The sequence below is a fragment of the Leucopleurus acutus genome, assembly GCF_964270905.1.
Source record: "Leucopleurus acutus genome assembly, chromosome: 14".
In the NCBI taxonomy this organism is placed as follows: domain Eukaryota; kingdom Metazoa; phylum Chordata; class Mammalia; order Artiodactyla; family Delphinidae; genus Leucopleurus; species Leucopleurus acutus.
The window spans coordinates 55,127,014-55,413,418 of NC_139156.1; the positions used below are offsets into that span (position 1 = coordinate 55,127,014).

The following is a 286,405-nucleotide window of genomic DNA, read 5'->3' on the forward strand; positions in this document are numbered from 1 at the left end:
AAGTGGGCAGGGACACCCAGCTTCCTCTGAGCCCCAGGAACAGATTCTCAGCTGGGACACTGGCTTCCTGCCAATCTCTCTCAACACAGACAGACACAAACACGTATTCATATGCACACGCATACACAATCAGGCCAGGGAAGAAAGTCTCCAAGCTGACCTCACCTAGAAGACCCCAATCCTCCTGGACAGTTGGGTAGAGGCCAGGAGTTGTGGGAGTTGGGTCAGGCATGGATCTATAAGGATAACTTGGGGCCCACAGGTGGCTCCTTTTCTCTGAGGGTGTGTCCGGCCATGTGCAAAATGTCAATGCCAGCAGAGATGGATCTACCTAGGCTGCCTACTCAAGGGAGCAGATGGAATCTGGAAACCAGATTCTGAAACAAACTCAGAGGCCACAAAGAAAGCAAAGGGAAGTCACGAATTAAGGAGATTCGGAATTCAGACCAAGAACTGAGCCGAAAGGAAGGTCGTGGTGAGGGCCTTGGGATAGCTGCCTTATCCCAAATAGCTTCCCATCCTCAAATGGTTCCTCCAGGCCACCTCTCCCAGGAGAAGACATAACCATACTTACCTATTGGTGGCATAATGTCAAAGTAGGAAGATACCATGTGATCAGCCACCCCACTCCATCATTCATCCTATGGTGGGATGGATGGCAGTGGGTGAAGGCTTGTTGAAGAGATGTCAGCCACAACTCTGCAGGAGGACCAGGAGGAGGAAGAGGCCAGGACAGAGACAGGAACCAGCCCGTCTCTTACCACACCCTACCCTGCATATTAGACCCCAGGAACACAGAACTGTTCCAAGTTCTCAGCATATTCCATGCTATTCCGTGCCTCCATGCCTTTGTTCTTGCTATTCCCTTTCCCCAGGATGCCCTTCTTATATTTCTTACCCTGCTAGTTATTACAATTCAAGACTGAGCTCAAAGATCATTCCCTCCAGGAAGCCTTTCCTGAGTGCCCAAGTGCTTACAGGTTAGTGAACTAACCTCTAAGACCTCTCCACCCACATCCCTTAGATCTTACCTTTTCATACCGAGATTCTCTCCCTTAGGTCTATGGCCCCCACTGGACCAAGAGCTCCTTGAGGGCAGGCACCATTTTTAGTCACCCTTGGATCCTCAGTACCTATCACAGGACTTGGTGTATAGTAGCGGCTTGATTAAGTGCTTGTTGAGCAAGTCCTCATGACAGAGAAAACACTGGTTTGGACTGTGGAGGTGAGAAGGGAAGGAGAGATGAGGAAGTTAAATACGAGCATAATGAAATCTGGTGGTATGTCCAAGTGGAGACAGAGCCACAGAGAGCTCAGGGCTGCTGACAGAAGCTTGGAGGTCTCCCACATGGAAGTGATAATCAGAGGCATTGAAGCATTTGAGCTCTTTGGGTTGGGAGGTGTCTTGCAGGGTAGGAGAGAAGGATGGGAACCCTCATGATGTTCCTAAGATGGTTCCAGTCATACATAAACCCTCACTCTAAATGTGTGCAACAGGATGTCAGGGCCTCAGCTGCTCCTGTGAAGTCATGTGGAGATGCAAAGGAGAGATGAGCTGGAGCCCAAGGACATCCCAAGAAGCAGTGTCACACCTGGAAAGGAGATGTGGCATGCACCACTCATGGGGCTGAAGGGAGGCCTGCTGCCTCTCTCTGGGGGAATCTTCAGTGATGGATGGTGCTGGCATGAGATGGACTCTGCCCCAAGGACGCCAGCCCCCATCTGTACACAGACCACCAGGTCAGCCATGGCAGCAAGCCAAAACAGAGATGCCTCCCACAACCCTGGGGACTGCTTCCCTAGGACAGCCTGCCTCCGCAGCCCATGGTCCCTGCCTGTGAATTTGAAGGAGTGAGACCCAAGGCTCTGGAGCTGGAGGAGGAATTAGAGAGCCAGCACCACCCCCTCCCCACTTCAATCATCTGAGAAGTGTCTGGCCTACTGCAGGCCAAGGGGAGGGGTTCAACTCAGAGATGAGCCAGTAGTTTTGAACCAGCCTGGACCATAAATGACCATAAAGCTGTGGACTCCACTCGAGCTGATGTTAAGGGTAATTTGACATAGTTCAGCAGAAAGCAGTGCCTGGAGAAAAATAAACTCATTTCACTTCTCTATGCCACCAAGTTGACACCTGTCAATAAACCAGTTACACGGAGGCCAGTGTGAAAGCCCCTCTCTGGGCTGACGGGCAAAGGAAAGAGGGAAGAGGTGGAGAGTTCTCAGCTGCCACCTCTGTTTCTCAGTACGACAGAACTTAAGTCAAAACCTCCTCCGTCTTAATTACCAAACAAAAAAATAACCAGACAAGCCTCTCACTGTATGTCTTTATTTACACTGTCATCTGCTCCGGCATTTTAATATCCAAATTTCCGTTGGAAGACAGCTGCCTAGATGTTCACACCCCGTTCTAATGGTTTAATACCCTGGGTACGGGAGCACGGAGGGGGCTGCAAGGAAGGAGGGGGGATGAAAGCCGCCACCACACTGAGCACAACTTTAGAACAAATGGGTTTGAATATTCATTAAACAACATTTAATTTAAACACCCAAACTCTGAAAGCAGCAGCATATGGCCTGTTTTATTTTACATAAACTGAATAGGAGGTTGGGCCATTAGCTTCTGCAGACACAATGTTCATCACCAGTGAAGAATTCTTTCCTTTGGGGACGTCCCTGCACTGTGCTGGCCCCGCGCCCCACTGCCCCCGCGGGCTCTGAGAGCCAAAGCTGAGGGCTCCCTGGCAGCCCACTAGTGGTGGTACAGCAACAGCAACCAAATACCCATCACCCAACCCATTAGGGGACAGATCAGAGCTTCATCAAGCAAAGGAAGGTTCTGGAGGCCTCCTGGCCCCTTGGTTTACGCCTTGGGAAAGTGGGTTAGACAGAGTTCTGGTCCTCCTGGACTGGGCCTCCTGGGGGCTGGGTGGCAGGATCCAGATGGCATGAACCTGGCCTCTTCTGCCCTTGCAGCGACCATGCTAGGCCCTGAGGCTTCGGATTGTGCACGTTTATACAGAAGGCTCTGGGTACAAAGCTAGATGTGTGTGTCCACACGCTTGTGCGTGTGAGCATGTGTAAGTGTGAGCATGTGTGTGCACTTCTGTGGGGGGGGGGGTGTACACATGGCCCCAAGTGTCTGACCTGCATGTGTCCACGAGCACATATATACAGTGTCTCTCTGGGTGTGTCGGCAGCTGGGTATGTGTGTGCATGAACAACAGGTTCACCTGGGAGGTAGGAGGTGTCCTCCATAGCTCTTTGTGCAGGTATGAGGATCCCAGGTGTCTACATCTTCGTATGCACCTATATGCACACATTCTCATAATGTATATGCGTGTGTGTGTGTGTGTGTGTGTGTGTGTGTGTGTGTGTGTGTGTGTGTGTGTAAGGATTTTGGTTTGGTTTTACTCAAGGGTTCTTAACTTGGGGCCCACAGACATCCCCCATGGGGTCCATGGATAGAACGCAGGGGACTGTAAACTTGAATGAGAAAAAATTACATCTTTATTTCACTATCTCTTTTTTAAATTATGAATGGAAACAACACCCCCCAGTAGTCTGATCAGATCCAGTGACTTTGCTACCAACAGAAAGCACAAATATTTTCAAAGAACATCATTGCTATTACAGGTATCCTGTTATGTCCTTTATGCTCACCATGACAACTCTGAATTATACAGTAGTTACTGGACCTGCCACAAGATACTCTTATTATTGCATTAACAAAGAAGCATATATGGGACTTCCCTGGTGGTCCAGTGGTTAAGACTCCGCACTTCCACTGCAGGGGGTGCGGATTCGATCCCTGGCCAGGGAACTAAGAGTCCACATACTGCATGGTGCAGTCAAATAAATTAAGGAAAAAAAAAAAAGCAGCAGCAGCATATATGGCACTTCATCACAATTTTTAAATATTTTGCTATACGTATTTGAACAGAATTGGTTTTCTTTGTAAGTTCATGTTTTTTATGCATTTATAAATATTCTAGGAAGGAGCCGTTGGTCACCAGCCTACCCAGGAGCGAAGAAAAGGTAAAGGCCCCGAATGCGGGGATGGCATGGAGTCACCTGTGGTCCAGCAAGCAAGCACTCCCAGCAACCCACATGGACGTGTGCATGGCTCACTAGCAGAGGCGGGACTGGGGCCTTCCGCTCTGAGCAACACACCCCCACCAAGAGGGCACGTATCCACAGGGGAAGGGGGTTAAAAAGCCAGTGACTCTAAAAAGATAGATTTCTCTCCATGGTCCCAATACTGCTAGAAACCATACAGATAGCCCCAGCTTGCCCACTTTCAGGAAGAAAGAGCTCAGAGTGTCTCCTGGGCACTTTTCCTCAAGGCCTTGTGGGATAGAAGGCTTCTCAGAGGGACTCAGGCAGGGCTGTGGAGCATGCGTCCAGCAAAAGCCACACCTGGCTCTCATCATGTTCACTCATGCCTCCTCATCACTGTCTAGCACCTAATTAACAGTTAGGCTTTCTTCAACAACCAGGACAGAAAAGTCAACTCAAACTATCCTAAACTGTAGACAGCATGTGCTAGCCCCCATAACTGGGACAACAGGTGCTCCAGGTAGGTTTGAGCAGGGCGCTGGCTGTTTCCCTGCTAGGCTCCTGGCTCGCCCTGCTGTAAATCTCAACTCTGTCCTCAGGCTGGCTTCCCTCATGACAGCAGAAGGTCTGCAGCAGTTCCAAGCCTCATATTTGCATATCACACCACGTGGAGCAGGAGAGATCTCCTTCCAGCCATCAAACAGAAGCTTTCCAGCCAACTCCAAGTGGCCCAAACTCAATCAGTCACTTTGGCCAGGGGTGATTCCATACACTGATTGGCTTAGGTCTGGGTCACTGCCCATCACCAAGCTATCACTATGGCAGAAGTAGATGCCATACTTTTATTGGCTTAAGCCAGTCAAGACCCCGCCCCCCCACCAAGAAAAACAAGTGGGGAGAGTGGTAGGGGGATAGGATGCCTGGAGAGGCAACTGGAAGGCCCTCCAAGATCTGTCTTTTCATGAACTGCTACGCAGGCATCTCAACTTTCAACCTAACTGGTAGTGCCTGGGGCAGGAACCATCTTATGCCCTTCTATTCATCAACCCCAAGGTGACCACTAAGAAAAGCATTTCGTACATGAACTCAGTCACCATGGCAGGCCCCCAACCTGCCATCAAGTACAACAGCAGTTGCTCTCAAGTCACTGCCACACAGCCCCTGAGGCTTCTCCTCTCCCCCCCAGAGACCAAAGTCCTTTAATAAGATGCCGTTGGGGAACAGGAAGGCTGCATTCTGTCCCTAACTTAGCGGGGAATTCTTTTGTGGGCCTCAATTTCCCCATATGATCAAAGAAGGGATTAGACAAACTAAACCTAAAAGTTCTTCTCAGTTGACAGTTCATGCATCACAGCAAGGGGAGAGCTGCTAAACCTTGCCATTTGGTAGACCCAAGAACCCTGACCATCTCCTGTCTGAGATTCTGTCACAGCCTCCCGGCTGGTCTCCCCACTCCACCCCATTCCTGCTCCCCAGCCCAATGCACTCCCACACAGCCACCATTAGGTCGGTCAATCATTCTGAAAGTATTTATTTACCCTGCTGAGCTCCAGGTACTGCTCTAGGTGCCAGGATAAAACAGCAATGAACAAATTAGACACACATATTTAAAAAAAGATCCCTGCCTTCATGAAGCTTCCTTTCTAGTAGGCAATCAATAAACAAACAAAAAAAAATTAGAAGTAAATTCTGAGGGCTTCCCTGGTGGCGCAGTGGTTAAGAATCCGCCTGCCAATGCAGGGGACACGGGTTCAAGCCCTGGTCCAGGAAGATCCCATATGCCGCCGAGCAACTAAGCCGGTGCGCCACAACTACTGAGCCTGCACTCTAGAGCCCGCGAGCCACAACTACTGAAGCCCGCATGCCTAGAGCCCTTGCTCCGCAACAAGAGAAGCCACCGCAATGAGAAGCCTACACACTGCGACGAAGAGTATCCTCCACTCGCCATAACTAAAGAAGGCCCGCACGCAGCAACAAAGAGCCAATGCAGCCAAAAATAAATAAAAATCTGTATTAAAAAAAAAAAAGTAGTAAATGCTGAGAAGAAAATATTAAAGCCAGGAAGGAAATTTGAGGAAGGTTACAATCTTTGATAAGGAGGCCAGAGGAGTCTTGAGCGAAGACCAAAAGGAAGGGAGAGCATGACCTATGAGGTTTGCTGGGGGAAGAGTGGGCCAGGCAGAGGGAACACATGCAAAGGCCCCGGGGCAGGAGCAAGGCTGACAAGCTGGAAGAGCAGAACCAGCAGCTGCGAGGGGAATGATAGACCAGGTTTTGGGCCATGTGGATCATGGAGAGCCTTTTGGCGTCTCCCTGAGTGACATGTGCAGCCCCTAGAGGGTTCTGAACAGAAGGGTGACCTCATCTGACTCTGACTTTCACCTGTACTCCAGCTGCTGCGTGGAAAATAAATCGAAGGGACCAAGGTGTAATCGGAGTGCAACAACGGGATCAAGGCAGTAAAAAGGTAAGAAATGTGGGAGCTTGAACCAGAGGAGCCGTGGAGGTGGTGAAAAGCAGTCAGATCCTGGATATATTCTGAAGGAAGAGCCAAAAGACTTGTGGAGGGACTGGAGATGTGGAGGGTGAGAGAACGAGTCGAGGCCTTTTACCAGGTTTTCAGCCATAGCCAAGCAGAGGACGAAGGTGCCATCCACAGGTGGGGAAGGCCAGCAAGGCACAGGGAAAGCTGGGAAAACCGGGGGCTCGGTTTCTAGCCAATGTCCTTTGTAAAAGAAACCATTCCTCTGCTTAACATCTTCCCGTGGCTTACTAGAGCTCCGGCACTACCCGGTCCTGCCCACCCCTCCGGCCTCATTTCCACACACTTCCCAATCCTGGCTCTTCTACCTTTCACAAACCCATCTGCTTTCTCTTGCCTCCAGGTCTTGGCACCTGCTCTTCTCTCACCAGGCTTGCAACTCCAAGCCCCAATTCCCTCATCTGCAAAAAGGTGACAAGGAGTATAGCATCAGATGATTTTCAAGGGACCTTCCAGCTGCAGTGGTCTCCAGTGTGTGGCCTTGGGTTTCTGTGCCCTCCTTGCCTGGTGCCAGGGAAGACTTAGCAGCACTCATAGTCCAGACAAGAGTGCCCCCACTGCAGACTGGGTCACTCGCCGAGGGCCAGCCTGACACAAAATGCCAAGGCCTAAAGAGAAAGAGCTTGGGAGGGATGGAGAAGCCAGATGCCTGTGAGACTCTGAACAGAGGTAGGAGTGACAAACAGCATGGTCTGGAGTAGACAAGAACCCCAAAGCCAATATGCCTTTGCCCAAGCAGAGCCCTTCACCTGGGGTCCTCTTCCCTTCATCCCTGCTCATCCTTCACAACGGTTCCAGCAAACCTCTTCCCTGAGCTAGTCCACAGTCCCTCCTCTGCATGCCCAGGCTCTTTAGCCATCCATGCAAACAGCACTCAGCTCAAAGGCTCAGAACCTCAAAGAGCACCCTAGGCAAGCCCTTTCCTGGGGAGAGTGAGCCCCGTGGGGGGGGGGGGGGCGGGCAAGAACTTGACCCACGTCACATGGCTAGTTGGTAGGAAAACCACTCAAACTCTGAGCTCCAGAATGTAAATCCAGGGTCCTCGCCAAGACTCTCCAAACTTTGCTCAAATCCCCTCCCTGAGGAAGCCCTCCTGCTGCCTCAGGCCCCTCCCCTCTGCCAGAAGTTAGTGGTGGACACATTGGTCTTCCCCCCTCACCTTGGGGCTCAAACTTCATCCACTCACCTCCATGCCCACCCATTCCCACTCCTGACTGAGTTGACCTGGAGCCATATGCACCATGGGTGTGTCTTAAACTTTTTATGGAATCAGATCACCAATATACTATTCCCAAGAGCTTCCTGCTGGGGAGACACACTCTTTACCCAGTAGGTTGTATGTGGGAGTTGGGGGGCGGCGGGGAGCCTGAGGGTCTGTGATCCAGGCCACGCCCCCAGCCCCAGGCTGGCTCCTAAACTAGCCATCTCCTCTCACCTTCAGGATGTGAAGAAGTCAGAGACAGATTCCTTCTCCTCTCTGGCCCTCCCTCACTTTCTGCCCAGGGATGTTATGAGGATTAATGGGATAACAGATGAAGTGCCTCCAAGGAACCAGGCCAAAGTGTTGTTATTAAATTCCAAATTTAGCCCTCGGGATGAGTGAGGCATGACAGATCTGAGCTGGGAGCAATCTCAGCTGCATGGACAGGAAGTCCTGTAAAACCAGAAGCCATGACATGTAAGCTTTGGGGGTCAAAGGAAAACTTAAAAAAATCCCACAGGCCTTCACCCAAAGAGCTTCTAGGACATTCCACAAAGTAAGCAGCTAGACTCTGCTTGTATAAAACCAGTGACAAGAAGCTCACGACTCCCCAAGGCAGCCCCTGCCACCTCCCATTAGCTCTGAGTTTTAAAAACTTCCTCCTGACCAGCCAAACCATTCTGCTGCATTTTCCACACTCTGGCACAAATCTCACCCTTTCTCTGCATGATAGCCTTTCACCAACAGCACCTCTCTTGGCTCATTTCCAATTTAAATACCTCCAGACCTTTCAATTAGGCCTCACAGGCCATTATCTGAAGGCAGGCCACCATCCTGATACTCTTTTCTCAATGGGCTCTACTTCATGGCTTCCAAAAATAACATAACTCCCAGGAGTGGTCCAACAGGACAGGGCAGAACAGGACCCACGCAACATTCCTTCAGTCTAGCTGCCCACTTCTTACAGAGGCAGCTGGAGACAACAATTTGCTTTTTTTTTTTTTTTAAACATCCAAAGCACACTGTGAAATCATATAATCTTACTCAGGTTTCAGGACATTCCTTGCCATACATATATCTGGCTAGTCATGGCCCCAAAGAACTCCAGAAATGACACCCAAGCTGGGTGGGACCTCCTGGGAACAGAGAACCATAGCATACGGCTGGGCTCAGCCCTTGGAGCCACACTGATCTAAGTTCAAGGCCCAGCTCCACCACATTACTAAAGGACACCCTCAGCAAATGGCTGAAATGCTTAATTCCAATTTGCTTATCTCTGAGATGAGGATACTACTACTCACCTTGAGGAATTATCGTGAGGACAAGAGAGAATATATATAATGTGCCTAGCACTGCAAATAGTAGGTGTTTAATATGAGAAAGGCATTATTGTTTATATTCACAGTCTCATGGGAGCCCTGACAGCTGTTTCAAAGGACAGAAAATCCAGGAAGTGGCTACACAGAACACTGATTTTCCACAAAGGTGCCAATACAGTTCAGTGGGAAAGCACAGTCTCTTCAACAAGCAGTGCTAGGACAACTGAGAAGCCACATGCCAAAAGAATGAAGTCAGACCCATCCTAACACCAGCTACAAAAATTAACTCAAAATGGATCATAAAACTAAATGTTAGAGCTAAAACTATAAAACTTATAAAAGAAAACATATCCATCTTTGTGACTTTGGGTTAGGCAATGATTTCTTAGCTATAACATCAAAAACACAAGTAAAAGAAAAAAGAAGAGTTTGGAATTCATCAGAATGTAAAACTTTTGCCTTTTAAAGAACAATCAAGAAAGTGAAAAGACAACCCAAAGAATGGAATACATGCAAAACATATATCTAATAAGAGACATATCTAGAATATATGAAGAATACTTATAACTCAACAAATTGCAGCAAAATGGATGGATCTAGAGAATATCATACTACATGAGTTAGAGAAAGACAAATATTATACAGTATGACTTATATATGTAATCTAAAACATAATTCAAATGAATCCATATACAAAACAGACTCAAAGAGACAGAAAAAAAACTTATGGTTACCAAAGCTTGTGGGCGGGGGTGTGCAGTGACAAATTAGGACTATGGGATTAACAGATACAATAAACTACACAGGACTTCCCTGGTGGCGCAGTGGTTAAGAATCCGCCTGCCAACGCAGGGGACATGGGTTCGAGCCCTGGTCCGGGAAGATCCCACATGCCGCGGAGCAACTAAGCCCATGCACCACAGCTACTGAGCCTGAGCTCTAGAGCCCATGTGCCACAACTACTGAAGCCTGCGTGCCTATAACCTGTGCTCTGCAACAAGAGAAGCCACAACAACGAAAAGCCCGCACACTGCAATGAAGAGTAGCCCCTGCTCGCCGCAACTAGAGAAAGCCCGTGTGCAGCAACGAAGACCCAATGCAGCCTAAATTAATAAATTTATTAAAAAAATAAACTACGCATAAAACAGATAAGTAACAAGGATTTACTGTACAGCACAGGGAACTATATTCAATATTTTATAATAACCTATAATGGAAAATAGTCTGAAAGATAATATATATAACCGAATCACTCTGCTGTACACCTAACACAGTACTGTAAATCAATATTTCAATTTAAAAAAAAGGACAAATAACCCAATTCTAAAATGAGCAACACTAAACACTTTTCTAAACAAGACAAACAGCCAACAAGCACATGAAAAGATGTTCAGTGCCATTAATTTTTTTTTTTAATGCGGACCACTTTTAAAGTGTTTATTGAATTTGTTACAATAGTGCTTCTGTTCTATGTCTTGGCTTTCTGGCCAGATGCACATGGGATCTCAGCTCCCTGACCAGGGATCAAACCCTCACCCCCTGTATTGGAAGACTCAACCAATGGACCACCAGGGAAGTCCCACCACTGATTATTATCAGATGCAAATCAAAACCTTAATGAGAAACTACTTCATACCCACTTGATGGCTAAAGTCAAAAGTACAGATAATAACAAGTGCTGACAAGGATGTGAAGAAATGAGGACCCTCATACACTGCTGGTGGGAACATAAAATGGTGCTGCCTCTGTGGAAGATGGTTTGGCAGCACCTCGAAATGTTAAAACACAGAGTTGCCATATGACCTAGGATTCTACTCCTAGGTATTATATATAATCCAAGAGAAAGAAAAGGATATGTCCACACAGAAACTTGCACATGAATGGTCATAGCAGAATTACTCATAAAGCAGAAAAATAGAAACAATTCAAATGTCCATCAACTGATGAATGGATAAACAATATATGGTATACCCATACAACTGAATATTATTTGACAATTAAAAGGTATTAACTGTACTGCTGTGTGTCACTACACGGATGAACCTTAAAAACATTATACTAAGTAAAAGAAGCCAGACACAAATCATATAAATGGTATGATTTCATTTACATAAAATGTCCAGAACAGGCTAATCCACAGAGACTTAAAAGCAGATTAGTGGTTTTCAGGGGCCGGGAGGGGAGGAATAGGAGAGACTGCTAATGGTTAAGAGGTTTCTTTTCTGAAGTGATGAAAATGTTCTAAAATTAGATAGTGGTGAGTGTTGCACAACTCTGTGAATATACAAAAAACAACTGAGTTGCATACTTTAAACGGTGAATTTCATGGTTTGTGAATTATAACTCAATAAAGCTCTATTTTTTAAAGGAATGAAGTAACGATACATGCTAAAATATGGATGAAGCTTAAAAACATTAAGTGAAAGAATACAATCACAAAAAGACCACATTCTGTATAATTCCATTTATATGAAATGAGTATGTCCCAAATCAGCAAATCTATAGAGACAGGAAATAGCTTAGTGGTTGCCCAGGGTTAGGGGTAGAGGCTGGAGTAAATGGGGAGTGACTGCTAATAGGCACAGGGTTTCTCTCTAGCATGATGAGAATGTTTAAAAGTTAGGTGGTGATGACAGTTGCACACCTCTGCAAAAATCCTGAAGCCCACTGAATTGTACACTTTAAAAGGATAAAGAGGGCTTCCCTGGTGGCACAGTGGTTAAGAATCCGCCTGCCAACGCAGGTGACAAGGGTTTGAGCCCTGGTCCGGGAAGATCCCACATGCCGCGGAGCAACTAAGCCCGTGCACCACAACTACCGTGCACCACAACTACGGAGCCTGCGCTCTAGAGCCCGCGAGCCACACAACTACTAAAGCCCCGCGCACCTAGAGCCCGTGCTCCACAACAAGAGAAGCCACCACAATGAGAAGCCCGTGCACCACAACGAAGAGCAGTTTCTCGCCGCAACTAGAGAAAGCCCACGTGAAGCAACAAAGACCCGATGCAGCCAAAAATAAAATAAATTTTTTAAAAAAAGGATAAATATTTTACCATGTGAATTATATCACAATAAAGCTATTTTCTTTAATAAAGTTTTTAAAAATAAAGGTTTGGTTGGTTTTTTTTTATATGGTAACATGGTGGTCTGGGAGTGACAAGGAAAGCAAGTCTTAGCAACACGAGGGGCAGCTGCTGTGGACACATCAGCAGCCCCCTGTTTTCATTCCTTCTCAGCAAGTGCTCCCTCAGCCCTGGTTAAGTGGAAAGCGGGCTCCATGAGCTAGCAGGACCAGGAAGGGGCCCTTCTCCCAGGCGAGGCCAGTCTCATTCTTGGGAAGTGACAAGTGGGATGCAGAGTCAAATTAATGTTGTTGGATGCTTGGAACGGGAGGGAATGGGAAGCTAGAATGGTAGCCATGGGAAAGAAAGAAGAGCAAAAGAAGCAGGCCTGCAAAGGAGTGGAGTAGACTCACAGAGGGGGAAGGGGGGAAGAGCTGATTTGTACTGCAACACTTTCCATTCCCACTCCCAAGGGGGCCACCAGGACCACCTACATTCTGGTTGTTAGACACCTCCAGCTTTCCAATAAACTCCCCCATTTCCTTGAGAGGCTTCTGTTCAAAGGGTCCCCATAAAGCATCTTCTTCTTCCTTCCACGGCAAAGACTAGAAGATGTCCCCCCAAACCACTCTCCTCGCCTCCCCCTGGGCTAGAGCTAGGCTGCATTCCCCAGCCCCCTTGCAGCAGTGTGTCAGGAGACTAAGTCGCAGCCAATAGAGTAGGAATAGAATGATGTGGGTGACTTCTAGTCAGGCCTTTGTGGAGAATGGGTGCGTCTCCTCTACCTCTTTTTCCCACTCTGCTAGGCAGATGCAAGAGACCGTGAAGCCCTAAAGATGGCAAAGGCACAGGACAGAAGGAAGCTGTGTTCTTGAATTACCACATGCAAAGGAAAGCTTCCTGCTGACCAGGAATACCCTGCCTTGGACTTCTAGAATTAGGAATACGTCTGTATTGTGTTTATGCCAATCACATTCTGCGGGCCTATTTGTTGCAGCAGTTTAGCCTACTCTAAGTGAAATGAGGCGGTGGGGGTTGGCGGGGGGTGGTGGCAGTCCGTCTCCCACCAACATGAAGGAGGGCAGGGTTAGCCGCAAGGGCCAGAACCAGGGTGAAGTACTCCTGGAGTCATAAAAGCGTTAACCCTGCATTATGCCCACCCTGAGTGAACACCTCCTTAGGTTTCACATCCCAAGTGTCTCACCACACCACCCTAGTCCCAGCCCTGTTAGCCCCAGTGGTACTTGGCAACCATCTTGCATAATGGAGCCAACACAGTGAGGAGCAAAGCAAAGAGAGAAATGTTTAGGTCCTGATGACACTGTTGAACTGCTGCATCTACATAAGAAGCCATCTAGATGCAAAGGGGCCTGCAACCTTGAAGGCCCTGTTGCATCTAGATGGCTTCTTATGTAAGCAAATAAATGTCTTAACTGTTCAAGGCAGTTTGAGTTCTCAGTTACCTGCAGATGAAGGCCACCTACCTAATATACCATCTAAACCAAAGACAAAGCTGGCTCAGGGAGCACCAGTAGGAGACATTTAAATTCTTGGCCTCGGGACTTCCCTGGTGGCACTGTGGTTAAGAATCTGCCTGCCAATACAGGGGACACGGGTTTGAGCCCTGGTCCGGGAAGATCCCACATGCCGCAGAGCAACTAAGCCCACGCGCCACAACTACTGAGCTTGCGCTCTAGAGCACGTGAGCCACAACTCCTGAAGCCCGCACACCCAGAGCCTGCGCTCTGCAACACGAGAAGCCACTGCAATGAGAAGCCCGCGCACCGCAACGAAGAGGAGACCCAGCCCGCCGCAACTAGAGAAAGCCCACGCACAGCAATGAAGACCCAATGCAGCCAAAAATAAATAAATTTTAAAAAATTAAATTCTCAGCCTCTGAGGGAACACTTCTGTACCAGCGACACTCTGTGAGACAGAAAAGGGTAATGAGCTGGACAGCATGGAGAAGCACAACACTACAATGCTCTGTAACCTTAAAAACAGAAGGAAAATGGTACTGGGAAAACTGGACAGCCACATGCAAAAGAATGTGGACCTCGTACACCCTACCCAAAAATCAACTCAAAATGGATTAAACACTTGAACAGAAGACCTAAAACCATAAAGCTCCTAGAAGAAAATACAGGCTGTTAAGCTCCTTGACATCAGTCTTGGCAATGATTTTTTTGGATTTAACACCAAAAGCAAAGGCAACAAAAGCAAAAATGAACAAGTGGGACTATATCAAATTAAAAAGCTTCTCCACAGCAAAGGAAACCATCAACAAAATGAAAAGGCAACCTACCGAAAAGGAGAAAGTATTTGCAAACCAAATATCATATAAGGGGTTAATATCCAAAGTATATTAAAAAACTCATGTAATAGCCAAAAATAAAAAGGCAATCCAATTAAAAAATGGGCAGAGGAACTGAACATTTTTCTGAAAGAAGACACACAAATAACCAAAAGGTACATGAAAAGGTGCTCAACATCACTACTCATCAGGAAAATGCAAATCAAAAACCACAATGAGGTATCACCTCACACCTGTTAGAATGGTTGTCATCAAAATGACAGGAGATAACAAGTGTTGGCAAAAACGTGGAGAAACAGGAACCCTTGTGCATTGTTGGTGGGAATGTAAATTGGTGCAACCGCTACAGAAAATAGCATGGAGGGTCCTCAAAAAATTAAAAATGTAACTACCATATGATCCAGCAATTCCAAACATGGGTATATATCCAAAGGAAATGAAATCACTATCTCAAAGAGGTATCTGCCCTCCCATGTTCACTGCAGCATTATTTACAATAGTCAAGACATAGAAACAACTTAAGTGTCCAAGACTGGATGAATGATTAAAAATGTGACACACACACACACACATACACACACACACGGAATATTATTCAGCCATAAAAACAGAAATCCTGCCATTTGTGACAATACAGATGGACTTGGGGGTAACATGCTAAGTGAAACAGGTCAGAGAGAAAGACAAACACTGTATGATCTCACTTATATGTGGCATCTAAAACAAACCAAACTCACAGAAACAGAACAGGTTGGTGGTTGCCAGAAGTAGGGGGTGGGTGAAAATGGGTGAAGGTGGTCAAAAGGTACAAACTTCCAGCTGTAAGTTCTGGGGATGTAATGTACAGCATGGTGACTACAGCTAATGATACTGTATTATATATTTGAAAGTTGCTAAGAGAGTAAATCTTAAAAGTTCTCATCACAAGAAAAAAAATTTGTTAACTATGTGAGATGATAGATGTTAAATAGACTTATTGTGGTGATTTCACAAATATATAGACATATCAAACCATTATTCTGTATACGTGACACTAATACTGTGCTATATGTCAATTACATCTCAATAAAATGGGAAAAAACCCAAACACCTAAGGGTGGAATATTTTCTTTAAAAAAGAGGAGGAGAATATGGCACCTGAGTAGCAAATGGCTCACCTGCAGTCAGGAGGGGAGCCAGCTCAAGGTGAAGAGGCCTCAAACTCAGTCCTCCCCCACAATGATGAGCTGCGGGACTTGGGAAAAGCCACCTGACCTATGCCTCAGTGGCCTCATCCAAAAACAAGAAAATGGAGCGTTATGTGCATGCAAAACAGAGGTGCCAGATCAACTGAAGAGCTTTCTTTCCTTCTCCAAGGGGGCCTGATGGAAAGAGGCATCTTGTTTAACAAGCTTCCTCCACCAAGGAGAACTGCAGCTTGACAGTGTTTGCCTATTGGGCTGGGCAATTTCTAACCAAGCTCTCTGAACATCGTCGTATAAAGGGGGAGCCAGCAAGAGAGCTGAACCAGACCCTCTCTTTAATTCCCTCTGGCTCTGAGATGAGCACATCTACAGCTCTCTGAAAACACAATTCCAGAAACTAAGTGCCCAGGCAGAGTAGCTCAGCTGGGTGAGCAGTCACCATGAGGTGCTGGACACCAATCCCTTGATTAATGAGGTGAATGCCAGAGCCCCCAACACTGTCACAGCCCCTCCTTCAGAGGCAATGTATTTTCAGAAGAAATACACGCTGCAGCTGAGAGGAGAATAAGGTGTATATCTCCCATTCTTCCAAGCATATGCAGAACAGAAATCTATAGAGGCAAATCCTTGCCTAAAGATCTGGACTTCTTAAAAAAAATCCAACTTGATAGGTTCCACCTTCTGCCTTGTACCAAGGACCTGACAAGGCTTACTTAAATGGATACAGGAGATGGATGTCATGCAGCAGGGCTTACAGCTGCCCTGCAATCCCAGCTCCTTGAGTAGGACAAGCCTATCTCCTCAACTCCCCACAGAAGCATTTTATATGTGGAAAGATGCTGAAAGCCACCTTCTCCGTACCACTCCCTTATCTAACACAAAAGAAAAATGAGGAAAAAAAAGAAAGAAAGAAAAATGAGGCCCAAAGAAAAGAAACTTGCCTGAGATCACAAAGCATGGCTGGGGCAGAGCTAAGGCTTGAGGACAGGTTTTGTGACCCAGCACTCCACCTTACTCCCAAACTGTGAAAGAACCAGACAGAGGCGTCACCTAGAGGTAGCACAATGAACTAGAATTGGGCCGCTGGGGTTCAAGCGTTCTTTCTTCCAAAGAAACTGCAAGCCCCTTGGCTGGGGAGCTACAAGAGGAATGCTATTTGCACAGGATCTGCAGAGACACTGCAGCACGGACGGGTAGACATTGCCATGCACGTGTGAACAGCAGAAAGCCCTGTAGGTTCAGCTTCCCTACAAGGGACGAATCCTATAAACAAGATTACCACCCCCATTAGACCTTTTCTGAGAAGAAAGAATGACCTCTCCAGATGATGTGGCACCAGGCTTTTTTCACGCTTCCACCAGGGTAGCAGCCATGACAGCATAACAGGCAGCATCCAAGCCTGTGCCCACAGTGCCCCCTTGTGGGAGTCTGCATGGCTCATGTGACCTCTTGATTCCACCAAAGGGAAGGCCAGTGATGGGCCAGTCTGCAACACTGCCCTTCCTGGTCTCCACGACTGTGCCCCCTGTAATGTCCTTCTCTACCCCCAACTCAGTGGTTCTCAAACTTCAACCTGCATCAGTACCTCCTAGAGGACATGTTAAAACACAGGTTGCTGGCCCCAGTTTCAGATTCGGTGGGTCTGGGGTAGGGCCTGAGAAATTGCATTTCTAACAAGTTCCAGGGGGATGCGGATGCTGCCAGTGTCAGACCACATTTGGACAACTACTGCCTTAGCTAATCTCTCTGCACCCATCAAGACTCAGTGCAAATTTTAGCTCCTTACTGGGAAGTTCCACAAATGTCCCCAGGTGTACCACAGGCAGTCAAACCTGCATAACTTTGACCAAAGGCACTAATCTCTTTGAGCCTCAATCTCTTCATCTGTAAAACAGGGATAAGAATACCTCCTTCATAGTGGTTATAAAAGGTAAATGAGAGAAATGAGTTCAATACCTGGCACACAGAAAACACTCAATAAATGTTAGCTATTCTGTATTACTTTTATTAGCAGTAGTAACAGCAGTATTACTATTTACTTGCCAGCTTCTTAAGGACAGAGACCACATCTCCCTCAGAGACACAGAATTCTCAGAGGCAGAAGGGACATTAGAGACTTTTTAGTCCAGTTTCCCTAACCTAGCTCATCAGTAGCATCACCTGGAAGCTGTTAAAACGTCAGATGCTTCGGTGCCACCCAGAACTAGTAACTCTGGAAACTGGGACAAGAGACATGGGCATTTGCATTTTTAACAAGCCCCCAGGTACCACGCTTGGGACCCATGCATCCAGCCCTTGTATCTCACCTAAACACAGGGAAATGGAGGCCCAGGAAAGGGAAGCCCCCTTGCCCATCCAGGGCCCCAGCCAGCTGTCAGCTGACTAGGGATCAGAAACCAGGTCTCCCAATTCCCAGTCTAGTCCTTTTCCCACTAAGCTAGACTGCTTGGATGCCATCTCAACAACCCCTAACCTCCTGCACAAATCCCCTCTCCAACATACATGAGCAGTCCAAGGGCTTAAGTACCCTCCATGCAAAGGAATTCACCATGACAGAGACAGTCAATCCACTGCTGAATATCTTATCTCTAAAGTTTTCTTTTATTCAACCAAAATACTGAACAAAATACATCCTTAGCCCAGCATACAAGGTTCCTCCCTGACCTGTTCCCTGCTGACCCCTCCAGCCTCATTTCCCACCAGAACCTCACTTGTCCCTAACTCCCAACCAGACCGTGGACACAGTTGTTCTGGGAGGTATCACTTCCACAGTGTCTAGCATACAGGAAAGGAAGTTCAAGGGTGAGTGGAAGGGGAAGGACAAATGAAATTGAGGTGTCTTTACTCCCTAGGCTCACACTATAGGGCTCCAAAACTCAGGAAAGCCTCTGCTTTGCCAGCATAAATAAATCAAGTGTCACTGATGAAAGAAATTAAAGATGATACAAACAGATGGAGAGATATACCATGTTCTTGGACTGGAAGAATCAACATTGTGAAAATGACTATACTATCCAAAGTAATCCCTATCAAATCCCTATCAAAGTATCCCTATCAAACTACCAATGGCATTTTTCACAGAACTAGAACAAAAAACTTCACAATTTATATAGAAACACAAAAGACCCTGAACAGCCAAAGCAATCTGAAGAAAAACAGACCTGGAGGAATCAAACTCCCTGATTTCAAACTATACTACAAAGCTACAGTAATCAAGGCAGTATGATACAGGCACAAAAACAGAAATACAGATCAATAGAACAGGATACAAAGCCCAGAGATAAACCCATGCACATATGGTCAGCTTATCTTTGATAAAGGAGGCAAGAATATACAATGGAGAAAGGCAGCCTCTTCAATAAGTGGTGCTGGGAAAACTGAACAGCTACGTGTGAAAGAATGAAATTAGAACACTCCCTAACACCATACACAAAAATAAACTCAAAACGGATTAAAGGCCTAAATGTAAGGCCAGACACTATAAAACTCTTGGAGGAAAACACAGGCACAACACTCTATGACATAAATCACAGCAAGATCCTTTTTGACCCACCTCCTAGAGAAATGGAAATAAAAATAAACAAATGGGAACTAATGAAACTTAAAAGCTTTTGCACAGAAAAGGAAACCATAAACAAGATGAAAAGACAACCCTTAGAATGGGAGAAAATATTTGCAAAGCAACAAAGGATTAATCTCCAAAATATATAAACAGCTCATGCAGCTCAATATCAAAACAACCAACCAAATCCAAAAATGGGCAGAAGACCTAAACATACATTTCTCCAAAGAAGATATACAGATTGCCAACAAACACATGAAAGGATGCTCAACATCACTAATCATTAGAGAAATGCAAATCAAACCTACAATGAGGAGCTTCCCTGGTGGCGCAGTGGTTAAGAATCCGCCTGCCAATGCAGGCAACACAGGTTCAAGCCCTGGTCCAGGAAGATCCCACATGCCGTGGAGCAGCTAAGCCTGCGCACTGCAACTACTGAGCCTGTGCTCTAGAGCCTGCAAGCCACAACTACTGAGCCCACACGCCACAACTACCAAAGCCCACGCACCTAGAGCCCGTGCTCCATAATGAGAAGCCACTGCAATGGGAAGACCATACACCACGAGAGTAGCCCCCACTCACTTCAACTAGAGAAAGCCCACATGCAGTAATGAAGAACCAATGCAGCCAAAAATAAATAATTAAAACAAAAAAACTACAATGAGGATCACCTCACACCGGTTGGAACCAATGATATGATTAATACTTTTTCTTATAATCTTTAGGAAAATTTGAAACAATTTAGTCCTCAAAGTTACAGATTATCCCTCATTCTTTCTGTGTCCTGTTAAAAAGAAGTACAGTTCTGTATTTCAGTAAGAATTCTGAGATCCCAAATAATATTATTTAAAAAAAAAAAATCTACAAACAATAAGTGCTGGAGAGGGTGTGGAGAAAAGGGAACCCTCTTGCACTGTTGGTGGAAATGTAAATTGATACAGCCACTGTGGAGAACAGTACGGAGGTTCGTTATAAAACTGAAAATAGAACTACCATATGACCCAGAAATCCCACTACTGGGCATACACCCTGAGAAAACCGTAATGAGTCATAGGGGCTCCCGTGGTGGCGCAGTGGTTGAGGGTAAGCCTGCCGATGCAGGGGACACGGGTTCGTGCCCCGGTCCAGGAAGATCCCACATGCTGCGGAGCGGCTAGGCCCGTGAGCCATGGCCGCTGAGCCTGCGCGTCCGGAGCCTGTACTCCACAACGGGAGAGGCCACAACAAAGAGAGGCCCACATACTGCAAAAAAAAAAAAAAAAAGTCATGTACCACAATGTTCACTGCAGCTCTATTTACAATAGCCAGGACATGGAAGCAACCTAAGTGTCCATCGACAGATGAATGGATAAAGATGATGTGGCACATATATACAATGGAATATTACTCAGCCATAAAAAGAAACAAAACTGAGTTATTGGTAGTGAGGTGGATGGACCTAGAGTCTGTCATACAGAGTGAAGTAAGTCAGAAAGAGAAAAACAAACACCGTATGCTAACACATGTATATGGAATCTTAACGAAAAGAAAAAAAGGTTCTGAAGAATCTAGGGGCAGGAAAGGAATAAAGACACAGACAGAGAATGGACTTGAGGACACAGGGAGGGGGAAGGGTAAGCTGGGACGAAGTGAGAGAGTGGCATGGACATATATACACTACCAAATGTAAAACCGATAGCTAGTGGGAAGCAGCTGTATCGCACAGGGAGATCAGCTCGGTGCTTTGTGACCACCTTGGGGGGGGGGATAGGGAGGGTGGAAGGGAGACGCGAGAGGGAGGGGATATGGGGATATACGTATACATATAGCTGATTCACTTTGTTATACAGCAGAAACACACCATTGTAAAGCAATTATACTCCAATAAAGATGTTAAAAAATCAATCAATCAATCAATCGTCACACTTCTGTGCTCTTGCAGCCAACCTGAAGTTTATTTTTGAAATAGAATTTCTCTTACCAGAAATACTTTGGGCAACACTCTGCTGGAAGCCACCAGTCACCACAGCGCCTTGCACCTCACTGAGGATGACAAAGCCTACCTGCACTCTGCTCCCACACTCTCCCACCTCATCTCCACTCTTCCCCTGCAGGATGACTGGTGCATCTCCATGTGATCCTTCTCTACTTTCATAGCCCCAGTGAGACACCTGCTCCCATGTGCCCAGATCAGATCACATTTTACCCCAGTTAGTGTTACTCTTGGAAGACTTTTTCACCTCTGGATTCCCACCACCTAACTTAACATAATTACAGTCTGCTGCTTCATGATAAGGAGCAGAAACCAGGCCATGAGACCCCGGACAAGGTGCTTAAGCCCCTCTGAGCACTGGGGGCAGGGACAGCTTCTTCATCCATCTCCCGAGCTACGAGAACAGGGACTGGTGCGCACAGCAGGTTCAGTAAATGGGGAATTCAGATGGTCATCTATGACTTGGTTCAGTAACACTACTGGCAACAGGCACCCTAACTACAAGGAGTGAGACAAATACAGTACATAGTAGGTATAGTCTTGCACACCATTATACACCCTGTGGAAGAAAGTTGCTCAATTAACATTTAACCATGGGTAAATGCACAACAAAGACTGCAGTCAGACAACTGCATTCTAATCCCACCCCACTACTTAGTTGCTTAACTGCTCTAAACCCTCTCCAACATGGGTCCAATGAGACCTGCCTCTTAGGATTATTGTACAGATTAAAGGAAGTAATTGTTTATACAGGGTCCAATGAGACCTGCCTCTTAGGATTATTGTACAGATTAAAGGAAGTAATTGTTTATACAGTAACTGCCTCAGCTACAAGAGTATGGTGTATTTGTCAAGATGCTACCTTTAAGGAGAGCCCAGAATAATCAAATTGCCATTCAACCTCTTCTTTGGAGGGAAGAGAACAGAGCAGTTAAACGCTGGCTACCTGGGCACATGCAGCTACAAGTGGAACAAAGGGGTGCAGTTCTAAACTTCTCGCCAGACTCTTCCTTGCTACCCTCATGAAGCAACAGCCTCTCACAAGTGCCAAGTTGAGGGAAGGGATGTGCCCTCCCTGACTGTTGATGAGTAAAGTCAACTTTGCATTTTCACGGAGGCTTTTTCAAAGCCTGTTGACAGCAGTATGGTCTGGTTAATGTCAGGGCCGACAAAGTGCTGAATCTCCAATGCTAGAGTTCCACAGAACAACTGTGCACAACTGAACGCTAGTCCTTACTTCCCGTCACACAGTTGCTCAGCACTTCAGTTTCCAAACTATTCTCACAGATGCTTTATCATCTGAGACTCAAAATAGCCTTGCGTCAGGTCAGCAGAGAAAGTACCCTTGGGGGCCCCAATTTAAAGAGAAGTTAACCCAATCAGGGGACCACGCAACTTGCCCAGACACCCAGCTGGACTAGATGGAAGTTAAGCGGCATGCAGAGGGGACACAAGACCAGAGGGCAGGTGGACAAGGGTGCAGGCTAGCTTGCAGGAGCAGAGGCCACGGGGGATGACAGAACAAACACCTACCCTGAGGCACACAGCCCACCCTCTAACCTTGCCAACTGTCACCATGCAGGAAGGTGGGCCTGCTGTTGATTCTTCTGATAACTCAAGATGCTAGGAATCTGGATCTTCATGTACGGTTTGTCCTATTTTGAAATGCTTTGCTTGTCCAACAAAGCTTACTGATAAGACTGCCAGTTCGTGACGTTTGTAATATCCTAGCCCAGGCAGTTCCCCTAGAAAAACAGGCTCAACCAGAGTTAATCACGATTCCCTTCAAAGAGACTACTGGCTGAATGACTGCAAACTTTGCCCTCCCCGAGCATATCCCAATGGAAAAGCTTACGGACCTTGTGACTTGGTTGCCAAACTTCACCTCATCAGGCTCCCTGCAGCTGTGCCCCGTCTTCACACCAACACCTAGTACCTCACTCTGAAAACCACCTCCTACCCTTCTGTTCTTGCTCCATTGCTTCTTTTAGCCCTGCTCCTGAACTTTGTGACCACAGGCCCCTGGGGTCACCCCCCACCCCCGCCCACCATTGCTCGGCTTCATTTCCTGTCCTGTCCTGAGCCATCCCAAATATAACCTCTCCCAGCATCTTCTGCTTCTTGCCCCTACATGCTGCTCACCAGCCCATCTCTGCACCTGCACAGCCTAGATCAGTCCTGGGGAACTGCATCTCCACCAGGCATGGATGATCTCTGGCCTCCACACACTGCTCATTTAAAAATGCCACTCGCCTCAAATCCCTTAGGGATTCCACACCACCCATTAGCCATTTTGGTGGAAACAGAAGCGTGCAGACCTAAATCCCCCACTCCTCCAAACTCTTCCTATACAAGTAGACCATCTAATCTTATTTCCTGGTCCTATTAAGGGAGCACAAAGCAGATTCCCTAGCAAGGGAACCCACAAGGCCATGGTTTCCACAAACCCAAGTATGCAGCCTCAGCAGAGCCACAAACGGAACTACACCCACCCCGCCCTCTGCACCCTGGGCCAGCAGGTTCAGGCCCCTCACTTACCTGGTCACATCCCTGCCCTCCCAGGCTATAGCTCCTTCTTCAAGTCAAGGCCTCTCACCATGCTCTCTGCAAAATATCCAACCACTCCTTTCTGCAACCCTCACATGCCTTCTGCTATCATGATTCTTGCTTTTTCCTGGTTCCCCTTTCAACCCAACCAGCTAAGCAGTCCTCTACTGCTTCCTGAGTTTTCTCTGAAGCTTTCCATCCACTGACACAGTTCTTAATAGCATTTATAAGCCTGACTCCTACATGGACCCACTTAAGGTAGAAACCAATCACACACCAACCTCAGGGAAGAATGACATCCAAAACCCATGAACCATTAATGCCTCTTCTGTCCCCTCCCAAACACCCAAGCTCTCCTACTCATGTTTCTTATCCTCTCAAATGGCACCCCAACCCCCCAGCAACCTTCAAACAACCCCCTCCTCAAATCCCCCAACCCCACACAGCTGACCAATAACCCACATTTCAGGTTCTCAACCTTGACGCCTAAAAAAGCCAGTGTGAGAATAAGCATCTGGCAAAGAAAAAGTAGCACTAGATAACCCTCAATGCTTCATAAAACCCATGCACAATCAGATTTACCAAGCAATTACACATTACACACAAATATTCACCACTCTAGAGCCTTTTTCAAATTCCCCACCCACAATAAACCACTCATTTATCACATAAGCACAAGCCTGCAACAGACAAATAACAATTTTGACAGATCCTGTTTACTTCAGGATAAATGATGAGAATGTAATCTAGTAACTTAATTTCTATCAAGGCCAGCAAATTTTTTTTCCGTAACAAAGACTAAGTGGGGTTCTAATAAAACCAAAAAGGAATTCAGGTTTCAAGAGTCTCTTTCAGAGACTGACCAACTATAATACCAAGTATTAACATAAGCACACCAGACTGGCCCTACATGCTCCCACGCTGCCAATACTCTACACCCTGACATCTTTGTGCCATTAAAGGGAAGGACAAACACCACCCCAACATAGCAAGTTTTCACTGAATGCTTAATGGAACATGTGAACTTGGGCAGCACTCTAAATCTGTTAAACAGCAAACCAATTTTACAGCACTCCCAGTAAACTTCAAATATATTCCAAACAACCAGATATGTAAAAAATCTTAGTTTATTAACTCTCTCATGAAAAATCTGCACAATCACCACAGACACAGTCACTGCAGAGTCTTTATTCCTTCTGTGAATTAAAGAAAAAGAAAAATTTAGTTAGCAACTGCCTTTAAAAATTAAAGTTCAAAGTCTTCAACAAACCCCAAAATTAATGACACTCATGCAGAACGAACATTAGTAACCTAGACCATATTAAGTTTGTGTGATCTTAAAACAATGTAAGCATCAAGATATAAAACTCACAAACATTCAAGTTAGGGATGAGACAAAAACAAGTTTTGACAACAAAACCTTGTCACTGCTAGTTTTTAAGGGGCACAACTCTTGAGAGCATTTGTAAATATACTTCTAAATCATTTCACATGCTCTATTTTTAATGACTGTCAACCAAGGAGTCTAGCAATCTAAACGAAAAGCTTGAATTATACCTGTTGTCCAATCTCCAGCTCACTGAATCAGTGGCAGGGAAGGGGGAAAGGAGGGAAGAGGGAAAAGAAACATTTCATTAATAGTCCCTTTTCAAACTCCTAAATAATCTGCATGCAATCAGATACCTTAATGACTATTTTGTTCTTTGCAATGGTATAAAGAGCACTCCCTAGACACACTCACTGATTTTATTCCACCCAATTTTGAGAACAGCCTGCCTGATTACTATGGTTCGTAGGCTGCCACTGCCTACTTACACATTACACAGGAAGGCGCCTCTGCTTTGCTCAGCAACACCGTGCTGGGCACGCTAGCACCATCAACAGACCTGAGAATCATCGCAGACTGAAGTCTAATTTAACCACAAGGGGAGAGCTCTAAATGATCAAGCAAGTCTTTTAAAACCTGTCTCAGTTCAGTACTTTAAAAGCCACCATTCACAATCAACACAAGTAGTGTGAATTAGTATTTAAAAAGGCAGAACTCAGCTGATGTAAAAAAAAATTCAATTGCTCTTCAAACATGAGACTATTCCGTAATTTAAAACAACTCTATTATACCCGAAAGGTGCAACTCCAACATCTGGATTCCAACATCTAAGTTCAAAGGACATTACTATGCCTTTTTTTATTTGAGCCAAAGAATACACGTGCTCATTTATGCATTCCTTTTCCAGCCGCTTTTCAGAGCAGTGCTAGTGAAATGCACTAGTGCAACCTGAAGCAGGAATAGTGATAGCTCAGGTCCCCACAGGGCTAAACTCTGCACGTCACTGCTGAGCACTAACACACGTAACTCAAAGGCTGAATGAAGAAAACAATGTGTAAAAAAGTTCTTCAGATCTAGATCAGAACACAAATATTGACTGTTTTTCAACTTCTGGAACTTCTGTCAGCAAGTATACTAAGCCTCACAGAGGGAGCAGTTATTCTAACTAAGCAGCAAGCAGTTCCTCTGGCAGTCCATCACAACTCCATGGCACCCGGAAGTCAATGGGATTACAGCCCAGAGCAGGCACACCACCGTTTACGGCCTGGTCTGGCGGGGAGTCACGGTGAGAGGAAGCATGTCGGTGAGAGGAAGCATGTCGAGCGGTGACCACCACTGTTTCAAAACCTTACTAGTCCCAACCCACTCTCAGCCCACTTTACATGTTACTGGTTTAGGCTGCTCAGATGTGCAAAAGTATTTAAGTACCTGTGGGAAAAGCGTATTTATCAAAGCCTTTGATGTGAATATTCAATTATCTTGGAAATTTTCCAATAAAAAAAGGGCATCAGGTGGAAAGCTGGAGATCAACTAATAAAAAGCAATGGGACAGTAAAGGAGACAGTAAAAGGCAGCTTTCGGTGTGTGCTCCCGGGACAGAGGCTTTGCCAGATTTTCCAGACCAGTTTATCACCAAAGCTGCCAGAGAATCAACCAATCTCCAGAGTCCCCAAGGGAAAGACTGCTCATGACTGGATGAGTGAATCCTTCCCAAGCCCTGTGTTAAGTAAAGCCATTTCCTGGGTAGGTGGTACTCTGGAACACAGCATTTCCCAAGTGCCAGTTAAAAGCGGCTACCTTCCTCCACTGGGGCACTTCACAACTTAACATGCATTTTTGAGTTTCCAAAATAAACGTCATTTAAAGTTTTTCTCCTTTGCCCATAATATACTACTTTAAACCGTAGCAGTGGTGTTATAATAGACTATACTACAAAATTCTCTTCCGAAAGCCAACATGCAAAGCATCAAAGCAAACTTAGTGAAGGTGATGCATCCCCACACCGTGCTCACAATCTCAGTACCTGCTAGACACTTCATTTCTGATGAACAAGAATTCCAAGAAAGTAGAGGAAAAAGGCAAAAAAAAAGTTCACAGAACACTTGATTATTTGTTAATTTAACAACCCAACACCTTAATTCCATTCAACTACTTACAATTAGCTAGCAAAGCTGGTAAAAAGCTCATCATTAAAATCACTTAAGTCCTGACTAACTGGAGAGGAAAGCAATGGAGAACTGTGCTACCTCTCCAGCATGCCAGGAAAACATGGGCCACATTGATTCAGCTGCTTCTTCAATCAGTTGTCAATTTTAAGAAAGTAAGTCTTGGGAAACTAGATCCGCTCCCCCTTTAACAATCTTTGTAATTAGCAGTAAAATGAAAACTTTCCTGATAGGACTTGCAAGGCACCCACCAGGATCACTCTACCGATCACTGAACCGATGTGGCCCCATGTTGTGCTAATCTGTGAGCTAACAAGGGGTGGGCAAAGCTACTCTACTGAGGTGTTAAGATACTACATTACGTGGCTTCTCAAAACAGGTTACCTTCTGTAATCCAGAAGAAGTCGGAAAAGAAGAAACATTAAGAAAGGTTATTAAGAAAATAAAACCCCACCTTTCTACAAACCAAAAACCTGGAATTGACATTTCTGTATTTCCCTTGATAAACTATACCTTTTTGCCAGCACCAACATTGGCCTTTGCAGTCCCCCTGACTTTCTTCATTCTGTTCTTGCGTTCCTTTCGCTGTTTTCTCGAGGTCTTTTTCTTCTCATACAGGCCATGCTGAAAAAGAAAGGAATATATATACGTATACACGTAGGTGACTTGCAAACATCAACATCGTTACATACTAATTCGGTAGGGAAAGTGACCAGGCTGGAGCTCAAGAAATACAGCTTCAGAAGTCAACACTCTTCAAGTACATTTAACAATACTTGTTTGTGCTAGAACAGAAACGGTCATTAAATTGAGATAGCACGAACAGAAAACAGCACAGGAGAAGTGTGCACTCAATGCTCCGTGCATGCTGTTATGGTTCGGAGCCTACAGTTCGCTAGGTCTCCACATTTTCAGGGTCTCTTCCATTTCAACTCCCTGTTTCCTACTCATAGCTGACAGAGGAATCTTTCCCAAGAACTCTACACCCCCCATGGAGACAGCATCCAGCTACTCATCTTCACTCTGCCCACTTCTGCATTTGCTCTTCCTACTACCTACAGGAATGCTCCCCTATCTTTACAAGGAACTCGGCTTCACTTCACCTCAGCCAGGTCTCCCAGACCACCCAATTAAAGGAGTGCAGGGCTTCCCTGGTGGCGCAGCGTTTGAGAGTCCGCCTGCCGATGCAGGGGACACAGGCTCATGCCCCGGTCCGGGAAGCTCCCACATGCCGCGGAGCGGCTGGGCCCATGAGCCATGGCCGCTGAGCCTGCATGTCCGGAGCCTGTGCTCCGCAACAGGAGAGGCCACAACAGTGAGAGGCCCGTGTACCGCCAAAAAAAAAAAAAAAAAAAAAGAGTGCAGCATCTATCTACCACATACCTATTCAATGGAAAGATTTTACCTAATAGCAAAGAGGAAAAAAAGTTAAAAGGGGGCAGACACAAGAACTATTTCAAAGTAACAATTCATTTGCTCATTCACAATTTAGTATATAAGCTAGGCAGTTTGCCCAGTCTACTGCTGTACAGTTGAGCCCTGAACAACTGCACAAATATGGGTGCCAACCCTCAACACAGTTGAATATCTGATTATACCTTATAGCTGGCCCTCCACATCCACACTTCCCTTCGCATCTGTGCAGTCAACCAACCTCGGATCGCTGTAATACAGATTTTACTACTGAAAAAAATCTGCGCGTAAGTGGACCTTCATAATTCTAACCCGTGTTGTTCAACGGTTAACTGTAGGTCATTGTGTAGTGCTTGGTACTCAGGAAGTGATCCAAAAGCTTTCACGGTTCCTGGCAACCTATGAAGTTAAACCCAAACTCAGATGTTTGGGAATAAAGATTTCACTTAATTTGGTGCCAACCTACCTGTCTAAACTCATCCCCCTACCTACTTCCAGTTCCTACCTCTAGGAGCACTGCTTTACCTGCTCTTCTAGACCCAGCTCAAATGTCACCTCCTCAAATCCTGCAGACCCCATTCTGAACTCCTGTTCAGAACTATCTGTGCATTTTATCAAAGAACCTTTTCTCTCAACCCCTTAAGAGTTCTTTAGTATGTTGTCCCCCTGCAGACTGCTTGCTTTTGCTCACTCCACTGCACGCACAACACAATGTTAGTGAAAAAACGTCTTTAGCAGCTGCTGAACAGATAGGACACCTACTCTTGCAAGCCTGTGTTTGGGCTCATTCTTCTTTGCGTAATCCAAGGAATCGTAAATCATGCCAAAGCCAGTTGTCTTGCCACCACCAAAATGGGTTCGGAATCCGAACACAAAGATGACATCTGGTGTGGTCTTGTACATTTTGGCTAGTTTTTCCCGAATTTCTGTCTTAGGTACTGTTGCCTTCCCAGGATGAAGGACATCGATGACCTAAAAAGATTACCAAGTTTAGTGTTTATTATAATGAAATACATCTTCGAAACTGAATAACAACCAACCTTTGACATACCCTTCCTTACCATTTGTTTCCGCTGAAGTAGTCGGTTGGTCATGAACTTCCTTGTGCGGATAGTTACCGTGTCGTTCTGAAAACATAACAACGCTCATTAATAAAACCATTCAACCTTTTCTTGACCCGCTGTGATTTTCCAAGAGCTAGAAATGCAATGTCCAAATCAGTAGACCCTGTGGCTATCCATCTGTGGATAATTAATTAAAAATAAACATTTAAAACGCAATTCCTCAGCTGCAGGAACCACATTTCAAATATTCAGGAGTCACATGGGTTAGTGGCAAAAAAGCTTCAATAAAAGAAAAAAAAATGCACAAATTCCCATCTCCTCCTAACCCACTTAGCACAGTGCCTAACTCACAGGTCACCCCATCACAAAAACAGCATCAAGAAAACACTCAACAGCCACATTCTGAATCTGTCAAGATTTTAAGTCTGGAAACGCCTTACTTCACTTCATTACAGAAATCACTCTGCAGCAAGGTTTCTCAAACCTCTGGTATTTTGGTCCAGAGGGCGGGACTGTCCAGTGCATTTTAGACTGTGGAGCAGCATCTTTGACCTCTAACCACTTGATGCCAGTAGCACCTGCGCTTCCCAGTTGTGACCAAGAATGTATTCAGATTTTGTCAACTGTCCCCTCAGAGGCAAAAATTCACCCCCAGTTAAAGCCTACTTCTCTGGAGTAAAGCTGTGACTCTATAAATGTTATCGTCACGGCACCCTGTTTATTGCATCCTGCACAGATGTGACAAGCATTGCACCACCTCCTTGTAAACTACCCTTCTTGAATGACCAACGCTACACCCCACAAAAAAAACTGTACCCCCTTCTGAATGGCCCCGTTGCTCTTTTACACCATGAGTGACTACCAAGGAATGTGGGCATTCAGCGTGCTTACACTAAAATAATTCACCAAAAAGAAGAGCTCTCATAGTAAATTGACTAATTTTCGACTGCAGTCTGAAAAACCATACCACACTAAGTTCACTTCAACAATATTCGATTCTTAAAGGTAAGGGTCAAGGGAAAAACAGCTCGCAGATAGAGTGGGGTTAAAAACAGGTGAACCTTCTAATGAGCTAATCATGACATGGCAAGCCTTAAAGTGGCTCCTCTTCCCGGGGCCTGTTTCCCCCCTGTGAAACAAGAGAATCCATTCGGCTGACAATATTCTAGCTTACACGTGGGAACGGTTTCAGTCGTCGCAACACGCCCGGGCGCTGCCGACACCCTCTTCTCCTCCTGGGCTGCCTTCACCGGCGAACCGCCTACCCCAAATTAAGCGTTCAAGTGCTATGTGTCTCTCCTCACCCTACCCCACCCCACCCACTAGACTCCATGAAGCCGACAAACGCAGCAGCCGCTCCCGCAGTCCCCATTCCGAGGACTCCGAAGCCCGGCATGTCTGGGTCGACAGCGCAGCCCGGACTCCCCGCCGGCGGCTCCCCGGCCCTCGGCAACCGGCCTCCGTCAGACACGGCCAGGGAAGAGCAATCGGGCTTCGGGCGGCCGTAGTGCTAACGGCGGGACCAGGGGACAGAGGATGGCCCAGATATACGTTGGATGATCCCTGGATCCGCAAAGACTCACCATAATGGCGGCTGATCTTCAAGCAGCCAGGAAGGAAAAGAGAACTATCTTTCGCCGGCCAATCATATCAACGCTCACGGAAGGACCCCGGGAGACGCCGGCGTGGGGGCGTGGCCAGACCACGAGGCCGACCGCGCTAATGCCTGATTGAAAGTGTATAAGACCTGCTTTCTTCGCTCTTTCGCCACACCCCCGGAACGTGAACGGCCAATCCGGAGGGGGAACAGTCTGGGCCGACCAGGTTTACGCAAGCACGTGTTCCACTTCAATTCGTTATCTTGAACTGTCTCTACTTAAAATTCCGGTAAACCGGATTAAAGTTAATTCCCCTCCAGCCGCGTTAGAGGTTGGTAAAGCTCGAAGGCATCCTTGGAGGTCCTCTCGACCAGCCTCCTCATTTTACTGCTAGGGAAACTGCAGAAACCCGGACTCAAACTTTTATTTCAAGTACGCAAAACTGACCGTTTTAATTTATTGCTATTTAATTAATTTATTTTTTCTGAGCTTAGAGAATCTGATTTTCTAATTAAAAATTAAAAATTCTTTAATTTGTCTTTTTCTGAAAAATCTTAATCCCCACAAAAGTGAGCTTTTAATAAGTATCTACTTGATAGAGAAATTTGTTAGTTTACAGTGAGACATACGTGTAACAATAAAGAACATAAGCATGCAGGTTCAGAGACCGACAAATCAGGTTGCAGGCTTTTGAGAGCGCTGCTATGTGTCTGTTACTTTCTGAGTACTTTTACCCTTATTTTGCCATTTAACCTTCCCACCAACTCTAAGAATTAGGGTACATGTTACTTATCCCTTTTATAGATGGGGAAACTATGACAGCACGAGGTTAAGGAACTTTCCCAAGGTCGCTCAACTTTTAAGCAGTAGTGCCTAAACACCCATGGATACTGTGGTTCCAGAATCTTTGTTTTTAACTTCTAGATAATGAAAATCACTCACCAAATCTTCAAAGATATATTAACTGCTGAAATAGGAAAATCTGGTTTGCTTTGCTTTCTGTCTGTGACATGTTTTACTAGTGGGGATCCATAAAGTTTGAAGACAGCATCCCTTAAAATTCAAAAGTGTTGAACCACTTTATTGGTTTCTGTTTAGAGTTTCTCACAAATAGTAAAGAAGTAAGTTTCAGGTTCTGTAGCCCTGAGTCCTATGGTGGAATGGTTTTCTCTCTAGTATCATGCGCTAAGATGTCACACTAGGATCACCTCCCACAGGGTGTGAGGTGTGAGATAAGAAATTTATTTCCTCAGTACATGAATAATCGCTTCCTATTCTCCCTTCATCTTGTTTCCCTAGCTCAGCATGGCTCACTTTTCACACTAAACCCACAGATTTTCATCTTCTGTTTTTGTAATCAATAATATAAGTTTAATTCTTCTTCTTTTTCAAAATAACTTTGTGAACTGGAGGTGTATGCATGGCCGTGTTTTCTGCCCTGTTTACTTCCTTTCTAGATAATCTAGATGAAGTCCTCTGTTCCTTTAGGCAGGTTCATTTTAGCCTCCACCTTTCCTTAAATAATTAGAGGCTCTTAATTAAGATGGTATTGATGTTGGTAAGACGATTTTCCATTGTATGCAATTTTTGGCTCTCTGGTTTTCTAAAAGTTTTGAGGCAGGGGGGTTGTAGTTTCTTTGCAGGTGTCAGGTGACAAGAAGAAATAGACCGGAAACCGGACTTTGAAAATACCATGAAAGTTTCGGTACAGTTTCAAGGAGGTGCCGCCAGATGGCAGTGTAGAGAGAAGGCGAAAAGCGGCGTGTTCGGAGCCTCTCTTAACAGACAGAAGCGCCGGCGAGTAGCGGAAGTGGAGGCGGGCACGTGGGGCGAGCTACGGTGGCCGAAAAAATGCCGGGGATGTGTTAGCAACCAGCCAAGAATTAGTCCCGGGCGGGTGCTGTGAGCATCGTATTTCTAATCTAGCTCAGCGAGTCTCGAGGAGGGAGTCCCGGCAGCCATCACCATGGTGAAGGAGCAGTTCCGGGAGACGGATGTGGCCAAGAAAATGTAAGATGGAGCAAAACTCCCCGAAGAGCAGAGAAATTAGGGGCAGAGGGGTCCGAGGTCAGGGAAGGGTCAGAGGTGAGGTCGGTTGGAAGGGAAGGGCCAGGAATCAGTGGGAGGTGTGGGCACAGCTCAGGAGTATCAGGTTAGATTAATGGATATTGATCGGGCAGAGGGCTTTCACGACCTGGGGAACCCAGGCCAGGGGTGGTTCCTTGGGCGGAGAAGGGGGGATGTGGTGGGAACCTGGGGGATGTGGTGGGAACTTTGGCGATCCGTGCACCATGGGCCGAAGCTCGAGTTCTCCTGAGGTGAGACTATGACCCCTTTCAGCGAATCTTTGGTCATTGCAATGAATGGGAGCAACCTGGGGCGGGGACTCATTTTGCTGCAGAGCACATGACACGGAGGTAGTATTTGCTGACCTAAAGAATGGAGTTGCCAGCTAGAAAGCTGTATCACAGGCAGATGGATAGCAGTCTCAGAAATGAGGCTGTTATTCTGGACCTTCTTCAGAGCTAATTTCGTAGGCCACAACCTCTCCTTAGACCTTCCAGTAGAGAAACAAATCAATCATTCTTGCAGCAGATGCTTAGTGAGGAAGGTACTGTGTTCTGGCCCCGATGATAGACATGAAGATATGACATGAGTAAGACCTTACTGCCTAGTCTAGCTGCAGAAGGTAGACAAGTCAACGTTGGATAGGACAAGTGCGAGGACAAGGGTAGGCATAGGGGGTTCTGACAGCACAGGTGGGCAAGGGGTTCAGGCAGAACAGCCTTCTTCCAGGAGCTTACAGGAGGGAGAAAGTATAGTGATGAGAAGGAAGCAGATTTGAAGCTTTGTTTCAGAGCCATCTTGCAGGCAGTGAGGAATCTTTTTTTTTTCTTTAATTGAAGTGTAGTTGATTTACAATGTTGTGTTAGTTTCAGGTGTACAGTACAGTGATTCAATTATACATATATATATTCTCTTTTAGATTCTTTTCCCTTATTGGCTATTACAAAATGTTGAGTATAGTTCCCTGTGCTATACAGTAGGTTCTTGTTGGTTATCTATTTTATATATAGAATGTGTATACTTTAATTTCAAACTCCTAATTTATCCCTTCCCTCGCCCCTTTCCCTTTGGGAACCATAAGTTTGTTTTCCATGTCAGTGGGTCTATTTCTGTTTTGTTTTTTAAATATATTTATTTATTTTTGGCTGCATTGGGTCTTTGTTGCTGCACGAGGGCTTTCTCTAGTTGCGTCCAGCAGGGGCTACTCTGTTGCGGTGCACGGGCTTCTCATGTTGCAGAGCACGGGCTCAAGGTGCACAAGCTTCAGTAGTTGCAGCACGCGGGCTCAGTAGTTGTAGCTTGTGAGCTCTAGAGCGCAGGCTCAGTTGTTGTGGCTCATGGGCTCTAGGCGCGCGGGCTTCAGTAGTTGTGGCTCGCGGGCTCTGGAGCACAGGCTCAGTAGTTGTGGCGCACGGGCTTAGTTGCTCCGCGGCATGTGGGATCTTCCCGGACCAGGGCTCAAACCTGTGTCCCCTGCATTGGCAGGTGGATTCTTAACCAGTGCCCCACCAGGAAAGTCCTATTTCTATTTGGTAAATAAGTTTATTTGTATCTTTTTTTTCCCCCACATATAAGCAGTATCATGTGATATTTGTCTTTCTCTGTCTGGCTTACTTCACTTAGGATAATCTCTAGATCCATCTGTGTTGCTGCAAATGGCATTATTTCTTTCATTTTTATGGCTAGTATTTCACTGTGTGGGTGTGTTTGTGTATATATATATATATATATATATATATATATGCATATATCTGTATATATCTACAGCACATCTTTATCCTTCATTTGTTGATGGACATTTAGGTTGCTTCTATGTCTTGGCTATTGTAAGTAGTGCTGCAATGAACATTGGGGTGCATGTAGCTTTTCAAATTATAGTTTTCTCGGGATATATGCCCAGGAGTGGGATGGCAGGATCATATGTAGCTCTATTTTTACTTTTTAAAGGAACCTCCATACTGTTCTCTATAGTGGCTGTACCAATTTACATTCCCACCAACAGTGTAGGAGGGTTCCTTTTTCTCCACACCCTCTCCGGCATTTATTATTTGTAGACTTTTTGATGATGGCCATTCTCTCAGTTTGAGGGGTGTGAAATTGACAGGATTGGTAGGGATGGGTAAGGGAGAAATGAGATTGACACACAGAATTTCTTGGTTGGGCAATCTTACAGCTGGCTCCCTCTTATTCAGAATTCAGCGGAAATGTCAATTTTCCAGACTTTCTGGCCACACGACATGGTCTCCTCAGACTCTCCTCTACCGCTTCACGTCATTTTCCTCCCCTGCATCTATTCACTTTTGTGTATCTATTTGTTTATTCTCTGTCTTGCCCTCCCTGAAATTGAGCAGCATGTTGGCAGGGAATTCCTTGTCTTATCTAATCTGTATCCTCAGCCCCTGAGGATGGTGCCTGGCACATCATACGTAAACCCCCAGTTTTTTTTGGAAAATGAACAAGGAACAGATTTGGGAGAGAAAGTTCCGGGCTTTGTTTTAGATGTGCTGAGTTTGAGGTGCCTGTTAACTGTCCGGAAGAAGTATCTGTATGGTCTTCAGCTGAGCGGAGATAGCTGGCCTGCAGATAGAGATTAGACAGACACCACTCAGAAAGAATGTGTAGAATGAAAAAAGTTTGAGGGTTGTAACCCTAGGTAGGGAGAGATGCCAATATTCAAGAGAAGGCAGTAGAAGAGACCACAAAAGAAACTTAAGAGGGAACGAGTCAGCAGGATGAAGTGACATTTAATAATGAGAGAGCAGAGCCTATAGGGAGTTGGAAGGGTAAGGTTGCTTATGGTAGGTCATATGCATAAATGCTATTTTTGGTAAGTGGTTTTGATGTAACTGTTCCCCTATCTCTTTCCACTCCAGAAGCCACATCTGTTTTGGAATGAAGTCAGCTGAGGAGATGCGCCAGCAGGCTCACATCCAGGTTGTGAGTAAGAACCTGTATAGCCAGGACAACAACCATGCCCCACTGCTATATGGGGTGCTTGACCACAGGATGGTAAGACCCCTGCCCTTCCTGGTTCCATGTGTTTTGACTTGCTGATGAAACTGGTGACTTACCAAAGAGGAAGAAGCAAGGGCTTCCTTCCACCTCCCCCATTCCCCTGCGCCTCTCAGGGACTCCAGCCTCCTTTGGTCAGGCGGATGTGAATACCCTGCAGTTTCCCAGGTGATTCTGACTCTGAGTCCCCTGGTCACCTGTGAGGACTGGTCCCACTTTCCTGTCCACTGGTCTCCATTGATTATGGTGTGCTTTTATCCACAGGGTACGAGTGAGAAGGACCGTCCTTGTGAAACCTGTGGGAAGAACTTGGCTGACTGTCTGGGCCACTATGGGTACATTGACTTGGAATTGCCATGTTTTCATGTGGGGTACTTCCGAGCAGTCATAGGTATCTTACAGGTAAGCATGTATGTGTTCATCTCCAAGGTATAAACCTGGGAGTTATTGATCTAGGGACATTAGAGTGAGCTTGGGAATGATGAGTGGTGGGAGATACATGTAGAGAACATTTTTATACTAAAAACAATATTTCATCTTGCAATAAGCTAAATTGCTTAAAAATTCTTTTTCCTTGGTTTTCCTTGAGTAGGTGGTAGATAGGCATTGTAAAAAATATTAGTAATTCAAGCAGTACAGAACAGCACAAAAAAGAAAAAAATAGTTAACAAAAACGCCACCAGCTGGCTCTGACTATGGCCAGCATTCTGGTGAACATGGGCTGCCTTTGCGTGTCTTCATGTAGATCTGTACCTTGTAGCTAAGTGTCCTGGGCAAGGGGGGGGGGGGGGGTGCTGGCTTTTTTAAAAAAAGAAGAGACTTAGAAAAAAATCTATTACTGGCCAAATCTCAGGAGATCGTATCAAAAAAGTTTGTTTTAAAGGAATTGAAAGAAAAGACTTTGTCATCCTCTCTTATCCTTTTACCTGTTTTGTTTAATTTTAAAAAGATGATCTGTAAAACCTGCTGCCACATCATGCTGTCCCAGGAGGAGAAGAAGCAGTTTCTGGATTATCTAAAGAGGCCCGGCCTGACTTACCTCCAGAAGCGAGGGCTGAAGAAGAAAATCTCTGATAAATGCCGGAAGAAGAACACGTGCCATCATTGTGGCGCCTTTAATGGTGAGTGGATGCACCTCTCATCTTTCGTTGTGGCGGCAGTTTCTGTAACTGCATTTCCTAGACCGCAGCCTCAGGCCAGCCTCACCAAGAACCTGATTTTTCCAACCATGGTAAAATAAATTAACTCTTACAGGTACTGTAAAGAAATGTGGGTTACTGAAGATAATCCATGAGAAATACAAGACCAACAAGAAAGTGGTGGATCCTATCGTGTCAAATTTCCTTCAGTCCTTCGAAACCGCCATCGAGCATAACAAAGAAGTAGAGCCTCTACTGGGGAGGGCACAGGTGAGCCTGGAACGCAAGCCTGCCCCCCTCTGCATGGAATGTCCTCTCCCTCCCCCTCTGGGTGCACAGCTTCCTCCAGAATGAGAGGTCCCCTGGAGCTAGATCTCCGGGAGTACTCCACGTGACAGGCATCCATCTGGCACTAAGTTCAATGTGCACCAGCCTCGTAACTAACACGTTTTTAATTGTACGGGTAACACGCGTTACATTTTCATTGTAGAAGATTGTAAAATTACAGCTGTGTAGGGCATACACTGAGCGATCCTGTTTCTCACATGCAAAATGACATAGAAGAATTTGTAGGTACTTTACATGGCACAAACTTAATTAGTAGAATTTTATGAAGTGTCTTGTTCTGAGTTTGATTAGCACTTAAGTCACTTGGTACCTTCTAGAATTGATAGTATACCAAACTAAGAAATTAGTTGAGTGGCTGCTGAGTACCAAACTGTCAGACCTGCGGGGGAGCGTCAGGAACTGCAAGGCAGTGGGTCTGTGCTCAGGGATCCCACGGTTTAGATGTGTCGTAGGTCACTAATCTGTGAAAACATAGCCAATACCATGGGGCACAGTGCCAACTGTCACAGGAATGGCAAGGACAGTGAGTTCAGTGGGAAATCCGGAGGAATATGTCACTTTGGACTTGGTTAGGGGGGACTGTGAAGACAGGTGTGGTTTGTTCTGGTCCTTAAACTTGAGTAGGGTTTAGAGAGTCAAGGGCAACGAGCTCTGCACGTCCAGGTGGCAGCGTTCAGGCTTGTTCTGAAGCTGAGGTTCTGTTTGAAAGTCCTGACGGCGCTACTAAAAGCACCTTGCATGTAGTGACTGCTTTTGCCTTCCAGCACTGTTGCAAGTTCCTTCTGTGGATTGCCTTGTATTTAATCCTCGCAGCAACCATGCGGCAGCGTCGCCCAAGATAACAGTGAGCCGTGGAGGGAGAGTCCTAGCCAAGGCCATCGGAGCATAGCCTGTGCTGTAGGAAGGACGAACAGCTGAGTCTGCTTTCCAGAGGGCATCCCACTCTTGGGGGATGTGGAGCCATTGAGATTTTGAGCAGGGAAGGGACGAGAATTAATAACGAAATTTTAGAAGAGCCTGACTGTTCATCAGAAGACACCATTACAAAAATGAAAAAGCAGGTCACATAGTGGGAGCAAATAGTCACACTTCATTTGTCTGATAAAGGACTCTCATGTCCAGAATATAGGACACAGTTCTTATAAATCAGTAAGGGGGGAACCCGAATTTTTTTTTTTTTTAATTTAATTTTATTTATTTATTTTTGGCTGCACCACACGACATACAGGATCTTAGTTCCCTGACCAGGGATTGAACCCGTTCCTCCTGCAGTGGAAGGGCAGAGTCTTAATCACTGGACCGCCAGGGAAGTCCCAGAAAACCCCGATTTTTGAAAGCAGAAGCAAGACTTGAATTGGCACTTCACAAGAGGTTATATTCAAATGGCCAATCAGTAGATGAAAAGTTCAATGTTGTCACTCATCAGGGAAATGCTAATGAAAACTACACACACACAGACCCTCTCAGCAAAATTAAAATGTAAAACGACTGAAAACCGAGTGCTGGCAAGGATCTGAAGCAGCTGGCCCTCCTACATTGATGGTGGCCGTGTGAAACGTTTCCACCCCTCCAAACAACAGTTTGGCAATTCCTTATAAAATAAGACCCACACTCACCCTGTGATCCAGCAGCTTTACTCTTAGGTGTATACCCAAGAGAGATGAGTACATATGTCCACAGAAATATTTGTACTAGTATGTTCATTACAGCTTTATTAATAAAAGCCAGAATTCGAAACAGCCCAGATGCCTGTCAACAGGAGAATGTAGAAATTGTCACAGATCTACACAATGGGATAGTATCCCGAAATGAAAGAAATGAGCTGACACACACAGCCTGGCTGAATCTCAGGATCCTGCTGAGAGGAGGCAGCTTTATACAAGAGAGTACAAAGCGTATGATTCCATTTAGATCAAGTCTAAGAACAGGCAAGACTGATCTGGGGTAAGGGCTTAGTACCGACTGGGAACGGGGATATCAGGGTATTTTCTGGAGAGAGGGACATATTCTTTATTTGATTTGAATGGTGGTATATGTGTACCAGTGTATACATGTAAAAATTTATCAATCTCTTTAAGATTTGTGCAATTTTCTGTATTTAAATTATGCCTTGATTTGGGGGGTGGGGATGCAAAAAGAAAACAGATCCTGAACCTGGGTAGTGATAGTGGAGCCAGGGGCAGAGTCATCGTATGCAGTCAGAATGGACAGGACTTGATGACCAGCCACTGTAGCGCTGGGTGTGAGAGGGTGGTCAGAGGCGAGCGGGTGCCCATGAGCAAGCATCTGGAAACATGGACGTTCTCCTGGAAATGGGGGAGGGCATCAGCTGTGCATTCCAGTGGAGGTGTCTTCAAGGCAGTTAGAACTAAGCTCCTGCAGAGGAAGTGAAAGTGGAGGCTGAGAAAGTGGATCTTGTCCTTCTACTGTTATGAGTGTAGAAGAATTCTACCTTCCAGGCTGATGGCTGTGTAGAAAGCAATCAGAAGCCTGGCTGGCAGCCTTGTCAGTGAGCCTGAGGGGTGCCCCAGCTCTCTGGGGTGTGGCCTTACTTGCAGCCTCCCCTGCTGCTCCGAGACCAACCTGCCTGACATCAACTACCACTTTCCCCTGCCAGCTCTCTGCCTTGACCCCTGCGGCCACTGTCCTTACTTGCTGGGGACCACTTCTCTGCTCCACACACTCTGCAATAGAATTCTCCACTGGGGCCTGGGAGGCATCTTGTTTGGAAAAGTCTCCAAGTGACTAGGCCTAAATGGCTGGGCCCAGGAGGTGACCCCCTCCCACTTAGGAGTCACTTGTCTCACGCGTCTAGATTGCCTCTCAGGGTGTCCCCCACTGCCACCCTCTCCCTGTCCGCCCCAGCTCACCTGACCCAGGCGACACCTTAGACGTGGTTTAGGGTGGTGGATAAGAGCTTTGTCTTTGGGGTCAGACAGACCTGAGATTAGAGCCCAGCTCTGCCGCTTATTTATTCTGTGACCTTAGGCATGTGACCCAACCTGGACTTGACAGAAACTCTGGACTCTATCCCCAGAAGACTAACATATATCCATTCCCAATTTTAATACAAATCCAGGGGGTGGTGGACCTGCAGATAAGAGTCTCTCCATAGATGGCATCATCCCTGCAGACTGAGTGTTAGGCTGCCCTGGCTGATGTCTTTCTAGCCGTGTCATCTCACCACCGCCCGAGGCAGCCACACTGCATTGCTAGAGAACTCAAGCTGTTAGGGTATTGCGCCGTGTACAAAGCTGAGCCCTGCTCTACCGTCCAGCAGTCCCTGACTCTGCTTCCTGGCGCGTAACAGTAAGTCAGCCGCCTCTTCCACGTGCCTCTTGGGATGCAGTTGTTCTGTCACTCTCGGGTAGCTGCTCTTGCTGAGAACTGGTTTCCAGGCTCCTGCCAATCCTCCTGCCTTCCTTGCCCTCCTGGACGGCCTCCAGCTCCATGACGTTCTCATCTAGGACTGACTGTGGTACTGCAGGTGACATCTGGCCTTCATGCCGTTCTAGAATTCTATTAGTTTTATACTTCCTCCCTGATTGCTTCTGGTGGCAGCGAGGTGCCCATCACTGGGAGACAGGGGTGCTGAGGAGGGGCATTCTTCTCTGGACAGGGACCCAGACCGGAAAACCTCTGGAGGGATTCCTAGAAGAACCCAGCTGCACTGCCATCTCCTCCAGGGCGGGACCACAGAAACTTTTCATTGGCAGTGTTCTAAGAGCAGTAGCTGGCTGTTCAAACGTTTCTTTCTTAACTTTGTTCCCCTTCTCATTAAGTTATTGCATAGCAAATGCTGCTTATAACATATAGTCTCAGTCAAAACCTTTGATCCCAAGAAAATTTAATAACCAGCAACAACACAATCTGACCATTCTTAGCTATGATGTTTGAATATCTATGATAATTTACATAGTTCTTATGAGTAAGTTGTTAGAGCCTAGCACTTCTATTAAGTGAAGTTAATACAAAGACAATATAAGTTCACTACAGAAAGTTTAAATGTAAAAAAAGAAGCAAAAAGATGATAATTCCACTCATCTAAAGATAGCCCTGTTCACACCTTGGTAAACTCTTCCATTTCCTCTTTTCTGTATAGATGTACATTTTCCCCCAGATTAGATCACATCATAGACATACTTATCTCATTTACCAATATTTTGTGAACACCTTTCATGGCAGTAGCCACATTTCCGTAGCTTCTTTTTTGTTTTTAATAGCTTCATAGTTTTCCATGTGTGGATGTACCATGATTTTATTGACTCAGTCACCTGTCAGGCTATTTCCAGCTTTTCACCATTAAGAACAGCTTTAGTGAACATCCTTGAAGCTGAATCTTTCTGTTAATTTCTAAAATCATACCCTTTGGAATAATTACGAGGAGTGGAATTGTTGGCTTAAATTATTGGAATAAAAGGCATGAACGTTTTTAGGGCCCTTGCAACGTAGCATGTTATCAGAAGTCTCTGTCATCACTTGGGCGTATTATCATTTAAGTGGCGGATAGGTTAGAGGACATGTAGAAGTAAACCTTTGCCTAAGCTGTGGAAAACTAACATGTGTCTCCACTCCTTCCTTCCCTCCTTTCCATAGGAAAACTTGAATCCCTTAGTAGTTCTGAATTTATTTAAACGAATCCCAGCTGAAGATGTCCCTCTACTTCTGATGAATCCAGAAGCTGGAAAGCCCTCCGATTTGATTCTCACACGACTTTTAGTGCCTCCTCTGTGTATTAGACCCTCTGTCGTGAGCGATTTGAAGTCTGGCACCAACGAAGATGATCTGACGATGAAATTGACAGAAATCATTTTCCTAAATGATGTCATTAAAAAGGTCAGTGGGGCTTCCCTGGTGGCGCAGTGGTTGGGAGTCCGCCTGCCAATGCAGGGGACTCAGGTTCGTGCCCCAGTCCGGGAGGATCCCACATGCCGCGGAGCGGCTGGTCCCGTGGGCCGTGGCCGCTGGGCCTGCGCGTCCGGAGCCTGTGCTCCGCAATGGGAGAGGCCGCAACAGTGAGAGGCCCGCGTACCGCAAAAAAAAAAAAAAAAAAAAAAAAGGTCAGTGCTTCCCATTAGCATGAAAACGGAAGTGTCTGATGGAGAAAGTCAAATGGACCAGGCTTGTTTCTGTTTATCCTCTGCTTATTCTTAGCATCGGATATCAGGAGCTAAGACCCAGATGATCATGGAAGACTGGGATTTCCTGCAGCTGCAGTGCGCCCTCTACATTAACAGTGAGCTCTCAGGCATTCCCCTCAACATGGCGCCCAAGAAATGGACCAGAGGGTTCGTCCAGCGCCTGAAGGGAAAACAGGGTACGTGTCCAAAGATGTGTGCAGGAGACCGTCTACTGCCTTTGTTTCATTTTGGGGAACGTATGTCCACCTTATCTAGTTGGAGGTCACGGACTCACCTTGGGCTTTCTGGTCACATTGCCCCCAACAGCACACGTTGTACCTTGGAGGCCTGTGATATATTTTTATTTATTTAGGTCGATTTAGAGGCAATCTCTCAGGAAAAAGAGTGGATTTTTCTGGCAGAACAGTCATCTCACCTGACCCCAACCTCCGAATTGATGAGGTAGCTGTGCCAGTTCACGTGGCCAAAATTCTAACTTTCCCTGAGAAGGTAAGTACATTGAGTTGCTCAATATTTTGTCTGAATCCAGTCTTTTGTGTCATGTTCTGAGATTCCAAACAACAGACAGTGGAAAATCCCCAGTAACCCACCCGACCCACAGTTTGGCATGTGTGTTTATCTTTCCAGTTTGCTTCATACATATGTCACGACGTGTAATATCTACAACACGTACAGCCACAGTTGTGTCTGCCTTTATGTATATATACTCAGATATACATTGAACAGACAAGTCTGCAACTTCTTTTTTTCCAAATAATATCATCTTTAACATCTGTCTTAGTTCATACCTCAGGTGTTAAAGTAACTTATGATAAACACAACACCAGTTAATTTTCTTGGGATAGTTATTATTTTTAAAACATTAGAATCAGTGAATCAAAGACTTTGAATATTTTAAGGCTATTGATGCATAACCAGAAAGGCTGTACTGCTTTACACTCAATTCTTATTCATCATGAGTGTAAACTGGTATTTACAGTATTTTTTTTTTAACCGAGGTGTAGATAATCGAAAGGCCTGGTAACAGGAGGCTGTTGATTGCCCTTGGCTTTGCCCTTGAGAGTCATAATTAGCCCAAACCACAGAGGCTTCTGGTTAAGCTTGTGTAGAAAGTGTCCTCAGTTGAGTTACTGATGATCCAGAGTTTCCTGCTCTGAAGTGGTGTCCCATGAGACTGTTGTCCAAGAGGCTACAGGACATGGCCGTACAGACCAGGGCGTATGGTGCTGGTGTCACAACTTTTAAACCTTAGAAGCCCATGGAAAATCATTGCAGATGAAGCTGCCACCTGTTTTTAGGATTACAGAATGCTGGAAGGTCCCTATAGATCATTCCAGTCCACTCGTTGAACCACTAGGGAAACCAAAGGCCGGTAAAGGCCTTGGCCCTGTCACCCAGCAAGTGAGTGACCAAGTTCAGACTTGAACCTGGTACCATCCCGTTGTTGTCCTTACACTCAAGACCCTGGCAGCAGGGTGCCTGCAGGTGCCTCTCTTTCTCCTAGGACAAGATAAGGAAAGTAACGACTGAGATCCAGTTCAGTATAGTGTGCTAGCTTCTAGAATTAACAGTGTCTCATTCTGCTTTCTAATGTGGTCCGCCAGGTGAACAAGGCAAACATCAACTTTTTGAGGAAGCTGGTTCGAAATGGCCCTGAAGTTCACCCAGGAGCCAATTTCATTCAGCAGAGACACATGCAAATGAAAAGGTAATGCTTTCCCGATCTGGTTGGATGTAACTGTCTTCTCATGACCAAGCTTACTGTCACCATACTTAGCACAGAATGCACTCCAAAGTACAATTGTTGTGATATTGTAGCACGTGGAAAATATCTATTTAAATTGCAGTGAGCCTAGGTACCTTGCTCGTTTGCTCTGCTTGGCTTGTTGAATGTACGTACAGTGTTCATTTATTCCATAGCATTTAATGTTATTGGATCTAGAAAGACAGAATGCATTGGGATATGAAAGCAGATCATTTTCTATGTCACCTGGGCGCCCTGGGGTTACCTCAGTGCGCTCATGACCCAGGAGACATGCATTTTGCCCGTCCTGGCTTTTCACAGTGAGATGAGCTGATCACCAGTGCCATTTTATCTCATGAGATTCAGACATATCACCAGGGCCGTGTGGGAGAAGCTGGTTTATTACTCTATTTCTGTGATTCCAAGACATGCTTTTATCATTTCTTGACGTTTCTAAAATTAAGATAGCTCTTACAAGCAGTTTGTTGTAGTTTAGGGAATTCCCTGCGGGTCCAGTGATTAGGGCTCAGCGCTTTCACTGCTGGGGGCCAGGGTTTGATCCCTGGTCAGGGAACTAAGATCCCACGAGCCATGCGGCTCAGCCAAAAAAATAAAATAAAATAAAATTTTATTGTTGTTGTTGTAGTTTAATTAATGGCATATGGAGGCACCTTAAATACAATGAAATGTGATCATTTTAGAGACTGAATCCTGATATGCAGAGGGAGAAACTTGCTGAGGAAACTTTGTTCTCACAGATTATGTCTATTATTGTATGTTAAGGTTTTTGAAATACGGAAACAGAGAAAAGATGGCTCAGGAGCTCAAGTATGGGGACATTGTGGAGAGACACCTCATAGATGGAGACGTGGTTCTGTTCAATCGGCAGCCTTCGCTGCACAAATTGAGCATTATGGCGCATCTGGTGAGCATGAGACTGGTTTTTATTTCTGTTGGGTGGAACTTTGCTGTGTGTGCCATGCTAAATTCCAGACTTCTAAAATTGAAGTTGCCAGTAATCTCAAATTTTCATAACTCTTGGTTTTCCTCTTCTCTCGTTTTTTAGTTTGAGTGAAACTCTTAAATTTCAAACTTCCCTTCAATGTTTTTAATAGTTGTAACATACTATTTATACAACAGTAAAACAGGAACTAATTGAAAATTAGTGTGAAAGTGACTACCGTGATTTCACTTGCAAACAACATATATACATATATGTGTGTGCACAAAGTTATGTAAAATAGATATGGCAGAAAATTGACTTGATTTACAATAGCATATTAACTAAGGCACTAAAAAGCTTACAGGATTTCTCTTTGCAGTAGTCCTCCAACTAAGACCTTGAACCATATTTTTTGGGGTGGTTTACTTTTTGCAACAGCAGCAGTTCCTTTTTTGGAGATTTAAAATGGAAACAAGATGCAACTTTAATTTGTTGAATATTCATAAATTCTCCTGTCTGCAAAGCCATTAAATCCTGAGCATTTGCACACAGTGTTTAAACAGGCTCCTAAGGTAGTGTTTTTCTAGATTCCTTTTTTTAGTAGTTTGTGAAAACATTACATCAATCTTTTTGCTCAGTGGTGGAAATACCAAAGATGCAGTTTATGATTATGGAATTATGATTATTGAGATCTAGGAGGCAAACAGAAGCCTTCCCTTTCTGGAAACTTTCGCTTGTCTTTGGGGCATTTTAGCATAGAAATATTTTTGTTTGAAAATTATTAAATATATACAAAAATAGAAAGAGTACTATGATGAACTCACAGTCCCATCCTCTGTAGTCAGTAATTTTCAAGATTTTGCCACACTAGTTTTCTCTCTCTTTTTTCTTTGTGAACCCAGATGCCATGTCTTTTTTCCATGTGTATTCAGTTTACTTCTGCAAGACACCCGTAATTATAGTGCCAGTGTCACACCTCACAAAATGAAGTCATTCCTGGGTGTTGTCTAGTACCCTGTCCATAGTCAGATTTCCCCAAGTGTCTCAGAATCTTTTTGCAACTAGTTTGTTCAAATCAAGATGCAAAGTCTACACATTACGTTTAGCTGATACATGTCTGAAGCCTCTATTGATCTGGTAATGTCCCACCTCCTTCTTTTAATTTCAGTGTCATTGTTGGAAAAAAACAGGTCATTTGTCCTGAAGAATGTCGCATGTTCTCTGTTTGTCTGCCTGTGTGTGGTGTAAGGGTTCCTTCATGCTTCATTTTATTCCTGTAGACTGGAAATTAGCTCTCAAAGGATGATCAGATTCAGGTTCAACTTTTTGGCCAAAATAACTCATAGGTGGTGCTGGCTGCTTCCTCTTGCCATATTTCAGGAGACACATGTTGTCTGGCTGGCCCACTTTAGTTATGCTGAGAAGGTTAGGGATTCAGATGCTTCAGCCTGGTGCCTCTCTTGAAATGTCCCTTATTAGCCTTTTCTCTAATGATCTCTTCCATTTATGATCATTGCCTACATTATTTCATTGGGTCACAAAACAGTGATTTTCTAATTTAACATTCCTTTCACATTTAATACCTACCACTCTTGTAATTAATAATTTCCCCTTGTTAATTAGGGCTATTTACTTACCCAAAAAATAGAATTCATAAAGGAAAGGCAGAAGAAGCGTCTAATTCTTTTTCCTTTTTTGTCAGTTTAGGGCATAAAACTTCGGTGCTCAGTTTCTTCCAGCTAGGTTGGTTTGGGGGTTTTGTTTGTTTTGGCTTTCCTTTTTTTCGGTGTCATCATGAGTTTTTATTTAGTCAGTGTGTTTTGTTCAGTTTCTGCCGTTAACCTTTTAATAGCAAATTGTGACATCATTGGCCAGTGGGAAGCCCTTTCTCATGGCTTCTGTGTTGGTGTTTGCCTCATAGTATTAAAGCAAATTCATTGTGTTGTTTTGATCTAATAAAGCTACTTGAATGAGACCACAAGTGACATGTTACTTGCCAGAACATACAGGAAATTTACTTCCTTAAATGTAAAGTGTCCAGTTCTCCAGGAAGCCATTTTTTTTATGTTGAAACTAAGAAGCTTTTATTTTTATTTTTTTATTTTATTTGAATTTTATTTTATTTATTTTTTTATACAGCAGGTTCTTATTAGTTATCCATTTTATACATATTAGTGTATACATGTCAATCCCAATCTCCCAATTCATCACACCACCACCACCCACCCCCTCCGCTTTCCCCCCTTGGTGTCCATACAGTGTCCATAAGTCAGAAAGAGAAAAACAGATATCGTACATTAACGCATATATGTGGAACCTAGAGAACAAACGTATGGGCACCAAGAAGGTTTTAGATAAATGACTTAAGTCCTTCTCCTGGTTTGTTTTTGTATTCCACAGGCCAGGGTCAAACCCCACCGCACCTTCAGATTTAATGAGTGTGTCTGTACACCCTACAACGCGGATTTTGATGGTGATGAAATGAACCTTCATCTTCCTCAAACAGAAGAAGCTAAAGCAGAAGCCCTTGTTCTCATGGGGGTACGTAGGGTGGTGCAGCCCGGCTTCTGAGGAAAAGCGCCTTAAAAGGAGGGAAAGGGGAGCCTGTGCTGTTTGCAAACACCCTGCAGTATATAAGGGAGTTAGTTTCTCTGATAGGTGGGGAGTTGAGCGGAGTGGGTGTCTTCTGACCTGTAATGTGGGTTCCTAGGAGAGTAGATATACATGAGCGCCAGTTATGAAAGGGTAAGAGAAGGGTATAGCAGAAACTTGACTGTTGGCTCTCATGGTCAGTGACACCTCAGTTAAAAGATTTGAGCAAATGCACTTTGATGCACAGAACCTTCTTTAAATTGGTTAATAATGCACTGAACAAGTAGCACCCATTTTTGCCACTGTGGGCACTCATTACATTTTAATTAAAATCCTGTTGTTCAAACTTAATGTCTGACGCAAGAGAAATTCGACAATTCTGCCATCATTGTAGAGTGTGGAATTGACTGACTTCAGACATAACACAGTGCTACTCATCATTCATTCACAGAAGTAAATTTTCTTTGGAGGAGAGCATTTGTTAATTACAATAACATCTTATACCCGAAGTGTTCTTTATAGAAACTCAAAACTACTTCATGCAGTATTTGAGTGCAGGAACCTCTGAGGTCAGTCTCGCTGGTAATTTTTCTCTCCCCTTGACAGATTAAGGGACGGAAGTTAGTGACAAAGCTGCAGTTAAGGACCCTAGCTTCCAGTGCTCAGCCTCTTCTTCCTGCTACTCTTCATTTTTTCATAACAGTTCAGAGTCTTTGTGGTGCAGGTCTTTGGGGCTGCATCATGCATCCAAGGATGGCTAACTTACTGGGTTCCTTTTTCCTTCAGACTAAAGCAAATCTTGTAACCCCAAGGAATGGAGAACCACTAATTGCTGCTATTCAGGATTTTCTGACAGGTGGGTTTGTGGAATTCACTTGAAAGGAGACTTTGGAACACGAGGATTCTCATTCACCGTGTTCATGTGTCCACTTGAAAAGCTGTTTCATTGCCTGTGTTTAATTCTGTTGTTTGTTTACTAAGTGTGATTGTGAACCTACTTGAGATGTTTTGCATTGGTGGGTTATTTAGTGAACTCCTGCCATACGCAGGACAGTTTTATTTTCTAAGTGCTGGGGCCATGGCGGCCAATCAAACAAAGTCGCTTTCCCTGTGGAGGTTGGATTCTAGTTGGAGGAGAAAGCCAAGAAGCAGCTGTGTTTTACTGTTAACTCACTCTTTTAGTAATAGTCCACGTTTATTTTAAAATTGAAACCTTATGATTTTTCTCACAATTTCGTTGCTTTTCTTTCCTCAGGTGCCTATCTCCTCACTCTTAAGGACACTTTCTTTGACCGAGCCAAGGCTTGCCAGATCATTGCTTCAATACTGGTGGGCAAGGATGAGAAAATTAAAGTTCGCCTCCCACCCCCTACAATATTAAAGGTTTGTGCAGGAGCTGTGTGTGTGTGTGTGTGTGTGGCTGTGTGGACGCACCAGTGGCCTTAGTGTACGCATGCTGCTGCTGCTCGGTTGGTGTGTGACCACTGTACCATCTTGCCTCATTTGCATGAAGGGTGGTTGAGACCAGGCTCAGCCCTCCGATGCTCTGGCTTCTTTCCTCCTTCAGCCTGTCACCCTGTGGACGGGAAAGCAGATCTTCAGCGTCATCCTCAGACCTAGCGATGACAATCCAGTGAGGGCCAACCTCCGAACCAAGGGCAAGCAGTACTGTGGCAAAGGAGAAGACCTCTGCGTCAACGATTCCTGTGAGTTAAAGCAACGGGGTGGGGCCGGGGGTCAAGAAAGCAAGTGGCCAACAGTTACCTTCGCTTAGCCTGCAAATCCCAAGTTTCTCTATAGCCTTAGGCAGGAACTTTGTTCTTCAGGGAAATGCAGGTGGTGTTTCTCTAAAAGGTAGAGATCGTGTAGACGCATGACCAACCCAAGGATTAGAATGTTCTTCTCGTGTTTTGTCTCAGTTGAGACTCTTTTCTACCAATTAATGCAAATTCTTTTCTCTTCCTTTTTTTGTTGTGTTTTTTTTGCCGTACAAAGGTCTCGTTATTTAAGGCATTTAATTTACTATTTTATATCTAAAAACATGTTCATTGCCTAAAAGTGTGACTAAAAAGTATAACTGAAGAGGCTAATTTTTTTAACCTGCCTCACCTGGTCAATGGATGTTTTGATAACATGAAGATCAGGTGTAACAGTGAGAGGATTTATTTATTTACTTATTTATTTTTTAATATCTTTATTGGAGTGTAATTGCTTTACAATGTGTTAGTTTCTACTGTACAACAAAGTGAATCAGCTGAATGTATACATATATCCCCATAGCTCCTCCCTCTTGAGCCTCCCTCCCGCCCTCCCTATCCCACCCCTCTAGGTGGTCACAAAGCACTGAGCTGATCTCCCTGTGCTATGCAGCTGCTTCCCACTAGCTATCCATTTCACGTTTGGTAGTGTATATATGTTAATGCTACTCTCACAGTGAGAGGATTTAAATGCGAGCCATCTGAGTCCCCTAGACTGATTCAGCCCAAAGGGTGGTCCACACACCAATGCCGTTCAGGCAGCATTTACTTTCTGGGTCCCAGGCTGCTAACAGGCAGTTCCCCAGCAGGCTGCTTTGAGTAGCACTGATTTAGAATGGGTTTTGCTAGCAAGGCCTAGTGACGAGAAGTGGATCTGCAGAGCTCTGTGCTAAAGAACTGAACCGCAGAGTCTCTCTGAGGGTCAAGGGTTTTCTGCTGTCTCATGATGAAGAATAAATGTTTTGAAGGGCACTGATATTTTTTCCCCAGGTTTATAACCATTCTATTGAAAATATACTCTCTGGTCTTTAACGTATTTTGGCTTCTTGTTTTAGATTATGTTTTGTTTGTTTCTAGATACAAATTTCATTTTGTGGTTTAGGCTTTTCATGATGGTGCCACTGTTAGTCTTCAGTGTCTTAGGTAAATACCAAAGTGCTTTATAAACAACACTTCGTTGTACATGATTGAGTTGATGCTCAAAACATCCCCATGACATCAAGATGGCAAGAGCTTGATACTGTCATCCACAGTTCACAGATAAGGACAATGAGTGTCAACTAGTACCTTTCAGAGTTAGGACTATAGGGTAACTAACTAGACCTTTCATGCTTTTCAGAAGTTCCCAGATTTCTCTTTTTTTTCCTCAAAAAAGGTTTTCTTTAAGAGCCTATTTGTTCTGCTTTAACTTTTAATGCGAGAACACATTTTCTCAACTGCCTCAAATTCCTTTTGGAATGAGGCAAAGTAATAATTGTCTGTGTAAGTCCATGATCGTTGTTTCCTTGCAGACGTCACTATCCAGAACAGCGAGCTGATGACTGGCAGCATGGACAAAGGAACGCTGGGATCAGGATCCAAGAACAATATTTTTTACATTTTGCTGCGAGACTGGGGGCAGAACGAAGCTGCCGATGCGATGTCACGGCTCGCCAGGCTGGCCCCCGTCTACCTGTGTGAGTATCTCAGCATCCTCGTTTTATTGATAGGAGTCATTGGTGTTTCGGGGGTTTCTTTTACTGTGTCATCCCCCTGCCGCACACACATACACACACACAAAGGAAAGGATACTTGTTCCAGGCTAAACTATTTATGCTTTTCTTAATGAAATTAACTTGGTACTGACTAGTTTGGCTGCAGATTTGAATTTGCTTTTCAGTTCTCTTCTCAAAAGCTACAGTAGCTCCCTAACGCCCATCAGATAGGATTGTTACATAAGGGGCCCTTCATGGGCTGCTTCCAAGGTACCTGTGCAAGACTATCACCCTCTGGGTCTTCCACGGTTCAGCCCTACAGGGTTACTCAGTATTTCTCTACGATCCTTGCACTATTCTATTACCTTTACTTGCTTATGCTTTGAACATACCACAGGCCAGGAGATTTTTTGCATGCCCAAAAAACATCTTTAGTCTACTCTTATACTTGACTCTTTGGCTGGGTGTAGAATTCTAGACTGAAGATTATTTTCCCTGAGAATTTTGAAGGGATTGCTCTACTCTGTTGTAGCTTTAAGGGTTGTTGTAAAGTGTATTTCTGTTCTTATTCCCCAATTTTTATATTTGAATTGTCTTTTTTTTTTTAATTGAAGCAATAGGGGATTTACAACGTTGTGCCAGTCTCTGCTGTACAGCACAGTGACTCAGTTCTACACATCTATTTTTTTAACGTTCTTTTTCATTATGATTTATCACAGGATATTAAATATAGTTCCCTGTGCTAGACACATTAGGACCTTGTTGTTTATCCTGAATTGTCTTTTTATTCTGGAAGCTTTGAGACTCCTCTTTGTTTCTGGCATTCTGAAAGTTCACAGTGACACAACCTTGTGATGGGTCTGTTGTCACTCATCACGCTGAGCACTGTATAAGCTCTCTTAATCTGCAACTTGTGTCTTTCAGTTCTGGATATTTTCTTGTACTTTTTCTGATCATTTTCTCCCTTTTACTTTCTCTGTTCTTTCTTTTTTGAATTTCTGTTCATCGTCTACTAGAGTTCTTGGACTGATTCTCTCATTTTCCCTGTTGTCCATTTCTTTGTTTCTGGATTCAATTTTATTTTAACAACTTTATTGATTTTTAAAAGTTTTTTCACTATCATATATTTAATTTCCAACCCAACCATTGTTCTTATTTGCCAGTAGTTCTTTTTTTTTTTTTTGGCTGCATTGGGTCTTCATTGCTGCACGTGGACTTTCTCTAGTTGCGGCGAGCAGGGGCTACTCTTCGATGCGGTGAACGGGCTTCTCATTGCAGTGGCTTCTCTTGTAGTGGAGCACGGGCTCTAGGCTCATGGGCTTCAGTAGTTGTGGCACGGGGGCTCAGTAGTTGTGGCTCACAGGCTCTAGAGCACAGGCTCAGTAGTTGTGGCTCACAGGCTTAGTTGCTCCGCAGCATGTGGGATCTTCCCGGACCAGGGCTTGAACCTTTGTCCCCTGCATTGGCAGGCGAATTCTTAACCACTGCGCCACCAGGGAAGTCCCTTGCTGGTAGTTCTTTTCTTTTTCTTTCCTTATTTTAATTTTTTTTTTTTTTTTAAGGCTTCCTATTCTTGATCCCCAAATACACCTTCTCTATCACTCTGTCTCCCAGAGGCGTAAGGATCTGGGGCCTATTTCTTGTAGGCAGACCTCAGAGACATTGCAGGTTCAGTTCCAGACCACCACGATAAAGCAAATGCCACAATGAAGCAAGTCACATGAACTGTTTGGTTTCCCAGTGGTTACAGAAGTTGTTTACACTATACTATAGTCTGTTAAGTGTGCAATAGTATTGTGTCTTAAAAAACAATGTACAGGGCTTCCCTGGTGGCACAGTGGTTGAGAGTCCACCTGCCGATGCAGGGGACGCGGGTTCGTGCCCCGGTCCGGGAAGATCCCACATGCTGCGGAGCGGCTGGGCCCGTGAGCCATAGCGGCTGAGCCTGTGCATCCGGAGCCTGTGCTCCGCAACGGGAGAGGCCACAACAGTGAGAGGCCGGCGTACCGCAAAAAAAAAAAAAAAAAAAAAGTACATACCTTAATTACAAATACTTTATCACTAAAAAATGCTAATCATTTGAGCCTTCAGTGAGTCATAGTAGTCACAGTACAGATCACCATAAAAAATATAATAATAATGAAAAAGTTTGAAATATTATGAGCATTACCGAAATTTGACACAGAGACACAAAGTAAGCAGATGCTGTTGGAAAAATTGTGCTTTTAGACTTGTTCAACACAAGGTTGCCACAAACCTTCAATTTTTTAAAAACCACAATATCTGTGAAGCACAATAAAACAAGGTATGCCTGTACAAACTTTCCACTGGGTTTCCCTGTTTCCAGCACCTATATTACCTCCCACAGAACCTGAGGATTTTGTTTCTGAGACTTTCCAGACTCGTGGCCCTCCTTTCTGCAGCCACTTTTACGCATCCCCTTCCCCACCCTACTAAGCCAGTAACCTCTCGTAGGCAGATATAAGGGTTAGGATTACTGTATAGTTCCATCAAAGGTGGAGTTTACATTTGTTTCTTAGTCTCTGTATTTCGGAATAATTTCTGAAAGAGAGAATCGGGGCAGAAAGGTCTCTGCGATGCTGAGAACCAGCAATCAGGTGGCCCACTTTCCATAGCTGGCTTTCTCAGGCACTCTTTACTATTTAGTGGCTGTCTGCTTTACAGTGTAGTTAGTTGGGACATCACTGTAGGTTGTGAGGTCTCAGAGGAGTTAGTGAGTCTTAGTCATTGTTGTGTAACTCCCTAGAGACTGATACAGGAACATTTTGTTTAATTGGGTTGTAACAAGTTCTCTGAAGGTATAAACTTGTTTCTGTGCAGCAGGTTGACTAACATCCGTGGCTCTCTCTTCCTGCTCTCCCGGGCAACTATTCTGCAGCTAACCGTGGATTCTCAATTGGGATTGGTGACGTCACACCTGGCCAAGGCCTGCTGAAGGCCAAGTATGAGTTGCTGAATGCTGGCTACAAAAAATGTGATGAGTACATTGAAGCCCTGAACACAGGCAAGCTGCAGCAGCAGCCTGGCTGCACTGCTGAGGAGACCCTGGAGGTGAGTCTGGCTCTTCTGGTCAGTTTAGCCACTTCATCACTGGGTGGCGCTGTAGGCCCTGAGGAGAAGGAGCAGAGGTGAGTGGGAAGAAAAGGAAGTGGCTTTAGCCCATCTCCGTGCTGTGCAGCTTGTGTGTGTTCTAAAGCGGTGAGGGCCTCCCTTTAGATCCGTTGCATCTCTTCCAGCTTTCATGTTCTAGGTGGTGAAAACACAGCCGCCTGTTCATTTGGCCACATGGTGCTGCTCTTGCTCCAGCATCACGCTTGGGCCCCTTCTGTACCTGATACTTCAGTGCTTCTGCCCTTCCTGTTTCCAGCATCCTGTGGCTAGAGACTGACACCACAGTTCTTTGAATGGATGGTCTTTGAAAGAGACGTGGATCATTCCTGTCTGAGAGTCACATACCAGTGTGCTGCCCTCTCACATTTGGAGCTAGGTTAGCTGAGAACTGGACCAGCACATGTCACAGTCACAGTTGCCTGAGAGTCCTGCATATTCTCTGAAGCAGCCTGGCTCAGCAGTCTGCCTGCACCAGGGTTTTGCCTGGCTCTCTTCTGCCTCCCCAGTAGCCTGGGGCTCAGAGCTTTAACTCACCTAAGCAGAGAAGAAAGGTTTTTTGAACAGTAAGAAGTTTTCTGATGAAATGAACTTCTTAAAGCAGACAGAAAGCGGCGTTGTGTGAGGTGTTCACAGTTAACTCATTCTTTTTTTTTTTTTTTTAATTTTTATTAGAGTATAGTTGATTTACAATGTTGTGTCAGTTGCAGGTGTACAGCAAAGTGAATCGGTTATATATACATGTATGTATATATCTCCACTCTTCTTTAGATTATTCTCCCATGTAGGCCACTACAGAGTATTGAGTAGTTCCCTGTGCTATACAGTAGATCCTTATTAGTTATCTATTTTATACATACATTTAGCTCATTCTTTTTTTTTTCTTTTAAATTCGTTTTATTAGTTATCTGTTTTATACATATTAGTGTATACATGTCAACCCCAGTCTCCCAATTCATCCCACCTCCACCGCTCCCCACACTGCTTTCCCCCCTTGGTGTCCATACGTTTGTTCTCTGCATCTGTGTCTCTGTTTCTGTCTTGCAAACTGGTTCATCTGTACCATCTTTCTAGATTCCACATATATGTGTTAACATACGATATTTTTCTCTTTCTGACTTACTTCACACTGCATTACAGTCTCTAGGTCCATCCATGTCTCTACAAATGACCCAATTTTGTTCCTTTTAATGGCTGAGTAATATTCCATTGTATATATGTACCACATTTTTTTTTAATGTCTTTATTAGAGTATAATTGCTTTACGATAGTGTGTTAGTTTCTGCTTTATAACAAAGTGAATCAGGTATATGTATACATATATCCCCATATCCCCTCCCTCTTTCATCTCTCTCCCACCCTCCCTATTCCCACCCCTCTAGGTGGTCACAAAGCCCCAAGCTGATCTCCCTGTGCTATGCGGCTGCTTCCCACTAGCTATTGGTTTTACATTTGGTAGTGTATATATATACATGCCACTCTCTCACTTTGTCCCAGCTTACCCTTCCCCCTCCCCGTGTCCTCAAGTCCATTCTCTAGTAGGTCTGCGTCTTTATTCTTGTCCTGTCCCTAGGTTCTTCATGACCTTTTTTTTTTTTTTAGATTCCATATATATGTGTTAGCATATGATATTTGTTTTTCTCTTTCTGACTTACTTCACTCTGTATGACAGTCTCTAGGTCCAGCCACGTCTCTACAAATGACCAAATTTCTTTTCTTTTTGTGGCTGAGTAATATTCCATTGTATATATGTACCATATCTTCTTTATCCATTCATCTGTCAGTGGACATTTAGGTTGCTTCCATGACCTGGCTAAGTAGTGCTGCAGTGAACATTGGGGTGCATGTGTCTTTTTGAATTATGGTTTTCTCAGGGTATATGCCCAGTAGTGGGATTGCTGGGTCATATGGTAATTCTATTTTTAGTTGTTTGAGGAACCTCCATACTGTTCTCCATAGTGACTGTATCAATTTACAATCTCATCAACAGTGCAAGAGGGTTCCCTTTTCTCTACACCCTCTCCAGCATTTGTTGTTTGTAGATTTTTTGATGATGGCCATTCTGACCAGTGTGAGGTGATACCTCATTGTAGTTTTGATTTGCATTTCTCGCATGATTAGTGATGGTGAGCAGCTTTTCATGTGCGTCTTGGCCATCTGTATGTCTTCTTTGGAGAAATGTCTATTTAGGTCTTCTGCCCATTTTTTGAGTGGGTTGTTTGTTTTTCTATTTTGAGCTGCATGAGCTGCTTATATATTTTGGAGATTAATCCTTTGTCAGCTGCTTTGTTTGCAAATATTTTCTCCCATTCTGAGAGTTGTCTTTTAGTCTTGTTTATGGTTTCCTTCGCTGTACAGAAGCTTTTAAGTTTCATTAGATCCCATTTGTTTGTTTTTGTTTTTATTTCCATTACTCTAGGGGGTGGGTCAAAAAAGATCTTGCTGTGATTTATGTCATAGAGTGTTCTTCCTACATGTTCCTCTAAGAGTTTTATAGTGTCCGCTCTTACATTTAGATCTTTAATCCATTCTGAGTTTATTTTTGTGTATGGTGTTAGGGAGTGTTCCTTTTTTTTTTTTAATTCATTTATTTAATTTATTTATTTTTGGCTGCATTGGGTCCTTGTTGCTGTGCGCACGCTTTCTTGAGTTGCATCGAGCAGGGGCTACTCTTCGTTGTGGTGCATGGGCTTCTCATTGCAGTGGCTTCTCTTGTTGTGGAGCACGGTCTCTAGGCACACGGGCTTCAGTAGTTGCGGCAAAGTAGTTGTGGCTCGCGGGCTCTAGAGCACAGGCTCGGTAGTTGTGGCGCACGGGCTTAGTTGCTCTGCGGCATGTGGGATCTTCCCAGACCATATATTAACCCTGTGTCCCCTGCATTGGCAGGCAGATTCTTAACCACTGCGCCACCAGAGAAGTCCTAGGGAGTGTTCTAATTTCATTCTTTTACATGTAGCTGTCCAGTTTTCCCAGCAACACTTATTGAAGAGACTGTCTTTTCTCCGTTGTATATCCTTGCCTCCTTTGTCATAGATTAGTTGACCATAGGTGCGTGGGTTTATCTCTAGGCTTTCTATCCTGTTCCATTGATCTGTATTTCTGTTTTTGTGCCAGTACCATATCGTCTTGATTACTGTAACTTTGTAGTATAGTCTGAAGTCAGAGAGTCGGAATCCTCCAGCTCTGTTTTTTTCCCTCAAGACTGCTTTGGCTATTCGGGGTCTTTTGTGTCTCCATACAAATTTTAGGATTTTTTGTTCTAGTTCTGTAAAAAATGCCATTGGTAGTTTGATAGGGATTGCATTGACTCTGTGGATTGCTTTGGGTAGTACAGTCATTTTCACAATATTGATTCTTCCAATCCAAGAACATGGTATATCTTTCCATCTTTTTGTGTCATCTTTGATTTCTTTCATCAGTGTCTTATAGTTTTCTGAGTACAGGTCTTTTACGTCCTTAGGTAGGTTTATTCCTAGGTATTTTATTCTTTTTGCTGCAATGGTGAATGTGATTGTTTCCTTAATTTCTCTTTTTGATCTTTTGTTGTTAGTGTATAGGAATGCAAGGGATTTCTGTGCATTAATTTTGTATCCTACAACTTTACCAAATTCATTGATTAGCTCTAGCCATTTTCCCGTGGCATCTTTAGGATTCTGTATGTATAGTATCATGTCATCTGCAAACAGTGACAGTTTTATTTCTTCTTTTCCAATTTGTATTCCTTTTATTTCTTTTTCTACTCTGATTGCCGTGGCTAGGACTTCCAAAATTATGTTGAAAAATAGTGGCGAGAGTGGACATCCTTCTCTTGTTCCTGATCTTAGAGGAAATGCTTTCAGTTTTTCGCCATTGAGAATGATGTCTGCTGTGTGTTTGTCACACATGGCCTTTATTATGTTAAGGTAGGTTTCCTCTATGTCCTGGAGAGTTTTTATCATAAATGGGTTTTGAATTTTGTCAAAAGCTTTTTCTGCATCTATTGATATGATCATATGGTTTTTATCCTTCAATTTGTTAATATGGTGTATCACATTGATTGATTTGTGTATATTGAAGAATCCTTGCATCCCTGGGGTAAATCCCACCTGATCGTGGTGTATGATCCTTTTAATGTGTTGTTGGATACTGTTTGCTAGTATTTTGTTGAGGATTTTTGCATCTATATTCATCAGTGATATTGGTCTGTAATTTTCTTTTTTTGTAGTATCTTTGTCTGGTTTTGGTATCAGGGTGATGGTGGCCTCATAGAATGAGTTTGGGAGTGTTCCTTCCTCTGCAATTCTTTGGAAGAGTTTGAGAAGGATGGGTGTTAGCTCTTCTCTAAATGTTTGATAGAATTCACCTGTGAAGCCGTCTGGTCCTGGACTTTTGCTTGTTGGAAGATTTTTAATCACAGTTTCAATTTCATTACTTGTGATTGGTCTGTTCATATTTTCGATTTCTTCCTGGTTCAGTCTTGGAAGGTTATACCTTTCTAAGAATTTGTCCGTTTCTTCCAGGTTGTCCATTTTATTGGCATAGAGTTGCTTGTAGTAGTCTTTTAGGATGCTTTGTATTTCTGTGGTGTCTGTTGTAACTTCTCCTTTTTCATTTCTAATTTTATTGATTTGAGTCCTCTCCCTCTTTTTCTTGATGAGTCTGGCTAAAGGTTTATCAATTTTGTTTATCTTCTCAAAGAACCAGCTTTTAGTTTTACTGATCTTTGCTATTGTTTTCTTTGTTTCTATTTCATTTATTTCTGCTCTGATCTTTATGATTCTTTTCCTTCTGCTAACTTTGGGTTTTGTTTGTTCTTCTTTCTCTATTTCCTTTAGGTGTAAGGTTAGATTGTTTTTTTGAGATTCTTGTTTCTTGAGGTAGGATTGTATTGCTATAAACTTCCCTCTTAGAACCGCTTTTGCTGCATCCCATAGGTTTTGGGTTGTGTTTTCCTTGTCATTTGTCTCTAGGTGTTTTTTGAATTCCTCTTTGATTTTTTCAGTGATCTCTTGGTCATTTAGTAGCGTATTGTTTAGCCTCCATGTGTTTGTGTTTTTTATGTTTTTTTCCCTGTAATTTATTTCTAATCTCATAGCGTTGTGGACAGAAAAGATGCTTGATATGATTTCAGTTTTCTTAAACTTGCCGAGGCTTGATTTGTGACCCAAGATGTGATCTATCCTGGAGAATGTTCTGTGTGCACTTGAGAAGAAAGTGTATTCTGCTGTTTTCAGATGGAATGTCCTATAAATATCAATTAAATCTGTCTGGTCTCTTGTATCATTTAAAGCTTGTGTTTCCTTAGTTTTCTGTCCATTGGTGCAAGTGAGGTGTTAAAGTCCCCCACTATTATTGTGTTACTGTCAATTTCCTATTTTATAGCTGTTAGCATTTGCCTTATGTATTGAGGTGCTCCTCTGTTGGGTGCGTATATATTTATAATTGTTATATCTTCTTTTTTGATTGATCCCTTGATCATTATTGTAGTGTCCTTCCTTGTCTCTTATAACATTCTTCATTTTAAAGTCTGCTTTATCTGATATGAGTATTGCTACTCCAGCTTTCTTTTGATTTCCATTTGCATGGAATATCTTTTTCCATCCCCTCACTTTCAGCGAGTTTTTGTGTCCATTCAGTGAGCCTGTGTCTTTTGCTTGGAGCATTTAGTCCATTCACATTTAAGGTAATTATCAATATGTATGTTCCTGTTACCGTTTTCTTAATTGTTTTGGGTTTGTTTTTGTAGGTCCTTTTCTTCTCTTGTGTTTCTCACTTAGAGAAGTTCCTTTAGCATTTGTTGTAGAGCTGGTTGGTGGTGCTGAATTCTCTTAGCTTTTGCTTGTCTGTAAAGCTTTTGATTTCTCAGTTGAATCTGAATGAGATCCTTGCCGGGTAGAATAATCTTGGTTGTAGGTTCTTCCCTTTCATCACTTTAAGTATATCGTGCCACTCCCTTCCGGCTTGTAGAGTTTCTGCTGAGAAATCAGCTGTTAACCTTATGGGAGTTCCCTTGTATATTTGTCACTTTTCCCTTGTTGCTTTCAATAATTTTTCTTTGTCTTTAATTTTTGTCAGTTTGATTACTATGTGTCTCAGCGTGTTTCTCCTTGGGTTTATCCTGTATGGGAGTCTCTGCGCTTCCTGGACTTGGATGGCTATTTCCTTTCCCATGTTAGGGAAGTTTTCAACTGTAATCTCTTCAAATATTTTCTTGGGTCCTTTCTTTCTCTCTTCTCCTTCTGCGACCCCTATAATGTGAATGTTGGTGCATTTAATGTTGTCCCAGAGGTCTCTTAGGCTGTCTTCATTTCTTTTCATTCTTTACTCTGCTCCTTGGCAATTATTTCTACCATTTTGTCTTTCATTTCATTTATTCATTCTTCTGCCTCAGTTATTCTGCTATTGATTCCTTCTAGTTTATTTTTGATTTCAGTTATTGTATTGTTTATCTCTGTTTGTTTGTTCTTTAATTCTTCTAGGTCTTTGTTAAACATTTCTTGCATCTTTTCATTCTTTGCCTCCATTCTTTTTCCGAGGTCCTGGATCATCTTCACTATCATTAGTCTGAATTCTTTTTCTGATAGGTTGCCCACCTCCACTTCATTTAGTTGTTTTTCTGGGGTTTTATCTTGTTCCTTCATTTGGTACATAGTCCTCTGCCTTTTCATTTTGTCTGTCTTTCTGTGAAAGTCGTTTTTGTTCCACAGGCTGCAGGATTGTAGTTCTTGCTTCTGCTGTCTGCCCTCTGGTGGATGGCATTTAGCTCATTCTTAATCTCACTAACTCTTAAAGAAAAACAGAGAGAGAAATGGGTGTTTCTCACATAGAAAATTACCTGAGGCCTCAGCTGTACTCATTTTTAATGGAAGCATGACTCCTAACTGCTTCAGCATTGTAAGTTGTGAGTTGAGAGATGACAATCTGGGTGAGCTCATGGACTAGAATATTCCTATAGAGTCACCCCACAACATACTTAACTGGTGGTAATTCAGGTGTGTTCTTAGCAGAGAGACAAATTTTACAAATAGCACAAGCAATTCTCTTTTACTACATATTACATAATTTGTTATAAAGTATAAGATACTATACTTGTTTAGACACAGTATACGCATGCATGAGTATGTACAGTAACTTATATATGGATACATTGCCGTATAGGGTACTGTACCCAAAGCCAAGCAAGCACATTGTACTTTATTGGCCGTTTAAAGAATTTCCCAAGGATTGTTTTTTCCTTACATACCGATTATGGCAGCCTGTGGAAGATGTCAGTCTATAGAGACAGGGCATCTTGGTCTTCTAAGGCTCTGAAACCTTTTATCTGCTGGATATCTGACATCTTGCTGAAATTCTTCACATTTCCTTAAACGTCTCATTGAACTTCGGTAATCACAGAGCCACCACACATCTCCCTTTCTCCTGCCAGGCTTTGATCCTGAAGGAGCTGTCTGTGATCCGCGACCACGCAGGCAGCGCCTGCCTCCGGGAGCTGGATAAGAGCAACAGCCCCCTCACCATGGCTCTGTGCGGCTCTAAAGGTGAGTGCCCCCCTCCGGCCGCTGCTGTCACTGCGCTGCATGTTGGCTGGCTGGTTGTGTTCTAGGAAATGCGAGTCAGAACTTCAGGCCTGGCAATTCCCTGGCGGTCCAGTGGTTAGGACTCTAGGCTTTCACTGCCAGGGCCCAGGTTCAATCCCTGGTCAGGGAACTAAGATCCCATAAGCTGTGCTTCAAAAAAAACAAACTTCAGACCTTCTGTTTATAAAGGCCTGAAGTTTTTTAAATAATACATAGAGAAAGAGACTTAATTATTTGCATTTTTAGAAGTCCAACTCCTTTGGAGAAACATTGGTCATGTGTGTGGGTTTCTGAGTTTGAGGGTGCTTTGAGTAAACTTGACGTTATTTTTTAAAGAAAAGAAAGAAAACCTGCGGATTTTTAAAATAATATGTTTGATGATAATTAAAAACACTTAAATGTCATAGGTAGCCATAACCTGAAAGCATTAGGTTTCATGATACTGCACTCAAATTCAGAACCTCCTGCTTTTCCTGTTTCTGTAAATTTTTGACAGAATAAAGTCCAGTCTCTTTCACCTTGCTGCCTTTCACCCCATATTCTCCTACTCCCTGCTCCTGGTACATACCCCACACTCCTATCCTGTGTCTCTGCTTCCCACTCTCCCACCCACTTTGGAATTCCTCCCCCACGTCTTCTATGTCTAAGTCATAATGTCCTCCAGATGTCCAGCTGGTTGCCGCTGCCTTCTGGGAGACTCCCCTGAAAGTCTTTCCTCCAGCCCCAAAGTGCTCATTCGCCCCTGAGCAGCTCTAGCCCTGCTCGGCTTTTCTTGTGTTACTGATAGCTCTACCCTGTGTTGCTCTAGTTCTGACTTTTACTGTCCCTAGACTATGAACTTGTTGAGGATAGGGGGCTGTGCCACGTATTCCTGTTTTATCCCACAGATCTGCTTGCGCTTCATTTAATGTCATTTTGGTAAATGAATGTTACATTCCTGACCTGCTTCCCCAGGTTCCTTCATTAACATATCACAGATGATTGCCTGTGTGGGACAGCAAGCCATCAGTGGCTCTCGAGTGCCAGATGGCTTTGAAAACAGGTCCTTGCCTCACTTTGAAAAACACTCAAAGGTAAGCAGTAGCGGATGAGGCAGAACTTTGAAGGACAACCTTCAGCAGTGCAGAAGAGAGTCACAGAAGCTCTGGGGCTGCCAACCAAGGGGCTCCTGGAGCTGGTGTATAAGGGTTGCGGCCACTCGGGGTTATTCCCTCTGCAACCCAAACTTGAGTCCTGTAGAAGGAGCCTTGTTAAACTCAGAGCTGTATAACTTGAGTTTGGACCAAGAGGGTGGATTTCAGATTCCCATCCAACTTACCTTAAGTGTTCAAAATGTGTAGTTATCATACATGTGCATTCAATCTGTATGCTCACTTGGGGGGCACTTACATAAAAGTATAAGGATTTTTAAACAGTGAACACGTAAAACGACCAGGAAATTCCAGGTTTTCCTCTCTGGAATTCTTAAACTCTGCTTGTAAATGACTTCTGGGTTCCATTGGCCCTCGTGGTCTAGACACTAGCGTCAGCAGAGCACAACTTAGCGCAGATTTGGTCACTTAGTAAATTCTGGATGGAGTCAGCTGTTATTCGCACTGAAGCAGAGATGCCCCAGCTGTACCTGCCCGGTGGAACTGTAGGATTTCTGTCCAGCCCCTCCTGGGGAGATAGGACTACTGTACTGAGAATGGACAGATACTCTCTGTATCGGGCGGCCTCAGGAACAACTCAGGTTCTCTGCCCAAGATCAGAAGTCACTAGGGGTCAGGCAACCAGCTGGTCACTGGAGTGGTACCTGACTATGCTCATCTGGCTCATAGTCAAAGCCTGACCAATTAGGAAGAAATACCAGGGATACCCAGTGCTAGCCTTCGGAGTAGATGGTGCCTGCCTAGAAATGCCAGCTGCCCCTTAAATGAAATAGGGAAGCAGGAGGTTAGCCTGTTCATCTGAGTTGTCCTCCAAGGAACACAGACCTATCCAGATCAAAGGCCATTTGGCATTTCATATGGTGTTTTATATATGTGTGTTTCTTTTACAGGTTTTTTTTTTGGAGATACATTTCATTTATCATAATATTCACCCATTTAAAGTGTAGAGTTCAGCATCTTAGTATGTTCACAGAGTTGTATGATCATCATCACAGTCTAATTTTAGAATATTTTCAGCAGCCCCAAAATGAATCCCCATAAACATTAGCAGCACACGGTTATGTTTTGGAGGTGGACGGGTCTGGCCCACAGGAAGGGTGTCTTGGGAGAAGTTGTTTTCCAGGGGAGGCGCAAGCTGTCACAGTCAGCAGGTTGCCCTCTGAGCCGAGGTTGGTAACTGCCTCCCTGGTCTAGGGGTAGCAGCCCAAGCTTTGGTTTCTCTCTCACGAGCCACCTGGCTGCCAGTGGCACCAGCACCAACCCTGGCTGGGGCCTCACCCTCCTTGTCTCTGGTAAGGATGGTCTGGGCTAAATTGTTTCTCCTTTAGGAAAGGACATAAAACATGAGAGTGCATTGGCTGGGTATTTCTAACCTGAAGTTGAGGCATTTTCTGATTGGAATGGGCTTTGGAATTGTGGGCCTTGAACTTTTTTGTTAGATTTTTCTTTTTTTCCTACCTCTCTTTAGCTCCCAGCTGCCAAAGGCTTTGTGGCTAACAGCTTTTATTCAGGTTTGACACCAACCGAGTTTTTCTTCCACACGATGGCTGGCCGGGAAGGTCTGGTTGACACAGCCGTGAAGACAGCTGAAACAGGATACATGCAGGTAACCTGAAGAAATGTAGGCCATTAGCAGTGAAGCAGGATGGGGTCTGCAGATCTTGACTGCCGAGTGTTTGCTTATTCTGTACCTGAGCTCTAATTTATCCAGTCTTGGTATTTAAAAGGAAAAATTGAGAGATGTATGGTACCCTAGAAATAAACAACATACAAAGGTAGTATGTTCCAAATCACACAATGTCCTTCGAATGATGAAGACCAGGCCGGAACCACATGTACCAAAGCATTGCTTGAGGAGAGCTTGGACCCAAGTGCATCCCAGGGCACGTCATCGAACCTCACTGAGCCTCTGATTCCTAATACACGGAGGTGGGGTGACAGTACCTACCTCGTGATTACAAATTGAGAGGGCTGTGCTTCTCACTGTGCAACTATTTATATAACCCATTATTAATATCACTCCAAGGGACTCCAAGAACCTATTCCAGTGCCCACAGGAGGGCTTGGACACACTTGGAGGGCTGGCTTTTTCTCCACTGTATGTACAGGTGTAAGATAGTAGTCTCCGGGGACAGGGCTGAGCTAGACACTCCTCTCTGCCTGTGCTTCTCAGACTGCCGCAGAAGTACCCCTGATGGCAGAGGAGTGAAAACACATCCTACCTTGTTCTTCCATAAGACCACAAGGAAAGGATTTCTCTCCAGTGTCTAATTCTCATTTCTGCTCTGTACTCCATAATCTATGTTTGTTTGTTCTTAATTTTTTGATGTATTTATGTACTTACAACACATGATGAAATGAACAATCCAAGTTGCTAGGCCATGAACTGCTGTGGCTTTGTGTCCCTTTTCTCCCCACCGTGGATTGAGAAGCACGGCCCTTTGCATACTGGGAAACCAGGACTGATAAACCAGAGATGCGAATGAGTGAGCCAGAGCACACAAGGCTGATGAGGGCGAGATGGACCCGAGTCAGTACACACCTATTTCCATAACCTCGTCTGGACCTCCTGTAGCATCACTGATAACTGCTTCCCTTTCAATCATCTTTTGATGGGAAATTGCCCTTTAGCTTTGGCGTGTGCTGCTTTTGTCAGAAACCTAACAGCCTGTGAAATGCTTTGACCACTCTTGCCCAAATGTCTGTTGACTTTATTTTTTGTCTTTACCTTTTTTGAAGTGGAGAGTATGGCTTTCCCAGAGCAATGTGTTAGCCTAGAACAAATTAGTTGTGGCGTGAGGGATTTTTGTTTTGAAGTTGCCTGGAGCAAGATTTCTTTCTTTTTAACTCCCTGAGCCCCCATCACATTGCTGGCTGGAGTGTTCTGCTGGTGGGAGGTTCTTCTCCCTAAGCAGACTTGAGAAATCACTGCTGCCTGCTGGTTCAAAAGCAATGCCATTCCTGTTCTCTCTTCTTCCCCCTCTGTCCCAGAAGGTGGCCTGCACCTGATCCTCTGTAATTCATATTGAAGTCCACAGGGGTCCTGGATTAAGTTGTGTTCAGAAATGCAAAGCAATTGCATTAATTTATACCTTAGGGAGACAGAGAGGGAAGGCGAAGCAGCCTAGGAAAACAGTGTTTGCAGAGTCCTTCGGGGGTGATGGGGTTTAAATTGCATGTATTCTAAAACACTGAAGTCCTGGAGGCTGGAGCATATTCTAAATCCCACTGCACAGGCTAATGAGGCCCTTGTGGGCCTGTTCTTACAGTCAGGGGACTCTTCTTAAGGGATTTCTAATAAAATGTTTTTATGTGATTAAAGCGCTGGTAACCTTGAAACTCAGAGTTGCAAATCTCCACCTCTCTATGCGTGACTAGTCTTCTCACAGCAGCTGAGCTTTTGTCTCCTCTCCTCCTTTTCCTTTAGAGGAGGCTCGTAAAGTCCCTGGAAGATCTTTGCTCACAGTATGATCTGACAGTGCGAAGCTCTACAGGCGACATCATCCAGTTCATTTACGGGGGAGATGGCTTAGATCCTGCAGCCATGGAGGGAAAGGATGAACCCTTGGAGTTTAAAAGAGTTCTGGACAACATCAAAGTAAGATTTAGCATCATACCTGTCAGTGTTTTCAAGGCCACTTCTGTAGAATGGAGGTGCCCTTTGGCATAGCACACAGATAATGCTGTCCTATCTACTCCACCACTGAGTTAATATTTTTCTGTTTGTGTTCCTTTGCATAATTTCCCCCAAGTATTAAAGGAAAAAGAGTTTCTCAATTTCAAAGTCTAGTTATTGGTAGTAATCAAATGCCAATAGAAGAGGGCTTTGTCTTCTTGTCTGTATCTAGTACAGTGTAATAGAGACGGTGTTAAAGCCATGGGTGTGGAGAAGCAGGCACATTTCACACACTTTAACTGGGGGTATAATTTAGAACAATCTTTTTGAGAGAGAGCTGGACAACACTGATCTGAATTTAAATGTGGGTGCCTTTGACCAACATTTAAATTCCACTTATAGGAATTTGCCCTACAAAAATGATCTAAATGTGCCAAGAATGTTCTTCCAGAATTGTTTATAGCAGACACAGACCATCAGTGGAGGACAGGTCAAAAAATAATACAGACTGCTCCGTCCATTAGGGTGATGTGCAACCATTAAAATTTTAGGGGAAACCCCATGAGCTTGGAGGTGGGGGAATATTTTCACTCTTGAAATTTTGGGCTCTTTTTAAAAAACAACAATTTCTGATTTTAGTGCAAATCTGGGGTGGGGTGAAGGTTGGGGAGAAACGGCATGAAACCCACTGAATAGCCCACAGACCTTCGTATAAGATGGAGTATCAGTTTATCCCGTTTTCACCTTCATATTAAAGGTAGAGTCTACAATTTGTTTTGAAAGAGAAAAAACATCACAGGTTGCTAAAAGCTCACTCTGAGTGAGGTTGTTTTGTCTCTTGTAAATCCCTTCCTCCAATACTGCCCCCCACATCACTCTTATTTCCTTTTGATACCCAAGGCCGTCTTCCCATGCCAGAGCGAGCCTGCTCTCAGTAAGAATGAGCTGCTCCTGACCGCTGAGTCCATCACGAAGAAGAATGAGTTTCTCTGCTGCCAGGACAGCTTCCTGCAGGTGAGCTCCGTGGGGCCATGCACCCGGCTCTGCTGTCACCAAGGAATTGTTCACCAAGTGCCAGCAGTGCAGTTTATAAGCTGGGAGGGTGTTTATGTAAGAGTGTTTCTTGTTAAAAAATTTAAGACTGGCCCAGGCAGAGTCTCAGCAGTCAACATAAAGAATTTATCTCATGTCTTTCTTAGTTTGTCTTTTGCACAAGTGTTTCCCTGGTAGAAGAAAAGCGCTTTAGTTAGAGAACTGATTTTTTTTTAACCCTGTCCCTGTCAACCCCCTACAACCCACTTTTTCATCCTGTGGGCCATCTCCTTCCTCAGTTGTTCTGAATCCCAATCATTTGTAATAGTAGTAGCATTGTTTTAATGCCATTTATTGTGTCTTATACAATAGATGATGTCATAGCATTTACTTAATACCATTATCATTTTAAATTGTTTTTTTTTTTTCTTACTGTAATGGGTTATAAATGCAGAGTCAGCCTCTTCCATTTTCTTCCAGGGACCTGTTACCTTGACATCCTCTTAAGGTTTTTTCAGTTCATTTTTATTTCACTGACCTGCTCCTTCCTGTTTATAATCATGGTTATGATGAAAAGCAGCGTGGCCAAAACAAAAAGCAAAAGGATACAGGAATCCGTACCTGGTTCCCTTTGTGTACTGATTGGTGATTCAAATATAGCACAAATGTATCCCTTGAAGTATATCAAAAATAAAAATAGTAAAAAACGTAAATAAGAATGTTTTAGTTAAAAGCGCTTCACTCCGTTCTTTAATATGACAAGATGTGAAAAGGTGGAAAAGAGACTCTTCCAAATCTTAATATATTCAAAATTAAGAGTCTGGCTAGGCTGAGTGCCTTTGTTTTGGTTTTGTTTCTTCACAGCTTTTCCTTTTCTTTTTTTTTTTTTCTTAAGTAACAAATGAGAAGTGTGATTTGATTTTTCTTCACGATTACATTTACTTTTTTATGTTTCTGTTTCTCCTTGAAGACCTTAACTGAGACAGGCTATGAGAAATATAACGAGGTAACGTGCTTACGTGCTGTGGCTGCCGAGCGTGGAGGAGTAGTTCTGCTGCACCCCAGCTGTCTGCCAGGCCCGGGGACCACAGATTTCTGTCCCGGTTCTGGCAAACAGGGCTTCCCTGTTCATCACCTTGGACTGGTCTTTTCTTGTCTTAGACGTGGTTTGACGGTAACCCCCTGACCAGCAGCACTTGTGGGTTCAATGAGCACTTGATCAGCCGTCCCCTTGTGCTGTACGCCCCACAGATCACAGGGACACAGAGGTGATTGAACATGTCCTCACCCTCCAGTGGCTCACAATCCGGGCTCAGATTTGCCAAGAGGGTCCGAAATCCACTGGCCAGAGCAGATTTTTCTGAGCTGCTGAGTTGTCCGGCCATGGCCCGTGTCAGAGCCGAGGAGACAGAGGCAGCTCCTGGGTGGCGCTGAGCCCTGGCCCTGCCAGAGGCCGACAACTGTGCTCACAGACGCACTGTGGACTGAGTGTGAGAGTTAGCTGCTGGTCAGTTGTGTGATTAACTGCCTGCCAGCTGCCGTGTTCTGAGTTCCCTTAGTATGCATGGGTTGGTCCAGCTGAATTCTTAGTAGCTTATTTCAGTTTTCATTTCCAAAAAGTGAGCTTTTTTCCTTTTAACCTAACTTCCAGAATATCTGCCCTAACTCTTGTGTAAGGGAAGTCATTCCTTTCAGCAAAGCCACCAGAAGCATGTCCACGTGGGTGGCAGCTGAAAACTGTCCTTTCCAGCACCTGAGCTGGGGAATGGTTTGAGGTGTGTGCTCTTGACTGCTCACGTGTGTGGAGTTTCTCAGATGAAAACCCCCTGGTCTGCTTGGCCTTGGGCTCTGGCATTCGAACGGCAACATCTGGTTAGCCTGTGCCTTGAACACCTGGCAATTGAATGGCAACATCTGGTTCAAGAGGGCTTTCAGAAGTTCGCCCTAAAGGATACAACGTAGGCTCAGGGAGGATATCACCCATTTAAAGGAGGTTCTAATACTGAATAATACAGGGGAAAAATTAAGTGGAAGTGGGTATTATCGCTTTTGAAGATTCACAGTTTTAGGCAGAGCCACACCAGGAGAGACTGTCCCACTGCCCTCTCCAGCTCTAATTTCCACCTGTGGTTTGTAATAACTAACTGTATCTGAAAACGTGGCCTCAAGCCTGTAATTAATAAGTAAGCCTGGAGAGTTTCTCTTTAAAGAGTCTCTTGAGAATTTTCAAGTTCTTGTAAATTAGTAAAAGTCCTTTCTTAAATTAAAGTCTTTTCTGCCTAGAATGATGGCTGAGCGGCATGGTAACCCTCCACGTAGTTCCACGCTTTGTCAATGAGGAGAGCTGACCAACAAGGACAGTCATGGGAAACCTGTGTTCATGAGCAAGGGGCAGCCAAGATGTGGTGGATTCCACCCACGTAGCCCCCTGATCACCTGGGCTCCTAGGAGACAGACTGAAATGCCCAGTGGGCAAAGATGACATTGCAGAAAACCCCTGCCCTGAGAGCAGACTGTGGAGAAGGCATTTGACTTTGCAGAGGGGCCTCTTGTCTTGACCAAGCCCCTGACCTTATTCAGCCTGAGTGGCCTCTGCTCTAGAGCAATGCGACCAGTGCCCTGCCGCCCCACAGGGAGAGCTTGCCAGGCTGGGCAGCAGCTGACTAAGAAGAGCTTGTGGACATGGACCATGTGGACCTCAGAAGTTTTAGTGGTTTGCTTTCAGAAAAGATAGTAACTAGAAATTGCTCGTTGGTCTAGGGGAGGCTAAAGAGATTTATTTTTGCAGTGTTAGGATAAAACCTGGCTAGTTAAGTGTTAAGCTCTGTGTAGGTGCCTTATGGCAGCAGTCCCCAACCTTTTCAGCACCAGGGAGCAGTTTCGTGGAAGACAGTTTTTCCATGGACGGGGGTGGGGAGGTTCAGGCAGTAATGCGAGCCATGGGGAGCGGCAGATGAAGCTTCGCTCGCTCGCCTGCCCGCCCGCCGCTCACCTCCTGCTGTGCGGCCTGGTTCCTAACAGGCCGGGGACTGGTAGCGGTACGTGGCCCAAGGGTCGGGGACCCCTGCATTAGAGGATTTTATTTTTGCAAAAGTGGGCTTCTGTTCAGTCTGCTTTTTGAAACATTTGTTTCAGACAAAACTTGTGATGTTTTCAACTATGTGATACAGATTGAGCAGACTCTGGGCAGGCGTGCTGGTCTTCCTGGGGCCCCTCAGGCGGCCTTGGAATCGAGAATCAAGACCTCGTGAGGCTTTGCAGCCACTACAGCTGCATCCAGTCCTCAGGCCCGCCTGCTGGTCCCTCCGGGTGTGTGGATCCGCCCTCAGCCTGCCGCGGGAGCAGCTGGCTGCCTGTAGTTGGCCAGAGCGCCCTCACAATCTGTCCAGAACCATTGAGGGGAATTATAGTCCCTGGAGGGCTGCTGAGGGGAAGTGCGGTCTGTCCACCCTTTCCCACATTCTCAAACATGCCCCTGGATCGAACCAGAGCAGCTGACGAGCAGCCTCAGAAGGACGCTGCTACTGCACGGGGTGTGCCATTAGCTCACCCGAGAAGTGCTCTAAGAGTCAGTCCCACCGTACTGACCCCCTGGCAGCAGGACGTGGATGCGTGTGGTTCATTAAAGCATACCATACCCTCCGTGAGAACTCCCCGAGAGGAGATGCTAGCTGCTCCTGGTTCTAGGAGTGACCTTGAGGCTGGCTTTATGTCACAGACACACTAGAAATTGTGAAGCAGATGGGTTTTCCCCTTAGAGCAGTTTCCAGAAAACTTAGGCCTGTCGTCTCTCCGCACCCTATGGATCTTCCACATGATGTACTTCTCACCTTTTTCTTGCTCCATTCTGTCATCGTCCCGGGGTGTAGCGTGCTGTTCTTAAATACAATGGGAACAGCAGATATGCCAATGTTTCATTTCCAGCTTTGAGAGTGGTTTCCTGGAGACTTACAAAGTTCTGACTGTGTGGGGGAAGGGAGCATGATGGGGGACCAGTGCAGAGCTGGGGGTCAGAGACAAAGCTGGGACTTGGGAGTGTTTCCTTTGAAATGAAGGCAAGTGTTTGAAATGTACATAGTGTCTACAAAACCATACTTCGTAGTATTTAAATTGACCAGAACAACTGCAGAAGAAACCTCAAGAAGTTATCAGTCTAGAGACTAAAAGTACAAGTGGTTCAATTGTACTTACTCTGGGCTGCGTGAATGTGGGCAGCAGGGTGTGCCAGGGGAGAGACGAGAAGGTGGCAAGTGGGAAGGGCTATCCTGCCTTCACTGTATCCATATGAAGCATCATCAGAGTAAAAAGGCCTTAGAAACACTAAACCAATGAACGATGTGTCCGGGGTGTGGATGGTGTGTCGTGTTCCTTGGAAAAACATTTTGTAATAGAACCTGTATCCATTTCGTACCCTTTACAGTGTCATGTTTAGCTGCCACTAAAATAGGACGGACTCGTCACGTTACTGAAGTTTACAAAACAAATCATGTAATCCAAATTGCTGAGAAATATGTATCTGATGTTTGTTGTGTAATCTTTCAGGAGATAAAAAAATTCGTTAAGGAGGTTTCTGAGAAGATCAAGAAAACCCGAGATAAATATGGCATCAACGATAACGGCACAACAGAGGTAACGGCCCTCCCAGATGTGTCAGGACATAGAGGTATTTTCCATTGCTGCCAGCCCTGACTCATACTTGGATTTTTTCCTTCCAGCCCCGGGTGCTGTACCAGTTGGACCGGATCACCCCCACCCAAATAGAAAAGTTTCTGGAGACGTGTAGGGACAAGTACATGAGGTAAGGATGCTAACTGTCTTAGACTGCCAGGCGGTCACGTGGGTCTCTTGTATGCTTCCTGTTTCCCCAGGAAACAAAATCCTGCTCCCACACCGCTTACTTGTCAGTGGGTAGACAGGCTGGGTGCTCCAAGATGTGGAAATAACGGCAGAGAAATTTCCGACTGCCCTCTCCCCACAGAGAAACTACCGATGTGTTTGGCAATTGCCCGCTGCTCTGTCCACCTGCGGTACCATTTGTCAGCAGAGCTCTTAGATCTTCTCCAGTCATCCCACGCTGACCACCGGTAGCCACACAGTATTCACTGTCATCATCGGACCCCTCCGAGCATCGTGTCCCCTCATCTGCACCTGTAACTGATTTGTGCCAGGTTCTTCCTCTGTCACAAGCCTAGCCTGGGTCCTTGCCAATTCCTTCCTGGCCCTGATGGCATCTGTATTTTTTCTGTTGCCTCCCCAGCAGTTTTTGGTTTTGTCTTTTTTGGCCCCTTTTTTTTTACCCCCCCCCCTTGCATCGTGAGGCTTGCAGGATCTTACTTCCAGTTCCCCAACCAGGGATTGAACCTGGGCCCACCCGGGCCCTGGCAGTGAAAGTTTGGAGTCCTAACCACTGGACTGCCAGGGAATTCCCTGGTTTTGTCTTTTTAATTGAAGTGTAGTTGATCTACAACACTGTGCAAGTTCCAGGTGCACAACATAGCGATTCGATATTTCTATATATTGCAAAAGGATCACCACGGTAAGCCTAGTTACCATCTGCCACCATACAAAGATATTACATCATTATTGTCTGGATTTCCCACGCTGTGCATTTCATCCCCGTCTCCTTAGCAATTTTACTGGACTTTTCATCCCTACCTTGTCCTTTCAGGGCACAGATGGAGCCAGGTTCTGCCGTGGGCGCACTCTGTGCCCAGAGCATTGGCGAGCCGGGCACCCAGATGACCCTGAAGACTTTCCACTTCGCGGGCGTGGCCTCCATGAACATCACCCTGGGTGTGCCCCGCATCAAAGAGATCATCAACGCTTCCAAGGCCATCAGGTGCCCACATCCATGTCCCTCTTGTTCTCACACTCACCTGTCATGATCCTTGAGAAACAGTGTTTCTCTTGGGTGTGTGTGTGTGTGTGTGTGTGTGTGTGAGAGAGAGAGAGAGAGAGAAAGAGAGAGATGCTAGCGGGCAGTTTCTCAAACTCTGGAGTGAGACGTGCTTGTGTTAATCATATCTTGCCTTTTAAAAAACCCAAACTGGAAAAAAATAAGTCTAAACTGAATAGAGTCAAAATTGATGCAATGGTTCTTTATGGCCACACGTCACATGAAAGAGAGAAACCTAAAAAAAATGCCTGGAAAACTTGGAACGATGTGTCAGTGTAGATTTCATCCTTTTGATGTCATTATTCCCAGCCTCACTAGGCCTGACTAACGTGTCTACCACTTGAGCTATGGTCATATTCTGTGACACACTCCCTGTCCGCCCACACCCCCGCCCTGGTGATTTCATGGTAGGATTTGTGGGTGATGTGAGACTAGGAAAGATCGAAATACCTTATAGTGCATTCAGTGACAAAATCACGTTTCACCTCTGATCCAAGTCTAACGAAATGACAGTATAACATTAAATGAAAGAAAGCTGTACTTGGTTCTAGAACAGCACCTGTAGACGTCCAGGGTAGTAGGAGTTCTGCCTGCCTCCTCTGCATTGGTCAGATCTCCCAGGAATGTGCGTTCGGGGGATGCCGTCCAGGACAGCGAGGATGGAAGCTCCTAGCTGGTGGTTGGAGGAGGTGGAGGTGTCCTGAAGAGGAGATTGTAGGGGTGGCAGTGGAAGTGGAGGAAGCTGCAGTACACGAAGGGTCAGTTTACTCAGGGAACAGAACTGTAATAACTACTCATTAGGACCAAAGAGGGAAAGGTAGGTTCACTTGGCCAGGAAGAATGTTCTGAAAGTCACTCAGTGACTGATCGATTGGGCTGCCTCATGAGCACGTGTATGTGAAGCCCTCAGTGGCGTGCCTGACTCCAGTAAACGCTCAGTAAATTGCGGTTGCTGCTAACATTACAACTGCAAGTGGTACCCGGGCTTAACAAAGCGGTATTCTTCAAACAGCCTCACCCCTTGTGCTGTCATCATTTGCCCTTACTTCCCATAGCACTCCAATCATCACAGCACAGCTGGACAAGGACGACGATGCAGATTACGCTCGCCTCGTGAAAGGGAGAATTGAGAAAACCCTCTTGGGAGAGGTAAGAAGAAATCCCTCTTAATAATAAGAAAACTAAACCAGCAGCGTCGCCAGTAAGCGTAAGAACCACTTGTAGTGGATTTACTAGTCAGTGTGTCCACACTGCTCTGTATCCTTAAAAAAACAGAGTGAGCCTTGTATGCTCTGAGGGAAGGGAAAGTGACTGATGAACATTCTGATCTTTTGACACCACAGATTTCAGAGTATATTGAAGAAGTGTTTCTTCCTGACGATTGCTTTATTCTCGTCAAGCTCTCCCTGGAACGGATCAGACTTCTGAGGCTGGAAGTGAGTCACGTAATTAAATGCGTGGAGGAAGTCATCCTCTTTTAGCCCCAAGATAGGCGCTGATAAACTAGGTCAAGAGCTATGCAAGGCACAGGAAACCCTGCAGAGGCTTTCACTCAGTGTCTGTTCTGTGAGTCTGTTGTACCTTCATGTTTTCTCTCTACGCCTGACCCCAGCACAGACATTGCCACCCAGGGACACACAGGAAATTAGTGGAGGTTTTGTGCAGGCTGTAATACCCATTTGCTGTGATAACAGCATTACAGCATCTGGAAGGACTGTAGTGCCAGCTGTGTCTTACTCACCTGTGGGCCCCCAGCACAGTACCTTGCTGGCTCAGGAGATGTTTTTGGATGAGTGGATTGACCTGGCTTAATTATCGTTGGTGTTTATGTACAGGTAGCAATGGCAAAAAAAGGGTTGGGGGGTGGGGATCTACTCTTTAACGAATAAGGCAGAGGTATACATTACGGTACATAAATACACAGTATATCTCCAGTATTAAAATATCGTGGTGTGGAGAGAGATGGGGTAAAAATGACTGAAAAGGCTTAGAGGGGCAACGATGTAAAAAGACCAAGACACACTGGAACCACAGCCTCCAAACCCTGCTAGTAATGTCCTGGGCGTGCGGTCCCTCGTAGGTGAACGCTGAGACGGTGAGGTATTCCATCTGCATGTCCAAGCTCCGCGTGAAGCCTGGCGACGTGGCCGTGCATGGTGAGGCTGTGGTGTGTGTCACCCCCCGAGAGAACAGCAAGAGCTCCATGTACTACGTGCTGCAGTTTCTGAAAGAGGATCTCCCCAAGGTGAGACACAGGTCACCTCTCCAGGACCGCGTCTGGCCTAATACCTGGAGATGCATAAAGGGAGGGACCGCGCTTACCTCTAACCTGAAGAGTCAGGTGTCAGGAAGCCACAAGGGCGCTGTCACTGCTGAGACTGAGGGTGGCGCCCTGTTTCTTCGTTTCTTTGCTACACCCCTAAGGAGTCAGGCAGGTTCCGGTTTCCTTCTTAGCACTGCCTCACCAACTCTGCCTGTTCGGTTTCTCTTTGTTCTTTCATAAAACTGGTGGTGGAAGGGGGCATGGTCCCCTGAGCTTCTGCTTCCCCCCAACCACTAGAGCAGCACACAGGCACTCCCAAGTTTGGCACGTTGCTGGCAATCACCACTGAAAATGAGGTGATCAAGGTCACAAACCCAGGCCATGACGTTCCCAGTTCTCACAGCCACTGTGGTTTCCCAGGCTCCTGGGTGGGTGGGGCCGCAGGCACTGCGGGGTCTGGAGCCTTATCTGTCTGTGAGTCCAGGTGGTGGTGCAGGGCATCCCGGAGGTGTCCCGAGCTGTCATCCACATCGACGAGCAGAGCGGAAAGGAGAAGTACAAGCTCCTGGTGGAGGGTGATAACCTGCGGGCAGTCATGGCCACCCACGGTGTGAAGGGCACCCGAACTACCTCTAACAACACGTATGAGGTACTGCTTACGGCCAGGGGCACCTTGCAGTCGTCCCGTCTCCCTCCTGGCATGCTCCTCCGACCCTGTCGTTTGCTCTTGGTCTGCACTCCCATCTCTGGGGAAGGGCACGGGGTGCCGGGAGCTGCAGGGTAGAGGAGGGCATGGCTGCCTCTGCTCATCCTAGCCCTCCGCAGGTGGAGAAAACCCTGGGCATCGAAGCTGCCCGGACGACTATCATCAACGAAATCCAGTACACGATGGTCAACCATGGCATGAGCATCGACCGGCGGCATGTGATGCTGCTCTCCGACCTCATGACCTACAAGGTTCGTGGGGGCCTGGCAGCCAGGCGTCGCAAACCCAGTTTCGGGAGCACAAAGCTTGTAGGACACATAGCGTGCCCAACTGTGATGACCGCCGTTACCCCAAGACAGAAGTACAGTGGTCAGGTTTGGGTGTACTGGTAGAACTCCAGCGTGAAAATTTCAACCTCATGGCAAGAGACAGAGCATGGTTTTTGTCCTTTTTAGAAATTTTATCCTAAAAGAAAACTAGCCATTGCCAAAAGCCCAAGGATTCCATGGCAAACTGAGGTTTATTCCCTGTTAAACCCATTCATCACACTTCTTCTGTAGCCATTTCCAGATTAAAGAACAAGTTAACATAACCTGAGGGGGGAACTGAGGTTGGTATTTTTGGTCATGCTGGGTCTTCGTTGCTGCGCGCAGCTTTCTCTAGTTGCGGCGAGCGGGGGCTACTCTTCGTTGTGGTGCGCGGACTTCTCATTGCGGTGGCTTCTCTTGTTGCGGAGCACAGGCTCTAGGCGTGCAGGCTTCAGTAGTTGTGGCACATGGGCTCAGTAGTTGTGGCTCACGGGCTTAGTTGCTCCGCGGCATGTGGGATCTTCCCGGACCAGGGCTTGAACCCATGTCCCCTACATTGGCAAGCGGATTCTTAACCACTGCACCACCAGGGAGGTCCCGAGCATGTCATTTTTATTCTGACTTTTTTCTAACGTTATAAATGTTTTCCATGTTGTTACATAGTTTTATAAATACACTTTTTTAATGATGGCATAACATACCTTTAAATGAAAGCATCTAAATTTACATAACTCTTTTTCTACCTTGAGACTTTTAAATTATTTGAGTTTTGAGTTCTTTGAACCATAAGAAACATCTTCAGAAGTACTCTAACTTTTTTTTTTTTTTTTTTTTTTTTTTTGCGGTACACTGTTGTGGCCTCTCCTGTTGCGGAGCACAGGCTCTGGACGTGCAGGCTCAGTGGCCATGGCTCATGGGCCTAGCCGCTCTGCGGCATGTGGGATCTTCCCGGACCAGGGCACTAACCCGTGTCCCCTGCGTCGGCAGGCGAACTCTCAACCACTGCGCCACCAGGGAAGCGCAGAAATACTCTAACTTTTAAAAGTTAGATTCTTAATTTTACTTTTCAGAGATTTTTTTTTTTTTGACCGTGCCATGCAGCTTGCAGGATCTTAGTTCCCCAACCAGGGATTGAACCCAGACCCTCAGCAGTGAAAGCGCAGAGTCCTAACCACTGGACCGCCAGGGAATTCCCTACTTTTCAGTTCTTTTATTAATTAATTTTTATTGGAGTATAGTTGATTTACAGTGTTGTGTTAGTTTCTGCTGTACAGCAAAGTGAGTCAGTTATACATACACATATATCCACTCTTGACTTCTCAGTTCTTAATTCTTTGCTCCAGTGGCACCCGGCTGTGAGTGTAGGGATCTGTGTGGTCAGTGGCTGATGGCCTCAGAGGGACGCAGGTGGGACACACAGCTGTTAGGATCCTGTTTAAACCTGAGACTGTGACTTGCGGCCCTGCTGATTTTTGCTGCTTCTGTTGAGGGAAGGCGGGGCATGCGTTTTGTAAGTGGCACGAGTACCACTCTGGCTCTCTCTCCCGTGGCGCAGGGTGAAGTCCTGGGCATTACTAGGTTTGGCCTGGCCAAGATGAAGGAGAGCGTGCTGATGCTGGCCTCCTTTGAGAAGACCGCCGACCACCTCTTTGACGCCGCCTACTTCGGGCAGAAGGACTCCGTGTGTGGTAGGTTTGGTGTTCGTAGCAGCCTCCCCAGAGGCCTTTGTGGATGCAGCTTAGACCGTGGCCGGGGCTTCTCAGGAGGTGGAGAAACTGAGCAGGCAGAGCTTTCACCTAAGAATAAAGTCACAGATCATGGAATTGGGACTGACCTATCTTTTATCTCCAGAGCCTGACTGTGGCAGCCTGCATCCCTCACATTTGTAGAAGGCTTCTCTGTCAGTACAGGGAAAGGGTCACCGCTGGGCATGTAGGGATTTTCTAGTCCTCAGAATTACAGTCGGCGCTCCGATCCTGCGCCAGGCGCCCGCTGTCCTGACTTCCTGAGCGAGGCAGCCAGCACGCCTGCGCCGGGCACCTTGTATGGCGTCTCGGCACATCAGTGAGGCGCAGGTATCGAACCCTTTCTCGGTGAGAAGACCGAGGGAACTGACTCGCTTGTGGTGAGCGTCTTGCCCTGCACTAGCCTCCTCTCCCACCACACAGCGCCTCTCTGACAGGCCTGGGGGAGAGGGAGCCCGAGGGGCGGCTGTGACAGCAGACCCCTGCCCACTCGGAGTGCCCACTTTGCTCTAGCCTTTCTTGTGCCGCAGCAAGACCCTGTGGCCTGAGGTGGGAGTTTGTGAGGGCCTGGGGCTCCAACAGCGATGCCAGGCCTGACCTTCGTCCCCGCCGCCAGAGCTCTGCTTCCTAGTGGCCATTTCCCCTCTCACCTCCTTGTGTGGATTGGCCACCCAAGAGGCTGGTCAGGTGGGGCCCCAGTCGGTATACGCCTATTGTTTGCTCCTGAGATTAACTCTTTCTTTCCCAAGGGTCACAGGTTGCAAATAGAGAGAAAGAGAAATTACATAATTCTTTAAGATAATGAAAGGTAAAAGGAAAGAAAAGGGAGCAGAGATTGGGGCCGGAGAAGGGCAAGGCCAAGGCAAAATAAGAGCGAGTCTGCTTGACAGCAGGGCTAAGACCCAGCTCCCCAGCTCTACCACCAGGACGCTGGGCCTGGTCTTTGCTGCTGCCCTGCTGTGGCCCCGCCTGCCGCCCCTTCTCCACCACTGACCCCTCTGGGCACCTAGCGTGGTCACCCTACCCCAACTTTGAAATCTCCTGATCCTTTAAATGTTGTAGCTCAGTGTTGGCCCTTACTACGTGTTGGTTTTTAGTTTGGTTGTTGACCTCTCTGGTGCCCTGATAGCACAAAGCCCAGAACATAGCAGGTACACACTTGCTTATTGTAAAACCAGAAGCCTGACGCAGAGCCCAACATTTAGATCTTAAAAATCTGAAAAGGAGCTCGGAGAATCTGCACTGTCACCTTCCTCCTGTCACTCTACGAGGGCCCTGCCTTCTGAGTGTCTCTTATTCAGGCTGTGGACTCCGAGGCTGGGGTTCTGTTAAGCCACCCTGACCCCTGGGCACAGGGAACAAGTCTCTGCTGCTGTCTCCAGGGGGACTGGCATCTGCTTCCTATGATCCCATTTGCTTGTCTCCTGGGCCCTAAGTTAAGGAAGTGCTGGGTGGCAAACTTGGGCTTTCCTGAGCGTCATTCAGTATATCCTTGCTGTCTGAGTGTAGCGCTCATGAAGGTGAGGCCCACACGGTGCCTTTGGCTCAGATGGAGAGACCTCTGTGCCAGCAGTGGGGCTGTGAGCGGGCACTGCCCTTCGCTGGAATTCCCCCAACCCGTCCAGGAGCGCCATGCCACGCCTTCAGCGTCTATAGATGAGGCGTGAAGCGAGCAGCCCGGATTCAATCCGTCGATGTGTAGTGGGGCTGGGACTCCAAGCCCAGTTTCTGACTCCCAAGTCTGTAGTCTCTCTGTCCTGAAAACCTACCCATGTGTCGAGAAGCCCTCTAACATCCTTTCTGGTTGGTTTCAGGGGTGTCTGAATGCATCATCATGGGGATCCCCATGAACATTGGCACCGGGCTCTTCAAGCTGCTCCACAAGGCTGACAGGGACCCAAGCCCTCCCAGGAGGCCCCTGATCTTCGACACAAACGAATTCCACATCCCCCTTGTCACATAGTCCAGGGAAGAGGGGATCGTTCCTGACCTCGGCTCCTTGTCGTCTGGGAAGGGGCTGGAGGCCGGCAGCTGACTCGTGAGCCTTGTGCTCCCCAGGACCGAGGCCCTGCCATCCCCACCGTGCTGGCAGTCAGAGAAGCCCCGGCACCCTAGGAGCAACTCACCCAGTGACCCAGACCACAGCACAGTGCTTGCTGGGGAGAACCGGGATTTGTCTGTTTGTTTGAAACCTAATTAATCTAAGGACAGCTCAGCACCTCCTGCCCACTCCACCTCCCTGGACTTGAGGATCCCCCAGCCCAGAATCTTTGCTCGTTCCCACCTCACCTGTCCCTCTGTCCACTCAGAGAGGTGTCCCACCCCGACCGGGAGCCAGGTCTAAGCCCCAGGGCCAGGGCACATTCTCAGTTCTTCCGTTCCCCAGTCATGCTGCAATCTCCAAGTGTGACATCCTAATGTAAATATTGTTACTATTATTTATTTGTCCACTTTGAAGAATTTGGAATTTTTATCGTTATTTTGGTTTTCCTTTTGAAACCAAGAAGCTATAGAAACCAAGAAAGCCAGCTTTGAAGCGTCACTGGAAAAACTGGTTAAGCAAATGGGACTGTGTAGGATTTGTAACTGAGCTGAAACTGTCATGAGGCCACGCTGCTCTGAAACATCTTCTGCAGACCTCCCAGCTACCCTCTTTTTGTCTACTTCCGACCCCCATAGTTGGGGCTCAACCTCATGACGAGAGGCAAACCCATCCTTCATGGCCTGGAGACGCCTCGCTGGAGTGCAGGGCCTGCTGAGGTAGGCGCTGTCGTGTACACAGAGATGAAGAGTGAGGCTGGTCCAGACCCACACACCACCTGGGCAGCATCCACACCCTCCTGCGGAAACTGCATGTGTGCCCTGCCACCTGCGGCCGAAGAGCACGCAGCTCAGTTGCAGAGCTGGGGGCCTAGAAAGTGTCCCAGGGGAGTGGCGGGAGCGGGTCCTCCCAGAGGGTGCAAGCAGACACCAGCTCTCGGGGCTGAAATGGTCACCCAGACAGGAAGGGCGAAGGCCTGCACAGGGGTGGGTGCAAGCTAGGGTTGGGGACGCAGCCCAGGTGGCACAGCAGGCTCCTCAAAGAGGAGATCTGTGACAATAGAAAGCACATGTCGGGCTATGAGGAGAGAACCAACAGGGCATCCTGGGAAAACCTATGTTTAACTGCCTGCTTGGGCTTCTGCCAGTGACTGCACTATCACGGGTGGGTTTTTCAAGGCTTATGAGGGGGTTTTGTGCAACATGGGAAAGAAATGTGTGTAGCTTGTCTTCAGAGAGCACAGGGTTTTGCTTCTTCTGGAGACGGTGGTTCTTTGTGCTGAATTTGCTCCTGGGGATTGGCCCAGGGCCACGGAGAAGGAACTGCGGCAGCTGCAGATCTGCTCCCTCTGGAGAATGCTCCATGGATCCTGTCCTCCTTCCTTCCCTGCCCAGAGCCAAGTTTTATCGCTCTGGCTCTTCCTTCCCTCCCATGAGGCCTTGGGAAACCAAGGCTGCTTGGTTGGAAGTGAGACGATAGTGAAAAGTGGGGCTTTGACCCTGCTTCCTGGCTCCGTGCACTTGAGAAGGAAGGTCTGCTTCTGAAATGACAGCCTGTTCATCTCCGTGTATCAAGTCACTGGAAGAAACAACAGCACAAACCAAAGAGATGGGCATCTGTTGAGCAGGAGGATGGTTTGGATGATTGAAGAGATGGATGTGGTAAAAGAAAAAGTAGGGGAGAGTCGAAGAATTCAAGCAGTATAATGTACCTGCCTTCTTTGGTCATTCCCTAGTCGACTCCCCAGGTTCTGAGTTAATGCCGCTAAGGCACTTAGCGTAACCCTTGGTTCTTGGGTCTGTGTTTGGGATGAGTGCTTTCCCTCCCATACTGACGTGATTTTGAGTTAGGAATCCCTGACCTGAGTGACTTTTCAGCAATGCTCAGGCTTAAATTCTGTTAAAATTAGTTTGATCCCCACGCCCATGAGGTTAACCTACAGACTTCTCTTAGGGTGCCAGTGATGTGAAAAAAGGCCATTTTTCACATTCAGCCCCCCCACACACACACATCTCTGAACTAAGGTGGCCTGGTTGAAGACGAAGTGTTGAGTCTATTAACACGCTCAGGGTTGCGCCATGAAGCCTCACCACGGACTCTGCTTCTCTCACCCAACCTGCCAAGAGCCACAGAGCCACACGGCTGGCTTCCTGAAAACTCACCTGGGAAGTAAGCCACAGGCCTGATCAGATCCAGGACTGCTGGAATCCACGTAAGGGCCAGGGAGGGTGGAATTGGGTGGCGGGAGGGAACACCGACGCCCACCTTGCTCTGTTTGACACATACGTGTAGTTGGGGGGGGACCATGATATCCATGTGCTGCTGTGAGTAATAAAGGCGGTACTGGGACTTCCCTGGCCGTCCAGTGGTTAGGACTGCGCTTTCCATTGCAGGGGGCGTGGGTTCCATCCCGGGTCGGGGAACTAAGATCCCGCATGCCACCCATTGTGGGTGGCCAAAAAAATATTTTTAAATAAAAAAATAAAGGCAGCACCGCCAGGAGCCTCCTCCTGCCTCGGCGAGCACTCCCTGACTCCCTGCATGAGACCTGTAATTGCAGTGGCTGCAGGCCCGGGGTCAGGTTCAGGCCAGCACGCGGTTCCGGGAAGGGGCACACCCCCAGTGAGGAGTGAGATACCCTCGTGGTGCTGCCAGCCCTGCTGGGCCCATAGGCAACGCTGACCAGTAAACCCTACTCCAGGTTCCCCACCGTGCATCCCAGGGGTGGGAGTTAAAATTGTCCCTAATGTGACCATCTGCCCTGCCCTGGCCTCGGGCTTTGTGCAAGCGCCGAACTCAAACACCAGATAGCAGTGTGTTCTCGAGAGTGAGCTCAATAGAAGGTTAGGGTTTTATTCTGGCCTGTTTGGAAGAAGTAAGAAAAACACATTTAAATTCCGTCTCATCCATTAACAGACACATGTTTCTGACGGGTGATCTGTCCAGTTCTTGACCCTTTTTCCATCCTACGTACCAGGGGATCGAAATAGCGATTGACTCAGTTACAGTCCCCACCCCCTACCCCCCCCCCCCATTCTCCCCGCTTTGTTCAGGCCTTTGGGGGCGGAAGAGACATTCTGGAGTCTTTCAGAGTCTGTGTCAGAGTTAAATAAATTACAGTGCTGTGTTTCTATTTCAGGGTTTATCCGTTTGTATTCACATTGATTCATGTCTGATTGAATCTGACACTATGGAATGATTATTTTTCTTGAATTTTTGTTGTCTCTTGGCAGAACTCTCTTTTTCTACCAAAACTCAAAAGAAGAAAGCTTGTTATACAAAAAAGTGTAGCAGTTCATCCCTGTGGGTTGTGAAACAGGGTGACTGGGATACATGTGAGCTGTAACTCCCAAGATAATTAATGTTCCCGCCACAAGCCAGCCTCTAGAGGTAAGCAGTGAGTACCCAGCGCCCTCCGCCCACAGTGTAGCTAATTCAAACCCAGCGGGTTGCAGCAAAGTGTCCCCCACACCCGTGGCCTGAAGATGCCACCTGGCCAGGATCAGGTGTCTAGCTTAACTGTTCTTTCATTCATTCGACTAGTAAAGGCCTGCTAATGTCCAGAGTCTTGTCATAGGTACAGCAGTAGACAAAACAGGTAAATCTGATACTAACGCATCTAAAAAGAATTCTTCAGCAGAAGGGGGTGGAGCAAACTTGATAAAAATGTGTCCAGCACAGGGTAGGGTTAAAGCTGCAAAATTCCATATGACCTAGCAACCCCACTACTGGGCATATATCTAGGGAAAACCATAGTTCAAAATGATATATGCTCCCCAATGTCCATTGCAGCACTATTTACAATAGCCAGGACATGGAAACAACCTAAATGTCCATCAACAGATGAATGGATAAAGAAAATGGGGTGCCTATACACAACGGAATATTACTCAGCCGTAAAAATGAACGAAATTGTGCAATTTGCAGAGACGTGGATGGACCTAGAGACTGTCATACAGAGTGAAGTAAGAGAAAAATAGCGTATGTTAATGCATATATGCGGAATCTAGAAAAATGGTAAAGATCTTATTTGCAAAGCAGAAACAGATGTAGAGAAGGGGGTGTGGGATGAATTGGGAGATTGGGATTGACATATATACACTATTGATAACTACGTATAAAATAGATAATTAATGAGAATCTACTGTATAACACAGGGAACTCTACTCGATGCTCTGTGGTGACCTAAATGGGAAGGAAATCCAAAAAAGAGGATATAGATATAGATATAGCTATATGGCTGATTCACTTTGCTGTACAGCAGAAACTGACACAGCAGTGTAAAGTAACTATACTCCAATTTAAAAAAAAATTTTTTTTTAATGCATAATTGAGGGCCTGGCTCCTTTGGGCAGGCTCAGTGCATCAGGCCTCACCAGGGCGGAGAATGGTCCCTCTGAGCCAGCCCAGCCCTCAGGTTCCAACCCTTTCATATAGGCCCTCCATGCCCCATCTGGCCTTCCTTGGGCCTGGATTTTGGAGGGTGTGCCCTGAGCAAAGGATGTGAGCCTGTAGTTACTGGGAAAGGATGCAGCTATCCTTATCCCACCCCCAACATAGAGTTAATAAGTGGATATTATGCTTTTGTTCTGTGCCAAGTGGTGTCCTGAGCCCTCAGAGAAAGTCCCTGCATGCATGGGGTTTACCATCTGATCAGGTTGTCAGGGTCATCTTGTGGTTAAGAGCCTGGGTTCAGACTGTCGGAATTCAAATCAAAATTTCCCCTTTTTATCTGGTGGCCTTGGGCTAATGATTTAACCTCTTGCCTCACTCATTTATAAGATAAGAATGCCATTTATTGGTACCTAACTGATAGGGTCATTGTGAGTTTCAACATGATTATGCATATAAGGTCTTAGTACAGTGCCTGGCACAGAATACATGCTCATTAAGTACGTTTGCAATTATGGTGACTATCACTATTTTTACTGAAAAATATGATTTGCGAATTCACAAGTAAAACCCAGTCCTCTGACCCTTTTTAATTCACTCAGATGGAGCTGTCTTTTGCGGCCTTGGAAATAGGGTCTCCCTAGACATAACTCCTGCCTCACTCTCTGCTCAGTCAGATCCCAGGAAGTATTTCACACGAGGGACAAAGAAGGCTAGGGAAGGGAACAGACGTTTGGCAGTCATGTGGCTGAGGGCTTGAACATTTGCATTTAGGCCATGAAGTAAATGTGATCTCATTTGAAGGGTTGTGGGTAGTAAGACCAAAATAACTCAGACTTTTTATACAGAGATGTGGATATTGACATATTTATTTACATAGGTGTATTGTATAACAGGGTGTCCCTCTCTTGAAAAGAGAGGTTGCCATTGAAAAATCATCAGCAAAGAATATATTAAGAAATTGGTAATAATGGCCACCTCTGGGGATAGAAACTGGAAGACTGAAGGGTAGAGGCATGAGGGACTTACTTTCCGCTCCTTTCTACTGTTGTACTTAGGTACTTAAGTACTTAGGTATTGCCTTTTTTATTATTTTTTTTAATCGATATCTGACGGTAAAGGAATCAAGTCATCTCGGAGCAGACTTTGTTCTGGAAAGTGATGAGTGTCCTGTCCTGAAAAGAGCTGAGTGATCCCTTCCAGTTATATAAACATAAATCAAGTAGGCACCAGATATTCAGGGAGGAGGACATCGTTATCAGGATAAGTTGACAGAAAAAATCTAAGTTAACACAGCCTTGGGACTTCTCTGGCGGTCTGATGGTTAAGACTCTGCATTTCCACTGCAGGGGGTCGGGTTCCATCCCTGGTCAGGGAACTGAAATCCCACATGCCGTGAGGCGTGGCCAAAAAAAAAAAAAGTTAACACTGCCTTAAATATCTATGATTTTCTTTTTTGACATAAAAAGACCAGAGAGGGCGTTCCAGGATTGATAAAGCAGTTTCACAAAGCTGTGGGGGACCCAGGCCCCTCCCAACCTCCCCTTCCCCAGCCCTAGGATACGGCCCAGCCCTCATTCCTCATGGTCCAAGGTGGCTGCTTGAGCACCAGGCGTTAGAGCAAGAAGAAAGGGGGAAAGAAGCGTAGCACCTCCCTTGAAGGAAAGTTCCCAGAAGTTAACTTGGCATTTCTGTTTACATCCCCTCAGCTGGAACTAGACAAACCGAGTTCCCAAGGAGGCTGGAAGATGTTCTTTGGGTTCTGGGTGGCCATGTAGGGGCTTCTGTTAGCAAAAAGCACGGAGAGGAGCAGAAGTGGGCAATAATTGTGTCTGCCTGTGGAGTATCAGGACTTTTTGTTTTTGTTTTTGCTTGACAAAAGTTGGGAAATTTCCCTAAACCCCTCAGAACTGGAATGTTGCTGGGGGGTGCAACCATGGAACCTCTTCCTTTTCAAAAGGGACTGAGACACCACCCCTACCCGCCCTGCGCCGGCCCTTCACTCTCCCCTTTCTTTTCCCTTTCTTGCAAATTTTATGCCTGAGTTTTTGTTGTTTAATAATCTGACATTTAAGGGACTTCCCTGGTGGTCCAGTAGCTAAGACTCTGCACTCCCAATGCAGGGGGCCTAGGTTCGATTCTTGGTCAGGGAACTAGTCCCACATGCCGCAACTAAGAGTTCACATGCCGCAACTAAAGATCCTGCACGTGGCAACAAAGATCCTGTGTGCTGTAACTAAGAACCGGGGCAACCAAATAAATAAATATTTTTTTAAAAATCTGACATTTAAATTAGATCACATTCCTTAGCAGACTGTTCAAAATGTCTCTAGACTGATGGAAAATGTAACGGTCAAGCGTTCATTCAATAAATAACACTGTTTATTGCTCACCTACTATGCCCCAGTACCAGGTGCAGGGTATTGAGTGGTGAACACTTCCATGACTCCTTTCCTTACGGAATTAATGTAGTCACATCACTATCCAGCAGAAATATAATAGAAGCCGCATATGTAAGTTAAAATTTTCTAGTATCCACATTTTTTTAATTGTGAACTTAATTTTAATAATCTACATAATTCAACATATCCACAATATTTCAACATGCAATCGATATAAAAATTATGAATGGGGCTTCCCTGGTGGCACAGTGGTTGAGAGTCCGCCTGCCGATGCAGGGGACGTGGGTTCGGGCCCCGGTCCGGGAGGATCCCACAGGCCGCGGAGCGGCTGGGCCCGTGAGCCATGGCCGCTGAGCCTGCGTGTCCGGAGCCTGTGCTCCGCAGCGGGAGAGCCCACAGCACTGAGAGGCCTGCGTACCGCAAAAAAAAAAAAAAAATGAATGAGGTATTTTACACTCTTCATACTAAGTTTTCAAAATCCAGTGTATGTTTTACTCTTAACAGCACATCTCAAGTTTCAAGTTCTCAGAGCCCATATGTGGTTAGGGGATACTGTATTCAGATTGAAAAGCAGCCTGGATGAGACAGTAAACTAATGGACAATTACAAACCGCTCTAAGAATCGAGGAGACAGCTGCAGTGATGGAGAAGGAAGAGGAGGCCTCTGTGAGCAGTGACAAAGCGGATTCCTGAAGGATGAGCAGAGCAAGGGTATGAGCGTTTCCATGCAGAGGGGCCAGTGTGCAGGAAGGCCTGTGGAAGGAGGGAGCCTGGCCCCCCAAGGGCCGCCAGTGGGAGACCAGCCACTTCATCTCCAGGAGCTCTGACCTGGGGTCTGAGCCGAGGCCAGGCCCCAGAGAGTGCCCACGGCCTCCTGTCCCTCCTGAAGCTGCCCACTCAGCTCCTCTACTCACTGTCCGAGGAACTTGCGGTGAATACCTCTTGAGGCTTAAACTCGCCTGAAATCATCTTCTGTTGCCTCTGAACCTGGCCCCAAACCCAAGGCCTATTTTTTTTTTTTTTTTGCCTCACCACACAGCTTATGGGATCTTAGTTCCCCGACCAGGAATTGAACCTGTGCCCTCAGCAGTGAAAGCACAGAGTCCTAATGACTGGACCGCCAGGGAATTGTTCCCAAGGCCTATTTAAAGGTGGATAATCTACACTCAGAGAAGTCAGAGAGAGGCTAGTGTAGAAGGACTCGTCTCACCGCCTCCTTAGGAAGCTTGTTGGCACAGAGTAACACTTGGTATGCACTCTGTACACTGTGTGCCTTGGACCTGTGCTTCCAAACTTCTCCATTTCCTTGAGGAGGGGAAGCCAGGAGTGAGAAGAATCACGCCACTGCACCCTTCCGTCTGCACCACCGCTGAAGAACGAGCCATCACATACCACTTGAGGTTGACATTAGAAATAAAATAAACCGGACTCCCCAGATAGACTCCACCAGTCTCCCAGGTGCTCAAGACAAGTGGTTTTTTTCAGCTTTCTGTAAAACAGTACTCAGGGTAGGTATGAATTTGCAGGTTTGCCGATACATCCATTGGTCCAGCAGAAATACTCCTGGACTCTCCAAGACTCAAGCTGTAGTCCTCACTCTGCCTGACATTAGCAGCACTGCCTTAGGCACGCTGCTTCCTCCTTTTGGTCTCAGTTTCCCAGTCTGTAAAATGGACATTAAACCCTCAGCCATGCCTGTCTGCTTTAATGCATCTTCTGAGGCATCCAGGAAACTGGAAGACTAAACTGTTAGCTGTGCTGCCAGAACACATGGAAGGAGCTGGTCACAACTGATGGAGCCTCCAGTCTTCACCACTTCTTCTCAAACCTCATTCTTAGTCCCTTGGGAGAATTGTCCCAAGACCGCTGTCCCAAGAGCTGGGCCCCAGGAGCCCCAGCCCTTGTGGTGGTGCATGCCACCGCTTATCCTGGCACTCCCTAGCCCCTGTCCCTAACCCTGCGCTTAGACCACCGTTTAGCCTACAGAGTTAATTATTTTGCTAATTATATCTCCCCCAGTAGAATGTAAGCTCCAGAAGGACAGGTATTTTTGTTTGTTTTATTCGCTGCTGTAACCCCAATGCTTAGCACAGTACCTGGCATGTAGTAGGTGCTTTAAAAATATTGTGGGTTTTTTGTTGTTTTTTCCGTGCTGCTCAGAATGTGGGATCTTAGTTCCCCAACCAGGGCTAGAACCTGTGCCCCCAGTAGTGGAACTGCAGAGTCCTAACCACTGGACCACCAGGGAATTCCCTAAAAATATTCTTTGAATAAGTGGGGTGGATTCAATCTGAAATTCCCTCTCAGTAGAGTCAGGGAGTGAGGGCCTTGGAGCCCAGCAGGCGTGGACTTGAATCCCTGCTCTGTCACTTTCCAGCTTCCTCGCAGCTGCTCCTCGTCCTGAGCCCCCAGTCCCGTTAAGCATCTCCTGCTTGCTGCAGGATCTATTCAGGGACTGCAGGAGCCTGACTGCTGCTTGTCCTTGCACCACTTCCCAAAGGCTCAAGTCCACCTTTGCCGAGGGAGGCCCCCTCATAGCGCTAGAACCAAGGGCGAGGGGCCCGGACCACCGCCTCCTCCCCTCCTCCCATTTCTGCCTGCAGGCCTGGGCCCCAAGCCTGGCCCCAAACATAAGAGCCGGAGCCAAATGCTTCTAGCATATACCACCGTGGGTGATTTATTTAAGGGTCTCCAAATAATCACTTAAGTGTCACCATGGCAACCAGAAGAGTTGCCATGGAGATTGGAGCAGGAAACGTCCCCATGGAGACCCCTGGGAGACTCTCTAGGAAATCATTACCAGGTGGATGGGGCTTGGGAAAGGGGAGCTGGACAAATAAGGGAGCCCCACAGTTCTGTGTGCTGGCAGGAGAAGGGGGGTGGTGAAGGGCCAGGGTGGGAAAGACCAGCTTAAAAAGGCAGCAAGTTAATGATCTCCACCGACTCTAAGGGACCCGTGTGGTAAATAACTTCTATTGTATGCACAGAATATATCTGAAAGAAAAGACAGGAAACTAGTAAAAGTGGTGGCTCCCGAGAAGGGGGTGGAGGAGAGAGATTTTTCACTGTATGCTCTTTTGTATATTATTTGAATTTCTTTTATTATAGGTATGTAGATATTAAATATTCCAAAATTAGGGACTTCCCTGGTGGCGCACTGGTTAAGAATCCGCCTGCCAATGCAGGGGACATGGGTTCAAGCCCTCGTCCTGGAAGATGCCGCAGAGGAATTAAGCCCGTGCACCACAACTACTGAGCCTGCACTCTAGAGCCCACGAGCCACAATTACTGAGCCCGTGCGCCTAGAGCCCATGCTCCCCAACAAAAAGAAGCCACCGCAGTGAGAAGCCCGTGCTTCACAATGAAGAGTAGCCCCCGCTCGCTGCAACTAGAGAGAAAGCCTGCACGCAGCAACAAAGACCCAACACAGCCAAAAATAAATTAATTAATTAACAAAAAATAATGATAAAAGTTTGGTAATGATGTATAATAAAGTTAATCTCAAAAAAAATAAAAGTTCTCATCACAAGAAAGAAAATTGTAATGATGTAAGGTGATGGATGTTAACGAAACTTACTTTAAAACAAAATTCCAAAATTAAATAAGTTATTTACAGATCATTTACTATGTTAAATATTTTATATCCTCAAAACAACTCCATAAAGTAGGTATTATCCCCATTACATAGATGGGGAAACTGTGGTTCAAAAAGTGGCCCACAGTCACACAGATCAGTGGGAATCAAACCCAGGGCTCTCCAGCACCCCTAAGCAAGTCTGGATTCTCTGATCTGCCACTGACATGCTGAGCACCTTTAGGTAACTGTCACCCCTCTGGACCTCACTTTCCTCACCTATAAAATAGCTTGGCACTTTGGACTGGATGAAGGCAAACGCGATGCTACCTCTGGTATCCTGTGACCACAGCTCTCTAGGAGGATTTCTAAGCGCTCTTATCACAGCCTGTCTCTTCCTTTTCCTCTCCCTCACCCCACTCTCTAATCCCACCCACAGCAGTGGATCTTCAGGGTTCTAAAGGAAACACATAAAGAACTCAGAATGTCAAGCCAGAAGGACTTGGGTTTTTTTTTAATTTTTTAAAATTTATTTACTTTTTTTGGCCGTGCTACACAGCATGGGGGATCTTAGTTCCCTGACCAGGGACTGAACCCACACCAGCTACAGTGGAAGCGCGGTGTCTTAACCACTGGACCACCAGGGAAATCCCCAGAAGGACTTTTTTTTTTTTTTTTTTTACATCTTTATTGGAGTATAATTGCTTTACGTTGGTGTCCCAGAAGGACTTTTGAAGAACCTCTAGATCCTGTCTTAGCAAAGGAGGAGGGTGTGGCTCAAGAGAGGGAAGGCGAGCCACCAGGAAAATGCAAACCCAAACTGTGAAATCCCTCCGCACACCCATTAAGATGACTACAGTCAAAGAGACGAAGGGTAACAAGCGTTTGTGAAGCTGAGAAATTGGAACCTTCATACGCTGCTGGTGGGGAAATTGGAAACTTCATACACAGCTGTGTCTTAGCTTGAGCTGCTACAACAAAAACCCACAGGCTGTATGGCTTAGGCAACAGACATTCATTTCTCCCAGTTCTGGACACTGAGAAGTCCTAGATCAAGGTGCTAGCATATTCAGTTCCTCATAAGGGTCGTCATGCTGATTTGCAGACAACCACCTTCTTGCCGAGTCCTCACATGGTGGAGAGAGGAAGCTCTGGTGTCTATTCCTCTTCTTAAAAGGACAGTAATCCCATCATGAGGGCACCACCCTCATGATCTCATCTAAACCTAATTATGTCCCAAAGGCCCCACCTTCTAATATGTTAAGGCTTCGACATATGAATTGTGGGGGGCAGGCAAACATTCAGTCCATAACAAGCCACTTTGGAAAACAAGTCTGGTAGTTGCTCAAAAGGTTAAACATAGGTTTACCACATGACCCAGCAATTCCACACCTAGGTATATCCCCAAGAGAATTCAAAAATATTTTAACACAAAAACTTGTACATGAACGTTCATGGCAGCGTTATCCATAATAGACAAAAAGTGGAAAGAAACCAGATGCCCATCAGTGGATGAACAGATAAACAAAATGTGACATACTCATAGTGGAGTAGTATTCTGCCACAAAAAGGAATGAAGTACTGACACATGGTACAATGTGGATGATCCTCGAAAACATTACACTGCATGAAAGAAGCCTCTCACAAAGGATCACACATGACCACATATTAAATGATTCTATTTATATGAAATGTCCAGAATAGGGAAATCTATAAAGACAGAAAGTGAATCAGTGGTTGCCTAGGGCTGAGGGGATAGGAAGGTCGGATGGTGACTGCTAATGGGTATGAGGTTTCTTTTTGGGGTGATGAAAATATTCTAAAATCGATTGCGGTGATAGATGCACAAGTCTGAGTATTCTAAAAGTCACCTCATTGTATACTTTAAATGGGTAAATTGTAAGGTGTGTGAATGATATCTCAATAAAGCTGTTTTAAAGAAGAGAGTGAGATGGACTTCCCTGGCAGTCCAGTGGTTAGGACTCGGCGCTTTCACTGCTCTATGGCCCCGGGTTCAATCCCTGGTCGGGGAACTAAGATCCGGCAAGCTGCGTGGCACAGCTAAATAATAAATTAAATAAATAAATAAATAAATAAATAAATAAATAAATAAAAGAGAGTGAGAGGGAAATTACTACCCCAAGGTCACACAGCCTTAGTGGCCACTCTAGGATCTGCCTCCTGGCCAGCCTCCTCTCACCCCTTCTGCTCTGTATAAGAGGGGCCAGCAGGGCCTCTAAGGCTGCTTCCGAAATGAGCAGGTGCAAAGTACTGGGGGCTTCATACTGTGCCCTCCTACCCCTGCCCACCAGCCACAGCAGCATTCTTTTTTTTTATTGAAATATAATTGACTTACAATGTATTCGTTTCAGGTGTACAACCTAATGATTCTATATTTTTATACATTATGAAATGATCACAATAAGTCCAATTACCATCTGTCAGCATCAGAGTAGCAGTCTTTAATAAATTGGACAGGCTCAAGATTTCATTTGGAGAAAGAGTTCCACAGACAAAAGGAAAAGAAAGTAAAATTTCAAAACCATCAGTGAGAGAAGGTATTAAGGAGGGAAGGCAAAGTGATTACGACCCTGGGCATCAGCCTTGTAGGAACCATCTCTTCTTATTCTGATGCTTTGACATCTTGGGGCCTATGCTGACCCTGAAGAGACTGCGCTTCTCAGGAGTAGCCAATTCCGACAGATAGTAAAGGGCTCTCCAGTGAGTACACCTTCTATGTGCAAACTAGTCAATTCAGAGCCCATACACCAACCATCCTCTTTATCAAGACCTGACGAACTCTCACACTCTAGGTGACTATTTCCCTGTCCTAATCATCCCAGAGCCAGGTATCAGACAACTAGGGGTGGCCCTATGCCCCAGAGCCCACTGAAATTATTCAAACTAGTCAGTCCTATGCCTGTATATTTGTCTCACCTGTGTTTCCTGCAGAAACCACAATAAAGGCTCTTGCCCATGTTCCCTCCCCCATCCTGCCTCCTGACTGACTGACCCTGGTGCTGCCTGGCATGACCCTGCATGGTGTGGCCCCTCTTCTTGGGAACTGTGAGTAACATACTATCTTTTCTTTCTTTTTTTTTAATTGCGGTTTAACTGACAGATAACATTATATTAGTTTCAGGTGTACAACATAATGATTCAATACTTGTATACAGTCTGCCCTCTGTATCCAAGGGTTCAGCAACCATGGATTCAACCAACCATGGATCAAAAATATTCACACACAAAAAAATTCCAGAAAGGTCCAAAGAACAGGACTTGAATTTGCTGCACCAGCAATTATTTACATTGCATTTACATTGTATTTACGACTATTTACATGACATTTACATTGTATTAGGTATTATAAGTAATCTACAGACGATTTAACTTATACGAGAGGGGCTTCCCTGGTGGTCCAGTGGTTAAGAATCCGCCTGCCAATGCAGGGGACACAGGTTCGAGCCTCAGTCCCGGAAGATCCCACATGCCGAGGAGCAACTAAGCCCGTGCACCACAACTCCTGAGCCTGTGCTCTAGAGCCCGCGAGCCACAACTACTGAGCCACGTGCCACAACTACTGAAGCCTGCCTGCCTAGAGCCCACGCTCGGCAACAAGAGAAGCCACTGCAATGAGAAGTCTATGCATGGCAATGGAGAGTAGCCCCCGCTCACCACAGCTAGAGAACGCCCGCGCACAGCAACGAAAACGCAACGCAGCCAAAAAAATAAATAAATAAATGTTTAAAATAAATAAACAAATAATAAAGTATACAGGAGGATATGTGTAGGTTATATGCAAATGCTGTGCCATTTTATATAAGGGACTTGAGCATCCGTGGATTTAGGTATCCTCAGGGGTCCTGGAACCAATCCCCAGGAAATATTGAGGGATGACTGTGTATGCAAAATGATCACCACAATAAGTCTGGTTAACATCTGTCACCATACATAGTTACCAAAAAAAATGTTTTTCTCGTGATGAGGACTATTAAGGTCTACTCCCTTAGCAACTTTTTTTTTTTTTTTGGCCGCGCCGCACAGCTTGTGAGATCTTAATTCCCTGACCAGGGATCAAACCCGAACCCCCAGCAATGGAATCGTGGAGTCCTAACCACTGGACCGCCGGGGAATTCCCTCTTAGCAACTTTTAAGTATGCAATGCAGTATTATGAAGAATAGTCACCGTGCTGTGCATGTACTATCTTTTCAATGACAATCGTCTCCTGATCTGCTGGCCTCATCATACCTAAATAAAGTCTACATTTTAAAGCAGGCCTCATTCTGCTCTAAGCTTGCCTTGGCTCCCTATGACCTCAGGCAAACTCCTTCACCTCCATGCTTCATTTTCCTCATCCATAAACCCGGCTTACCCAGTTACCCACTGTACCTGCCTCAGGGCCCTCATGTATAATTGTGTTGTATATATAATTGGCTGTGGTTCGCACAAGGGGGCCATGCTGAAGACCCAAGTGGACACTTCCATCTAGACCCTGCTCTGCTTGCCGATCTATGGATCTGCCAGGAAGAATGAGCATCTAGACCTAATTTGTAAAAAGGCCCAAATGGGTCAGCAGTGGTCCTTCTCCACCTTGCAGGGCTGCCATCAGTACTAAAAGAGGTAAGAGCTGTGAAGCACCTAGCACCTAGTACAGCACCTAGCACTCCAAAAATAGTGTCATTGTGGTCTCTGGAAGGCAGGAGGGGGCTCCTAGGTACTGTGACAACATCAAGGAAGGCGTCCATTCTTTTTTCTTTTAGGGGTGGAGGGCTGTAGGTGTACCTCAAGTTGACTTTATTTAAGTCTCAAAGGAAGATGATCTGAGTTGACACCCAGGCTATGAATTAACAGATATTTGTATGATCACATTCATAGCAGCTTTATTCACAATAGCCAAAAGGTGGAAGGGACCCAAGTGCCCAGTGATGGATGAATGGATAAAGGTGTGGTGTATCTATACAATGGAATACTGCTCAGCCATAAAAAGAATGAAATCTTGCCATTTGCAACAACATAGATGGACCCAGAGGGTATTATGCTAAGTGAAATAATTCAAAGAAAGACAAATACTGTATGATTTCACTTACATGTGGAATTTAAAAACAGGGACTTCCTTGGTGGTCCAGTGGTTAAGACTTGGTTCTCCCAATGCAGGGGGCCCGAGTTTGATCCCTGGTCAGGGAACTAGTTCCCGAATGCCGCAACTAAAGATCCGGCATGCTGCAACGAAGATCCCACGTGCTGCAACTAAGACCAGGTGCAGCGAAATAAATAAATAAATATTAAAAAAATAAAAACAGAAACAAATGAACAAATGTAACAAAACAGAAATACAGTCATAGATACAGAAAACAAATAGGTGGTTGCCAGAGGAGAGGGGGGTTGGGGGGAGGAGAGAAAAAGGTGAGGGAAATGAAGAGGTACAAATTTCCAGTTACAAAATAAATGAGTCATGGGTATGAAGTGCACAGTGTAGGGAATACAGTCAATAACAATGTTATAACTTTGTATAGTGACAGAGGACAACTGGACATCATGGTGATCATTTTGAAATGCATGGAAATATGGAATCACTATGTTGTATACCAAGAACTAACATAGTGTTGTAGGTCAATTATGCTTCAAAAACAAACAAACAGGGCTTCCCTGGTGGCGCAGTGGTTGAGAGTCCGCCTGCTGATGCAGGGGACGCGGATTCTTGTCCCAGTCCGGGAAGATCCCACCTGCCGCGGAGCGGCTGGGCCAGTGAGCCATGGCCGCTGAGCCTGCGCGTCCGGAGCCTGTGCTCTGCAGCGGGAGAGGCCACAACAGTGAGAGGCCCGCTTACTGCAAAAAACAAACAAACAAACAAACTCATAGAGAAAGAGATCAGACTTGTGGTTTTCAGAGGCAGAGCGTGGGGGAAAGAGAATTGGATGAAGGTGGTCAAAAGTTACAAACTTCCAGTTATAAGATAAATAAGTACTAGGGATGTCATGTACAACATGATAAAGATAATTAACACTGCTGTATGTTATATATGAAAGTTGTTAAGAGTAAATCCTGAGTTCTCATCACAAGGAAAATAATTTCTATTTCTTTAATTTTGTGTCTGTATGAGATGATGGACGTTTACTAAACTTACAGAGGAAATCATTTCATCATGTGTGAATCATTTCATCAAGTCAAATCATTATTCTGTACACCTTAAACTTATACAGTGTTGTGTGTCCATTAAATCAATAAAACTGGAGAAAAAAAAGAGAAAGGAAATTCTGACATATGCCTCAACAGGGATGAACATTGAGAACATTATGCTAAGTGAAATAAGCCAGTCACAATAAGACAAATACTGTATGATTTCTGCTTATAGGATGTACCTAGAGCAGTCAAATTCATAGAGACAGAAAGTATAATTACGGTAGTCAGGGCTTGAGGGGAGTGGGGAATGAGGAATTATTGTCTAATGGATGCAGAGTTTCAGTTTTGCAAGATGAAAGGGTTCTGGAGATCGGCTGCACAACAATGTCAGTGTATGGAATGCCACTGAACTGTACCCTTAAAGATGGCTAAAATGGTAAATTTATGTTATGTATATTTTATCACAATTTTTTTAAAGGCACAGCCAAGTCGTACTTCCCAACAAATCCATGCACATGGTAGTGATTACTGCTCCCCATCTTGTCCTATAGCAAAACTGCTCAAGGCAGTGGGAAGTGATCTTTAAAGTGTTTCTCCACTGGTGAGGTCACGACCCTTGTTTAGACTCCCTTGGGACTGGTGGGCTAGCACTGTCTGTGACGTGGGTGGGACACTTTGCTCCCCTGCCCACAGCCGCTATAACACTTTTATTTTTGTTTTTTCTGTTTTGTTTTGGGTTTTTTTTTTAAGATTTAATTTTGTTTATTTTTGGCTGTATTGGGTCTTCGTTGCTGCACGTGGGCTTTCTCTAGTTGTGGCAAGCAAGGGCTACTCCACATTGCAGTGCACGGTCTTCCCATTGCGGTGGCTTCTCTTGTCTCGGAGCACAGGCTCTAGGTGCGCGGGCTTCAGTAGTTGTGGCGCCTGGGCTTAGTTGCTCCGCGGCATGTGGGATCTTCCCGGACCAGGGATCAAACCCATGTCCCCTGCATTGGCAGGTGGATTCTTATCCACTGCACCACCAGGGAAGTCCCTATTACACTTTAATTACACACACACACACACACCTACCCTTGTATGTAGGTGCATTTGCTAATAGGACAGGAGAAAATATCTATTTTAATTCAGAGTTCTTTGTCTTCTCCTGAGGCTCAACGTCTTGTTGACCATTTGTTTTCACTTTTCACAAGTTGCCTGTTCTTAACACATGAGATTAACCAGGAGAGCAGGTGGGACCACTTTGTTTCCTAGTCCCATTGGCGTTTCAAACTTCATTGCCCTTGTTTTGATAACTTGCTTTGCCTTAAACCTGAATAGATCAGGTTTATTCATCAGAGTTCCTGGTAACAAGAAATAGAAACCAAATCCTGCTAATGATGTGGAAAAGTTTTGTTTTGTTTTGTTTTTGGAAACATATCAGGCAGCTCACAGAATCATCACGAAGGCTGGAAACCCACAATGAGAAAATTGTGGCAAAGCCCAAAGGTGAATGGCAGCAGAGAGCCAGTTGGGTCTGATTAGGATCCGAGGCACTGTGCCAGTGGGTCTGGTGCTTCCTTAGTCCCTGCTGCCAAAATAAGGAGGGCATGCAGGAGCATGCAGTTGGTCATGACAGCCACCAGGGACCAGGGGACAGGGATAGTGAGGGTCTGTAAGTCCTGTCCTCAGGAATGGGAGGCAAGGAGAAGCCTTCACTCAATGGAGGAAGGGGGGATTTAGATGCTGGGCTGTCCAAAAGGTGATGCCCACCAAGTACTTAACAGGGTGCAAAGCATCTTCATGTCCATAAAAATAATGGTCAGTGGTCACCATTTTCTTGAGCTTTGCTATGCAGCCCTGCTGAACCTGTTAAATGCTATGTCTGTTAACTCTTGCAATGGTCGTCTGAGGTTGGTATCACTCTCGCTGTTTCATAAATGAAAAAAACAAGTTCTAGGAAAAAACAAAAACAGAAAAAAGAGAAAATGGAGTGGAGGAAATGATCAAATAAATACTTGAAGAAACTTTTCCAAAACTGAGGGACATGCACTTCCAAATTAAAAGGGCCCATTGAGCACCTGACATAATGGATGAAAATAAACGACCCATATCAAGACAAATCGTTATAATTCAGAACATGGAAGACAAAGAGATCTCACCAAAGGGCGAGGGATTAGGTCAGGAATTAAAATGGCTTGAATGTCTCAACAGAAGCAGTGGAAGTAAGACACTTAAGCAATGCTTTCAAAATTCTGCAGGAATATTACCCACAACTTGGGACTTCCCTGGCGATCCATTGGTTGAAACTCTGCGCTTCTACTGCAGGGGGCACAGGTTTGATCCCTGGTCGGAGAACTAGGATCCCACATGCTGAGTGGCAAGGCCAAAAGAAAAAAAAAAAGAAAGAAAATTACCCACAACTTAAAATTTTATATCCAACCAAACTATCAATCAAGTTTGAAAGTTAAAAAAGAAAAAGTTTATGTCACTTAAATGATCTTTGATCAAAAAATTTTTTTCATGTACTTTAGAGGCTACTGGAGGATGTGTTTCACCAAAATAAGTTTGTAAACCAAGCAAAAGGCTGAAAACAGGAAAGAGGAATCTGACTCAGGAGAGCGGTGTAGAGAATCCCCCAGGATGTTGGCGAAGGGAGATTGCCAGATTAAAAACAATACAACAGGCCTAGAGGGCACCCAGCCTAAATCAAATTAGGTCAGGAAGCTCCAGGAGAGATTGCTTCAAGAAAATGAAATTGGAAGAACATCATCTAAAGGTATTGAGGGGAGATTTCAACAACTGGAAGAGTTTGGCACTGAGTACAAAGAATACTAAGTGAATTGGGGTGAGGGGGCATGGTTATTAACTCCAGGGAAAATAAAAACTTATGCATGGAAAGAAGAAATCATAGTACATCCCGTAGCTTATAGTGTAAACACATGGGAATAGTGTTTACCTGGAGGTAATAATGTAAACACTGACTGCTGCTCTAACCAAATTGTTATATCGTTATATTGGGAGGATGGGGGCCAGGAGGGTGAGTGGGTTGTTGGAGTGGGGAAGACGATAATAAATAGTCCCTGAAACTGAAAAATCGTGAAGTAGTAATAAAACAATATTATCTAGGAAATTATGGCAGATGCCCAAAGAATGAGCCATAAAAATTGAAGGGGGAGGGCTTCCCTGGTGGCGCAGTGGTTGAGAGTCCGCCTGCCGATGCCGGGGACACGGGTTCGTGCCCCGGTCCGGGAAGATCCCACATACCGCGGAGCGGCTGGGCCCTTGAGCCACGGCCGCTGAGCCTGCGCGTCCGGAGGCTGTGCTCCACAACGGGAGAGGCCACAACAGTGAGAGGCCCATGTACCGCAAAAAAAAAAGTAAAATAAAATTGAAAGGGGAGAGCTCTGATGAGGGAGAGTTTTTCATAAATTTTGCACCGCTATTTGACTCTTTGAGCTATGTGAATGAATAACTTCAATAAAAATTAAAACTGTGCCCTGATTTCCATCTTAGAATGTACAAGCTGAGGCAGGCAGACACAGGAAGCAATGGTAAAGAGATACAGACGAAGAATCCGGGATCCTAAAAGAAAACTTTAGCTGTAGACAGGGAAGGAAAGAGTACCTGCAGGTAAAAGGAACAGCAGTACTTCCAGAAACAAGCAGGCTCTGGCTAATATTGCGACCTCTGCAGACTCATCCAGCAAACTGGCACACAGAAGATGACCTTTGAACTTGACCTTCCAGGAGGCAGCCATGTTCTCCAGGGCAGGTAGCACGGGATGGAGGTCCCTGGAACGCAAAGCAGCCATGTCCCCACCCTTTCCTCTGCTCCTCTTCATCCTCTCCTCCTTCCTCCACCAGCCCCTGCTCAGGCCCCCCAGGAATCCTGCCTGGAGGTGACAACTTTGTGCTCAGACTTGCAGAGATCAAACTGGCTGAAGGGATTAGGGTGCTCCTCAGAGCCAGCAGACAAACCTAGCTTTGCTTCTGCGCCCCACTCCCGCCCCCCACATCCTCTGTCCCCAGTCATGGTCATGTTTGCAGTATCTAGGCAGACAGCTCAGCTGACCCACCTGTGCAGCTTCCCCAGACATTCCTCACCCAGACAGTGGTGCCAGGAGTGAACCTGCAGAGAAAGGGAAGGTATTAGGGGAGAATTAAGGTGAGGAAGTGACTCAGTCCAGCATAAGCCTGCAGGCATCCGGAGAGCTCTCACAAGGCAGTGTGGCCGCTTGCTTCAGCCTTCAAGTCGGCCTGGGAGTGTTGCTGAAATGTGACTCTCCCTGCCCCACTGAGCTCTGAGGGTGGGAGGGGAAAGTTGGCTGGGCTCCTGTTCCCTTCCTCCACCCCCAGAGCAGGGGAGGGGGTGGGGCGGGGATGGGCTTGGGGGTCCTTGGATTTTGCATGCTGCATGCCCGCGAGTTTCTTTCTCCTGGATTTGTTTGCTTTATGCAGAGTGGAGCCAGGTTGGAGAGGTGACCCTACGGAGGGGCTGCACCTCCCCCACCCTTAAGGAGCTGCCCACCAAGGGGACCAAGGGTGGGCCTTTGGGGCTTGGTAGGCAGGAACTATCTCCTTGGGGCTCAGAGGAGAGCCCCAGGGAGTGTTCTGTAGAGAGTGCACGTGTCTTGAAGTCAATTCAAATTCAGGTTCTTGACCTTCATCGAGACACTGGTATACTAGAGACTGTTTCTTCATCAAACAAACCCTGGTAGCCAAGACGACCCCATTAGTTTGTGGTGAAGTCACTCATTCATTCACTCCACAAACACTCTGATATGCCAGAATCTGTGCTCATTTAGCAAGAATTTAAAAAATAAACCACCTCACACCCATTAGAATGGCTCCCGTTTAAAAGAAATGTCAATTGACCCTTGAACAATGTGGGTTTGAACCGTGCGGGTCCACTTATATGCAAAAATTTTCAATGTTAAATACTACAGTTACTACACGGTCCATGGTTGGTTGAATCCGAGGATGCAGAGGAACCTGGGGTATGGAGGGCTGACTATAAATTACACAAGGATTAACCCTGTGTTGTTCAAGAGTCATTCTACTTCAATTAAAAATTATAAAAAGAAAAACCCAGAAAATAGCACGTGTTGGCAAGGATGTGGAAATGTGGGAACCCTCGTTCACTGTTGGTGGGGATGGAAAATGATGCAGCCACTGTGGAAAACAGTATCAGCGTTCCTCAAACTATTACACAGAGAATTACCCTATGATCCAGCAATTCTGCTTCTGGGTATATGCCCAGAAGAATTGAAAGCAGGATCTCAAAGAGATATTTGTACCCCCATGTTCAAAGCAACATTATTCACAATAACCAAGAGGTGGAAACAACCCAAGTGTCCATCAACAGATGACTGGATAAACAAAAGTGGTAAATACATACAGCAGAATATTATCCAGCTGTATAAAGAAGGCAATCCTGTCACATGCTACACCATGGATGAACCATGAGGACATTACACTGAGTGAAATAAGCCAATTACAAAGGGACAAATATGGTATGATTCCAGTTACATGATGTAGTGTACCTGGAGTAGTCAAATTCACAGAGACAGAATGTAGAATGGTGGTTGCCAGGGGCTTAGGGAAGAGGGGATTGGGAAGCTGTTCCTTAATGGGTGCAGTTTCAGTTTTGCAAGATGAAAAGAGTTCTGGAGATTGATAGCACACCAATGTGAATATACTTAACACTACAGAACTGTATACTTAATAATGATTAAGATGATAATTTTTGTTATGAACGTTTTAAGCACAATTAAAATAATAATAATTTTAATTTTTTATTTTAGAAAAGAGACACAATTCCTCCACTAACATACTCAGATCTAGCTGGGTAGAGGGACAGGAGCACAGGCACACAACATAACACCTGGCATGTAACAGGCGCCCAGAGACAATTTGTTGAATACTTGGTAGAAAGTGCTGTAAACAAGAATGAACGTATTATAGGGAAGCACACAGGAAGCAGCATTTCATTTTGCTTGGGGTGGGGAGGGGTGGGTTACGGAGGAAAGGACATTTGAGCTGCATTCTCAAATACTGGGTTTGACCAGACCAGAGAATTCTGGTTATCACATCAGTTTTAGGACTTCGGGGAAATTCCCTTTGAGCCTCAGTTTCCTCATGTGTAAAAAGGCAAAAATACCAACACTGTAAGGGTGCAGTGAGGATTAAATGAGAGAATGTATGTCAATAGACTAACGGTAACTGGCACATAATGTACACTCATTTAATGGTAACCTCTAGTATCACTGTTTTTATTGTTCTTATCATCATTATTGCCCTTATTATATTTTGGTCATGTTGGACAATGGTTGTAAGTTAACGCTAAAAAGGTAGGTCAGGGTCAGATTATGAAGAGCCAAATAATCTGACGATTATTTGGGATGAGCCAAAAGTTTGGTCATATTTTTCTATCCATTAGAAGCCTTGGAAGGCTTTCGAGGCAGAGATTTTCCGGGATGTTAAAAATGGATTTGCTTGCGGTTAAGTTTACATGTTTACCTTATTTACCTAGGCTGGAGGTGTGGGCTTCTAGGCCATCCCATCTGGGTTTCAATGCACTGTTTACGTGTCAAGGGGCTTTAAGTACCAGTTAATTAGGAGACGTCTGGGAGAAAAGCTCTAGCCTTAAAAAATCAGGAGGAGAGGACCCAGAGAGGAGAATGGCAAAATTATAACTAGAGAAAAAAAGTACTTTGAAACTGACCATGTGGGCATTACAGTTTCCTAAGTGAACAGATAGTATAACTTGCAGTGTTTAAGAAAGTGGCCTTGTTAAATATGTATTTTACTCTCCAATATTTTGTGTTGGTGGTTATGTCCGTGTGTGTATGTTTGTGTGGTGAGGGAATTAGGCAGATCTGCTTAGAAGTGCTCTTCTGAGCAAGGCCAATCTATGGCAGAGATTGTTCATTGTCCTACAAATCCATTCTCTCTTCGTCCTTAATGATGGAACCCACAGTTTCAGCTGGGCATATGGGCAGCAAGAATAAAGACTATATATTTCCTAGTATCACTTGCAGTTAATTGTGTCCATGAGATTAAGTCTGGCCATTGGGAAATAAGAGGAAGTGGCTTGTGTGAATTTCTGAAAGTGTATTCAAAGAAAAGGGGTGAAACTTTCTTTTTCTTTCCTCCTTTTTGTTGGCTAGAATCTAGATGTAATGGCTGGAACTCAAGCAGCCGTCTGGGAGTTTAAGCAGCTCAAGCCCTGTGCAGAGGAGAGTGAGACAATGGAAGGAACGTATACCGTGGAGCACTACACCAGCCTGGTTAGTTGACTAGGGGTCTTCATTTACGTGGGAGAGGAATGCACTTCTATCCTGTTTAACCCACTGTTATTTTGGGGTTTCTGTCACTCACAGCAAAGCATAATCGTAAGTGTCATAGTAGCCAATAAACCTTGGGTTTATTCCCTTCAGTGGCCTCTGAACCATTTTTTGCCTTCAGCTTCCCCCAAACTCTCAGCCTGATGAAGCCAGGAAAGTTCAACTGGTGTTACAGGCCTGTTTTAAAGAGACTACCCTGGGCTTCCCTGGTGGCACAGTGGTTGAGAGTCCGCCTGCCGATGCAGGGGACACGGGTTCATGCCCCGGTCTGGGAAGATCCCACATGCCGCGGAGGGACTAGGCCAGTGAGCCATGGCCACTGAGCCTGCGCGTCCGGAGCCTGTGCTCCGCAACGGGAGAGGCCACAACAGTGAGAGGCCCGCGTACCGCAAAAAAATAAAAAAATAATAAAGAGACTACCCTGGCCCACTGAGTGGAATGAGCTCCACATGGGAATGCCTACACTTAGGTGCAACCAATTCAGAAAACATGTATCACCTGGTAACGTTAAAAATCGCATACCCCCATGACTCAGCAATTCCTCTTAAATATATTAGAGATTTGCGTACGCATGCCATAGTACTGTAGGAGTTACATACAGCAGCGTTGTTAGTATCACCGAAGACTGGACACAGTCCTACTGACCATCAACACAAGAATAGCCAAGTAAATGGGGAGGGTGGGGGGTGTTTCTACATTTTTTCTTTTTTTTCCCAGTACGCGGGCCTCTCACTGTGTGGCCTCTCCCGTTGCAGAGCACAGGCTCCGGACGCGCAGGCTCAGCGGCCATGGCTCACGGGCCCAGCCGCTCCACGGCGTGTGGGATCTTCCCGTACCGGGGCACGAACCCGTGTCCCCTGCATCGGCAGGCGGACTCTCAACCACTGCGCCACCAGGGAAGCCCCTGGGGGGGGGGGGGTGTTTATACAATAGAATGGACTACATAGCAGTGAGGAGGAATGAACTACCACCGCAAGCAACAGCACAGGCAAAACTCCAAAAAATCATGTTGCGCAAAAGGAGCACGCCGCAGAAGAAAATGTGCAGGTGTAGAAAACTCAAAACCAGGTAACTCTAGACTATGTGTTGTCCAGTGGTATATGCATTCGTGGCTCAACTATAAAGAAAAGCAAGAAACTGGTTCACACCAGATTCAGGACAGAGGTTGGAGGAGGGGAAGAGGCGGTGCGGGGGGTGATGGTGGGGAACACAGGGGGCCCCTGGGGTTCTGGCAAGGTTCTATTTCATAATTACCCTGGGGAGCTGGAGAGTGGGTGACGATGCGGGTGTTTGCTTTGGAATTATTAAAACTGTACACAATGCGTGTTCTGCTGTCTTCTGAATGCGGGAGAGACAGGAAGGGAGGAGGAGTTAAGGCTCTGTTTTGACAGTGCAGGGGAGAGAGGATGAATGCCTTTCCCCCTCTTCCTTCCCCGTCAGCAATAATGACTCATTCCACCACCATTTAGTACTTACTCCATTCTGCCTGAATTACTGTTAGCTGTTAACACGTCTGTCTCCCTCTGTCATTAATTTATTCATTTAGTTGACAATTACTGAAAGTCTCCAAAGTGTCAGCAGGAGGGAGGGGTGACAGGAGGGAGTTAACCAATAAAAATGAGCAAACCCGGCTTCTTTCCTCCCCGCAGCTTGGAGACTTTTCAGGGAGACAGACAAATCTCCAACAGCGTGGCCTCATTTGGTCCTGTGCCTGCGGGGTCTGGGTTCTGATAGAAGTGGCAGCACTGGAGCTGAGGGGGTGACTATCTGAGGGCCAGAGGGGCCTGCCTGCAGCTCTGCAGGCTCTCTGCCCGCCCAGCACAGCAGCGAGGTGCTCAGGGAGTGTCGGCTGGGGCCGGCATGCTAGTCAGCGGGCAACACAAGTGGCGACGGCTACCCCTAGGAAGGGACTTCAGAGAGTCCCGGGTCTGGGTTCACTGTTTCCCAGACTACAGATGAGATTCACCTGGGGTGGGGTTAAAAATTCAGCACCTCTGCCCTGGAGGGCCTGGCCTTGCAGGTTCTGGGTGGGGTCCCAGGAAACTGGATGTCAAACTCACTTCTCTGGTGTCACATGTACTGGCTAGTGAAAGGTACATTCTTCTCTCTTTTGAATGTAAGATGTGTTTCCCCATTTGGGAGGCCCTGAAAGTGATTGGTGGGGTGATTAGCAGGGCAGCCTGGTCATTCCCAGAAACATGCTAGACCTGAGGTGGACAGGGTCTTCATTTCTGTCCTCCTGGTATTTCTCTTGGGTTAACAAATGTTTATGGAGCCAAAAGTAATAAATGAGAGAGAACCCAGCATTTCTCTGAAATGTAAATGAGTCTTGCTCCCAACTTTGGAACACCCCAAAGATTCTTCTATGAGCATCTGTGTCCATCTGAAAACATTCAGAGGCAGTACAGCAAGGTGGTGCAGAGTTTACCTCCAGACCTGGGCCCTCATTGCTGCTCTCCTACTTGGTACTCGTGCGACCTCGGGCACATCATTTGACTGCTCCGTGACTCAGTTTCCCCATTTGTGGTACATACTTCAGAGGGTTGTTCTGAGGATTAATACAGTCCATACAGAATGGTAACTATTACCATTGTGTTTTTCTGGCTTTTGTCTTGCGGTGAGAAGGTGGGGCTAGCCTCGGGTGGAGCCAACCTCAGGAAAGAAGGAATTCATCTGGAGCCAGCTGGCCTCCTGGAATAAAACAGGCTCTCGGAGAGGCTGGGTGGGGCACCCTGAAACCTAGGAGGAAAAACTCCCTGCAGAGGGCAGAACTCTGTGTACAGGCCACGACTGGCCTTCCCTAGTTGGGAAGCTTCTGTGGCTCCTGGTAACTCACTACTGGGTGGCTTTTTGCCCTCTTTAGGCAGCTTCAGTTTCACCATAGGTATAAGCTGACACCTGTGGGGTTCCTGAACGGGCTCACGTGCTTGCTGTTGGAGCCTGGAAGTCAGAGGGGAGAAACTGAAGACCGAGACTGGTTTCTCAGAGACCTCCAGAGGAGAGGGCTTTGGGTAAGCGGGCACTTTTCCCACCTGGGCTTTGGGTTCTTCCCTTGAGAACAATGAAGGAACTGGACGTGTCGATGCACAGACATATGCACAGAACAAGGGGGGAGTGGGTTACGTGGCTGCTGAATTGAGATGAGAGGTGACCCAGGGAGTGGGGGCCTTATCAGGAGGCTTCCCCACTATCTAAGGCAGTTTCCTCCCAAAAGATTCATGCCCCAAATTAGTATCCTATGTTTACAAGTAAGAAAACTGAGTCACAAAGCAATTCAATAATTAGGAGTTGTGGAAACACATGAAGATAACTCAAATGAGAATAAGCAAATGCTATCTACTCTGAGTTTGATGTAACAAGTGAGTCGGCCACCATTGCTTGCTTTTGGTGTGTAGAGAAGGGGTAAAATTTTATAGTGGAAGAAGGGGAAGACTTCAGGTATGCTCTGATTGGAGGCTGTTGGCATGGGGTGGATTAACTAGAAGTAGACATCCTACATGATTGGCTAGGGGGGCATATTTGGCTTGCCCCAGTTGGTCCTAAGTTGTAACTAGTTGCAGAATTAGGGAAGCTGTCAGTTATTAAGTCCTGGCTGTTTGAGGCCCATTGCTACAGGGGTTGTTGTTTAGTTTCTGCAGACAGATTGGCTGGTTTTCTAAACTGGTTGCTTCAGATTGTGGGTCAGAGTTCTATTTTTATATATGGTTTGGCCATTGTCCATTTGTATACTCAGTCTCTCAGAGGTCTCCATGGCCTTGCACTTAAGCAGCTACCTGTGCTGTGACCTGTTGCCACCAGTGCAGGAATGCCTTGTGTGACTATGCCTGCCTAAACAAGGCCCCCTATGGAGGGCTTTCCCACCAAGGAACAACTCATAAAACTGCACAGAGCTGGTGGTTCCCAGCTGGAAACTGAAGGCCAGTGTTCCATCCCTTCTAACATGCTGTTTCTGGCATGGGTTCATTCTCACCACCTTCAAGAGTCTTACCGGGCCATGGGTCCATTTGCATCTGATTTACATGTGTCTGCAGACAGGACAGCTGTTGATTTCTAGCTTATTCTACAGCAGCTGGATTTCATTCCTCTGAAGGCAAGGTAGTTTTTTTAAAAATAATTTTATTGAAGTATAGTTGATTGTGTTGTGTTTAATTTCCTCTGTACAGCAAAGTGATTCAGTTACATATATTCTTTTTCATGTTCTTTTCCATTATGGTTTATCACAGGATTTTTGTTTTGTTTTCTTTTTTTTTTTAAATAAATTATTTTTGGCTGTATTGGGTCTTTGTTGCTGCGCGCCGGCTTTCTGTAGTTGCAGTGAGCGGGGGCTACTCTTCGTTGCAGTGAGCGGGCCTCTCATTACGGTGGCTTCTTTTGTTGCGAAGCATGGGCTCTGGGTGAACTGGCTTCAGTAGTTGTGGCTTCAGTAGTTGTGGCTCACGGGCTCGAGCGCAGGCTCAGTAGCTGTGGTGCATGGGCTTAGTTGCTCTGTGGCATGTGGAATCTTCCTGGACCAGGGTTCGAACCCGTGTCCCCTGCATTGGCACGCGGATTCTTTTTTTTTTTTAATTATTTATTTTTTATTTATTTTTGGCTGCATTGGGTCTTTGTTGCTGCGCACGGGCTTTCCCTAGTTGTGGCGAACAGTAGCTACTCTTTTTGCGGTGCGTAGGCTTCTCATTGTGGTGGCTTCTCGTTGCGGAGCATGGGCTCTAGGTGTGCGGGCTTCAGTCATTGTGGCACATGGGCTCAGTAGTTGTGGCTCACGGGCTCCAGAGCACACGCAGGCTCAGTATTTGTGGTGCACGGGCTTAGTCGCTCCACAGCATGTGGGATCTTTCTGGACCAGGGCTCGAACCCGTGTCCCCTGCATTGGCAGGCGGATTCCTAACCACTGCATCACCAGGGAAGTCCCTATCACAGGATATTGAATATAGTTCCCTGTTCTATACAGTAGGACCTTGTTGTTTATCCATCCTATATATAATAGTTTGCATCTGCTAATCCCAAACTCCCAACTTCCCTCCCCTTGGCAACCACAAGTCTGTTTTCTTTGTCTGTGAGTCTCTTTCTGTTTCGTAGATATGTTCATCTGTATTGTATTTTAGGTTCCATATATGAGTGATGGTATTTGTCTTTCTCTTTCTGACTTACCTCACTTAGTATGATAATCGCTAGGTCTACCCATGTTGCTGCAAATGGCATCACTTCATTCTTTTTTATGGCTGAGTAATATTCCATTGTATATATGTACCACATCTTCTTTATCCATTCATCTGTCAATGGACATTTAGGTTGTTTCCATGTCTTGGCTATTGTAAATAGTGCTGCTGTGAACATAGGGGTGCATGTATCTTTTTGAATTATACTTTTGTCTGGGTATATGCCCAGGAGTGGGATTGCAGGATCATATGGCAACTCTGTTTTCAGGTTTTTGAGGACCCTCTATACTGTTTTTCATGGTGGCTATACCAATTTACATTCTGGCAGGGGTGGTTTTGATGCGCTGTCAAAAGCTCTTCTGAGGCTTCTCAGCCACTCTCTGACCCTAGAGGTTCTCTCTCCTGCAAGATGGCAGACACACACAGCTAGGAGGGCTAGGAGGGGCCTTAGGTCCCTCGTCTGTAACACAGAGCTGATCGTAGTACTCATTGCCCATAGGTGTAATGGAGAGGAATTGGGGACTGCAGGAGAAGCCTTCAGTATAGTGCCTGGTGTGTACTTAGCACTCAGAAAAGGGGAACAGTCATAGTTTTCTCTTTGACTGGGGTTGTAGTAACCCCAGAGACACTGGGCCTCTCAGACTACAGTCTCTGGTCTAGACCAGAAAGATGGAGGTGCTCCATTAGGGAGTTCCTGAGTGTGACGCTGGGCACCAGGAGCAGATGGGCTCTTTTCTAAGGTTCTTAAATGCTTTGAATCTCTGATCTCACTCAGAATTTTGCTCTCTCCTGGTACTCTGGGCAAGCTTTATCACTAAGTATGAGCCTCTCTCAGATGTCTTATTTTAAAATCTTAGGGCGTGGGACTTCCCTGGTGGCACAGTGGTTAAGAATCCGCCTGCCAATGCAGGGGACACGGGTTCGATCCCTGGTCCAGGAAGACCCCACATGCCGCGGAGCAACTAAGCCAGTGCGCCACAACTACTGAGCCTGTGCTCTAGAGCCCACGTGTCACAACTACTGAGCCCGTGTGCCACAACTACTGAGCCCGCGTGCCACAACTACTGAAGCCCACATGCCTAGAGCCCATGCTCCGCAACAAGAGAAGCCACCGCAATGAGAATCCCACGCACCGCAACGAAGAGTAGCCCCCTTTCACGGAAACTAGAGAAAGCCTGCATGCAGCAACAAAGACCCAACACAGCCAAAAATAAAAATAAATAAATACATTTAGTAAAAAAAAAAAAAAATCTTAGGGCACTTGCCTCTGTGCTATTCCTGAACTAAGAACAAAAACAGTCTGGATGAAAAATGTCTTCATTATTTGAGAAGCTACCAAGAGCCAAGCTTAAGCCGATTTTTTCTAAACAGGTGTCGTTCATTTCATTGTCATAGCATCCTAAAGAGTTGTGTGAAAAGTGGCGTTTTCACAAACATTTCCATTTTCAGCATCCTGGGGGAGTTCATTCTTTTAAGGAACTCTCTAAGGAAATCCTTTTAAATGTCACATCTCGGATGTTGGGCCACCTGCAATTTCCAGGGTGCAACCGTGAAAGGATCCTAGGAAGGCTTGCTTCTCCACTCACACACATCCAAGTGTTGGTACTAGCGCAGTTTGTCCTCACAGACACCCACACTCATGCTGAAACAGCCCTACTCCTGCCCACAACACCTTCACCCTTGTTGTGCATGTGCGCACACGCAAGCTCTCACGTGCACACACTCACTCTTGAAGGCAATCTTGTTTGCCGCCAAAGGAACCACACACGGGGAGCAGACACCAGGATCTGTTTATTCTCCAGGGAGCAGCTGCTGCTTAAAGCCCAGGGTCAAGGCTTAAAGCCCAGGGTCAAGAGGCCCCTGGGGCCCCAGCTCACTCAGCCTGCAGAGGAGGCCCAGTTTCTAGGTATTTTCCTTTGAAAGCTTTCCCTCCAATTGCTGATGGAGAACTGGGTTCTGTTTTCCAAAGATACCATAAATAATTACTCCCAAAGCAAGTCCTGGCGGAGGAGTAGGTTTCCATCGGTTCATACAACAGGGTTTTTTGGGTGCCTGTCACGGGGCAGGCACTCTGGCAGGAACTGGGGGTTCAACAATGAACAGTTGATATTGTTTCTGTCCCTGAAGAGCTCATAGTCTTTGGGGATCTTTAGTCTTCTACTGCTGCCGTAATAACATTTCCACAAACTTAGAGCTTTAAAACAACCTGCATTTAAGATCTCACAGCTCTGTAGGTCTGAGGTCCAGATGGCTGGACTGGTTTTCCCCACTCAGGGTCTTGCCAGGGTAAAATCAAGGTGTCGGCCATCTGGGCTCTAATCGGGAGGCTGTGGAAGAATCCAGGCTGGTTCAGATTGTTGGCAGAATCCAGTTCCTTGCTGTTGCAGGACTGCAGTCCCTTTTACTTTGCTAGCTGTTGGCTAGGGACTGCCTTTTGCTCCTTAGACCTTCTCTCTGCCCCCTTTGCATGTGGACTCCTACATCTCAGCTGGCAATGGCATGTCAAATCCTTCTTGTGCTTGGATATCTCTCCGACTTCCCCTTCTATTCCCTCCAGGCTGAGAAAATCCTCTGCTTTGAACGGTTTGTGTGATTAGATTGGACCCACCTGGATAATCTAGGCTGCGATCCCCATTTCAAAGTCTGTAACTCTAATCACATCTGCACAGTCCCTTTAGCCGTGTAACGTAACACATTTCATATTCAGAGCTTCTGGGGACTAGGGCATGGACATCTTTGCGAGGGTGCATTCTGTGCACCAAGGGGTTAGAGAGAAGTAAACTGGCAGCTTTAGGAATACACACTGATAAATGTCAATAAAGGGGAGATAAAACATCTCAGTGATAGCTAGGAGCAGAGGTATCTAGCCCTTTTGAGAGGAGATCAGGAAGGCATGTCTGGCTTCCTAAAGCAGGTAACATTTAAGTTGAAATGTGAAGAATGGGCTCTGTATCAAAGGGTTAAGGCTCCCGGCAGGATTGTGCTTGCAGAAACTGGGAGGGGGCCGTGACCTCCCTCAAGGCTACACTAAACTGGGGAATGTATTTCTGAGCAGAGGCATCTTTAGTTGGGTCTGGTGGGCCAAGCTTGTAGCAGGGCAGGGCAAGGCAGGAAAGGGTGGGGGTCCTGCTGCTTAGCCCCCCAGGGGTTAGAGGCTTTGCCTGGAGCTCCCAGCCTGTCCCCCATGTGCAGGTGTGAACATCTCTCACGTTGCTTCTGATGCTGGTCCTTTTTCAGATGCTCCTCTTCCCCATCTTTCCATTTTTAGCAGATATATTTGTGAAGCAGGGCTTCAGTGCAAAACTCTTTTGTTCATTCATTCATTCATTATGTTTGCTTCTTAATTAAAAAGTATCTGTTGAGCACCTACCACATGCCAGGCGTTGTGGGAGGGGAATACAGCAAAGAACAACATAGAAGGGGCCCCTGCCCTTACCTGTCGTCTGAATACAAGTGAAGTAGAAGTCTTTCAGCTGGAGCCCGCACCATTCTTTCAGGAGCCTAGAAACATCTGTCGAAAACCAGTGCTACATGCTACGGGGAGTCTTCCCTCTCAGATGGACGAGACAGTGGAAGCCAAAAGAACAGTGACACCTGCCATTGATAGAGCACTAACTCCTCTGATATTATTCTTGATGATAATATCCCTATTTTACAGACAAGGAAACAGACACAGAAAGGTTTACCCAACGTTACCCAGCTAATAAGGGGCAAAGCTGTTACTTAAATCAGGCATTCTGACTGCAGCAGTTGCTCAAGCACTACATTATGCGGTTTATATGCCTGCCACATACTGGGCATTGAGCGAGGGCTTTGTATAAATCCTATCACTGAATCCTACTAGTAACCCCACCAAAGGGTGATGCTTATTCCCAGTGTTGAGGTGCAGAAATGGAGGCTCAGAAAAGTTAAGTAACTAGCCCAGGGATACCTAGGGAGTGAGTGTCAGCATTGGGATCTGAGCTCATGTCTGTCCTGCTCCAAAGTGATTACCCTTTAAAAGGGAGGGAGTGTGGGCGGAGAAGAGGAGTGAAGAGCCACTGTGGAGAGGAAGGAGCCAGTGGGGGAGAGAGAAGATGTTCTCAGGGTGGGGTGAAGCAGAGCAGGGTGGAAGACGCTGGAGGAGGTGTGAAGGAAAGGCCTTGGGCTGGCAACAGGAGGTTTAAGGGAGGGGAAAGCAGTTTTCTAGGGGGAGTTGTTTTCGGAAGGCAGACTACAAAGCACCAACCACGGGCTATGAGGTCCATGAGCATCTGGAGGTTCTGGTGCCAGGCACTGGTTCTTTCCTGAGGACATGAGAGAGGGAAAGGGGGCCTTTGAGAATGGGGAGATGCAGGCCTGTTTTTTGGCAAAGGGGAGGGAGGCCTGAGCCATAGCACAGAGGGAGACCGTGTGTGTGTGTGTGTGTGTGTGTGTGTGTGTGTGTGTGTGTGTGTGTGTGTCTATGTGCATGGAGGGGGTGCAAAGATTCTATCCATAGGACGGAGGGCTGTTCTGAAGGTGGAGAGGTGCTGTTTCTCTAAGATCGGAAGGAGGAAAGGTACGTAAATCTACAGAGAAATTCTTAGGCAGTGGAAGAGTGAGGTGACAGGGTGATTCGTAAAATGGGGACACCCGTCTTTGTCCATTGTGATGAGACTGTATTCGTTTCCTGGGGCTGCCATAACAAATTACCACAAACTGGGGCAGCTTAAAATGACAGAAACCTACCAGCTCACAGTTCTGGAGGCTGGAGGTCAGAAATTAGGGTGCTGGCAGAATTGGTTCCTTCTGGGAGGCTCTGAGGGAGAGTCTCTTCCAGGCCTCTTTCCCCAGCTTCTGGAGGTTGCTGGCAGTCCTTGGCGTTTCTTGGCTTGTAGGTGCATCATTCCAACTTCTGTGCCTGTCTTCACATGGTAGTCTCCCCTGTGTGCGTGTCTGTGTCCAAATTCCCCTCTTCTGTAAGGACACCAGATGTTGGATTAGGGCCCACCTAATCCAATATGACCTTGTTTTAATTTGATTGCATCTGCAAAGAACTTATTTCCAAATCAGGTCACGTTCACAGGTGCTGGGAGTCAGGGCTTGAACGTATCTTTTGGCAGGGACACAATTCAACGTAGAACAGGGCACAAAGGAGATAGTATGAGAAAAGGTGCCCTGAAGGATATAAAATGGTACAGAAACACAAGGTCATATCAAGGTCACTGGCTAAAGGGCACTTAAGGTCGAATATGTTTATAAAGTAAACAATTTCCTCCAGAATTTATGTTTTGCATAAAACCCCAGAGTTTCCAATAAAGAGTTTGCTGAAAGTAGTCATCTATCAATCTGCAGCCCCTGAGAGAAAGCACTCTTAACAAATGGACTTCCTCACTGCTTCCCAGGAAGGCTTCCCTGGGCAAAACATCCATGCTCCCCACCACTCTTTTAGGGGTCACTGGGAGATGATGCGTTCCTCCTGCCCTCTCCTATCTCAGGCACCATTTGGACCTAGGAGTTAGTCACAATTTGTTTTAACTACAAACCAAATTAGTGTCCAACTTCTCTTCCGTTCCACCTTCCTCCCACCCCTAGATTTCTAGTTAATCCAGTTAAGAACAGAGGTCCAAGTGCGTACTGAAGAGTGGATGCTTTTGTAGGTGATTTAGGATGTAGGGGAACAGGTGGCCAGAAGGGGGAACCATCTCTCAGGGGCAGGAGTGGGAGGGACAGCAAGGGAGCCTATCTAGACCCCTGGCACTGTGCAATAGCCAGCCTTCCCCTCCCTTAGAACCTCACTCAGCCATAGAAGCCCAGACTACCTAAGCAGGGAGATCTCTGAAAAAAGTTGAGTTCCACCATTTTGGAGTCCATTTTGGGTCATGGAGGCCTTAAAGAATTTGATTAAAGCTATGGACTTCCATCCCAGAAAAATACATACATGTCTACAGAAAAGTGCAGATAATTTCAAAAGCTTCACTGACACCCTCGAGCTTATTCATAACCCCTGGTGGAATACACTCTCCCCACCCTATTTTCCTGAGAAAACTGAGAACAGCCAGGGTAATTGATTTGTTCCCACATTGTGTAGCTATTTAAAGGGAAATCCAAACTGAAGTGCAAACTGCTACTTTTGTTCTAACCACTATATATAGAGTTTGTTTCCACTAAATAAAAAAAGGACTCCTCCCCTTACAGAAGCAGACTCCAAGAAAACTTCTTTAGCGGGGAGGACTGGAAGTTGTGGGGTGGGAGTGACAGCAGAAAAAGCACCTGTGGTCCCCAGTGTTTGTAATTGAGCATCATTCAATGGAACACAGACATTTGCAATGGCCGTGGGATTTCCACTCTACACTGGCGAGGTGGGGTTATTGGGAGTCATCAGCTGGGATTCCAGCTTTTAAGGACCTCCTCCTGCAGTCAGGAGGTAAGTGGTTATGTGTCCACAAAGGGCTACAATGGAAGGCAGGAGGCATTCTTGGACTTGGAGCCCAACTGTAGATCCTCATTGAGGGTCTCAGGGGAGCAAGCCCATTGATTTACCTTCTCCTGAGACTAGAATCTGGGATGACATCTAGGGAGGAGAGCACTTCTCTTGCCAAAAAAATGAACTGGCTCCACTGCAGACCCCACGGCTCTCTTCCTCCTCCAGTAACACATCCCCTCCCCCTCTCCCCAACATCCAAGCCTCTTTAGACACTGGGAACCAACCCATCTAAAATGGGAGTGAGGGGAAAGATCCTGATTAATCGAGTCTCGGGATTATACTGGGACATTTTCTATATAATAGCTCCTTGGAGTGGGGAAATCTCACAGATTTGGGGGAGGTCTAAATTTGGAGATGGCCAAGTTTAGGGGACGTCCTCTCTATTGTCTCCAGGCCTGATTTTGGAGTTCTCAGATTAGAAGACCCTGGATGGGGGCGGGGCAGGGTTTTGTTTGAGAGGGTCTCCAATAGCTCGGGGTCTGGCCGTGTGCCTGGCCGAGGGGGCTGGGGGTGCGGGCTGCTTCCTGCGAGGCCCCTGACTCCGAATCCCCCACCGCCGGTTCCGCCTGGGCCTCGGAGACCCGGAGAGCCAGCGCGCGCGATGTCCCCGCCTCCGAGGCGGGCCCGGGGCGGGGAGGTGGGGACCCCTCCCCTTCGCCCATCCCCTCGGGGCCGGCCGCCCGGGCGCTTGAAAGGCCGGCCGGGGGAAGGGAGGGGAGGGGAGAGAGAGGAGAGGAGAGAAGAGAAGAGGGCGGAGGGACAGACCGGCGGCGGCGACGCCGGGGCGCGGGCAAGGCGGAGCCGGCGGCGGCCGCGGGGCCCCAGTGAGCCGAGCCGGGGCTAGGCGGCTCCCGAGCCGTCGGGGGGCCTGGCGAAGACGGCCGGGCCACTTTCCTTTCCGAGTTGTAATCGTGTTCGGGGGGCGGCGCCGGGGCCGGCGTTTCGGGGAGAGTTTTCTCGCGGGGCGGGCGGGGGAGCGGCGCGCGCCGAGGGGGAGGGGAGGGGGAGCATGCCCGGCTGGAGCCGGGCCTCGGGGCGCGCCCCGGCCGCCGTCCCCACCTCCGCCTCCTCCTTCTCCTCCTCCGTCTCCTCCTCCTCCTCCTCTTCCAGTCCCGCCGCCGCCGCAACCAACATGGCTGCGCTACTGAGCCCGGGAGGCGGCCGCTGCTGAGCGCCGCTCGCCGCCCGGGCCCCCAGCCCGCCCAGGCCCCGGCCCATGGCCCCCGCGGCCTCGCGGCCCCCGGCGCTCTAGGGCTGCCGCCACCGCTCGCCGCCCCGAGGCGCCCGGGGCCCGTCGCCACCCGCCTGCCTGCCCGCCCGCCTGCGCGCCCGCCGGCCTCCGGGAGTCCGGTAGCCGTCCGGCGGGGCGGGGCGGCCGCCACCATGGAGCCCCAGCGCCGGGAGCTGCTCGCCCAGTGTCAGCAGAGCCTGGCCCAGGCCATGACAGAGGTGGAGGCGGTGCTCGGGCTGCTCGAGGCCGCAGGAGCGCTGAGCCCCGGCGAGCGGCGGCAGCTGGACGAGGAGGCGGGAGGCGCTAAGGCGGAGCTGCTGCTCAAGCTGCTCCTGGCCAAGGAGCGGGACCACTTCCAGGACCTGCGGGCGGCGCTGGAGAAGACGCAGCCTCACCTGCTGCCCATTCTCTACCTGAACGGCGTCGTCGGGCCGCCGCAGCCCGCCGAGGGCGCCGGTGAGTGTGAGACCCCCACCCGGCCTCTCGGATCCGCCTTCCACGACTTCTCTCTCCGGTTCTCCGAGGGGGAAGTCGCGAGGGCCATTCATCTACCTGGCGCCTGCCGCGAGGAGAACCTTCCTTCCTTCAGCCTGCCTGGGGAGGGCCCGATGCGCGGACCCCCACTTCACACCTCCTCCCCCAATCCCACCCTTGCTGTGAACAATGCCCCGCACTGCAGGCCTTGATCCTCCAGGTACCGCGGCAGCGGGGCCCTCCCGAGACCGCCAGGTCTAGCCGCGGGGCGATCTCGGAGGGATGTTCGTCAGTCCCTTTTCTAAGACTCTTAACCATCCACCAGTCCTTTGAGAGCCTCTGCTAGCCTTCAATCAGTGATAAGGTCTAGAAGAACAGAACCTGGGCCAGGGCCGGTACTTCTGAATTTTGGTCCCTGGCACCCCGTTTCAGGACCACTGGTGCCTTTTCACTTTTTGATTTTCTCAGCTCCCTCTGCCCAAAGCTCAGTCTGTTTGTTCGCCCAGGCTTGTGGTTGATTATGCACAATGCCTGCTAGGTTTCTTTGCAAACTGTGGGCCGGGAAAAGTTGGGGAAGTTGCATTGCACCATGGGAAAATCCTGGTAGTAGCTGCTGGGGCTCAGTTCCCTCCCTAAGGGTGCCGAGCTGCCTGAGGAGGGAAGGCTGGTGACGGGTTCCCTTGGGTGGTGGTGATGGATTTGTGAGTATTCGTGTGTGTGTGTGTGGGGGGGGGGTTACTGCTGGGAGTTTGTGGCAAGTGGTAGGCTTGGTGTGGCCTGGTTGGGGAGTGTGGAAAGCCAGGCTTTTAGACGAGGAAGCTGAAGAAGAAGGCATAGCACTGAGGAAGAAAGAGCCAGCATTTATTGGACACCTACTGTTGTGGCAGGCACTCTGCTGTATCACGTTCGTTTACCACTCTCTGCTCTATTATTCCTACTTTGCCAGAGAGAAAACTCCAGCTTGGAGTGGTTAAATTGCTCAAAGTATTGGGCACCAGGAGTTTTCAATTATGACCCATTGTTTTATTTAACCCATTTGGAACCAGGGAGCAACAAGTGCTGCTTTTCTATGTCTTGTCCGTGTTTTAAAAGTGAACAGAGAGGGCTGATGAACTGCCTTTAACAACTTGTAGGCCACAGGCTGATGAAACGTGTTTATTTGGCCGTTAAAAGCCTCACTTATTAAGGAGATGGTTTTATAAGCTCTTCCTGGTAACAGCTCCATTGGATATTGGCCACCTTTTTTTTGGTAGTGAAGGCAACTGGCATACAGAGAGACTAAGCTGCTGGCCACACAGCATATCATTTCATTGATGGCCCTTCTGTCTCCACTTTGGGTTTCTGACTCTTCAGCATTTCTGTTCCTCAAACCTACGCTGTCCCCCAGTTATGATCGTGTCTGAGTTGCTGGGCAGCCCAGTCCTCTCCTGGGATGATGCTAAGAGCTGTCAGATGTGGCCTTGAGGATAAGGTCAGAGGGAAATCTCTTCGGGGTAACTTTTTTTTCTTCTTAGTTGCCTTTTTGTCTACCTAGCTCTCTGTGCTTGAAGGAGGAGGTTGATCAAGGAAGCGCAGAAGTTGAGTGCAGACTTAAGTCTTCAATGGGATGTGTTTGTATCAGCTCTAGCTTTAATCTCTGGAATAGATAGATGAATTGCCATTAATTAGGTCCCTCCCTTTTCCATGCTTGGTAGAGAAGGTGGGGCCTCACAGAGCTGAAGTTCTGGAAACTGGTCCTGACATCTAAGGAAAAGATGAAATAGGGTTTGGATTTTATCCTCAAGGGCAGGATTTCAAACCGTAGTTTTACCACAATGCAGAGCTGTGTAGGTTTTCAAGGGAAGTTAAGTTCATTTTAGTTAATACTTTAGGAAAAAATTAGGATAGCATTTGGTCTGGCAAGATGCCATGTAGAGCTTCTGGGGATGAGGGGGTGACACGGTGTGCAAGGGAACCACAGAGTGTTGGGATCTTTGAAAGGATGAATTACTGTGCAGTGGTTGGCAGCTTTTTTTCTGTTAGCCAGGGAGCCCCTTTTATGGCACAAACCTTAGTGACTAAAAGGACTGCTCAGGTTGAAGGAATAGAAGCACCCGTTTCATCCCTGAGGAGCCGAAGTCAGGGAAGCTCAGCCCTGTGTCCTGGTCTTTGCTCTCCCAGCAGGTTCCACTCCGCACACAGGTGCACACCTCTGCCTGTAAGTCAGCCTTAGTGCAAGCGTCTTGTGGGAGCCCCAGAGAGGAACCGGTTGGCTTCCCAAGGATCCGTAGTCTCAAGGGGAGGCCCCTTTGTCACTGTTTCTACATCGGAGGTGCTGCCATCACCCAGTTAGGGGCTCCTTTGATGGATTCCACATCCCATGTGGGCCCCTGGTCTAGAATGCCCGTCCCATGGCTGGCACTTGTGTGCTGTGGGAGTTTGTTGTGCTGCACGCAGATGATGTCTGGCCGCTCCCCACATGGGGCCTGGAACTGGGAGGAAACTGGCCTAGGTGGTACGGGGCAGTAAGCAAACCAAGCTCATCTGTTCTGCTCAGGCTCAGTTAGAGCCCCAGACGTTTATAACTCACCATGCTCAGGCCTGGGGTATGAAGGTGAGTAAGAAGACACAGAGTTGTTTTATTTTGGGGGCAGGGGGACTTCTCTACCAGAATTGATAGTACATTGCTATTGAGCCTTTCTACCTTATTGCATACTTGAATATCTCACTTAGTTCTGCGGCACCTAGTGCCTTTTCTGCGTGACGCTGGGTTCCATTCCCGCCATCTGTGAGGTCTGAGGACAGGCCAGGAGCTGCAGGGCAGAAAGGAGCTGGAGTGAGGCGAAGTGCAGTGCTCCTGATTCCATGTTGGGGGTGGTTTTTCCTGTTACCTGGTTGGGCCCTCCCATTACAGTTTTAGGCCGTTTCCTGCATTGGGGAACTCTGGAATTTTGTAGCCTTTCCTTGTCCCAATACATGGATCTGTAGGGAAGGAGTGAGCCCCTTTGTCCCCACTGGTGGTAGAGAGAGGAGAGAACTGTTCTCCTCTGACTGGCTCAGGTCTCTCGAGTTTCTTCCATGGTAGTACCAGGATCTTGTTTGTTCACTCGGAACCCACGAGGTCCTTTGTTTTTTCTCTTTGATTCAGTTGCTGACATCTGGGTTTTCTCACTTGCAGCTCCTCCACCGCCTGCCCCTGGAGTGAAGGGCCCCTTCCTGGCGCTGAGCCTCAGCGTCCTCATCTGTGAGATGGGGCTGGGGGTGCTGCATGGCCTGTCTCAGCCACTGGGAGGCAAAATGAGATTGGGGAGGCCTGAGGTGCCTGGTCCTGTTCTTGGTGCACGTGGGGCCGGGGTGCATAGGATGTAATTCCAGCCTGCAGCTGCCTAGTTGGGGGAATGGGACACTCAGGAGAGTGACATTATGAGACAGATCAATTGAGTGATACAAATACAAACAGGCGTTTTCCTCCTTTTGAAGCTCTACTACATGCTTTCCGCAAATACTCTCATCCACCCCTAGTGGCTCTAATTACCATCTAAGTGTGGAGGGCTCCCCAAACCATTTTCACAACAGGCCTCTCTCGTGGAGCAGAAGTGGCAGAACATGGTGACTGCTGGTGGCACTCTCTACTGCGTGCTCAGAGCTGAATTTCTCCTCCTCGTCCCCTCTGTGCCTCCTCTTTAGTTTCCTGGAGAGCTGGCTGACTTGGCTTCGCTACAGTTAAGAGGATGGAGACAGTAGTGTTTGCTGGAGAAGCCAAGGAAGGCTTCGAGGAGGGACTGGGGCTTGAGCTGGGTGTTGAAGGGGTACTCTGAGTGTGCAGAGGAAAAGGAGGATGTTCTGGGTGGGAGATGCAAGAACAAACTCCTAGCTATGAGAGGAGCAGTGTGTTTTCAGGTTGCAGAAATTAGACCAGCCTGAGTGAGCAGGGCATTGGCTCTGGGTGGGTGGAGATGCAGAGGTAATCTGAAGGACTGTGATGGCTAGGCGGAGCAAGGGGTTTATATACCACCTGGGGCTGAACTTGTCAGGAGTTAAAGCTGGAGGAATTTTTAAAAAAGAATAGCCCCAGGCGTTTCCAGTGGGATGAGTGCAGTTGGCTGCTGATCGTCAGGTGTGGATTATCTATTATTCATTAGAGGTTACCTGGGCCTTTTGTTCTCTCCCTGCTCTCTTCAGGTACCAGCCACCTTTTCTTCATCCACTGTGTCCTTGGTGGTCAGAAGTAAAAGTTCCAACCATTGTGGTTTTTCTTTTGGTTCTGTTAATTGTGTTGAGAAGGAAGCAGTGGAGGAACTTGAAAGTGATGGTTGAAAAGAGGTTTCTAAGAGAAAGGCAGATTTTATTTATCCCTCTGTGTATTAGTTCAGGCACCCTTATTGCAGGTGACAGAAACTTAGCTCAAACTGTATTAGTCAGAAAAGAGAAACTTATTGTATAATATTGCAAAACCTTGGGATGAATTGGAGTAACTGGCCTTGGGATGATTGATCCTGAATGCCGCGGGCTTTTCCCGTGGGCCTGGAACATGATCTCAGGCCCCTCTTGGCTTCATCTCCACAGCCCCTGACCAGAGAATAAAGGGAGCCGTATCCTGTAAACCAGGCAGAAGAATCTCATGGGAGGATTCTGATTGGCCTGACTAGGGTCACATGTCCGTGTGAGACCCAGTCACCGTGGCTGGGGCTAAAGGACTAAGATTGGCCCAGCAGTGGACCCAACCAATAGGGTAGGGTGATTGGCAGCTCGTACCAGTACCATGTGGTTCTTTAGAATCGGGAGAAGCAGTTCTCCAAAAAAAGAAGAGCAGAAAGGATGTCGTGCAGGTAAAGCAGCAGGTGAATGTCCAGGATGTGGTCTCATCTTTGTGTGATGATGCAATTAGCAGATGAGGTCATTGCTGGAGTGGGGTGGTTGGAGGTTGTCAGATTTCACTAGGTTTTAGACCTTGAGCAAGGCATTTAACCTTTCTGAACTTATCTCCCTCTCTACAAAATAATGAAAACAGTAACTACTTCACTCTGCTATTTGACAATGCATGGTAGGAGAAAAGGAGCATTTATTAGTGTGGTGAGTAATGCAGCCTGGAACCAGCCTTAGGACCAGAAGCCTGGGATTCTCCTGGTCTGAGGGTTATGGGAGAGCTCCTGGTAAACTGTGCTGAACAGATGTCAGGGTTGCTTTTACTGTGGCTGTGGGTCATCAAGAGTAGAATGTAGTCTCCATGAGCCAAATTCGCTGTTGTATTCCCGGTGCCTAGAATAGAGCCTGCCCCAACATGGGCGTTCAGTAAATTTCTGTTGGATGGATGACTAGTCAGCTGTGTGGCGAATGAGTGGTGTGTCCCTGCATAAGTCCAGATTCTCTTCAGAAATAAGTGCAGATTCTTAAGTGGTGACTTCACAGTGACAGAAGGCTGTGGGAGTGCAGGAAGGCTAGGGTGAGTTCCAGCGGCACACACGGATGTCCCCACCCACAGGATGTCTGTGATGGAAGCAGGTGGTGTGACATTGGTGTCTGAAGTCTCCATGGTCACCCCTCAGGTACCAGCATTGTGAGACTGGCTTCCAGGAGCCACGCGGAGCGACCACACTGCCTGTGTAGGATTGGAGAGCCCTTCACTTTTTGCACTTAGAATTTGAAAGTCAGCTTGGTGTCCTCGAAAGAGTTTTGGATGGGGATCTGCTCCTAACTGTACAACATCTTGACCTTGGATGAGCCTCTTAACTATCTGGGGCTTGTTTTTTTCCAAGTAGAAGGCTGGAAGAAGTAAAGCTGGAAGAAGTTCAGTGTTGACTGAGGACTTCCTCAGTCCTGTAGGGTTCTCAGTACTTTCAGGGTGGCCTTAGGTCCAAGGAAGCTTGGTGATGGGGTTGGAGTAGATTTCTAAGACATTTCTTCCAGGTCTCTACCATGATTACTATTTTTTAAAATGAATTAACTAATTTATTTTGGGCTGCGTTGGGTCTTCGTTGCTACGTGTGGGCTTTCTCTAGTTGCGGCGAGCGGGGGCTACTCTTCGTTGCGGTGCGCGGGCTTCTCATTGCGGTGGCTTCTCTTGTTGCGGAGCATGGGCTCTAGGCGCACGGGCTCAGTAGTTGTGGCTCGTGGGCTCTAGAGTGCAGGCTCAGTAGTTGTGGCACACGGGTTTAGTTGCTCTGCGGCACGTGGGATCTTCCCAGAGCAGGGCTCGAACCCGTGTCCCCTGCATTGGTAGGCGGATTCTTAACCACTGCGCCACCAGGGAAGTCATGATTACTATTTTTTGATTTAGTGTTAGTGTTAAGTGATTTTTGTACTCTGGCTTTCTATTTCCTGAAAAAGTAAGCAACGTAGGAGTTGTCTTAATTTTTTGTTCCACCTTATTCCAACCACCTATACATTCTGCAGGCCATTTCGAGGGGGTTCTTTATTAATTTCCTGTAACCTTGGGAAGATGTGAGCCATGGAAATAGTGGGCATAAAGCAAGAGGACTGAACCCCCTATCAGTCTGTGCAGTAGGGATGCCGAACATGTTCAGCAGAGAAGAATTTTAAACGGGATTGAGTTGGGGAGATATTGCATTTTTTTTCACCTTTTCCCTGGGGCAGATTGCATATCTCTGAGTTGTGTGTGTCTGTTGATCTTTTTGAGACAGAGCTCCACGAAAGTGCTACAGAACTATTTTAAATTAAACAGATGTTTGGAGTGTTCCATGTTGGCCGTCCAGTTCTAAACCCTTGGTGGGTAATTGTGAGGTGACTGTTGACCTTGATGTTGCTTTTTTTAATACTGTGGTAAGATATACATAGCATAACATTTACCATTTGAACCATTTTGTTCTATTTTTTTAATTGTGGTAAAATATGCATAACATTACAGTTACTGTTTTATTTATTTTTAAGTGTACAGTTCAGTGGTATTAAGTACATTTACATTGTTGTGCAACCATCCCTACTATCCATCTCTAGAACTTTTTCTTTCTTTTTTTTTTTTTTTTTTTTTTGGCTACGCTGGGTCTTCGTTGCTGCACTCGGGCTTTCTCTAGTTGCGGTGAGCAGGGGCTACTCTTCGTTGCAGTGCACGGGCTTCTCATTGCGGTGGCCTCTACTGTTGGGGAGCACAGACCCCAGAGCGCACGGGCTTCAGGAGTTGTGGCTCGCAGGCTCTAGAGCTCAGGCTCAGTAGTTGTGGCGCACATGGGCTTAGTTGTTCTGTGGCATGTGGGATCTTCCCGGACCAGGGATCGAACCCGTGCCCCCTGCACTGGCAGGCGGATTCTTAACCACTGGACCACCAGGGAAGTCCCTCTAGAACTTTTTCATCTTTCGAACCTGAAACTCTACCAATTAAACAATAACTCTCCATTTTCCCCTCCCCCCAGCCCCCAGCCACCACCATTCTATTTTCTGTCTCTGTGAATTTGACTGCTCTAGGTATCACATATAAAAACGGAGTCATATAGTATTTGTTATTTTGTGACTGGCTTGTCTTCACTCGGCATAATGTCTTTATGGTTCATCCATGTTATAGCATGTGTCAAAATTTCCTTCCTTTATTTAAAGATTTTTAATTGTAGTAAAGAACACAAAATATAAAATTCACCATCTTAACCATTTTAAGTGTACAGTTCAGTAGTGCTAAGTATATTCACATTGTTGTGTAAGAGATCTCCAGAACTTTTTCATCTTGCAAAACCAAAACTCTGTCTCCATTAAACAATAACTCCTCATTCCTCCCTCCCCCACCTCTGGGAACCACCATTCTCCTTTCTGTTTCTATGAATTTGTTTACTTCAGATGTCCCGTATAAGTGGAATCACACCGTAGTTGTCTTCTTGTGACTGACTTATTTCACTTAGGGTAATGTCCTCAAGGTTTATCCGTGTTGTGGCATGTGACAGGATTTCTTTCCTTTTTAAGGCTGACTAATATTCCAGTGTATGTATGTACCACATTTTGTTTATCCACTCATCCACCAGTGTACTTTTGGGTTCCTTTCATCTCTTGGCTATTGTGAATAAAACTGCTATGAACATTGGTGCAGAAATATCTCTTTGAGACCCTACTTTCAGATCTTTTGATTATATATCCAGGAGTAGAATTACGGATCATGTGGTAATCCTGTGTTTATTTTTTTGAGGAATTTCCATACTGTTTGCTTTGAGTTTTAATTAAGGAAATCCCTACTGTCCACAGCACCTTGACTCAGGGGTGAGTGGCCTGGCTGGAGTCCTAGTTCAACATTTTATTGTTTTCTTCTAAAAATTGTGTATTTTTCCCCCAGACTCATTTTGGAAAGCCTTAGCACAAGTCCTTTGGACCAGAAATGAAGATTTCAGTTTCAGTAGTCATCTGTGGCTCTTTTGAGGGCAGAAGTTGTTGACCATGGAATCCCAGCAGCATTCATATCTGGCAGCCAGGGGGTGTTCACACATTTTCTTCGTGTTTGCAGTAGTACTAGTATCTCCATCCCCAAAGGCCTCCAACTATGTCAGTTGTTTCCGCTTTGTAGACACTCGCTCCTTACCCCATTCAGGGTTGGTTTGGTTTGGTTACATAGACTTGAATCCAGGGTTAACTGGCTATCAAGATTTTCTTTAGAAAAACCTAGATCAGCATTTCCCAAGGAAATACCTTCTAAACAGTAGTTTGGTGGGATGTCAATGGTGTTATCTGTAAAAAGGTTCTCTGGTCAAGTACATTTGAGCAGTGTTGGTTTGAGCAGGTCACACAGGCTCCTTTACTGGGAGCCTCTCAAGCACCGGTAAGCCAGTGTGCTTTGGGACTTTACTGGAGGGGTTCACTATGCAGCGTTTCCCAAACTGATTTGACCACAAAACCCGTTTTCACTGAGCATCTTGCAACATCAGTGTTCTGAGAGGTGCGCTCTTGGGAAACTTCAGCATTAGTGCAGGGAACTGGAACATCAATGTATACCATCGTTTTTCGAATTTTCCCCCAGCTCTTTCATTCAAGGAACGAAAACGTTAAACGTTCCCATTCTTTTGAGTTCTGATACCAGCTGAAATGGGCGTATGTGATTCTGGGGCTGGTAGATTTTTTTGGATATGTTGACAATTCAGATGTGTAGTGGATTCTGGGACCAGTAGGTGTTTTTGGTGTGTGATCTTGCAAGATGTTTGCAAGATGTTTGACCTCTGGGCCTCAGTTTCCCCACTGTGGCGTAACAAGAATGAAGTCTTGTTCGTGATGGTTATTCTTTGAGATGGTTAAACCTCTTGCGGTCTTCTCTAGAGCTGGGCTTTGGTCCATAGTTGGGGTTTCCAGGGGCACCTTGGAAGGATGTGTAGAGACCTGTTCAGGGGTTTGGTGACTGCGGGTCCAGGACAGGTTAGCTCTTGGACAGATCTTTTCTGAGCCCTGGGGAGTTGTTGGGCTGGAGAGCTGGAAGGTGGCCTGGAGAGTGATAAGTTATTTCTGGGAAGGTAGGTGACACAGATGAACGACCCGGGTGGCCTGAGCATCATCGATGTGCTTTGGAGCCCAGGAGTAAGGGCACAGAGAGAGAGCTGAGTGTCATGAACCCAGACTTGGGGACCCCCACAAGTTTAAATCTTGGCTCTTTAATCTTAGTCTGTGTGACTGTAACAAGGCACTTAACCTCTCTGGGTTTTCTTTTTCGTTATCTATAAAAGGGCTAATATTCTCCTCCTAGGGCTTTGGTGAGGATCGAGGTGATTAACGTGAGGCGAGGGCAAGCTGTTGCTACTGCTTCTGCTCTTGGGGGTAGCCTGCCCTTGGGTAGAGAGCCAATCCCCTTCTTGTCCTTGGAATCAGGAGGTGTCACAGGGTACAGAGAGATGCTCAGGGGAGAGTCGAGAGCGTGCATGGACCAGGAAGCCCACATTCCTGAGGCTGCTCAGAACACACTTTCACAGTGTTCTGGTCCTGGAGCCTGCCATTAAGGAGGGCACCGCCGTGAGCTATGAGGAGTTCCGCTCCAAAAGGACCTTGGGAAGAGTTATTTTAAAGGAAAGGAGACTTAGAGGGGCTTGGATGCTTGTTTTCAGATGGACATGGGCAGGTGATGAGACCTGATTCTTTCTGACCCCAGAGAGATGACTGGTAGAAGATACTGGGAGGTAGAATTGAGCTCAAGATAAGGAAGAGGGCTTCCCTGGTGGCGCAGTGGTTAAGAATCCTCCTGCCACTGCAGGGGACACGGGTTCGAGCCCTAGTCCGGGAAATTCCCACCTGCTGCGGAGCAGCTAAGCCCGTGCACCACCACTACTGAGCCTGCGCTCTAGAGCCCGTGAGCCACAACTACCGAAGCCCGCGCGCCTAGAGCCCGTGCTCCACAACAGGAGAGGCCACCGCAGTGAGAAGCCCGCGCACCTCAAGAGTAGCCCCCGCTCGCTGCAACTAGAGAAGGCCGCGCGCAGCAACAAAGACCCTACGCAGCCAAAAATAAATAATAAATAAATAAATAAATATATTAAAAAAAAAGATAAGGAAGAACCTTTCTCCCTTCCTCCTTGCCTTAATTTTGTACTATATATTATAAAAAATTTAAACATATGCAGAGATGGAGAGGATAATATAATGAATACCCAGCTCTCCTTATAACTTCTGTTTTCTGTAATTTTTTTAAAATTATTTGTTTATTTTTGGCTGTGTTGGGTCTTCGTTGCTGCACGAGCTTTCTCTAGTCGTGGCAAGCGGGACCTAGTCTTCGTTGCGGTGCACAGGCTTCTCATTGCGGTGGCTTCTCGTTGCGGAGCACGGGCTCTAGGCACACAGGCTTCAGCAGTTGTGGCACGCAGGCTCAGGACTTGTGGCTTGCGGGCTGTAGAGCGCAGGCTCAGTAGTTGTGGCGCATGGGCTTAGTTGCTCTGTGGCATGTGGGATCTTCCCGGACCACGGCTCGAACCCATGTCCCCTGTGTTAGCAGGCAGATTCTTAACCACTGCGCCACCAGGGAAGTCCCATTTTCTGTAATATTTTGAAACAAATCCCAGACAGCCTATCACTTCCTCCATAAATACTTGAGGAGGTATCTCTAAGAGATAAGGCCTTTAGAAAAAATATATAACCGGAAGACCAGTTTTACACCCAACAATCTTTTTTTTTTTAACATCTTTATTGGAGTATAATTGCTTTACAATGTTGTGTTACTTTCTGCTGTATAACAAAGTGAATCAGCTATACATATATCCCCATATCCCCTCCCTTTTGCCTCTCCCTCCCACCCTTCCTATCCCAACAACCAACAATATTAATAATTTCTTAATGTCATCTCATATCCAGTTGATACTCAGTTTTCCTTGTTGCAGAAATGCCTCTTTATAGATGGTTTGTTCAAATCAGGATTTTCATAAGGTCCACACGTTGCCTTTAGTTGATGCTGCTTTCTGAGTCTCTTTTAGAATCCCCGGCAGCCCCCCCTTCCCTGGGCCTTTTGTTTAAGGTAGAACTTGTTTTAATGGTCTGTGCTATCCAGCTATGGAGTGGACTGTTGTAGGTGGTGACATCCCTTCCCCGAGAGTCCACATAGATGGTGGGTGAGCATGGGATGGTTACATTAGAGAATGGGTTGTGGAGTCTGATTGTAAACCCCTTTAGCCTCAGTTTTCTCACAGGGCTGTTGGGAACAATTAAATGAAATAACATATGTGAAATGTAACTGTTCTTTATGAGTTAAATTTTTTTATTTTTGCCTTTTTTTTTTTAAGCTGTGGGATTCTTTTCATTAACCGAACTCTTACATGAAAGCCAGATATATAAGATAGACAGGTGCTGTGGTGAACAGGTATGGAGGCCTGGAGCTTGCCCTTTTCCCCATGGACTCCCTGAGGTGCCTCCGCACAGTTCCCTCGGGTTCTCCAGAGTTCTGTGGAACAGGGTTTGAAAACCAGTGTGCTTGGATGCTTTTGTTTTAAGATGCTCTCCATGAAGAGGGAGGCGAAGAGCTACCCAAAGCCTCACCTTGCTTTGCCTGAGCTGAGCTGGGTTGGTGAGTCACAGCTGGACCCAGAGGCTGCTGCCAGTGGCAGCTGTGCTTCCACCAGATACTCTTGTCTTTGTCTGCTTCCTCTGTTTACCTTTGTAGGTTTCCTTTCAGGATGAACCATGCTGTCAAAAATGACAAGTGACCGCAGTGCAGCTAATACAAAAAACATTCTCTGCTACACAAGACAGTGATTGGGAAGGAGCAGAGTGAAATCCCATCAGATGGGGTCAGGTGGGAAGTGGTTACCTTTTCTGAAAACTTCTATTTTTTTTTTAATAATATCACTGACTGGCCCTACCCCTACATTGCATAAGAGAATTGTTAGTTGTTGTTGCAGAGATAAGCCCCTTCCGATATGCAGCCTGCAGGTGGGATTTGTGGAGCTGCCTGTGTGGGAAGCCAGCAGAGATGATCGCTTGTGACTCTGAGCTGCAGCCTTGGTGGCCGTCTCAAGCCAGGGTGTGTTTTTTCTACCCACAGTGTTTTTCTAGGTATGGCCTGTCTCTCCCAGGTGGCTCTCAGGCCTCTTTCTGAGTCAACTTCAGGTTACTTGTCTGGATGGTAACCGTCAGACTCCTTAAGATGGCCTGGGACTCCGAAACGAATATTCTTGTATATCATTTTGACCACTGCAAATCTGCTGTCCAAATGTGGTGAAAAATCTGTCCAGCCAATAGTGAGTGATGGGATAACAAACACATGGGAAGAAACTTAATTGTATTTTTATATTCTGATGTAAGAAGTCATACTTTAAAGAAGTATAATGACCTTTTCAATACTCACGATAACCTCTATTTGTCTTGCTCAGGGTAACCTCTCTTTCTTCTCATCTGGCCAGAATTTTCATTTCCTGTTTATGTTTCTTAAGCAGCTTAAGATTGTCGAGTATCGCGGCTGGAAGGGATCTGAGAGACCACTTTGCCCAGACTGCTGATTTTATAAATGAGAAATAGCAGAGTCCAAAGACACAAAGGGACTCCACCAGGCTCTCATAGCATGCCTCGGTGCAGCTGGACGCAGGATCCAGGTTTCTTCCCAGGCCGGGGCTCCTTCCAAGGCATCTCCACCAGCCACAGACTGGGCAGGGAGTCTCAGGAGCCTTGACTGGTTTTTCCTGATCCAGGTCTGGCTTTGCAGGCACCAGCCTTTCCAGCATGTAACAGGGCATCGCAGTTCATGGAGTTGTGCTGCAGCTCTCCTTCTTGACCATTGAGAAAAAATCTTTTATCAGACCATGCAGTTGGTATTTATGTTCCACAAATGGGCAGACTAGGCCAAGAGAGGTTTGTCACCTTGCTCAGGGCCTCCAGCTGCTGAGAGGCTGGGCAGGCTTTGGAGTCTTGGTCAGTTTCTTTATAGAATCTGCATTTGTTCTATATTCTGGGCCATCCTGTGAAGGTCCCCAGTGATATTTCTGTGTCCTGAGCCTTGGACACCCCTTCTCTTCTTCGTGACAGGGTTCATTCATTGAGCAGACATGTTCTGAGCACCTGTCACACAGGGGGTGCTCTCTGAATGCAAACATAGGACGTGACGTCTAAATTTAGTGCTGAGTCAGAGAATGGGTGTGATGCTGGCAGGAGGTACCTCCTTGTCTCATTCTTTTTATGACACAGCAAAAACTTCTAGGGCTGACTGTGTGGTTTCTTATTGCTTAGTCACGGGACAGAGTTCAAAAAGCAAAATGACGCCACTGAGCCTCTTGCCCCAGAGGAAAAAACCTTTAATAAAGATAAGAGGGTAAAGGCCCTGTGGACACTGAGCCGGCCACCCCCATGGCCAGCCTCGGTGGGAACTGGATCCAGGAAAAAGCAAGAGAATAACAAAGCGAAAATGTGCGGGCTCTGGGTCCTTCTCCTGGAAAAAGTATAGCTGAACCTGAAGCAGCTTAGAATTTCGGGCCCGTGTGTGAGAGTTTATTATATACGACCGTCTCCTCTGTAAGATGTTAGGGAAAAACCCGAACGAGTTTTTTGGCCAATCCAACATTAAGACTTCCCATGTGAAAATTCAGCAGAGGTGGCCACTGTCTTCTTGCATGAGATCACTCAGCCTTTAGGGTGGAGACCAGGCTGAGTCGGGTCCAAGTTTTATCTGGCCAACTGCCTGTCCGTCTGCCCATCCATCATCCATCCAGTGTGAACCTGATCAGTGCTCGGACCAGGCGCTGCTGAGTGCTGAGCACGCAGAGGTGAGAAAGACATTAGCCTCGCTCATGAACGACGCCACAGTCCCGTACTGGGCGCCCCGACTTGGATTTGCTCTTTTAGATGGAAGGTATATCCTATTCTTCCTCAAAGGTTTTCAGTTTTGGTTGCACTGCCTGTTTTGGAGCTTTTAGAAATGCTGGAAAGTCATCAGCTTAGCTTATAGACTTGCTTCTCCTCACCTTCCGTTTTGTGGTTTATAGCAGATGACAAGTGTATTTGCAGAAATCTGTAAGATTCTCGAAAGGGTGACAAAGAAGATGACTCCTGCCCACCAGGAGTTTATTGTCTCATTGGAAAGCCCAAGCCCGAGGGAGCAGGTGTCCAGCAGAACAGGTCATGCAGCACAGAGGAGGCCACCTAAAGATCAGTGCACTGTGAGCTGGGTGAGGGTGGGCGGCTGGCAGGCTGGGTGGGCGCTGGACGGGGACAAGGAGGAAGGCCGGCCTGATGAGACAGCGTGCAGAGCAGGGGCAGGAGGCTTGGGAGAAAATCCATTCTGTGAATAGTGGGTCTTCACAGGAATTTGGGGCTTCTGTTCAGGGCATGTACTCAGCAGGCCCTGGGAAAATAGGGTGAGGCCAGCCAGCCCCCGGAAGGCAGGCACAGGGCAAGCCTGGCTGTTGGCGTCCAGTCATTCTCCCTGCATCGGTTCTCTGTGAGGCTGCTTGAGCCCGAGCCTGCCTAGAGGAATAGGCGGGGTTGGCACGGGCTAGAGGGTGGTCGGTAGAACGTGGGAGAGGGCACTGTGGCCAGAGGAGGGTGGTGTAAGGGGGTGTAGACCGACTAGCCTTCTCGGAATCCCCAGAGGTGCCTCGTTGGCTTTCTGTGAGCCCTTAGATGGATTAGAAGGCCTTCTTTTTTCTCCTCTAAGTTTCAAGTCTGAGAATTACAGCTGGGGTGTTTAGTAATCAGGGTCCCTGAGTCCTCCAGGGAACTTGAAACCCGTTCCCATCTGCTGGCCTTCTCTTTGGGGAGGAGAAGGGAGCGGTTGAGGAGTGAGGTGGCTGAGGAGAAATAAGTGACCATTGCCCTCTAGCTGTGTCCCCGTGGCCACCTCACGTAGCCTCACCAAGCCTTATCCTTCTCTCTCTGATGGGTCCTGTGACGCCACTGCCTTCCGAGCTGGCGTGAAAGTAGGTGGATGGTGCGGGGAGATGGTCCCATGCACGTAGATCGCTGTGCACTGCGCAGATGGTAGGTGTTTTTATTGCACAGGGTACTTTGTCTGTTATTTTTGTATTTCCTCATTTGACCTCAGCAACCCTTTGGGGGTCCTTACTCCACCTTACAGTGAGGGAACAGGTGGGGAGGGGTCAGGTCACTCAGGAATCCACTTAGTCGAGTGGTTAAGAGCCTGCGTCCGAGTCAAGAACTGGGTTCAAATCTTGGATCTGCTACTTACTGTCACCGTGGGCAAGTCACTCTCCCTCTCTGTGCCTTGGTTTCCTCATCTGTGAAATGAGAATAATAGTAAGACCTTGTCTTGTAAGGGTTAAAGGAGTTACTAGTTTTGCAGTGTTGAGAGCAGCCCCTGGCACCCAGGGAGCACTGCGGGAGCATCGGCTGGTATTCGTATCGTCATTACAATGAAGCGCCACCTTACGCTGTGCCTTCCAGGGCAGGTTGGTTGGTTTGTTCCCCGCTCTGTCCCACACTCGGTGTGGTCTACAAACCAGTGCTGGTCTGCAGACTCTTGGCTCCTGATCCGTGATGAAGTTGCACAGAGACTGGAATCAGCGTTTAGCAATCTTTAGAGCAATTTGACCTTGCTGGGACGCATTGAACAGGTAAAGACTGCTTCAGGTGCTGTCAGATCACATGGGGCGTCACATGTGGTATGAGCTGTGCATAATAGTCCTTGGTGGTGGCGCTGTGTGATTGCACATAAAGAAGTGAAGTCGGCTGAGAGCCCATCGCTGCCCATTCCTGAGCAGTCGGCTTCCTTGGGAGGCTCCTCCACTGACCACAGCAGGCGGGATCCAGGGCATTTTGCAAGGCGGTGCGTGGTGTTTGTGCTCTAGCAGTCTGTGACAGCTCCAGGGAGTGAGGTTTCCCAGTGGAGATTTTTATTAATGAGCAATTGTTTCCATCAGCGCTACTGACGCTTACCGTGGCAGATGCCTTTCTCTCTGCTCTCCTAGGAGGCATGGTTCTGGCAGGTTTGGTAAGAATCCACAGTGAACCCTCTCCTTTCCCACCTTCTAGGCTGGCAGAAACTAGAAAGCTAGATGATGTCCGTGGACAGCGGGGTGTGGGGATGTGGGAACTCACCCCTGCTGGTGCAGCCGTCCTGGAGCCTCTGGCAGGGCAGCCGCCAAGCCCTGACCCTGCAGCCCCTCTCCTGAGTGTGAATGCCCCAGGCTCCCTCACAAGTTCCCGGAGGGAGGCGAAGGTTCACTGCAGTGCTCCGTGGGTGGCCTCCATCCCTGGGAGAGCTGACAGTGCAGTGGTTCCAAGTGACTGATGAGACACACACATGGCAATGGGATGGAGCTTAAAGCGTGGTGCTCCTTGAAAAAGTAAGAAGTAGAGTGAGATGGATACTGCAGCGCTGTTATGTAAATTAACAATACAAAACAATGCCCATTTTTCAAGAACACACACAAAAAGATAGACAAAACAATGGTCGCCTAAGTGCCTGGGGGAGTAGAATTGGAAGGGAAATGGGAATAAAAGGAAATAAATAAGAGAGGGAGGAAAGAAGCCTCACTTTTCTGTGGGCTGCTGTCCTTGAGGGAAGGGGCTTTTGCCTGCTTCCGATGGCCGGCTTCTGGCGGTGTGGCGTCTGTGTGTCTTGGCTGAGCTAGCAACCTCAGGCAGATTGCTCACCTGCCAAAAACGGTCTTGGTGAAGAGTTGCCCATGCCGTCGCGGGGCTGTTGCAGTCACCAGCGGGGGAGGGCCAGCTGAAGTGCGTGGAACAGCTGACTCAGTAGGGATGTTTGTAATACTCATCTAGGTGATTGTGGGGGGGTGACCAGCACTCTGTTTAAACATGGCATTGGGAACACGCGTCAGCAGTGCTTGCCAAAACCCGCATTGACATCTTGGCTGTAGTGGGCAGATACGGGTAGTCACCCTTTAAGTCAGTTGATTAGAAAAATAGCTCTGTTCTGTGTATTTATTGAACTTTTGATGTCATGTGCTGCAAGAGAGATGGGGATTTTAGCTTCAGGAAGGTAGAGTCGTGCTCAGACTAAGGAGCAACTTTTTAATTGCCAGCAACCACTGCTTTAGGAAAGGAAATGAGCTCCTGACTGCTGGAAGTATTCAAGCAGAACCTCGGGCGTGGCAGGGAAGGTGTTCCTTCTGTCACGTTCATGGTTGAACTGGATGCCACCTGCAATCCTTCCTCCTCCAGTTGAACTGGGCTTCATGCTTTAGGTCTGATGCCAGTAATTAAAACAAAATGATTGCTTGGTTTTAACATGTAATTCACCATGCTTATGATTGAGAGTTTAAAAAATGCAGGCAATCAACAAAAGAATAAGTTGCAGGTGCTTTTACTAACGGGCGGTAACTACTAGAAAGCTTTTTTTAAAAGAGTGAACAAAGGAATCACTTTTTATGGGTGTACAGTATTGCCATATCAAGATGTATGTCACCAGTTCCCCTTGATTGGAGATTTAGAAATGTCCCACTTTTCAGTATAAGTCATGTCGCTGTGAGGATCTGTGTACTTCTTCATCTCCTCGGGATAAATACCTGGAAGTGGGGCTACTGGGTCAAAGGGTATGGACGATTTTAAGGCTGGTGTTACAAATTGGCAGGCAGATGGCTTTGATTCTGAGTCACTCCTAGGTCTCTCCAGGTGTAGTTTTTGGATCCTTGTCTTCAGAATCCCCTGGGAAGCTTCTGAAAAGTGAAGACTCCCCGCCCCCTCCCTAGGTCTCCTGAAACAGAACCTGGGTGTGGGCTGGTCTCATCTGCAGTTTTACCAGCAGCCGGAAGAGCCTTCAGCTCGGTGCCTGGTGCTTCCTCAGGGTCCGAGCCTGCCCAGGGAAGGGAAGCAGAGGAGCTTGTCTGTTCTGTCTCACTTGAGGGAGAGCTGTGATGTACTTGCGGGTCAGGGGGGCAGCAGAGTGGGGAGAGCGCTGTTTAGGGACCTACCTCTAGGTGCCATTTTCCTTGTCTGTGAAGTGGGAGTCTCAGTGGTTGTTTTTTTTTTTAATTTATTTTTTGGCTATGTTGGGTCTTCGTTGCTGCGCCTGGGCTTTCTCTAGTTGTGGCGAGCAGGGGCTACTCTTCATTGTGGTGTGCAGGCCCCCCATTGCGGTGGCTTCCCCCGTTGCGGAGCATGGGCTTCTAGGCACACAGGCTTCAGTAGTTGCAGCACGTGGGCTTCAGTAGTTGTGGCTCGCGGGCTCTAGAGCGCAGCCTCAGTAGTTGTGGCACATGGGCTTAGTTGCTCCGCGGCGTGTGGGATCTTCCCGGACCAGGGATTGAACCCGTGTCCTCTGCATCGGCAGGCGGATTCTTAACCACTGCGCCACCAGGGAAGTCCCGACTCAGTGGTTTTGATGAGCTGAAAGTCTTCTGTCTATGACTACGTATGTGAGTGTTTCTCTCACTGATGTCACAAGGTGAGAAGGAACTCGCAGGGCCGGGCCGGGTCTGGGAAGGGAGCTCTGGGAAAAGTGGGTCAGGACGGAGAGCTCATCTTTCCTTCTCTTCCCCACGGCGACCCAGGGCTGATAAACTGTTGGAGCGGGGTGCTGTTGGCCGAGGCCCCCTCCAGGCCCAGGCGTCTTTCTGTCCAGGTCAGCAAGAGGCGCTGCTTCTGCCCCTGGATTGCTGCTTCCTGTGTGTAGGAGTGAGCCCTGTGTGGGGCTCCCTGCCAGTGTGGGGGCGTAGAGAAGGCCCAGATGTCCCTCCTCAGCACTGTGGCTCCCAGAAGTCACCGATGCTGCCTTTTGCCACAGCTTCACTGTTTGGATGTGCTGCTTCCTAACGGTGGAGTTGGTAGTCCCGACGAACTTGCTCAGGTGTACCCCCCCGAGGAGGAGCTCTTTGCCAGGTGTAACCTCCAGGAGGCTACTCTAGGTGGGCTGTTTACCAGTTGTCCCTGCAAAGGTCAGGGCTCTGACTATCCTCTGTTTCCTGGTCTGTAAGTCTAGAAGGGACATCATTCATTCACGTGTTCAGGCAAACACATTGAGCTGTGGTGGTATCAAAATGAGTGATGTACGTTAGCGAGCAGACAGCAGCGCTGCTGGCTTGGGGACTGGTAAGTCATGCTCTAATGTGGGTAGAGACAAAGTGCCTGGGAAGCACGTCCAAGGAAGGGATTGGTTTTGTCTCATGGAAGGGGGAGCTGGGCTGAGGGTTGGTCTCATGGAGGAGGAAACTTGAGGGCTTTGCGGGTTGAGTAGAAGTCGTCAGGTGATGGGTAGGTAAGTTCCAGGCAGGGGGAGAGAAGCCTGAGGAAGAGCAGCGAGGCAGGAGGCGAGCGTGCTGGGTGACTGTGGGCCCTGTGGTGGCTGGATGGTGGTGTGGTCAGGGAGGGACTGGAGCAGAAGAGCAGGAGAACGAAGCAGGAGCTGGGCCATGGACCTGGCCTCCAGGTCTGCTTTTGATGCTTCTGAGCCACGTGGCTTAGGCGAGGCTTAATGTTTTGGAACCTCGCCTTCCTCCCCTGTGAGATGCAGTAATAAGACCAGTCTTAGAGGGAGTTTTTAAGAGGTGTAATACATGTAAAGTACGTAGCCGAGACCTTGGCACAGAATCGGGTACTCAGCAAGCGCTGAGTACCTGATTTCCTTCTTTTCAATGCTGGGGTGAGGCTTTTTGACTTGATCCTAATAGGCCGAAGGGAGCCATGGAAGGTTGTAGAGCGTGGAATTGACAAGATTATATCTGTTTGCTCAGGTATCTGTGTGTTTTTAAGGCAACTTTGGTGATCTGGTGGGGATACTTTTGGGGGTCTGTGGTGGTGAGGCTAGCGACTTGGGCCAAGACTAGGAGGGATGAGAAGAATCCTCCCTGTCATGGTCTGTTTCCTGCTGCATTTCTTGTGTGCTGGCTCCACCGGGCTGCTAGGATGGCCTGCCTGAGCTCTGGGCAGAAGTTTTGGGGGAGGGGCTAGGGTTTGAAATGTGTCCCCTGAGACAGCTACCCCTAAGGGAGGCTGTAGAACTGGACACTTGCCAAGCGCAAGTCTGGCCTTGAGAAAGTGGGCTGAGTGTCAGGAGAGGGACGGAGCCTGGGCCGGGACAGAGCTTGTGGAAACAGGCCTGCTACAGCAGTGTGGTAGATGGTAGGGATTGCAGATGTTTATTGGCCACTTACAGTGTGTGCCAGGGAGCTTACATGGGTGTCTCATGGGTCATCCCAGCAACCCGAAGGTGAGGGGTTTTTATTTTTCCCATTTTACAGATGAGGGGACTGAGGCCCAGAGAGGGCAAGCTGCTTGCCCAGAGTCCCAGCTGATGAGTCAGGATTTCACTTCTGGTGGTTGGGATCCAGAGGGCACACCCACTGAGCTGCGGTGGGAAATGGGAGCAGCCTTTGGGGCCGCTAGATTTGTGTGGCGTTTTGGCTGCCAGTTCCTGGTGGCAGATTTCAGTTGCCCACAAGGAAGAGCACCGCGCACGGAGAGCCGGTCCGCGATGGGACGGCTGCCTTAGGAGGTGGTGCGCCCGAGGCTGGGAGGGCCCGCAGGGCTACCTGTCAGGTGCTGCCGGGGCTGGAGGAGACGCGCTATGTGCCACCCGGCCCTGCCGGCCTTGAGACTTCTTGGCTGATGCCCAGCGCCCCACATCTTCTCCCCTCACACCCCCGGGAGCTGCGGTTTTGAACTGGGGCTGGAGGTGCGGGTGGGATTTGGATGTTCGCAGAGGCAGGCGCCGAGACAGCCCCTGGCGTGGAGGCGGGGACAAGCCCACTGCGTCTCAGAGAACGTTGCTTCTGTATCCTGGGTGACTGCAGGGGCCTCGGACATCAGCCCTGGAGGTGGGCATGTAACTGCAGGCTGGTCCACGCGTCGTCAGAGTGCGCGCGTGGAGCAGGCCGGCGCTCACTTGCTCGCTTGCCTCGCTCATCTGCCCGGCATGCTGTGCTTGCCCAGGGCCACAGAATTCCTCTCGCCCAGAATTCCAGGCAGCCTGCCACAGCCAGTTGAGCTGTTCCTGAGCTGCAAATCTCTTTGCCACATCTGGGTAGAAGGAAGATCCTAGGGTTGCTGCCTCTTCCTGGCATGATGCCAGCCTGCCCAGTGACTTGGGGCCAGTGACTTCCCTTCTCAGGTCTTTGCATTTGGTGATTCTGCCCGGCACAGCAGCTTTCTCCACATCCTCAGCTGCTGCCTCGCCCTCCTAGGCGTGCGCTGACCTGTCGGGAGCCAGGCCTCGGTGGGGCAGGGGCCTGCGCTTCCTGGGGATCACAGGGCAAGTCCCAGCCTGAAGGGACAGACCGGGGCCAGCCTCATGACTTGTGTGCCCTCAGAAGCTGCTCCTGTGCTGGTGCCAGATGGTGTCATCCGGGGGTTGGATTAAAAGGTAACTCTGTTGGCAGGAAGAGCGGCCCTTTCCTGGCTTTAGTAAGCAGGCCGGTGGTGGGCTCTGTGCATGTCTCCTAGCCCCCGCTCTTGGGTGCCTCTGCCTCTCCTCTCGCTCCCCTCCGGTCCTCTTTCTCCCCCTGCTGGGACAGCCCTCCTCAGATGCGCCTGCACCTCTGTCTCCCTCACTTTGTCGCCAGCCTCCCCTCTCTGGACAGGTTTCAGGATCTTAACGAGCAATTCAGCAGGGCTTGCTTTGCCTTTTCTTCCCCGTCTCTGACAACAGGTCACTCCCCGGCGTGGAAGTGTGGTGGGGCAGGGGGAGATCAGGAGACCGAGCCCAGGCCTTTGGGGAGGTCAAGTGGATGTGGGGAGTGCAGGGCCACCTTGGCCGAAGCGTGGGGGCCGGCTGTGAGTCGTGTGTCTTTTAGAACTGATGGAGGGGCCGTTCTGGTGCCTCGAGGAGACACGAGTCCCTGGAAGAAGGTGCTGTTTTGAAGCTGGCGGGGTCATGGGTGTTTTGGGGGTTGGGGGTGGCGGTCCCACACTCCTGGACCTGCGTAGGCAATCACAGGACTTTCGAGGACCTCTGGGGAACCCCAGAGGGCTGTACTATCTGTGGGTAGTGGAGATGGGGGCAGAGCCCTGCCTGAAAGTTCTACCACCATCAGCTGACCCAGAGGCAAGGGGTTCAGAATATTTTGGTAGAATATTTCTCAGACTTCGTACCCATGTCTCCCTATCTTTGGACAGGCCCTCGTTTTGGGAATCACATACTTAAAAAAGTTCCTTCGACTGTTAAGAAATGGTACAGTAGACTTTCTCCTTTATTATTCTTTATTTGCCTAAAGTATTAGTTTATTAAGAGACAAAAAAATCCTTTTAGAGTATTTTCCCCCTTGGGTAGAATTACAGCATTATATATGCACACATACAACATTACTCACCTATTTTTAAATTAGCAGCTAAATAGCAATCATTTAGAAAAATTATTTAGGTAGTGGGATTATGAGCCATTTTATTTTTCTTCAAGCTTTTCTGTTTTAAACAAATTTCAAATGGTACTATTTTTTTTTCTGATATTCTGTTTTGTAAATGTTCAGGTATACAAAAAAGTTGAAAGATTAGTACAGTAAACATTTGTGTAGTCTTCACCTAGTTTCACCACTGAGTAACAGCCTGGCATATTTGTTTTCCTTTCATTGTCACTCCATATTTAATTCACAAAATATTTTTCCTGATTCATTTGGAAAAAGTGGTGGATATCGGAAAACTTCACCCCTCAACACTGAAGCGTGCACCACCTGTGAACCAGAGCATGCCCCTACGTAACTCACCACCGTTATCACACCCAAGAATTCAGTGCTGGTACAGTAACATTATCTAAGAGGCAGTGCGTTTCAGTCTCCCTGATTGTCCTACATATACTTTTTTTTTTTTTTTTCTTTACGGTACGCGGGCCGCTCACTGTTGTGGCCTCTCCCGTTGCGGAGCACAGGCTCCAGACGCGCAGGCTCAGCGGCCATGGCTCACGGGCCCAGCCGTTCTGCGGCATGTGGGATCTTTCCGGACTGGGGCACGAACCCGCGTCCCCTGCATCGGCAGGCGGACTCTCAGCCACTGCGCCACCAGGGAAGCCCCTGCATACACCTTCTGTAGGTTTTTAAATTCTAATCGACGTGTGTTTGGTTGTTATGCTCATGCTCTTTAAAAAAACTTGGATTATAAGCTTGATTATCAGCGACTGTCACACCTTTGTTAGAACACATTGTTGTAATATAGACGAGTGTACACACACTGTGATTGATATCCCTTAGGCAATCTTGGAGTTCTTTTATCCTGGGAGGGGCTTGGGAGATCTGTTCTTTTCTCTTTACAGAATCTGTGGTCTGAACAGTTGAGAGACCTTTCCGGTGTCCCAGTGTGGAGGTCTGCATATGTGTTCTGAAGTTCTTTGGTTTATGAAATCTGACACGTCCAAGTCTGGACATTTTAAACTGTCCTGCTAAATTCTTCTAAGTACCCAGGGCTCAAATGTACCGTTGCCTGGGGTGTTGTAGGTAATTCGACATAAAACAGAAAAACCAGAGGCATCTTGTACAGAGCTCAAAACCCCCTGTAGGGTCACTGGCGTCCTTAGCTCTGGGCACCCTCAGTGGGGCTGCTGAGGACCAAAGCCCAGCCAGCGGAGAGGAAGGAGGAGAGGTGTGAGCAGTGGGAGGCGAAGGGTAGGGGGAGGTGCCGCAGGGGCCAGTGCAGTTCTGCCCCGTGGAGCCAGGCCGCTGAGCTGGCCCTGGGGTCTGTTGGCTGAGGGCCTGCCTGTACCTCCCGTGGGAAGCAGCTCTGTATTGGGAATGAGCCCTGGAATGGAGCTGGTCAGAATGGCTTTCATCCAGCTGCAGGACTGGCTCATTACTTCCCGTCCCTGAACCCCTCGCCCACTCGTGGGGTTGGAGTGAGGAACCAAGAAGAGAGGTCTGGCGAGTGCTTTGAAATTGTAGAGCAAGCAGGTGGCCCAGCCCTCAAGGTCGTCCGTCTGGGGGGTTGGCAGGCTTCTCACCACTGGGACTGTCAGATTGGCATGAGGCAGGCTGGCTCTGGGGTGGGCAAGCTCCGGATGGGGAGGGTGAAAGGAAAGGTGATGTTCCCAAGGAGGAAGGTTGCAGTGTGGGCTCACAGGGAGGGCTTCTTGGACGAGGTCAGGCTTGAGTCCTACTGGATGGGCAGCATGGAGAACAGGCATAGCACAGGTCAGGGAGCAGAAGAGTCTGGGGCCGCTCTGGCCAGTAGGGGTTCCCTGCCCCAAAGGGGATCTCCCATAACAGACCGGCAGTGAGAGGGCTGCTTCAGTTCTGCGTGTTTGGAGGAAAGTGTGACGTAGGATACTGAGTTGTTCTTCCTACCCTATCTCACAAAAACAAAAACTTTATTCTTTGCTGATAGTAAAGCATGTACATTCATGTAGAATATTCAGTTAATGAAGAAGAAAAAAGAAAAGCACACAAAAAATCCCAGAGGCAACCCTATTAACATTGTGCTGGGGGAAGATGGAGCTTTTATTGTATGCCAAGTATTGTGCCAGATGTTATCTCATTTCATCCTCACAAAAACCCTGGGAGGTGGGTACTTTTATTATCGTTCTTTTATGGGTGAGGCAAGCAAGGCACAGAGAGGTTAAGGAAGGTGCCCTGAGTCACACAGAATGTGCATGAGCTCGGATTCCCAGCAGACAGGCGGGCTCCAGAGCTCATACGGGTAACGCCTCTGGGATACTGGCCCTCGCAGATATCTGACGCGTCTGTATGCACACAGAGGCTAGGATTCAGCCTCTGAGTGGGTGATAGAGACCCCAGCCGCCATGCAGTTGGTACGGATAGACATGGCGGTCCTGCACATCTTCCTCCCCAGAGCTCCCTGTATGAAAGCCACAGTCAGTGGCCTGGGGTTTAGAAACAGGTTTTGTCTACTTGCTCTGGTTACCTGAGGGATAGAGAGGTCAGCCCATCTGTGGTAGGGACCCAAGATAGCCATGTTGGGAAGAGGAGACAGTGGGGAGTGGAGGACGGGATGTCCCAGCTCAGGTCCAGGGGGGCAGGTGGGGCCTGAAACTGCCCTCCCGCTCCCTCCATCTGCCGTTAACCATGTTTCCTCCAGGGAGAATCGGAAAACTAGGTAATGGTGTCTGTAGTGACTTCTAGGCCATAGGCGATGGGTATTTTTTTGGTTATTTCTTACTTGGTCATCTGGGCTGCCTTGGACTTCTGTCCAAGGCATGGAACAGTCTACAGCTGATGCTTCCCTGTGGCATTCAGGGACTGGCTGTGGACTTAGCAGGTCACAGACAGGAGTTGCTGCCCAGCTAGATATGGGATTGGCGGGGGTTGCTGTCTGAGGGGCAGGCACTCCTGGAACCCTTTCTTGCCCCCGCCCTGGCCCGGGGCAGTTACCAGAGCCCTAGCGAGCACCTGGGTTTTCAGGGGGCACTGCAAGAGCTGGCACGGCCTCTCGGGACCTTGTTTTCCCATCTGTACAGCGGGGCTGATGGTGTCTGTTCTCGCTGGGGAGAATAAGTGTTAGGGTTAGGGGAGAATAAGTGGGCTGGTGGCTGAGGGAGATGTGGGTTATTGGGGATCTCTGTTCCACTCGTGTGTTGTATTCAGTCTCTTCTTGCACAGATACTGGCAGGTAGGCAAGGTGAGGTTTCTTTATTCTCCAGCTGATAAGGGCAGAAACCGAGGTTCAGAGAGGGCAGCTCATGTGGTCACGTGGCCTGCACGCCTGTGTCAGAGGCAGGGCTGAAAACAGGTCTGACCCCCAGGCCGGTATCCTAACCTGGCAGCGTACAGCACATGGGTCTTGCCATTCTCGTGTTCCTTCACTCAGTTATGCAGCACCGACTGCATTCACTCTGAGAAAAGAGCAGGAAGGTGGCAACACAGGAAGCCAGGGCTCCAGATTCAGCTTTGTTTGCCCTGACTGTGTGGCTTCAGGATGTCTCTGTGGGTCGTTTGTTTGTTCAGCAGTTGTTTATTGAGTACGTATGGTTGCCAGGCCCTGTGAGAGATGCTGGAATTACAGAGGTGGAAGAGGTAACACCGTGGTCTCAGGGAACTCACAGTGGGGTGTGGGAGGTGGCTTGTAAACAGCTGGTGCTAATACAGTGCACAGGTGCAGTGTCCAAGTAGAGCATGGTGGGGCTCCACGAGCTCAGAGGTGGGCAGTCCTGACCCTGCTGGAGCCTCAGTTTGCTCATCTGTCAAATGGGTGTGTTGGATTACTTGATCTTTGGGCTTCCCTTGTGGCTTTTTTTTTTTTAATTGAAGTATAGTTGATTTACAGTGTTGTTAGTTTCTGGTGTACAGCAGTGATTCGGTTATACATACATATATTTTTCATGTTCTTTTTCATTATAGGTTAATACAAGATACTGAATATAGTTCCCTGTGTTATATAGTAGCACCTTATTGTTTATCTGCCTTCTGTCTTTTACATTCTGTGATTCTTTGTGAAAACAGTGTTATCTTGAGGGCTAAAACGCACCTAGCGTCAACCGAAATTTTATGTTTAAAGTGGTCCCGGGTCAGACGGAGAGGGAGGAGTCTGTTGTGTTCTGTATCTGTCTTTTCACAAACGATTATTCGTTCTCTGATGTGTCAGATACGTTTGTATGGCCCAGGAGTGCTTTTCTCACAAGCTGGCTTGGCTTATGGCTGTGTGCCAGTGCCAGCAGGCTTCTTATGGGTCACGGGGTAGGGGGTGGATTGAGGGCACGTGTCAGATGTGCTCCTGCAGATCTGAGCCAGTACTGAGTGTGAGTCCATTAGCTTGGCGGGGGTGGGGTGGGGTGTGTCTCTTCCCTGAGGAAGTGGCTGCCATCCCTGTTCCCTAAGGCCACGTCTGGCCTGCGGGTGTGTCTGGTGTCTTCCTGAGTCCGGTGCTTGTGGGCACCACAAATACGGACTGTGAGAGCGGGGTAAAGTGGTCACCGCGGGCCCTAGCCACCCAGCCAGGCTGCAGAAAGGGGCGGGGCTGGAGCCAGGTCTGAAGGAGGGGCAGGGAGGGGGTGGGGAAGGCTGGAGAGGGCCTGTCCACAAGTCCCCCTTTCCGGGCCTCATGGGCAAGGTTGTACAGGCAGTGAGTGGCAGAGCCGGGATGACTCGTGAATCAGTGTCCTGCATCTTAAAGCTCTGCAGGGAGTGAGCTGTTCAGCAAACCCGTGTGTCGTTAAGATGCTGCATTTTAAGGACTTTTTTCATGGTGTCCTGTGGAGTGCTGGGACGGGAGGGGAGTGTGGGTGTTGGGCATGATCTGAGGTGGATTGCAGCTCCGTGCTCTGTCCTGTGTGTGAGCGTAGTGGTGGTGGGGAAGGAAGGAAGGGAGAAAGGTGAGCCCCTCACATATGGGCGAATCGCCCGAGGTGGCAGACACCCCTAGACTCACCTCCTTTCCTCCTCCTGTGAGTCCCTGCTGTGTAACAGGCCCCACTGCGCACTGCTGCAGGGAATGCAGAGATAAATAAAAGCCTCTTCCTTGGGGAGTTCTCAGCAGGACTGGATACTTCATGTGCAGCCCAGTGCACAGTGAAAATGCAGGACCCCTGGCTCGTAAATCATTAACAGATTTAAGACGACAACAGCAGAGCATGAAGCCACGCTCAGGGCCTCGTGACTGCGCAAGCCATGCACCTGTGATGGCCAGCCCTGGGCCCCAGTCTCACAGGTACAGCCAGGCCTGCTAGATGTTGGTTAGAACCATAAGGAGGTATAAGCAGGCTAATAGCAGAACAGGTAGTTTCCAGGTGGAGGGATCTGGGAAGGCTCCTTGGAGAGGTCCCACTTAAAGCTGGGCCTGGAGAGATGGCTGGGACCTTGGTACAGGTGGTGGTGATGGTGGAAGTGGGAGTGTGTGGGCATAGGCAGGGAGTGATGAGCACATGGCCCATTAGCCTGGCCAGAGGCCTGCATGGTGGGGAGAGCAATGGGAGGGGGGTGCAGACAGGCTGGGCCTAGCCCTTGAGGAAGACCCTTGAATGCCAGCCTCAAGACAGGCTTTCTTCTGTAGCCAGGGATTCCTGGGAGCTTGGAGATGGTGCAGAGCTGGGCCATGGGAAACGCTCTCGGGAGGTGGTGCTCGCTGGTTTTCCAGTAGCTCGGAATGACTCTGATGTTAAGACACTTGACATTTGTTATTCACTTAATCCTCCCGAACCATTGTGGGTGAGGAAGCGAGGTACAGAGAGGTATTATGTACCTCCTGCATAGTGGCAGGTGGCAGAGCTGGGACCCTGGAGACCCGAGGTGAGTTGGGAAGTGGAAGAAGCAGTTGAGCTGGGAGAGGTGTCCCCAGGATGGTGGCAGTAGCAAGAAGTGACTGGTGAGGGGTTGTGGAGGTAGGTCAGGTGGACGTGGGCACCTGAGTGGGTCTCACAGTCAAGAGTGTCCACCAGCCGAAGACATCTGTGGTCCTGGTGGGTGGCCATCCTGCTGCAGCTCAGTGTCAGCAGTGATGGGAGCACCCCGCTCTAAGAAGCTGCTTGCCTTTTCTATGGGTAAATCCAGCCACTTTGTACCTTTTGGCGTTTTGGCCTTAGACGGTCTCTGAGTTTCCCTTTTTCTCATCGTCACCGTTTGGCCATGTAAAGATGGTAGTCTGTTCCTCCAAACCTTGTACTGTTTCCTTCTTGCAGCTCTTGGTTCTTTCCCACCTCCCTCATTTGTTGTGGTTTTCTGCCAAATACCGTGGTTCAGGTATGGTTAGAACAGCCAAGATAGATGGAACCAACTTTCAGCGTGTCTAGTGGATGCTATTGGGTTTTGGATTTTCCTGCACTTTTGAGATGTTCATTATCTTTGGCCCCCACCCAGTGGCGGTCAGTAGTGCCCCTCCCCATCGTATGTCCACTGAACCGTGTTCCCAGATTTACAAACACCTCCTTGGAGGGCTGTCTTCCTGTATCCTGTGCTCTAAGACCTCATGTGACAAGGTCTAAATTCCTTGTGACCACCTTTCTTCTCCTGCCCCCCACCCCCCGGGGTCAGAGGAAACAATGCTTAGTTTCTGTCCCTCCATTTTTCTAGAGGGACAGAAACGGAGATGAATTAGGCTGCAGCTGACCCTGCCTGACCCCTTCCTGGGTCTGCAAGCCGAATCCTACAGTCTCCCAGCCTGGTAGGTGACCTGCCAGAACTTGGTAACTCAACACTACCTTGCTAATTGTCTGCTGAGGTCAGAGCAGCCCTTGTCATCACCCATCCACCAGAACCACAGTCCGTGACTGGGCCAACTGGTTGAGCCACTGTTCTGGGCACTCATGGGAAACAAGTGGCCTTTGTGGTGAGCCAGTGGACAGAGTGGCCATCAGCATGGGGGAGGTGGCTGCACACGCAGGCTACAGGGCTGGGTGAGGCCCTAAGCTGGGAGGCCTACAACAGGCTCCAGTTCTCTTTTTTTTTTTTTTTTTTTTTTTTCTTTTTGCAGTACGCGGGCCTCTCACTGTTGTGGCCTCTCCCGTTGCGGAGCACAGGCTCAGCGGCCATGGCTCTCAGGCCCAGAAGCTCCGCGGCATGTGGGATCTTCCCGGCCCGGGGCACGAACCCGTGTCCCCTGCATCAGCAGGCGGACTCTCAACCACTGCGCCATCAGGGAAGCCCGGCTCCAGTTTTCTTGATGGTGCAGGGGGCGGAGTTGCAGGGACTGCTTCTCTCCCTTTCTGGTTTCTGTTAAAGGCAGTGTTTCCTGGTGTTTTTATCATGCCTGTATCAAGAGCCTTCACTGATTCTTCTGCCAGGCCTAGGCCCAGGCCCAGGAGGTCATGATCCTTGAGGGGTTGTGATCCTTCTTCTTGGCTAGGTTTTCATCCTGTCTCCTTGAGATGCAAACACAGAGGGGAAACGAGACTTTGGAAGGTTGAAATATTTCAATTTTGGCAATTCTTCCTCAGTTATCTTGAGGGAATCTCTCCATCACTCCCCACCAAACACAAACCCCACACATCTCAGAGGAACTTGGTCAGTATTAGGTGACTTGGTTTAATGAGGTTTAGTGCATCAAACTTGAGAGGAAGATGATTTAGTAACAGGGGCTGGAATGGTTCTTACAGATGTCCTCACCTCAGAATTTCATCTGCTTGAAACACACCGATGGTGTAAAGGTGGATTTGGGCACAAGCCTGTCGTTTGAGAGTATTTAAGGAGGCTCCAGTGAATGATCTCAGAATGAAAAAGCTACTGGCTCTTTAAAGTCGTTCCAGAAGAATCGTTAACTAAAACTGTGTCCAACAGCTTTGCCCATGAGTATTAGTAATACTTTTAACCCACTCATCTGATCCTGTTCATATGGGAATATGGGAATTGTGCTTTCACTGTTGGCATAGGGGCCCTCCACTGCACATTTTTTTTTTCTTTTGCGTATTCTGTCATGTCATTTCCCTCTCCACGACCTTGTAGATCATCTGGAGGGAAACTGCTAACACTGACTGGGGCATCCACGCAGGAGCTGCAGAAGGGGGGAGCTCTCTTCCCACGTGGACCCAGCCCTGTCATTTGTCTGTGATTGACAGCCAGGGGCAGAGCAAAGAGGCTCTTGCTGCATTTCACCTCCTGGTAATGCAGTTGGCTCTTCCTGCACTTTGTATTTGCTCTGTTCTCTGGTGCCCCCGACAGCCCTCCCCACCCGCCTCGCTCATCTTTGATGTTGTTGCCATGGACCAAAAGCTTGGAAAATGAAAGAACAGGTTGTAGACCCAGAATGTTTGCCCCCAAGGAAAGCGCATGTTTGCACAAAATCCTGTCTGACAGTTTCCATTTAAACTAAGAAGTTGGGGGCCCAGCAGGCCCTTGGAAATATGAAAATTGGCACTTTGTTGGGCTGCACGCTGATGGTAGCTCTGTATCTGAGCTCCATCTGTCACTGGAGATTCGCATTTTTCAGATGAAAATCGCTGGCTGGCCACAGGCGACCTCGCCGCTGCTGTAAGCGTGCGTGCTGCGTGTCGCTTCGGAGCCTGCTTGTCTGCCCCTCAAGGTCTCCTCTTTGTTTTTCTGAAATGTGATGAAACGGAACATGCCTTTAAAAATAGATATTTTCTGGAGATGGCCTGACTGGGATTATTGGCCGTGGCGGTCTTATTTCTGCCCCATGAGTCCCTTATCTCATCTTGGCTGATGGGACGCTGGCAAGGGCTGCTTGCATTTTTTTTTTCTTTTTATTCTTAATTGTGTTTCCAAAGATATCCCTTTTGATCATTTATTTGTGCACAGGTAAATGAATTCTATAGAATTCATTAACTTAACTTTTTAAGAATTTTTTTTCTGAGTATCAAAGCTGTACTCATTTAAAAAAAGAAAAAGAAAAGATTCCAGAAGTATTCATGGTAGAAAGTGGAGTTCCCTTAAGTATCTGCTGGAGGCCTGAGGGTGGGGAGGAAGGCGGTGGTCTCATACAGTGGTCCTCCGGAGGGGCAGGGACACTCGGGTCATACTGGGGCTGCTGAGTGGGTGGGGGACAGGCAGAGGGAACAGGGTTAGGGTTAGAGGCAGCTCAGGGGTAGTTAAAGGTCTCAGAGCGCTCAGAGGTCGGTACATCTGGTTCCAAGTCTAGCTGAATAATCTAGGGCGAGTTCCTTCATCTTTCTGAGCTTCAGGGTCCTTGTCTGTAAGTTGAGACTGATAGCAGTACCTCTTTCCTGGAGTGCTGTGAATTTTAAGTAGGATAGCATATTCCTTTGACGGTTTTCCACGGCTCTCACTGTGGATGATGTCTGCATTGGAAAGGGCTGTACAGAGCCTGGCACGGTAGCAACTGGATTAGTGTGGTAGGGCTGCCGTAACAAAGTACCACAGACTGGGGGGCTCAACTGACAGCCATCTATTGTCTCACAGTCCTGGAGGCTAGAAGTCCCTGATGAAGGTGTCGGTAGGGTTGGTTTCTCCTGAGACCTGTCTCTCTCCTTGGTTTGTAGATGGCTGTCTTCTCTCTGTGTCCTCACAGGGTCTCTCTGTGTGTGTGCCTGTCTGTGTCCAAATTTCCTCTTCTTAGAAGGATTAGGGCCCACCCTACTGACCTCGTATTAATTTATTAATTACCTCTTTGAAGACCCTTTCTCCAAATACAGTCACATGCTGAGATTCTGGGGGGTTGGGACTTCGACATGTGAATTTTGGAGAGGACACGGTTCAGCCCTTCACAGCAATTATCTCTATTATGCACGGTTCTGTAGTGATGAGGGGCCCTGAAGCTGGCCTTGGCACTGTCTTCAGCTTGCCACGTGACCTGGCTCGGCGTGTCTCCTCTGGACATCTGCAGAACATCAAGGCTGGGTGGTACAGGGGCCCCGTAAGCTCTGAGGAGTCTGGAGTGTAACTGAAAACGGGGATCCAGTACTTACTCTTCAAGCTTTAACTAAGCACGGGCCTTGTGCACGGCAGGTACAGTGATACCGGTGCCGGGGTTTCCTGTGGACGGGAGGACACTGGGCGTGTGCGCTGTCAGGGCTACCTGCAGATGGCCAGTGCTCCAGGAGCTGGTGCGCTTTGCTTTCGTTTGCTACACTCTGTGGTTAGGGATGTGGATTTTATTTTTTTTTCTCCTTGAACAAAATAGTGAACTATCTTCTCTTGTTATCAAGATCAACTTTCTCTCCTGAGGAATGCCTGTGTGTGAAAGATAACCCGCATTTGTGCATTTGAAATACTTCTCTGATCATCTCCCGCATTTCCCGGGGCTGACTGGGGACAATTTGAAGACAGTGTGTGACCAGATTTTGCCTGAGATGGGGTGTGAGGGAACGCTCTTCTTTCTGCATTTGAGGAAAGAGTGGCCGTGGGCCCGTTTTCTGAGCGGTGGAGTAGACGACTGGTTATGCACTCAAGCTTAAGGTAAGTGTGAGCACTGGATTTGCTGAAAGAATAGGTGTGAAACTGAAACATGGTGGACGGCTCTGTTGTGGGGGGTTTAGCGAGAAGGATGCTGGCGATGTTTCATCTTTATTTGGTGGGGTAGGGTGGCTGGCAAAAGGAACACTCACTGCTTGAGTGTGTTGGTGCAGTGGGTCTGTTGCCCAAGGCCCTCCCCCGTGCTCTGGGTGTGACAGCATTTGATACCTGAGTGGATTTCTGCAGGTGAGTGCGTGCAGCTGTCCTTTCTGTAAAACACTGTAAAAGGTGCCTGTGGTTTCAGGAATGGACTCTGTTTCACCGGCTTCTGAAGGTCACCTTTTCAAAATCCACAAAAGCATTGTGTAAATAAGGTTGAACCCTTCTGGTGATGTCACCTTATCCAAGAGGAAGGGTGCATAAAAGTGTCCCAGGGCTCTTCTTGGTTGGGAAAATTATCTGCTTGGGGCTGGGCCTCTGAGAGCCTCCCTGAAGGGCCAAACTCTTCTTTACACTGTCTTTCTCAGGGCCTCAGAGGAAGAATAGATGGGAAGAGATCATTGTCTTTTTATTTTTCGTGAGGGCCCTTCTGGTCCTGCCTGTTTAAAGAATGTTAGAGAAACCGGTTGGGTTTTAGAGTTAGTTCTGATCAGTAATCAGTTACAGTAAGCTTGCCAAGGGCTGGGCGCCGTGAAATAGTGCTTCTGTCGGTGGGCTGGCCCTCAGGAGCCGCCCAGACCAGGAGTGATGCGTGCCTCCTCGTCTTGCCCTCGGCACACATCGCTGGTCCATCCTGGGCTCCCTTCCTGGTGAGCACAGGTGTGGCCTCACACTCCTTAAACACAGCAGGCAGTTGTCACTAGACACAGCAGTCCATTCATGCTGAACCTCTTTCCTTTCCTGGTCTAATCCAAGCCCTGCAATTCTGGTGGAGAAACCACAGCCAATCAATGGCCTTACTTAATTAGCAGAGCATCACTGACTTTTGCCTTCTGTGTCCTGTTGCAGCATTTGGTGTGGCAGAACAGCCCCTCTGACCACTCTCTACCCCATTGCCTTCTAGAAGACTTAATTCTCTTATTCCTCCTGTCTCCCTGAGTGGGCTTCGTGTGTCTCTTGCTGAAATTCGTATTCCTTCTCCTGTCCTCACAGGTCGCACGTCCTAGGATTTTATCCTGTATATGCTTAGAGCAATACTTACTGCGTGGGTGCTGTTCAGGAAGTCCTAGATCTGGCCCTCCCCTTCCCCTCACCTTTTTCTTACCCATGGGCTTCACATTGCCAGGGAGCCGCTCTGGGCTTGTCACTCACATCCTCCAGGCTCTGTGGGGTGAAGTCCCAAGTGGACTGGGTTAGCCAGAACCTTGCTCCCTAGCTCCAGACTCCAGTTTCCGACCGTCAGCAGGCCACCTGCCCGGAGATATCCTTTAGCACCTTCAGCCTGAGCCTCAGCAGTGTCTCCTAATTTCTCTTCAGCAGCCTTCTTCAGTTCTGCACCTCCTTAGCTGCAGGACCTTCCGCACACCCCAACCCAGCATCCTCCTCCTGTCCTCCCCACCCCTGCTGTCTCTTGTGTCACCGCTCAGCTTGCACCCCTGACCACTGGTTCAGGGGAGCCCTTGTGGGAGCATCCCAACTGTTTTCTTTACTTCCGGGTCTTCCCTCTTTCCACCTTTCCTGTTCACATGCTGGAGGCAGTTTCCTGAAGCTCATGCCTGCCCTCTTACTCCTGTGCTCAAAAATCCCAGGCATTTCTGAGTCCCAGGGCTGAGGAGCTGGGGCTTTACTTGATCAAAGTCGTTGTAGGGTTGTGTGAAGCTCGGTGAGGTTTGGATCACTCTGAAGGCCCAAAGATTTTGGATTACTTTAATGGCGAGAGGGAGGGAGATAAAGCCCTTGCCTCTCCCCCCACTGCCCCACTGTTGGGTATTTTTTTCCCTCCCAATTGTTTTTTGTGGTAAAATAAACATAAAATTTACCATCTTAACCTTTTTTTTTTTTTTTTTTTTTAGTCCTGCCACATGGTTTGTGGGATCTTAGTTCCCCGACCAGGGATCGAACCCAGGATCTGGCAGTGAAAAAGCTGAGTCCTAACCACTGGACCACCAGGGAAGTCCCAATCTTAACCATTTTGAGTATACAGTTCAGTGGTTTTAAAAACATTCATAGTGTGCTACCATCACCACCATCCATCTCCAGAGCTCTTTTCATCTTGCAAAACTGAAACTGTACCCATTAAATGGTAACTCCCCATCTCCCCTCCCCACCCCAGCTTCTGGCAACCACTCTTCTACTTTCTCTCTCTAGGATTTGTCTGCTCTAAGTACGTCATGTAAATGGAATCAAACGGTTTTTGTGTCTCTGTGACTGGCTTATTTCCCTTAACATAATGTCTTCAAAATTCATCCACGTTATAGATACATGTCCAAATTTCCTACCGTTTTAAGGCTCAATAATATTTTATTGTATGTAGATATCACATTTTGCTTATCTTTTCATCTGTCAATGGACAGCTGTGTTACTTATACATTTTAGATACTGTGAATGATGCTGCTAAGAACATGGGTATAGGATTATCTCTTTGAGACCCTCCTTTCAGTTCCTTGGGGTATATGCCCAGAATTGGATGTATTGGATCGTATAGTAATACTGTTTTTGATTTTTTGAGAAACTGCCGTACTAGTTTCCATGGTGGCTGTACCATTTTACATTCCCGCCAGTAGTGCCCAAGGGTTCCAATTTTTCCACGTCCTCACCAACACTTAACTATTTTCTGGCTTTTTGACAGTAGCCATCCTGAGTGGTATGAGGTAGCATCTTGTGGGGTTTTCTTAATTTAATTTATTTATTTTATTTTTGGCTGCATTGGGTCTTCACTGCTGTGTGTGGGCTTTCTCTAGTTGTGGAGAGCAGGGGGCTACTTTTTGTTGTGGTGCACGGGCTTCTCATTGCAGTGGCTTCTCTTGTTGTGGAGCATGGGCTCAGTAGTTGTGGCACATGGGCTCAGTAGTTGTGGCTCACGGGCTCTAGAGCACAGGCTCAGTAGTTGTGGCACAAGGGCTTAGTTGCTCCGCGGCATGTGGGATCTTCCCGCACCAGGGCTCGAACCCGAGTCCCCTGCATTGGCAGGCGGATTCTTAACCACTGCGCCACCAGGGAAGCCCCTTATTGTGGTTTTGATTTGCATTTCCCTAATGACTAGTGATATTGAGCATCTTTTCAGGTGCTTATTGGCTCTTTGTATCTCTTCTCTGGAGAAGCCTCTCAAGTCATGCCTATTTGTGAATCAGTTTTTTTTCTTGTTGAGTTTTAGGAGTTCTGTATACTGATGTTAATTTCTTATCAGATATGCGATTTGCAAATGTTTTCTCTGATTCTGTGGGTTGCCTTTTTACTCTGTTGACAGTGTCTTTCCGTACACAAATTTAACAATTTTCATGAAGTCCAGTATGTCTGTTTTTTCTTTGGTTGCTGTGTCTCTGATGTCATATCCAAGAAATCATTGCCAAATTCAATGTCGAAGCTTTGCTCTGTATTTTCTTCTAAGAGTTCTATAGTTTTATTTTTTAAATTAATTAATTCATTCATTTTGGGCTGCGTTGGGTCTTCGTTGCTGCGCGCCGGCTTTCTCTGGTTGCGGCGCGCGGGCTTCTCATTGCAGTGGCTTCTCTTGTTGCGGAGCACAGGCTCTAGGCGCGCAGGCTTCAGTTGTTGCGGCTCGCAGGCTCTAGAGAGCAGGCTCAGTAGCTGTGGTGCACGGGCTTAGTTGCTCTGCGGCATGCGGAATCTTCCTGGACCAGGGATCGAACCCGTGTCCCCTGCATTGGCAGGCGGATTCTTAACCACTGTGCCACCAGGGAAGTCCAGTTCTGTAGTTATAGCTTTTATCTTTAAGACTTTGATTCCTTTTGAGTTAATTTTTGTATGTGGTGTTAGATAAGTGTCCAAATACATCCTTTTGCATGTGGATATCTGGTTTTTCCAGCATAATTTCTTGAAAAGACTGTTCTTTCCTCATGGGATAGTCTTAACACCTGTCAAAAATTATTTGGCCATTATGCAAAGGTTTGTTTCTGGGCTCTCTGTTCTGTTCCTTTGGTCTTATGTCTGCCTTTAAGCCAGTACCACACTGTTTTGATTAGTGCAGCTTTGTCACCAATCAGGAAGTATGAGTCCTCCAGCTTTATTCTTCTTTTCCAAGATTGTTTTGGCTATTTGAAGTTCCTTAGTATGTGGCCAGACGAGGGAGAGCCCAGGCCCATCCAGTTTCTGATCCCATGCCCTTTCACTGTACAGTCACTTTGTACCTCCCACCCCTTGGCAGGGGTCTTAGTAGGTTTAAACTCAGCACGGATATTGGGGCAGGGGAGGTAAGCGGTTCTCTGTGACCTCAGAGTCCTGGGGACACAGACTGAGTTGCCTTGGTGGTGAGTAATAGTCAAGACACCACACAGACCATGTGAGGGGGCGGTGCTGCTGCTGTTGAGGGGAGAGGGGGCAGAACAGCAGCTTATTGCTGATGAAGGCAAGACCTCTCCTTTGCAGTGGCCCTCTTTGGCCTTTGTGGACTGGATGTCCCCGTCCTGTCCAGCCTGGGGTGTCACGTCCTCGCCTACTTTCCGGTCTGACCCCGGGGCCTTTGCACTTGCTGTTTTTCTGCCTGGAACAGTCCTCCTCCAGCACTTTGCTTCCTCCAGACTCCTTCAGGTCTCTCTTCAGATGTGGCCTACCAGGGAGACCTCCCCTGGCCCTTGTAGCACAGTAGCCACCTCTCCACCCCGCCCCACTCACCCTGCATTTTACTCGGCTGTAGTGTTCTTCACAGCACTTACTACCTGATGCATTTTGCATTTGTGTATTGGTTTATTTCTCTCCCACCTGCACTCCTCTGAGCTCCGTGAGGGCAGGGACTCTGTCTTGTTCTCTGCTGCATCCCTAGTTTGTTCACTAAGCATTTGGTGGCGGAATGGGCTTTGTGTTCCCAGGGCAGACGTGCCTACCAAGGGGTGGTGTCTTGTGCAGAGCGCTGTCAACTTCATCTTTCTTGAAGGGCTGACCCATGCCCATGTTATGTGCAGGTGGCGGTGAGGGTCATGAGAGGGTTGGGGCGTGGCCTGGTGTTATCCCAGCACACAGTGAGCACTCTGGCTTGTTCTGTTTGAATCAGAGAACAAGAGACCCAGAAGAGAGGTGGGCTGGCTTGGAATTGGCCGTGGCCAGGCAGAATGGTGGAAGGGGAGGGGAGGCCTCCCTATCCTGAGTGGAAGAAAACAAAGGCATGGCAAGGCTGGATTCAGGTACTGGGCAGGGACACTCATGGTTGAGGGTCAGATAACAAGAACAAGAGCTAGCGTTTATGGAGCGCTTGTCCGTGTGCCTGGCTCGGTCCTCATTCAGTCCTCATAGCCCACCCTTCCTATTCCATAGACCAGGAAATGAGGCACAGAAAGTGGAAACAACTTGCTCAAGGTCACGCAGCTGTTGGTGGCAGGCCTGAGCCCAGGTGGAGTGGCCCAGAGCCTGCACTGGTACCAACACCTGTGATGGTGGAGGGCAGCACATGCTGCTTGGTCACAGTCCGTGCAGGAGGAGGTAGCCTTTTCTCCCTTTACTGAGTCATGGAGAGGGAGTCCAGATGGAGAGCAGGAGGGAGCCAGGCTGTTGTGACTCCTGGTGCTGGTCAGAAGTTTATTCCAGGGCACATGCGCCCACCGGGGGATGTCTGGCTGCAGGATTAATGGGAGCGTGGCTGCCTGTGCTGCTCTGTTTCCTGTCCCATCTCGGTGTGTCCTCTTTGCTGCTGTGCTTGCGTCATCAGCTCTCGTGAGGGTAGCAGGGCCGTGACACTGCGGCCGGTCCCTCCTGCACTGTCATCTGTTTTGGGGGTGCCTGTCAGGTGTGGCTGTGTTCATTGATGATGAACATGCCCCCCTACATCATTGCATATTAGTAGGAGATTCTTGAAGTCTGTCCCAGTCTCCTCCCCACCCTCTAGGGCATAAATGACGGCCGCCCAGCCTCCCTCCCGTGGAGCCCTACAGACCCTGCTTCGGGCCACCTCCTGGGCCTTCTAGGGCAGGTGACAACTGTCCCCCAGCCTGGCCAGGAGGCATCAGCCTCCCTGTGCATGTCAGGGGGAGGATGCTTTCCCACCCTGAGGTCGGCGTGTCAGCTGCTTGAAGCAGGCCTTTCTCGACTGATGCAGCAGGCTTTGTGGCTGCTCCATTCCAGGGCCACGGAATTTCACCCCCTGCTTCCTGAAGTATCGGGGGGCTTGTCAGCTTCCAACTGTGGGTCTCAGTGTCCACAGTCTGGGGCCATGTTGTTAAAGGGGAGGAAGCTGAGGCCCTAGGGAGGGGCCTGGCTGCACTGAACCGTGATTCTGTAAGAGGGCTTCCCAGCAGCCAAAGGAGCCACCCTCCCAGCACCTCCCGAGATCCGCAGAAGCCGGGGAGGTGAGCTCAGCACATAGCACTTTCCACCCTCTTGCCTCCTTCTCATGTCTGTGGCTCACGGAGTCGAGTGCCTCTGTACCCAGCACGGTCATGGGTGTTGGGGTGGGCAGGAAATAGCAGCACGTGTCAGGGCCATAACGCCATGGCTCACCCCTCTTTCTTTCTTCCCACTTTTAGTCCCCAGGCCCCACTCAGCTCACAGCGTCTGTTGAGTGTCTCGGTGTGGGGAGGAGCACGGGGAGGGGGAAAGCCTATGCTGGGGGCTCCAGGTTGGGAGGCTCTGGGCAGGGGTGGCCCTGCTCTAATACTTCTCACTTGCACGGGTGGATGGGTTCTGCCTACATCTCCTCCAGGCTGATCTGCCTTCTTGGTGCTTGTCCAAGTCCACCGTCCTCCAGGGCCAGCTCCAGGCCCCTTCCTCCGTGAAGTCCCCCCGGACTGCTAGACCTTTAGAGCTGGGCAGCAGTGTTGTGTATAGGGTTCAGGAGCACAGGCTTTGGGCTAGACTGCCTGGGTTTGTATCCTGTTCGCCCCCTTAGTGGCTCTACCATGACCTTAAGCAAGTTACTTAATTTTTCTAACCCTTAGTTTCCTCCTCTGCACAACCAGCGTAATGACAACCTCAGGGTTGGTGTGGGAATTAACTGAGACAACACATGCAGAGTCTAGTACATCCTGGCACTTAGTAGGGCTCAGTGCCTATTAGCTGCTGCTATTATTATTTCTGGTATTGTTGTTGTTAGTGCCATACGGTCTAGCAGTTTGTCATCGTGAACTATGCAGCCTCGTCACTCTGGTGGACAGCTTTCTGAAAGACAGCTTTCCATTTGGGTAACCAAAGGATTGAGGACGGCAGTGTTGGAAGGTCTGGTTTGACTGTAGGAGCAGCAGCTAACACCTTGAGCACTGGCCGTGTCAGGTGCTGTGTCAAGCCCTTTTCGTATTAACTCAGTTGATCCTCCGTGGGGTTAGTACTCCTGTTGTCCCATTTTGCAGATAAGCATATGGAGGCAGGGAGAGGCTGAGTGACTCACCCGAGGGTACACAGCTGCTAAGTGGCAGAGTTGAGAGTTGAACCCAGGCAGGCTGGCAACCTGTTAGTATTCTAGTCACTGCTGCCTCGATCTGCAGACGAGGGCCGTGGGCTCAGAGAGGGGAAGGGACGTCCACAGAGTCTCACAGCAGGTCGGTAGCCTCCTGAGCCCCTGGCTTGTCTTCTTTATACAGCTCTCACGGCTCTGCCACGTGCCAGGACCCCGATGGACACGTGTGGGTACTAGAGTGACTGGGCACCCTCAGCCGTCCGAGGGTGGTCAGCTCTGAGCTGGAGGATGGTTCCAGGGTGGGACAGGTGGCCTGGTGGTGACTGCTCGCCCCCCTTCCCCCACTGCCCAGGCAGCACGTCCCTGCCCAGTCTCACAGCCCCCACTGCCCAGGCAGCACCTCCCTGCCCAGTCTCACAGCGCCCACTGCCCAGGCAGCACCTCCCTGCCCAGTCTCACAGCCCCCACTGCCCAGGCAGCACGTCCCTGCCCAGTCTCTCAGCCCCCAGGGAAGAGCGGCTTGCTTCTCCCTCCTTCCCCGGTGCTCGCGGGAGGTGCATGTCCTCCCAGCGCCCAGAGCTGTCTCAGGGCAGCGCCACGGGCTGGAGCACAGAGAGGACTCTGCGTGCTGGCTGGAGGCTGGAACAAGCCCCTTGAGCGTCGCGGTTTCATGGGGAGGAAGTGTGAGTCACTGGGGCCTTTACAAGCCCAGGTGAATGGAGGGGTGTGTTAGGGGCCCCGCAGCCGCGGGAGGGGGCCTTGGAGGGCTGGGCGTTCTGTTATCGCTTGGGTGATTTTACTGGAAGTCCTTTGAAGTGGTCTCCATGACCCAGTGGGGCTGAGTCACCGAGTAAACACAGTTAGCAGGGGGCGGCCTTTTGGGAACAACACAGACAATGCTTGTGGCCCAGGCCAGTCCCAGAGAGTCTGCCAGCTCTCTCCCAGGGCTTCTGCCATGACTTCCATGTACATGCCACCTGCTGGCTCGGGTCAGCCTTGGTACCTTGCTTTCAGTCCCTGCTGTGGGCTTGTTGGAAATGCAGAGTCTCAGGCCCCACCCTAATCTGCCTAGGCAGAACTGCACCTTGACCGGGGCCTCAGGTTATTGCTATGGTAGAGAACCCCCTGTATCATCACTCTGCTTCACATGGCCATGAAGACCTGGGCTCCTGCTCTGCTCTCTTTTTCTTTTTCTTTTCCTTTTTTTTTTTTTTAATATTTATTTATTTGGCTGCGCTGGGTCTTAGTTGCAGCGTGCGGGATCTTTTTGTTGAGGCATGCGGGACCTAGTTCCCTGACCAGGGATTGAACCCGGGCCCCTTGCATCAGGAGTGTGGAGTCTTAACCACTGGACCACCAGGGAAGTCCCTCTGCCCTCATTTTCTGGAAACGTTTCCCAATCATATGACTTTCTCTGGGTCCTCTCTGGACCTCTGCACAGGCTTGTCTGAGTTTGTGGTGACGGTCCTGAGTGGCAGTGCCCTGCTGCCCTGTGGGGCTTGGGGGGAGGCAGTGGGAGCAGAGGAGGTCGGCCCTCGTTCACCCAGGCCTCTGTGTGTGTGATGTGCAGGGTGCGCATTAGGGCCCGGGTCGGGGTGCAGGTGCCTTCAGGGGAGCTCCCACATGGTCAAGGGTGAGGGGCTGTGCGGGGCAGGAGAGCGTGCGCAGTGAGGTGGGACCTCTGTCAGGCTCCAGATTGGATTGTGAAATCCCAGGGGTAGATGACGACCGTCCCACCTCTCAGAAGCCATCACTTTGAAAGGATACTGCGTGACTTCGGAGGAAAGCGACTCCTTTTGCCTTTTCCCGACAGTCCTGACCACACAGGCTTTTTAAGACAACAATAGCTGCAGAGACAAAGCATAACCAAGACAGCATCGTCTTCGGGGCTTTTTTTCCCCCGAATGACGTCTAAGGCCCTGGGAACATCGTAGAAACTGGGCCTTGTCCAATTTTAACCGTTCCCTGGCACCGCTTCCCCCCCTGGCTCCCAGGAGCCCTGCCAGCCGACTCAGGGGAGGTGATGCCCAGAGATGCCGATAGAGATGTCACACCGCCCCCGGGTCAGGCCCAGAGCCCTGTCAGGATGTGGGGGACAGGGAAGGGGACCAGCACGTGTCAGTTGGCCAGTTGACTCCTCCCAGCCAGGAGGGAGGTGGGAGGAGAGAGAGAAGGGTGTCTGCCAAGTTTAATTAACAGTGGAAACTTGCCATGGGGGAGGAGAGAGATGATTTGAAGGGGAGGGGCGGCTTACTGGAAGATGGGGCGCTGCTGATGCCAGTAGCGAGAAAGAGGCGAGGCGTGCAGGGAGCATCCGCCAGAGTGCTGGCTGTGGTGTCGCCAGCAGGGCTGGGCTGAGCTCACATCTCAGAGGTGTGAGTGGGACAGTGTATTTGTGCCCGCTTTCAAAAACAATCCACCGACACACCAGCCGGCTAGTCTTCCTTGCCCTCACATAACAACAATGAAAAATTATTAAGAAAATGGCTGTTGAGTTTAGAACATAGGCATTGTGTTACATTCTTGTGTTTTGGAGATACCGATGGATTGGCTAAATTGCACCTGACTTTATTTCATGGATCTTTATGCAGTGCTTAATGTTCATGATATGGGAAGAGAGATGCTTTGAGAAGTTTGTGATGCTCACGGTTGAGACAAAAACACAGAGATGTGGAAGGGGCAGCAAGATGAGTAGCGTGGATTGAACTTAAATACAGGCGATATCTCACTGAACACTGCTTACTTATTTTTTAGTAGGATCAAGGACTTTAAGGGCTGCACGGGGTTTTCTGGTTCCGTCTCTTTTCAGGTGATGTGCAGGTGCCACCTCTGATATCTCTGCCAGGTGTGCGTGGAGTGAATGCATATGTCGTGGGAGCCCCCCGCCACCCAGGTCTTCTCAGACCAAGGCAGCACTGACCGTTAGGCCCCCTTCCTGACCTGCACCCACCAGCTGTGTCAGGGCTGCTGCCGTAGGCCAGTCGAACAAGTTGCATCCCTTTGGACGGTCCTGCCCACTCCCCGAGCCTTCCTCTTCCATCCACGCCAGACACCCAGAGGTTCTTGGAAAATGTGATAATGAGGCCACTGGCCATTCCTGGCCACTGTCCCACTTCTTGCCATTACCAAAGTCCCTTTTTCTGGTTTTCTTTTTTCTCCTCACACCTTTCATCTCTCTGCTTGTCTGGTGGGTACACCAGCTAGCTCCCCTGCATGCCGACTCTTATGCCAGGGCTGTGTGTTTCCCTCACCTCTGTGTGGTCTTCATCTTTCCCCCGACACCTTCCCGTTCCCTTCGGGGTCTCCCCTGTCCCCTGGTGCACTGCTCCCTCCCTCCCGTCCATGAGTTTCCCTCCTCCTCTCCCTCTCCCCTGCTTACCCCGTCTCTTTATCTCTTTTCTTTCTTTTTTTCCTTCTGAGGGTGTGCAGGTGTAGGGTAGCTAGTCAAGAGTTGACATCGCAGAGAGCCCCTTAAATTTGACCCCGCATTTCTGGTCCTGGAGCCCAAGGTCTCATTAGTTCTTGGCTGCTTTCTGACACTAAAGCCCTAAGTCTCATTCAAAGGCTTTATTGCAAAAATCTCATCTCTGGCTCACTCACTCTGCCCAGTACACATACACCTTCATTGTACAGTTCTTTCGGTTCTAAGAGCAAAACATTGCCTTCTTTCCATTGTCTTGTTTTATTTGATCCACCATCTCTGCATGTTGTGCTTTTTTCGACTCCCATTCAGCCTCTGGGTTGGGGTTCGCCTGCCCTCTTAACTTTTGTGTCATCTGTAGTCTTGATAAGCAAAGCACAGCTTTGTTTCCATTAATCATGGAAAATGTCATCTCTGAAATGGGACAGGGGAAAGGACCTTGTGAGCCATCTGGTTGAACCCCTTCATGTTACAGACTGAGAAACAGAGATCCAGAAAACTGAGGCCACTGGCCAGCTACTCGCACGTGGACGAGAACTGCACTCAGAGCTGGGTTTCTTGACCCAGAGGTTTTTCCTGATGCCAGGCAGGAAACATCCTGGCTTTGAAGATATTTGAATGCAAACCAAACCGTGGTGGTTGTGTGGCTGCCACCAGGAGTTAATAACAAGTGTCAACACCTCCCCCCCCAAAACAAAACAAAACGAAACATAGGGCTTCCCTGGTGGCGCAGTGGTTAAGAATCCTCCTGCCAATGCAGGGAACACGGGTTTGATCCCTGGTCCGGGAAGATCCCACGTGCCACGGAGCAACAAAGCCCGCGCGCCATTACTACTGGAGCCCGCGCGCCTAGAGCCCGTGCTCTGCAACAAGAGAAGCCACCGCAATGAGAAGCCCGTGCACCACAACGAAGAGTAGCCCCCGCTCGCTGCAACTAGAGAAAGCCTGCTCACAGCAATGAAGACCCAACGCAGCCAAAAATAAATAAATATTTGAAAACGAAAAACAAAACATGTTACTCCCTAGCTTTGGTGACAGTGTGATTGCTTATAATTCTATCAGTAACTTTTAATAAGGGAGCAGCCACTGACTAAATTATTAAGGACTGAGCTTGAATACAGTTAGAACCTAAGAGCAGAACAGCTAGGCACAAGGAACGAAGAGTTCACAGATGTTTAACTTAGGCTCTGTTACCTTCTATATGGAAGCCAGAATCACACTGATACAAACCTGTAGGAAATCCCCAGACCCCTTGTTGCCCTGGGGCATGTTGCTCCCTTGCTGAGCCCTTCCCCAGATGTCCCAATAAGAAGCCAGCTGGCTGACTCCAAGCTCCCCTCTGCCCGTGCGTAGCTCAGTCGGAGGGGGGCCGAAGGTGAGGCGGAAGCACCAAAGACCAGGCCCTGCGGACAGCACCTCCCCTGCCCAGCCTGTGGTTCTGATGTCTGGTACCCCAGGTGGTGCTGCTTCTCAGCCTGGCGCCGACTGAAGTCATTTGGTCTCACAGTGGTTTGGGGCATAAGATGAGAAATCCCTTTGGGGTTAGTAACAAATGGCCTCTCTTTCTGTCTCCAGGCTCCACGTACAGTGTCTTGTCCATCATGCCCTCAGACTCGGAGAGCAGCAGCTCCCTCAGCAGTGTGGGTGAGTACCACCTTCCTGGGCACCCCTCCTTCCTGGAGGACACCGGCCGGTCGGGGGTCTGGGTATGAGCTGGGGTGGCGCTGGGTGCATGGGGTGGGAAAGTTGGCCCACACCTGTCAGATCATTCATGGAGTCATCTTCTGTTGGTTCCATTCACATTTCCTCTCATCAGCACGTCCTCTAAATGGAGGAGGGCAGAACGCTGTTCCTGGTGTTAGGAGGGAGGTACATGACACAGAGGCACCTGTGTCACCATGTTTTCACTTTGTCAGGGCACAGCGCTTCTCAGAGAGCCCTTTGCCTCTGACCCCCAGGCCTCGTAGTACACAGTGACCACTATGCAAGAGACTGGCCCCTTTGGGGGCTGTTGTTTGTGAGCAGGACTGGCCCACTGGGAGTGTTGTCTTGGGCGCAGGAGTGGCCAGTCCATGCCGAATTCGGTGTGTCTCTGGATGTGGGTCCCAGGAGCCCATAGAGGGAGGCTGGCCCTGCTGTCACTTCACTGAAGACGTCCCAGAGGAAGGTTGTCATAGTCTCCCAGTCTTCCTGCGCCCATCTTCTGTGTCACATGCCCTCTATTTAATGCCCTAGTGTAGCTCTGTGTCCTGGTTTGACCTTGATGGATGGGTACACCTTCAGTGGTGTGGTGAGTCCTGGAGTTTTTGAGTTGGAAGGGCTCACAGAGGTCATCTGGTCCAATTCTTCCTGTTTCCTCCAGTAGACAGATGGGGAAATGGACACTCAGAGAAGGTAAGTCTCGTGCCTGAGCTTCTAGAACCTGCCCGGGGCAGGCCTCTTATGTGTTAAGTTGACTCATACGGAACACCTCCAGGGGGCCAGAAGTGGGCTTGCGATATAGCGGTGAATAGGCAGACCTGGTCCCTGTGCTCCTGGATCTTAGGGTCTCCTGGGGAGACAGTCAGATGAGTAGATACAGTAAGTGAGGTCAGAGTGGTGAGAGGGGTACCAGTAGGGGGCACTGTATTTGTTTGCTAGGGCTGCCCTAGCAAAGTGCCACAAACTGAGTGACTTACGCAGTAGAGGTTTATTCTCTCACAGTTCTGGAGGCCAGAGTCTAAGATCATTGTGCCCTGAAGGCAGCCAGGAGCGGGTCTTTTCCAGGCCTCTTCTCCTGGTTGTGTGCCGGCAACCTCTGATGTTCCTCGGCTTGTAGGTGCATCACCCCAGTCTCTGCCTTCACTTTCACATGGTGTTCTCTCTCTGTGTGTCTCCAAATTTCCTGTTTTAAACAGGACACCATTCACATTGGTTTAGGGGCCCGCCCTACTCCAGTATGACCTCATCTTAACTTGATCATCTCTAAAGACCGAATTTCCAAATAAGGTCACATTCACATTTACTGGGGATTAGGACTTCATCGTCTGTTTTGTGGGGCACAATTCAGCCCCTCACACGTCCCCTCGTCCCGTCTAGGGTTCAGGGAGGACTCTGCTGGGACCACAGTTCACTTTGTCCTGCCTGCTTGGGTTGGTGAGACACAGGGATTGAACGATGGGGCTGCTGGGATTTTGAACACGGGGCTGGCTTTCAGGAAGTGCATGAGCCGGGCAGGCAGTCAGGATGTGTGGAACGGTAATGTGGGGTTTTGTAAAACGGAGCTGGTTGAGCTCTGAGGGCACCTACCTGTCTTGGCCTCACCCTTTTCCGGCTCCATATTCCGCTTGGGAGCGAGGTACAATGATCTGATATCTGACAAACTCATTCACATTGACCCTTCAAGGCTTAAAGTGTTACCTTTCCTAGGAGCATTTGCATTTTAAAAGGAGATTCTAGAGAAAGATAATTGTTTAAACCACAGCAGGTATTGTTAATGGTGGAATTGCAGGCCTGAGTAAGAAGGTGTTTTTTTGTGCAGCTGGACCTTCGTATACTTTGGAAGAGCATCGTGTCAGTGACCCACCCTTTGGCCCTTGGGATGGAGGGGTCACCAGTGTCCCCGGATACTTGTTGGCAGGCAGGCTGTGAGCAGAGCTCTACTGTACTTCACTGTCTGGGCCCCTATCTTGGATGCTCAAAGACCTGGTTGCATCCCTTCAGGTCAAAACCTCTCCAGTTCACTGGTAGCCAAGTTTTCCTTCTCTTGCTTTTCTGTGTAGAGTTGACGTTGACCTTGGGGTGAGTAGCCCCATTTTTCTGCAGGCTGACTTGAATGTCCCCGTGGCTGTATTGGCCAGAAGGCCTTTGGCTGCAGCAGTAGGGAATACCTACTCATACTGCCTTAGATAGCAGAGGAATGTGTGATCTCACATGGTAACTGTGCTGAGGGTGGGCTGAGTACATCGGGTGTGGCTTTGCGTGCCTCTGTGTGGTGTCTTCCCTTGGGCTGATGGCAGGGGTCAGCCATCACATCTAGACCTGACAGTGTCCAGGGCTACAGTGTTCGTGGTGGGAGCCTCTAGCCGCACGTGGCTATTTAAATTCCAGTGAATTAACGTGAAATAAAATTTAAATCACTAGTTTCAGTAGTTACACTAGCCACATTTCAAGTGTTCTGTAGCAGGGGTCCCCAACACCCAGGCCACGGACCAGTACCAGTCCGCGGCCTGTTAGGAACCGGGCCACACAGCAGGAGGTGAGCAGTGGGCAAGTGAAGCTTCATCTGTTTTTACAGCTACTCCCCATTGCTTGCATTACCGCCTGAGCTCCGTCTTCTGTCAGATCAGCGGTGGCATTAGATTCTCACAGGAGCGCGAACCCTACTGTGAACTGCGCATGTGCGGGATCCAGGTTGTGCGCTCCTTATGAGAATCTAATGCCTGATGATCTGAGATGGAGCTGAGGCGGTGATGCTAGTGCTGGGGAGCGGCTGCAAATACAGATTATCGTTAGCAGAGAGGTTTGACTGTGCAGAGACCATGATAAATCAATTGCTTGCAGACTCATATCAAAACCCTAGGGCTTCCCTGGTGGCGCAGTGGTTGAGAGTCCGCCTGCCAATGCAGGGGACACGGGTTCATGCCCCGGTCCGGGAAGATCCCACATGCCGCGGAGCGGCTGGGCCCGTGAGCCATGGCCACTGAGCCTGCGCGTCCGGAGCCTGTGCTCCGCAGCGGGAGAGGCCACAACGGTGAGAGGCCCACGTATCGCAAAAAAAATAAATAAATAAAAATAAAAAAATAAAACCCTATCAGTGGGTCTTCCCTGGTGGCGCAGTGGTTAAGAATCTGCCTGCCAGTGCAGGGTACAGGGGTTCGAGCCCTGGTCCGGGAAGATCCCACATACCACGGAGCAACTAAGCCCGTGTGCCACAGCTACCTAGTCTGTGCAACACAACTACTGAAGCCTGCGCACCTAGAACCCATGCTCCGCAACAAGCGAAGCCACTGCAGTGAGAAGCCTGCGCACCACAACGAAGAATAGCCCCCGCTCGCCGCAACTAGAGAAAGCCCACGCACAGCAGCAAACACCCAACACAGCCAAAAATAAATAAACAAAACAAAACAAAACAACCTCTCAGTGAGTGGCAAGTGAAAACAGGTTCAGGACTCCCACTAATTCTGCATTAATGGTGAGTTGTATAATTACTTCGTTATATATTACAGTGTAATAATAATAGAAATAAAGTGCACAATAAATGTAATGAGCTTGAATCATCCCCGAAACCATCTCCCGCCCCCTGCCGCCACCAGTCCGTGGAAAAATTGTCCTCCACTAAGCCGGTCCCTGGTGCCAAAAAGGTTGGGGACCACGGTTCTGTAGCACCTGTGGCTAGTGGCTACCGTATTGGACAGATCAGATAAAAGAACATCTCCATCATCACAAATGGTCCAGAGGAAGAAGGAGGCTGTCTCCTCTCGTGTCTCCTGATGAGCAAAGAAGCCTTCTCCAGCAGGTCCTCAGCACAGTCCCCAGTCCCCTGTCACTTGTCTGTGCCCAAACCATGGCTCATGCAGTGCGGTCCCTGGACCAGCAGCACCCAGGTACTTGATAGAAAGGTAGGTTTCCAGGCTCCAGAAGCTCTGAGGATGGGGCCCAGCATCCATTTGATACAGCCTTCCTGGTTGGAGGTGAGTTGACCTAACCTAGTCCCCGGCAAAAGCACTGGAATGTCTGTGGCTGGCTTGGACCAGCCCCTTGGAGTGGAATGAATGGAGGGTCGTCCATGGCCCACTGCAGCACCTCCTGGAGGAATCCCTCCTGGCTCAGCCTCACCTAATCACGGGCAGAACACTTCTTTTCCTGGCCATCTCAGGCACACCCCCGACCGAGGGGCTGATGAGTCAGATGTAGACTGGCTGTTTCTGTTGGTTAGGTCTTTCTCCATGAACCTAAGGAAAGGCAAGGTCTTATAATAAAAACATCACCTCCACTTTCCCACTTATGTCTCCCTAACCACGAACGTTTGGGCAAAGAACAGCAAGTTATATTTAGCATAAGAGAAAATTGGTAGGTGGAGCCTTGGGTATGGTATTTTCTCTGCAACAGCTGGTACCTGGTTGCCCCTCCCCTCTTCCCGGCTGGCATTAGGTCCTCAGGTGGTCTACCCATTTCACCTCTTCAGCCCGACCCTCCTAACAACAGACCGACAGCCTTAAAGTTTGCTGTGTCTTTCCAGGCAATTTTCATCAGCCAAGCATGTGTGGCTTCTTTGAGGCTTCCTCCCACCCCGTGTGGCCTGTTATTTGAGTAACCTGCCTGTGGGTAGGCCCCATGGATCTGCCCAGGGGAGGCACACTCATTTCAGGCAATCGATGTTTTTTTCCTCCCCCGTTCATCCTGATCTAATTGCTCAGGTACCTTTTTTTTTTTCTCAACTTGGATAACTGGGGAAGTTTTAAGAAGAGGAGACATTCTTGGGCAGCATTTATAAAATGAGCCTTAAATTTCATGCAGATTGAAGTAACAGGAGAGCTTTCTTATTAAGGAGAGAGATCTGGTTTTGTTAGCAGCAGGATCTGGAGGGCTTCCTTCCTATCCCAGCAAAGATTCCTTGAAAGTGCAGCTTCTAGTTGATAGAGGATGGTGGGGTGAATGAGCATGGAGGCAAGGCTGCAGCCTGACCCCTTGCCGTCTGACCCTTCCTTCTCTGATCCTTTTGGATCCGGGGCCTGTTTTCTCTCAGTGCATCAGATGGACGGGAGCACCTTGTCCTCTTGGAGCCCGTGCTCAGCACTCATAGGGATCACAGGGGGGCCTGGCTCCAGGCCTTACAGGCTAACCAGGTGTCTTAGTCTGTCCAGGCTGCTATCACAGAACACCACAGACTTGGCAGTTCAGAAACAACACACATTTATTTCTCACAGTTCTGGAAGCTTGGAATTCCAAGATCAAGGCAGCGTCGGTGTCTTGGGGGGTCCGCTTCCTGGTTCATAGATGGTGCCTTCCCGTTGTAACCTCACATGGCAGGAGGGGGAAGAGCTCTCTAGGGTCCCTGTTAGAAGGCCACTGATCCCATTCACGTGGGCTCCACCTTCATGACCTGATCACCTCCCAGAGGCCCCACCTCCTAATTCCACACGGGGTGGGGGGGTGTAGGACCTCAACATAGGAATTTGGTGGGGTACACCAACATTCAGACCAGAGCACCAGAGAGAGAAGCGACTGGCCGTTTTGCCTTGTGTAAAACAAGGAGACAGGGGAAGGAGCAGCTTTTTCTAACGAGGGGTGTCCAGGAAGCTTCAGGGAGGAGGTGGCCCTCGAGTGGGGTCTTCCAGGAATGGCGCTCTGGATGTAGGAGCAGCTTGGAAGCAACAGACCATCGTCACCTGTCTTGGTTTGGGTTTCGGCAAACTGACCCTGAGTCAAGGATTCGAGAGCCAGTAGCTTATCTGGAAGGAGATCTGGGAGCTGGGCAAGGCTGCAGCTGCTGCGCTGGAGTCTAACCTCCTTCCAGTCCAAGTCCAGGAGGAGCCCCGCTGCAGTCCTGTGCTGACCAAGTAGGGCATCCCCTGGGCATCAATGGGTGATGCTTTTAAATGTAGTGGGTATTGGACAGCCGAAAAAACAAGGGATTGATAAGCCACTCTGGCCAGACAGTGTGACTTTGGTCCAGACCAGAGGTTCTCAAATTTTATCAGGCATCAGACTCACCTGGAGGGGAGTGCTGGCTTCTCCCCCAGGGTTCCTGATGCGGTAGGTCTGAGTGGGGCGTGACCTGTGCATTTCTAACAAGGTCTCCAGTGAAGCTAAGGTGCTTTTGGAAGCACTGGTTCAGGACGTGGGATTGTGTCTCCCCCCGACGGCTCTGGCTCTCCTGGGCTGGAGGCGAGGATGGCTTGGTTTTGATTGCTGTGGCCTGTGATGACCATGTTCTGCTCTTTTGCTTCTCTCCTGACAGCCAGGGCCTGGAGGAGGCCAGGAAGTTTACCTGGGTATCCCTGCTCCACCCACCTGACCACTTTGGGCCAGTGCCCATTTTCTCCTTGGCCTCTGGTACCACGGGCCCACAGGGCTCTGAAGCAGAGCTGTGACCTCTCTAGCTGTAAATAAGACTTGGTGGGGGAGTGGCCTTCAGGGTCAGCTGGAGTGTGGTGTGACAAGGGGGCTAAGGACAAAGGGCCTTACAGCCAAGAAGACTGCTGAGCTGCCGGGCTCTGGCCGAGCCTCAGTGGTCTACAGGAAGGCTGCACTTGCATCGGCCAGGGTGTCCGGGAGGAGGAGCCAGGACTCGTGATGGCGAAGGGGCTCTGCTCCCCTTGACTGCAGTTTTCCTCTTACACCAAGGCCCAGAGGAGTGAGAGCTCTTTGTCCAAACTCTAGGGCCTGTGCTGGCTCTCCTGGCATCTTCCAGCACTCATTTTGGGGCCATTTTAGTCCAGTCCAAATCCCTTAACCCTGGAATCCCATTCTGAACATAAAAATGAAAAAAAAGAAAATCTTTCTTTTCTTAAGTTTTTCTTTTTATTAACTAACTAATTAATTAATTAATTAATTAATTTATGGCTGTGCTGCATGGCTTGTGGGATTTCAGTTCCCCAACCAGGGATTGAACCCAGGCCACAGCAGTGAAAGTGCTGAATCCTAACCACTGGACCACCAGGGAACTCCCCTGCCTTCTTTTCAAGTGGATTCCAGATTTGGGAAGGGGAAGGAGTGAAGTGGGGGGAGAGTGGAACTCCCTTGCCTTCTTTTCAAGTGGGTTCCAGATTTGGGAAGGGGAAGGAGTGAAGTGGGGGGAGAGTGGACAGTTTTGCATTTGAGTCCCAAAGAACAACTGCACAAAGATAGAATTTGAGGCTTCTGTGGACAACTCACTTGACATTAGTTTTGATTTTGCTTGTTCTTGAAAGGTTTACTGTGAACACAGTGACTGGTCGGGGGTGACAAGCCACACCTCTTCGTTGGTCACACCTGTCCTGGGATGGTCACTTCAGTTTAGGGCACCACAGTGTTGTTGTTTTTTATTTTTTTTAACTTCAGATTTTTTTAAAAGTCATGTTCCGTGAGGTACGAATTACGTACCGTAACATTTATCCTTTTTGGTGTATAGTTCGATGAGTTTTGATGAGCACATTGGTTATTTAACCACTTCCACAATTAAGGTATAGAGCAAATCCTCCACCCTGAAGAATTCCCTTCTGTGACTTTGTAGTCAGCCTTTCTTCCCTCCACCCACAGGCCCTGGCAACCACGGATCTCTCTTCTGCCTCTGTAGTTTTGCCTTTTCCCAAATGTCGTGTAAATGGAAACATATGGCGTGTGGCCTTTTGAATCTGGTTTCTTGCACTCAGCATAGTGCATTCGCAAGTCCCTGTTCCCCTTGCCCTCGTGTGTACCAGTAGTTTGTATGATACTGCCTTTTTGTTGCTGAGAAGTATTCCGTTGTATGAATATAACACTGTCGTTTATCCATTCAACAGCTGCTATAAACAGTTGTGTGCTAGCTTTTGTGTGAACGTAAATTTTCATTTCTTTTGTGTAAATATCCAGGAGTGGGATTACTGGGTAGTATGGTAAGTGCATGTTTAACTTTATAAAAGACTGTCAAAGTGTTTTCTGCAGTGGCTGTATGATTTCATATTCCCACCAGCAGTGTTTGAGAATTCCAGTTTCTCTGCATCCTTGCCAGCATTTGGTGTTGTCACTTTTTTTTTTACTTTAGATCTTCTGGTAGTGATAAAGGGACTTGGCAGTTGTCTTCAAATACTTGCATGTCTGTTGTTTAGAAGAAGAATTACAGGTGTACCTTGTGGCCTTTGTTTTTTTTGTGTTTTTTTTGGGCTGCGTCGGGTCTTCGTTGCTGCGCTTGGACTTTCTCTAGTTGTAGCAAGCGGGGGCTACTCTTCGTTGCAGTGTGTGGGCTTCTCATTGCGGTGGCTTCTCATTGTGGAACACGGGCTCTAGGCACGTGGGCTTCACTAGTTGCAGCACGTGGGCTCAGTAGTTGTGGCTCGCAGGCTCAGTAGTTGTGGTGCATGGGCTTAGTTGCTCTGCGGCCTGTGGGATGTTCCGGGATAAGGGATTGAACCTGTGTCCCCTGCTTCGGCAGGCGGATTCTCAACCACTGCACCACCAGGGAAGTCCCTACCTCGTGGTCTTGGGTGGGTAGATAGATCTAGGGTCAGTGGGAGAAATACAGACTTTAACTCAGTACGTAGAATAATTATCTGGGGAGAGATGAGATGGGCTGTGCTGTGAAGCAGTGAGCTCCCTCCCTGTGCAGGAGTTCAGACAATCTTGGTAGCTGTTTAGGGGATTCTGGCAACCATTTTCTTGAAAGGACTGCATCATCTTCAAAATGTTTTTCAACCCTGAGATGCAAGGGAAACTTTATTTTTAGTTGAATGGATATGGAAAGGGTTTTCTGCAACACTTGCTGTTATTTTGGAACTTCCTGGCTTAGCACATCTTGGGATTTTTCTTGAGGCCCCCTGTGGCCCTCCTCTGCCCTCTGCCCTCCTTATTGTGAAAGGACAGGGGTATCCAGGCAGCAGTTTCCCTAAGTCAACCTGCTATTTGATGGATTCACAGGCCTGGACGGCCTCACTTTTTGTGTGTTTCGTGTATGCTCAAGCCTTTGGGGCAGGGGAAGGGAAACAGGAGGCCACTCCCGTCGGGAGGCCGTGCAGGGTAGTGGACGAGGCCCTGGGTCTGGAGGTGAAGCCGGATTTGCGTGGGTATCCTCCGGTTTCCCAGCTGTGCAGTTTTTCTAGACGTCAGTTTCTCACTCGGTGATCACAGCACGTATCTGGGAGGGTACTGTGGGTATTGATGAAGTGAGAACCCAGGTGCGTTTAGCCCAGAACCCAGCGCGTAGGCTGTGCTCAGCAAATGACAGCGCTCACGTCCCTGTGTGTGTGATCGGCTGCCCCCAGGTCCTACCAGCTGCAGAGCCAGCGGCCTCATCCTGCTGGAGACAGACAGGGGGTGGTGGCTGTATGTGGTGACAGGTCTGATGACCCCTACTTCTGTCCTGCTGCTGCTTCTCTCTCCAGCCTCCGCAAAAGCCAAGGGCTACATCTTTCTGTTGCTTCATTTTTAAAATGGGGTGGAAATTCTTTATCTCCCTGGAGGCAGATTGCTGGGCCTGGTGGTGCTTTTCAGTTCTGAAATTGAGATCTGATGTTTCTCTGATACTTATTGAACTTGACCACAGGTCAAGTCGTTCTCAAAGCATGGTCTGGTGTCCCTGAGGTCCTTTCATGGAGCCAGTGAGGTCAGAACTGTTTTCATAATGATCCTGAGGTGACACTTGCTTTTTGCACTCTCGTCCTCACACAGACTCGGCTGTAGAGTGGAGTTTCCTACAGGTTCCATCCACGGTGTGTGATGTTGCATGGATGTGAGACTCTGGCTGTCTTTATTAAGCCCGATGTCAAACAGCATTACGCAGATGCAAAGCCATGCCATTCTTCTCGCTGTGTTTTCTGTTTTGCGGTAGAGAGTGTAGTTAATTTTTCATGAGAAGCCTTAATGTGAATATGTAACGGGTTTGGTTATTTTAAAATTAGTAAATATTTTAAAATACCTTTTTAGTTTTAATTTCTCATCTGGTAGATATTGTTAGATATAACCCCTATAAGCAAAAGCTCTTTGGAGTCCTCAGTCCTTTTTAAGAGTGTAAAGAGGCCCTAAAATCAAACCATTTGAGAACTTTTAGGTTGAGGCCTCGGGCACTTGGGGTCAGGCAGAAGGCACTCCATACGCCATGCCGTCATTTACTGGCTTGGTGACCTGGACCCATTATTTAAGCTTGATAAGGTTTTGTTTGCTGATCTGTAAAATGGGGATAGCAGCAGTATCTTCCTTAAGGGGATGGAATGGGATAATATATGAAAAGCATCTCATAAACCGCCAGGCATGGAGTGAGTGCTACTCGTGGTTGTCTTTGGGAGGCCACAAGGCACAGCAGCAGCGAGCACGTGCTCCGAATCCAGGTGCCTGGGCTCTCGTCCAGGGCACCACTTGCTGTCTGTGGAAGTTTAAGTTGATTCCTTAAGCTTGCTGCGCCTCAGTTTTCTCACCTGTAAAATGGAGATGATAATATTCTTACCACCTGTGGGATCGTTGGGAAGGTTAAATTAATGCCTGGGACATCTGTGTTGTGTGCTGTTGTGTGGTTGGCTGTGACGTTTACATTGAAATCCTTCTTTTCCGGGTGCTTGTTGGGTCTGTTCATGCCACTGTCTTGGGTTTGTCAGTCCTCCACAGATCGTGTCCCACCCCCCCCCCCGGCCCCCCCAGGGGCTGGTTAGATGCCGAGTTTTAGTTGTAGGCCTCTCCAGAAGGGGGTGTCAGGCACGTGTCCAGAGGAAGCCCCACATGTCAGACAGCCGGGTAAGTGAGTGCAAATCAGATGGCCGTCGTCGAACTAGAGCTCATAGAAGTGCCTTCATTTGCCAAAGAGGAAGACGTTACACAGCCGCACAGAGCTGTAAGCAGCCTGTTTTCCCAAACTCCTGGGGGCAGGGGTAAGGATCCAGGGTCTTTGGGGAAAGGCGAGGGAAGGCTTCTCAGGCTGTGGACTAGAACCCATGGAGGGAGGGAGATGCTCGGGGGAAATGGTGATCCTGGGCCTCACCTTGAAGAACATTTTGGCCGCAGAGGTCTGGCCTGAGCACAAGAATCCTGGTTGTTACGGAGGTGCTGGCTTTAAAATAACATGTGTTTCGAGGGGTACTGGATTCAGTGGTTGGCATACCGACATGGGATAACACTGAGCTGGGAGCTCGAGTCTCCTGCCTCAGACCATGGTCTAGCTTGTCACCCACAGTGTCGAACTCTCCATCCTCCCTGCCACTCGTGGAAGATGCAAGGCCACACCTGAGTGCCTGTCTTGGGGGACACTCGGTTTGCACAGGAAAATCAGCCAACAGCGGTCTGCTGGGGGGCAGCGGTCAGGATGACACAGAGTCAGAAGACATTCGTCTTGCCTTTTACACGTTACAGGGCTACTGGGGAGACAGATACTGTGTCCCTGGGGTGAGTCCGCCTCTGGATCACATCCATAAACTGGGATGACTTCTGTGGGTTACTCGGACCCCACTGAGGATCTCTGAGGCTTAGAGGGCTCAGGGGAGCACATGGACGGAGTTAACTATAAAAGCACCATGGATCTGTCTCTTTTTCTGGGACATTTGAGTGAGGTGCATACTTCCTAGAAGCAGATTGGGATCTCGTCAGAGGTGCTGGTGGTGGCCACTGTTCCTTGGTAATAGCATAAGGCATGCGATTCCCTTCAGGACATGTCTAGTCCTAGGGACAAGTGACGAGGGCCTGGTGTGGGCTGGGCAGTCAGAGGTCCTGGGACTTACCTGCACCCCGTCCCACTTACCTTGGCCATGGGCGGCTCTCCCTGTAGCTCCTCCAAGCTGCACACCTGGGCTGGTTGAGCAGGTGCTTTAGGCAGTCGGGCGGCGTGGAGGAGGGAACTGTGTCCAGCCCTGATCAGGGGAAGGCAGGACACGGCCCTTGGGCCCGGCTTTGGAGCTGGCTCCCTCTGTCCTCTGCCAGCTTCTCTGGGAAGCTGTAACTGTGTCTTCCTCTTCGGGCCGTGCCTTCCACCTTGCTCAGGCTGGCCTCTCTGTGCCCAGGGGTGGGTGACAGCTGGTGTTAGCAGAGCAGGCAAGGATGCAAAGATCAGGGCCAAAAACAGTTCCATCCTGGAGGTGCCAAAGCTAGGTTGGAGGGAGAGAGGGGGACCTCGCTCAGGGTCCCCAGCCAGGGCCCAGGTAGTGGATGCTGGAGCCAGACTGCCTGGGCTCTGGTCCCAGCTGTGCCTCTTACACTCTGACTTGGCGGTGTCCTCTGGGAAAGGGGGATGTAACAGGACCCACCGGTAGGGTGGTCGTGAGGAGCGAATGCAAGCTGAGAGCCCAGAACAGCGCCCGGCTGCTGGTGGGAGCCGTGTGAACACGAGTTCTCTTTGTCACCGTCCTCCTGCAGGCACCACTGGGAAGGCGCCGTCCCCACCGCCGCTGCTCACTGACCGGCAAGTGAATGAGAAGGTGGAGAACCTCTCCATTCAGCTGCGGCTGATGACCCGGGAGAGGAATGAGCTGCGGAAGCGCCTGGCCTTCGCCACCCACGGGACCACCTTCGACAAGAGGTGGCGACCGTGCCCCTCCCCCGCCGGCCCGATGGACAGGGTCACCACCCTGATGCCATGGCACCCCCTGCCCCGAGGCGTACCCTTAGCTCCTGAGAGCCCTGCTGCCTGCCCGAGTGTCCTTCCCGCCACCCGCCCGTGTAGGCCTGGATGCGGGGAGTGGGGTGGAGGCTTGTTATGCTTCCTCCAGTTCAAAATCGGAGTCTGTGGCCTGAATCACACAACTTGGGGATTGAGAAGTGTGCGTGGGTGTGTCCATCCTACACTTGGCTCCTGGCACTGGTGTGCTCTTGCTTGCATGTGTGTGCGCGCGTGTGTGTGTGGACCGGCCTCACCGCCTTTCTACTGGCCTTGCCGATGGTCATTTGGTGGGTGGTCTGGGCAGCAGCTGGAGGCTCCTGGTCCCACTTGGGTGCCTCCTCTCTGGTTGGTTGGATGGCCCTGACCTTGTCACCAGCCCTTTCCTAGGCCTCTCTGCCTTCCAGCCCTGGAGACAATATGCTTCTCTCTCTGTCCCCTGTTTGCTGCTGTGTGCAGCCCCTGCCCTAATAGAGATAGTCAGTCACCCTGTTGCTGAGCCTTTGACTGGTCTGTCCGTGGGCAAGGGCACTGCTGTCTCCTGGATACCCCGGCCCACTTCATTGCTGAGTGGATCTTTATGTGGTTTGTAAACACGTTAGTTGTTTCCTGCCACGTGTTTGTTTTAGAAAGGGTTGGTCCCACCTGGCTTTTTTGTTATTTTGAAGAAAACCTTTGACCACTTCTTTTGTTGGGATTGAGAGGTGGATGCCAGGGAAGGGTTGGGGCGGTGCTGGCAGGGGTTCCGAGGGGAGCAGCGGCAGGGCTGGTTTAAGCTTTCCTTCAGGAGCATTGTGGGTGTGCGCCTCATCCTGGGAAGGATTTTTCTGGGGTGATGTTGGGGCTCAAAGCCTGCTCCTAGAGGTTGCTTTTATGAGGATGTGTCTCTCAGACAGACAGCTTGAGGGCAGGGCAAGTGAAGACAGTGTGCGAGTGTGTGCCGTCCACATCTGCTTTCATGCCACCGAGGCAGAGTAGTGGCTGCACAGAGATTGGCCCTTTACAGGGAAAGGTTTCTGATGCCTGCTCTAGGGCAGGGGTTCCCAGGCTTGAGCTCGCACCAGGGTCACCTGCGGGGCTTGTTAGAGCACAGATGGCTGGCCATTCCTCCCTCCTTCCTGAGTGTCCGATTTCGGAGGTTGGGGGCTGGCCTGAGAATTTGCATTTCTAACAAGTTCCCAGGTGACTACGGTGCTGCAGGTCTGGGGACTCCTGGTCCTGGCCACTTTTCTCAATCTTGGCTGCACGTTGGAATCCCTTGGGGAGCTGAAAAATCCCCATGTCTGAGTCCTACCCTCAGGGATGCTGACGTAATTGGTCTGGGCCTTGTCTATTCGTTATGTACCCAAGATTGAGACTCACCGCTCTCAGGAGAGGAGGAGCTTCATCCCAGGGACTGCTGGGCCCCCTGTGCGTGCAGGCCTGGCGTGTGGCCTCCGGGGGGCTCCCAGAGCACAGGAGCACCTTCCCAGCTCTCCCGGCCCACGCAGGGAGTTCAGCAATCAAGGCCCCCCGTCCTGGGGATTCGGATTCTGTTGGTCTGGCTGCGGCCAGGACACCCGGGCTTAGCAGGCATTTGTGGGGGGCGGAGGGGGGCGTTGGTGTTGGTGGTATGCAGGAGACCAGTGTTCGGGAACTGCTGGGTTGGAGTGACCTAGGACGTGGCTTCCCAGGGAAAGACATTCTTGTCATTGTGATCCCGGGGCCAGTGTTCACTGGGCTGTTTGCCGTCTGGGCCAGGCCCTACCACAGGCTGAATCCGGACTACGAGAGGCTGAAGATCCAGTGTGTGCGGGCCATGTCAGACCTGCAGAGCCTGCAGAACCAGCACACCAACGCCCTGAAGAGGTGCGAGGAGGTGGCCAAGGAGACCGACTTCTACCAGTGAGTGGGGCCTGCCTGGCCAGGGTTCCCAGCGTGCAAGGAACTGCTGCCTCTTGCCAGTCTTTAGTTGTGGACCTGGAGCCTGGGGTTCTGGTCCCATCCTGCCTCTGCCACATAGCAAGCGGTGGGCCTTAAGCACGTGCGTTTGTGGCTTTGGGCCTCAGTTTTCCATACCATCCATTGCCAGCTTCAGAAGCACGGGTGGTAGGAAAGTGGTCGAATGTGTGAGACAGTAGGCCAGGCAGATCACTGTGGACCTCTGGGTCCCTGCTGGGGCTCTACTGCCACAGGAGAGGCAGATGGGGCATGTTCCCCTTTGGTCTCATGGTGCCCCTCTGAGGGCATTTGCCTGCCCACCTGCTGACATTTGCCAGGCCTCAGCACTTGGAGGTGCCAGGTCCATGCCAGGTAGGGGCTTATCTCCTTTCCTTGGCCTTCGCATGTGTGCCATTGTGGTGTCAGGCTCTTAAAAAAATAGTTTGGGTCTTTCTGGCATGTGGCTGACAGCAGGCTTTGGCCTGCCTCTGCACGCTGCTGACCTGTCTGGTGTGTTGGGGGTACTAGGACCTGGAGGGGGTGCTGGTGCCTCGGGTGGGAGTTGGAGGCTGGCTGGGCTCACTGTGCCGTGTGGGATTTCAGCACGCTCCACAGCCGGCTCCTGAGCGACCAGACCCAGCTGAAGGATGATGTGGACATGCTGAGGCGGGAGAACGGACAGCTTCTACGGGAACGTAACCTGCTCCAGCAGTCGTGGGAGGACATGAAGCGGCTCCACGAGGAGGACCAGAAGGAGATCGGTGACCTCCGGGCCCAGCAGCAGCAGGTAGAACCGCGCTGGGCGGTGGGGGGCGGACCAGACCCAGGTCAGGCATTCACCCACACACCATCCATTTACCAACCCCCCGCCCCCCCCAACACACACCTACCATCTCATCTACCCACCCACCCACCCACCTACCCACCCACCTACCTACCTACCTACCGTCTACCTGCCTACCACCCGCCATCCATCCATGCATCTCTCCCCTTATCCACCTACTCATCTGCCACCCATCCATTCCCCCACCCACTGTCCGTCTACCTGCTGACCTACGCACACCCATCTTATCCACCCACCCGTGTGTCCATGTGATTACTTAGCAAGTATTTTTGGTGTCAGCCTCCTGTGAGGCATCGGGCCATCTGTGAGCAAACACTCAACCCTTGTTTTCCTGGACTCTGCAATCCAAGGGGGGATACAGATGTTAATCAAATAACCACACACATTTTGTATTGTTATGAATATCACAAGGGCTACCAAGGAAGAGGTTCTATGTGGTATGTGTGCTGTGTCACAGGAATTCGACTTAGTCTGGGAGCTTTGGGCATCTGTAGCTTCTTTCCTTTGTATGGATTGTGTGAGATTACAGATGGAAAGAAACTTGCAAATATTAAAATTCTGTGCAAATACAAGATGGTAACAGTTACCATCGTTATTTTGGGGTGAGAGTATGTCCTGCTGCCCTTGCTCCTCTCTGCGTTCGAAGTTAGTTTCTTCACTTTGCTCAGCTCTTGTTTCACATTGACAGTAGTGCATGAGGAGCAGGCCAGTCAGAACACCGCTTCCTGTGAATGATGTAGGCCAGTGCCTCTTCTCTCGTAGCTTATGGTCTGGAACTGCCTGGGCTGCCCAGGGACGTGGCAGGGACTGATGATGCTCTGTGTCCACAGATGGTTGGACGTTTGGGGTTGGAAGACAGTCCCAGGCAGAGGCAGAGTGTCCTGCTAGCATTGCAGCATGGGTCCGATTAAGCAGAGCCCCTTCCCCATCAGAAACATTTATGGTTCCCCAGTTAAAGCAGGACCGTTGGGGCTTGATTGACACAAAGCCAGTATATAACAATCTGAACTCATCTGGTAATTTAGGATGGCGTTGCCTTTGTTGCTTTTGTTTTCATTTACAGTTAAAATTTTTTAAATTGTGAGATTATTGCAAACTTACAGAAGAGTTGCAAATACAGTGCAAAGAATTTTTCTCCTGTATCACTCAAGAATAAGTTGCCAACCTGGTGCCTCGTCACCCCTGAACATGTAAATGTGTACTTCTTGCAAACAGGGATATTCTCCTGTATAACAGTGACAGTGACACATCAGGAATTAAGGTTGACATGTACTACTGTCTAATCGTCAGACCCGGGTCAGGTTTTGCCAGTTGTCTCAATAATGTCTTTAATAGGAAAAGGATCCCATTCAGAATAACGCACTGCATTTAGTTGTCCAGTCTCTTTGGTCTCCTTCAGTCTGGAACAGTTCCTCAGGCTGTGACCTGCATGACCTTGACGTTTTGGAAGATTACAGGCTAGTTATTTTCTAGGTTGTCCCTCAACCTGGATTTGTTGGATCCCCATGGTTGGGTGAGTTTTTGCATCTTAGGCAGGAATGTCACAGAAGTGATGCTGCCTTTTTCTCATTGCATCCCGTTGATTGAGACTTGGCTGGATACGACTTATTACTAATGATGTTCACTTTGATCATTTGACTAAGGTGGTGTCTCTAGGCTTCTTCTCCAGTGTAGTGATACTTGTTTTCCCTGTATACACCCCCACACATACGCACACACTCATGGTTTCCTGTTTCACTCAGTGGGTTGTATACCACTGTGGCCACGGGGAGCCCCTTCAAGCTTGCTTGTCTGTCTTTTTGACATGTCCCCTCATTCTTTGAGCACTTTCTTGATTTCTGGCACAAGAAGATGTTCCAGGTTCATTTGCTAACTTCCCTGCCCTAGTCCTGGAGATCAAACATTTCTCCTAGGAGTCCTCATTCCTTTTAGTGGAAAATGGTATTTAGAAGCATGATCTGAGTGCTGGGTGTAGTTGATGTGCTCATTGCTCCTGGGTGTAATCGCTCCAGGCCCTCTCAGTGGACAGAAAAGGAATATCTGAGTACACCGCCGCCCCCCCAGCCCCCCCACCACACACACTCACTCATACCTGCTTCCATGTGTCTCTCTCCCTCTTCCTAGTATATTTATACCTTCAATATGTAATATGTGTATTGGAAACCATGAGTTCACACTGACATTTCCGGTTCCAGTCCAGTACTACAATATAACAGGGTTCGTTCTTGTTTTCTTCCTTTCCATTTTTGTAACTGCATTTCCTGGTAGTGAGAAACCTGGTTCTGATTATTCTTAATCTCTTTATTGGTCGGTCTCCCGGGAGTACCTGCCTGCCTTTCCCTCTGCCACCTCCCTCCCACACCATCCCCGCTTCTGACCCGTTGTGGGACCCCCATGCGCCTATGCAGGGCCCCTCCTCATCCCATGCAGGCTCCGATGGCCACTCTGGGGCACCCCTTGCCCAATGGAGCCTCCTGCCCTACTCTGCCTTACCAAATGGCTGTAAGGTTAAATAGTTCAAAACGGGGAAGGGCAGCGCTTTCTTCATGTTTTTATACTATTTTTTAAATTGCAAAATTAATATGCATTTTGTGAAGATGGTGGAGTAGAAGGATGTGCTCTCACTCCGTCTTGTGAGAACACCAGAATCACAACTAACTGCTGAACAGTCATCGACAGGAAGATACTGGAACTCACCAAAAAAGATACCCCACATCCAAAGACAAAGGAGAAGCCACAATGAGACTGTAGGAGGGGCGCAGTCACAATAAAATCAAATCCCGTAACTGCTGGGTGGGTGACTCACAAACTGGAGAACACTTACAGCACAGAAGTCCACCCACTGGAGTGAAGGTTCTGAGCCCCACATCAGGCTTCCGAACCTGGGGATATGGCAACAGGAGGAGGAATTCCTAGAGAATCAGACTTTGAAGGCTAGCGGGATTTGATTGCAGGAGTTTGACAGGACTGGGGGAAACAGAGACTCCGCTCTCGGAGGTCTCACACGAAGTAGTGTGTGCATCGGGACCCAGGGGAAGGAGCAGTGACCCCAGGGGAGACTGAACCAGACCTACCTGCTAGTGTTGGAGGGTCTCCTGCAGAGGCGGTGGGCAGGGGTGGATGGCTCTGTCTCACCATGAGGACAAGGACACTGGCAGCAGAACTTCTGGGAAGTTCTCCTTGGCCTGAGCCCTCCCAGAGTCCGCCATTAGCCCCCCCCAAAGAGCCCAGGTAGGCGCCAGTGTTGGGTTGCCTCAGGCCAAACAACCAACAGGGAGGGAACCCAGCCCCACCCATCAGCAGTCAAGGAGATTAAAGTTTTACTGAGCTCCGCCCACCAGAGCCACAGTCAGCTCTACCCACCACCAGTCCCTCCCATCAAGCCTCTTAGATAGCCTCATCCACCAGAGGGAAGACAGCAGAAGCAAGAGGAGCTACAATCCTGCAGCCCGTGGAACACAAACCACATTCACAGAAAGACAGACAAGATGAAAAGGCAGAGGGCTATGTACCAGATGAAGGAACAAGATGAAACCCCAGAAAAACAACTGAATGAAGTGGAGATAGGCAAACCTTCCAGAAAAAGAATTCAGAATAATGCTAGTGAAGATGATCCAGGACCTCGGAAAAAGAATGGAGGCAAAGATCGAGAAGATGCAAGAAATGTTTAGCAGGGCTTCCCTGGTGGCGCAGTGGTTGAGTCTGCCTGCTGATGCACGGGACACGGGTTCATGCCCCGGTCCGGGAAGATCCCACATGCCACGGAGTGGCTGGGCCCATGAGCCATGGCCGCTGAGCCTGCGCGTCTGGAGCCTGTGCTCCGCAACGGGACAGGCCACAGAGGTGAGAGGGCCGTGTACGGCAAAAAAAAAAAAAAGAAAAGAAAAAAAAATGTTTAACAAAGGCCTAGAAGAACTAAAGAACAAACAAACAGAGATGAACAATACAATAACTGAAATGAAAACTACACTAGAAGGAATCAATAGCAGAATAACTGAGGCAGAAGAACATATAAGTGACCTGGAAGACAGAATGGTGGAATTCACTGCTGCGGAACAGAATAAAGAAAAAAGAATGAAGAGAAATGAAGACAGCCTAAGAGACCTCTGGGACAACATTAATTGCACCAACATTTGCATTATAGGGGTCCCAGCAGGAGAAGAGAGAGAGAAAGGACCCGAGAAAATATTTGAAGAGATTATAGTCGAAAACTTCCCTAACATGGGAAAGGAAATTGCCACCCAAGTCCAGGAAGCACAGAGAGTCCCATACAGGATAAACCCAAGGAGAAACACGCTGAGACACATAGTGATCAAATTGGCAAAAGTTAAAGACAAAAATTATTGAAAGCAGCAAGGGAGAAACGGTAAATAACATACAAGGGAACTCCTATAAGGTTAACAGCTGATTTCTCAGCAGAAACTGTACAAGCCAGAAGGGAGTGGCACCATATACTTAAAGTGATGAAAGGGAAGAACCTACAACCAAGATTACTCTACCTGGCAAGGATCTCATTCAGATTCGATGGAGAAATCAAAAGCTTTACAGACAAGCAAAAGCTAAGAGAATTCAGCACCACCAGACCAGCTCTACAACAAATGCTAGAGGAACTTCTCTAAGTGGGAAACACAAGAGAAGAAAAGGACCTACAAAAACAAACCCAAAACAATTAAGAAAATGGTCATAGGAACATAACATGTCAATAATTACCTTAAACGTGAATGGATTAAATGCTCCCACCAAAAGACATAGGCTCGCTGAATGGATACAAAAACAAGACCCATATATATGCTGTCTACAAGAGACCCACTTCAGACCTAGGGACACATACAGACTGAAAGTGAGGGGATGGAAAAAGATATTCCATGCAAACGGAAATCAGAAGAAAGCTGAAGTAGCAATACTCATATCAGATAAAATAGACTTTAAAATAAAGACTGTTACAAGAGACAAGGAAGGACACTACAATAATGATCAAGGGATCAATCCAAGAAGAAGATATAACAATTATAAGTATATACGCACCCAACATAGGAGCACCTCAATACATAAGACAAGAGCTAACAGCTATAAAAGAGGAAATGGACAGTAACACAGTGCTAGTGGGGGACTTTTAACACCTCACGTACACCAATGGACAGATCACCCAAACAGAAAATTAGTAAGGAAACACAAGCTTTAAATGACACAATAGACCAGATAGATTTAATTGATATTTATAGGATATTCCATCCAAAAACAGCAGATTACACTTTCTTCTCAAGTGCCCAGGGAACATTCTCCAGGATAGACCACATCTTGGGTCACAAATCAAGCCTGAGTAAATTTAAGAAAATTGAAATCATATCAAGCATCTTTTCTGACCACAATGCTATGGGATTAGAAATGAATTACAGGGGGAAAAAACCATAAAGAAACACAAACACATGGAGGCGAAACAATACATTACTAAATAAACAATAGATCACTGAAGAAAGCAAAGAGGAAATCAAAAAATACATAGAGACAAATGACAAAACACGACGATCCAAAACTTAAGGGATGCAGCAAAAGCAGTTCTAAGAGGGAAGTTTATAGCTATACAAGCCTACCTCAAGAAACAACTCAAACAATCTAACCTTACAGCTAAAGGAACTAGAGAAAGAAGAACAAACAAAACCCAAAGTTAGCAGAAGGAAAGAAATCATAAAGATCAGAGCAGAAATAAATGAAACAGAAACAAAGAAAACAGTAGCAAAGATCAATAAAACTAAAAGCTCGTTCTGTGAGAAGGTAAACAAAATTGATAAATCATTAGCCAGACTCGTCAAGAAACAGAGGGAGAGGACTCAAATCAATAAAATTAGAAATGAAAAAAAAGTTATACCAGACACTGCAGAAATACAGAGCATCCTAAGAGACTGCTACAAGCAACTCTGTGCCAATAAAATGGACAACCTGGAAGAAATGGACAAATTCTTAGGAAGGTATAACCTTCCACGACTGAACCAGGAAGAAATCGAAAATATGAACAGACCAATCACAAATAATGAAATTGAAACTGTTATTAAAAATCTTCCAAGAAACAAAAGTCCAGGACCAGGTGGCTTCACAGGTGAATTCTATCAAACATTCAGAGAAGAGCTAACACCCATCCTTCTCAAACTCTTCCAAAGAATTGCAGAGGAAGGAGCACTCCCAAACTCATTCTATGAGGCCACCATCACCCTGATACCAAAACCAGACAAAGATACTACAAAAAAAGAAAATTACAGACCAATATCATTGATGAATATAGATGCAAAAATCCTCAACAAACTATTAGCAAACAGAATCCTACAACACATTAAAAGGATCATACACCATGATGAAGTGGGATTTACCCCAGGGATGCAAGGATTCTTCAGTATATGCAAATCAATCAATGTGATACACCATATTAACAAACTGAAGGATAAGAACCATACGATCATCTCAATAGATGCAGAAAAAGCTTTTGACAAAATTCAACACCCATTTTATGATAAAAACTCTCCAGAGGGAGAGTTCCCTTCACAGAGGGAACCTACCTTAACATAATAAAGGCCATATATGACAAACCCACAGCCAACGTCGTTGTCAGTGGTGAAAAACTGAAACCATTTCCTCTAAGATCAGGAACAAGAGAAGGATGTCCACTCTCGCCACTATTATTCAACATAGTTTTGGAAGTCCTAGCCATGGCACTCAGAGAAGAAGAAAAAGAAATAAAAGTGATACAAATGGGAAAAGAAGAAGTAAAACTGTTTGCAGATGACATGATACTATACATACAGAATCCTAAAGATGCTACCAGAAAACTACTAGAGCTAATCAATGAATTTGGTAAAATTGCAGGATACAAAATTAATGCACAGAAATCTCTTGCATTCCTGTATACAAAATGATGAAAAATCTGTAAGCGAAATTAAGGAAACTCCCATTTACCATTGCAACAAAAAGAATAAAATACCTAGGAATAAACCTACTTAGGCAGGTAAAAGACCTTTATGCAGAAAACTCTGAGACACTGATGGAAGAAATTAAAGATGATACCAACAGATGGAGAGATACACTGTGTTCTTGGATTGGAAGAATCAATATTGTGCAAATGACTATCTTACCCAAAGCAATCTACAGATTCAGTGCAATCTCTGTCAAATTACCAATGACATTTTTGACAGAACTAGAACAAAAAATCTTAAAATTTGTATGGAGACACAAAAGACCCCGAATAGCCAAAGTAGTCTTGAGGGAAAAAAGCAGAGCTGGAGGAATCAGACTCTGTGACTTCAGACTATACTACAAAGCTACAGTAATCAAGACGATGTGGTACTGGCACAAAAACAGAAATACAGATCAATGAAACAGGATAGAAAGCCCAGAGGTAAACCCAGGCACCTATGGTCAACTAATCTATTGACAAAGGAGGCAAAGATATACAATGGAGAAAAGACAGCCTCTTCAGTAAGTGATGCTGGGAAAACTGGACAGCTACATGTAAAAGAATGGAATTAGAACACTCCCTAACACCATACACAGAAATAAATGCAAAATGGATTAGAGACCTAAATGTAAGACCGGACACTATAAAAAAAAAACTCTTAGAGGAAAACATAGGAAGAACACCCTTTGACATAAATCACAGCAATATCTTTTTTGATCCACCTCCTAGAGTAATGGAAATAACAACAAAAATAAACAAATGGGACCAAATGAAACTTGAAAGCTTTTGCACAGCAAAGGAAACCATAAACAAGACGAAAAGACACCCCTCAGAATGGGGGAAACTATTTGCAAACGAATCAATGGACAAGGGATTAATCTCCAAAATATAAACAGCTCTTGCAGCTCAATTTTAAAAAAACCAAACAACCCAATCCAAAAATGGGCAGAAGACCTAAATAGACATTTCTCCAAAGAAGACATACACATGGCCAAGAAACACATGAAAAGCTGCTCAACATCACTAATAATTAGAGAAATGCAAATCAAAACTACAATGAGGTATCACCTCACACGGGTCAGAATGGCCATCATCAAAAAATCTACAAACAACAAATGCTGGAGAGGGTGTGGAGAAAAGGCAACCCTCTTGTACTGTTGGTGGGAATGTAAATTGATACAGCCCCTATGGAGAACAGTATGGAGGTTCCTTAAAAAACTAAAAGTAGAATTTCCATATGACCCAGCAATCCCACTACTGGGCATATATCTGGAGAAAACCATAATTCAAAAGGACACATGCACCCCCATTGTTCATTGCAGCACTGTTTACAATAGCCAGGTCATGGAAGCAACCTAAATGCAACCTAAATCAACAGACCAATGGATAAAGAAGATGTGGTACATATACACAATGGAATATTACTCAGCCATAAAAAGGAACGGAATTGGGTCATTTGTAGAGACGTGGATGGATCTAGAGACTGTCATACAGAGTGAAGTAAGTCAGAAAGAGCAAAACTAATGTCGTATATTAACGCATATATGTGTAACCTAGAAAAATGGTACAGATGAACCGGTTCATCACAGTGTTTGGCAGAAATTGAGACACAGATGTAGAGAACAAACGTATGGACATCAAGGGGGGAAAGCGGCAGCAGGTGGGGGTGGTGGTGGGATGAATTGGGCAATTGGGATCAATATGTATACACTGATGTGTATAAAATGGCTGAGTAAGAACGTGCTGTATAAAGAAATAAATAAAATTCAAAAATTCAATAAAATTATGCATTTTGTAACACAATAAAAGAATCAAGCAATAGGGACATTTAAAAGATAAAAGAATATTCGTGTAGTCTCACTCCACGGAAATAACTAACCATAGCTATGTTACTTTGAAAAGTTTGAGATTTATATCTGTACACATAGAACCCTTTATATCTTGTTAACGTATTTGAGAAAATGGAATCGCACCGTTCCTTTTGTTGCTAACATTGTTTTTTTGCTGAATATGTCACATGCATCTTTCTATTTCAATCCAGACTCTCCTTCCTTGTTTTTAAGGGCTGCAGAGTATTGAGTTACATAGGAGCATCATCATCGATTTAACCAGTCTCCTATTGACTGACCCTTGGACTAGTTTCAGTGTTTTCCCATTATAAACTATGTTCTGTTGAAAAATGTGTTTCTGTGCCTTATTTTGTTTCTCTGATATTTGTTGAAGCCTTATGTGGAGTACACAGTCCAGGCTCCGTGCAGGCCGCTAAACTGGATATACTTGGAGATAGCTGGCGTCTTGTCCACGACCCTCTGAGTAGGGGGTTTGGTTGTGTGGGGGAAGTCTGGTGGTGGGCGTGGGTAGGCCTGGCCGAGCGGTGGTAACGGGAAGGTTCCTGGAAGGGGAGGTGAGTGCAGGCCAGGGCAGCAGGAGTCCAGCTGGGGCAGAAAGCCCCGCAGCACAGCAGGGGCGTCCGCAGCCTACCTGCTGCACCATCTCAGAGAAGCAACTCTCACTCTCCACCTTCCCCTCCTCCGCCCTTTAACCTTCCGGCCCTGGAGGGGGCGGGGCGGGGCGGGGCGGTGCTCTGGGAGCGTTGCTTGAAGGATGAAGTGAGGCACCAAGGAGAAAGTGCTGGACCCGCGTTTCTTCTGGGGGTGGTGGGAATGTTCTGCGGTTAGACAGTGGCAGTTGCCGCACAGCTGCCCTGTTCATGACCTTGTGAATATTCCAAAACCCATAGAATTGTGCACTTTAAAGGGTGAATTATATGGTATGTGATTTATATCTCAAAATAAAAGGCTCCAGTTACCACTTGGTCATAAAAAACCAAAAACCTGCCCTCTTGAGGCATGATGTTTTATTGCCTCCCATTCTCTGACTTCCCTCAGGACCCAAACAGCTCGTATGCGCATCCAGGCCAAGATGATGGCCTCCTGTCCCCCGCTTCCCGTCCCCCGACAAGTGACCTGGGAAGGCTTTCTCCCCGATGCTTCCATCTCACATCACTCCTCTTCTCCTTTTCCTATAGCGCTGACCCTTGGAGGGGGTAGTTGATTACAGTGGTCAGTGACTTTCCCCGGTTCTCTTCAGCTGGACCAGTGCCCCTTAGCAAGTGGCCTGCGGGCCACCTCAGGGCCCCCCCGCCCAGGAGAGGAGGGCCCAGTGCCTCGGGTGGGTGTGAGGGGTGAGGGGTGTGTCTGAGCTGCCAGGCCACCTGCTCTCCCCAGCCAGCACCGTAGCATTTTCACCAGGTCTAGGACGGGTGCTGGGCTGTGAAAAGCTCAGGTCTTGGATAGGCCAACAGCCGAGAAAGCAGGGCACATGGGGGTGGCCACAGGTCTCCTCCCTGCAGGCCCTGGGGCCAAAGGTTGACCTCACTGGACAAGGCTGGTTTTGTTGCCTGGTTCCTCCCACGCCTTGTTAACTTGAAGAGGCCCTTGCGGGGGTAAATGGTGCTGTTTGACTTGCATGTTTGCTTGAGGGATTTGTGGGCTCCCAGCCTTCTACATGATTTATCTCAGAGGAAATGAGGCAGCTGTGTGGGAGGGCACCATGGGCCTGGGGCCTGGGACCTCTCCCTCTCCAGAGCAGCAGACAGGTGGTTTTTCTCATGTGTTTGCATGTGTGCGAGCATGCGTGCGTGCGTGCATGTGTGTGTGTGTGTGTGGCCAGGGGGAGCACGGTATGGCAGTTCCATCTCCAGGGGACCGCAGTCAGAATGCACCATCTGGATGCCCAAGTGTTCCGGGGCAGAGATGGCCAAGCCTTGGTCGGGGAGCAACGTAGAGGGTAGTTTTGCATCTCCTTTCTTTACAATAATGCATATTCTTTGGTTAAAAAACAACTTCAACGACAGTGAAGTCACCCACCCCCACCTCAGCCCTGGTGTCACTTCCTGGAGGTGACTGACCTCTCTGAACCACTTGGGATATTTCCTTGTGGACATTTGCTATGTCATACTTAACACACAAAGTTTTGTTTTTATTTTCTGCCACCTGCCTTTTTTTTTTTTTTAACTGTGCAGTATATCATGGGTCTCCTTGTATTTTCTGTAAATTTGGAGCATACAACAAGATATTTCATAGTTTAGTTGTCAGTAATTTATTAACCCCATTCTGTGTGTGTTGGGAACCTTGGTAGTCTGCACTTTTTCCCGTTACAAATTACTTTTTGATGGGCACCCTTACATATGTCCTTATGTTCCTTTGTGCATGTTTTTCTGAAGTTTGTTTCTTAAAAGGTACAATTGTCAGGTTCAGAGCAGTGCTTTTCTTTTTTTAAAATAATAGGTTCTGCCAATTTATTGGGGAAACTTAAGGCTCCAGGAAAGTTCCCTCTCCTCCTTCTGGCCTTGTCAGGTGACAAAAAGAGTAAATATACTCTTTTCTTTGGTGATTCATTTCTTTGGTGATTCATGAAAGTTAACTTCTTTTCTCAGATAACCCAAGAAAGCGGTTTCTTAGTCTTCAAAGAGCTTGGCTCTCAGAGAAGCCCAGAGTGTTTCTGACCAGTGTGGAGCAGGATATAAGGACAGCTGTGTTCTTGGCCTCCCTGAGGGGAGCAGCTCAGGCTGTGGCTGTCTTGGTGTGTGGATGGGACCAAACCCTGGGTTTGTGCCTCCCCTGGGTCACTTTCACCCCCTCCTCACAGGCCGGAGGAGAGTCATCTCTAAAGACTGCTGCCTGCATGAGCTGAGAAGTGTATCACCTTTTTCATTTTAGAATTCTGAGCCAGATTTAACTATTCTGTCTCTCAGAGTACTGTTAGCCTCAGCTGGGAAGCTGAACATTTGACTGTTAGTGTGTGTGCGCCTAACTGTCTACCAAGAACATAATCGTGTAATAGTAAAAAGGAAAAATTGTAGACTGATAGGGGAGTTTTTCAAATCCTCTGGAGTTAACTGTGACTGCGGTTTTCCCAGATTTCTTCAGAGGCTTTTGATTACATTAGCACAGGCATGATTCTCAGCCCTGCTTGTAGAGAAAAGTTGAGAAGTGTTAGGGGCCCCATGAGCCTCTGAATATCCGGGTGCTGTCGTATGGGAAAGAGACTGTTCTTGTGACTCCAGGGCTACGACGAGAGGTTAGGAGTTGAGGAAAACGGGTAGCTCATAAAAAGCGAGGCCTTCTCATGCAGAGCTTTCACCTGTGGAGTGGGCAGCTGAGACAGCACCGGGTATCAGTCTGATCTCCCTAGGGTCGCCTCTCCTGATCCCGGATCCTACTGCGTTAGCAGGGCTGGGCCGGGCATCAGAAAGGATCCCAACCTTTCTGATTTTGTTTCTGGGTTTGTTCTGGGATTTTCTCTGATTGACCCTGTCTCACTGGAAAATTGTGACCCATTCTGGCAGCAGATTCACTCTGCCCTCAGTTGCCTCTGGATTGTCATACAGACCCCATCCAAGCACCTCACGGTTGGGGCATTTGGGGGCTACTTCCCAGTGAAGAGAGGCCAAACCGCAGTGTTGACTGTTGTGGACCAGAGCGCGTGGGCTCTGCTGGGCCAGTGCCCAGAACAGGGTTTTTCTTTGCATTGTTTCAAGGCAGTCTTTAAAATTAGGTTTTATTTTATTAATATGTGGGGTGATATTTAATTTGTATTTTATTAAATTTTTTTAAAAATTGAAGTATAACTGACATGTAACATTGTATTAGTTTCAGGTGTACTATATTACGATTTGATATTTGTATACATTGTGAAATGATCACCACAGTAAGTCCAGTTAATATACATCAGCTTATATAGTTACACATTTTTTTTCTTGTGATGAGAACTAATTTGTTTCTTGTTCTTCTTTTTTCTTCTTCTTTTTTTAAATATTTATTTATTTATTTGGCTGCGCCGGGCCGGGTTTTAGTTGCGGCATGCGGGATCAAACCCAGGCCCCCCTGAACTGGGAGCATGGAGTCTTAACCCCTGGACCACCAGGGAAGTCCCAGAGCTAGTTTGTTCCTTCAATGAAGCTTGGAAGGCTGGACAACTGTGGGAGTGCATTTGGCTGTCTACTCAGGCCTGCCACCTTGTGGGAAACTCTGGGAATGGCAGCAGTGCTTTTGTTCTGTAGTAAACCACAGGGGGCTCTTTTGGAGCCTTGGGCTTCTCACCTGGCTTGGAGATGTTTAGAGAATAAAACATTTGGAGTGATTTTTAATTGGAATGTTTGAGGTACTGCCCACAAGACAGGGCAGTCTGGTCTAGAAGCTGGTTCTTTTCCAGATGTGACCCTGAAGGCAGGAGAGCTCTCCACTGGCGCTCTGTGTCCCGGGCATGTGTGGGCACGTCCTTGTGGGATGCCCTTCTCATCTCTCAGTGGTGGGCACTGTGTCAGCTGATGTCCTTGCTGTCCTCCAACCCTCATTGTCTGCACCTGGACAAATTCAGGGGTCCTCAGTTTGTACTGCACTTGGGGACCCAGTTCTCCTTTGTCTCGTAATTTATGGAAAAGAATAATGTTGTATCTCTATCTTGCAACATATACAAAAATATATTCCAGTAGTTTAAATAAATAGTTTAAAGATTTAAATGTGACAAGTAAAACTAACACTTTTTAAGAAAACTAATGAGAGAGAGTATCCTCATGATCTCAAGGTAGGAAGGAAAGAATTTCTTAAGTAAAACAACCAAACCACAAACCATAAAGGAAATGATTGATAGATTTTACCACATTGAAACGTGAAATTTTAGTAACAAAGGGCACTCAAGAAGATTTAAAAGCCACATACTGGGAAAAGATATTTGTAATGAATATAACTGGAAAAGGATCAGTACCTGGAATTTAGAAATAAGTTCTGCAGAAAGAAAGGAAGGGAGAGGAAGGGGGAGGGGGGAGGAAGGGGCAGGTGGGGAAGGAAGGAGGAAAGGAAAATAAAGGATATGGACAGGCAATTCATAGAAGAGAAAGTGTGTGTAGTCAATAAACATAAGGAGAGTTGCCCTGTCTTTCTAGTAATCAGGAAAGCAAGTTTTTAAAAAAAAGAGATCTTATTTTTTGTCCATGAGATTGGCAGTACTTAAAAAAGAAATCTGATTGTTTCACGATAGCCAAGAGGTGGAAACATCCCAAGTATCCTTTGACGAATGAATGGATAAGCAAAATGCAGTACATATATACAATGGAATATTTTTCATCTTTAAGAAGGAAGGAAATTCTGTCACATACTGCAGCCTGGATGAACCTTGAGGACATTATGCTAAATGAAGTCAGTCAGTCACAAAAAGATAAATACTGTAGGATTCCTTTTATATGATTCTATTTATAAATACTGTATATACCTCTAGAGTAGTTGGATTCATAGAAAACAAAGTAGGAGGCTGGCTGCCAGGGGCTGGGGGAGGGGGAACAGCTAATTGTTTAGTGGGGACAGAGTTTCAGTTTTGCAAGACGAAAAAGTTCTGGAAGTTGGTTGCACAACAATGTGAATACACATAACGCTACAGAAATGTATACTTCAGAGGTTGAAGAAGGCTAAGACGGTTATGTGTATTTTATCACAAGTAAAAACTAAAAGAAGAACCTGACCGTATGAAACCTTGGTGAGGATGTGTTGAAGACAGTAACTTTCAGAACTCCTGCCCACAGGTGGTGGGATATAAATTGGGATAGCCACCCTGGAGAGCAATTTGCTATCGTCCAATCAGTGGGGAAAAGTCCGTATTCTGATCCTTAGCTCTACTTCAAGGTGTCCACCCTAGAGGAGAATCTCACTGGTGTGGGAGAGGAGACGTGTACAGGGTTCACAAGAGTGTCATTTATAACAGCAAAAAAAAATGGAGATGAGGTAAACATCTATCCATCAGACTGAGAATGTGTGATGCAGGCATAGAGAACAGACTTGTGGCTGCTAAGGGGGAGGGGGGTGTGGGAGAGGTGGATTGGGAGTTTGGGACTAGCAGATGCAAACTATTGTATATAGAATGGGTAAACAACAAGGTCCTACTGTATAGCACAGGGAACTATATTCAATATCCTGTGATAAACCATAAAGGAAAACAATATAAAATATATATATACGTATGGCTGAATCACTCTGTTGTATAGCAGAAATTAACAGAATGTTGTAAATCAACTAGACTTCAATTTAAAAAGATCTATCCACAATACAAAATAGATAACCAACAAGGATCTACTGTACAGCACAGGGAACTATACTCAATATCTTATAATAACCTATAATGGGAAATAATCTAAAAAAGATATATATATATATGTAAAACTGAATCACTTTGCTGTACACCTGAAACTAACACAACATTGTAAATCAAATGGATTTCAATAAAATTTTTTTAAAAATCTAAAAAAAAACCCCGTGTGATGTACTCCTACAGTGAAGCACTACCTGCACCACTGACTACACCTCAAAAGCAGCATTGACTAGAAGGAAGCACATGGAACACCATTAGGAACTTTCATGAGTACAGAAGTAGTATAGGTAAAATATTGTGCGTGGTGATGGTTGACAGCAAATTTAGGAGAGCAATTCTGGAGGGGAGGAGAGGGGTACTAGATAAGAGAAGGGTGTATTGGGGGCTTTGGCTAAGCACCTGTACTATTTTATATCTTTGCAAAGCAATTTGAGACATGCGACAAGGTAGAGTCGGCCCTCTATATCCGTGGGTTCCACATCTGAGGATTCAACCAACCAGGGATTGGGGAAAAAAAAAATTCCAGAAAGTTTGAAAGAGCAAACCTTGAATTTGCCTTGCTGACAGCTATATTTACATAGCGTTTTTGTTGTGTTGGGTATTATAAGTAATCTAGAGATGATTTAAAGTATAGGGAGGATGTGCGTAGTTCGTATGTAAATACTACACCATGTTATATGAGGGATGTGAGCATTCATGGGTCTTGGTATCCGTGGGGAGTCCTGGAACCAGTCCTTAAGATGAGAGCTAAGTGGTGGGTACTTAAAATTCTGTTACCTTATTTGCTGTGCTTTGCTGTATGTTTGGAAGATATTGCATTGTGTCTTTAAGAAGACTTTACGTGATCGAGTGAGGCTAAGTCAGTGGTTTTCTGACTATTTCTCAGCATGCAGTCCTGATCTGCAACAGTGACGCATTTTTATAAAATGGTGAAGATTTTAACCGCCCGAGGAAGCTGTGTACCTATTTTTAAAGTGAGTTTTGTAGTTTGGTGTCCTCGTAAGATTTCCTTTGAAGGAAGGAGTTTTGCTTTAAAAAAAAAAAAGAAAGAAAAGGAAAAAGACTAAAAGCCCTGAATGAGCTGATTTCTGAGATTCCCTTTTTCCCTATTAATCTGTAGTCCTAGGAGCTAATGTCTCAGAGGAATGAACTCACTTTCCTTGCCTCTAAAAGATTCTGACATTTGAATTAGCTCTTTCCTGTTAATCGTATTTATTGAGGGCTCACCCTCCCTCCACAGGGAATATTCAGTAGTTCCAGGTTCTGGTTCTCTGGGCTGCAAAGATCTTCTGATAACTCAGGGTCCATGTTGGATGAGCCAGGTGATTCCTGGACTGTTGGACCTGGAACGGTTAAGCAAGCCTTTCTGGCTCAGTCGTGTCATGGGGTGGGGGGGCTGCGGGGGTGCTCAGGAGATATGAGCCCTCAGCCCAAGGGCTCACTCAGATCCCCTGAGGTGCTTAGCAGAAGTCAGCCGGCCCTGACCACCTCTTAACACATCTTGTATTTTGTTCTGTAGAGCAGCACCCTGAGTGAGCGTTAGTACCCCCTGTAATTCAGAGTAGAAAGCTCTCTTGCTTAAACCCTCCCATGGTTCCCATCTCACTCAGGATACAGTCTTTGCTGTGAGCCTTGAAACTGTGCCGACTTCTCTGGCCTTTTTATTTTTTTTTTTTTAAATCTGCACTCTTAACCTTATACTTTTTTTTTTTTTTTTTCCCCCGGTACGCGGGCCTCTCACTGTTGTGGCCTCTCCCGTTGCGGAGCACAGGCTCCGGACGCACAGGCTCAGCGGCCATGGCTCACGGGCCCAGCCGCTCCGCGGCACGTGGGATCTTCCCGGACCAGGGCACGAACCCGTGTCCCCTGCATCGGCAGGCGGACTCTCAACCACTGCGCCACCAAGGAAGCCCTAACCTTATACTTTATAAAAAGTATATATTTATTTATTAATTTGGTTGTGCCAGGTCTTAGTTGCGGCAGGCGGGCTCCTTAGTTGCGGCATGCGTGTGGGATCTAATTCCCTGACCAGCGATCGAACCCGGGCCCCCTGCATTGGGAGCGCGGAGCCTTAACCACTGCTTTCTGGCCATTTTTTTGAATCCACTTCTCCTTGTTCACTGGGTTCCAGTCACTCCTCCCTGCCCTCCTGTTTGTGCCTAGGACATGGCTGGTCCTGCCTCAGGGCCTTTGCACTTTCTCACTCCTCTGCCTCATGTGCTCTTGGCTGCTGGTCTTCATTTGCACCCAGGCTCAGAAGTCACCTTCTTAGAAAGACCTCCTCAGGCTATGGACTCTCTCACAAGCTACTCTGCTGCCCAGAAGTCTCCCTCCAGCTCGTTATCCTGTTTTATTTTTTATTTCCTCGACAGCCCTTATTATGCTCTCAAGTTATTTTATTTGAGAACTGATCTCTGTCTACCGTTCTCGGTCTCTGTGTGTTTGTATCGGCCCATCAGGATAAGCGGTCCACAGGCCACAGTCACTGTGTCTGTTCGGCATCACCAGCATTTAGATCAGGGCTAGAAGATATTAGGTACTTGTGTCAGGGATCCTCAGCCTAACCCTCAGGTTTGGTGATTTGCTAGAAGGACTCACAGGACGTAGCGTATAATCCTACTCACAGCTAAAATCTATTTCAGCCAAAGGACACAAAGCAAAATCAGCAAAGGGAAGAGGTGCATGGTGTGAAGTCCAGAGGAAATCAGGTGCTAGGTTCCGAGAGTCCTCCCGCTGTGGAGTCTCACAGGACAGACTTAGTTCCCCCGGTACCGAATCGTGACAACACGTGTGAAATGTAGCCAGGGAAGCCCATGAGATGCTCTCTGCCCGGGGTTTTTACTGGGAGCTGGCCACGTAGGAACCCCCTGCTTAGCGTGCTCTGAAATTTCAGACTCCCAGAAGAAAGCAGGAGCTGAGCCGGAAGCACACTGTTCGTCCAGTCCAGGCGTGGGGAGCCCTTCCCGTCACTCGGGAAGGTTTTGTGTCAGTCCAGGGAACTGCTTACTGTTCACGTTCCCAGACGCCAGCTAAGGGTCAACTTGCAAGCAGGCCTTTCTAAGGATGGAAGTCTCAGGCCTGCTCTGGTGACTCTTTCCTGTACACTACTTAAGAAATGTTTGTGAACGAATGAATCAACTCAGCGGGGCCTGTGGAATCAGACCTCAAGACCCCTGAAAGCCAGAGGGTGTGACCTCCCCTCCCTTGTCAACAATCCTTCCCCCAGACAGACGGAGGCGAGTTTGTCCTTCCTCCTGCCCTCAGACCTTTGGTAATCGTGACTCTGTGGTCCCCAGGTGTTGAAGCACAACGGGTCATCAGAAATTCTCAACAAGCTGTATGACACGGCCATGGACAAGCTGGAGGTGGTTAAGAAGGACTATGACGCCCTGCGGAAGAGGTATAGCGAGAAAGTCGCCGTCCACAGCTCGGACCTGAGCCGCCTGGAGCAGCTAGAGGAGGAGAACCAGCGCCTTCTGAAGCAGACGGAGATGCTGACCCAGCAGAGGGACACGGCCATCCAGCTGCAGCACCAGTGCGCCCTCTCCCTGAGGAGGTAGGAGCCTAGGCCGTCAAGGAGGGGAGCGAGCGAGCTGGCCTGTCTCTTGCACTCAGAGAATGGCCAGAGGGCCAAAGCATCCTCTCTGCTGGGGGCCACTCTCCTCTGTGGGCTTGTGGTTACCTATCTGCAAGGCTCTCCGCCACTTTCTGGGGGGTTAAAAAAAAAAAAAAAAAAAGCAATTGAACTTTTTCAATCAAAAATTACTTACGTCCAGGAAACATTTTCCTGACACTGTCTTGGCACTTGTGCTCCTTCCTTTCTTCCATCTGAGCGACTCGGGCGTGTTCTGACCGTCCTGTTTCTCAGGTCACCCCACAAGCCTCTCCCCTCTGTGTCAGTCACCCACCTGGCAGATAGGAAAGTTAATTGTCCTAGGCGTTGTTCTTCTAAAGTTGCACTTTCTATTAAGGTAGATAATCTGTAGGGATGTGACCCCTGCCCTGCAACAGTGTTTCTTAAGGTACGTTCCTGCAGAATACCTGTTCTCTGGGGTGCTTATCAGGTTTATATGAAACGCGTTCTCTGGCTTTAAAAGGGTTTGGGAATTGCCGGGTTGCACACAAACAGGTGTCTGTGCTGCAGGACTTCTCAGAACCTTTACTCCGATACTGTGCGCTAGAATCTCCCAAGAGGGAACAGAATGCAGTGTTTTTCCCAAACATCAGTCATCAGAGAGCACACTTTTTTTAAATGGAGCTCTGTGCAGGATTGGTTTCTAAGGAACCCACACTCAGAAATGCTGCTCTAGAGCTGCAGGCTGTAATTTGCAGGGCCGCCTGCATGGCGGGTGCTTCCTGGCCTGGAAGGACCGAGCGGTGCTCTCACGCTAACCTGGAGGCGTTGGGCCAGGCACCTGTGTCTCAAGGCCTTATCCCCTGTATCTGTAAAATGAGGTGCTCAGACCCAACGATTGTTCAGGTCACTTTTGTCTTTCATAGGCTGTGATTCTAGCTTTGTTTTGTTCTTATTTTTAAAGGTAACGTAGCCTGACTGCGGAAGAAATAACACTGTTATTTCCAGTAGAGCAGAGGGCATGAAATTCTCAGTCCATCCTCCAGTATTTGTAAAAGGCTGAGAAAAATTCCCGGTCCAGGGGTCCTGGTCCTTCATCACTTTTCTCTCTTGGGGGTGTGGAGAATGACCGCGTTCAAAACTTCATGCTCGACTGTCCGGCGCGGCAGAGCTGGCTGGGCAGGTCCCCACACCCTCGTCCTGGCTGCCTCTCTCCGCCAGGTTCGAGGCCATCCACCACGAGCTGAACAAGGCCACGGCCCAGAACAAGGACCTGCAGTGGGAGATGGAGCTGCTGCAGTCGGAGCTGACGGAGTTGAGGACCACACAGGCGAAAACTGCCAAGGAGTCAGAGAAGTACAAGGAGGAGCGGGATGCGGTGTACAGCGAGTACAAGCTCATCATGAGCGAGCGTGACCAGGTCATCTCTGAGCTGGACAAGCTGCAGACCGAGGTGGAGCTGGCCGAGTCCAAGCTCAAGAGCAGCACGTCTGAGAAGCAGGCGGCCAGCGAGGAGATGGAGGCGCTGCGACAGGTAGGAAGGTGGCGAGGGAAAGAGGGCTGTGACGCCCAGGTGTCCAGAGGAGCAGGGAGCAGCCTTCAGCCTGCTGCTGCCTGGGCTATTGGATGCCTCCTGGGTAACTGCTGAGCTCACACTCGGTGCCCAGCTCTATTCGGGCTGCAGGGGACACAGGTGAGGTTCAGCTGTGGTCCTGGGTGTCCGGAGCTGACAGCTGATGTGATGGTAGATCAGTCTTTTGCTGGAAGTCAGCTCAAGGGCTTGCTCCTTAAGAAGCAAGATCCCAGGGCCACGTTCCCAAAGCCATAGGTACCTTTGGCCTTGTGAGTCCAGAAGGGCACACTCAGTGTTCCTTCACCCCAACACCTGAGGAGTCTGCTCTTTAGAGGGGTGGTCTGGGCTCCTGGGAAGCTGTTCTACTAGGTTGAGCCCAGTACTCTTCTCAAGCCTTGCTCCCTGGGGCGGCGGGGGGGGGGGCATGCCTGCAGGGTCAGGGGAGTGGCGCTCAGCAGCATCGGGATTGAGGCACTGAGCTTGACTCCCGAGTGATCAGTGGGGATTCTCTGCATCTTTCCTACCTGACCAGCCAGGCCTCCTCAGTGACGCTGCTTACCCCCAAGACCAGGTGTGCCCTGCTGGGGCTTGGACAGGCCTGTGGACTCCCCTCTTTGAGACCGCCTTCCCATTCGGTTAGTTTGTGTGTGGCTCTGTTTCGAGCTGCTGAACTTGATTAGAGCAGACTTTCTTCCCATCGGAATAGTTCTCTGTTCATACCTCTCCGTTCTACTTGCTGCAGGTCAGTTAGAATGAAGGCTTTAAAACTGGCCTGTGAGAAGTGAAAAGCAAGGTGTTAAAGGTCCGGCAGCTTAGTAAGTGACGGTGTGTGCGTGGATTGTTGAAGCTAGGGCCCTCTGGACCGAGCATGAGGCAGGGCTGATGCCCGAGGGGCGGCCAGGGCCTCGTGGGCCTCTCTGCGGGCTGTGATGCTGCCTGATGCCCAGGCCGTGCTGGGGACTGTGTTTGGAGTGTGGACCTCCTCAGCCATGTGACCTCTTACCTCTCCTAGCTCTCTGGGCCTCAGTCTCTTTACCTACAAACTGGAAATGATGACAGCATCTGCTTCACAGTGTGGTCATGATGATCAGATGGTTTAACATTGAAAACACACTTAGGATAATATCTGCATAAAGTAGGAATGATTTGAGTCTTTATTATTAGGATTATTTTTATGCCCATCTGAACCTTACTACCCTGTTAGGATTAGGGTGCATCCTATAAGATTGTTTTCATAGGCAAAAATGGGCCAAACAGCAATAATTTCATACAAAGGGAGTGAGACTTCTCCAGACCATCAAGGTGAAAGCCATTGTGAAAAGGAATATTTTCTTTGATGCAATTTTTAAAAGACTGGAATGAAGAAATTCTTAATGAGCAAATATAATGCGTTAGGACTTGGTAATTGCCCTGGAGGAAATGTCACCTCACTTTCACATTCTGGTTTGAGAGCTTAATTGTTGGGGAAAATGTTGATACCAAATAAGGAAAACAAAATGATGAAGAATAAAACATTAAAAATGCCTGAGTCGGTCAGTAAGCTAAAAAGTCGAGGACAGTGTGTTAAACCCGTAGAAGGTGGTGAGCCTGTGATAGGCCAGCAGCCCCCTGGAGGGGGCTGAGATGATGGATGCCCCCCAGGGAGCAAGGGGGGCAGAGAGCAATCATGCTCTTTGTAGGAATGTGGAAGCACAGAGGAGGAGGAAGACCCCCGACTGCCCCGTGGTGCCAGATCTGGTGGCCTGTGTCACCCCCCTCCCATTGCTCATGTGTGCCTCCCGCCTGGAGCCCGGTTCCCGGGCCTCGGCAGGAGTGCCCTGGCAGCGTGTGAAGTCTGCCTGTCAGCTGAGGCAGGAGTCTTCTCTGGGCACCCATCCCAGTCAGCAGGCAAGAGAGGACAGCCCCAGCCCCCCACCCCTGCAGCTTCCAGAACTGAAACCCTCGGCTCCTTCTTTTTTTTCCCCCCCCCCCCAATTTTTTATTTCTAGAGGAAACTCTACCAACATCAAACCACCTCTGGCCAATATCATCTGCTGATATCACCAGCAAATCGCACTAATATAATTCCTGAATTCCAAGATGTACTTTCTCCGCCAGTGCACACACATTTCAACATTTCTGAAACCGGTTGATACCTTCTGTCTGACTGGTACATTCCGTGTGGTCGCTCTTTTTCCTTTTTTTTTTTTCCTCGGCTCCTTCTTGAGTTTATCTGGCTTCTGGGGCACGACCACTCCCCGCCTGGCTGGAGTAGGCCAGGCCTGTGACCTGGGCCATCCTGGCTGTGAGGTGTGGGCAGGAGGGTCTGATCTCCCCATGGCCTGCGAGACCCCTGGGGATTGATCCCGCCCCTCTCCAGCAGCCACTTCTTGGTGGTGGTGGGGGGGGGGGGGTTGGCTGAGGTGGGCCTTCAGCCAGGCTAGCTTCCTGGTCTCAGAACTGTCCTCGTTCCGCTCAGCCGGGGTGGTGGTTCTTTTTCCCTCTGACCCCTGGTGGCTTCCTACACTGTCCTCCCTTCTCTCTGTACCTCGCTCTTTATTTACCCTCTTTTCTCTGCCACTGCCCTCCCTCTCCCTGCTGTCTTCTCCAGAGTGGGTTGTGCAAAGAGGGGGCAGTCGGGGGGGCCTGTCAGGGTCTTTGCCTCACTCTGGACACCAGGTCAGCTCTGACCCCTCTCTCCCCTGCTTCCCACCTTTCCGAGTGGGCACACCTAGGGGCTTCCTTCACAAGGGCCGGTATCCAGACTCTGACCATGGGCAGACCAAGTCCACTGAAGGTTCGCCGGCGTCAGGAGGACGTGGTTACCGTCCGGGGCGGCTGGTCCCCCACAGGGAAGCTGTGGGGCGCTGCTGCGTGTCACGGAGGTCCTTCCAGATACCAGGTCGCTTCCCAAGACAGGCCCTCTGACAGAGCCGCTGTCCCCTAGAAAGCCCAGCTTGGTCACTTGGACGGGCCGGTCTTTCTGCTGCCCCTGAATGCACTTGCATCTCCTATGCCCAGTCCTGCTTGGGGAGCTGAATTTGCTAGGAAGTGGGGGAGCTCTGTGCGAGGGAGGAAGTACTGCGAGAGGTGGAGGCTGAGCAGAGGCGCGTTCTCGTGTTGCGTGTATTTTGCTTCTTCAGAAAGCCTTTGAGCCGGACCAGGAGTTACTCTTGCAGTAGATGCTCACTTTGTCATTTGTCACATTTTTCATTTTTCTGAGGATTATAGAGGCACAGAGGGAGCTTTCTGTATGAGTGCTTCAAAGAGTTTGATTTGAAATTTTAATGGAGCGTGTAACGCTTTGGGGGGGGTCCAGGTGCAAATCCTTTAGATCTCAGCTTTTTAAAGGAACTGAAACACATAGGACTTCACCAGCAAACGTAGTGGTGTGTTTTCAGATTGAGAAATAACTCCATATGCTGGAGTGTAAAAACAGTATTGTAGACGCAGCGGGTGGGGAGCATGGTGACCAGTGCTGCGCCCTTCACTGCAGTGGGGCCTCACGTCACGTTTGTCACGAGAGCTCTTTAGGGAGAGGTAGTGGGCTCTCGGCAAAACGTATACCACGTGAGTGGCAGGGCAGGGTCTGGCAGGAGCCCTCCAGGGGCATTCCACCTGGGCCCCTGGTCCTGGCTCTGTGTGGCGCTGTGAGAGTTTGGGCGGACCCTAATATAGCATCGCTAGGGGTCTGAACGTGGCTGTGGAACACGTAGTCATGGGGGGCGGGGGCTGGTGTCGGAACGGGCTCTGGCTGAGACCCTAGTGTTTCCCTCCGTCCAGCTCCCGAGAGCCCAGCCCCAGCTCCTATACCAGTCGGAGGGCACTTCTGGGCCAGAAGGCCTGGTAACCTTCCCCTCTGCCTGCCCCTCACCCCCGCCAGATCAAAGACACGGTGACAATGGACGTGGGGAGAGCCAACAAGGAGGCTGAAATCCTTCGAAAGCAGTGCAAGGCTCTGTGCCAGGAGCTGAAGGAAGCCCTCCAGGAGGCGGATGTGGCCAAGTGCCGGCGGGACTGGGCCTTCCAGGAGCGGGACAAGATCGTGGCGGAGCGGGACAGCATCCGGTATGGGGCGCCCCGGGCCCGCATGGGCTCGGCTCTCCCCGTGGTGCCCTGGGTCTGTGGGAGGGTCGGAGTCATAACCACTTCCTTCCAGGTAAGGTGGGTGTGACCTGAGTCGTCCCTCCTCACCCTAGGTGGTGCCCCAGCCTCGCCTCATAGTGAGAATTTTAGCATTTTCCATCATGTCTCGACTTCCCATTTCACTTCACCCTAGAGGTCCGAGCACATGCTGTGTCCACAGCATGGACCCCCGTGAAGTGGTATAAGGCCAGGCTTTTTTCTTAGGGGGTTTCTGTTGCAACTGACATTTCAAAAATGTGTTCTTTCAGCCAGTATTCATTGGGCACCTACCGTGTGCCAGGATCTTAGGTCCCTTGAGCAAGGAGACCCTGGGAGAGAAACAGCCTTTGAGGCTCCTGGGCACGTGTGATGCCTGTGAGGGGCCGGCACCGCGGGGGCTACAGGCAGCTTCGTGGGACAGGGTGGTCGGGGGGAGGGAGGTGCGTGAACAGTGAATTCATGGGGGCATGCAGGGAACTGGGGGACGGGTAGGGAGGTCTCCCCAGAAAGCATGGCGTTCGTGCTAGAACTAAAGCTCGAGTGGCACTTTTCCAGGTGGAGAAGGGGGGATGGGTGTTGCAGCCTGAGGGACCGTCATGAACAAAGGTGTATGGTGAGCTCAGGGCAGAGCTGGGACTGGGTGTGGCATGAGTGGGGTGCGCACTTGGTGAGTCACGGGAGAAGCGGCTGGCAGGGCTCCTGAGGGCAGGTGGTGAGGGCCTGTGAAGGGGAGCCCTGGAGTGTAGACTTGGCCCTTGGCCTGGAGTAAAGCCAGGAGAGGCCCTGCTGGTGGTGGTGGTGGTGATGATGATGATGATGGCGATAAGTGAGGACTTGGTCATTGAGAGTTTCTGCAAGATCCCTTGTGGCCGTTTGGAGAGACTGATGTCCACCTGGGCTGGTCAGGAGATGAAGGTTCTGGATTGGAGGAGGTTTGGGGCCATGGAGAAGTGGGGACCAGCCCTCAGGGTCCATCGAGTGGCAGGATGCCGTTCTGCCGGTGGCACAGAGCACAGCACAGACTCTCCCGCTACCTGGTCACCTGTCCCCACCACCTCTCTGAGTGACTGAGCTGATCCTGGGAGCCCAGAGGCCACACGTCCGTTAGTAGAGAGCTGTTAAGCCTGCACTTCCCACCTGCACAGGGCTCCGGGCTGCAGAGATGCCTAAGACATGATTTCTGTCCAAGTGGGGGCTCAGTCTAGTTGTGGGGTGGAGGGCATCTCTAGAAAAGCCTGCACGTGGGTAGTGGTGCAGCGTCTGGTCGGTGCTGGGGCACAGGGGCTTGCCAGGTGGCCTGCGCGGGTGGGAGCGTGGTCGTTAACCCCAGACACACTGAGGCTGAACCTCTGAGATGAACACTGGACGTTCAGAAGCGGATGCTCGTTGCCTGGTAACCGTGGGGGTGTCTCCTCTGCCAGGTCCCCAGTGTCCCCTCTGTCCCTCTGTGGGATTGGCCTGGGTGGCCTTGCCTCCAAACTCTCAAGCACTCCATCTGTGCATCTGGGAGTGAGGCAAGCACCTGGGGTGTTCGGGAGCATGGGCTGCAGGCCTCACTGCAAGCCGTGAGTCCTCTGTCCCCTGCCCCTCACAGTGACCTAGCCCTCTGCCCCCTCTGCCAGGACGCTCTGTGACAACCTGAGGCGGGAGCGGGACCGGGCGGTGAGCGAACTGGCTGAGGCCCTGCGCAGCCTGGATGACACTCGCAAACAGAAGAACGACGTCAGCCGGGAGCTGAAGGAGCTCAAGTACGCTGGGGTGGGCGCCTGCTGGGGTGCGCTGGTGCCCGGGAGCGTGGTGTCCGCTTCCGTCAGGTCAGGGCAGCCCCATGAGCAGGGCCTGCAGTCTGTCCCTTCACTCTGCCTTACTCGGTCAGTCCGTAAAATGTGTCCGAGTGTGGCCTCTCTGTTGAGAGTTAATTAGAAATCCCTAGATCAGCACAGAGCGTGGCAGCGGCCCTTTGGTGAGCGAGTCGGGGTGGGCAGGCACTGCGTGCCAAGGCTCATCGGAAGGAAGGTCCCTGCCCCGGGCGGTCCACTGGGGGACAGGTAGGCATGTGTCGTCCATTCATTCCCTCCCTCCCTCCCTCCCTCCCTCCCTCCCTCATTCATTCGGCAACTCAACAAGGATTTGCCAGGTGCCTGCTGCGTGGGGGCCAGGCCCTGGGGGAGGCACAAGCCGCCGGGTCCCTGCCCTGTGGGGCTCACAATACACGGAGACAGACCAAAGGCAGGGCCATCCAAGAGACCAGCACGCGGTCGAACGGAATGATGACAGGTTCTGATGCAGCATTTTTGAAGGCGGTTGTGACTACTGCTCAGCAGTCTGTGCTGTTTGGGGTGTCAGACAGCGTCCCCTCAGTTACAGCGCTGCTCCCAGGGGTGTTACTTCAGACTTGGTGGCCCCTAGCAGTGTACTGAAAATACAGGGATCCAAGCTGAAGAAGAGAAATCGGCAGATGCCAGTCGTCAGTGCAGTCCAGAGCCAGACCGGGTAGTTGAGAAGCAGCAGCCGTCCGCCCGCTCGTGAGGCTTCCTGAACCGATAAGGTGGTTGGAAGCTGGTGAGCGTGCAAGCCTCGCACACTCGAGGGACGCCTTCCGGAAGTGGGTGACAGACAGCTTCCCCTTCTTCCCCGTTCAACAGAACCTCCTAACGTAAGGCAAAGAGCTTCATTGACTCCGTGAAAGCCCAGAAGCCCTGGGGCTTGAGCACTCTAAGAAAATCCCGGGGGTTAAGCGGCAAAGGGACAGATTCTCTCCAGGCACCCAGTTAGGGTCTGGCACGTGGTGGAATCAAATTAAGGCAAAGCCTGGCGCCTCGGGGGCTTGAGCACGGGAGGAGGTTTTGCACGTTAATTGAGCTGGAGTTGCCTGGAACTTCTAAGAAATGTCAAGTTCCGTGTGTTTGTTCATTCAGCACTTTTGTATTTGCACCTTCTCTGAGCTAAGTTCTCTAACCAGTGGGATGCAGGTGAGGGAGTCCTTGCCGCTGCCCGGGAAGCCCCCCGTCTGCAGAAGCAACAGATGTATGTGCCTAGTGGGTGAGAGGTGAGCCGCGTGCGGTGAGCATGAAGTGCAGAGCTGCTTCTCTGTCGGGGAAGAAAGCTTGGAGAAGGACTACCCGTGGGCTGCGTGGCCTCCTAGAGCTGGCCACACATTCTTGAGCACGGTTCAGGCAAAGGTGTGGACATGGGCGCGTGTCCAGTTGAGCAGGAAACAACAGTAGTGAGGGGTGTGGCAGGAACCCACTGGGCAGTGCTGAGGAATTGAGGAGGTCATCTGGGCCCAGGTTCTAGGAAGAAGGATGTTACTGGGGCACGTTAACAGGTTTCTGAGTCTTTTTTCGTCCTCCTCACTGGGTCTTTCTGAGAACTAAAGCTTTTTATTTTGATCGAATCCGATTTGCTGATTTTTATTTTTCTACTTTTAATGGATTGTGTTATGTCTAAGAACCCTTAATCCAGTCCTAGATCTCAAAGATTTTTCTCCTATACTTGCCTTCTACAAGTTTTTTAGTTTTATATTTAAATCTGTGATAGGTCTTGCGTTAATTTTTATATAAGGTATGGGGTTTAGGTTGAGAGTCTGTTGCCAGGATGTCCGCTTGCTCCAGCATCATTCGTTGAAGAACATCCTTCCTCTACTGAACCACTTCTGTACTTTGTGGGGCTATTTCTGGGTCCTCTGCTCTGTTCCGTTGATCCATGTGTCTGTCTTCCTGGCAGTTCCACACGGTCCTGATTTCTGTAGCCGTATAATAAGTCTTGAAATCAAGTAGAGTGATTCCTCCCATTTTATTCTTCATTTTCAAAATGGGTTTAGCTGTTCTAATTCCTTTGCCTTTCTGTGTATATTTTAGAATAGTCTTATCCCTGTCTACAGAAAGTCTTGCTGGCATTTCTGTAAGAATTGCATTAAACCCCCAGATAAATTAGGGGCAATTTTCTGAGACTTAAAAAAAACAAAAACAAAAAAACTGAAAACTCACTGGTACCCCAGAAGCCTTGGATTTATGAGGCAGCTGGTGTGAAGTATGAGGGGGGAGGGGAATGGTCCACCTCATTTCCGAGTGGACTTTGGTGGGATGCTTTGCCTCCCAGAGGGCCGTTGCCATGGCTCTCTCTTTGTTTACAGGGAGCAGATGGAATCCCAGTTGGAAAAGGAGGCCCGGTTCCGGCAGCTGATGGCCCACAGCTCCCACGACTCGGCCATTGACACAGACTCCATGGAGTGGGAAACAGAAGTCGTGGAGTTTGAAAGGGAGACGGTAAACCGCCCTTGTGTCTTCTCTTCCCAGTTCTCCTCAACGTGACGGCTTTGGATGGGGGAGGGAAAGGATGGCCCTCTTGCAGGGCCCCCAACTTCATGGCTGCTAGTTGGGAGGTCAGCTTTTTCTCCCAGGGTGTGGATGCATCCTTTCCCTGCACTTGTCCAAGCCCCATGCAGTAGCAGGTTGGTCTCTTCGGCGGATGCTTGCAGTGCATGGAAAGCAGAGGCAAGAGCAGAGCGCCGGGTGTGTGTGTGTGTGTGTGTGTGTGTGTGTGTGTGTGTGTGTGTGTGTGTGTGTGTGTGTGTGTGTGTGTGTGTGTGTGTGTGTGTGTGTGTGTGTGTGTGTGTGTGTGTGTGTGTGTGTGTGTGTGTGTGTGTGTGTGTGTGTGTGTGTGTGTCTAAGAGCCAGATGTTTCTCATCACTGCTGTAAAATGAGCTGTTGCCACTCTTCTTTTGCCAGGAGGATATTGACTTGAAGGCACTTGGTTTCGATATGGCAGAGGGTGTGAATGAGCCTTGTTTGCCGGGGGACTGTGGCATATTTGTTACTAAAGTGGACAAAGGAAGCATCGCTGATGGCCGCTTACGGTGAGTGTAGTGGGCTCCAGGCTCTGGAGGGAAGGTGGCAGTTTCCCTCTGACCTAATGCAGAGGACCTGGAGAGCCAGGTGGCATTTAAATGAGCGCATCCCAGGACCTGGGGGCCTCACAGAGGCTGTTGAGGCTTTCAGGCTTAACTGCTAACATTGTTCTTAAAGGCTGCTCGGACTCCTAATCGCCTCTGAATCTGATCTTTCTCCCGTCACCAGGTGCTGCCTTTTGCTTCTCTGTATAGTAAGGGGCTCAGGTGAAGTGTGTGAGAGTCTGGAATGTGCATTGCCTGCTCATCCCATGAAATAGTGATGATAATAATTAGCACCTACATAGTGCTTGGTATTTGCTAAGTTTAAGTACTTCATATAATTCATTAATCTTTACAATCCCATGAGGTAGGTGCTTCTGTTGCCCCCATTTTACAAATGAGGGCACTGAGGCCCGGAGGGACTACGTCATGCCGCTAGTAAGTGGTAGAGCTAGGGTTTGAAACCAGGCTCCAACCCTTGCCAGCTTAACCACTCCACCTTCCTAGAAGAGGAAACCTTTCTCTTTTTTTTCTTTCTTTCTTTTTTTTTTTAAATAAATTTATTTATTTGTTTGTTTTTATTTTTGGCTGTGCTGGGTCTTCGTTGCTGCGCGCGGGCTTTCTGTAGTTGCCGTGAGCGGGGGCTACTCTTCGTTGCGGAGCACGGGCTCTAGGCGCGCGGGCTTCAGCAGTTGTGGCACGTGGGCTCAGTAGTTGTGGCGCACGGGCTTAGTTGCTCCGCGGCATGTGGGATCTTCCCGGACCAGGGCTCGAACCCGTGTCCTCTGCATTGGCAGGCGGATTCGTAACCACCGTGTACCAGGGAAGCCCCGAGGAAACCTTTCTGAATGTGTTTGTGGGGTACCTGCTTTCTGGTGCTCTGCTCCCCGAATGGAAGCAACAGGGGCCGGCCCCCTGGTCCCAAGGCCTCCGCTGGCAGTGACCTGGCTGTCCCCCTCCTCAGGGTCAATGACTGGCTGTTGAGAATCAACGACGTGGACCTCATCAATAAGGACAAGAAGCAGGCCATGAAGGCGCTCCTCAACGGGGAGGGGGCCATCAACATGGTTGTGCGTCGGAGGAAGTCCCTGGGCGGGAAGGTGGTCACACCGCTGCACATCAACCTGAGCGGGCATAAAGGTAGGGGCTGGGGAGGTGGGCAGGGCACCCTTTTCTCGTACAGAGAGATCGCATGTGTTTTCGGGCACCCCTCATTCCCAGAACTAGGCGTTGATGTGGTTTCAGTGCAGCCCATGTGCTTCACGCTACGGGGCCGTCTGGGTCCTGGGTCTTGCTTGTCTCTGATTGTTTGATTCACCAGACCAGACCTGACCCGGTCCCTGGGTGGTGTGACCTGGGCGGGGTGCTGGGATGGACAGGTTGCAGTTTGCCAACATCCTTTTTAACAGTTTATCTTGTAAAGACAAGATGAGACAACCAGAGGGCCATGCAACCCAGGCAGGGGTTAACCGGGGACCTCTGGTTTGCAGACAGCGGCATCAGCCTGGAGAATGGAGTGTATGCTGCCGCCGTGGTGCCCGGAAGCCCGGCTGCCAAAGAGGGGTCCCTCGCCGTGGGAGACAGGATTGTGGCTGTAAGTCTCAGGGAACCCTTCCTCTGGTTCTAGACTCCCCATCTCCCAGTTCCCATCCTAAGGGCAACTACTTTTAACAGTTCATTGTGTTTCCTCCCCCAAACGTTCAAAACTTATATCTCCCACTTTTTTTTTTTTTAAACTTAGATGTGATCATAGTATACTGTGCTGCTGCTAACCTTGCTTTCTGTTTTTAACAGCGTGCCTTGAGATTCTTCCAGATTCACATCTTTAGATCTGTCTGAGTCATTTCAGTAACTGCATGTTCCTTAGTGGCCTTTGGGCCGGTCTCCTGATGGATAGTCAGGACATTTTTTGCCATTGTAATAGTGCTTCATGGCCACTGCTGTGTCCCGCCACGGGATAGAGTCCCGGGTGGGGGAATTGCTGGATCAGAGGGCATAAGCATTCAACACGTGATGTGATGTCCCTCCTTGTGCTTCAGAGAAGTCCCACCTGCCGTATTTGGGGGAGCTCATTACTTCACATCTTTGCCAGTGTTTTTCAGATTTGGGGGCGAGCTAGAGTTTGAAAGCAATATGGCCAATACGAAAAACTCTTAAGATGTGGGGAAGTTATAAAGAAAAACAAAACCAACCAAATTAATCTACCACCCCAAGATAATCACTCTGAATATATATATATTTTTAACTTTCAATTTTGAAATAATTACAGAAATAATTATAATTCAGTTATAATGTTAAACAATATTAAAAAGTGAAGTGGCAAAGATAGTACAGAAAGGTCCTACGTACCCATCATCCAGTTAACATCTAATGGTTACATCTTACGTAACTATGAAATCTGTTATCACATTTTAGGATAAAAAACAGGGCTGTCCACCACCACAAAGATCTCCCTCGTGTCACCCCTTTCTGTTGACCCCTGCAGTCCTAAGCATGCCCCTCCCCGCTGTCATAAGCCCTGGCAACTACTTTGTTCCCCAGCTCTGTAATTCTGTCGTTTGGAGGATATTGTGTAAGTAGAGTCTGCAGTACTTGCCCGTTTGAGATGGCCTTTTCCACCTGGCTTCGTGCTGTGAGCTCCATCACGTGGTTGGATGTGCTGATGCCGTGGTCCTTCTCGAAGCCGGGTAGGACTCCATGGTATGGGTGCACCCCAGTCTCACCGTTCACCTATTGCACATACACTTTTAAAAAGCACTGGAACGTGTCTGAGAGGGGTGCGGACAGAGACTCAGGCGTGAGGGGCTGTAGGAGTCTTTGCGATGATACTTCATGTCACGTGGGTCCAGCCTCCCACATCATGATCTTGTTTTCAGTCTCCTCGTGCCCCTGGGGGGGCGTCCGTGTCTGTTTTCCTTTTTGCTCTTGAAGGAGTTCTGAGCCGTGGTCCAGCATCACGCAGCAGGAAGCGGCGGGTCCGGGATGTCCCTCTGGGACCCGTGGTGTTCTGGTCCCAGTCAGTCAAAGTCACTTCCCCAGAGTGCTTTCAAGGCTGTGTGTTTCATTTGCCTCAGAAGCCCCATAACTGGACTTTGAGGGCCTTAACTGGGGAGGGGCTTTCTCTCCTTTGCCAGCTCCAGACGGGGGCACCTTACAGAACAAGGCCCACTGTCCAGCGTGGGTCAGCAGCTAGGCAGAACCCCTATCCTGGTGGTGGGCCTGACGGGCTCTCTGTTGCCCTAGATCAATGGCATTGCACTGGACAACAAGTCTCTGAATGAGTGTGAATCTCTGCTGCGGAGCTGCCAGGACTCCCTGACCCTCTCCCTCCTGAAGGTAAGGGCCCCCGCCCTGCACTGGCTCTGCTCTCGCCCTCTTTGGGGCAGGCAGAACCCCAGCTCCTTGTACCCAAGCCACTTCTCCACATCACTGGGATCCTTGGAAAAAAGGTCTTGATTTATAAGTGCAAGGTATGTGTGAACCCTGACTGGATCCTGGTTTCAAAACCAAAACCAAAACCAAAAACCCAGAAACAGAAAAACCTAGCTATGAAGGACATTTTGGAGGTGGGGGGTACATTTGGATCTGGACTGGGTAATTAGATGATCTTAGGGAATTGTTACTTTTCCTGGGTATAATGATGGTATTGGGGTCATACAGGAGAATGGCCTTATTTGGGAGAAGTACGTGCTAAAGCTGTTCGGGTGAAATGTCATAATATTTGTAACTTATTTTTGAATGATCTGCAGTATAAATAGATACAGACAATTGGGCAAAATATTGTTGAATCTAAATGGGTTTAAGGGCGTTTATTGTACTTCTTATCAGCTTTTCTAAGAAGGTTGGAAAAAGGCTCATCTACTTCATTAAGAGATATTTTTAAAAATTATTTTAAAATTAATAGCCTTTTTGGGGAACAGATTTAGGTTTACAGAAAAGTTGAGTTAGTACAGAGAGTTCTCATATCTTCCGCTCTGTAATATCGATGAGCCAATATTAATACATTAGTATTAACTAAAGTCTGTAGTTAACATGAGGATCCACTCTTGGGGTTGTACGTTCTACGGGTTTAGACAAATGTATAATGACACGTATTCGCCATTACAGTATCCTGCAGAGTGATTTCAGTGCCCTGAAGATCCTCTGGGCGTCACCTGTTCATCCCTTCCTCCCCCTCAACCCCCGGCAAACGCTGATCTTTTGACTCTCTCTGTAGTTTTGCCTTTTCCAGAATGTCGTATAGCTGGACTCACATAGCATGTAGCCTTTTCAGATTGGCTTCTTTCACTTAGTACTGTGCATTTAAGGTTCCTGCATGTCTTTTCATGGCTTGATAGGTTGTTTCTTTTTATCACTGAATGATATTCCATTGTCTAGGTGTACTGTAAGATGCCTTTAATAGTGAATTTTTTATATTTACATTTAATAATTTTAAAAAATAGGCAGGACACAGTGCAGGTGATTTCAGAAAATGCTCACAGTCAAGGGAACTTTGTGTCTTTCCTGTGGGTTCCCGGTGGCCTGGCTGTGAGCAAGCGTCACCTGTTGGCGAGGTGTGCGTGCTGCACGTCTGTCCATCTGTCCAACTTTGGGGTGTGTGTGGCCCATTCCTGACCATCGCTCTACCTCCAGGGATGTTTTTCGGTGGCAGCTCCAGGTCGTGCGGTCTCACCGGCTCTCTTCCTCACTCCTCTGCAACCCCTACTTAGGTGTTCCCTCAGAGCGCGTCGTGGAGCGGCCAGAACATCTTTGAAAACATCAAGGACTCTGATAAGATGCTGAGCTTCCGAGCCCATGGCCCGGAGGTCCAGGCTCAGAATAAACGGAATTTGATGCAGCACAACAACTCCACGCAGACGGACATCTTCTACGCCGACAGGCTGGAGGACAGGAAGGAGTCTGGCCCCCCAGGAGGCAGCAGCTCCTTCCTGCACAAGCCGTTCCCCGGGGGAACCTTCCCCGTCTCCCCCCAGGCCTGTCCCAGCGCCTCCGAGCGTAGCCTGAGCCCCTTCCGCTCGGACGCCTCGGGGGAGCGTGGCTCTGGGCCGGTGGACGTGCGTAGCCGGCGGCCACTGCTGCCCTTCGAGACTGAGGTGGGCCCCTGTGGGGAGCCAGAGGCCCGCCTGGACAAGGCAGAGCCCGAGAATGCCAACAGCGGCGGGACCTGGCCCAAGGCTGTGCTCAGCTCCACGGCAGGACCCGAGAAGCTCTCCGTTTACAAGAAGCCAAAGCAAAGAAAGTCTATCTTTGACCCAAACACTTTCAAACGCCCCCAGACGCCCCCCAAAATAGACTACCTGCTCCCAGGCCCTGGGCCTGCTTACTCCCCCCTGCCCTCCAAGAGGGTGGGACCTCTGACGCCCCCAAAACCTCCCAGGAGGGGTGACTCCATTAAGTTCCAGCACAAACTGGAAACCAGTTCTGAGTCAGAGGCCACTCTAGTGGGCAGCTCCCCATCCACCAGCCCCCCGAGCGCCCTGCCCCCCGACATGGACCCCGGGGAGCCCATGCACGCCTCGCCCCCTCGCAAGGCCAGGGTCCGCATTGCTTCCAGCTACTACCCTGAAGGGGACGGGGACTCCTCCTACCTGCCGGCCAAGAAGTCATGTGACGAGGACCTCACCTCCCAGAAGATGGACGAGCTGGGGCAGAAGCGCCGCCGGCCAAAGTCTGCTCCCAGCTTTCGGCCCAAGCTCGCTCCAGTAGTGATCTCTGCTCAGTTCCTGGAGGTAGAGCTCAGCCCTGGAGTGGGTCAGGGTGAGGTGGAGGTGGGGCGGGCCACACAGGGACCTGCGCCCGCCCGCACTGGCATCCCCCAGCTCAGGCTTAGCCCTGGCTCCTTTGCCTCTGCTCTCAGCACCTGCCCGGGAGAAGGGGAGGGGATGGCAGGTGAGTGCCCGCAGGAAGCAGTCTCCCTTTAGGAGATTAGAAGGTAGCCTGGGGTGTGCGTGATAGCGGTAATACGACACCAAGAGGGCAACGCCTTCTTGGGTGTGGGGTTTGATTTGCTTATTGAGCAAGAAGCTTTTGAACTTGTATTGCAATAAACCCAAGTGGGGCTTCCCTGGTGGCGCAGTGGTTGAGAGTCCGCCTGCCGATGCAGGGGACACGGGTTCGTGCCCCGGTCCGGGAAGATCCCACATGCCGCGGAGCGGCTGGGCCCGTGAGCCATGGCCGCTGAGCCTGCGCGTCCGGAGCCTGTGTCCGCAACGGGAGAGGCCACAGCGGTGAGAGGCCCGCGTACCGCAAAAAAAAAAAAAATAAACCCAAGTGGCAAGGACCCACCTCAAAGGTTTAGGGAGTCAAGATAGCACGTGTGAATCTGTTAGCCGGCAGCAGGACAGGCCGGCTTGTTTTTGTGGGTGCTGTGGTCATTTCCAGAAGGGAGAGATTGCTGTGAGCCGGAGAACAAATCCGTGCTACTTTCAGCAGACACGGAGCTTCACACGGCTGGGCAGGTTGTGTGGAGTCGCTACATACGTGTGCCCGATGCACCCATGTGTTCCACCCTCTCTACACACAAAAGCTGTTTATTCGAAAGAACAGATTCTTTCTGTGTGGTTTTCTTCCAAAGTATTTTTGAAGGACGTTCTTCTCTTCCAGATGTGTAAGGCAACGTGAATGAATAAACGAGTTAACGATCTCTCCCAAATGTCACGTCATGTGTCTGAGTGGGAGAAGCTAGGGCGTAAGGGATAGAAATCGCTTGCAAATGCCTGTGTGTTTCCCTGTTTCCAGCCACTGCCTCTTGCCTTTGGTTCTGCAGGAGCAGAAGAGCGTCCCGGCCAGTGGAGAGCTCTCCCCAGATCTCCAGGAGTGGTCCCCTTACTCGCCAGGGCATTCCAGCCGGCACAGCAACCCCCCCTTCTACCCCAGCAGGGCGTCTGTGGGTGAGCTGGCAGGGCAGGGCCGGGCAGGAGGGTCAATGCGGGCTCCCAGGGCCGCCCAGTCCCAGGGAGAGTGGAGACTGTCATTTCAGGGAGCTGCTGTGTGTCCTCAAAGATCTAGCCACTACTGACCTGTCTGGAGTGTTCAGTCTTCTATCAGTGACATTTTTTAGTTTTCAGAGTGCTTTCTCCCCATAGTAGCCTGGGAAATGGGAAGCACTGAGGAGGGTTCTCCTGCCTTACAGGTGGAGCAGGGCCAGAAGCTTGCATAGATCTGGGGCTGGCTGGATGCTTTGGGGCCACTGTCTCACCCTGCCCATTTGCAGGCACTGTTCCCCGCAGTATGACCCCGAGCACCACTGTGAGCTCCGTCCTGAGGAACCCCATCTACACCGTGCGCAGCCACAGGGTCGGCCCTTGCAGCTCTCCGCCTGTCCCCAGAGAGGCTGGCCCCCAGGGTTTGCATCCCAGGTATGTGAAGCCACCTGTGCTTCCCTGTACCCCAGCCATCCAAGCCCACCTGGGCATAAGGCCACTGTGTATAGAGGGGTTCCCTTGCCTAGCTGGGAAGAGGCCGGGTAGAGCAGCGCTGGGGCCCCGGGGAAAGGAAACTTTAAGGTCGCTCTCTTTATTTACCAGCGTGGAGCTTGAAAAGGTATTTGTAGGACGATGGTAGAGAAGGCAGCTGATAGCTGAGCGCTCACATGCCAGGTACTGTCCTCAGACCTTTATAAGCATCATCTCACTTGGTCACCAGAGCCACCCTACTATTACTGTCTCTGGTTGATAGACGAGGAACTGAGCCTTAAGAAAATGAATGGATTGGCTCAAGGTCACTCATTCATTCGATTACTTGACAGGTTTTAATAGAGCACAGACTGCATGCTGTGGACTGCTATAGTTCTAGAGGGCTACAGGGAAAAATTAAGTAGACAAACTTCATCTCCTGTGGCATTTGTGTTCAAGTGGCCAGGGCCGAGGTGGGGAGTGGGGAACGACCAAAAAAGAGAACAGAGTGATACCAGATGGTGCTGAATGGCCCTAAAGACCCTAAAGTGTTGACAAGCTAGGCTGTGACTTGGAAGAGGGTGGCAAGTTATATTGGGCGGTGGAGAGGGCCCCGTGCAGGGGGATGCTGCCGTGACTAGAAGGCTGAGAAGAGGCCAGTTGTACGCGACTTGGGGAGGAGCCTCCAGGAAGGAGGGCTGTAGGTGCTGCAGCCCGGGCATCTGAGAATGGTGCAGTGGGCTCCAGGGACAGAGTAGGGGAGCTTGGCAAAGGGACGGTGAGTCAGGAGGAAGGCCCACGTCGTAGGGCACAAACCCAGAGTTTGGGTTTTATTTTGAGTACAGTGAAGACCACTGGAAGGCCCTAAGCAGGCAAGAGACGTAGCCTCACAGCTAGAAGAGGTCATCATTGGGCCTGAATGCGGGCCAGCCTGACGTGGGCAACGCGGGCTCCCTGCCCTCAGCTCTCCCGTTTCCAGGGACGGGCTCCTCTAGGGAGAGCCTCGGTGCCGTCCTGCCCCTCCGTGCCCGCCCAGGAGGCAGAGCCTCTGTTCGTCCCTGCAGAAAGCCCTCTGTCCCAGTGAGCTTGGTCCTGGCCTGGCGCTTGCAGGGCCCTCTGAGCGTGGCTGCGGGCAGCCGCCGTCCTCGGCCGACTGGGAGCCGCTTCTGGGCCTCCCTGAGCTGGCAGAGGGCCTCAGGGTGGCCAGCCACTTGTTATCCTGACCTGGTCCTTCTCCCGAGCCCCTCACTTGTCTGCTTTTCGACAGTGTCCAGCACCAGGGCCGCCTGAGCCTGGATCTGAGCCCCAGGGCCTGCAGCGACTGCTCTGAGATGAGAGCCTCCCACGGGTGCAACTCCCTGCCCTCCAGCGCCCGCCTCGGTAACTGAGCCACTGGCGCCTTCTCGCCAGAGCAGGCAGCAGCCTTTCTTCATCTCCACCCGCATCCTCATGCCCAGACCTCCTGGCGGCCCCCACACACAGGCCCTCTCCCGTCTGGGGGCCGAGGCCGGCTCCACGCTGCACCCAGAGCCCTTTCCTGTGGCCTTCCTGCAGCTTCCCACAGTGGCCGTGTAGTTGTTCTGGTGACCCCTGGCCCAGGAGCCTTGCTCCCTGACCCTGAGGTCATTCTGGGGGATGTCGTGTTGCCGATCACTTACGGAAAACGCACCCCAGAGTCGAGGCTAGCAGTTGTCTCAAAGAGACTCTGGCGGAGCTGCTGCTGGCGTTGTGGACACAAGGCCGGCAGTCGCGCCTGTCGCGTGGGATGCTGTCTCTGTTCGGGGCTGGAAGCGAGACCTGTGGGATGCTGTTCTGAAGCAGCGTAGCCCTGCACGGTTTATTCATGTACTGGGGCTAGGCCTCTGCTTTCCCTGACTGTTCCACGTTGAGACCCCCTTGGGGATAAATGGCAGGGCCCACTTTCATTCTGTCATAACCGTGTATGTTTCCTGACTACTAGGATGGTGGTGAGGGGCGCTGTTTAATTGCAGGCCTAAAGTTTTGTCCCCTTGTGGAACCACAGGGTCTTCGAGCAACTTGCAGTTTAAGGCAGAACGCATTAAAATCCCATCAACGCCAAGATATCCGCGGTCTGTCGTGGGCTCTGACAGAGGTGAGAACTTCTCAGTGGCCCTTCCCCCTGCTGACCCCCTCCGTCCTCAGGGTGGGGTGTCTGGGCACCGCTCACAGTTCACTCCCGGTCTCAGCCATCAGTCATGCTGGCGGGGCCAGGACCCGGGCCCTGGTGGGAGATGCAGGGGGGAGTGCGAGGCATGAGGCACCTGCACGCATGGCCGTGCGTCCGGGCTGCGGGAGCGGAGGTGCAGGCCCGGCCCTCACCCACCCCTCTCGGCAGGCTCGCTGTCCCACTCGGAGTGCAGCACTCCCCCGCAGTCTCCTCTGAATGTCGAAGGCCTGTCCTCCTGTAGCCCATCCCAGACCTCAGCCGCCACATTGCCCAGGATTGCCGTCAACCCCGCGACCCTCGGGGAGCGCAGAAAGGACAGGTGAGTGGGCACAGGGGAGGATGGCGCGCTGCTGTAGCGGGCCAGCGCTCAGCCGCGCCCTCGGCCCCGGGCGTGGTGCGGTTTGGGGAGTTCCGACAGAGTTGACCTCCGGCGAGGCTGCAGGCGTTTGGGTCGCCTAGCATCCCCTGGTGTCTTGCTCCAGGACATCACGAGGAAGTCCTGTGGACACGTGATGCAGGAGGAGGGGCGCACGTGGATGGCCAGTTGGAGGAGCAGGGTGAGCTCCTTCCACTGAGTGCCCACGGGAGGAGGGGGGCTCCAGCACGTGTTGCTGGGGACGACCTGACAGTGACCGTGATGGAGTGATGCCGTTCACTGCTTCCTGGGCCCTTGCTTAAGCACGTTCCACGTAATAAGTCGTGAAACCCTCACATAACCCTGTGATCAGCGGCATCGTCATCGGCCCCATTTTAAAGATGAGGAAACTGAGGCCAGAAAGTTGGAGTGGTCTGTCTGTGGTCACGCGGTTAGTGACTGGCCTATACTAATTAGAATCAGGACTCTTTTTTTTTTTTTTTTTAAACTTCTGGCTGCGCCACGCGACATACAGGATCTTAGTTCCCCAACCAGGAATCAAACCCCTGCCCCCTGCAGTGGAAGAGTGGAATCTTAACCACTGGACCACCAGGGAAGTCCCAGGACTCCTCCTTACCCTTTTCTTTTTGGCCCCAGAACACAGCTGTATCGCTTGCCCCCTCCCCCCGCCCCCCCAAGCTTTTTATTGTGAGATAAAATACACATAGGAAAAGAGTGTGGGAAGCATACATGAACAGCTTAGCCGTTGATTGGTTCATTTTGAAATGCAGGCCGATCTCAGCTGTCAGTCCAGACGCGCCTCCTCTCAGGGCTGGTCCCTTCCTGCACAAGCTCTGCACGTTCCTCATCCACCTCTGGTGTTCTTCAGAGTGGGATTTACCAGATCGTATCTATATATTTAAAGGGTTCTGTCTAGAGCCTAGTGGGAGATTGGATTAAACTTGAACTTACCTGTATCTAATCACTTAGAATCTAGGACTAGAGCTACTCTCCTCCACTTAACATCCAGAAAGCTGAGGGCCCTTGTAGCTGCAAGCCATGGGAGAGACGCTGCTGGGTGGGCCCATAGTTAAGAAAATCTCATTTACGATCTGAACCTGTGAGACGGCACACCTAGCAAGTGTAAACTGGAGAACAGAGCGTACCCATAACCGCCAAGGCGCCTGGGCCCCCAGGGGAGTCAGCACAGTTCGCGTGGACGTGTTCATGATGGCCTCACCTGCATCGTGCAGACAGGAGCACAAACCGGCCCTGGGGGTGTGAGGTTTTACCGAACCCCCCAGCTCAGGTCACTGAGAGAACACTTTCCCCCCACTGAAGGGGGCTCCTTAGAAGCAGAAGGGGCCTTATCACATGCGGTTCAGACATCCCCTTAGCTTGCTCCACGGTGCACAGAGAACCGGTGTGTGTGTCAGTGTCGGTGATTCCTGCCTTCACAGCGCTTAGGTGACATAAACTTTAACGTGTGTGACCTGACTGAAGAATGGGTTACTTACTAAAAATAGTCCCTCTTTTCCTCAGTCTCAAGTTAACTATCATTATAGAAAACTGGGAAAACTAGAAAAGTAGAAAGAAAAAAAGTCACATAATCTCATCAACCCGAGGTTCAGTTGCTGTTATTTCACCTTCTGAGGTGTGTGTGTATGTATATATACAGATTAAATACATGCTTTATTTATGTTGTTTTACATACATAAACTTCCTCCTTAATGTTATGTTTTAAGCTGTTTGTAGTTTTAAGTATACTTTATGAACTTCTTTTACAAAGCAGCCTTATTGTTCTGACAAAACTCTTGTGCATATTATAAAAATTTTAAATCATTCGGGAGATTAAAGAGTAAGGATTCCCTCCCAAAGGGCCCCCCTCTGCCTGCCTGCCCTTCAGCACGTGGACCACCCCCCACCCCCCCCACCCCTCCCTGACATGTGCTCTGGAGGAGGGAGCCCTCGGGGGTGGCGCTCTGCTTGTCCCCTCCCCTGGCCTTTGGCTGCAGTCTTGTCCTGAGGAGGAGCTCGGGCAGCGTGCAGCGGGGGTCCTGGCGGCTCGGGGTCACTTAACTGTCTGTCTGTCTGTCTGTCTGTCACGTTCCAGGCGTCTGTGGTTGTCTTCCTCCTCCGATCACCCCCGCTCTGCTTTCTAACCTTTTGCACCTTCCAGATGCCTCCACCACCACAGATCCCTCCTGAGACTGCCTGTGGCTGCCAGGCCCAGGTCCTCCTCCCTGAGGAGCGTGAGGTTGGCCCGACAGGAGGTCCCCACCCCAGCCCTCGCTGTGCCCCTTATCCCTCGCGGTGCGGTGGGCGGCTCCCCGGGGCCAGTGGGTGCATGGTGCCGCCTTGCTCCCAGCCTCCCCGCTCCCTTTTTAGTGCCTCCGGTTTGCAGCAGCTTAATCTCATGATCATTTTGCATCCTCCTGTGTCCTGGTAAATATAAAAACTGATATTTAATGTTGCCCCTTCTTGGGTGAATATCACCCTAGAAAGCAGTCCTTTTGCCCCAAGGGTGTCTTGAGACCCCATTGGGGGTTTGTACGTTGCACATTGTGAGGCCACTCCTCTCCTGTTAGGGAAACCTGCGTGCCTTTTCCCCGCGTATATCAGTGTTTATAGTTCACACAGACCCTTCTTGGTGTCTTTGGGACTGGGTGCTTCTGTGTCCATCCGCAGGTGGGGGGTCGTGTCTGTATTGCATGGGGTTGTGTATCACTGTCGTACAAAGGTGGACTTCATCGTTTTCCCATCCAGCTGTGTCATCATAGGAGCGTCTGTGCCCCCTGGCCCTTTCTGCGTAGTGATTGCATGCCTGACCTCAGATCTTCCCCAGACCTTTCCTTTGAGCCTGAGTCCCCAGAACTGTTGGCTCTCTTCCAAGGCCCTACGTGGAGGAGCCACGCCATGTGAAGCTGCAGAAGGGCTCGGAGCCGCTGGGCATCTCCATCGTGAGCGGGGAGAAGGGCGGTGTCTACGTGTCCAAGGTGACCGGGGGGAGCATCGCTCACCAGGCCGGCCTTGAGTACGGGGACCAGTTACTTGAGGTGAGCGGGAGCTGCCGTCCTCTCCCTCCTCTCCTCTCCTCTCCTCTCCTCCCTTCCTGAGTCCCCAGGCCCTCCTCCACGCCCTCCTCTGCCATCACTGAGCCCGCTCCCGGTGTCTCCTAGTTCAATGGCATAAACCTGCGGAGCGCCACGGAGCAGCAGGCCCGGCTCATCATCGGGCAGCAGTGCGACACCATCACCATCCTGGCCCAGTACAACCCACACATGCACCAGCTGAGCGGCCACTCCCGGTCCAGGTGAGGCCCTGGCCTCCTGGGGGCATGGGGGCCGCAGGAAGAGAGACGGGTGCAGCAGGTGCGTGGCTCGCTGTGGGGAGACCTACGTGCCAGCTGCAAGTTCTGGGGATTCTGCTGCCATGAGAGAGGAGTTGACCAGCCCTGGGTTTTGGAGAAGGGACATATGGAGGGATGGTTTTCCCTCCTGAAATAGGGTGTGGAAACAGGTGGCTGGGTCCTGCGTGCAGCAGGAAGCCCCGGCATGGGTATGTGGAGCAGGCAGGAGCTGCGGCCCCGGGCGGACGCTCCCACAGGGTGGTCTGGCCCCACTCCACGAGCAGACACTGGACACCTGCCCCCGTCTGCCTCTGTGCTGTGGGTGGCAGGACAGGTGAGGAAAGGGTGAGACGTGCCCCTTCCACGCAGCGCCTGTGAAGGGAAGGGCTGAAATGCACATGCAGAGGAAAGGAGAACGGTGAATTCATGGGTCCCCAGGCTGACCCCTTTGCAGAGGATCCCCGAGTTGAGGACAGGCAGATCCTGCAGCTAGGTGACCGAGTCCAGGCTCCTGAGGCGCCTGCTCTCCTCAGGGTTCGGGTCACAGAGCTGCATGACCTGGTCCTTGTTCACGTCCCAGACCTGGTCACCACCAGAGATGGGGTGGCTCCGGCCGGCTGCATGCTACTCCTCACTCTTCCTGTCCTGTCCCCAGCTCCCACCTGGACCCTGTCAGTCCCCACTCCACTCTCCAGGGCAGCAGTGCCACCACCCCGGAGCATCCCTCTGTCATTGACCCACTGATGGAGCAGGACGAGGGCCCTGGCACACCCCCGGCCAAGCAGAGCACCCCCAGCTCCAGGTCAGCAGATGCATGCCACGAGCCTTCCATCCGTGCACTTGGCTGAGCGGGGTGGGTCCGGAGGGCCATTGTTGGGGCCCAAGCACATCCTCTGAGGGACGTGGGTCCCAGCGCCGCCCTGCGCTGCAGACGGCACACCGGCTTGTCAGGATTTGGGGTGGGGAGCACGCCAGTCCTTTTTTCCTCCCTCCGCCCTGCCCTCTCTCCCTTTTTTTCTCTCGTTTTCTCACTGACTCATTCTCAGCTCTGCCTTTTTTCTTTCTCTCCTCCTTTTCTCACTCGTTTTCTGGTTCTGTCCTTAGACAGAATCCCACGGTCATCCCCCAGCCAGGCCCCGGGCTCTGGCCATCAACAGCGGTGTTGCCCCCAAGGAGCTCTAGGTTTGAGGGTGGCAGACCAGTGTCCAGGCATGTGCAGCACGGCCGGAGTGCTGGGAGGGGCGCCAGGGGCCACGATGGAACAGTCATGAGGAGCATGGCAGGGCAGTGACAGCTAAGTCACAGCTCATCCCAGGATGAGCAGGGGTTAGCCGTGCAAAGGACGGGCGTGAAGAGATGTCCGGAGGAGGGAGCGGCATTAGTGTGGGCAGGAGCTGGCGGGGAGGTGGGGGAGGGTCACACAGGCTGGGTCCTGAGGCAGTCACTCTTCAGTCTTGGACAGAGCCCTTTCTCGGGTTCGACCTTAATGAACTGTTCACAGAAGTTTGAGGCTGGAAGCTGGGACATCTTCAGGGCTTTCCTACTTGTGACCGTTCACTGTGCCCATTATGGCTACCCTTACCTGCAGCAAAATTTTCGTCACCGGCTGGCTCCCCCGCTGAGGTCCTGCTCATTCGGTTCTGTTGCTGTCCCGTCTCCTTCACTCAGTTTGTTTGCCAGCCTTTCAGTGTCCCTGTGCTGTGAGTTCCTTGATGGCAAGGGGCCCTGCTTCTTGGTTTAGTGCCATCTGGGCCGTAGAAGCTGCTCAGTAAACATTTGCTGGATGAGTTGTGCCCTGGCTGGTGAACCTGGCTCTGCAGTTCTCTGCAGGAGAATAGAGTTAGGAAAACAAGTGCAGTCCAGGTGCACAAGACATAGCCCATGGTGTGTGATGGACAGCTGGGCTGGAAAGCAGGGGTGTTGATTTCCACTCTGTTCCCAAGTGGCTTTGTGACCCGGGGTCACATGTTCATCTCTACCAAACCTCAGCATCCTGCCTACAAACCGGGTCACTATAACTAGAGTCTGTGTCGGCCCGCCTCCCGGCTCCTGTGGTTCTGAGAGCTCGTGAGACCGTGACGGCGGGGGGGGGGGGGGGGGGGGTGTGGCAGCAGAAAACGGTTAGGGCGTCACCACTGTTTCATCTTTCTCATGTCTTCCTCCCTCCCTGTGCACAATTGAAGAGCTTCATTTTCCTCCCCATAAGGATGGTGGGAGATGCCACCAAGAAGACCCCAGAACCACGAGTTGTTTTCATCAAGAAGGCCCAGCTGGAGCTTGGCGTGCACTTATGTGGTGGGAACCTGCATGGGGTGTTCGTGGCCGAGGTGGAGGACGACAGTCCTGCCAAGGGCCCCGACGGCCTCGTGCCTGGGGACCTCGTCCTTGAGGTGAGTTCTGCGCCCTCTGAGCAGCAGCCGGGCTGCTCTCCGCCCGCACGTCGGGCTTGCCGCCGTCTCAGTTGGCACAGGAGGTGGAGGAGCACAGCCTCTGCTGGCGACCGCTGTGTGTGGGTGTTGGATGCCGCCCAGACCCCTGCTGGGTAGATCATGGGGAAGTGGGCAGGGGGGCCCTGGCTTGGGCACTGGTGTCCGGAGGGGAGATGCTGTGCTGTTGTCAGTGGGAGGATTCAGGACTGGTCTGATGGCGAGGGCCATCTCCCGCTCATTGGGTCTCCTGTGGGGTGGGGGAGGTGGGTCGTAGGTACTCAAAGATAGCAAGGAGCATAAGCAAGGTGAAGGGCTGTGTTTCCAATAAGCCTTACTTGCGGGGGGACTAGAACAGGGTTTCTCCTGGGAGCAGCTGTTGAGGGTAGAGCAGACACTCAACAGAGGACTCAGCCTTACCTGCGGAGGTGGGGCAGATGGATGCCCAGTGAACGGGATGCTGAGTCTCACCCTTACCCTACACCTGGCCTCTCGCGGGTGCCCAAGATGCCCAGCTTCTGCCCTCTGACCCCAGTCCTCCGTCTCTGGGTAGTACGGTGGTCTGGACGTGCGCAACAAGACGGTGGAGGAGGTCTATGTGGAGATGCTGAAGCCCAAGGACAGTGTCCGCCTGAAGGTGCAGTACCGCCCTGAGGAGTTCACCAAGGTCAAGGGCCTGCCTGGCGACAGCTTCTATATCAGGTACCAGTGGCCAGGGTTGCCGGGGACTTGGGGCTAGGGGAGGGGCTTTTGGTGAAGGCTCTTCCCTGTGAATGTCCCCATGTTTCTTGCCCCCAAAGGGTGGGGCCGTGAGCATTATTACTTGGGCCCCAAATTGGAAGCTCACGACGAGATGCTTATGACTTAGAAAAACCCTCGAAAGCTCCCAGGGCCAGATGGGCTCCCTCTTTAGGGTTTAGGGCCTGGTGGGGAAGTTTGAGACCACAGAGCCTCACTTTCCTGTGGGCTGGTCTCCTCTGACCCAGGTCTGCAGATCGCTCTGCAGCGTGTGTGGGTGTCAAGGCGTCCATGGTACCCCGAAGTACTATATGCAGTGTGTGTCTGAGGCAGGCATCGGGCGTTTTCCGGGAGGTGCTCAGCTTTCTTCATGTCCCCTAAGATCTGAGGCCACATGAGAATGGAAAGCACTGATCGACCGTGTACCGTGAGGTGGGGGGGGGGGGTCCCTGTCTCTAGGGAACCCCTCCTCAGTTGAGGATGGCATGTTTCCCTTCTGGGAAGTTTCTAGTCTGTAGGAACCGTCAGCCTTGACTCAGGGGAGGGACGCCAATGGGAAAGGCCCATCTGGAATGGAGATAACGGCCTTGGTCCTTGGCAAGAAGTCTTCTATGTGATGGGCATGAGGCAGCCCTTGTCTCCAGGGAGCCTGGTCTCAGGGGAGGAAAGGGCAGTCTCTGTCCTGTCATGTAGAGCCTGGGCTCCCCTCTTTGGGAACCACTGCTAGGCTGGGGCGAGGCTGGTCCTGATCAGCCTCTGGGGTCTGGGGAAAGTTCAGAGCAGGAGAGCGGCTCTAGGAGAATGGCTGCAAAGGGCAGCCAGCGGCCTGACCTGCCCTCTCCATTGCCCGGTCCAGGGCCCTCTATGAGCGGCTGGCAGAGGTGGAGCATGAGCTGAGCTTTAAGAAAGATGACATCCTCTACGTGGATGACACCTTGCCCCAGGGCTCATTTGGGTCCTGGATGGCCTGGCAGCTGGATGAGAATGCCCAGAAGATCCAGCGCGGGCAGATCCCCAGCAAATACGTGTGAGTGTTCTCGAGTCTGGGCCTGGGGCTGGGGCGGGCGGCACCTGTGGGGATGCCCCATGGGTTGCGGGCTGGGGCTCATGGGGGTTTATACTGATGCTCGTATCAGCTTCTGGTCTGTACGTTTTGCCATGATTGCTTGTCCAAAAAGCAATTTTGGTCCTAGTGTAGGTTAGTGTTGTACTTAAGTCAGGCTATACAGAAGCACAGGGGCAACTTAGGAGACAGCACTTTTTTGTTTTTAACAGGTTTGTTGAGACATGATTCACATACCGTACAATTTACCCAAAGTGTACAGTTCACTGGCTTTTAGTATTTTCACAGATGTGCAACCATCACCGTAGTCAATTTGAGAACGTTTTCGTCACCTCAGGAAGAAGCCCCGTTAGCTGCCTCGCCTTGTCTTTCTGTCTGCCCTGCCCCCTCCTGTCAACCTTGAGCGCCCACTGATCGTTCTGTCTCTGTAGACTTCCCTGTCTGGACTTTCACGTGAATGGAGTCATATAGCACGTGGTCTTTTGTGACTGGCTCCTTATCCTTGGTGTGATGTTTTTCAAGGTTCTTCCTGTGTTACAGTGTCTATCTGTGCTTCGTTCCTCTTGGTGGCAGGAGGCATAACTTGTAGTGGTCACGCGTGAAGGCTGTCTTAGCAGCTCCTTCTGACCCTCGTCTGACTCTAGGAGGTGGCCCTGTATTCTGAGAGCTTGCCCAGCACTGGTGTGTGTGTATCCCCCTCACAGCAGTGGCACCATGGCGTCCTCAGTAGCGTGGGTGGTGAAGCGGCCAGGAAGCCTGTAGAGAATGTGGGAGGAGCCTGGAGTCCCAGCTCTGGCTCTCCTCGCGGCTGGGCATGCGGGGAGGTGATGGTCCCTGGGCCCTCTGCAGCGCTGCTGTACTCTTGTCCACAGGATGGACCAAGAATTCTCCCGGAGGCTCAGCATGTCTGAAGTCAAGGATGACAACACCACCGCAAAGACGCTCTCGGCGGCTGCACGCAGGTCCTTCTTTCGAAGGAAACATAAGCATAAACGCAGCGGGTCCAAAGATGGGAGAGACCTCCTTGCCTTGGACACCTTTTCCAACGACTCCATTCCACTCTTTGAAGGCAAGTGGCTGATCTGGCTTTCTCCAGCAGGCTCGCAGGATGAGGTGTGCTGTTGACCACAGGAGCCTCACCACAGTGACTTAAACAAGATAGAAGTTTGCTTTGCTTTCACACATAACTGATCCAGGGATGTGTGTCTGGGTTGGGATGGCGGTGCTACTGTCTTCAGAGTGTCTACCACCTGTAGGGTGTGGCTTCCATCCTCAAGGTCTTCCCACGGTCATTGCAGCTTCTGCCATCACATCCACGTTCAGGCAGCAGGGAGGAGGAAGGGGCACGGCAAAAGTGTGCCTCTTTAAACAGCTTACCTGGAAACCCCACCCTTGGTCTCCCACTTATTCCTCATTGGCTGCTCAGTCTGCGAGGGAGGCTGAGAAGGCAGGACTTTCACTGGTGACCTGCTGGCTTCAGTAATGCAGGTTCTGTTAGTAAGGAATAAAGGAAAGATGGGTATTGGGTGCGCAAAATGCAGTCTCTGCCCAGTGCATTGCTTCCAGTTTGTTTTTGGGTTATTACTGGCTGCTTGCTGGTGACCAAGGGCCACTGTGCAGATCTTTGGCCGTGTTTGGCCTTACTCCTGTGTGTGTCCATTCTTTTTTTCTTATCTTTTTTGGCCGTGTTGGGTCTTCGTTGCGGCGCGCAGGCTTTCTCTAGTTGCGGCGCGCGGGCTTCTCACGGCGGTGGCTTCTCTTGTTGCGGAGCACGGGCTCTAGGCGTGTGGGCTTCAGTAGTTGTGGCTTACGGGCTCTTGAGCACAGGCTTGGTAGTTGTGGCGCACGGGCTTAGTTGCTCCGTGGCACGTGGGACCTTCCCGGTCCAGGGATCCGACCCGCGTCCCCTGCATTGGCAGGCGGATACTTAACCACGGCGCCACCAGGGAAGTCCCCTCCTGTGTCCATTCTTCCAAGATCCTCCCAGGACCAGGTGCTGACCCAGTCCTGGAGTTGCGTATTAGGCAGCATCAGACATCCTTCGGCAGGTTGCCCCGTGGAAGGGTTCCTTTGTCCTGTGAAGCAGGAGCCTCCTGTGAATGCTGCTCCGAGGACCCCCGTGTGTGTCCACTGTCCCAGAAGGTGTGCCCTCCCTGCTGGCAGGGTGTGGAGGTGGCAGTGGGCCTCAGAAGGTGGGACAGCTGGTTTCCTCCTCCTCTCCTTCCTTATTTATTGTTTCAGTTAGGGCCTTAGTCACAGTGAGTTGAGTGAGTCCCACCTTTGTTCATGGCCCACAGGTCACTGTCAGTGAGGACAGGGGTTGGCAAGCCATAGCCTGTGGGTCAAGTCTGGCTGTTTTTATATGGCCTTCAAGCTAAGAGTGGGTTTTTACATTTTTAAATGTAAAATAGACTCTTCACCTTTCGGCAGTAATAGTTGCTTCATTCTCCCTTCCCTTTTCTTCTGTAGACACCACCTCTGGTGTATTTGGTGTATGTCTAGTGGATGTCTTTGGAAAACAGCCATATGTCTAGTCTTCCTTTCAGTTCTTCAGTGGGTTGTTTTTTTTTTTTTCTTTCATTATGTATTTTGAAGTGGTCTTTAAATTGTTATTTCTAAATTGTTATATCTTGCTGTTAAGTTGACTCTTTTATCATTATGTCCTTCTTTATGTCTAGAAATGTTTCTGGCCTTAAAGTCTGTTTTGTTTAAGTATTACTAACACATCGGCTTTCTTTTGGTTAGTGTTTGCACGCTTTGCCTTTTTCCATCCTTTTATCCTTTCCTGGAGCTTTATATTTACGTGGCTCTGCAGGCAGCATGTAGGGTTTTTTCAACCCACTCTGATACTTCATCTTTTTTCATTTTATTGAGATATAATATATGTATAGAAAAGCGCACATACATCTACAGAAAAGTGTACATCCTGAGGCGTTTTCACAATTTGAACACACCTGTGACAGTCTTTCTCGTTTAATCAGAGTATTTAATCACTGATTAAATCATGACTGATATATGTACTGTCTTCCAGTTTTTTTTCTGTTGTCCTGCCTGTTTTATGTTCCCTTCACTTCCTTTTCTTCCTTTTGGATTAATCAAGCATTTTTATTATTCTGTCCCCCCATCTGTTAGTTTTTAGGTAATCATTTTGTTTTACTCTTTGGTGGTAGGGGGGGGTAGATTCCAGCAACCCTCATGATATATATCTCTGACCTACTGCTAACAGGAATCATTGCTTTGCCCGCTTCTCTATTAATTCTAAAACATCAGAGCACTGTGAGGACTTCTTTACCTCCCCCCCACCTTTTGCATTATCATTTCATTTTACATGTATCTTAAGTCCAACAGTGTTACTGATTTGCATGTCAGTTATTCACTTATATTTATCCTCTCCATTATTCTTCATTCCTTCCGATCTTTTCTTTCAGCTGAACACTCCCTTCAGCATTTCTTTTTTTTCCATCTTAATTGCGATATAACTGGCACATAATATTGTGTGAGTTTAAGGTGTACAGGATGATAATTTGATAGGGGTATATGTTGCAAATGGTTTACCACAATAAGGTTAGTTTAACACATCCTTTACCTCATATAACTACCATTTTCTTGATGTTATGGTGACCTTCAGCATTTCTTGTAATGCAGGTTTGTTGGTGACAAATTCTCTTATTTTTTTGTTTTTTTGGTCTGTTTTCCCATCATTTTGGAGATTTTTCACTGGATATAGAATTTTAGATTGGTAGATATTTTACTTACGCATTTTAAAGATATAATTCATTGTCTTCTGGCTTTCATTGTGTATCTGTTTCCTGGGGCTGCTGTAACAAATGTCACAAGCTTTGTGGTCAGCACAGCATACATTGATTCTCTCACAGTTCTGGAAGCCAGAAGTCTAAAATCAGTACCACTGGGCCAAGATCAAGGTGCTGGCAGGTCCACACTCCCGTGGAGGCTCTAGGGGGGAATCCGTTAGGTCCGTTGGTCTGTAGTGTTGTTCAAGTGCTGTTTCCTTATTGATCTTCTGTCTGGTTGTACTATCCATAACTGAAAGTGGGGTATTGAAGTCCCCTACTAATACTGTGTTGGTGTCTGTTTCTCCCTTCAGTTTCATCAGTGTTCACTTCACTTATCTGGGAAGTCTGATGTTGGATGCATGTATGTTTATGATCGTTGTATCTGTCTGGAGAAGTGACCGTTTTATCATGCTATAATGTCCTTCTTTGTCTCTTGTGGCAGTTTTCGTCTTAAAATCTATTTTGTCTGATACAGCTGTGGTGACCCCTGCTCTCTTTAGGTGCCCGTTTGCATGAATTATTTTTTTTCCTATCCTTTCACTTTTAGCCTCTGAATGACCTTAGAGCTTCGGTGAGTCTCTTGTAGACAGCATATAGTTGGATCTTTTTTATTTATGCATTCAGCCAGTCTACGTCATTTAATTGGGGCATTTAATCCATTTATATTTAAAGTAATTACTGATATGGAAGGACTTACTATTGCCATTTTGTTAGTTGTTTTCTGTATGTCTTGTTGCTTTTTTTGTCTATCTTTTCCTCCTTGGCTGCTGCCTTCTGTATTTCATTGATTTTTTAAAAATTTTTATAGTGACATGTTTTGATTCCTTTCTCGTTTCCCTTTGTGTATATTTTATAGATATTTTATTTTTGGTTACCACTGCAGTTACATAAAACATCTTAAGGTTAAAACAATTCATTGTAAACTGATGGTAGCTTAATTTCAATCCTATATAAAAACCCTACATCTCTGGGATCCCGACCCCCCCACCCCCTTTATGTTATGGAAGATACCAATTACATCCTTTTTACATTATGTGAACATTAGCGTAGTTTTATTATTACCTTTATGCTTTCGGTTTTAATATCTATACCAGTTTTAAAAGCAGTTTTCATAACTACATTAGGTTACTTCCAGATTGTCTATTTGTCCGTGTATTTACCCTTCCCAGGGAGTTTTTTATTTTCTCTGGACCTCTGACTCTTGTTGGATTTAGTGCTTGCGAGATGCTCTGTAGCCCCCGTATGATTCTGTAACTATGAGGACTTCCGACAGAGCAGATTATTCGGGGAGGAAAAGGAATCTTCTAAATTGGTGCCCCTCAGTGTGGAATGTTAATAATCATTAGAGGAGAAGATGATTCTGTTCAAGTTAAGTTGAAGACATAGTGACTTAGTGTCCGTACACAGGGAAATAGATAAATAGGTGCAGGGCATCCATCCCGTAGGGTGTTCAGAAGGAGTTAGGGAGATCAATGTGCATCACCAGGGATGCAGTTCAGAAGCATAAGACTGAGTAGAAGAGGGAGTTGCGGAATGTTGCACGTGTCCTGTATTTTTGCATGTATCATGATACAAAAATGTATCTTGTCATTTTTGTTGGGCACGTGGGTGTACATAACATAGTTTCTAGGTGTTTTGAGCCTGTAAAAGTCAACATGTGAGAATGACACCTGGAAGAGGATGTACTTTATATCCTTATAACCAACTATGACGGTGGTTATGAGGAAACTGTTGATGACCAGGACTGGAGAAGAGGTGTTGGAGAGGATGCCTGGCTTTATCTGTAATGTTCAAAGTTTTAAAAGAGGGGGTGTTTTTACCTCTTCCTGGAGGAAGTTCTTTGCCCTGGGACTCTACAGAGCCTTCAGTCACAAGTATGCGGGGGTCTTGGACAGTGAATGTGATCACCAAACCCTCCCCCTGCTTTAATAACGGATCACCTGGTCACCAGGTTGAGAAATGCTGTATAGGAAGCGATATAGACGTGCCTGGATAATCATCAGACCAAAAAAATGTGTGCGCTTCTGCCTGTGAGCTCGGTGTTTGTGGAGCCGAGCACCGCCCTGTGTGTTCACCTCTAAAGCTCTGCCATCTGGTCCGTCTTCCTTCACCTCCTAGTCACGGGCCTTCCGGGCCGGACCTCTCGTTGACCCTTCCTCACAAGCCCACCTCAGGCGACCCTCCCCTCAGCTCTGCCCCTCCTCATCGCCACTCCCACCCCCCCGAGGGTGAGGCTTCTTGTCCCGCTGCCTGGAGCTGGCAGGCAACTCTTGTATGGTTGTCTTGTTTCTTACCTGTTGCCGTCGGTGAGCCTGGTTAGAGCATGAGCTCTGCAGTGGCAGGGACTGTGCTTTCTACTCTTTTTAAAAGTGTTTCCGAGATGCCGGCACAGCGATTGGTACAGGGGAGGTGCCAAGAAGATATTTGCTTGCTGGTTTTTAGGCGGTCACTTCCTGCAAGGATTTTTTTATTCATTTGGTGGAAGGGGAGGTTTTTACTACATGTATCAACTAGGATATTGGTTTGACTGCTGTAACTGAGACCAGACAACAATGGCTGAAGTGTGATAAGAAGCTTATTTCGCTGCCACATAAAAGTCTGAGCTGGTGGGGGGAATCCCTGGGAGGCAGCTCTGTTTTGGGGATCATAAGGGAGCCAGGACCCTTCTGTCCTGTGGCTCTGTCATTTCCTGAGGGTTGTTCTCATCTGCAGGATCAGAGCTGGCTCACTGCACCCAGTCCTGTCCATTTCAGCTCATGGGAAGGGGGAGAGTTTGCTCACCCCACGGGACAGGCCTGGGTCACATGACCACACCTACCTCAGGGGAGGTTGCCTCTCTAGAGAGCAGAGAATATATACTAGGGGTGAGGGGAGGGCGCATTGGATACACACGGAAGCATTTGAGCTGGATGAAGTGCTGCAGTGTCTTGGGTGTCCGTGGAGCAGGGACACTGTGCTGGACTCCAGGAGCGGCCGGGCCCCGGTGTGCCCGGGGTATGGGACTGTCAGTGCTACAACTGGGCAAGTCCCAGACAAACCAGGGTGAGCTGGGTAGCTGGCTCCGGATTTGTGGAGTGAAGGAGGTGGGCCTCCCTGGGGTAAAAGCAAGGTCAGGGGAGCCGTGGGTCCCCAGCCCCTCCCCTTCCTCCCTCTGCTCCAGGTGGGTGTCCATGACACTGCTCCCCTCTCTCCCTCAGATTCGGTGAGCCTTGCCTATCAGCGGGTCCAGAAGGTGGACTGCACCTCCCTGAGGCCCGTCTTGATCCTGGGGCCTTTACTGGATGTGGTGAAGGAAATGCTCGTGAACGAGGTGCCGGGCAAGTTCTGCAGATGCCCTCTTGGTAAGGGATGCCCACGTGCCTGCTGGGCTGTGTCCGTCCCTGTGTGTTTATCCCCCTGTTCCCGGGCATGGATCCCAGGATGTTTCAGCGTCCCCTGGACTTGGCTCAGATCAGTGTGCAGCCTCTGGTTCTTTGTCCGGGAGCGAGGACAGCAGGGCTGGGTTCCTAAAGTCTCTTCTGCGCAGCGTTCTTCCTGGCACGTGCAGTGACGGCTCATGGTGCCAGGGCATTCCTGATTCCTGTGTCTGTGCTTTGCAGAGGTGATGAAGGCCTCCCAGCAGGCCATCGAGCGGGGCGTCAAAGACTGCCTGTTTGTCGACTATAAGCGGAGGAGTGGCCACTTTGACGTGACCACAGTGGCTTCCATAAAGGAGATCACAGAAAAGGTACCTGTTGCTTCAGACCAAGGGATGGGAGCGCCTCTCTGAGTCCGGGGTTTGGACCCCAGTGCGTGTCCGGGCTCTGTACCTTTGCACATCTGCCCTGCATGTCTCTCGGACCTTCATGAGCTCGCCTGTGTCCCGTTAGTCTGAGTTAACCTACAGGGGGCTGGCCCCCGTTGCTTCTTGTGCTTCCGCTTTCGTGAGTAGGAAGCTAGTCCTGGGCAGAAGTCGCCCTGTGCGTGTGTCACCTCTCCCTCTCTGAGGGGCTCTGACGAGAGCTTTGAACTCTAGGAAAGGCCCCTCGCAGGGATTTCTACAACAGGGTCCCAGAATGCCTCCGCTGAGCTTGTGTGCTGAGCTGATGTGCCTCATTCTAGGCACAGGGGCACGGCTTCCATCAGGGCGACGACCCTGCACCCTGCAAGGATAAGAGCCGTTGCCATGTGCCTTTAGGCTTGTGAACACGCTGGGGTCTGTTTGCCAGGTAGTATGAGGGGAAGTGGGGAAATCTTTTGGAAAAGCGTCCCTCACAAGCCTGAGGATGTGGGCGCTTTCTGGGCTGCATCCTTCCTGGGTGGTCAGTTTACCCCGCCAGGCTTTGGATCCCTCCTGTTACGTGAGGGAGTTGACTTCTTACAGCTGTCAGTGCAGACTGCCCAGTTAAAGTGGACGAGCTCCAGTCGGGGGTGCCCCAGGACGTCAGGAAGCCTGCCAAAGGGTGGACCCCCTCAGTGGAGCTGTCAGGGTGCCCGTGGCCTGCCTATGGCTCGTACTCTGCCTGGAGGCTCAGGGGATCCATGGAATGCATTTCAGTCACAGCCATGCAAAGACCCACACTCCCCCTCCCCTGCTTCAGCCCCCCGCTGAGTCTCCGCATCTTCTTTTGCCCGGACTGGCAGAAGTAAGGTTTCTGAGGCCAGGTGGGGTAGCACTTTAGGAAGCGCTTTCCTATATCTGGGTGAAGGCAGGAAAGGGAGTTTGGAGTGGGGTCGTCCAGACCCCGCTTGGCCCTGGTTCCCAGCCTGGACCATCATCACAGCTGACGGCTTGTGGGGAGAGATTTTCCCAGATGAGGTTTCCCCTCCGTGTATCATGTGTGGTCTTAACGAAAGACTGGTTTTGCTGCCTCGTTCGTTGGTAGAACCTTGTATGTTCACTTACAGGGCAAGGCAGGGCAGTGTCAGGGGAGGGGTGGGGCCCATCGGTGGCAGAGGAAGGCTGGAGTGTCCAGTGCTCCCGAGGCCCCGGCCACGCACCTGCCAAGGTGTTCACTCTCTCCCTCCCCCCAGAACCGGCACTGTCTCCTGGACGTCGCCCCCCACGCCATTGAGCGGCTGCACCACATGCACATCTACCCCATCGTCATCTTCATCCACTACAAGAGCGCCAAACACATCAAGTAGGTGACAGGCTCCTCGGGGGCTTGGCTTGGGGCCTTGCTGGGGAGGCGCTGCTGGCTCAAAGCCGTGGGGTGGGGGGCCCCTTGGCCTTGAAATAGGCATCCCATGTCGGAGCGGCCTTCCCCCTCGAGCCCCCATCTCACACTGAGCCAGGCATGTGAACCCAGCACAGCCCTCCCTCCACACCACTCTCCGCGCTGTTTGGATGCTGCCGCCGCTCCCTGAGCAGGTCCAGCTTTTCTGTCTCCCCTCCTGACTCCCAGCCCCTTTCCCCTTCTCCTGCCTCTCAGCTGGGCACTCACAACAGCACAGGAACTGGGTGGCCTGGCCTGGGTCCAGCTCTGCCAGGAGCTGCCTCGTGATGTGGATGGGCCTTTGCTCCCACTGGGCTTGAGTTTCTGTGCAGGTTGGGCTAACAGCTTGCCGAGGTCCTCTTCCACTTTGCCTTCCTGTGCTTCCGGGCTTCTGATACCTGCACTCGGGCGCCAGCTGAGGTGTCTGGTCTCTGTGTGCACACGCTGGGGTTCCCACCTTGCCCCTCTCTGCCCGGAGCTCCCCGTGGAGCCTGCAGGCTGTGCTTTACCAGGGGGAGCCCATGGGGGCCCTGTGGTGGTGGAGACCCCTGTTACTCTGGGCAGAGAAGCAAAGAGGTGGGAGGGCCGGGGGGGAGGTGAGAAGCTCAGCCTGGTTTCCTGGATGTCCCAACAGGGAGCAGAGAGACCCCATCTACCTGAAGGACAAGGTGACTCAGAGGCATTCCAAAGAGCAGTTTGAGACGGCTCAGAAGATCGAGCAGGAGTACAGCAGGTTCTTCACAGGTAGGTGTGCGTCAGGCCTGCAGAGGAGGAGCAGGCGGCGGGGATGGATGCAGGCTTCCCAAGGACGTCCTTCCTAGAAGTGGTAACAGCCCGCACTTCCGGGGTGCCCGGTGGATGCTGTCACAGTGAGCACTTTCATCACAGCTGGTCTGATGGCAGGCCCAGGGCAGCTTCAGGAAGTTGCAGGTCCAAAGGTAAAGTCCACTAATTCTGGCCTTGGGTCACAGTCTGGCCCTGTGTGGCGGCTGCACAGGCGCCCTGTAGCACAGCTCCAGCGTTCCCTGGGCGGGTAGCACGGCGGTGGTGGCCGTGACCATCTGTCCCCAGCGCCTTCCAGGTCAGGCCAGTTTTGCAGTGAAGTTTGAAGATAAGCTGCACCTTCACTATCTCTGGTCTTTGAAACAAAGCAAACCAGGAGAAGCAGGGTTCCAGTTGACCAACTGCCATTTCACTTTGTGACTTTCAACCTCTTCCATGAAATCAGTCATTTGTAGGGGGCATAATAACACCGTGGCCACAGAGAGGTGGAGACAGTGATTTTAATTAACTTGCGGAGAGTGTTGTGATCTAGTTCGGTGCTTCTCATGCAACATTTGGCCTCAAAACCCAGCCTCGGTGCTTCTGTCTACGTATGTGTCATGTGTGTTTGTGTTTTAATTTCCAGTCCATTACAGACCAGTATTTCAGTCAGATACATTAACAAGTACTAGAGAAGAGAACATTAAAACTCCAAAACTTAACAAAATAAAAGCCTTGACTTTTTGTAAGATTCAACAGATGTAAAATTACTCTGTCACATTTCCATAGCAGTTTCTAAACCCTCGCTGTCCATTTCTGTGGCAAGCAGCCAGCGCTCGGCGCTGTTCCGTGGATCCCGCAGAGAGCCCTGGTCTAGTGTCTGCCGGGCTGTGGTGCTGAAAGCCTGCAGAGCAGGCCTGAGCCAGAGCTGGAGACATTCCATCATCTTTGCTGGGAATCTTCTCTGGGCCATGGGATGCCCAGCTTCCGAGACCCAACCTTGTCACCTGTAGAATCCTGCTGCCGATCGGACCATCACAACACAGCCCAGACTGCCTTCCAGTGTGCTGGGACTCCCCATTGCATGACTAGGCAAAGCAGCCCAGAGCATCACTGCAGTGGGGCCTGGCCATTCATGTGTGTGGTCAGATCCTGTCATCCCTGTTACAGGGACCAGGGCAGCCTGGCAAAATGGGACACCAGCCTTCATTTGAGCGTAAAATTTTAACATCCTATGGAACAGTTGCCGAGAGGGATAGGTAAAAAGCCGAAGTGATTTGCACTCAACTCTTTGTTTTTCCTTTTCCAATTTCTCACTGATGGAAGAGAGTGAGAGGCGGGCGTGGGGCAGGAGGGCCAGGTAGCTCAAAACAGGCAGAACGCCAGGAAGAGTAAAAGATGTGTTTATTTGCCTTCACCCTGGGGTCTTCCTCTGGGCCAATGACGTGTGTGTTTGGGGGCTCTCTTGCAGGGGTCGTCCAGGGAGGAGCCCTGTCGAGCATTTGCGCTCAGATCTTGGCAATGGTCAATCAAGAGCAGAATAAAGTCCTGTGGATCCCAGCCAGCCCTCTCTAGAACTCGGTGCTGGGGACGGCTGCAGCTTGGCCGCCGGCGTGACTGCCGGGCTCAGCTCTCTTTAGCGACTAAAGATAGACGCCTCTGTATATAAACGCGAAGGGGAAGGATCCATGAAGCAGGACTCCAGAAGCACCTCCTTTGTAGACAGAGGGCCGCAGACTCTATGCCTCTCACGCGTGCGCTGTAAGACAGAAGACTCTGTAGAGGGGCTCGACACCAACCTTTCTCGTAGCCAGCTCATCAGAGATGCTGCAAAGAGAACCTTTCAGATCACAAGTTTACAAGCCTTTTCTAAGTATTCGGTTGTTTATGTTTACTTGAACGGCTCCATGTTGTCGCTGCCCAGCCCCTGCCCTTTTCCTCATTGTCGCTTTGGTGTTGGTTTTGTGCCTGTTTTCAGCGAGACGACTCTGGAGCCTCGCTGGGGGCCGCTTTGCTTTGGGAGGTTCTTGTCAGTGGGACCAGAGCTTTGACAAACTTCACGGTCCTTGGTGGTACCTCTCCTGGAAGGACCTGCGAGTGCGGATGCTTCGACCGTCGGCGGGCGCGGAACCAGTGCCTTTGTGGGGCAGACTCTCCGACGGCAGCGTATTCCCCTCCTGCACAGAGGAGGGCGTCTTGGGCCCGTCTCGCGGACGCGCCCCTCAGACTTCGTCTCCGGCCCTCTGCGTCCTCTTCTCGTCCACCTGCATCCATGATTCCAGCGTTCTCTCTGGTCCTCGGAGCTTCACGGGTTCACTGTGACACAGCCGGTTCCAGGCAGGGGGTTAGGCTGGGGCTGATGCATGCCACTGGGTCCTCTTTAGGTTCTGTGAACAGTGACAGCCTTTACCAGTGCAGGTTTTGCAGGGTAATTCCTAAGCGCTCTAGAGTGGGGCGGGCACATCAGCTCTACTTGATATAAAAACAGTCGTGTTTCAGACTTTGAGCAGAGAACCCTTACGGAAGCTTAAGGATTAGTGCAGTCACTGTCAAAACTCAAAAAAAGAGAAACCGGGATCTATCTAGTTTTGGCTCCAGCGCTTACAGCATGAGCAGTGCTCCACGGGGATGGCTTTGTTTGGGGTTTGTGTGGTTTTTTTTGTTTTTTTGTTTTTTTTTCCTACTGCTTCTGACGCTGGATGTTTCTGGCTGAAGGTTTGATCTGGTTCCTCCTTAAACTGTGCGTCCTCTTAATAATAGGTACTGTACGGGGCTCCGGGTAAGTGTCACTGGGGTAGGACCTCTATTTTAATACTGTTCCTAACATTTCATTTTACTAGCAAGAAATCGCTGATTTCATTTTATTCTTTGTAATTCTAGACACTAGATTATAGTTTAGGCATAGTGACATTTTTTTAAAAAAGGGATATATTTTCTTGCACAGTTGTTCGAAAAGAGACACGTTTCAGTCCTCAGTGCTGCCCTTCGTTTCACAGGTACACGCGTTCTGGCTCAGACAACTGGGACCCCCTGCAGGCTGTCGCGGGGTCTCACTGGCGCCCTGCGGGGCTGCTGCTCTGGGCGGCGGGGTGGGACGGTGATGGTACAGTGTGCACAGGTACTGTTCGGACAGACTGGGATTTTCTGTACTAAAACCTTCCTTTGTATCGAAAGTTAAACAGACTTTAGTACAATAAATAAAGGTTAATTTCTGTAACTTGTTGTGGTGAGGAGACCTGCATTCATTGAGTTTCCACCTTTCCCGCCTCCTGCGCTCTCTTTGTTGCTAAATTTGAGGCCGCCTTCCTCCCCTGCGGCAGGTGGCTGGAATCGCCGCCACGTGAGGTTCCCACCAGCTCTCGCGATGGTCAGGAGCCCCTCTTAGCTGTGGCCTCAGCCCCTCTGACTCCCTCCTTCCCTTCCACATGTCCCTCTGTCCAGCAGAGCTGTGGGTAGTGCTTGCGGCCAGGCAGCTGATTTGTGCGAGATTCAGATCCTGTCCTGGGGGCTCCCAATTCAGATATGCAGGTTTGGGCTGGGCCGAGAAAAGCCAAGGGGGTTTGAAGGACGCCAGTGTCCCCTCGTGTTCTCAGTCAAGTCGCTGTCTGCCATGGGGTGAGGCCCAGACCGGGCCCCCGGGGTGAAGAAGGCCGAGCTTGGCCCAGCTGTAGTGCGAGACCACCCACAGCTCTCCTGGGTAGCCACTTTGGGCCTGAAAGTCTGTTCCAGGGTGGCAGGAAGGCTGGGAGAAGTGGCCAGGAGGCCCAGGTCAGAGCAGAGCCCTCCTCCTCTGCTCTGTTTGCTCGGAGGAGCTTGAGGGCAGACTCTCCTGGAAAAGCCTCACGCCGCGCCAGAGGCTGGGCCAGCAGGGGCCGACTCGGCGCCAGTGCCTCCCTGGTCATGGCCCACGGGTGCAGCTCCACTGTGGACCCTGCAGTCTCACCTGCAGGTCCCTCTGGCTTTGCCTGCAGCCACAGGAGTCGCCGAGCTGCGTCGGGCTGCATCGGACTGTGGCCGTGGAGAGGAGGGGAGGGCCTGTGCAGCCGGCCGGGTCCCAAGCCCGCCGCTCCTCAGCCTGCGTGAAGCCAGCCACAGGGTCGCCTACATCTTCTTGACAAACTCAGCACTGACCTTGGGGGAGGAGGGCGTGCGCCGCGGCCTGGATCCTGTGACCCACCCAACAAATGCTCGTTTGAGGACATGGTTTCTATTAAAAGAGGTCCATGACGATGCCAAAGCCATGGCAGCTCACACTTGTTGCATTATGAGTGGTTTTTATTTTCTTCTTTAGACTTTTCTGTACTTTCCAAGTTTTCTGCGGGAAACTTGGTTTTCTTTTACAATTGCAGGGTAAAACCGCTACGCCTCTTCAAACGGAGGGCAGTTAGGTCGCTGAGCTCATAGACTGCTTGTTTCTGGATGCACTGAGGCCTTGCAGGGCTGCCCCTGGGACACCGCTGAGTGGCACTGGGTTGGCGCGGGTGTGCAGTTGTGTGTCTCTAAACCGTGCAGAGCCCAGGCAGGGGCTGGAGGTGCGCAGCCTTTGCCCCCAGTTGGTGTCTGTCGTACACAGGCTCAGATCCGTCTGGAAAGGCACAGCTGACTTTCAACTCCAGCCTTGAGGCCTTGGACAGATCTCGCCTGGGCCTCCAAAGACAGTGCAGACGAGATGACCTCTGAGGCCCCCTCCCATGCTGACACCTGAGTTATGGGCGCGGAGTGGGACTTCCCTCCTGGCCTTGCAGAGCCTGAGCAAAACCCCAGCTCTGGGAGCCTCGGCACACGTGACTTTCTGAGACTGGAGGAGTCCTTGACGCCTAATGTGCAGGAGCAGAAGCCGAAGGGGTCTGGACCGGGAGCCAAACACTGGCCCAAAGTCTTGGGCCTCTCTGGCCGGAACAAGGCTCTGAGGCTGACCAAAGTGGCTGGACAACTGGAGTTTGGGGCTGGGAAGCTGAGCTGCCGCCCCTCTCGGGGTTGACAGGGCAGAGGGCCACCCGGGTCACGGATGCCAAGGACGGACGGAGAGAAACAACGAGGAATTGCCAGGTGGGGTGCAGAGCAAGCATGATCTCACAGCTGGGAGTGTGGCTGGCATGGAGGCGATCATCTTCTTGCAGGGCGTGGGGCTCCGAGGCCCGAGCCTGGACAGCCGGGCCTTCTTCCCTGCACCCTTCTGCTGCTCTTCTCCCTGTGGCTTTCCTGGACCTTATTTCAATCATGCATGCTCTTTTTTTCATGTGCTCGTACCTTCCAGAATGTAGTCTCTGGCTTCTTGATGGTTTTCCCCTTCAGTTCTCCTTGCTATTATGAGTTTATATCATTTTTTTCAACCGTGAAATGTGTCATACATACGGAAGAGCATATACAGTATAAATATACGGTCTAAAGAATAATAAAATGGACAGTGCGTCCACTGTTAAGGAACACTACCACTACTGTAGAAGCCATCTTAACACCCAACAGTAGCTGAATTCTCCACCTTTTCCCCCAAAGTGAGCACTGTACTGACTTGTGGTTTAATGATTTCCTTGCTTTTTTCTATTTTCACCCCCAGTGGAGGTGTTTTGAAACAATGTCGTGTGTGGTTTTGAAAACACTGGGCCTCAAGCACACACTGAGCTGTGAGGGCACAGGGCAGCACTGCCACTGTTTGATGACATTCGCCAGACAATATAATGGGCTCTCCGGGGCAGGGTGAGCCTCCGCTTGCCTGGGAACTTTGAAGAGCCCTTTCCCCTTGGGGAAGTCAGTGAGCAGGGACTTGAATGAGTCCTGGGGCGTGTGGCCGTGCCGTGTCTGGCAGAAATATGGTCAGAGGGCGTGGACCGCTGACTGCAGTTTTCAGGCTCACCACAGCCATCCTCTGGATTTCAGCAGTAAGCCAAAGCTGAGCACGTCTGTGGGAGGAAATGCTGGTTCCTCTTGCTGATCTGGAGAGCAGGAAGGTCTCCAGCGCATGTCGATAAAAGCCTAGGAGAAATAAGACCCGGGGCTGGGATCACCTTAACGTTCTGTTCTTAGCCGAGCCCTATGAAACGAGCAGAGACTTTGGTGCTAACAGCTCTGGACGTTTCTGTCTTGAGTCCCTGCTCCAGACCAGACTTCTTGTCCTCTTGGTCTGGTGCCAGCCCTCATCCTGGTACCTCCTCTACTTTCCTGAGAATTTCCTGGGAGTTTGCTTGATTTCTTTCTTTGACTTTCCTCTCCTCTCTTTTGATGGATCTCCTGTTTCTTGTGCTGCTTGTGAGGAGAAAGGATTAACCCCTGATCCGAATTCTTTCTTCAGAGGAAGAGGACTCCATTTACCTTCTCTTAGGATTGTTTACTAGAGAAGTTCTGGATTAAGAAAAAGGCAGGGTCTGTATCCACCATGGTCTGCTGATCGGTGCATCTGGGGTGGGAGGCCTGAGGGTGAAAGTAAACTAACAGATAAACTTGCTGTCGGGTTTCCTCCTCGTCCCCCCTCCTTTCTGGAGCTTCCGTTATTTATATGTTGCACACCCTGGACAGAGTCCCTCAATTTCTGACCTCCTATTGGCATCATTTCGTCATTTTGCTCCTTTTTGGAGGGGATTCACTCAGCTGTATCTTTCGAGCCTTTCTGTTGAGTTGTTCAGCTTTTGCTATCCGGTTTTTGATTTCCAAGAACTCTTTCTGAATGTCATTTTTTTATATCATTCTGTGCTTGTTTCTTGGATATAATATCTTCTCACACCTGAAGACAGATATTTTTTCTTCTCACATAATTCTAATTCCTCCAAGGTTTAAGGTTTTTTTATTTGCTGGTAGCTTATTTATTTATTTATTTATTTTGTGGTCTGGGGGATACCAGGACTGGGGATACCTTGTCTTGTATATGAGCGCTTTAACCTCAGGTATCAGGTAATCCTGTTGTGTCAGCTAATGATTAATCATGGGCATTTAATTTAATGGTCCAGAACAAATGGGGAGGTGTGTAGTCTGAGTTTCTCTAGAGTGGCCTGGTTGGGCTGCTCACTGGGGAATCCTAGTGATGGTCTCCTTAGGTCTGCCTTCCGATTCCCCACAGGAGTCCTTCCACTCCTGATGGGATGGGTCGGCCTGGCAGCATCCCTGAGGCCACTGGGGAAGAAGGCGGGGAGACTCTTTGCATTCAGGATTCAGTACGGCAGCATCCAGTCCCTTAGTCCTTTTCTCTTCAGTATGGTACCAGTTCTCTGATCTGTGCCTGGTGTCCCTAGTCCAGGAATCCTCTCTTACATTCTCCAGGCAAAAAAACCTCCCGGCTTCTTCAGCGTTGAGGGCAATGCGGTAGCCCTGTAGCTTGGATTGAATCATGCCTGCCCAGATTATCCAGGGTGCTCCCTTACTCTCTTCTTTTAAATTTATTTATTTTTTGGCTGTGTTGAGTCTTCGTTGCTGTGCACACAGGCTTTCTCTAGTTGTGGCGAGCGGGGCTACTCTTCGTTGCGGTGCGCAGGCTTTTCATTGCGGTGGCTTCTCTTGTTGCGGAGCACGGGCTGTAGGCACACGGGCTTCAGTAGTTGTGGCATGCGGGCTCAGTAGTTGTGGCTCGTGGGCTCTAGAGCGCAAGCTCAGTAGTTGTGGCACACAGGCTTAGTTGCTCCACGGCATGTGGGATCTTCCCGGACCAGGGCTCCAACCCATGTCCCTTGCATTGCCAGGCGGATTCTTTTTTTTTTTTTTTTAAAGAAGATGTTGGGCGTAGAGTTTATTAATTAATTAATTAATTTTTGCTGTGTTGGGTCTTCGTTTCTGTGCGAGGGCTTTCTCTAGTTGTGGCAAGCGGGGGCCACTCTTCATCGCGGTGCACAGGCCTCTCACTGTCGCGGCCTCTCTTGCTGCGGAGCACAGGCTCCAGACGCGCAGGCTCAGTAGTTGTGGCTTACGGGCCCAGTTGTTTTGTTCCGCGGCATGTGGGATCCTCCCAAGCCAGGGCTCGAACCCGTGTCCCCTGCATTGGCAGGCAGATTCTCAACCATTGCGCCACCAGGGAAGCCCCCAGGCGGATTCTTAATCACTGCGCCACCAGGGAAGCCCAGCCCTTACTCTTAATGTTGACTGATCGGGGCTTTAGTCACATCTGCAAAATGCCTTCACGGTAACACACAGCTCAGTGTTTAACTGAATAACAGGACTGTGGCCTTGTCAAACTGACACACCAAAAGAACTGTCCCAGTGGGTTTACCAATAACTTACCTAACCAGTTCCCAACAAATGGGCATTCAGATTAAGTCTACTGTTGTTGTGTTTGTATATAGACTCACTTAACTTGATAGAAGCTTCTCTGTTGGGTTTATGGCTTACAGATAGGACATCAAGCCTTTGGGCAAGTTATAGGAGATTGCCTCAGCCCTTTCTTTTTGCCACGTTGCCTTTGGGATAAAAGCAGACTTGTGCTTAGTTTGGAGATGATCTTAGCTTCTCACAGATGCTACCTGCTCTGAGGAAGTTAACCATCTAAGAAGCTGCTTTATGCCTACTTGTCAAAGATGGACAGAGATGCCCTGAGGACTAAGCGACTGTGGGACTAAGAAGAGGGGCTGGCCGGCCCAGATGCCCACATGCAGACTCGACTGGAGGGTTCTGTGGGGCCAGGCTGCCCCCGAGCACGTCATGGGGTGTGCATCTCAGGACACAATGATAATGAACAGAATCAAACAAAACCTGCTTTGAGCCCAGCAACGGTGTGTGCTGGTGTTGGTTCTGCATGGAAATAAAAATGATAAATCTAAACTTGTAAGACATTTTGCTAGAAATGACAGTGGCTATTTTTGACCAACAGCTTATTTTTATTAAGATGATCTGCTCATAATTAGAGTGAAGATAATATATGTTTAATTTGGGCATTTTACAAGTTTACATTTTCCTTGAAGTACAGTAAGTTGTTTTTACGTTTTTGTGTTTGAAATACGTTAAATACTTCTGATAACATTTTATGATTTCTAAACAACTCCCTTGTTCCTAAAATCCAGCGTATTTTTTAAAGTTAGCTTCTGTGACATCCTGTGTCATCTCTTGTTTCTGTGTGTTGCAGGGTCTAGACTGAGCGAGTGACTCTCTAGGATGCTACTGCTTGAGGTCATCTTCATTTATGGGAAGTACAATTGATTAAAACCAAAAATCTCAGAGTCGAATCTGAAAGGCGTGTGTCTGTACACGAAGGTCCTTGTTTCAGGTCACAGCCCAGGTAATTGGCCCTTAAAAATGCAGAACATGGGATGGAAGCCCATCAGAAGAGCTTCTCTGGGTCCCTCGCAGGCTGCACACTCGTTTCCCCAACAGTCCAAGGTTGAGGGCCCAGGGATTGGGGAACTCTAGACTATTGGCCTCCGTGCCAGAGCAGGGCTTCATCCTTCAGTCCTGTACTAGCAGGCTTGACCTCCTGTGGGTTATATGGGTTATATGACGCTCTTGACGCTGCTGGTATCCCCAAGAAGTCAGGCATTCCTGCTTACCATCCGACGACCCAGTCAGCAAGAGGCGGAGCGACAGCCTTAGCGTCTCATGCCCGTCTCTGGGGTCCGCGCTTTTAGCCGCGGCTCGCGCCCGTCTCTGGAGCTCATTTAAGCAGCACTCTTAATCCCCTCTCCTCGCGCACCAGGAAATAAAGAGGGAAGAAAAAGTCGCTTGCCTCTTAGGCAGGTCCAGACTTCTCCCCGGACTCCTTCCTGGCCAGCCGTGGCGCACTAACCCCCTGCAGGTTGTGTTCACGCCGCCATCCCCAGTCCTCTCCCTGCGCTCCGACCGAAGCCGGAGCCTCAGCTCCCAGCCCCGCCCGCCCGGCGGGGGAGCAGACAAGCCTCTCGGGCTGGTGAGTGCCGGTCGGCCCTGATCCTCTGTGCGGGAATCTCTCCGCTTTGCCCTCCGCACCCCTGTAGCTGCGCTCTCCTCCGCGGCTGCGAAGCTCCCCCCTTACGCCACCCGCAGTCTCCGCCCGCGAAGGGGCTTCCTAGTGTGTGGACACTTTTCCTCCTTCACAGCTCCCTCCCGCTGGTGCAGGACCCGTCCCTATCCTTTTGTCTCTGTTTATTCTTTTTTCTTTTGCCCTACCCAGGTACGTGGGGGAGTTTCTTGCCTTTTGGGAGGTCTGAGGTCTTCTGCCAGCGTTCAGTAGGTGTTCTGTAGGAGTTGTTCCACGTGTAGACGTATTTCTAGTGTATCTGTGGGGAGGAAGGTGATCTCCGCGTCTTACTCTTCCGCCATCTTCCCGGAAGTTCCTGTGCTCCTTTTGAGGCCAGGTGCGGGCTCCCTATCCCTTGTCAGCCCTTCCACCCCGAGACAGAAATAAGTGTAGGAGAGGTGAGATCCTTGGTAAGGGCAAGTGAGTCTCTCTGATCTCTAGGTATCCAGTCAGAAGCTCTCCTAGTTGTACGGCACAGCCATGGGCAACTAGATGGATGAAGAGCTAAGGGGTCCTGAGGAAGCAGTAATAATAGCAATGAAGGCAGTTATGTGGGCCTTATCATGTGCCAGGTACTTCCCTAAGTAGTTCATATGTATTCACTTCCAACCCTATTTGGTAGATACTATTATCCCCATTTACAGATGAGGAAACTGAGGAACACAGAAGCTGAGAAACTTGCTTAAGGTCATACACTGACCAGTGGCAATGCCAGAGTCTGTGTTCTTAACTTCTCTTTTGGAACACCTGCCAGGCAATTGAGAAGGTGGTCATTCCCAACCCAGACCCGGGTGCCTGGGCCAGGCCCGGGAGGAGGTCCCAAGAAGTAGGTGGTTGCGCTAATCCAGCAAAGGCCAAAGCTTGGCCAAGGGAAGTGGGAGCCGGAGGAAACAGCAACCAAGCAGGAGCGGGAGGCTATCCTCAAACTCAGCTGGTCCTGCTTCAAAGTCATGCTTAACTGTGGGGCATGTGATCCCCCGGGGCAGTTCTCTGCTGGCTGGCTGATGCCATGGCTGGAGGCCTGAGATAGCCAGCCTTGCCAACGTCCACTTCCAACATGGAAGCAGGCTTGGCATTGGTCATTAGGGAAGGGCCAGAGAGGCTGTGACCCCATGCCCTGGTCATTGTGGCCCAATCTGCGGACAGAAGTATCTGTTCAGTTAGGACAGTGACACCAGTACTTAAAATGTCATCTCACGAGAGGACCTCAGCTTTTGAAACTTGCCAAGCTTGATGGCCTCTTCCCTCCCACTCCTCTGGCCCTCGCCCCCCGTGGACAATTAGGAAGTAGAGGTGATCCATTTCCAGAGTGGACACCACTGACTGTGAAAGAGGTAGGCTCCTTAAAAATCCTTTTAAGGAATTATTTTCAAGAAATTCTTTTTTTAAGAATTTAACTAGAAGGGACTGCTAGAAATATACCATCAGTTGCCTAGTGGAGTATATGTATTTTTCAAATGTCTTATCAACAAAGCTGCAATTTTCAGGTGACCTGCTACTGCTGTGTGTAGGTAGGAGCCCAAGTTAGGACCTTTGCTTGGGGGAAAACCTCCCAAGAAGCCCCTCTTAGCTGTGTCCATGTGAGATCAGTGGCAGCCTTGCCTCTGTGTGTATAAAAGGTCTCGAACAAAACTTCCAGGCTTCCAGGGACCAGGTGCTTCAATGTGCATTCCTCTGGGGAGGCAAGTTACTTGGATTTGCCCTTAGGCTTAAGCCTCTGCAGCAGAAAGTCACTGTGAAGAAAGGCTCTCCAGGGAGATGATGTCATGATGAGGGCTCTGGCTGGCCCCAAGGACAAGCTGAGGACACGACAGAGCCGCTGAGGGTACAGGGATCTTGGTATCTGCTTGTGACCTTGGTGGAGATCTGAAGCGTCAGGAACACCATCTTATTTGTGGGCAAGAGTGTGTTACTGTTCGGGGTCAGTGGTCAGAGGCAACAGTGTATAGAAGCAGCAGAAGTCATGCAAGCTAAAAATGGCAGCTGATTCCTGATTCTCGCCCCCGGGAAGCTGGGGAAAACAGGCTGAGCAACCTCGGGATTCTTGGGCAACTTTAGGGTGGTAGTTGGAAGAGATCCTGGGCAGGCCTACTAATCTGGAAAGCAAAAGGTCAGGCGTAGGTCTACATAAAAATGCTACAATAAAATGTACTGCCACCCTGATTTCATAGAGCAAGCCAAATGCTCACACAGAGGTAAGAGATAGGTTCCCCGAGTCCCTGGGCTATCCTCTGAAGACTTTGCACGGTTCAGCCCTACAGCAAACCCTGATGATGAATCCTAAGACTTTTTAGGGAGACATGATGCTGGCCTTCAAACATCTGAAGGACCATTAGAACCGGGCCCAAGGAGAGAAGTTCCCAGAGGGAGAGGAGATTTCTGCTCAGCGTGGGGAAGAGCTTCCCGGCCACCGCACCTGTTTCATGGTGCAGCGCAGCGCTGAGACCCCAGGCCGGGTGATGGCTGGCCTGTGAATCAGCTAGGCCACGTGCTCCCAATACTGCCGGCCTCACCCTGGGCCCATTCCTGGCTGGGTTTTCAGGTTGCCACTCCCAACCTATACACAAAAGTAGTCTGGGGAATCACAACAGCTCCAGACCCCATTCCCCAGATGTTCCTCCATGACTCCTTTCAGGTGGAAGGACCCCATGTCCAGGATGACATGGGACCCTTCTGTCTGCTCTCTGGGCTCCCCAGTCCCCAGGGCAGGACTGCTTCCATCAAAGGAAACCCAAGATGAGGCAGACTTCAAATTCTCTCCTGCATTGACTCTTGGGAATGCATGTTTGGGTCCCTGAAGATAAACCCTGTTGGGAGAGGCTGAGAACACAGCCTAGGATGACCAGTTAGTGCCTACTTCTTAAAAATGACTTAATGAAGTCTTAATGACACTCCTTGGAAGTAAGAGAAAAGCAGCAAAGAGGATTGTTGGTATGTTTCCACCCAAGGCTACCTTCTAGAGAGAGACTCAAAGAATGACTGACACCTGCTGTCCTGGCTTCCTTAATAAGCCTGACTAAACTACTCGTATGAAATTAGTGGGAATTCTGACGTAGCTTAAGGTATGTATATTGAGTAAATCATTTGAATTTTCTCTTTTGTATGAAGCATTGAAATATTGCTGAAAACAGACATCCCTCGTAGATGCCAGAACTTACTCTTTCTTTCAAGCCAAGGGAGTTGGTGTTAAAAAGGGTTCTGCCTCTGAATCACTGTGACCTTGATAGAGTCACCCCAGTTCTTTGGGTCTCGGTTTTCCCATCTGTAAAAATAGAGTTTGGGGAAAGGGAACATGGAAGACTCCCCCTAAGTGAGCAGTCAGCCTCGTGAGGAGTCCTTGACGATGTGGAGTCTGGGGAGGAGCCCGTCGCCAAACTGATGCCGATTGCCCACCGGCTCAGGGGCTGCTCGCCCTTCGGATAGGGTGGCTGGCACTCTGTGTGATGGTAGTGATGCCTGTTGGCCTGGACTGAGATGGGTTGAGTTGGGGTCATGGAGAAAGTCATTCGGGGTTGAGCTGGGTCTCAGAATAGGGTCTGCCTGTAGCAGCTGCACTCTGACTAGGGCTGGGCCTCCCTCCTGCATCCCCTGTGCTTGGCTCCAGAGTCTTAGAGCAGAGCTGGCACTCCACTCTCTCCCTTCCCAAGGCCTTATTGCAGTAGGGGCGAGTCTTCCACTTCACTGGCTAATTTCCTCCTAAGGTCCAGTGGGCTGAATGAGAGTCTGATTATGACTCCTACACTTTTTCACGACTTAAGACACAATTTTGTGAAAATAAAAGCACTTCCCTGCCCAAGTTATACTGACCGGCAAAAAATTATTTCTGATCCATGATACATTTTGAGTTAAACATTACCCCTCTGAACTTATAACAATATGGCCTGAGTGAGCTTCAATTTCTGATTCTTTTTGAAATTGGATTTTTTTTTAAATCACAGAGATAATATATGCTTACTGTGGAGCATTCAAATAACACAAAAGAGTATAGTGTGAGGAAGCAAAGTCTCCCTTTGTTTCCAGAACCTTCCAGGATGGCTGGGCCCGTGAGCCATGGCCGCTGAGCCTGCACGTCCGGAGCCTGTGCTCCGCAACGGGAGAGGCTGCAACGGTGAGAGGCCCGTGTACCGGAAAAAAAAAAAAAGCTTTTATCAGAACGCCGATATAAAAATTATATGTGCCTCCGTTATAGAAAAAAGGAGAAATTGTCATTTAATGGGGTTTTTGCGACATTGCCATTCCATGTCCTAAAGTGCTCTGTGATGTTCTTACCATCCCTCTTGATGTCTCCTCTGTACGCCCTGCTGGTTAAGTGCAGAGCCTCCAGGTCTCATTCTCATTCTCTGATGGCCCGGACCCCGCTTGGAACACCTGTCCCTTCACACTGTTTCCAGAGCACCTCACCCGTTATCTCTGTGAGGGCTAGTGATGGTTCAGATCTGTTTGAATTTTTTTATACCATTACTTTAATTAAAAAAAAAGCTTAGGATCCCTAGTTTATATCTTAGTTGAGAATATTTAACAACACCTCATCTGTATAAAGATTCTTTTACCTAGCAACCTCAGTTGTCTGAAACAGTCAAAAAAAGGAAAAGGAAAAAAGCAGTGAAAACAGATGCCAAAAGCCCATGCAGTAAACTTCATGACACTGCATTAAAAAATCCCAAACCCTTCCAGGCAGAAGTGTGTTTGAAATAGGCCTTGACCTATGGGCATAGCATCTAGTAAAATGACAGGAAATGAGAAGAAGTGTCTGGTGGTGACTATCAGAAGCCCAGCTCTCTAGACTGTTCTATCTCTTAGACAGCTAGTCTTCACGCTGGGCCGGGTGGACTGGGTTGTTATTTATCGCCTAAATCCGCATTGCCTCTTCCATCCAGAGACCCACTCAGCCCTGGTTGATGGTACAGATTTGGATTAGAGAATCCTTCCTTGTCATGTCCCACCCTCCCTGGTTCCTAACTGGCCCTTCCAAGTGCCAGTCATTGCTCTTATTCATTGAACACCTGCATGTGCTGGGCACAGGGGAACAAAGGTGAATAAGACATGGTCCCTGTCCCGAGGAGCTCGCAGCCTTGTGGGGAGAGAGGCCTGCCACGCAGCTATGCGTGGATGCCTGAGTGCCGTGGTAGAGCTCTGTTGAGGATTGTTCCCATTCAGGGATTTTCTAGCTGTCCTGTTTATGCTGGATATGGGACAAGGGCGGGCCCTAGGGCCACGATGGCTCCTACAGGCAGGATCCCTGAGTGCTTCTGGGCAGAGGTTCTGTCACAAGACGAGTGATAAGCAGGAGATGGGGTGGGCAGCTCCTGGAACCAAGGGCCTGTGAGGCAGTGGGCAAGTGTTGTAGCCCATCTCTGCAGAGAGAGCCCCTCCTTGCCAGCATTATTTGAGGTGCTGGGGCCCATGGTAGTTGAAAGAATACAGAAATGGGGCAGGATGATGGATTGCTTGTCTGGGGAAAGGGATTCCTGTGAGTTGGGTGAGTTTTGGTCAAATATAATGAGCCATTAAGAATAGTAAGAACTCGAGATGAAGAGCCCAAGGGCCCATGCTTAACCCCAACAGACATTCTCTACAGAAAGATGAGATCAACTTTCTTGCTCAAAAATGTGCCCGTGCACTTTGGCAGAGATTGGCTGTGGGGTTTGGAGCACATAGCCACATGCATACCACCCCTACAAAGCAGGAAGGTAGTTTAGATGCCAGCATTTGGGGTTGACTCTTGGGTTTTTGTTTTCGTTTTTTTTTGGTTGGCAAACAATATTCTTTTTTTTTTTTGGCTGCGTTGGGTCTTCGTTGCTGCGCGCGGGCTTTCTGTAGTTGGGGTGAGCGCGGGCTACTCTTCATTGCGGTGCGCGGGCTTCTCATTGCGGTGGCTTCTCTTGTTGCGGAGCATGGGCTCTAGGCACGCGGGCTCCAGTAGTTGTGGCGTGTGGGCTCAGCAGTGGTGGCTTGCGGGTTCTAGAGCGCAGGCTCAGTAGTTGTGGAGCATGGGCTTAGTTGCTCTGCGGCATCTTCCTGGACCATGGCTTGAACCTTTGTCCCCTGCATCGGCAGGTGGGTTCTTAACCACTGCGCCACCAGGTAAGGCTGGCAAACAGTATTCTAAGGACAAAGAATTGGAATGGCTGTAAGGAAAGGTTTTCTAATAGAAATGTTTGAAAATGGTGTAGGATTCCTTGAGAGGTACTGAGCTTTCTATCCCTGTAGGGATTTAGGTGTAGTCAAACAGTGGATGGGAAGAGTAGGGCAATTAATAAGTTTGAGCTTCCCCACCAAACTTAGATCTAAAATTAAAATCCTATATACAGCCTTGAGAGGACACTCTAATTTCCCTACTGTTAGAAAGGATTCCTTTTCAGGATTAAGCATGGGAAGCAAACACATTGTTGAGATAATAAAGGATTCTCTACCTGACATGCAGGAGACTTCTTGTTCTAGGAGTTACTTCCTAAAATAACCAACTTGGAATATTTGTTCATCTAGTAAAGTATTATCCTTATCAAATAATATTTATAAATAAAAAGTGCTGTGCTTGCTGTTACATAGAAAGGAATATCTGCCTTCTAGAAGCTTGTGTTTTAAAACAAACTTTTTTGAAGACTGGAAATGTTTTCTTTTTTTTTTCAAGTTCAAATGTGTACCAGAAGGCTACTTTTGGACTTGGGCTTCTGAAAGATTGAGCACGTGGCTCAAACCCCGGTGAGGGTTCTCTCTTCTCCTTCTCCTACCTGCCTGCCTTGAACGTGGACTTACAGAGCTGGGAAACTGAAGGTTATACTGGGCTGGGGGAGCGGGTGTCACTCCACTGCTTCTGGATGGACCTTTCTGTGTTGCCTGGGTAACGCATCATCCAGCTGACATTTTGATGGAGCACCGACTCTGCCAGCCTCTCTTCCGAGTACTCAGGAGGCAAGGGCCCTGGCTTTACGATCCTGGAAGCTATCTGAGGCTGGTGATGCCAGAGGGTCCATCACCATACACAGAGTCGTGGTGGACACTCAGCCAATCCATGGCATTTTTCTCTTGAGGTTGGGGAAGAGTATCTTCAGATAAAACTTCAGTTTAGGTTGCCTAATCAGGAGATTAGGAGGAGTGCAGAAGACAACTAGATGCCTAGCTGAATGCATCTGTTTTTCTCCTCTAGGTCTGAGACATGTATCAGGAGCTGAATAGGGCCTCAACCCAGATCCAAGTCTTGGGGCAGGATATGGAGCTACTGACATTTGTATAAAAGGACCTGAGATCCAATCTGGGCAAGACCCATCGAAGAGAAGGAGAAATTGTAACGGAAAGGGGGTTGTCTTTTGAGAGTGGAGTTCAGATATCCCTGGCAATGCCCCTGCACCCTAAAGAGTGAGTGGAATAGCATCAGCCAGCAGAGGTCTGGGTACCATCGTGAACAGCAACGTCTGTGAGACTGAAATCCATGGAGAGGGGAAGGAGAATTTAAGATGGGTGGATGGGACGTCTTCGGGCAGAGGGGGCTTTTAGCTTTCTTTTGCTTTGTACAAGAAAGTCACTTGAGGCACTCAATGAACCTTCACTGAGGGGAGTCGAGGCAACTGGCTTTGTGCTCGGGTGGAAGGAGCTAGGATACAAAGATGAACAAGGCGTAGTCTCTGCCCGAGCCCTTTGGTGAGGCAGGCATTACAAAACATGGAAAAATGGCTACACTCGAGCCCTGTGAGAGAGAAACTTGCAGAGAAAGCCTAGCAAAGCCTCACATTTAAGCTCAAACTTAAACACAGTCAAATTGGCCAGGCAGAGTGGGGATGGGCCAGTGGAACAGCTGGTACACAGATCTGTTCTCATGGAGGAGCAAGGTGCCTTGAGGAATTATGTCTAGAGAGCTGGAACCAAGGGCCCAGGAGAGAGGGGAAGAGAGGGGTAGACATAGGGACAAGATTTGGAAGTGCATTCCATAGGCTATCATTTGGAAAACTATTGCAGTTTTAAAATGAGCATGGCAGGATTAGATTTTTTTTGGGGGGGGGGTGTCTTCCCAATGGATTAGAGATGAGTGACGCTGGGTCAGAGGGAGGAACCAGTTAGGAAGCTACTGGTAAGACAAGAATAAATTGAGTGTTCCTAATGATGACACCTCGGTGATGAATCTATTTAGAAATGCAATATCTTATGGATTCGGGGTGGCTGGCAAACTTTTTCTTCCTTCCCTGTGGTTTCCTGGCAGTTCTTCCTTTCTGACCTTTTTTCTTCCCTTGTTTTCTCTTAGTTTTTCCTGATACATAAGCATTAAAAACAAAGATTTTCGGGCTTCCCTGGTGGCGCAGTGGTTGGGGGTCCGCCTGCCAAGGCGGGGGGCACGGGTTCGTGCCCCGGTCCGGGGGGATCCTGCGTGCCACGGGGTGGCTGGCCCCGTGGGCCGTGGCCGCTGGGCCTGTGCGTCCGGAGCCTGTGTTCTGCGGTGGGAGAGGCCACGGTGGTGAGAGGCCTGCATACCGCAAAGGAAAGGAAAAAAGAAAAAAAAGGGGGGAAAGAAACCCCAAAAAACCAAAGAATTTTCCTCTGAGAAATCCTGCTTTCAACCCATTTAAATATATAGTGATTCTACTCTCAGAGTAGTTGCTCATTATAGTCTTGATTTTGTTTGCTGCTTGAGAAGAGACTTTTAGACTTCTGTTTTCTTGTCATGTATCTTGTTTTAGTGTTGTTGAGACTTCAATTATTTATGACTAGGTCTGTAATTATAGCCTCAAAAGATTGTTGCATTTTGGAATTTGCGATTTTCTGTGGTCTGATATTTAGTTCTTGAGTCCTTTTTAACAGTATTGCGTGCATATGGTCAAAACCCAAACATTCTGAAGAACATCCAGTTCAGATATGCCTCCCTTGCTCACTCTTGGGACTCAGCCCCCAGTCCTGTCCCCTTCCCCAGAGGCCGCCATGTCTCAATGAGAACTGCTTATGTTTCCAGGGAATTCTTCAAGAGAGAGTACATGCAAGTAGCAACAAGCAGATGTGTGCCCGAATTCCTTGGTTACCTAACTGGCGTTTTTGTTTGTTTCAGTTGCTGATGTCTATCCTGCCTTCACACCTGAGTGGGCCCTCTGGGCCCCGGGCTCCAGGAGGTCAGACAAAGGCAAACTCCTTCCTGGGAGATAGGAAGTGCTGGTTGGAAGAGGTCAGGTAGACTTCCCAGCTAAAGTATGTTTGAAATAGGCCTTGACCTGTGGGCATAGCATCTAGTAAAATGACAGGAAATGAGAAGAAGTGTCTGGTGGTGACTGTCAGAAGCCCAGCTCTCTAGACTGTTCTATCTCTTAGACAGCTAGTCTTCACGCTGGGCCGGGTGGACTGGGTTGTTATTTATCGCCTAAATCCGCATTGCCTCTTCCATCCAGAGACCCACTCAGCCCTGGTTGATGGTACAGATTTGGATTAGAGAATCCTTCCTTGTCATGTCCCACCCTCCCTGGTTCCTAACTGGCCCTTCCAAGTGCCAGTCATTGCTCTTATTCATTGAACACCTGCATGTGCTGGGCACAGGGGAACAAAGGTGAATAAGACATGGTCCCTGTCCCGAGGAGCTCGCAGCCTTGTGGGGAGAGAGGCCTGCCACGCAGCTATGCGTGGATGCCTGAGTGCCGTGGTAGAGCTCTGTTGAGGATTGTTCCCATTCAGGGATTTTCTAGCTGTCCTGTTTATGCTGGATATGGGACAAGGGCGGGCCCTAGGGCCACGATGGCTCCTACAGGCAGGATCCCTGAGTGCTTCTGGGCAGAGGTTCTGTCACAAGACGAGTGACAAGCAGGAGATAGGCAGTGGGCAAGTGTTGTAGCCCATCTCTGTAGAGAGAGTCCCTCCTTGCCAGCATCAGTTGAGCTGGTGGGGGCCATGGTAGTTGAAAGAAGGTAGAAATGGGGCAAGGTGGTGAATTGCTTGTCTGGGGAAAGGGATTCCTGTGAGTTGAGTGAATTTTGGTCAAAGACACCCCTTTGAGACAGGTAATTCTGCTGTGATGCCCTAGTCGGTGCGGGGGGTGGGGGGTGTCTCCCAAGGGCTCACCGGCCTTATTGGTTTGTGTCTTTTCTTCTCTTTTTAAAAGTCACTTTTGGGACCCCAAAGGACAAGGACCATCAAAAGGGGACACTGACTGTGATGACAGAAAATTACTTCCATCTGACTGAGCCAGTTTTAGAAGTTTTCACAGGGAAGCTAAAACTTCCTGGATGACAAATGAGACAAGTGAGAAGGGTTTGCTGCACCAACACTGAGGCTGGGCGGGAGGGGTAGTGAGGGGAGGGCAGTGCAGGTAGAAAGGCCAGGAGGGCCAGGGCGTTGATGGGGTCAGGAAGGAGCCCAGCTTTAAGGATGGTGGGACAAAAGCATGTAGAAGGGAGAAAGTGGGATAATTAACGGTGACAGACAGAAATGTGGCATTTTCCCTAGGAGTCGAAGAATTTCACGGCGATGAGTGAGGGGACTTATACAATCACATTTGTGTTTCAGAAAAGCTCATGCCAGGTTAGAGCTAATGTTTGTCTATTTCAGAACTCAAAATGCTCCTTCCTGGAACTCCCTGCTTCCTCCCTTCTCTTCCTGGCCTCCATATCTGTAAACATTGTTTTGAAAGGCTACGCACAGTGTGCTGTTTGGGCTCAAGGGGCCAAGTCCAGCGGCAGGAGGAACATCACTTCAGAGACTCCACAGGAGACAAGGTATGATAATAACAGAAGAGACGGGGTCTGTGGTGCCCCTTCAAGGTTGGGGTGGCAGCTGGGGCAGGCACTCTGCCATTAGCATTTGGAGTGGGAAGAGGCCTTGAACCCGAGCTGATGCCGCCTAGCTGCATTTCAACTCCTTCAGGCTGTCACTTTCTAGAGGCCCTGTGCTCTGGGCTTAGCTCTCCAAGCACATAGCATCATCAGCTCAGTCATGGCAAAAACCTTCATGGAAACCACAGTGGATCAGGGTGGGAAAAGGCTGCATGGGAAAAACAGTTGGTATCATAGGGTAACTTGTAGCTGACAAGTGTGGGGAGAAAACATAAGCCAAGGGGTGGGGACCTGTGAGCCCTGAGAAGGGGTGCTGCCATCAGTGCCATGCCCATTTCGGGGTCTCGGTGGCTGTGGGTAGAGGGTTCAGAGCCTGCCCCATCTCAGGGCTCTCTCTTCTCCTCCTCCCACATGGCTGCCTTGAACGTGGACTTGCAGAGTCGGGGATTTGTAGGTTATGCTGGGCCAGGGGAGCGGCTGTCACTCCATTGCCTCTGGACGGACCCTGCTGTGTTGTCGCCCAGGTCATACATCCTCCAGTTGGCTTTCTGATGGAGCACTGACAGTGTGCCAGGGTCTTTTCTAAGAGCTGAAGATACAAGGGCCCATGAATCAGACACGAGCCTGCCCTTGAGTTGCTGACAGCTCCCTGATGATCCCGGTGCTAGGAGGGTTCATCACCCTCACACAGAGAGTCATGGGGAACGCTCAGCCTCTGTCGAGACCGGAATGTGCACTTCATTTAGAGATGAGCTCCCAGCAAAAACAGGCCTTTTCCAGAGCATCACTGTCATCTTCTGTAAGCTTGAGACTGCAGACAAATGTATATGTTATTTATGGAATCACTCAGTGTAGTTTAAAATGATGCATGGGAATTAGCAGGGATTTAGTGGTTACTCTCAGGGAGGGAGGGAACAGACTAGGGGAGGGGCACACAGTTCTTAATTCTGCTGCATAACAGGAGCAGTTGGTACCCCACAGCAGGGGCATCTTGTAGCTGAAAAAAGTGGGGGAAGGTATAAGCCAAGGGGTAGATTGTTTCTTTCAGTGTATTACCGCCTGGGCTATGAGCTCATCTTTAACAGGGCTTTATCTGTGGGATCCTTGTGAGGCCTAGCTTGTGGGTGGGTCCTGTACAGAGAGATTTCATTTGCTTCTGCCGGGTAACCTAGGGACATCATCGGCTCAGTGTCAATTTTTTGAGTTCCCCAAATATGAGGGGAGTGTGTATTTCAACTCCAAAGTCTGAGTCCTAGACCTTGGTTAAGAATTCTCTGGGGACTGTCTTCCCGTGTGAACTTTTCTAATTTCCCCTTTATCTGAGAGTAAGTATTGCTTTTAGAGAGTCCCAATTTTCTGTGTCTGTGTGAGGAGGGTCTTGGTCCCAGCACGCCCTGGCAAGGCCAGAGGCTCTGTCTCCTCTCCCTGCATGGGCACTGAAGGTCAAGCTTCCTAAAACAGCCCTTCCTACCACATTCTCCCACCTTAGGCAGCTACCTACGGCAGCTGCTCATGGTCAGCGCTCTGGAATTCTGTTCCCTTGGTGCTCCAGCCCCTGGGGGTGTTTCCCTTACCTTCTTGCAAGCTCAGCTATGCATTAAAATTAAGTTTTCTGAATTACACCCAACATTTTCTAAGTGTTTTGTTACAGAAAGCTCTTCTGGTTATCGTGTTTGCCCTCACGCCAGAATAGAAGCCTCATGGGCACCGGCATCTTACTTTAAAAAAAAAAAAGATCTGAACCATAAGAGTAGAGTAGTTGGGTCTGCTAGAGTTAGGTAGGGGTGTGTGGGCATTCATACTCAGTATTTTTCAGTTTGTTAAAACATTTCCTACTCAGTAAACAGAGGGATCCTACTTCATATCGAAGGCCCCTTTCTGTTTCCAATTAGGAAGAGCTTTAAGTCTGTGAGCAAGCTCCCCCCTGCAGCAGGAACGGTAGGATTCTTTGGTGGGAGCAGGGTTTCAAGGCTCAGGACAAGAAGCTTGGCTTTGTGGATACAGGGCAATAGACGTTACAGGCAAAGTCACCGGGACCTTAGCCCCTTATCTCTGGCTGAAGGCGTGGGAGCTGATTCAGCACGCATCACCGGGTATACATTCAACTGTCCAAGAAGTAACCAGCTCTTCTTGTCATATGGGCCATCTCTCCATCAATATGGGGTGTGACCATTTGGGGAAATGACGGCAAACCCTCATCCTACTCGCAGCTTCAGCATCAGATTGTACCCTGGTGGCCAGGAGGGAATAAGTGGCAAAATTAATTTGATTGCTACTTCCTTCCTTCTTCTGATCCCTCCTGTCTTCACTTTATTCAGGGCAGGTAAATAAAACTCCTAAAGAGACTAAAGGCATCCAAGGAGACACAGAGTCAGGATAGTTAGATGTGGCATCTCTGGGAATACTACCATCTCTCAGGTATGTTTGGGAGGTCTGCAGTGAATCATCTTTTTTCTTAAAACTGTGAGGACACACTGCTTGACTAGCAATTAAGAGGAAGATCAAGCCCTGTTGATTTCAGATTGCCCTCTAAGTGGCTACTTTTAAATGTATGTGTTATACACATTCACATAAAAAGTTCAGGAAAGGGTATCATGAACAAGGGAAATTGAAACACATACTTCAGTGATAGAAGTTAAAAAAAAAACCATGCAGGAGATCATCTCTATTCATTTTAAATGACTGCAAAAACAGCTCTGGTGAGCTCACTGCTAAGAAAACGTCTTCAAGGTTGAACTTGGGAGTTTCAATTCACTTAAATATCTTGGAATTGTTGCCCATTTCTCCCGGGACCTTGTTGCTCCTGTCTGCCCACCTCTGGTCCTCGTTTCCCCTTCTTCGTTTCCCATGTTTTCTTCTTGGTGAAGCCTTTCCAGACAGAGGGAGCAGCATGTGGAAAGTCAGGAGAGCTTCCCCGTGGCCTCACATCACCTTCCTAGGGGACGTCTTCTGTGTTTTAACACAGCTGCCATTGGGAAGACTGTTTCCTCCTCCTAGTGGCTGAGGTTTTGGGGTTGAAGACGATTTCCCAAATATCAGGTTGCTTTCTAGCAGATGGCAATTGGCACTTATCTCGTAGGGCCAGGTCTGCCCTCCCCCTCCTTCCATTCCACTGAAGCCAGCCCCTCAATCACTTAGGACTCAGATCCAGTCCGACCTTCTCCAGGGTCCAGGAGCATTGCCCCCAGCTGTGCCTCCTCTCATAGGGATTTCACCGTTCTGAGAAGTGGCATCGCTTTTATTGTCTGCACCACTCATTTTACTCAAGGGACCCTTGACCGGAGGACAGTTGTGGCCTCTGGGAACACTGTTCTCTTCAGACAAGTCTGCCATTTGGGGAGGAACATGAGTGGAGTGGAGGAGAAGTAAGGGGATATCCACATGACAGCGAGTCACTCGAGCAGAATACTTTCTAGAGAACAACACAGTGACAAATGTCACAGCCAGCCCCCCACCCGCACCTCCGGGTTGCTCATTTGTAGACACAACAGACCCTGCCTTACTCAACTAGTTTCACCTCTGTCTCTTCTCTCTTGAGATCCTAAATTTAATTCTTCAGAGGGAGGGAACACTTTCATCTTTTACATTCCTTTGACACCTAACACAGGGTTGGGTGTGCCAGAGGTTACCAACAAATGCATCCTGAATGAATGAATGAATGAATGAGAGCTCTGTGTACCAATGAAGACCTGTATTCCTCAATTTCCAGGCATCAGGTGACCATCTCAACATCCATAGTTTTTTTTTTAATCACCTCAAATCCAGGATGTCTCAAATTCTCCTCTTCTGTTTTTCTCCTTCGAATCTGCCCTCCTTCCTGACTTTCCCAGAAGAACCCTCAATCATTTTGGAATCCTTCCTCTCTTGGTACCTAAATCACCAAAGCGCATCGAGTTGATTATTTTCTTTTGCTTCCATACAGCCACAGCCTAGGTTCAGGCTCTTATCACCCAAGCCCGGACTCTTGTAAAAAGGTTTCTGTTTCATTGCCTTGTACAATTCAACTGGGCTGATCTTCCTAAAACATTTCTTTATGCAAGTCACTCAACCACATTTAAAAAATAAAAACATTGACGGCTCCCATAACCAGCGAAATGCCATTCAGATGCCTAAGCCTGCACTCAAGGCCTCCCCAGTCTGACTAGCTGGTTCCTAGCGTCTCTCTCTCTACCTTTACTTTGCAAAAGTTCCTGTCTGGCTGCACTGGTTTGCTCACTGGCTCCCCCAGCAGGTCTCTGGCATTCTTACATCTCTTTCTTACATCTCATCCTGCCACACCGCCCTTTTTGTTGGGTCTTTCCAAAGGCTGCCCGGGTCAAGGCTCAGCAAGTTCAGGTCCCATCTCTTTAACCCCTTTAGCGCCAGCCACTTGCAAAGACCACAGGCTATTTACCCTTGAAGTTTTTGAAGCTTAACCTTCAGGACCCCACACTCCCAAGCTCTGGGCCTTATTTTATATTTGTAATCTTACGTTTTCTTAGAGAAGATCTCCCAATTTTATAAACTTCCAGCCTCCACCAAACCCACACCCATCTCTGCTCCTGACCATGGGAAACTCATTTGCTGTGTAACTGATCACAGCAAATGAGGAACTGTGGGGCTGAGTTTGCTTACAAGTGTCTTATTACAATAGGACTGGAACTTCTGGAAGCTCAGAGCTCACAGTCTCCTATTTCTTTTACTTCCCTTTGGATCAAAGCCCCAAGAGTGTGTTGACATATATTTTGTGCAAAATTTAAGAGCTCCTGGATGGAGCAGAGACATGGACGATTTTGCCCTTGGCAACAAGGGACATATTGTTGGGAAGATTAAGTACACATGATTATGAAAGGAGGAGGGAAGGTAAGTACCATAAGAGAACTACACATAGTGCACTCCCGGGCCTGGTGTTGTACCCGCAGTATCCTCACACCCCAGCAGGGCATCCTGGATATGCTGGGAGGGGGCAGATCAGCAGCCAGGCCTCAAGACTGACAGTAAGGTAGTCGGGGGAGGCTGAGCTACTTCCTGGTGCTGGGCCCACCACCCTCCAACCCTGGACCCCTCCACAGTAGCTCATGAGGTCCTGTGTCCCTGGCCTTGCCAGCCAGCTCCTTCCTGGCTTCCCCAGCAACTCGTGGTCGAGGTCAAAGTGTTTCCCAGGCTAACTTGCCAACGTGCCGGGCTTTTAGGAGAGCACTTACTGCTTTTGCTTTTGTTTTTCAATCCCGTTCTGTGCCCATGCATCGATTTGGGTTTGTAAAATCAGTGAAACCAAAACACCAAATCCCTACAGTTTTCGCTGGACAGACAGAAAAAGGGGAGAGAACTTGGGGAGAGGCCCTATGTGTGTGGGGTTTTGAAGTTAAGCTTCATTAGCTTCAAGGCTGTAGCCTCTAGTCAACCTCGTTCTTCCTCCTGAGCTAAACTGTTCCTCTTTTTCCTTGATTTGAAACCCCTCACTATCATCTCTTTGAAGAGTTCCCTTTGCTACAGATGCTGAATCCCCATTTCAAGTGGAGAGAAATACAAGGAGAAGCTGTGGCTTGCTGTCTTGCTTGGGAGTCAGGAAATCAGTTTCCTTTCCTGAAAAATTGCTTATGCTGCCTTCTACTAGGGAAGTGGAAGTCTGATGTCACCCATCAGCTCCTTTCTCTGCTTGCACTGCCAAGAAGCTCAGAGCTGCATTTCGTGCGCAGTTAGTTAACTCCAGTCCCCTGAGGCTAATTCTTTGGGATTTTACTTCTCTACTCCCTCTCTACCACCTGGCTCCCCCGGCACTGCCCCCCCCCCCCCCATTTTGTGCTAACAGGCTTTGGTTCTGTTATATTTTAATAGGTTTATATAGGTCAGTTTGCAGCTTTTGCTGAATCCTTATTTCACCATTCCCCATGCCTTTTCATATACTCCCTTTATGAGAAACCTGGGCCCACCCCCAGCTGGGGACCCATGGTGGCATAGCTTTCTTCCCTTCAGGACTGAGGAGGGTTTTCTCCTCGGCAGTGGCTTCTCATGGTGGCTCCTTCCATGCCTGACAGCAGCTCTGAGGCCTTCTTCCGACCCAGCTTCTGTAAAACAGCTTTAGGAGGCTTTTGCGTTTGTAGGACCCATGTTAGGCCCTGGCTCCCTAAACCCTTGAAAGGACTGCCTGTTTCCCTTTCTCCCCATCTCCCAGCCTCTTTCCTGCCTTGAGGGGGAGAAGAGCACCGTGAGGGCTTCTTTGTAAGCCCTTCTTCCTTGCCTTCCTCTCTCTACTGGTGACTTGGGCCTGGGAGGCGGGGCCAGTCTCAGCAGGCCTGGTTACCCTGGCAACCTGGGTGGGGCTAAAGCCTACCAATGGTTGAGAGTTATTCAAAAACTTTCAGTTGGTCCGCACCGGTTAGAAAGGTTGCCAGGGCAGCAACTCTAACTGCATTTCACAGATGAGGGGCGTGGCTTGATCAGAGTCATTCAAGCTGGGATTAAAATGAAGAGAGTGTATCACGCTATCTGCCATGATAGCTCCAGTATCACCTCCTGCTGTAAATTGGAAATGCCAGGCCTGAGTAAATCTCAGATTTGCGCTTACCAGATGGCCAAACATGGCCTTATTCTGATCCAGGAGAAAAATCTAATGCCACAGTCCACTTAGGACAAGTCTTACAAAGTGTGGACTTGAGGTTGCCTGAGTCAGAATTATCTAGAATGCTTGTTTCAAATGTCAAGTCCCAGGCCCCCTACCTACTCCTGGGGATGGGCCTGGGAAGATGAGTTTTTAAACAATCCTCCCAGGTGACTGCTGTTTTGAGGACCACAGATTTGGGGGATGATATATCTGCATATATAGATATGCAGGGATGAGCAGAAGATTATAATATTTACAGTTACTTTTTAAAGATCAATTTTATTGAGGTCTGATTTACATACAATAAAATATGACTATTTAAAATGTACAGTTTGAAGGGCTTTGACAGATGTTTCCACTTTTGTAACCAGCATCACAATCCAGGTAGAGGACTTTTCCCTCGTTCAGTCATTCCCCACCATTCACCCCCAGCCCTAGACCCACTGATCTGCTCTCCGGTCCAACGAATTAGCTTTACCCTTTCTAGAGCTTCCTATAAGTAGAATTATGCAGTGTGTCCTCTTTTGTGTCTGACTTCTTTTTTTTTTTTTTTTTTGCGGTACGCGGGCCTCTCACTGCCGTGGCCCCTCCCATTGCGGAGCACAGGCTCCGGACGCGCAGGCTCAGCAGCCATGGCTCACGTGCCCAGCCGCTCCGCGGCATGTGGGATCTTCCCAGACCAGGGCACGAACCCGCGTCCCCTGCATCGGCAGGCAGACTCTCAACCACTGCGCCACCAGGGAAGCCCGTGTCTAACTTCTTTGCTTAGCATGATGTTTTTGAGATTCATTCTTGTTGTTGAATTTGGCAATAGTTTGTTGCTTTTTATGGCTGAGTGATAGTCCATTGTTTGGATATACAAGACTCTGTTTATACATTCACTTGATTTGGTTTGGGTTGTTTCCAAATATTGGCTATTATGAATAAAGTTGTTATAACCATTCTGCAGTCCATCCAAAGTCAATTTTTGTGTATGGTATGAGGAAAGGATTGAGTTTCCCTTTTTTTCCCCTCAACTAGTAAAGGTGTATAGTTGTTCCTGCACCATTTATTGAAAACACTGTCCTTTCCCCCATTGAAAGTCAATTGACCATATTTGAATGGAGTCCATTTCTGAACTTTATGTTCCGTCAATCACATGACTTTCCCTTAAGCCAATCCCCCACACTGTTTTGTATTTTTTTAAATAATTTACTTATTTTTGGCTGCGTTGGGTCTTGGTTGCTGCGCGCGTGCTTTCTCTAGTTGCGGCGAGCGGGGGCAACTCTTCGTTGTGGTGCGCGGGCTTCTCATGACGGTGGTTTGTTGCGGAGCACAGGCTCTAGGCGCACGCGCTGGCTCAGTAGTTGTGGCTCGTGGGCTCAGTTGCTGCGCAGCACGTGGGATCTTCCCGGACCAGTGCTTGAACCTGTGTTCCCTGCATTGGCAGGCGGATTCTTAACCACTGCGCCACCAGGGAAGTCCACCCCCCACCCCCACCCCCACCCCCACATTGTTGATTATGTAGCTTTATAATAAAACTTAAAATCAGGTACTGTGAGTCCTTCAAATTCTATTTTAGATTCTTTGCATTTCCATGTAAATTTTAGAGTCAGTTTATCAGTTTCTACAAAAAGGCTGCTGAGATGTTGATAGGGATTACATTGAATCTGTAGATCAATTTGGGGAAAATTGACATGTGGTAATATCAAGTCTTTTAATCCATAAATATGGTATATCTATTTATTCAAGTCTTTTTAAATTTTAGGATTGCTTTGTAGGTTTTCAATGTGCAAATCTTGCGTATATAGTTTTGGCTGTTCTTATATCATTTTCCAGTTGTTTGTTGCTGGTATTAGTATATGGAAATACTATTGATTTTTGTTTATTGACCTGGTATCCTGCGACCTTGCTAAACCCTTATTAATTCCAGTAGCTTTGTGATATTTTGAGACCAATGAAATATCTCCTTTTTTTCATACTTTTAGCATCCATTGAAAGGTTTTGCCAGCAATAATTATTACCATGGTATTTCCCAAATGATTTTCTATTTTCATTTCTTCTACATGTATAAATTGGAATTTTACTGAAAGGAAGAGCTAGCCCTTCTCCTTCATGTATTCATTATAACAGTGTGGACTCATGGATATTTATTTCATTCTATGGGTTATAATCCATTATTACTATTATATTTTGTTATTTAAAATATCCCTGACCTGACCTTTGGGTGCTCCTTTAATTTGCCTCCTGACAACTTGACACGCTCCCATCATATATGTGATTTGGGTTTTTCTTTTCACTAACTGACTTTCCCCCTGGTTATGGGTAGCACTTTCTTTCTTCTTCATATGCCTAATTTTTTATTGTGTATGACATTTTAAATCTTGTGTTTAGTAGTGCTTTATTTTGTTGCATTACTTTAAAGAGTATTTGGTTTTGTTGTAGCAGGCAGTTAAGATGGTTCATATCAATCCTTTTCAAGCTTATTCTTTAAGTTTTAAAGGTCAGGTCTAGATTTTCCTGTACTGTAGGGTTATTTTAGCCACACTATTAGGACATGACACTTAGGTGATTTCTACTAAATCCCCTATGTATTCAACAAAGTTCCTCCACCTATTGTAGGAGTTAAAATGATTCCCGGCCTTGTGTGAGGTCTGAGAATTGTTTGGCTTAGAGCTCCCTGGAAAATTGTCTTTCCTTGTTAGTTGTTTTCTACCAACCTCACTGAGTTTGACCCTATGCATGCTCAGATTTATACTCAGCCAAAGATTTAGACTCCTCTGCAGATTTTTGGAGCTCTTTCTCTGCAAAGCTCTCTCCTCTCCAGGACTCTGCCTTGCAAATTCTAACTGCTTCAGCCTCTCCATGTAGTAAAAGCTCATTATGGTCTTAATTTGCATTTCTTTGATGGCTAATGATGTTCAACATCTTTTTATGTGCTTATTTGTCATCTTTATATGTTCTTTGCTGCAACATTTCTTCATGTCTTTTGCCAATTTTCTAATGGGATTATTTGGCTTTTTTATTGTTGAACTTTGAGCATTCTTTATATATTTAGAGATGAGTCCTTTGTCAGATATGTGATTTACAAAAGTTTCTCCCAGTCTATAGCTTATCTTTTCATCCCTTTATCAAAAGTTTTTCATTTTGTTAAGTCCTGTTTATGAATTTTTTTTCTTTTGTGAATTGTCATGTCTAAGGACTCTTTTTTGGTGTTATGTCTAAGAAGTCTTCACCAAGCTCCAAGTGCTGAAGATTTTCTTCTGTTTTCTTCTAGAAGTCTTATAGTCTTACATTTAAATCTATAACCCATTTTGAGTTACTTTGCACATAAGATGTGAGGTTTAGGTCAAGGTTCATTTTTTTTTTTTTTCCTATGGGTGTCTTTTAGTTGCTCCAGCACCATTTGTTGAAAAGACCATCCTTCCTGCATTACATTGCTTTGACATTGAAAAAAAGCATTTGGCTGTACTTGTATGGAGTTATTTCTGGGAGCTCTATTCTGTTCCATTGATCTTTGTGTCTGTTACTCCAACAGTATCACACAGTCTTGATTACTGAGCTATGTAATCAGTCTTGAAATTGGGCAGAGTTATTCCTCCCACTTTATTCATCATTTCCAAAACTGTTTTAGCCATTCTAATTCCTTGGCCTTTCCATATACATTTTAGAATAATTTGTCTATATCTGAAAAAAATCTTCCTGAGATCTGGATAGGAATTTCTCTCTCTCTCTCTCTCTCTCTCTCTCTCTATCTCAACACTGTGTTGAGTGTACTAATCCAGGAACATGCTATGTCTGTTTATTTAGAACATTCTTAATTTTTTTCATCAGCATTTTCTGTTTTATATTCAGTCCTGTATGTTTGTTATATTTACACTCAAGTATTTAATTTTTTTTTTTTTTTTTTTTTTTGCGGTACGCGGGCCTCTCACTGTTGTGGCCTCTCCCGTTGCAGAGCACAGGCTCCGGATGCACAGGCTCAGTGGCCATGGCTCACGGGCCCAGCCGCTCCACGACATGTGGGATCTTCCCGGACCGGGGCACGAACCCGTGTCCCCTGCATCGGCAGGCGGACTCTCAACCACTGCGCCACCAGGGAAGCCCTACAATTGATTTTTATAAGTTGAACTTGTATCTTACAATCTTACTATTAGCTCTAGGAGATGGGCGTTGTTTTTTGTTGGTTTTGCTTTGGTATATTGCCTAGGTTTTCTATGTAGATTATTATGTCGTCTGCAGATGTTCTGTTTTTCAGCTTTATTACAGTATAATCTCAAATTAAAATTGTATATATTTAAAGTGCATGATGTGATGATTTGACATACTTATACTTTGTGAAATGGTTACCACAATCAAGTCAACACAACCATTACCTCATATGGTTACCTTTGTTGCTGTTGTGAGAATGCTAGAAGTTTACTCTCTTAGCAGATTTTAAGTACACAGTGTAGTGTTGTTAAATGTATTCACCATGCTGTACCATGCTCAGATCCCTAGAGTTTATGCATCGTATAATGGCAGGCTTGTATCCTTTGACCAGCATCTTTCCATCTGCCCCTGGTAACCACTATTCTACTCTGTTTTTATGAGTGCAACTTTTTTTTGAAGTTTTCATGTATAAGAGAAATCATATGGTATTTGTCTTTCTCTGTCTTACTTATTTCACTTAGCATAGTGCCATTGAGGTTCATCCATGTTGCCACAAATGGCAATATTTCATTCCTTTTTTATGGATGAGTAATTTTCCGTTGTATATGTTATACCACAATTTCTTTATTCACTTATCCATCGATGGACACTTAGGTTGTTTGCATGTCTTGGCTATTGTAAATAATGCTGCAAAGAACATGGGACACGTACATCTTTTCAGGTTAGTGTTTTTTTCTCTTTGGATAAATACCCAGAAGTGGAATTGCTGGATTATATGGTAGTAATTCTATTTTAAATTTTTTGAGAAAACTCCATACTGTGTTTCATAGTGGCTGCAGCAGTTTACTTTCCCACCAACAATACTCAAGTTTCCCTTTTCTCCACATCCTCACCAACACTTATTTCATGTCTTTTTGATGATAACCATTCTGACAGGGGTGAGGTGTTATCTCATTGTGGTTTTGATTTCCCTCATGATTAATGTTGTTGAGCATCTTTTCATGTATTTGTTGGCCATCTGTGTCTTTTTTGGAAGAAAGTCTGTTCAGATCTTCTGCCCATTTTAAAATCAGATTGTTTGTTTTTTACGACTGAATTGTATGAGTTCTTTATATATTTTAGATATTAGCTTCATATCAGATATATGATTTGCAAATATTTTCTCCCATTCAGTAGGTTGCCTTTTCATTGTATTGATGGATTCCTTTGCTGTGAAGAAGCATTTTAGCTTGATGTAGTCCTACTTGTTTATTTTTGCATTTATTGCTCATGCTTTTGGTGTGACATCCAAAATATCATTGCCAAGACCATTGTCAAGGAGCTTTGTCCTTATGTTTTCTTCTAGGAGTTTTGTGGTTTCAGTATTATGTTTAAATCTTTAATCCATTTTGAATTAATTCTTGTGAGTAATGTAAGATAGGGGTCCAATTTTATTCTTCGGCATGTGGTTATCCAGTTTTCCCAATGTCATTTATTGAAGAGCTTCTCCTTTCCCCATTGAGTATTCTTGGCTCTCTTGTCAAATATTAGTTGACCATATATGTAAGGGTTTATTTCTGAGCTCTTGATTTTGTTCCATTTGTCTTTGTATCTATTGTGATGCCAGTGCCACACTGTTTTGATTACTATAGCTTTGTAATATAGTTTGAAATTAGAAAGTGTGTTGTTCTTTTTCCTCAAGATATTTTGGTTATTTGTGGTCTTTTGTGATTCCACACAAATTTTTGGATTTTTTTCCTTTTCTGTGAAAAATGCCATTGAAATTTTGTTAGGGGTTACATAAATCTATAGATGGCTTTAGGTAGTAGGGAAATTTTAACAATATTAATTCTTCTGATTAATGAACATGGGCTATCTTTCCATTTGTTTGTGTCTTCAATTTCTTTCACCAAAGTCTTGTTGTTTTCAGTGTACAGCTCTTTTACCTCCTTGGTTGAATTTATTCCTATCTTATTGCTTTTGATATGACTATGGATGGGATTGCTTTCTTTATTTCTTTCTCATATATTTCATTGTTAGTGTACAGAAATGAAACTGATTTCTGTATGTTGATTTTGTATCCTGCAGCTTTACTGGGTTCGTGTATTCTTTGTCTTTTTTGGTGGGGTCTTTAGGGTTTTTTATAAATAAGATCATATCACCTGCAAACAGAGACAATTTTACCCCCTTCTTTCTTATTTGGATACATTTTATTTCTTTTTCTTGCCTAATTGTTCTGACTAGGACTTCCAGTACTATGTTGACGTGAAGTGGTGATTGTGGGCATCCGTGTCTTGTTCCTGATCTCGGAGGAAAATCTTTCAACTTTTTGCCATTGAGTGTGATGTTAGCTGTGGACTTGTGATATATGGCCTTTATTATGTTGAGGTCTGTTCCTTCCATACCCAATTTGTTGAGGGTTTTTATAATGGAAGGATATTGAATACTGTCAGATGCTTTTTCTGCATCTATTGAGATGATCATATGATTTTACATATTTTATTAGTTGGTGTATCACATTTATTGATTTGCATGTGTTGAGCCATCCTTGCATCCCAGGGATAAATCCAGCTTGATCATGGCATATGATCCTTTTAATGTGCTATTGAATTTGATTTGTCAATATTTTTTTTTTTTTTTTGCGGTACGCGGCCCTCTCACTATTGTGGCGTCTCCCGTTGCGGAGCACAGGCTCCGGACGTGCAGGCTCAGCGGCCATGGCTCACGGGCCCAGCCGCTCCGCAGCATGTGGGATCTTCCCGGACCGGGGCATGAACCCGCGTCGCCTGCATCGGCAGGCGGACTCTCAACCACTGCGCCACCAGGGAAGCCCTGATTTGTCAATATTTTGTTGAGAACTTTTGTACCTATATTTATCAGGGATGTTGGTCTCTAGTTTTTTTTTTTCCTTGTAGTATCCTTATATGGCTTGGTATCAGATTTCATTCTGGCTTCATAAAATGAGTTTGAGAGTGTTCCCTTCTATTCAGTTTTCTTGGAAGAGTTTGAGAAGCATTGGCATTAATTTTTCTTCAAACGTTTGGTAGAATTTGCCAGTGAAACCATCTGGTCCTGGGCTTTTCTTTGTTGGGAGGTTTGTGATTACTGCTTAGATCTTCTAACTCATTATTGGTCTGTTCATATATTCTGTTTCTTCATTATTCACCCTTAGAAGGTTGCATATTTCTGGAAAGTATTCCACCTTTCTAGGTTTTCAAATTCATTGGTATATAATTGTTCATAGTAGTCTTAGGATCATTAGTATTTCCATGGTACCAGTTGTAATGTCTCCTGTTTCATTTCTGATTTTATTTATGTGCATCTTTTCTCTGTTTTTTCTTAGTCTAGCTAAAGGTTTGTTAATTTTATCATTTCCAAAAAAAAAGCAGCACCCCAGTTCTTTATTAAGAAGTTCCCCTTGGACTTCCCTGGCGCTCCAGTGGTTAAGACTCCCGTGCAGGGGGCACGGGTTCGATCCCTGGTTGGGGAACTAAGATCCTACATGCTACAGGCCATGGCCAGAAAAAAAAGAAAGGGCTCAATAAATGTTAGCTGTTACTATTTTTTAAAAAACGAAGTTCCGGGCTTCCCTGGTGGCGCAGGGGTTGAGAGTCCGCCTGCCGATGCAGGGGACGCGGGTTCGTGCCCCGGTCCAGGAAGATCCCACATGCCGCGGAGTAGCTAGGTCCGTGAGCCATGGCCGCTGAGCCTGCGTGTCCAGAGCCTGTGCTCCGCAACGGGAGACGCCACAACAGTGAGAGGCCCGCGTACTGCAAAAAAAAAAAAAAAAAAAAAATGTTCCCTTCTATTCTTAGTATTCTGAGAGTTTTTATCATGAATGAGTATTGAATTTTGTCAAATGCTTTTTCTGCACCAGTAGATCTGATCATATAGTTTTTCTTCTTTAGCCTGTCAGTATGGTAGATTGCATTGACTTTCAAATATTGAGCCAGCTTTGCATCCCCGGAATAAACCCTACTTGGTCATGGTGTATAATTTTTTTAAGATATTATTGAATTCCCTTTGTTCATATTTTGTTAAGGATTTTTGAAGGATATTGATCTTTTTTTTGGCAATGTGTTTGTTTTGTTTTGGCATCAGAATAATACTAACTTGATAAAATGAAGTTGGATCTTGAAGCGCTATATGCACCCCTCTATTCATTGTAGTATTATTTACAATAGCCAAGATATGGAAACAAACTAAATGTCCATTGTTGGATGAATGGATAAAAAAATTATATTTATATATACAGTGGAATATTATTCAGCTATAAAAAAGAAATCCTGCCATTTGCAACAACGTGGATCAGCCTGGAGGATGTTATGCTAAATGAAATCATCCAGACACAAAAAGACAAATATTGCATCATCTCATTTATATGTGGATTTTAAGAAAGTAGAACTAATAGAAGCAGAACGTAGAATGATAGTTGCCAGGGACTGGGGGCTTAAGGAAATGGGGAGATGTTGGTCAGAGGATACAAACTTTCAGTTATGAGATGAAATAAGTTCTGAGGATCTAATGTACAGCACGGTGACCATAGTTAACAGTACTCTATTGTATACTTGAAATATGCTAAAAGAGTAGACCTTAAGTGTTCTTACCCACACACACACCAAAGGTAACTATGTAAGGTGATGGGTGTGTTAATTAAATTGGTTGTGGTAATCATTTCACTGTGTATGCATGTATAAATTATCATGTTGTACACTTTGAATATATACAATTTTTATTTGTCAATTATACCTTAGTAAAGCTGGAAAAAATGAATTGACAAGTTTCCTCATCTTCTCTTTTCTGGAAGAGGTTGTGTAGAACTGGTGTTAATTCTTAAGTGTTTGGCGGAATTCAGTGGTGAAGCCATCTGTGCCTGGAAATTTGGTTTTGGGAGTTTTAAAATTATGAGTTCAATTTCCTTAATAGTTACAGGGCTATTCAAATTATCTGTACTGTATTGGGTGACTTGTGGTAGTTTGTGCTTTTCAAGGAATTGGTCCATTTCATCTAAGTTGTCAAATTCATGTGTGTAGCGTTGTTTGTAGTATTTCCTTATTATTTTTTGATGTCTGCTGAGTCTGGAGTGATATCGTCTGTTTCATTCCTGATATGGATAATATATGTCTTCTCTCTTTTTTTCTTTGTCAGTATTGCTAGAAGTTTGTTGATTTTATTGAGCTTTTCAAAGAGCCAGGTTTTGTGTCATTGATTTTCTATGTTTTTTGTTTTCAATTTCATTTATTTCTGCTATTATTATTATTATTTTCTTCCTTCTGCTTGCGTTTGGTTTACTTGGCTCTTCTATTTTTAGTTTCTTATTATGGGACATTAAACTATTGATTTGAGGCGTTTCCTAAGTGTAAACATTTTATTTAGTGCTGTAAATTTTTCTATCAGCACCAGTTTAGCTGCATCACACAAATTTGGGTTATATTGTATTCCCACTGTCATTCAGTCTAGTGTTCATCCTTTGGGCCAAGGGTCAGTAAACCTCAGTATAGGGACAGATAGTAAATACCTTAGGGTTTGTGGGACTATGATCTATGTCACTCCTACTCGTCTTTTTCTTTTCCTTATAACATTTAAAAAAAATAAACTTATCTTTTAGAGCAGTTTTAGGCTCACAGCAAAGTTGAGAGAAGGGTACAGAGATTTCCCATATACTTCCTGCCCCCACATCATCAACATCCCTGACCAGAGTGGTACATTTGCTGCAATTGGTGGACCTACACTGACACATCATTATCATCCAGAGTTCATAGTTTACATGAGGGTTCAGTCTTGGCTTTGTATATTCTATGGGCTTGGACAAATGTATAATGACGTGTATTATAGTATTAAACAGAGTAGTTTCACTGCCCTAAAAATCCCCTGTGCTCTACCTACTCTTCGCTCCCTCCCCTCAACCCTGGCAACCATGGATACTTTTATTGTCTCCATAGCATTGCTTCTTCCAGAATGTCATATAGTTAGAATCATATAGTACGTAGCCTTTTCAGACTGGCTTCTTTCACTTGGTAATTAATATATGTTTAAGGTACATCCTTGTCTTTTCGCAGCTTGATAGTCCATTTCTTTTTGGCTCTGAGTGACATTCAGTTTTCAGATATACCAGGCAGTTTATTGGTCTAGGTACTCAGGGGCAACTTGGTTGCTTCCAGGTTTTAGCAATTATGAATAACGTTTCTATAAACATCTGTGTGCAGGTTTTTGTGTGGACACAAGTATTCAGTTCCTTTCAGTAGGAACATAATTGCTGGATCATATGGTAAAGTATAATTACTTTTGTTAGGAACTGCCAAACTGTCTTCCAAGGTGTCTGTCTCATCATTCTACGTTCCCAGCAGCAGTGAATGAGAGTTCCTGTTGCTCCACATCCTCACCAATGTTTGGTGGTGTCAGTGTTCTTGATTTTGGCCATTCAAATAAGTGTATAACGTTTTAAAACTGTAAAACAATTCTTAGCTTGCACACTATACAAAAACTGGCTTGTGGAGCTATAGTTTGCCAGCCTCTGCTTTAGACCCGTTTCCCACCATTCACTTCCTGAGTATGTCTATAGCCTAGAATGCTACATGTCCTGGCTGCGCTTTTTTACTACTACTACTACTACTACTACACACACACACACACACACACACACACAGAGTTAATGCCTTACTTCTTCCAGTTTCTCTACAACTTTCTATTTTTCCAGGACTCATTTCAATTCTTACCACGACTTTCATGAAATTTGTTCTGTCTGATTCATTCTACACCTGACTCTCTTTCAGAAAACTTACTGCATATAATTTTCCTAACATTATTTTATGCTCAGTGCATCCTGCCATGATTTAGCACTTTACTGTTCCAGGTATCTTAATTTATTCCTGCAACTAGATTGTAGGTCCCTGGAGAGCTAAGATTTGTCCTAGCAACTGCAATGATAACAATGCTTTGTTTTAAGACAACCCTTTCTGGTTTATAAAGTGTTCTTGTGGCCTTTTTCTTTTTAGTTCATCAGGAGAACCTTATGAAGCAGTCTGGGCAAGGACTTTTATCTCTAGTTGACAAATGAAGAAACTAGGGCTCCGACAGTTGACATTGTCCAAGGCTCATGACTGGTAAATGACAGATGTAGAGTCCAGTGTCGGCCACTTGCTGCGCCAGCACCCTGACACCCAGCAGTGGACGGGCACCCGAGTACCCTTGGCCCAGCCTGTTGAACGAATGCCTGATGCTGAGAGTCTTTGCCCATTTCCCTGGCGGTGTCATCGAGTCCCCCGCATCCATACCTCTACTTCCTCCGCGCTTCCCCTGCTCTGTTTTCTGCTACTATTATTTTACAGAGAATTTGGGCTGTCACCCTCTAGGAAGAGATTCTCAAAGTAGGAACCTCGATCCCTTCATGTTTGGAAAATTTTTCTCCAGAGAAAGAGGATTCAGCCTGAAGCGTGCTCATTACCGGGAACTGTTCTTGGCTGGAGGAAGGCCACATTCCAGGGGAAGCCTTATGCCCCAGGGATGTTTTACAGCTGCCCCGAGGAGAGACCTTCCCCACTGTCACCATGTCCTCCATGGGAGCCTACAGAGGGTGGGGGGCTGGGCCTGTTGGGCTCTGGCACAGGAAACTGCCTCTTTCATAGTGTGGTCTCTGCATTAACAGAGGAGATGTTGCTGGAAAAACTAGGGATGGGGTTTTCACAGCGTCAGCAAGCAATTTGGCCAACACGGGAGTGAAGGCAGGCCTGATCACCTCTGCTCTGCAGCAAACACCCTGTACCTGTCCCCACAGTGAGCCCAAATGCCTTACACTTAGAAGAAGGTCTTCAGCTTGCGCCTGGGGTTTCAGAATGACCATTTTCCCTCTGGACGCCCTAAGCCCAGGCCTGGACCTGCCTGGTGAGGGGGCAGCGGCCTTGCTCTTTCCATGCAGGCGTGGCTCCCATAGGCTTGCCCACCTCCACCCCAACCCCAGAGCCAGAGGACAGCCTGGGCAAGATAACCGGCCCTGCTGGCCGTAAGTCCAGCTCCCAAAGGTAGGACTTTAAAAGGAGAAGCTTGGGGAGTTCCCTGATGGTCCCTGATGGTCCAGTGGTTAGGACTCGGCACTTTCACTGCCATGGCCCTGGATTCAGTCCCCTGTTGGGGAACTAAGATCCCACAAGCTGCGTGGCGTGGCCAAAAAAAATAAAAGGACTCAGGCAAGGAGGCTCCCTGGAGTACATGACAGACATACTCAGGTCCTGGGGGGCCCTTTCTTTGGGGCTCAGCAGTTATATATATATATATATTTTTTTTAATTTAATTTTTATTTTTGGCTGCATTGGTTCTTCATTGCTGCGTGCGGTCTTTCTCTAGTGGCGAGTGGGGGCTACTCTTCCTTGCGGTGCAAGGGCTTCTCCTTGTGGTGGCTTCTCTTGCTGCAGAGCACGGGCTCTAGGTGCACGGGCTTCAGTAGTTGTGGCATGTGGGCTCAGTAGTTGTGGCTCACGGGCTCTAGAGTGCAGGCTCAGTAGTTGTGGTACAGGGGCTTCGTTGCTCTGCGGCATGTGGGATCTTCCCGGAGCAGGGCTCGAACCCGTGTCCCCTGCATTGGCAGGCGGACTCCCAACCACTGTGCCACCAGGGAAGTCCTCAGCAGTTATATTAATTCAAAGAGAACACAGCATCCTGCCTGGAGAAACTCATTTTCCTTTAAGGTCTCTTCCTTTGTTCAATCCTCTACAATCCATTGTTTCACTTATTCAAGTCCTCCTGACTACTACCTCCTCCTGGAAGTCTCTGAGGGCTGAAGACTTCGGGGGAATAAATAATAAACGACGCTACTGAGTGCAGGCGACACTGTTCTAGGTGCCTACCTCGCATTAACTCAACCCTCACGACAACATCCTGAGGCAGACACTCCACTTAATCTGGAATTTTCGGAGGAGCGCTGCCTGCCTACCAAAGCACGCAGTAGGGCAGGAGCCTGGAGTGGAGCTCAGGCCTGTGCTCCTGACCCCCACCTTCTACTGTGCCTCCAATCTGTATGTCAGTCGGGGAGATTAGGTGCAGATAGAGAAACCAAGCCTGGCTGGGATAATCATCAAATGGATTTCTGAAGGCTAAGGGGGGCTCGTGAAATCTCTGAGAGGGTGGACTCTGGCTGGATCTGATCCCATTTCTGCCCCTAAGCACTCGGGAAGACAATGTTTCTCAGCCTACCTTTCTGTTAGGCCAGTGGAAGATGGCGGGAAATAATGTGCAGCACTTCCAGGCCTGGTCCTAAAAGTTCTCGCCAGATCTTTGGCTTTCACTCTCCTGGGAGAGGGAGTCTGGGACAGGGAGCCACACTGTAGAAGCAGCTGGGCCCTGAGTCACCGCTGGGTCAAGTGCTGCCCCGTGAGCTGCCCAGCCTGCATGGACCTGTGTGTGATTGGGAAATAAACTCATTGTGTGAGCTGCTGAGAGGTCAGGGTTTGTTTTCTGGAATGACCTAGCCTATTCTGACCAATAAAGCTAGAAGACTAGGCTTGGGGCCTTCACACTCAGACACAATGCCCTAAATCATATTCCAAAGCTGCTGCCATGGAGATATCAATGCTACCGCTGCCGGCGTAGATACACTGACTTACATGACCGTCACTGTGACACCAACCAGTGGACACTGTGGATGGAGCCTCTGCTGGGCCGCGTCTGGAGAGCGGGGGCTGCCCCCCACCTACTCGAGTAGTGGAGTCTGCACAGCCTAGATGATTATGATGTGGTAGTCCTGCCCTCAAAGGGCTAACTGTCCAGTCGGAGGAGTGAGAACTCATAAAAGGCCACTGTAACAGAAAAGGAGGTGGTGAGTCTGTGAGAGAAGAGAGATGCTGGACTCTGATTCCTGCAAAGAGAGAAGCTTTTAGGTCAGGATGAGTGACATATGTGCTCTTGGGTTTCTGGGATATTGTCTAAATCTGTGTCAAATTAAGTCACTATCTTCTGTAATTTAAGAACCTAAGGAAAAATATTGAAGATAAAAATGGGCACAGGAATTATATTTATTAACAACAAAAGAAGTCCCTACAACCCCAAACTCAGTGTATGTATAGATATGGATGTACGCACTTCACCCTGCTCTCTAAGTTCATTGTTAACGTCCTCCCCTTCCGGACAGCCTTATTTGGCAGAGTGAAGTGAAAGGCAACTTTGTTTGTTGTTGTGACTCATTACACTTTTTCAGGTCTTTTATTAATGAACCCAAAGTACTACTCTTTTTCTATCAGTACTTTCATTAATGACACAGTAACAACAACATCATCAGTGGCTCTACTACTATTCTTGATCGTCACTTATTGCGTTCAGTGTCTGTTAAGAGTTCTGAAAAAAAAATTCCATGTTGTTAAAATGCTCTTTCAGACAGGTTTAATGGCTAAGACGGAGGGCTGTTAACATTGACTTCCCCACACACATTCTTGTTTTTTCGTACCCACTAATCATTCATTCTGAGGTCTATTTCCCTGGTTAATAACATAAAACATTGCATTCATTAGTAACCATTCAAAATATAATCCCTGACACAATTATCACCATATTAATTTCATACTTCTGTAATATGCTTGTGTTCCCAAATCTTCCTGGGTCCCTTGAAGGTTGCTATTCTGCAGATCTTAATAAAGCACAGCAAAAGGTTGGGAACCAATTTTTTGGAGCCTAAATAAATTATGGTACATCTCCCAGTGGAATACTACATATTTGTAGAAAATAGTGAGGGGATGGTTCATGTTCTGATACGAAATGATCTCCAAGATATATTAAGAAAGAGCCAAGCACAGAACAGAGTACAGAGAATGCTCCCATTTCTGGTGTAAAGGAGGTGTTAGAACATGTGTTAGCTTGCAAAAGCATGAAATACCTCTGGGTGGATGCATACAAGAATGAGGAAACATTTATTGCCTGTTGGGGCAGGGGGAACTTGTGTGGCTGAGAGGCTGGGTTGAGGGGGAGAATTTTCAAAGTATCTGCTTTATTTTTACACCCTAAATACTTCAGTGTGTATTTGCTAAGTGTGAGACCTTCTCTTACGTAACCACCATGCAATGATAAAAATCTGGAAATTTAGCATGAATATACTATCATCCAATCCACAGTCCATATTTTGGTAATTTCAGCTGTCTCAATAATGACTTAATAGCCATTTTTTCCCAAGTCTAAGACTCAACTCAGGAGCATATGTTGCATTTAATGTCCTTTAATGTGTATTTTAGTTTCCTTTAATTTGGAGGGCTTCCTATGCCATTCTTTTTTGTCAACAGCAGCAGTGATTAAGCCTCTTTAAGCAGCTTCTCAGGAATGCTGAGACAGTGTCTAGATGGAGGCAAGTGGGAGCTAGAATAGCAGAGCCTGAGGGATGGCTGTCAGCTTCAGCCTAGTTTGTGGCCTAATATGTGGAACCCTTTTGAGGACTCCTTGGAATAGTGGAGTTGTTCTGGAGAGGGTGAGAATATGCTCCTGGTGCAAAGGGATGGGTGAGTGGGCTTCAGTCCTCATAAATTGGGTCCAAGTGGAAATTTAACCTTATTCTGAGGGCACAGGCTGGTGAGGCTAGGTGACATTCAGATTACATTCTTAGGTACGTTTATAAGGGGAGGTTGTCTATACTTTTCATTAGAATATTTTTTAGGCTTTTTATTATGTGACATTTTAAACACATATAAAAGCAGAGAAAACAGCTTAATGAACCCCCATGTACGTACTCATCACCTGGCTTCGACAATTATCCTTCTTCCATTGAGCTCTCCTTCTCCTTTTTTCCCATGAAAAATTTTAAGTAACATCCCCCATACGTCTTATCTTTTTACCTTCAAATACTTCAGAATATATTTCCAACAGATAAAGGATTTTTTCAAAACAGGACATGCTACCACTTCATTATCACATCTAGTGAATTAATAATATTGTCTTAATAAAATCTAGTATCAATGCACATTCCATTTACAATCTCTCATGAATGTCTTTTTGCAGTTGGTTTATTTGTACTGAGATCTGAATAAGAAGCCATTCTGATGTGGTCCTACAGGACAGCAGTGGAGGAAAATACTCCCACTGGGTAGAACTTCACCCAGTGCAACTGGCTACTCATCTGCCTGAAATTAGAGGTGACCAGAGGTATGGATCTACTCTGATTCATGGGCAGTGGCTAATGGTTCGGCTGGCTGGTCAGGGACTTGGAAAGGACACAGTTAAATGATCACAGTGGGGAGGTTCTGGGGAAAAGGTGTGTGAATAGATATCTTTGAATGACCACAGAATGTGAAGGTCTGTGTCCCCATAGTCACCTAAGAGTAATTATATAAGGGAAATACTTTGATAATCAGGTGGATAAAATCATCTGTTCTCTGGATGTTAGTTAGTTTCTTTCCCCAGCAACCTCTGTCCTTACAAAGGCCTCATGATCAAAGTGGCCAAGGCAGCAGTGATGGAGACTGTGCATAGGCTCCACAACATGGACTGTCCACCTCCTAAAGTCTCTGTCTACAGTCACTGCTGAGAGGCCAACCCGCCAACAGCAAAGACCAACACTGAGCCCCCAACATAGCACCATTCTTCGGGAGAATCAGTGAGCAACCTCCTCCATGTAAGGGGTGGTATTTTAATCTCATTGACACAGACACCTACTTTTTTTTTTTTTTTTTTTGCGGTACGCGGGCCTCTCACTGTTGTGGCCTCTCCCGTTGCGGAGCACAGGCTCCGGACACGCAGGGCCAGCGGCCATGGCTCACGGGCCCAGCCGCTCCGCGGCATGTGGGATCCTCGCGGACCGGGGCACGAACCCGCGTCCCCTGCATCGGCTGGCGGACTCCGAACCACTGCACCACCAGGGAAGCCCCAGACACCTACTTCTGGTATAGATTTGCTTTTCCTGCCTGCAATATTTTTTTCCCAAACTGGTATCCATGCACTGACAAAATACCTTATTCACCAAGATGTTATTCCACCTTGCATTACTTGTGACCGAGGAACTCATTTTACAGCCAATGAAGTACAGCACTGAGCTCGTGTTCATGGAAGTCACTGGTCTACCGCATCATCTTGATTACCGTAGCTTTATAGGAAGACTTGAAAATCTAGGAAGACTTGAAAATCAGGTAGTGTAAGTCATCCTACTTTATTCTTCCCTTAAATAGTTTTCTGGCTATTCTAGATTCTTTGCATTTTCTTATAACTTTTAAAATAAACTTGTCAATTTCTACCCAAAAAAACCCTGCTGGGATTTGAATGGGATTATGTTGAATCTGTAGGTGAATTTTGAGCGAACCGACATCTTAACAGTACTGAGTCTTCCAACCCATGCACAGGGCATAGCCCTCTATTTATTTGTCTTCTTTACTTTCTCTTAGCAATGTTTTGCAGTTTTTTGGTATACAAGGTCTTGTGCACCCATTCTGTTAAATTCATTCCTAATCATTGTATGGTTTGTGATGCTACTGTGGCTTCGGGCTGGGCTTCCAGAATGGCTATGACTTCTACTTGGACTGATGCTGGGGCTGCTTTGACTCTGGCTCCTGGCCGACTGCTGCTGTGTCCAGGCTCTTTTGCTTCCTCCATCACTTTATTGTTCGGTTCCTTAGACAAGTTTCCTCTTCTCTTACAGATATGTTACTTTCACCATCGCCTTCAATATAGTCTGGTTCAATAGTAGCTTCATCAGTTTCTCTAGTTAAGTCGGAGGAAGGTCAAGAGGAGTGGCTTAGCTGGGGTTTAGGCTGGATAGCATTCCTGCCAATTTGCCCATTACTCTGCACATTTTCAATCTGTGTCTGGTGGGTTAAGAATATGTTTTATGTAATGTATTGCTACTTGATTCTTTGTCGTTCCTTGCTTCTAAGATGTGCTTCTCATGATCCTTATAAGGATTTTTATCTACAGATTTTGTCTCTTCACTTGAGCATTTAGTGTCATAAGTGGCTTGTGATCATAAATTTTTATTTATTTTTTTTTGTTTGCGGTACGCGGGCCTCTCACTGTTGTGGTCTCTCCCGCTGCAGAGCGCAGGCTCCGGATGTGCAGGCTCAGCGGCCTTGGCTTACGGGCCCAGCCGCTCCGCAGCATGTGGGATCCTCCCGGACCGGGGCAGAAACCCGTGTCCCCTGCATAGGCAGGCGGACTCTCAACCACTGCGCCACCAGGGAAGCCCTATCACATTTTTTTTTTTTTTTTTTTTTTTTTTTTTTTTGCGGTATGTGGGCCTCTCACTGTTGTGGCCTCTCCCATTGCGGAGCACAGGCTCCAGACGCGCAGGCTCAGCGGCCATGGCTCACGGGCCCAGCCGCTCCGCGGCATATGGGATCTTCCCAGACCGGGGCACGAACCCGCGTCCCCTGCATCGGCAGGCGGACTCTCAACCACTGCGCCACCAGGGAAGCCCTATCACATTTTTTAAAGACAGCTTTTGGTTTAATTGGTTTATGCTACTGATTGTGAATTTTCTGTTTCTTTATTCTTATTCTTGCCTTCATTTTCTACTTTATTTATTTTGGGCTTAAGCTGCTCTTTTCTTTCTCCTCACTTACTATGGAAGCCTAGATGGTTGCTTTTAGACCTTCTTCCTTCTAAGCACTGCTTCACCTATGCTACAATTTCTTTTTCTTTTGCAGTCCTACTTGTGTCTGTTCCTGGGCGGGCACTGAGGAATTTCAAAACCTGAGCAGCTGTAGCCCCCTCCATTGTGTCTCTTCATCAGATGTTAAAAAGGGTTTTGTGACCATAAAGTTTTGGACTATTTAAAACCAGTTAAGTGTGGATTTTTAGGTAATTTCTTACTGAATCCACCAATTGTATCCTTCTACATAGTAAGACCTAGAGCAGTTGACTGAGTGTTCTGGAGGAAGAAGGTTTTGTGTTTCAGATTTTGTCTCCTCTCTCCTGCATCAGAAAAGTTGTTGCTAAAAAGGGCCTCTCATGTCAGCCTCCTTTTTCTCTTCTAGTTTTCTTCATGTGAAGTAGCATAAACTCTAGCTGTACCCAGGTTTTTTTGGTGTGCCTTAAGGAAACTATCTCTTCATACTCATCAGTTTTGTTAGAGAAGTGGGCTTCTGGATTTGGTTCCAATTCAGCAGGATTAAGAAGTGGAAATATATTGAAATGAGGATAAAGGGCATTTAAAATGATATCAGAAATCCTATTTGGTGAAATAAGGGCAAATTAGTTTCTTCTCCATTTCCCCCACATCCCATTTTAAAACAGGTGGCCTTTTAAAGACAGATGTTTTTGTGGCAATGGGTATTTGATACATTAGCCTTCCTGGACTTTCTCAGCCGGGATACAAACCCCGCCAAGTGACCTGGGGGTGTTTCCCCTGAGTCAATTTAGCAATTAAGTATGGAGAGGAGATGGATAATCTTATAGTCTACAGATGTCAGAGGCTTCCTTCTCACCCTTTCTCTCTGTATTTTCAGTTTATAAGTCTTTTTGAAAAACGTTTGGGCTTCCATTTCCAGGATATAGAAATTTGCAAGAGATCATTACTGTCTTTGTGACAATGCAAGTAATCTGGATGAACTGCAAAATCTTAGTTGTTAAAAATCCACCAGAATTTAAAATGAACTAAACTCCAGAGTGGAAAGAGCCCTTGCTGGGAGAGTGAGACATGAGGCTGCTTTCATCAAAGCGGTATGACGGATAGAAGAGCAGACCCACCATAGACAGGGGATTTTTGAATGTGCATTGAGAAACTCGCTGAACAAGCTAAAATTTCCATGAGCTGGCATGATGTACTAAAATCCCACCCCCAAACTTAGATGCTAAATGGCGCCTATCTGCCAATCCTTATCCGTAGGGCTTCACTAACTGCATGACCGTGGCCTGGTGAAGGTGAAGGACAGGAAATGAGGGTGGACAGAGATTTCTTTTGGAGCACTCACCTATTGTCTCCTTCTAAGTCTTCACTGAGTACAAAACAGCAGGGACAGGAAGGAAGATAGGGGGAGAACCCCTCAAGGCACACATGCCCACCAATTCTTTACCAGTGAGCACACAGTCGAAGGTAGCAGACATGTGAAAAAGCAGGAAGATGTGACCCATAATCAAGAGGAAAGAATAGCCAATTGCAACAGAACCAGGAATGACCCAGATGTTGGAATCAGCAGACAAAATCTTTAAGTATTGTAACTGTGTTGAAGTATTTACTGGAAAAGATGGGCAAAATAAATGAAAAAATGGGAAGTTTCCACAGAGAATCTGAAGCGCTATAAAAGAATGAAATGGAAATTCTAGAACTGAAATGAAAATTTTAATGGAAGATCTTACCAGCAGACTAGATACAGCAGAAGAAAAGATCAGAAACTTGAAGACAGGTTAATAAAATTTATCCAAACTAATGCATAAGGAGAGAAAAAGTAAATTGAATTTAAATTAAATTTTAAGTTATAGCAGAGTTTCAGAGAACAGTAGAACAACATAAAACACGATAGTATATACACATTTTGAGTCCTTCAAAGAGAGAAGAGAGAAAATGGGGCAGAGGGAATATCTGAAGGGATTGTGCTTGAGAATTTTTAAAAATTAATGAGAAATACTAATATATTAATTTGCAGATTTTAGAAGCCCATGAAAACCTAAGTAGAATAAATATAAGGAGGGACTTCCCCGGTGGCTCAGTGGTTAAGAATCTGCCTGCCAATGCAGGGGACACAGGTTCGAGCCCTGGTCCAGGAAGATCCCACATGCCGCGGAGCAACTAAGCCTGTGCACCACAACTACTGAGCCTGCGCACTAGAGCCCACGAGCCACAGCTACTGAGTATACACGCCTATAGCCTGTGCTTCACAACAAGAGAAGCCACCGCAAGGAGAAGCCCGTGCATGGCAACGAAGAGTAGCCCCCGCTCAGCCGCAACTAGAGAAAGCCCACGCGCAGCAATGAAGACCCAACGCAGCCAAAAATAAAATTAATTAATTAATTAATTAATTAATTTTAAAAAATAATAAGTGTAAGGAAAACCACACCAAGGCTCATCATAGTCAAACTGCTGAAAACCAAAATTAAAGAGAATATCTTAAGCACAGAGAAAAAGGACACATACATTTAAGAATACAATAATAATCATGGCTGACATCTAATAAAAAAAGCAGTAGAATCCAGAAGACATTGGAATAGCTTCTTTAAAATGCTGAAAGAAAAAAATCATTCAAAACACATACTTCAAAAATGAAAAAACAGGGCTTCTCTGGTGGCGCAGTGGTTGAAAGTCCGCCTGCCGATGCAGGGGACACGGGTTCGTGCCCCAGTCCGGGAAGATCCCACATGCTGCGGAGCGGCTGGGCCCATGAGCCATGGCCGCTGAGCCTGCGTGTCCGGAGCCTGTGCTCCGCAACAGGAGAGGCCACAACAGTGAGAGGCCCGCGTACCGCAAAAAAAAAAAAAAAAGAAAGAAAATGAAAAAACAGTTAAAGACATTTTCCCACATAAAAAAGCTGAGAGAACTTGGCTGTAGTAGACTTTTATTACAAGAAATCATGAAGTTCTCAGGCTAAAGGGAAATGATTTTTACAGGAAGCACAATTTTTCCTCATTATTATAGTATGATTGGCATCTTTGCATATACTTATTTGTCTGGACTGCTGAATATTTTCCTAGGATTTATACTCTAAAGTGGAATTACTAAGGACAAAGAATATGATTAGAAATGTTATGTTACAACAACAGGAACTACTAGTAAGCTGATCTATCTCTTTGCCAATTTTTCCTCAGTACAGTCAGGGCTAATGTCAGTCTGAACTCACTGTGAGTTACAAGTTTAAGGAAGCTTATAATTGCAAATAAAGTGTATCAGTCTTATTTCCTTTACCACTTCAGAAAAGTCTTCAACTGAGTAGGCAGGTACAGACAACACTTTAAGACAATGGTCCTCAACTCCCTTTGCACATTACCATCTCCTATTTCATAGGAGTATTATTAATTCTTAATACATGAATGTTTTAATGTGAATTAATATGAGTTCAGTTTAATATGAATCCTCAGGGACAGTCATGGGCATCTATATATCTATATTTTAAAAAATTCTCAGCTGGGCTTCCCTGGTGGCGCAGTGGTTGAGAGTCCGCCTGCCGATGCAGGGGACGCGGGATCGTGCCCCGGTCCGGGAAGATCCCACATGCCGCGGAGCAGCTGGGCCCGTGAGCCATGGCCGCTGAGCCTGCGTGTCCGGAGCCTGTGCTCCACATCGGGAGAGGCCACAACAGTGAGAGGCCCGCGTACTGCCAAAAAAAAAAAAATTGTCAGCTAATTCCAATGTGTAGCCAGGCTTAAAGGACCACTGTTTTAAAATTTTAAAATGTTTGGTCAGTGTCTAGTAGCCAAATGAATTTTAACTGTTGACCTGTTAAGTACTTTGATCTTTGCTTTCTTAGGACTTGGATTTACTTCTGATCATGGTTATACTTCAAAACTAAGGTTGACGGATAAAATATAAGATGCTCAGTTCAATTTGAATTTCAGATAAACAGCCAATAATTTTTTAGAGAAAGTAAGTCCCGTGTATTGCAGGTGACATGCTTATCCTAAAAATTACTGGTTGTTTATCTGAAATTCAAATTTAACTGGATATTTTGTATTTTTATTTGCTAAATCTGGCTGCGCTTATCATAGTTATACTTCAGGATAAATCCTGATTTTCTGTGGCATTCCCCTGCTCTTATCGAGGACTGGTGTTGAGACTCTCTGTTTTCTGAAGAGGTTTGTGTTTATAATAAGTTTCAGCTTCAGATTCTCTCTGCCCAGGACAGAAAACTACATTCATCAGCCTTCTGAAATCAGTCCACAGAGAAACTTTCCACACACTCCATGAGGTCTCGGTGGCCCCTTGCCTTGTCCTAATGTCTGTTGTGGGAAGCTTTTACTTGGTGGAGGAGAGGGTTCCTAATGGCCATTAGGTATGCAATCCCCTCTTTAGACATAGAGAAAGAATCTTCTAGCACTTCTGCCTGCCAGTGAACAGAACATGTGCTATGGAGTAGGCTTTTGTTCAGACAGCAGTCCCCGGAACCCGTTAGCTAGGAGTAGGTAAGGTGAGCTGATGCCCATCACCCCGGGAAAAGGGTACAACAGGGCATGTTGTTTGTTTTGCTTTGTTTTTGAGTGTGTGTGTGCGTGTTTAGAAAATGCTTCTTTTCCCTCTAGTAGTAAATCGCAGAGGGGGTAGACCAAATTGTACGAGCTGCCCCGGGGTAGGCGGGGGGTGGTGGGGCTCCTGTGTGTAGGGTATTTAGACCTTAAGTTCAGTGGCTCCCTGAAACTTGAAGTTAGGGGGACCTGGTGAGGTCAAATGACACGGCCCTGCCCACAGCATTCTGGTAGGGAGGAACCCCAAGGGA

The 286,405-nt window shown here is 48.2% G+C and overlaps 3 protein-coding genes across 8 annotated transcripts; 2 read left to right on the forward strand and 1 right to left on the reverse strand.

Moving 5' to 3' along the window:
• Window positions 1-24,868: 24,868 nt before the first annotated feature.
• RPS24 (ribosomal protein S24) lies at window positions 24,869-31,377 on the reverse strand (the record flags this gene model as incomplete). 5 transcript variants are annotated; one of them, XM_082854148.1, is made up of 7 exons in its annotated part: window positions 31,312-31,377; window positions 29,726-29,791; window positions 29,427-29,636; window positions 27,765-27,875; window positions 27,110-27,127; window positions 25,317-25,338; window positions 24,869-24,955 (listed from the first exon to the last, which is right to left on the reverse strand). In XM_082854148.1, the coding sequence occupies exons 1-5, from the start codon at window positions 31,312-31,314 to the stop codon at window positions 27,122-27,124; spliced, it is 396 nt and encodes a 131-aa protein (XP_082710274.1). In that variant the 5' UTR covers window positions 31,315-31,377. The 5 variants fall into 5 exon arrangements, with proteins under 5 accessions (XP_082710274.1, XP_082710276.1, XP_082710273.1 ...); XM_082854150.1 differs by lacking the exon at window positions 27,110-27,127; XM_082854147.1 differs by lacking the exons at window positions 25,317-25,338; window positions 27,110-27,127.
• Window positions 31,378-33,186: 1,809 nt separating this feature from the next.
• POLR3A (RNA polymerase III subunit A) lies at window positions 33,187-81,128 on the forward strand (the record flags this gene model as incomplete). Its single annotated transcript, XM_082854093.1, has 31 exons — window positions 33,187-33,336; window positions 36,267-36,402; window positions 36,670-36,807; window positions 37,355-37,526; window positions 37,660-37,814; window positions 42,489-42,728; window positions 43,047-43,209; window positions 43,386-43,522; window positions 44,638-44,741; window positions 45,561-45,702; window positions 48,121-48,261; window positions 49,099-49,168; window positions 49,568-49,695; window positions 49,880-50,018; window positions 51,581-51,745; window positions 54,663-54,835; window positions 62,298-62,409; window positions 63,403-63,521; window positions 65,068-65,205; window positions 67,027-67,197; window positions 68,116-68,229; window positions 72,790-72,876; window positions 72,963-73,045; window positions 73,916-74,086; window positions 75,199-75,292; window positions 75,487-75,579; window positions 76,224-76,388; window positions 76,891-77,055; window positions 77,232-77,363; window positions 78,976-79,108; window positions 80,980-81,128. The coding sequence occupies exons 1-31, from the start codon at window positions 33,293-33,295 to the stop codon at window positions 81,126-81,128; spliced, it is 4,173 nt and encodes a 1,390-aa protein (XP_082710219.1). The 5' UTR covers window positions 33,187-33,292.
• A 36,881-nt stretch (window positions 81,129-118,009) lies between these two features.
• Window positions 118,010-237,544, forward strand: DLG5 (discs large MAGUK scaffold protein 5; the record flags this gene model as incomplete). 2 transcript variants are annotated; one of them, XM_082854574.1, is made up of 32 exons in its annotated part: window positions 118,010-118,313; window positions 163,837-163,905; window positions 176,251-176,413; window positions 178,232-178,375; window positions 179,015-179,198; window positions 197,637-197,896; window positions 199,136-199,448; window positions 203,350-203,534; window positions 205,214-205,339; window positions 207,727-207,859; window positions 208,323-208,450; window positions 209,448-209,623; window positions 209,974-210,077; window positions 211,727-211,819; window positions 213,193-214,212; window positions 215,250-215,373; window positions 215,697-215,841; window positions 217,145-217,257; window positions 217,901-217,990; window positions 218,234-218,384; window positions 221,314-221,476; window positions 221,600-221,733; window positions 222,425-222,571; window positions 223,976-224,159; window positions 224,749-224,897; window positions 225,790-225,960; window positions 226,869-227,065; window positions 232,988-233,131; window positions 233,390-233,517; window positions 234,804-234,913; window positions 235,623-235,732; window positions 237,222-237,544. In XM_082854574.1, 32 exons carry the CDS (start codon window positions 118,010-118,012, stop codon window positions 237,323-237,325), a joined length of 5,766 nt encoding a protein of 1,921 aa, XP_082710700.1. In that variant the 3' UTR covers window positions 237,326-237,544. The 2 variants fall into 2 exon arrangements, with proteins under 2 accessions (XP_082710700.1, XP_082710701.1); XM_082854575.1 differs by lacking the exon at window positions 163,837-163,905.
• Window positions 237,545-286,405: the final 48,861 nt, after the last annotated feature.